This window comes from Sapajus apella, unplaced genomic scaffold, assembly GCF_009761245.1.
Source record: "Sapajus apella isolate SASKATOON/1434 unplaced genomic scaffold, GSC_monkey_1.0 scaffold10, whole genome shotgun sequence".
In the NCBI taxonomy this organism is placed as follows: Eukaryota; Metazoa; Chordata; class Mammalia; order Primates; family Cebidae; genus Sapajus; species Sapajus apella.
Window position 1 is genome coordinate 28,719,984 of NW_022436950.1, and position 249,185 is coordinate 28,969,168.

Genomic DNA, 249,185 nt, shown 5'->3' on the forward strand with positions numbered 1-249,185 from the left:
CACGTGTGTTCCTATGCAACAATTTTGCATGTTCTTCACATGTACCCTAAAACCTAAAATGCAATAAAATAAATGGGGAAAAAAAAGTTTTAAAAAAAAGTATTTTTTAGACATAATGGACAATATTATTGTTATGCAGAATCCCTCCAAAAAATTTTTGAATAAAAAAAAATAAAATACATACTGAAGAACTAATTATAAAACATTTTGCTAAGTAATTTACAATGGTGGTAGCAGAGACCCATAGTCCCTTAACTAAAACTCTTAAGCTTCATATATTTCAGAATTCAGAAATTTTCAGATTTTAGAAAGACACACACAGCAAAGTCTGCATATTTTATACTTCCAGTGAGGGCTGAAGTAGCACCCAATGGTAATCAAACACATTTATATTCTGTAATGAAATGCATGAATATTCAAATTGAGTATAGCTTTACAAAGATTGTAAGTCACCTCAGCTCAGTAGAGGTCAGGTTCCATAGCCAAATGACTTAAAAGAAAGCTTTTTGTTTTCTGAGATTTGGGATTTCAGAATTGTAAATAAGAAATCACGGATCTTTATTTGCACAGCTACTAACAAAGCTAGGTACACAGAGACTTCTTTATGTACCTGTTAATTGGGCAGTTGTCTGATATAAAGTTTTCACCAAAACATTTTTGTCTCTTGCAAAGAAAGAATCAAATGTGCACTTTACCCACATTAGGTTTCATGAGTTAACTGTGAACTCACGTGCCTTTCTAGGCAACAAGATCTGTTAGGCACAAAAATCGGGCTGAGTCTCTACTAAAGAGATCTGTAACAGTTTCTATATTTGGATTAGATTCTCTTTAGGATATTCAGTAGTTTTGCTTCAGGTCTTCCTGCACTACGGAAATACAAAGTAACATACAGGTAAAAAGGATTTCATTGAATGAAGAGGAGGCGGCGGCATCGGGAAAGAAATCATCTGTTCAGATTAATTGGGTGGTTTTGCAACTCAGAGTTTACTCCTATAATAAAGAGCATTAATGGTTTTGTCCTAATTTTTGTCTATATTTCTTTTTAATGCTATTAATATAAAGACTATAAATTTTATCTTTTCCAAGAAACGTATATTCACATAGTTTTCTAGATGTCATTAGTTTGAATAGCATTTCAGAAATGACTTTAAACAAGTGGTCAAATAACCACACTTTCAGTTGTTACTCTACTTCCCTGGATTTACACTAATTACTTAACTCTCCATGTATTTAATTAACAGGAGAAATCAGTAGAATGCTTTGATTGTCTGGGTGAAAGGCCTTATAATTATGCTGACAACTATTAATTACAACAGTAATTCAGGATAACTTAATTTTGCATGTAGTAAAATCAATAAGAACAACCATATACTGAGCCTGCAAAAACATTTATAATCAATTGTAATTTCTCAGCAAATTTATTTATGTGTTTGGCATACGTAAAAGCTATGGAAGTTTGAAGCCCAGAAGCCCAGAAATAAAATGAAATAATTCAACAGGCATTTTTAAAGTGAGAGGCATTTCTATTTATAAGTGGAAATCCCATCATTATCTCAAATAGTATGTTATACTTGGCCAAAGTCACTTTTAGGAAGATAACCAAAAAGAAAGCTAAATGTAAGAAAAATTATTTTTCAAGTATTAAACACTTTTATTTAGGACCCCTGTTGATCCATTTATTTGGGATTTTTATTATTTTTACCTTTCAGGCTACCAAAAAAAAAAAAAAAAAAATCAGCACATTGTATCAAAGCCACTGGAACATTTTAAACTTTTTTATTCTTTGTCTAATGAATGGCTTAACCATCCATGAGAAAGAATCAACAACCTTTTACTGAAAAAACAGCAGTTGTTTTTAAAGCTTCATGCTTTATCCACTATGTCTGAGAAGAGCGATTACTAGGGACCGTGGTCCATTCATTTAAATCTGCAGAGTAAAGTCTCAAACTCAGTAGGAGAACATACCTACTACCACTGCTCTGACTGACCAGGCTGGAAGCACTTCTTTATCATGCTCAAAGCTGAGAAACAAACCTTATCTTTCCCCAACCAAAATAAATCACTCAATGTCCAGCTTGACACTAACTACAAAAGATTTTACAAAGTAGCAAAGGGTCTCTTTGGGTTTACTGAAGGAAAGGAAGAGACATCTAATTCTTGTGAGTGCCAATTGCAAATGATTAATGAATCCACCCAAGCTAACAGGAATGGGAGTAAATCAACACAGGGTCAAGTGGTCTAGGTGTCAAAAGGCTGAGCAAATAAGCAATTTGTTGTGATGTTTATAGGGGTTTTTCCCAGGGAAGGTCACAAAGTACTGTGACTACAAATAGAAGAGTTTTGAAAACTCCTCTGCTGACTTTTAGGAAGGAGCCATCTGTATTCCTGATGGATGCACATAAAAGCATCTATCCTTAATGTGCCTGCTGATCTTAGAAAACAAGGTGGCTTGAGAATGTCTTCTCTCTACTCTGTTTATTAGAGCAGAAAAACAGATCCTAGACTGCACAAAAGGAATATTCAGAAAAAAGTGAGGGTAAAGGGAGTGAGAGGAAGCCTAGAAGGTGAAACAAACAGAATATAAGTTGTCATAAACTGAAAGGAAGAACATAAGAAAATCTGCTTCTCTATCAAAGTTTCAAAGATTTGCAGAAATTGTTGTAAATAATGAAGTTCATATCTTACCACCTACTGAAGATAGAGAGAGGATCTTTAGGCCCTAGCAGACAGGAATCTGTTTTACACATAAAGAAACCCTTTTAAGGAGGGAGATGATTGCATTTGGACCAGTTATTACTAACCACTGTAAGAAGCAGACTGCTGCTATTCTGCTGAGGCAGAGCAAGGTGGAAAAATACTTATCAAACAGCCTATGTGTTCTTCAATCTCAGAAGAGTAAAAAATACCTCCAAAAACAAAACAAAAAAAAAAACCTGGATTTTCACTTCCATGTGAGAATATTGGATCTAGGATCCACAAACACTATTTTACCAGTCCCCAAATCCTACTCCCCCTATATACACATGATATACTGATTAATCTGTGTGCATTGTTCTGAGAATCTTACAGTCTCCATTAGATTCTTAAATGGTCCTTAAAGGTTTAATAACCACCACTTTAATACCCTTATAGCTAGTAGGAGGTAGTATGGGACTGAAAGGAAGAAATGGTAGTGACCCTGTATTTAGCTAACCCCAAAAAAGGGCTTGTCATGAACCTCTCATAAACCTGTCTCTCTCATCTCTGTGTGTGTGTGTGTGTGTGTGTGTAATACAAGGCATAGCATCAAAAGGAAAATTGAAAGAACTGTGATGATGCATGCATAGGTGAGCCAATACTCCTCAGATTTCATTGGTTCATATAAAGAAATAACACAGATTAAATATTTTAGTTATTAAGGAGTACATAGCTTGCATATTTTTCCCTTTGCATTCTGCTGGTGCTCCAAGTATTCAAAATCAAATGTTTTCTCATGAAATATCCACATGAAATTATTTTGTAAGATGAGTGAATAATAACCTTCACATTGAAAAACTTAGGAATTTTTAAGACTGCTTATGAAAGATAATATATTGATATGAGAAAGTAAAATTAAAATCCTGATTAAAATCCTTTAATTTCAAAATTGAAAGAGTAAGAAGCATAAGAGATAACTAAAATTAAATACAATGTGGATAAGAAGATATTTAGCTTTTTCCTGGCAAAATAAAATCCAAGAGACATAAGTTCTTATAGATGAGGTGAGTAAATTATTTGAATCTTCAAATTATGGAAACCTCTGAAAGAGGGATTGTAACACTAACATAGTCAAATATTTTCATTTTCAAAAAAAGGAGATATTTAAATTGTTTGTACCAACTATTTTTTAGTTTTGAGATGGAGTCTCACTCTGTTACCCAGGATGGAGTGCAGTGGCACGATCTCGGCTCACTGCAACCTCCACCTCCCAGGTTCAAGTGATTCTCCTGCCTTAGCCTCCCGAGTAGCTGGGACTACAGGCACATGCCACCATGTCTGGCTAATTTTTTGTATTTTTAGTAGAAATGAGGTTTCGCTGTGTTAGCCAGGATGGTTTCCGTCTCCTGACCTCCTGATCAGCCCACCTCGGCCTCCCAAAGAGCTGGGATTATAGGCATGAACCGTTGCACCCAGCCAAATCAACTGTTTAAATTAGCATTGTTCCATACCCAAAGTTTAGAATAGGTTACTAATAGTGGATTTGATTACTTAGAATAGAAAGTGGGGCTACTAATGGCCATCATGAGCTAACTGGGAAAAGTGATGCCAACATGAACAGTTTTCTGTGACAGGCCTTCTTCAACTTGGAGAGTTCTAGATCTTTGAGCACATGCTGTAGGTATTTCTCTGCATTGATTAATATTTCTTATCAGTGAATTTCAGTGAAGGCCTAAAAAGGGAAAAAATAAATGCCTACTGCATTTGGTGGAATAAGGGCAGTTATGATAGTTGAACAATTCAAAAGCAAAGAGTAAAACTGGAAAAATGTGGAACATAAACAAGATGGAACTTATTGCAAGCTCAGTGGGATCCCTACAAGATATGTGTTTATCATAACAAATAAACAAGAATGTGCACATATTTTAGCTTACCTTAATTAAAAAGCTAGAAAATTGTAGACACTCAAAGAGACTGAGGTATAATTAGTGATAAAGTATATGGTCATGAAAATGCAATATTCAGAACCATAGGATACGTGGAGTCACTAATTCACTCCCATCTAACTATTCTCACACTCTTCTTTAGAGTGCCAAGCTCAGGGTACAGATCTAACGATCTACCGGGTTCCTTAGTTCTGACATCCTTAAACTTTCAGACTTGAAGCTATCTAACTCCCAGATACAGACTCTGAAGCAGTGACTGCAAACTCAAACTCAGAGCTAAGACAGTATGAATGACAGAAATGCTGACAAACCAAATGGCCTATAAGTTTCCAAAGAGAGAAGACCCAATTCTGTTCTAGCGTGTTATCAGGTGGCAATATAGGCCCATGTGGTCAGATCTTCCAATTGTGAGATAGATAACAAATATGCATTTTCATATGCAATCTGATTTCTTCACATATTGGCAATTTAAAAGTTATATAAATGGAAGAAGACACATAAGTGAAATAGATGTTAATATTTGGTCCAGACAAACTTCATGATTATGCAAAATTTAAAGCACTCTAGGTCTAGCTTTCATTAAACCTTCATGTTAGTGCTACTTTGAACGTATTTTTGAATTTCTTCTTTTCTCTTTCTGTCCTGACTCCACCAATACAAGTTTCTACCTTGGTTCTTGGCAAGGTCTGGAATCCTATGGGGCTGGTCCGATTGTTTTTTGCTCTTCACTATGCTGAAAACCCTGCTAGGGATGATGGAAATCTCAGAATCTTCATCCCTGTAAGCTGTTCTTTGTTACAGGGTCTCCCCTATTGCCCTCAGATGTACACTGCTTTCATGTCTAGGCTGGAAAATTTGTACATTGTTGCTAAAAAATGTCCATTCACTTTTTTGTTTAATGTCTGACAAATGAAACAGGGTCACATCATAATGTCAGGTATGTCAGGCAAAATATGCAAGGTACCATCAACGTCATAGTCTGCTATTTATAGTTTATTTTGTCAATTTTATGGCAGAAGGAAATAAACTGTCTTAAGCCGAGGGGGAGTTCTCTTTCTAGTTTAGACAAACGCATCTTTTGTACTGGATGTGGACCTCCCCACTTTACAATAAAATCTATAAGAGTAGAACTTGCAAAGTGTTTAAGTTGGATTGGCTACAAATAACAAACTCAAGTGGGCTTTCACAATATCAAAAAACTAAATTAGATCTATAGATTCCCAGAAATAACGCATTTTGGGAAAAAGTGATCTAACTACATTACAAATACATGGAACCACCTCATTAAAACAGCTGGGAGGGAAAGGTAGTGAAACAAAGAACGTTGGAAGTGAGCAAAGTCTATAAAAGGCAAAATAAACTTCACATAAGCATTGTACTCTAATTGATAAAGTTATTTCCCACAGGCAGATGGGTTAACAATTCTGTTGCTGCTATACGGGTATAATGGAGTTAAACAAGTAAATGAATTGCAGTTGAGAGAGATTTTTCACTGTTCAAGTAGGAGCTTAAAGATAAGCAAGAAACAGAATAGAATAATTAATGCAGTAATATATTTGTGGTGTAGACATGAATATGAACTTATGTTTTGTTTAATATAGATACAGATGATTGCATATAAAAACATTTCTAGATATGTATATATGCATGTTAGTATATACAAGGATTATTATGTATACATCTATTTCCTTGCTCTGTCAGCTTAGAGGTCTTGCAAGCAATGACACTCAGTTAGCAATGGGCATACCTAAATACCCAATGTTGGCTTCTAATACTATTCCTCAATTAAAAAAAAAAAGGAACAAGGGCTCTTTAGAGAAGTGGCTGATTCTAGGACTGGTACAGGAAATGTACAACATGAACCTGAAATGTCTTACAGTGCCAGAAAGAAAATGCTTTCAAACAAAAACAAAAAAAAAATAACCCTACAGTGACAGGTGTACTCATTAGCTTGGGCCGCCATAACATAATGCACAGACTGGGTTGTTTAAACAACAGAAATTTATTTCCTACCATTCAGGAGGCTGGAAGTCTAAGATCAGGGTGCCAGCATCGTGAGTTCTGGTGAGGGCTCTTTTCTGATTTGAAGATGGCCACCATTTTTACTATGCCCTCACAGGGCAGAGAGCGATGGAGATCAAGTTCTCTGGTGCCTCTTCTTACAAGGGCACTATCACTTTATGAGGGTTTCACGCTCATAACTTCATCTAAGACTAATTACCTCAAAGGCTACATCTCCAAATATCATCACTGCGGATTAGGGTTTCATAAACTTATCAACTGGAGAGGTGGGGGCTACACAGTTTAGTCCATTGTAATGAGGACATGTCAAAAGGACAAAAAAAAAAAAAAAAAAAAAAACAACTGAAAGAGCTCCCATTAGCCACTGGAACAATTTGGGCAACAAAATTAAGTTTTATGGGATTATAACCCAAAGTATGAAGTAAATGCCCATGAGCCCATACTCACATGAATGTTGAGTAATAAACAGGGAATAAGAAAAATATCTCACGCAGAATTCCAAATATATGTGGATACTCAGTTCTAAAAAAGATGGAACATAATTCCCTAAATCTTAAGTGTGGGCTGTGCATAGTGATTTTCTTCTAAAGATTGCAGTATATAAAGGAGGTAAAAGAGTAAACTTATAGTTAAGAAATCTGAGACACTATCTCAACCAGGCAATTAAGGCTAATATCGATACAAATATGCCATGTGGACAGTATACATCCTTGAAATGATGCAATACAATGATACTTTCTTTTTCTGGTCTTCCTTTCAAAAACATGTAAGTTCAGTCTAACCATGAGAAAAACATGTAAGTTCAGTCTAACCACGAGAAAATATTTATGGGATAGTCTACAAACTATTTGGCCCGTACTCCTTAAGACTGCCAAGATAGTCAAAAACAAGGATCGTCTGAGAAACTGTCAGAAACAAGGAATCTGATGAGTAAATATAGCCTGGTGTTCTAGATGGGATTCTGGAACAGAAAAAGAATTAAGCAAAACCTAAAAAAACTGAAGAAAATTATTCTTTAAAGTGAATAAAGTTAACTTTAGCTAATAATGTGTCAATATTTTTAATATTATAAATGCATGATACTAATATGATGTTAATAGGGAAACAGCGTGAGGTATATGAAAACTGCCATTTTTACAATTTTTTGATGAATCTAAAATCATTTCTAAATTAAAAAATACATGAGTGTGAGCATACAGGAATATGCTACTAAAGGCAAGAAAGACATTAGAACAACCAGACCAGGCCTCAAGAAAAGCATGAAGAAATAGAACTCTATACCTCAAGTGTGGATTTCTTGTATCTTCATCTGGTTTACTGCCAGTAAAATGATTCAACAAGAAGAACTCACAGCCTTTGTCTTTCTCTTGTCCAAATTCTAATTTCCAGGAGAAAATATTGATCAGTCTAGCAGAGATCAGATGTCTAACATAAATTTAAGTGGCCACAACTCAGAGTGCAGTGGTTTAATGGCATGCCTGCATTCTGCTCACTGTGAACAGATCCAAGAAATAGAGAATGGTAGTCGCAGCTACCAAAGAATCTATACTTTAAGGAAACTTGAAACTATTAAAACAGAACTGGGCCAAGCTATACCATACTCCCAGATAGAAGGATAAATGAAAGCAATGAACATTTCAATTCTGCCTTCCATTTTTAACTGCTGTATCATTTAGGGCTTGAGTGAAGTGCTATAACAAGAGCCAAAAATTGGACAATAAAATAGATTTTTATTACATCTAACTATCCAAATATGAGTAGCCTCAGCATGTTGGGTGTCTCTGCCATCCTTAACACTTAGCTTTCAACTCTGGGACCATGACTGTTCATTTGTTACTGCCGTTTCCCAGCTACCATGGAGAGATTAAAGAGTAGAAGACAATAAGCTTTCATGTGAAAAAAAGTAAAGATAAATTGTATACATTTCTATTCATGCCTCACTTCGCTCCTACCCCTCACCAAAACATTTATTCTACCTGTTATAGGTCATGTCTAATTGCCAAAGAAACCTATGATGTATAACCTCTATTCAGGTGTCCATAACCAACTTGCAGTATTCTATTTAAAAAATGCATAATCAGTACTGGGGATTATTATCTCTGCCACCACCAATAATCCGTATCCGTTTGCTCCCATGGATAATGTTTTCTATGTTGATCAATTCACCTTGCTAAAATCTTATGAGCCTCCACCACCTGTGTTTAAAGGTATCCAGTGAAAACTTGCAGTTCTATTTTGTCCTAGGATTTTTAAATAGGTTATATGATTGACCTATTACCATACAGAGTTGAGATGACTTGATGTAGTCTTGATGTAACCTAAACACCACAAATATTAAAATTCTTCCCCACTGTCCATCCTATTCTCCACTGTTATGAAATAGCCTGGCGATCGAACCACTCAAGCTTCAGAAAGGTGATCTAATTCCCCTTGCTACAGTTATTAGTTCAGGGGCAAGTATGTGAAATTAATGGATCTAATCACAGTGAATCTCAGAGACTGTTGAATGGTTCGTCACAGGGAAGTTCTCTTTCTCCCCCCCCAGGATAGGATCATCCAAAGCCCTGATGACATCATAAACCTCTGCATCAAACCCATGCCACTGATGAAATTTCTGTGCACACTGCTTATTATATAAGCTTGTTTGAGTTGCGCTTTCTATTACTAGTAAGAGAAGTCATTCTGAATGATGATTTTTGTGTCTACTTTATCAAATGCTTCTGACTGTTAGGAAGGACACTATGCCTCGGAGCAGCATTTTAGCAAGGACACCTAAATCAATATGGGATTATCAAGTCCTGGTTAATTGGTGCTCTTTTGTCTTTGAAGGGCACATGAAAAGGTAAGATGCCTGGTTAAAACCTTAAAGATAAAGAATTCTGAAATGAAGACAGTTTTAAATGTTGACTTTGTCTACTTTAATTGTCTAATCAAGGACCTCATCCCTTATAACGAAATGGCTGTTAGGATGATCAGAGGGGGTTAAACTGTGGAAAGATTATCATGATCTTATATAAGATGTGGACAGATATGGTCTATATAAACTTGTGAAAGTTTATTTCTGGGTTACACATTGAAATGTTATCACATAAGCCCATGATGCCAACATGCATCTCAAAGTCAGTAGATCCTTTTAAGATTTTGTTAAGTCACATACATCATTTAGCACTATGACATCTAGCTCCATGGAAGGCATATCTGCTGTCTGCAGTATGGGAAGAGGGTGAAATGAACACACTTTCAAGCCAGTATGTGTCAAAGATTAAAACTAAACAAAAAACATGACGAATAGACACCTAGGTCAACAACTTTTTAAAAAGCCAAGTCAAAGTGGCTAAATTTGACTAGGTCTTTTTATTTCAGGAGGGAATATGGTCAATGCCCAGGAACACTTAATTTTTACTCTTTAATGAGACTACACGATTCCATGGGGATAAACACCACAGTTTTATATTTCTCTTAAATACTTTCTCCTCACCTTCCCCCTGCGGAGCTGAGCTTCCACATTCTTCATATAAAATTTACTTCTTGGCTGGGCACGGTGGCTTACACCTGTAATCCCAACACTTTGGGAAGCCCAGGTGGGTGGATCACGAGGTCAGGAGATTGAGATTGAAACCATCTGGCCAACATGGTGAAACCCTGTCTCTACTAAAATACAAAAAAATTAGCCAGGCATTGTGGTATGTGCCTATAGTCCCAGCTACTTGGGAGGCTGAGGGCAGGAGATTCGCTTAACCCAGGAGGGGGAGGTTGCAGTGAGCCAAGATTGCACCACTGCACTCCAGCCTGGCGACAGATCAAGACTCCCTCTAAAAAAGAACACCACTTACTTGTTGATGGATGGGTTTTAGTTCAGAAAATACCCAAAGAAACCGTTTTTATATCATAATGGCTCCCCAACGACTTATTTTACCTCTTGTTTTCTATTATTCAATTATTTGTGAGCTGTAGTGAAGATGTATCCAAAACACTGCATAGAAAGGCAGTGCTTATAATTGTACAGTCTACATGAATGAAAAAAATTAAAATAAAAGCACTAATGAATTAAATTTAATTAGATTCAGTGGAATAGACTGCTTCATTACCAATTCATTTGAACCTGAGGAAATGGTAACTCATTAAAAATTTTTCATCATACTTCTATGAAACTGAAAGATATTATTCTTTCTATATGATGAAAACAGAAAAAAAAGCAAAGGGGACTGAGAACTGAGAGTGAAACTCGAAACAAATTGTATGAAGATTAAGACAAGAGACCAAGTGTCATTTAAAAATTGGCATAAGGAACTTGGAGTGATGCATTCTTCCCCTCTTTAGCATCTAGAGAATTTCATAGCAGTGGAAAGGGTTACAGAAAAGAAAAAGATATTGCTTTCTTCCTCAGGCTGTGTTTATAAATTCAGCACAGAGGTTCTTCTCCAGAGTTTGGTAGAGAGGCCAAGCATAACTACATAGTACAGCAGTGTCTTTGACCATTGTTTGGGTGCAAGCAACAAAACCAACTATGGATACATTAAGAAAAATCTGGAAACAATTCAAAGTACAGCAGAACCCCCCCACCCCCGCCGCCACCAAAAAAAAACGCTAGATAAATGAGGCTTAGGAATTGGCAGAAATCAATTTGTGTATTACCTAGGGAGCAGGCAATTTCACCATCTCTTCTCAAAAGAATGAACTCCAACTGTTTTCTGTCATTATTTCACTTGACGCAACATTCAAAGTCAAGGGAGGGAAGTTTTATAAACCTAGCTTAGTCTTACGGCTAGAAGGGCTAGAACATCTTGAGTAACAATTGTGGCACACTCTATATAAGGAGAAAACAAGGAATTCCCCTTGTCAAATCTGGGATTCTATTACCAAAAGAATGGCTGTCAGGCCATTTTTTAAAAATGACAAAGATTCACTGCCACAATTAGAAGTCCAAATCAGGTATTAGACAAGAGAAATGTTCAGTTTACTACCTGCCTTTAAGAAATCAGTTTTTTAAAAACCATGTTGAACATAAAAATACCTGCTAGTCATTCATCAGAACAAGGACAGAGTCTTACAATTTCATTTACAGATAAGCTAATGATTGCATTAGAGCCTAAAATTAATATGAAGTTTCAAAATAATTGGATCTACTTTGGAAAGATAGTTATTAGTTCAAGAAATAAGAAATTTAAAATAGTGGTGTAATCTCTCATCAGTAGACAATTCTCATTTTAAAATCTTATGTAGACCATGTGGATTACATAAGTGAATAGATTTTATAGTAGGAAAAAAGACAAGATTCATTGTCAGGCTGAGAAATGAAAGTCTATTAATATCACAATATTAAGCATTAAGGAGGCTTTCTAGCTTTCTTTAGGCTTTAACTGGAATGTCCGTTTTTAGTAGACATCTGTAGCTCTCTTCCCAGGAGGTGGTAGAACTAGCAATCAGACTACACTACAGTAGCAGGAGCTGTTGTTCCCCAACAGGTTTTCCTCTGCTTGCATAATAACACAGTGAAGTAACAGCCAACCAAATAAACAGTGTTTCCCACTCTTTCTTGCAATGGTCCTGTAACCTTTGGTAGATGAAATAAAGCTTCATGAGACACCTTCTGAAATCCTCTTGAAAATACTTTTAACAGAAGTCCGCTGCCTTTTTATCTATGGCATTTCTTTCCTGATAGCTGGAATATAAATATGAAAGTAGGAGCTGGAGTAGCAACATTAGAGTCCAAGGTAATCTTGAAAGGGATCTTGAGACTTTTTTTTTTTTTTTTTTTTTTTTTTTTTTTTTGAGACGGGGTTTCGCTCTTGTTACCCAGGCTGGAGTGCAATGGCGCGATCTCGGCTCACCGCAACCTCCGCCTCCTGGGTTCAGGCAATTCTCCTGCCTCAACCTCCTGAGTAGCTGAGATTACAGGCACGTGCCACCATGCCCAGCCAATTTTTTGTAGTTTTTAGTAGAGACGGGGTTTCACCCTGTTGACCAGGATGGTCTCGATTTCTTGACCTCGTGATTCACCCGCCTCGGCCTCCCAAAGTGCTGGGATTACAGGCGTGAGCCACTGCGCCCGGCGAGACTTCTTACAACATAAAAAAATAGAATAAACTTGAATTCCTAAAGCTTTTATGGAGCAGAAGTTCTTCTTAGACTTCTATCCTGCTTAAGCCACTATTGTAGTTAGGATCTCTGTTACTCATTAATCTCAACTATAATACAACTGCCAACCCACCCTAACAAACGGGCACTTCACCCACACCCCGCCCATCACAGTAGTCCCTTCCCCCACAAGGTGGTTTTTCTAGCAAAAAGCACAGACTTTAAGTTGGACCAATTAGTGTCCTTAATGGAAACTTTACATATACAAGCCTACATCCTTTGGTGCTCTTTAAGTATAGCATTGGTTGCAGCATCTTAACCTCTCCTACGTGAAGACACTTTCTATGGTATGAGACTCTAAGAACAGAGCACAGAGCTGGGGGAAAACAGGAAGACTAAGCTTGGTAGAGGAGGCAAAAGTATCTGACATCATATGAGTTTCTGACATCAACTCTATTCAGGCACTGGGTGTGGCTCTGGAGATACATGGAAGATCAAGACCCAGCTCCCACTCCTAAAACATTCACAGACTTGTGGAGGACACAGTGATCTTCATTATGTTAAATGAAATGATAAAGACACACAAAGGGCATTTAAAAGCAATTAAGACAGTTTTCTAATCAAGCATACAAAGGAAGGGAGAAGAAATGAGAGAGGTAATATCTAGGAAGGCCTAATGGAAAAGAGACACTTATGTCAACATTTATTTAAGGTCGGGGGGTACACATGCAGGTTTGTTACATAGGTAAAATGTGTCACTTAGGTATTATGTTCATAAATGTCTGTTTCCCTTTAGAAACTATTATATACACACAAACATACAGCAATGCGTTCTAAATTTATATCTCTGTATATATACACACGGTAAAGTATACAGTGTATGTATGTATACACACATACATGCTATATGCACATATACATGCATATAATTTCAAGATGCAAGCTGGATAAAATCATTTAGGGAGTATCAGTAGAAAAGAAATCTGAGTACTGGGCAGTGAGGAATTTCAGCATTCAGTGATTGGAGGTGAAAATCCAGCAAAGGAAATTGAGAAGAAACAGCTGCCAGTGAGATCAGAGGAGTATCAGAAAGATGTTTTCTCATGGGCAAGTGAGGTATGTTTCTAGGTGGAGGGAGTAATCAAATACTGCTGGATCAATTTATCCTCAAATTTATGGTTAAGAAGTGTTCCCAGGATTGCCACTATCAATGTTCAGCATGCCCCCCCAGCCTTTACATTTACTCTGTCATCAGTGTCAGACATCACTGGCACCTGAAAAAGACTGGTTCTCTCCCAGCATCTGGGAAAGCATCCTTTTAATTCTTGACATATCTTCCTAAAAATATGGTAACTAACATTAAATTTGTTTCGGGGCCAATGGCTTAATGCAAGAGGTAGAAGCAGCAAAGAAAAACAAGTCGTGCCTGGTGTAGTTACAGGTGCTAATCGTGCATTGATTGAAGACGTGAATAAAACATATTGGGCTACTTTTCCCCTGTGATTATACCAAAGATGGGAAGGATCGTTGTGAAAAGGGTAGTTTTGACTGCATGCTATTAGGATGTTCCAAAAATTTCATAAAGTTATACATGGACTTTTTCATGATAATTAGGAAGCAAAGAAAACTATCTTACACATAAAAGTTTTAAACAGGTGAAAAACTTTACAATCTTTTAGCATTTAATTTTCTTGCCTCTGTAACTCACCGTGGCAATATCACATACAGCTCATGGATTACCCAGCTTGAGGAACTTCAGTTTTTCCCATATTGAAGGTAATTCTGATTGATGGTATTATAGCATTATATCAGAAAAGCTATCAAAAACATCTAACACTAATTTTTATTACATGGAATGACAATAAAAATTACCTGGGAAAGTACAGGCAATTTTCCAAGTGAATTCTAAGATTCCTCTAAAGTTTTATTGATTTTACTTTGGAAGCAGAGACCTGGACATTTTGGATGAGTTAATTATAATCCTTACACCAGCAGAAGCATCACTACCTGGGAAATTGTTAGAAATACAAATTTTCACCCAGGCACAGCAGCTCACGCTTATATCAGCACTTTGGGAAGCAAAGGTGGGCAGATTACAAGGTTAGGAAATCCAGACCACCCTGGTCAGCATGGTGAACCCCCCACCTCGTCTCTACTAAAAATGCAAAAGTAGCTGGGCGTGGTGGTGTGGGCCTGTAATCCCAATTACTCAGAAGGCTGAGGCAGGAGAATCGCTTGAACCTGGGAGGCAGAGGTTGCAGTGAGCCGAGATTGCACCACTGCACTCCAGCCTGGTGACAGAGCTAGACTCTGTCTCAAAACAAACAAAAACCGACAAATTTTCAAGCCCTAACCCAGACGTACTGAATCAGACACTCTGAGAGTACCCCACAGTCCAGCAATCAGTGTTTTAACAATCTCTACTACAATGTGCAGTGGAATACAGTTTGAGAAGCACTGAGTTAAATGATAGGAAAAAGGGAGAGCAAGGTATGGAGAGGAGGAGGAGGAAGGCTAGCATAGGGAAGAAAAAAACAGCAAGGAATAGGAAAATGAAGTGAAAGGGAGGGATGGATTAGCAGGGGAGTGAAAGGAAGGGAAAATCACAGGCATCCTCTGATAACAATTAGATGTCTACCAACTAATTCCAAAGATTCAACTCTTCCTTGTTTGATAAAACCATAAATTCACCTGGCTAGGAAATTTAATGATTAAAAAAACAGTTACTTTGCAGAATCGTTAAGAATTGAGAAAGAAACGATTTTCGAAATACCCTAGGCACCAAATATTGGTAAAATCTGCACAAAATTTTTGGCCACAAAATAGTTTAACATGAAATGACCTTAACATAGCCACTTTAACAAACCTTTTATTCCTCCATTATTAATCATCATTTTTACTTATATTCTGCTAGGAACTCCATTTTCATTTCATTCACCCCTTGGCTTGCTTTAATTCTGCTTTCATTCTAGATCCCTCACAACTTTCTTGAAACCCCCTTCAGAGCCAATATTCTAACTCATCTGACTTCCAACTAATAGGAAAAGTTGAAAAAGCACTGAGGATGAGATGAGGCAAGGTTCAACAGTGTGACACAATTTTGGCCAGGAATGATAGATAAGATGGATATATCTCCAAACTAAGACAGGAACACTTTCCATTTAAAGTAGAGAGCCTAAAAGAAACAGAGCCAAACGTTTTTTAGTATCATTTGACTTCCTTATGAAGATTTGAAGATTTCCTGGAGTTTTATTACCAAGAGAAAGCACCTGAGAGGCCAACTAATTCCACAGATTCAGCTCTTCTTCGTTGTTTAATAAAAACCATAAAATCCACCTGGCTAGGAAATTTAAAGATAAAAAAACAACTAATTAAACTTAATTGGGTCAGTCTGGGCAGGATGATTGCCCTGTTTGATTGGCCTCGGGAGAATCCGATCATGGATTCACCAACTGCAACTTGGCAAAAGCAAGCCTGAAGTCAAGACAGGCGCTATATTTCTGACTAGAGAATTTAGTTTTTAGAAAGAACACAAAAAAAGAGGTTAAAAAAGGAAACAATGTACTGGAGCATAGCACAGCCAACCACAAACAACTCATTCTAGAATCCTATTTTCTCAAAGTGAGCAAAGGGAATTATATGAATAATTCAGACAGCAGGCTTATTTTGTAGGCAGCCTTAGATTTCCCTCATCCAAATTAACCAAATATATTTTATCAGTTTTTCTTTGCAAGTTTTTTTTTCTTGCTTGCAACATAAAGAAAGCTATGTGGGATGAAACAAATACATGCAGGAAGGCAAAGTTTGTCTAAGGGACCAAAGTCACAATATACTATAAAACAATGATATCTAGAATCTAAGGACAATCTTATCCCAACAGTGTGCACATTTATGGTAATAATTTATTCTAGAGCCCCTTACTTTGAATATAGTAATAATCTGGTTAATATTTTGATTGCATCAAGATTAAAATGTTTTTGCACATAAAGTAATTTTCTAGGTGTAAAATCACTTTTAAGATTTTAGTCCTACATTTTACCTTTTAGAAGAACTCAAAGAGTAATTAAATTTTCTCAAAGTGGCCTGTGGAATACCTGCATTAGAATTATGGGTTAAAAATACAGATTTCTGACCGGCACTGTGGTTCACGCCTGTAATCCCAGCACTTCGCACTTCGGGAAGCTGAGTCAGGAGGATCACGAAGTCAGGAGTTCGAGAGAGATCAGCCTGACCAACGTGGTGAAACTTCGTCTCTACTAAAAACACAAAAATTAGCAGAGTGTGGGGCCTGCACCTGTAATCTCAACTACTCAGGAGGCTGAGGCGGGAGAATCTTCTGAAACCAGGAGGTGGAAGTTGCAGTGAGCCAAGATCGTGCCATGGCACTCCTGCCTGGGAGACAGAGTGAGACTCCGTATAAAAAAAAAAAAAAAAATATATATATATATATATATATATATATATATATGCGCCCCAATCCTGGCTACTAACTCTAAATCTCTCATAGTAGGTTTAGGGAAACTGCATTTGAAAAACAAATGCTTTCTAGGTGGCTCTTATTCTAAAACCTGAGAAATGTACTTTCAGAATTTTGCTGAGTGACCTAGTTAAAATTTTAAAGGCCAGCTCCATTATACCACGTGAGCTTGGGCAACTTGCTTTAACTTTTTGTGCCTTGTAACTCCAGAATGTTAATAATTTCTATTCCAAAATGTTTTTGCAAACATTTTTAGTTTAGTAGAAAATTTTTAGTACAGTACCTGGCTAAATAAATCTTAGCTCTTGCTGTCTTTAACAGTAACAATAACTAGATAAAAATAAGTTTTAAAAAGGTGATGTCTCGATGAGATCCAGCCTGTTGTATTCCTACATTTTCAGTTCTTGCAATGTGCTAAACAGTCTTCATTAAAGGCTAATTTATCTACCCAGTTTCTTGACCTTCTGTCTTTTCTTGCACTCCTAACCGTTAGCTGTTAATCTCTTGAAAGAAACAAAAAGACAGAATAACCACATGGGCAAACATTTTTTTCCTATGGCACAAGGACATAACAAGGATAACATAAGAGATCCAGTGCCTATAAAGTGCTTACTGTGTGGCAGGTATGACCCCACATGTAACTGAAGGATATTGCTGGAGATCCCATGACCCCCAATGACACAATATAAAGCCTGATGACCCAGAGAGAAAAACTCAGAAACAAGCCAAAACCGTAAAAAAAAAATCAAATTAGTGATGCAGATTGTGAAATATGTTTCTCAGGACTCTGGGACATGTAAAATATTTCATAAAGAGAGTAAGAACAAAGGAAGATAATGAGTTTCATACCATGTAAAGGCTACATCCAGATTATAGGCGCTTCATCAGCCATGGTTTTTAGGTTACTCCTAAAGATTCATGTACATAATCCAATTCCCAGAAAACATGCAAGGAAGACATCATTCCTTTTCACATGGAAGAAAAATAAGGTTTATTGACCTGCCCACGTCACAGTTCACATTCTACTAGCAGCTAGCAGCTCTTTTTGGCTCTGAAGTCTGGCTCTTCATCATTTGGCCTGAGTAGTAGAAACAAAAAAGCCTGCTGGGTAACCAACACTGACAGGGTCTACGGACACGGCAGTGATGTGCCTTCATGGTGCCTTTAGTCTAGTAGGGAAGGTAGAAAATGAATACATCCTGATTATTATAGGTGCCATGTGTAAGGTCAGCCGAGAGAAAGGCGAATAGACCCAAAGTCAGGCAAGCAAGTTTTATTAACCTGCCAGGCTGCCCCATAACAATTAGAGGAGGCAGACCCAAGCCTGTAAAACGAGGTCTTTTTATGGGGCGAGAGGGGCATAAGGGAGTTTCAGGACTGAGATAATCCGTCAGCTTGTAACAGGCAGTGATAGTTTAACTTGTGACAGACTTACATCATCTTATGACTTCTGTGGTGTCAGTTTTAAAAAACGGGATTTTACAGGTATGTGTAAAATAGGAATTTACAAGTATGGATAACAAACATTTGTTTTCCCCCCATCCTCCAAGCTGCCCGATGGCTGTAATCAGACTTTGCTTAATTGCAGCATGTCTGGCAGCCTTGACCTGGCGCCTAGATAGAAGTTCAGAAATGCAGCTGCAGAGCAATCACTGCAGGGGGTGCGGGTGGTCAGCTTGCGCAGAGGGGGTTTTCTGAGGAAGCTTGTCCCTAACACCATGGACCCCAGGAGATGAAAGGATTTCTAAGAGCGTATAACAGACTAATGTTATTGTGAGTATGAATAAACGCCTTCATCAGGGAGAGAGGTTTAACCTAAGACGTAAATGATGAGTAGGGTCAATAAGAGAAAGGGAAAGGAGGAGTATTAGTAATGGAGGGAGCTGTGTGTATGAAAAACGTAAAGAGTAAATCAGATACCTTGAAGGAAAATACTAATATCTAGGAAGGTTGTAGTTCTTTAAGCAACACTGGAAAGGTGGGCGAGAGCAAAATAATGAAAGACCTTATGGGTTAGGTGAGGCTTTGGAAACTTATCCTAAAAGCAAAGAAAAATAAAAAGGATTAAGTAGATGACTGGTAAGGGCAGATTTTTCAATAATTCACATTCATGTCAGTGACTAGTGCAAACAAGTTAGAAGACTAGAATTAAGAGTTTCAGCCTTCACTCAAGATTCCATGGCTTCTTAATGCTAAACTCTTGCTACTTCAACTAATGCACTATGAATAACAGTAAGTACTATAACTACTTTGTAATTTCTTCTAAAGTGTAGCTCCAAGCACCACCTCTTATCTTGATCTCAAGATGCACATCAGCTGTTCCACTCTTGGCTTATTGTCTGCAGCTGTGTAATATTACCCTGAACACCCATTAGAGTCAATTTTATTGGTAACTTCTGCTTGCTTAGAAGATCATCAATCAGCTTCTGGAAATCAAAAGCCAACAGCAGCTTCTGTGATGACATATACTTGCTTTACACTGAGTACTAGAACCATGTGGAAAGACAGAAAAATTTTTTTAAAAAAATCAGTGCCGAAAAGTAGCCTTTATTGTGTCATGTTAAGTCACTGGCTGCCTTAATCAATTTTAGTTGAAGTCGCTGCTGACTACAGAATGAAACTCATGGTGCTAATCTTGAGTAACACTTTAGCCATGAATGTTTCTCACAACTTCTACTTTTTAACTTTTCATTAACTGATTAGCTGGAGATTTAAAAATAGGAGCTCAAGTAAGTAACTAGGCTGCCTTTATTTCTTTTTTGATTTGCTACTAACTATAAACAAGATTACAAACTTTATCCTTTTGTTCCCTTGCTATTCCTGTTCTCCTTTATCTCATGTGTGCCTCCGTCTCCTGAAATCTCCTCTTGGCTAACCCAGTCCCACTTCATGTTTTTCTCAAAGTTCTACTTTAAGAATTGAGTTTAGAACTAAATGTTTTCAAGGATGCACCCAACTCCTTGGAGGAAGAAGCCTCCTAATGTAAAAAAGAAATAGAAAATAAATAATGTATGTTGTAATTTGATGTTGTGATTCTCATCAGCGTCGACAGAGCAAATACATAAAAGTTGGGGCACTGCCTTGAGAGAAGAGATTCTGCATCAGGAAAGATGGAAAGAAAAATCCTCAGCAAGCTCTTCTTCCCGAACTGATTGTTCAACTAGTAAGCCACTGCTGATTATTCTGAAATCAAATAAAAACCTTGAATATTGGCATTTTTAAAGTTTTCTTTTAATATTGTCTTAGTATAAAAAGATTTGGTGCTGTCTCCCCCACAACGGGGCATGCCCTTATATAATCTTTGAGAGCAGATGAGACTTTTACAGACTTCTAAACAGATATGACAAAGGTGATGGGATGTCACTCCCATCATTAGGTTACTTTATATAGCAAAGGTGATACTTTATATTTAGCAGATGGTGCTCCTACCAGTATGTTACGTAAGACTGACAAAACTGGAAAAGGAAATTCTTTTGGTGGCCTTAAGCTGTCATGTTGTGAGAGGGCCTAGGAGGGAGTTCCCATAGCCAGAAAACATATGAGGCCTCTAATAGCTAAAAGCAGTCTTCAGCCAAAAGTAAGCAATAAAATGGGGCCCTCAGTTCTACAGCTGCAAAGAGATGTAAAGACCAGAGTGAGGGAGCTTAGAGGCAGAAGTTTTTCTGCAAAGACCAGAGAGCTTAGAAGCAGAAGTTTTTCTGCAAAGACCAGAGAGAGCTTAGAAGCAGAAGTTTTTCTGCAAAGACCAGAGAGCTTAGAAGTAGAAGTTTTTCTGCAAAGACCAGAGAGAGCTTAGAAGCAGAAGTTTTTTCAGTCAAGGATCTGATGAGAATGCAGCCTAACATCCAGTTGTAGATGACGATACCTTGAACAGAAACCCCTGCTAAGCTGGGCCTGTGCTTTTATACCTCCGTGAGTTATATATGCACCTGATAGCAATAACTTAAGCATACCCTGAGAATGACGCTGTATAGCAGATGCACGTGAACGTGTATTCAGAGCTTAGGAATCTGGGAGTGGCCAACCCGGAGGTTCGTTCCTTGTCTATGAGGAACATCTGAGCCTCCAGCTTGTGCAACACAGGCGGCACAGGCCATCAAGGCCCTGAGTTTGGGTTAAATGAAGGTTGCCAGGTGGGGTCTGTTAGGGAAAGGGTGCTAAGGGAGAATATTATATAAACTGCATGCCTTTTGCAAGCAGCTGGTTTCCCTATCCAGCCCACTGCCACTGGATTCTGTCCTCTGTATATAAGTCCCCAATAAGATCCCACATCTTATTTGCCAGTTCTGGCCTCTTCTTCAGCCTCTTGAACCTGGTGTGTCCCCATTGGACTTGATAGGGGTTCAACACAGCACGAATAAGTTATAATAGCTGGTCTGTCTTTCCTCTTGCACGCTTTTGTAGTATTTCATTAATATTTTCCAATCTGGTTTCTGTTGCAAGAAGTGTGACATAAAACTGACTTCTCTGTAGGCATTCTACTCTTGCTCTTTTGTAAAAGAGTAGAATGTGTTAGATTTTTTTTTTTTTTTGTCTTAACCAAATTGACCTATGCATAGTCTGGACATTCTTCTTAGGAAAGCACAGATAAGAAACATCTCAGAATTGGCAACATGAACTCTGGACCCTGTTGCCAGTGAAACAACCATAACTGGTGAAAATTGCTGGGGAAAAAAAAGATTTAAAGTCTCTATTGTCCTAAAGGTATACAGGAAATGGAAAACACTTAAGAAAATCTGTGAAACTTGTCTAAACAGTGAGAGTTAGCGGCATTTTGAGGCAATACCTGCTCTTCCTCTTGATGGATGCTGTGCTTTAGGCAGGTACGCCAAGAACACAGGGATCTCTTTCCCCCTAACATTGTCAAGAGCTATAGTATTCCCATTGGCAGGGTAAGCCACCAGTACTCCTTATCCTGCATCTCTTTTATGGAAGCTCTATTTCAGGCAACAGTGGCTGAGAGGTCTGCTGTGCCCTTCACTCAGGCCTCATTCAAATTGTGGAGACTTCTCCAGAAGCGTTAGACCAGCCATACTGGGTCCTGATTGCCCTTGTTCCACCTTGCTTGTAAATAGGGTAGAGTTTCCATGCTTAAAGAGGAAGCCAGGAAGACCAGAGCTCATGCCCCACACAGTGCCTCACCTTTGGGAAAAGAGTATTGCTTCAGAAGCATGTCACTGTCCTTGCCCCCAGCTGTGGAACAGTGGCGCAGAGAACTTGCTTTTTTTTAACTTAAAAGGAGACCACTTTCTCCAGGAAAGAACAGGCTAAACCATAGAACCCATAGAAGTTTTCCAGAGAGAATCAGGGAAAAAGCAACTCAGACTATCCCTTTGTAAGGGCAAACCCTAAAGTCTAGCTTCAACGTGTACCCCTTTGAAGAGGCTAGAATTAAATTGTATCAGACTGTGGAGCGATTTATGACCCAGGACTCTGCTGAAAGCAATAAAACAAGTTAGCCTACAACTAGTGGTAACTAGCAGCTGAGTGTGGCACCATAAGAGACAGACTGTTTAACAGATACCGGGTGAAAAGACAGTCAAAAAGTGATGTTTTTCAGAGGCTGGGTAGTTAAAAGGTATGGGAAGATGGGAAGATGCTGGTCAAAGGATCTACAATTACTAGTAATGGGAGGAATAAGTCCAAGAGATCTGTTGTACAGTGTGGTGATTATAGTTAATGATATATTGTGTTCTTGAAAAGGCAAATAGAGTGGATGTTAAGTGTTTTCATTAAAATATAAGTAATAGCTATGTGAGGTAACACATTTGTTAACTAGATTCGACAATTTTACAGTGTAAATATACTTCAAAACATGTACATTATAAATACATACAATTTTATCTGTCAACTTAAAAAGAGATATCTCTGATAAAATCATTGTCATCCCAAGTCACTGTGCAATGCATAAGGTTACATGCTCTAAGTCAGCACACTGGGAAGGAAACAGACTTCACTGAATATAATCCAGCAAAGCAACTGAAACTATAAGCAAACATCAACCACAATGAGCTCTGGAGGAGTATGAGTATGAGTATCAAGATTTGGGGATGGGCACAGCGGCTTGCGCCTATAATCCCAGCACCTTGGGAAACCAAGGCAGGTGGACTTCTTTAGCTTAAGAGTTTGAGACTAGCTTGGGCAACGTGGTGAAACCCTGTCTCTACAAAAGAAAATACAAAAATTAGGCATGATGGAGCATGCTTGTAATCTTAGCTACTCCAAGTAGGAAGATCACTTGAGTCTGAGAGGCAGAGTTTGCAGGGAGCTGAGATTGCATCACTGCACTCCATCCTGGGTGACAGAGTGAGGCACCATCTTAAAAAGAAAAAGTCGACCAGATATAGCTGGAATGTAAAATGGTGTAGCAACTTTGGAAAAAAGTCTGGCAGTTCCTCAAAAGGTTAAACATAGAGTTATATGACCTAGCAACTCTACTTCCAGGTATACATCCCCATAAAAAAACCTCTACACAAAAACTTATACACGAATGTTCTTATTAACCAAAAAGTGGAAGCAACCAAATGTTCATCATCTGGTGAATGGATAGATAAAATGTGGTATATTTATGTAACGTAATATTTTGACAATATAAATGAAGTATGGATACATGTTAGAACATGAATTAACTTTGAAAACATTACGCTAAGTAAAAGAAGCTAGTTCCAAAAGACCACATATTTTCCAAAGAGATAGAAGTAAATAAGTGGTTCCATAAAGCTGGGGCTGTTGGGAGAAAATGGAGAATGACTGCTAATAGTTACGAGTTTTGGGCAAAGGGTGTCATAAAAATATCCTAAAACTAATTGTGGTGATGCTTGTACAAGTCTGTGAATGTACACATTGAATTGTATACTTTAATTCAATTGTATACATTAATTCACCCATTTAAAGTATGCAATTGAATTGTATACTTTAAATGAGCGAATTGTATGGTAGGTAAATTATATCTCAATAAAATTACTCTCTTAGGAAAATAACTGATTGCATTGTTCTTTTTTAACTGAACCTATTAGAATTTCATTTAAAATTTTGTTTGCCTGATGTTTAGAGCATTTCTTTAGTTGTGTGTTAGAGAGGAGAGAATTTTAAATTTCTTGGCCCCTTCCCAGATTTTTTAAATAACAAAGTGTATATTGCTATAAATGAATACACAGCCAGGAACTGAGAGGTTTGATACTGCTTAGTAATATGTGGTTTGCCTCAAAAGAATCTGAGGCTTAGTAAATAGAACCCACATTGTCCCTTCTGTTCCTAAAGCAACAGTTTGCTTAATTCATTGTCAGTGCTTCTATTCAGTCATACAACATGCTTCAATGTTGTATTTTCAGAGACAACCTTTAAAATGAGGCTTATTCACCACTCAAAATCACAAGGCCTGCAATTTTAGATCACTGCACAACATCTGTGCTCTTTAAGGAGGCAGAGTTTCGTTGTTTAAGAGATTGGAATATATCTTTTGGTATTGAAGCATCACTTTATTAAAGCAAATGCATATAAGTAATATTAACGAATGAAATATAATTCTATCAGAGAAAGTTTTCTTTAAGAAATAGAGTTATGATGCATTTCTTAGTATTAATTACAAACTTTTAAAAATGTACATTACCAATCAAATCTCAACTTGTGGTTGAAGACACTCTCTGAGAGCTCATTTTCTACAGTATTCAGCATTGATTAGAGGATCCAAGAGTATTAACTTCTTTGTCACAGCCACAGAATATTTTTCAGAGTGTCCATATTAATTAGGTGAAAATTAGTTTGCCTTTGCAATCTACTTGTGTTGAGAACTTCTAGATCCTTCCCTGATGGTAGTAGAAAGGAGAAAATTCTATATCTAACCTTACATTTCACATTTGGCCAAGGTCACCCAGAGAGTGAGCTTTCACACAGAGTAATGCTGTCCTTTTATTTTTTATTTTTTCTTCCTTTACTCTTTTTAACTCCCCCCTCCCAGCAGATATTCAACTCCTTAGGCAGAGCTTAATGTAACTTAATAAATATTTGTTTACATTTTGGAAATAAGGTAGCACCCACCTAAAAACTGTAGAAACTATTCTAAAGCACCAATATTACCTAAGTAATTATAATATTGTGACAACAATTCAAGGAAGGCTTTTAAGTAGAAATAGTGCTTATTGAGTATGATAAAATGCTGATGTTTATTTGTCATTAGTAAGATGCCTTTGTTTAACCAACTACATCCAATTCAGGAAACAGATCCTCTCCTAACTGGGGGCAGCAGCAACAAATTGATGGCAAGAATGAATCATTAAATCCCGCTAATTAGTAGGGTATTATTCTTTCCATCAAATTTGAAGTATAATTGATTTAATCCCTTAACTTTAAGCTATGTCACACCAATTTATTTTTCATGTCTCCATAGTAATCTTTTCATGTTTTTAACACAGTCATTCAAAAACTATAGATCAAGCAATCAATATATTTACAAGTTCAGAGAAGGTGTGAGTTACTATGCAAGACTTGATGGAGAATACAAGGTGCTTTGGTCTGAATGTTTATCCCCTCCAAAACTCATTTTGAAATTTAATTGATGTGGGACCTTTAAGAGGTGATTAGGTCATGATGTCTCTGCTCTCATGGATTTATGCTGTTATCCCTGGAGTAAGTTATTTATTACGGGACTGAGTTTGTTGTAATATCTGGCAAGTTAGCCATGTTTCACCTCTCTGCCCCATGTGCTCACTTCTGCCTTCCACCATGGGATGACCCTCACCAGATGCTGGCACCATGCTCTTGGACTTCTCAACTTCCAGAACTCTGAGCTGAACAAATCCATTTTCTACTAAGTTGCACAATCTGGGGTATTGTTGTAGCAGCAGCAATGTTTTAAAACACATGGAGCAAGAAAAATCTCATCTGTCACCAACGTACTTAAATATTAATTGGCTAATTGGCAACTAAGAATATTTTTCAAGCAAAAATATAAGATTAGGTATGCCAAATAAATGGATTGAATCTTTTTTAAGCAATGACCATCATATTGGTCTTGAGATTATCACACTGGATTTATTACTCATAGTGCTCACATTGGCTGCCCAATACCTTGATTATACTTAGCAAAAATAAGAGTATTACCATTTCCTCCAAAAATGGAAACTACAAAACAGTTCAATTTCTACTGGCAAAAGCTATTTTTGACATAGCATTATAAAATATTGGCCTTTAGATTATTCATGGAAAATTTTCTTAAAGCATTTTTATAACCAATTTTTGCATTAGACTGTAATTAGTGAATATTCTAACAATTATGATACGGACAGATTTGTTTAAGGTTTAATCTGCTAAACTGAGTAATCTACAAACTACAAAGTTGTCTGTACTTCCCACATCAGGGAAACAAGACAGTGACAATTTGAACTGAATAGTTTTAAGAATATTAGGCAAAGCGTTGACTGTACATCCATAGCTCAGTTATTTTTTTAACTGCTCAGTTATTTTTTAAAAAGGGATAGAGAGGCCTCCTCTAACAGATGATTTATTGATGACAGATGTGTGACTCTATATATTTGATACACTGTGATCCTTGGCTGTATAAACTGCTCATATCAAGGAAGCTGTGCATATACAGAAAAAAGAAGCACTGACCTGAAGCTCCATTACTATTTTCGTCTCTAGTCAGTGTCATATCATAATTTCTTTAATCTCCTTTTAAATTTGATTAAACAAAGAGCAAATATGTTACTGCTGTGCAAGGGTGACACATTCATTAATCACAATGCAATTTATAATTATCATCTACATTTGTTTATTACACTAAAATAATAGCTGCCATATGAGTAACAAATCTGATAATAACCTACTAAAGGAGTTCAACATAACATTATAAACCTAAGCTACTAAAAGGATTTAGGGTGACTGGAGAGTTTTCTGTTCTGTCATAGGAGGTGTCACAGGGTATTATCATGAAATGGTCAGTAGAAGATATGGCAGCAGGTTTCACTGTGAAGATACCTGCAAGTGCACATAGAAAAGAAATCTTGCCTTTTATTTTTATAGCATCATAATTTTAGTTACAAAAGCTGTTAAGAATATAGTACAGGAAGGCTTAACATTGTTAAAGCAATACATTTTATGATATGTGCACAAAAATAAAAGGAACTACAAATGCCTGATTTCTAACTCATGCTGATAGTCAGGAATTTTCTCTTTCTCATGAATTCATGTTTCTTACAGATAACAAGCTTCCCTGGGGAAAAGGGCCCTGGAGAGAGAAGGGTGGTAACTATTACTGAGCGTTTACAAAGAGCTAGACTCTATTAACATTTCTCATTCCCTTGGTGCCTGTCTCTGACAGCTCCCAAAGTTCAGCACTAATGCAAAAGCTTCCGCAGGTGGATGATGGAAGCTTATATGGCATAGCTGCTTTCTGGAAATAGCACAAGTTTGAAATCAGACATATCTGGGTTCAAATCATGACTCTGCCAGCTAGTAGATATGTGGCCCTGGGCAAATGGCAATCTCTTGAGCTTCAAGTTTCTTATGTCTAAAATGACTATAGGCTGGGCACAGTGGCTCATGCCCCAGCACTTTGGGAGGCCAAGTCAGGTGGATCACTTGAAGCCAGGAATTCAAGATCAACCTAGGCACCATGCCAAAACCCTGTCTCTACAAAATGTATTTTATTTTGTATATATACACAAAAAATATATATTTTGTGTATATATACACATGCACACACAAAATATATATACAGTGTATATACACACAATATACATATTTATATTTTGTGTGTATATATGTATTTGTATATATTGTGTGTGTGCATGTGTATATATATATACACACACAAAAAAAATTAGCTAGGCGTGGTGGCACATGCCTGTAATCCCAGCTACTTGGGAGGCTGAAGTGGGAGGATCACCTGAGACCAGGAGGTAGAAGTTGCAGTGAGCTGGGATTGTGCCACTGCACTCTGGGCGACAGGCAACACTCCGTCTCAAAAATAAATAATACATTGAAAACAGAGTCTTATCTACCATCAAGATAAAATGTTATAATTCCTACAAATACCTGCCAAATCATAGGTGTTCACTTAATTACAGTTAATGCTATTTATCTTAAATATTTAAGGCTACAATGTGGCAGGCACTGTACTGGGAATAGATTAAAGCAGATAAGCCTGACAGAGCAACTTAGGTTGATCAACTGTTTCAGTTTGCCCAAGACTTTCCAAGTTTTAGCATAGAAAGTCTTCTTGCATCCCAGAAACTCCTCATTCCCAGGAAAACCAGGACAGTTGATCACACTACCAGGGCATTTAACCTAACAGACAATATCTAGATGCCAGCAAGAAAATGCCCACAGCATGAAACTTCAGTTTTAAAGTGTTTAAAAGTGTAATCAAAATTGTCTTCCCTAATCCTGAGTTGAAGTGAACATGAGAATCCTGAAGGATCTGAAAGGGGCTGGTGGGAAAATCAAGAACTGAATTACAAACAGAGGGTGCTAGGAAAATGGAAAGAGCAAATATCTGGCAGAGGCAAAAGAGATTCCTTGAAGCTCTAAACTGTCCATGAGGAAACGTTCTGTAGGGTGGATGTGACCTGCCTGTAGACATTAAATGGAGGAAGAAAGCATGAAGTAAGCCAAATTGTGTAGGTAACCATATCCCTTGGAGAAGAGCCATAGCATAGAACATTTTTGCTAATGTTTTCAGTAGACAAAGCCTGACTGGACCACAGTCTCAAAGCTTCACATAATCACATGATCTCGGATAAATGCCTCCATAGTGCCTCTATTTTGTAAACAGGAAAACTAAAGCTCCAGTAATTACCCTCAGCTTCATGTGCCTTTAGCCATTGCTCCAAATGTCAGCCCTTTTGTTTTTTCCCTTCTTTGCCTGAACTCTTATCCCAGTACTGACCCAAGCTTTCTTCCTCCCTAAACTACTTCCCCAAACAAACATTCCTATGGCCTTTGAAGGCCTCATCTCTCTTAGGGACTCCCATCAGAGTGTATCTGCTTCATCTGCACTCCTCTTTGTTCTTGCCTTCTTCATTCAACTGCTGCTGTTTTGGCTCAGGTCTGCATCATTCTCTGACATGCCATGGCAGCCTCTAACTGATTTTTCTTTCTCTATTCCACCGCTTTCTAATGCAGTTGCCAAAGCTGTCAAAAAGACTTCTGAAATGAAATATGATCATGTCTGTACCCTGCCTTAAAATTATTCAAGCGCCACCCCACTCCCACCCCCCACCACTTGAATGAATAAGCCTGTTCAGGATAAAGCCCCGAATTCCTAGTTTGGCTTACAAGCTAAACTCTTATGGTCTTTTTACCCATGCCTGTTCCCAAAGTGTGCACCATGGAGCACCGTTTCTGTGTGCATGAAAGTGTTCTATTAAAACAGTAATTTGGTGTCATAAATTTGGTATTTTTTTTAAGTTTAATACTATAGGATTTCTTTAAATTTTCAGAACAGGAATATAATTTGCTTTGTTTCTCAATATCAATTGAGTAGGAATATTATTTGCAAGGCTCCCAGAAGAAATAATGTTTCTCAAAAGATATTTTGGTGAGTGTTTCTGTAGCCTCACTCCCTACCCTCTACCCACTACTAGTAGTAGCGTTTATCCAGTTCATAACTAGTTCTGGAACCCATCACACTTTTGGCACTCTCATATCTTTACCTGGGCTGTTGCCTCTTCCCGAAATGTTCTGCATTCACTCTTCCTCCTAGCTAGTTTACACCGCACCTTTGAGATTCAATTCAAATATACTTTCTTAAGCCTCCCTCATCTGATTTAGATGCTCCTCCCCAAACTCACAGAGCACCTAGTCTGCTTGGCACTCTCTATTTCCCTGAGGACAAAGAACTTATTTACCTTGATTTTGACAGTGATTAGTCAAATATCTGGCGTAGAACAGATGTTTGTTAATTGTTGAATAAATGGGACGTTGAAGATGATAGCAGAAATATTTGAACTAAAATTTAAGGGAGGAAATTGGATCAGCAGTATAGCAACTGCCTGTCTGCAAAATTAATAAGAAGAAACAAAGTTGTCTTTCTGGAGTGCTCTAAGTGCAGAAAAATGAACTGTATGACCTCTGGAGTCTTCTACTTGCCTTCAGAGTCTGTGAAGTTCTGGGAGAATAATACATGCCTCTATGAGTTTGATCTAGCCCTTTCAAATGGATTATTCTTTATTTAAATAATGTATGACTTACCCTTCCAGCTGAATATCAATAGGAAAAACAAACCTGATCTCAAGTTTCCTAATATCTGCAAGTTAGAATTGCATTCAAATTCAATGAGATTACCAAACTCTGATTTAAAATTATTGAAGATTTCTTTCCATTCTTTCAATGTCATTTGCATAGCCTATCTTTTTCATGTTTATTTTGACTTTCTAAATCTTCTTACAGAGATTCTAAATTATCTTTTCTTGGCATGTTCAGTAAAAACATTTGAATCTTCAGATAAAATGTGCTGTATTTATAACCATCTTTTTCCCCTGTCAGATACTTTTTACTTGTTCTTTTATGGTGTCTTTTTTTAACTAATCCACTCTGCCAGGGATTTTGACAGCTGAAATATGTGATTAGTGCCATTTTATACCTCAATGTATAGACTTAAATTTAGTCACAGTGGTTCTAGTTGAAGTTTTGATTTGTCAAAATATTTTAGTCTTAAATAAAAGCTACCCACACATGCCTTTTAGAAAAACAACTCTTACACAAAAAAAGATTTATAGTATCCCTACTTCTTAGTAATTCTGAACAGGTCACCTAAAGCAGCTGAAAATGGCAGGTTTCATTTCATTGTCATTATTTTGGGTTTGGATATACACAGTGAAATTTTTTATGCATGCCAGTACTTAAGACTCAAGGAGCTAACTTGCTCAACAACTGGAAAGAGTTGTCTAACTTTGCTTCTTCTATTCACTCTTCAACACACTCCAGTGTGGCTTCCACTCCCCCACCTTATGAGAAGATTATTTTAAATGCCTTTTAACCTTTGTGACATTCCTCAGCAGTGATTGATTGAGAGGCAGGAAAACACAAAGTACTTTAAGTACAGATAAGAAAAATAATTTTGGAAAAGTGGGGTTTAGTCTCCAATTATTTTAACTATCTAAATTTTAACCCCTTTACCTGTGTTTTTCCATTTTACTAGCCCAGAGCACACATGAAGGCAGATTGTCATTATCTTTCAAGAGAAATGTTATCAGAATACCAGGAAAATCACAAATTCTTAAGTCTAACTTGTCACAGTGACAATGCATTATAAAGTACCTTATGTTTACTCTAAACCTGGATTTATATCTGTGAACTTATTTTAAAAATTAACATATTTTGAAGGTTTTTGTGTAAATGTTAAGAAAAAAGCCCCTTACAGATAAGCTTAGGATGTCATAAATTCCCTGAAGGAAAAGCTATGTTCTGTATTACTTAATCTGTTGTGCCTACCACACAGGCATTTTAGTATTTTTAAAAGCACTATGTATTGAATATTAACTAGAGAATGAAGGCAAATTACTAATTGTGAAAGGTAGATATTAATTTCTTACTCTGAAATCTACTTGTTGGCCTTTCCAATCATTGTTATGGGGGATATCTTATTGAAGAGAATAGGATCACCTTAACTGGAGCATCTTACCAGAAAAGTAGAAAAGTTTCTTCAATTAAGCAACAAAAGGTGTTGACGTAATACAGAAATCAAACTAGCTTCCTGTGATCAGGTCTTAGTTACGTTAGAAGTAAACAGCACAGAAACTTCCTACACCAGGCTGAGATGCCAGGTTTATACTTTGTAATCTATCTATTTCAGTTGGAGACAAATTTCTGGAGAAAAATAATACAATGGGATATACTTATGTTCACACAATTCATCAAGGCCACCCTCAAGATTGCCTGGCTTATTTTGTAACTCCCTAAAAGAATGATTTCAGGTCTTCTGAATTCTCCTCAAAGGTCTCTGACTGTTCTCCATCCTCTGTCATTTCAGAGAATGATCCTCTATCTGATTTTACTGATAAACTAGAAGCATCATAGAGAAACATGTACAACTCTGATGACTAATTATGCATACCTACTCACACTCCGATTCACCTATTTTCCTACTTTGAAAATGGAGGAAGTATTCTTCCTTCTGTCTTTCTTACTTCCAGCTTCTTATTAACTTCATGGCTCTTGATTACCTTCTCCTGCCCTCCTATGCTGTATCTCTTCCTCTACCAGATTCTATCTCTTAGCACTTAAATATGCCTTAATCCTTCCCTTAGAAAATTAAGAAATAATGTCCTTAGACCCCACAATCTCCTAAGCTACTCTTCTATGGCTTTTGCACCCTTAACTCTTATAAATAATTTTCTACCTTTACTGTCTCTACCTTCAACTGACTCTTCAACCCACCCAGGGTGCTTCTGCTAGACCATGCTTGAAAACAACATTTGATAAAGTCCATAACCTTTGTGACTCAAAGTTTTGCTTCTTCATTTTATAAGAATTTTTAACAGTATTTTACATAATTGAACTCTCAGTCATTTTTAAAACAATTTTCCTGGGGCACTAGGACCCCAGATTTTTTTTGTTTTCCTCCCACTTTCCTATGACCCGCCTGTCTCAGTCTCCCTCATCTTCCTTTACTCAGCCTTTAAATGTAGGTGGGGGTGGGGAATGAAATTCCTGGGTCTCCATAGTGCTTTCCTTCTGACTTGAAGTTGTTACTAACTCATCTTATCCCTTCCTACAGCTTCAATTACCTTCGATATGATAGTAACCCCAAAATTACCTTTCCTACTCCCTTAGGAACCTCAGATTGTTTATCCCACTGTTGAACTGAAGTCTGTACTTGGATAGATCTTAGGTACCTGAAACTCCATATGCCAAAAACGTATGATTTTATTCCCAGACCTCCTTATCAAATGCTTTCTGTGTAACCTGAGCACTATGTTCTTTATCTTATAGGAAGAAGGTAAGACAATTATGAGCAAGGAACATTTTTACTGGACAACTGACTTTTGCCCACTGACAAAATGTATTTATCTACTGTTGGTGGATCAGAGAGGCTTATGAAGTATGGCCTACCATCTTCCACATATTGTCAAATACACACACACATGCACATGCACACACACCACACACCTTAAATAAACATATACATATAAACAAAGGGCTCCCGAATTCCAAATAAGCTTGTGTGATTTCAGGACTGAATAGGAAGTAAGGACTAAGGAACGGTGTGCCTAGTCTATCTTACCCAAGTGCTATGTATTCACGCCTGTGCTTTTAGGGATAACCAAGAAGGCCACACTCCCTTCATCTGCATAGAGAACATATCTTGTCTCCTGTCCAAGGCATTAGCCCTTTTAATCTCTACTCACCACAGAGTTCCAGCATTCACTAATATCCTCTAGAATAATTGAGCCATTCTCTGTTCTACCCATTTCCACTGCTAAATGGAAAGAGACAAATTTAGTTTACAAAGTAGGAGGATATGAAGGAATATTCCATCAACCTGTTTATACCTGGGGGGAAAATATACAAAATGTTTAGCCATATCCTGCTATTAAGGTTATAATTTTATTTACTTACCTTCTAACTAAACTTATATTTTTTTAAAGTGTTAATGTTACTTTAAAAATTGCTATTTCTGTAAGTGTAAGGACCATGAGACTCAAGAAGGAGTCTGAAGATGAGTTCATTTTTGTGAGAAACAACATTCTTAGTAAATGGAATCACCATCCCTATAGTTGCTCGTGCCAGAAATGTGGAAGTTAACCATATTGCTTTCTACCTCACTCATTATGTTCAACTAATCAATCAAGACCTGCTAAACATCTTATATTTTTTAGAATTCATACACTTCTCACCATTTTTTACAATCATCACCTAAAACCAAGTAATTATCTATCACCTAGAATACTATAATAGTCTCCCAGAAGTCTACATGTCCAGTCCTGTGTTTTTGCAAATCATTGTCATATTGCAGCCAGAGTGATAATTTACATTATTAACTTATAACCTCAACCTCTTGGAAATCACCTAATACAGCAAGAAACAAAATTTCAAAGTTATCTTTAATGAAATTCTTAAAAAAATCCATAAAAAAAATGAAATCATCAAGTGCAGTGAAGATAAAACAAGAATGCAAGAATATACCAAAAAAAAAAAAAAAAACCTATTTCAGACAGAGTTTACTATGTTTTGTCTAAAATATCGAACTAGTGGAAAATAGAGGATAACCCTTTAAATTCAAAGCCAAATGTACTTAAAAGCTTGACGTTGGGTTTGCTCCTGCAGATCCACTCTACACCTATTCCAACTTGTTCTGCCCTGCAGTCAACTCACCTCTGTGGACTGCATTAACCAGGTGCCTTTGTCTTTAGCTTCCCATTAGATTTGGTTAATGGAAATCATCTCAGAAGATGATGGTAGGATAGGAAAATAGTATAGTTGAAATATTTATCCACAGTTCTTTCCCTGTTGAGCCACAAAGTTGGCAGTGGCCATGTTTCTTTACCAAAGGACACAGATCCAGTTAGGTGGCCAACAGGATCTTTCCCCATACCAACTCTATCTCCTATACCCTTGTTCCTCAGAGATTCAGGCTCCCTGTTGTTAGTCTTATCACTCAGTTCATCATTTCTTAGTGGTCTCCCTGCATAAGACTATACTCTCATAAGCAAACTCTATATAGAATTTAATATAATTCTTCTCAGTTGCTCCATTTAGATAGGTTACCTGCTTTCTGTCGAGATCCTACATGAGAACATTGTTTAGAACAATAGGAAGAGAGTAAATGGACAGGGGTGTAGACTTTCTCTAGAATAAATTTAGTACTACAGAATGAGAACATAGACACACCATCTTTACATAAAGTAAAGTTCACAGATGAATCTAGGGTGAGACTGAATTATAGCCATTTTTGGTTGCTGAAAAGACAATTGTTGATGTGGGGACAGGAGGGCAAATAAAGGGTGAACAACTCACATATGAATAAATCTCTGCTAATTATAGCCCAGGCACTGTCTCACATAGATTTTGTGCAAAAGTCTGGCTCAAATGTAATTAGTTGCCTCAATCAAAAATATGTTATAATAGAAAAGGGCTACTGCACAGAATAATTTAAAAATACTTTAAGAATAAAGGAACAGGGAAAACAAACGGTAGACCAAAAACACAGTAACTGGAAAAAAATATTGCCACCAAGTAGATGAAAATCATGGCCAGGTACATTGCCATGAATTGAGAATAACTAAGTGAATTAATCAAAGTCTTCACAGAAGAACTACAAGAACTCAGGGGAAAAAATAGCAGTGAGAGAACAGAGGGAGATGAAACATTATCTTACACAGCTCAGAAAATAAGTGAGTTAGAATCACAAAAATAAAATCCATCAGAGAAGAAGCAAAAAGGAGACAATACAGCTGAAAACACAGTAATAGATACAGAAGAGAGGTTTGGGGAAATTAACTGGAAATAATAGAAATTAAAATTGTAAAGAGGAGAGAGAGGCATATAACACTAATATTCTCAATTTCATATGCAGAATATGAAATGCATTATTTAAACTTAGTAAATCAAGGGACATAAGTTTTTAAAAGAGGTAATCAATAGCGAACCTAATAAAAATGTTATCCTTGTAAATCATTTCATAAGGAGAAGGGGGTCAAAAGAAGAAAATATACACTAATTTTATTGTTCATTCTGAAAAGTCATGGATAAAAACTAAAGATGTATTAATAAAAGAAAGATATCTATGTCTTTACATGACATAAATGTATCTATCCGTCTATGTGCAGGGATATAGGTATAGATATACATGTGTTATTTAATTAATTTATTTATTTATTTATTTATTTTTGAGACAGAGTCTTGCTCCATCACCAGGCGCCAGGCTGGAGTCCAGTGGCACAATCTTGGCTCACTGCAACCTCCGCCTCCTGGGTTCACAATTCTCCTGCCTCAGCCTCCTGAGTAGCTGGGACTACAGGCGCATGCCACCATGCCCAGCTACTTTTTGTATTTTTAGTAGGGACGGGGTTTCACCATGTTGGCCAGGATGGTCTTGATCTCTTGACCTTGTGATCAACCCACCTTGGCCTCCCAAAGTATTGGGATTATAGGTGTGAGCCACTGTGCCTGACGATGTGTTATTTTTTAAAAACTAGGAAAAGGGAGAAACTCAACCAAGAGAAAGTTGCCAAACTGAAAAGGAGAAAAAAAACTAATATAGAAGAGAATAGAACATCCAAGACCTGTGGAACAATTTCCAAGGTATAACACATGCAAAATTTGAATTAGAGAAGGAGAAGAAAATTTTTAAAATATAACCTAGAATTTTCCAAAGTTTATGTTAAAATTACAAAGATCCAGGAAGTTCAGAGAATATCAAGCAGACAGAATAAATGCCACAGTCTATACCTAAGTATATTATATTCAACTTCAGAAATGTAAACACAAAGAAACTCTTAAAAGATTATAGAAATAAAAAATACCTTATCAATAGAAAAAGAATAATTACAACAACCTTCTCATCAAAAATGATTTAAGTAAGGAATATAATATTTAAAGTGTTGAAAGGAAAAAAAAAATACCACCTAGAAATGTACATCCAGCAAAGTATCCTTCACAAGTGTAGGAGAAATTAAAGACTTTCCAAACAAAAACTGAAAGAATTCATTGCCACCAGAACTCTGTGAAACAAACATTAAAAGGACTTTGTCATGGAGAGGTGTTAACCTAATACTGAACAAATCAAGGAATTATAAGAAAGGAAACTACAGACCAATAATTCTCATGAACCTAGATACAAAATCCTGAATAAATTATTACCAAATCAAATGCAATGGTGTATGAAAATATACACCATAACCAAGTGGAATTTGGATCCATATGGTACGCAACGCTGGTTCAACATTTGAAAATTTATCAATGTAAATTCACGATTTTAATAGTTTCTTATGTATCTAAACAAACAACAGTCTTACTACATAATCTAACAATTGTGCTTCTAGGTACTTATACAACTAACTTAAAGATGTATGTCCACAGGTAAACTTGCATGTGAATATTTATAGCAGCCAATTATTTCTGCTGAGGACTAGCAGCAACCAAGATATATTTCAATAGGTAAATGGAAAAAACTGTGCTATATTGATATAGTGGTTATTCAGTGACTAAAAAGAAATGAGGTGTCTGTGTTAGCTTGCTAGGACTGCTATAACAAAATGCCACAAACTGGGCTGCTTAGAAAATAAATTTATTTTCTCACAGTTCTGGAGGTAGAAGTCCAAGGTCGATGTGTCAGTAAATTTACCTTTGGACAAAAGCCATTCCTTGGTTTGCAAATGGCCACCTTCTCACTGTGTCATCACATGGTGCTTCTTTGTGTATGCATCCCTTCTGTCTCTCTGCTTGTCCAATTTTTTTCTTCTTATTAAGAAACCAGTCATATTGGATTAGTGCCCAACCTAATGGCCTCATTTTAACTATTACCCCCTTTAAAGGACCTATATCCAAATAGTCACATTCTGAGTTACTGTTGGTTAGGGCTTAATATAGCTGTTCCTATAGCTCTATTAATGTAGCTTAATATAGATACAGATGGCTATATAAAAAATATTTATACGTATGTGTATAAGCATAAGTTAGTATGCATACAGATATTCCCTTGCTCTGTCAGCTGAGAGGGCCAAGAAACAATGATACCCCATTAGTAATGATTACACATAGCACTCAGATGTTGGTTTCTAATACTAGTGCCCAAAAAAAAAAGAAATTGGGGCCCCTTAAAGAAATGGCCGATTCTAGGATTTTGTCAAGAAATATACAAGTTGAACATGGAGCATCTTGTAATCTTGTAAAGTCAGAAAGTAAGAATTGCTTAGAAAAGGAAAAATCACAATGATAGGAATAGGTCAAAGAGCCCCAACGGGGCGATATGAGCAATAAAATAAAGTTGCATTGGATTAAAAACCAATGTATAAAACAAATATCCATGAGTCCATACTGATGTAAATAAATGACTGGCAACTTTAATAAATTTCGGAGAAGAGATGAATCTTCAGTGCAGATATTCTCTGCACTCAAAGAGGATGGAACTTAATGCCCGCTCAAGTGTGGGCTGCACATCATGGTTTTCTTCCAAAGAAGATAGCATGGAATGGGGAAAATAGATAATTTTGTAAGGAAGATGTGATGAAAATGGCACTTTACCTTTGTGGGAGATGTGATGAAAATGACACTTTATCTTTGTGGTCATCTTCTCTATAACAAATAATCTCATCTAATCATGAAGACAATTTCAGATAATATAAAATCTTATTAAAATTAAAACAGAATCTAAACAGAATGATTATGAGTTAAATAACTTTCAAAAATCATCCCCTTCTCAACAGAAAGCACCAATTCCAGACGACTTCACAGGGATTGATATCATATTTTTAATTTTTAAAGTCCTAATATACCACAAGTGTGAAGCCAGACTAAAATAAAACAGAAAACAGCCAAACAGATTGATTTTTTCATTTATGAATATGGACACAAATATTGTAAATACAATAACAGAAGCCAATGGATGTTTTATTTTCTTAACATGGTTATGCTTTATAGAAAAAAAAGCCTAGAAGAATCTTTTTAAGATGAGAAACACAACAAATATATCAGCTATCGCTATTATTATTAATATTTATAATTCTTCCAGAAGAATCAGCTGAGTGAAAAGTAGAGGAAGTAAATATTTCTACAAAAAAAAAAAAAAAGAAATAAAAATCACTATTTGCAGATGAAATCTTAGAAAACCCAAGAGAAACAACTGAAAATAATAACAAACAATAAAAGACTTCAGTTTAATGGCTGGGTACAAAATCAATACACAAAAATAATAGCCTCAATATACACAAATACAAACGTGTTAGAGGATATAATGGAAGAAAATATGTCATTTATAGAGGTAATTTTGAAAAAATAACCTAACTAGGAATAAGCCTGGGAAATGTATATATTTATGTAGAAAACATTAAAGTGTTACTGAAAAAACCAACTACGACTAGAATAAATGGAAAAGCAATCTCTGTTCTTGAATGTCAATGCCCCATAAATTAATTTATAAATTTAAAGTGACCCCAGTAAACTAAAAACAAGCAGCACAGTGAAGAAAGTATAGTCTTTTCAAAGAACAATGCTAGGAAAGCAATAAATCTTCCCTCTTACTTCACACCATATCAAAAATAACCTCTAGTTGGATTACAAATGTAAATGTGAAAGAGAAAACTGTAAAGTGATCCAATTAAAAACATAGATGAGCACATCATGACATTAAGTAGGTAGGCAAAAATTTCTGAAATGGTATACAAACCGTGCTAACCGAAAAGTAAAACATTTTTGAATTTAATAATTCAACCTTAAGATTCATCTATCAGAATACACCAATGACATTCAGAGAAAGGCAAACTATAGAATAGAAAAAATGTGCAGCATACACACAACACACATATTCAACTATAATCAATAAAGGGTTCAAATCCAGAATATATAAAGAACTTCTATAAATCAGTAAAAAAAAAAAAAAAAAAAAAAATATAAAAAAAAAGAAAAAAAAAAAAAAAAAAAAAAAAAGATGACCCAATAGATAATAGGCAAAAGATTTCAGCAACCAGTTCACAATAGATGATGTCAATAAACATGAAAAGCTGTGCAGCTTTATTAGTCATCATAGAAATGCACATTTAATTATCTTGCAAATCACCATGCCTTCTTCACAATAGCCAAAATAACATACCAAAAAAAAAAAAAAAAAAAAAAAACAGAAAATACACATGTACGTGAGGGTGTGGAGCAAGTGAAACTCATGTACTACCAGTGAGAGTGTATGATGACTAAAAACAACTTGGAAAACTGTTTGGCAGCATCTCCTAAATCTTACCACATATGCACACTCTGACTCAACAATTCTTCTCCCTGATAAATGGCCAATATTAATAAACACATACATTCACCAAAAGCCATGTACAAGGATGTTCACAGCAGCCCTATTCAGAAGAGCCAAAAACCAGCAACAACCCAAAATAATGTCCATCAATACAATAGATAAATGAAGGAAGTTATATTCATATAAGATACTATGATTCAACAATGAGAATGAGCAATCTATGGCTACATAGAACAACAAAGATGCAATTTATAAACATATTTTTGAGTCAAAAAAGCCAGACATGAAAGAGTATATGGTATTTTATACTGTTTATATAATCAAATCAAGCACAACTAATATATGGTGTTAGAAACAGAATAATGGTTACCTTTGTGGGGAAGTAGAGATGAAAAAGGGCTTCTAGGGACCTGGTTATATTCTGTTTTTTGATCTGGGTGGTAATTACATGGGTGGATTGACTATACAAAAATATCAAGCTGTGTATTTATGACGTGTACTTTTCTGAATACAGTTATTTTGAAAACAAAGTTTACTAAAGCCAATTTTAGAACAAAATAAGCTAAACTTCATATAGAAAAATCAATAGCATGAATTAACTGGGAGCTTATGAAAGTTGAGTAACAATGAAAAGGCACCAACCTTTCAACAAATCATATTTTAAAGTGATGATGGTTAACATAATGATAGAATAAACTGGTCATTGTCTATTTTCTTCTCTAGATCCATTGTCTGCCTTTCTCTACCCTGCTCTGAAGCCTTGGGGGGTTGAAACTCAGCGGATTTTTTATCAGACATGCTAATGATTGGATTCTACAATGGCAGGCCCCAGCAGGAGATTGGAGGGAAGGGAGGAGAAGGAAGTCAGGTTATGTATTTCCTTGGCTCGTGCTCCTTTTGGGCTGTAATTGTGAAAGTGATTGGATTCTTCTATGGTCACAGTTCCTCCTGGTCCAGTCTGTTCAATGGCTGCAGGCCTTCCTGGGTTATGGCAACAGTAATCCCTCTTGTGGTTCTCCAGGGGCGCAGGTGTTAAGGTCTTCTCATTGTTGCTACTCCTTGCTACTCAACATCCCTGTTAATTCCCTTAACTTTGCCCACTCCTGTGTATACAGTGTGTTTCATTCTCTTCAAATAACCCTTTGAATGCACCACTTATCTCCTATATATATATATATATATATATATATATATACTAACATATACTAGAAACATTGCTCTTATAAATAGGCAAATAGATTATTGGAGCAGATAAAGATGTTCAGAAACATACAGAAATGTAGTATATAATAAATGTGACAAGCTTATAAGTAGAGGAAATATGAATTATTCAATAAATAGTGTCAGGGTATCTAGATAATATTCCAAATTTAAAAAGAGAACTAATATTGGCTAATTCTCTCAATCAGAAGTATATGCAAAACCCTTATTATATATGAACTTGACAACTTAAAAATAGCTGTTCTTTCTTGAGAGAGAAATAAATAAAATAAAATCCTGTCATAGATGAAGTCAAGTGAAGAAACAAAAATCAAAATGGAAAAAATAATTGAAATATAAATAATGAACAAAATCCCAGTTTCCTCTGTATAATAAAACTTCTGCAAATTAATTTTGCAAAGTACATGCAACTGCCATCAAGAAGGAAATGTTCATGTAAGTATTCCCATTGAGAGGTGAGGTCTCTTTCTACCTCTTAAGCTGAGTTTGGCTGTGTGGCTGGTTTGCCCAATGGGATGCTAGCAAACCTAATGTATGCAAGGCTTAAAATGTGCTTACACATTGGGGCTTTCACTTTTCTTGCCTTTGGAACCCAGCCACCATGTGAAAAAACACAGGCTAGCCCGTAAGCTGCTAAGAACTGTTTTGTCACTTCCTTTAATCCTTCAACCTCTAGACATGTGAATGAGCACTTCTAGGACTTCATCAGCCACCAGCTGACTGCTGCAGCCACATCATTTCCGGAGGAACTCTGGAAAGAACATCAAAACTGTCCAGTTGAGCCTGTCCTGAGTCCCAGTCTATAGAATGTAAGTTAGTAAATGACTGTTGTTTTATGCCAATAACTGGGGAGGTGATTTGTTACACAACAAAGGCTAATTGACACAAGTGGAGAACTATTATAAAGGGAAATTTTCAGCAGCTATCAAAATAAAAATGTATATTCACTTTGATCCAATAATACTATTTATGGAAAATTATTTTCTATATGTGTTACCTATGTGTGTGTGGGATATACCCATATGTGTACAAGGATAGTTATGTCCACATTGTTTGGAATAACAAAATATTAAAAATAGCCAACAAGTTCATCACTATAGGAATAATTAAATATAATCTGACTTATTTATACAATAATACTTTATGAAATACATAAAAAGAATGGGGCAACTCTCAATGTAATGCTGTAGAAAAATCTCTGTAATGTATTCTTCAGTGAAAAAAGTAGAGTGGGACAGTATGCTGTGATTAGAGTTTAAAAAGTATTGTGGTACGTGTATACTTTTGAATATTTCCGTAAAAGTAGCTGTAGAGACAGTTGTAGAAGGATGAGATTTTTTTTCATTGTATGTTCTGTTTACATTGTGAATTTTAAACCATGTGCATAAATTACTTCAAAAATTTTTTAAATTCATGATATTTTGTGTAAAATAATTCAATATTTTCCCATTGCTTTTGGAATGTAATCTAAAATTCTGTTGTGACTCTGCCTGATCTGTCCTCCAACAAATTCTCCAGCCTCCTTGTAAGTCCCTTTTTACTTCCTGCATATCAGTTACACTGGCCTTTATTAATACTTTATACACGCCCTGCTTCTACATGCCTCAGAGCTTTTACACGTGACTCTTGGCTTTGCTTGCTCCTTCTTCCCCTTATAAACTCCACCATTTGTCCCCTATCTTTTCCTGATTAACTCTATTTTGGGTATCAACATTAATATTACTTTCTCATGAAAGCCTTTTTGGATTCCTCAAATCAGCCTAACCCTTCCATATGTATGTTTTAGCATGATTATATTTTTACATTGTAGTCATTTTTTTAACAATGAATTATAATAACTTATTTAGTATATGTTGTCCCTGGTGGACTGTAAACTCCATAAGGACAGTTTAAAAACATCTTTTAATCATTGAATCCTCAATCATAATGTTTGAAAAAGGTAGGCACTCAATAAGAATTTATTGAACTAACAAATTAATAATGGCACACACCCTAATAGGCTAATCACTAATAAGCTTGCCCTTGGATGGGTTATATAATTCACCTGAGTCTTAATTGTCCCACTTCTAAAAGATTTTTATTTGACAGACTTCTCCGAAGTGCTTTTTCTATCTGTTTCAAAATTCTATCAATCTAAAAAATACTGTAGAATAGTGTGTTGCTTCCTCAAATCAGGCTGAGACGAGTGGCTCAATCTAGACCAGGAATGCATTATATTATTAAATCTCTCAGAAATATGGCTGTGTCTTCACAAAACAAACATAAAAGCCAGCCCTGGACCATACTAGACTATATCTTGGGGCCTGTATCGTTAACATTTTTCATCTTCTCCTCTGGTTTGGTGACGTTGTCCAGTAGCTCAGATCCTCTCACCTGTTGAAAAACCTTAGCTAGACTAGAATAATTATCAAATTCTTACTCCCAAGGCAGCCCACTACCTAGAAGTCCCAACAACCCAGGTTAGAGAAAGTCTATTGGCTGACTTAACTGATGAGAAAACTCCCCCTCTCTCTACCCCAAGGAAAAGACTAAAGGGAGGGGAAGAAAGGCTGTATATGCTGATCACGTGTTTCACTGTCGTCAACTAAGAGTGGCCTCAGTGGATAACTGATCCTGTCACCTAATTACTGTCAGAAAGTATGGCTTAATAACACCCACTCTAAAGCTTCAATAATCATTTTGGCAGACCTCCAAAGCTTAATTGGCTTATAGTTAACAACTTTATATCATAGGTCAATTCATTTAGTTACCTAAGGGTATATTTTTATAACCACTTTATCTTGGAGGTGTACCAGGAAATATTTTGATTAATATTAGGCATTCTGGTGTTACCTTATTGATATATTTATGGCTACCATGAACGATTCGAAACACCTGCTTTGACTTTTTTGTTTGTTCTTTTCAGAAGAAAATTATTATGACCATAGTTTATAAACTGTATGCCAAATTCCACTTTCTGGCACACAATTTTGGGAACTTGAGTGCCCTTTTATTAATCTGTTGGAATAGACCTGACACTTAAAAATGCTCAGGAACTGTATGGCTTGTCAAATACTCTACTTAAATTCAGATGGCAATTAGAGGTGAGGAACCTGACATTCACTGATTTTCTTATTTTCAGGTTCCTGCCAGAAAAGATACTTTCAAATTATCTGATGTTCAATTTTTAAAAGTATTAGACAAGCAGCGGAACTTAAAGAGGATTTCAGTTACCCATTTTTTCAGATATTCTAAATTGTTTGACCTGTTTCCCATTGCCTTTAGAATAACACTGACGTGTTTCACCGTAGGTTACTATGACTTCTTGTAATCTCACCTCAACTTCTCTCCCCTCACTCACTATGCTTTAGCCACACCAGCTTCCTTGTTGTTTTTCCAACTCGCCAACATAGTTGTCTCTTCCAAGACCTCACAATTGCTGTTCTCTATACTTGCAACATCTTTCTTTCTAACATTGTCATAACTGGTTTTCTCTTGTCATTTATGTGTTCCTCATATATCATCTTTCAGAGAGGTTTTTCTTATCTTCCTAGTTACTCCCCATCACATAATCCTGTTGTATCATCTTCATAACACTTATCACCATTTGAACCAAGTTTGATGATTCACCTTTTCTCCCAACAGTGTATCATCTCTGACACCTTTATCTGTCTTGTTCACCGCTTTATCTTCAGTGTCCAGAACAGTGTCCAGCACATTGCAAGTTCTCAATAAATCTTCTAAATATTTCTTTTTCTTTTTTTTTTTTTTTTGAGACAGAGTCTTGTTCTGTCGCTAGGCACCTGGCTAGAGTGCAGTGGTGTGATCTTGGCTCACTGCAACCTCCGCCTCCTGGGTTCAAGCAATTCTACTGCCTCAGCCTCCCGAGTAGCTGGGACTACAGGCATGCACTACCATGCCCAGCTAATTTTTTGTATTTTTAGTAGAGACAGGGTTTCACCATGTTGGCCAGGATGGTCTCAATCTCTTGACCTCATGATCCGCCCAACTTGGCCTCCCAAAGTGTTGGGATTACAGGCGTGAGCCACCGCGCCCGGCCTTAAGTATTTCTTAGTTGAATGAATGAATAAATAAAGCTGTGTTATGAAAGTAGCAGCCTACATTGAGGGACACACAGCCATGAAATCTAGCTTTTATATAAATAGTTTTGAGATCTCATATATTATATCCTTCAGTGCTTTTCTTCAGAATTTATAAAAGATATTTATCTTGGGTATTTATATGCCGAACTAACAAGCAACTCATGTGCTCTGATCTGAGATAGCATGTCTCTTAAATCCAATCTTGTTTCTATTCCTGGCTGCCAAGAAACTGAGGGCGAAACCTAAGACCCATTTCCAAAAGTCAGACAGAAACTTATAGTGCATATTTGGAGTCCTGAACTCACCCCTGGAGTTATTGCATAGTGTTACATATATCTGTCTCTTTGTTTTATTTTTTATCACAACATACTGTGTACATTTCTGTAAGTTGTCTCAAATCCTATTTGGAGATGAAAAAAAAAAAATAACAACTACATAAATTATGCATTCCCATTTAACACCTGTGGGCAACTCAGGATCCCCTCTGCAAATCCTTCAAGTGCCTATCTCTCAGAACTAAGGTGGTCTTTCATGTTTATCGGTTACAACTCAATATTCGATCAAATGCTCTTTTATAGTAGGTTTTTATTATTTCATAACAAACATGCCATAAGATGTTTAAGTTCTTATGTATGTATATGTTCTCTGTAGCACCTAGAATAGTACCTGCCACATAACTGGTGTTCAACAGCCATTTGTTAGATGAATGAATGTGCAAATAGCTTAATACGTTGTATGGCTCAATGAAGGAATAAAACTATTTTTAAAACCTGTAAGGAAAAACAAAATACGTTCAATCCTTCCACCATTTTGGAAATATACCTATCAAAGCAATGGGAAATTGGGGAAATTTTTGCTTATCAGGTTTGTTACAAGAACAAAGAAATTGATGATGTTTAACTACATAAATATTAACAGTCTAAGCCATGCTTTCAGGATGCAAAATTTTCCTAGGAACTGATTCGTCAACTATGCCATGCTTTTGTATTGATTCTAAAGTGCTTTTTAGATGAAATGTAAAAGCCATTTGCTGAGTGTGAGATTTTGCAGGCTAGGGATTGTCAATAAATATGTTTTGCTATAATTAATAACTATATGTTCTTGCACCTGTGGAGAAGATGAAGCATCATTCTAATTTCATGTTCAGCAATAAACATGAGCAACTGTCTGCACGATTCCTCTTTTGATTCCGGCTGCCAACAGCTTGGAATAGTTTGAGTCCAGCTACATTCCCTCATTAGCTGGTGTCCCCATTTATTTTTCTGCCTAAATGGGTAGAGAAGTCATTTTGTTTAGCTCATTCGGATGTATTGAGAAAGATACCAGCAAATCAACACCTGTCACTTTTCAGTAAATCCTAAGAGGAACTGGGCTTTGTGGCAGATTTGCCTTGGCAGGAAACAAAATGCTCTAGGATTGCAGTAAATGGCTGAATTCTATGAAACTGCTATCTTCTCCCTTAAAGTGGGGAATGAGCATCAGTCTATTATGAGTATAATTAATCCAAATCACTTATAAGACAATAAAATTTAATTATGGGTTCTTAGAAACTAATAACCCACCAATTATTGTTAATAGGCTTTTTCTTAATTGTAGCTAGTGAGTCAAATTTGTTGAGGCTATTTTTCCAACAGTTAATTTTTTTAAAAAAATCACTATATTTTTAGTTAAGTAGCTATGGTGTAACAGTGCCTTGTAATAGTAGACAAAATACTCCACTGATCTTAGTTTAGTTCTTGTATTTTAGAAAATAATTACTTAAGAACTAAATTTTTATGCATTTTTATATAATTGGCATCCACTGCACCTTAGAAACTTTACATCTTTATTATCTGTTAAAAGAAGCATTTCCAGGCAACTGGATATCTATCTCTACATTGACTTTCAGGTACCTTTGTATTCAGGAGTGAAAACATGGAAAAATATTTTAAAGTTTATTATTATTTTATTGAATACTATGGTGGGTGAATTGTTGCATCCCTTGAACATGTAGTAAAAAAGACCTTAAGGATCTAATGATCCTTTTATCTATAAAGGTTAAGCTGCCCCCAGCAATCAGTAGTTTATTTTTAAAAAGGGATTTTAAGAACCAATATTTATTGAGTTTTTGCTATGTGGCATGTATTTTTCAATTGCAGTCTGCATGGATCATCTTATTTACCTACTTTACAATTCTATAAACTAGCTACTATAACTTTTGTCACTTTATCAATGAGGAGACTGAAGCACAGGGAGCTGAGGTAGCTTGCAGCAAGTCAGTGGTGGAGACAGACTTTAAAGCCAGAAGGCTTTATTTTAACCATCATACTCTACTACTCTTCATTGGCTAGAGGGTAAAAGAATGTGTATACATACACATGTATTCATTTCTTTAAAGCCTATCATGTGCTTACTGTTGCAAAGCATTTTAATCAATACCAAAAAAAAAAACCCCACATGTGTGCATGCTATATAAAAGTACCTTGTCAGAAAAGTCTGTCCAAAGTCATGGTTAGAGCCAAGCAGACGTTGTCTGTTATCTATTTCTAGCTATGCAACTATGTCAAAAATGTTTGCTTATAACTTTTCTAAACCTCATCCAAATCTTTCCAGCAATGATTCTGTTTTGCTTTTGAGTCAGTCAAAATTACTATCATTATAGACCTTGACCTGAATTGACTTGAAAGTATCACTTAGCCTTCAATAACAAAATATTGTTTTGTGCTGTAGGGAGATAGTGTCTTCAAATGAAAAAAAAATGATGTTCATACACTGATAAGATGTGTACTCTGAATAGTGCTTACAGCTGTAATGATGACCTGCGCACAGAGAACTTCAGAATTTTAAATCAATTAAATTATTTGCAAGTTGTCTAATTGGAGCTAGAGGTATGTGATTAAGTAAATATGGCTGTAGATACTTTGCTACTCCTCTCATTGAGAGATAGAGTTTAATTTCCCTCTCCTTGAATCTGAGCTGAACTTAGGGTTGTGTATGAGCAATAGAGTACAGTGAAAGTGGCATTCTGGAAGGTCTAAGGCTAGGTTGTAAGAAGACTTCCCACTTCTACTAAGGTCTCTCAAAATGCTCACTTTGGGAGGAGCCAACTGGCTTCAAACTTCCATATATGAGAGGTCAAGTGAAGGAACCCTGGTCAAAGCCTTGGCAAGGCCCATGCTTCCAGACATCCTGCCCAAGGCACTATACATGTGAGTGAAGCTGTCTTGGACCTTCAAGACTACCCAAAATACCATCTGAGTACCCCAAATGATGTGAACCAATATCACAAGAGCAGAATAATTATACAAGTCTGGTTGAAATTTCTAACCCATGTAATTATGAAATATAATGAAAGGGTTATTTTAACTAAGTTTTAGGATAGCTTGTTTTACTCATATCACTAGCAGTGATAACGAAAGAATATCATATGCGACTCTGCCATGAGGAAACCATACCTGACATTGTGATTCTATTATCACAGCCCCAAAGCCCCCAGGTCCCAAAGGAGTCACTTCACATTTATAACTAGCTTTTACTTTCATATTTAGATCCATCTAAATAGACATAGAGCTCTGACTCTCTCCTGTAACAGGGCCATCAGTGTTTCCACTGTGATATGGTTTATCTCTGTGTCCTTACCCAAATCTCATGTTGAATTATAATTCCGAGTGTTAGGGGAGGAACCTGGTAGGGGGTGATTAAATCATGGGGGCAGATTTCCCCCTTGCTGTTCTCATGATAGTGAGTTCTCATGAGATCTGATGGTTTAAAAGTGTGTGGCACTTACCCATTCTCTGTCTCCCTCTCCCAGTCTGCCATGAGAAAAAGGTGCTTGCTTCCCCTTCACCCTTGTAAGTTTCCTGAGGCCTGCCCAGCCATGCTTCCTATACAGCCTGTAAACCATGATCAATTTAACCTCTTTTCTTCATAAATTACCTAGTCTCAGGTAGTTCTTTATAGCAATATCAGAATGGACTAATAGCGTATTCATGAATGAGTCTAGGCAAGCTGGCTACTCTCTTGGAACTTTTCTCTATCCTCTGGGTCCACTGAAAGGCCTCTAGCTCCCACAACTTTTGAGTGTAGCTGACATTTTTATTGACATCTTCACAAGGATCCAAAAATCAGTTTCTTGTGACCGAATGAGTATTCGGACAATATCCATTCCTTCCTGATTTGTCCATCCCTCCTACCTGCTTCTCTCGACTCCTTTGATCACCTTTCTGCTCTTGTTTACTGTTTCCCCTGCTGCATTATTCCCCACCCTCTCCCCCTCCTCCCCCCAACTCCACCCACAGTCTCATTGCTTCTCTACACTTCCTCCCTTTCCCTCTGTGTGACCTCAGGTGGGTACTTCACCTCTCTAAACCTCAGCTTCAAATCTATAAATTAGGAATGCTGTAAGCATTAAAATGAAAGCAAATAATGAAAGCATTTGCATAGCACATAATAGAGTAAGTTCTGGAAACATGTCCATTATTAATGTCACTATTATACGTCAGCACTTTTCCATACAAATCTGAATTTCCTTTGAGCTTATTCAAGCCTGCCTCTACCATAATCAGAATCTCTCAGTAAAAGCAACCACACTGCCCAGAAAATCACAGCATGACATGGTATGAAGAAGTGTGACATCCAGCCCTATCACACAGAGACACTGTATACCAAACTGTCACTGAAGCTGCAGAAATCCAAATTTGTGCCAATTAAGTTATGCTTTATAATTTTATGATTATACTCAATAATTACTTATGAACACATTAAAGTTATTTAAAATTGGGTTAATCTAATATTTTAGAGTATTAAAACTTGCTATCTTAGTATAATATGGTAATGAAATAGATATTTAATATTCAGCCAAAAGTAATAATTTTTAATTTTATATTTCTAGAAATCTTTTAAATTCAGGAATTTCTAAACACTTTAACATTGTATCAATTTCACTTTTACATTATTAAGGAGTCAGTGATGACTATTAGGACTTTGTTTTAGGGGTCATAGTTTCTCAAAATATAGTATTTGGTAAGATATGTACTTACTGATAACCAACAGCTATCCAATTTTTAAAACTATACAGCTGCCTACTAGGTATCTCCATCTGGACATTCCATAGTAATAATAACGGCTAACACCATAGCAACTCTGTACCCAGTACTATCCAAGTGCCTAATTCACATTTTCTCAATCCAACCCTCATAATAACATTGTGAGTAGGAATTATTATTCCCATGTGAGAGAGGAAACAGATATGGGAAATTTAAACAACCTACTTAAGATCATGTAGCTACTGTCAGAGCCTGGATTCCGACACAAGAAGACTAGCTCCAATGTCTGGCTTTCAATCACTGACTAGACACCACTTTCATTCTACCTTTCATAGACACCTGAAGTTCACTTGTCAAAAACAGAACATTTTCAGCCTTCGCTCACTCCAAGGCTCTCTAGGGCCAATAAAATCATGTGACTTATCACTGTTTTCCCAAGCCACAAATGTGTAGCTCTTAATCTGAGCACCTCCTCTCACTCACCCAAATACATCATGACACTTCTTTCTCCCCAAAATATAATTCCTCGAATTGGTTTCTCTTGCCTACTCTAGTCCAAGCAATCACTCTGTATCCTCTCCTCTCTTCCACTCCTTCTCTCTTTCTTCCTCCTGGATTATTATAATGGCTTCCTAACTAGTCCCTCTGTCTCCAATCCTAGTTCAGTAAATTCATTCTTTATTCTACAGTCAAATTGCATTTTCCAAAAATACAAAAGTGATTGTCACCTTCTAACTTAAGACACTCCAACAGCTTCTTCTTATCCTTAGCAGTGTTCAAACTCATTAACATGGTTTACGAGGCTCTGTGGTTACTTCCCCAGCCTCATCATCAACACTGTATGCACAATGCTCCAGTTATGCTCAGCTTTCTTCAGTTCTTCAAACTCAGTATGTTTTACTTGCCTCGGGTGGTCACCCACATTGTCGTCGCTGTGTAGAACACATCCACACTTCTTTGCCTGGAGAATTTTTATTGATCCCTTGGGTTTCAGCTTAGATGTTACTTTTCCATGGAAGCCTGCCTTGATATGCCCCGTCATTTATTAATATAGCCCGCTTAACTTCTCTTACAATCTCTAAAATCCCTTAAAACCAAGCTCTATTATAATGTTTTTTTTCTCTCTGTATTCATCACTAGGCTATAAGCTTTGTAAGACCAAAAATGTTCTATTTTACTACAGGTATTCAATAAATATTTGTGAAGTTAATGAATGAAGCCTAAGACAAAAAGGAGCTTAGAAAAGTGATAGAGATATGCATGAAACAACACACTGCTAAATTGTCTATTTTCTATCAGAATATAGATTTAAATGAATATACTGTATGAAATATTCTATAATATGAAATTAAAAAGAAGTAAAAGGAACAGTCAGTGGCCATGAGCAAACCATAATGGAGAAAGAATAAGTGAAAGTATGAATACATTTTGAGAGATCTATAAGTACATATTTAATACTATGGGCGTGGAGATATATACAAGCTTTCATTAAATGACTGGAATTTAATGACTGAAATTTAATAACCAAGATTGAAGATAACAGATCTATTCATAGTATCAAATAGATTAAATATTTGGACCTAATGTTTATCAATGTTTCCTTCATGAGGGCGCATAAACTATGCCAGTTTCTTGAGTACCTAAAGAGCAAGGCTGAGCCTGAAGGCTTAATATAAACTGTGGTCTGAGATCCCTGCAGGCAAGAGAGGAGATTAAAACTTGGAACTAAAAGAGAGGACGAAACGCATCTCCCCACAATCATTTATTAGTATCAAAATTTTGTAGATTCAATAGTTTTGGACATCAACTATATTTAAGCTCTGGGAACACAACAGTCAATAAAATAAATATGTCCTTAACCTTCCATAGAGTTGAATTATGTACCAGAGACTCACAATTGGCTCTAAGTGTTAGGTTGAAGAGAAGAGATGCTGAAATGATGTGGAATTATTTATAGTGACAACCTTAATGGACCAAAGAAAACCATCATTGATTAAAACCAACCTCATCGCATCAACATTGGTCCATTGAGTACAACAACCAAAGAACCTTTGCATCTCTTTTATTTCTGGGAATATCAGCATTCCAAAGGTTAGCATAGCAAAACCCAATAAGGTAAATAAGCCAGGGACCGTACCAGGAGGAGTCAGTCTGCCAAGTACCATCCATTTGCATTAAGAACTCCCTGGGGCTCCACAGATCCACAGATTTCAACAGAACCAGGGCACTAGAGTTAGTGAGGTGCCTCTGAAGCAAGCAGGACTTTGCTCAGGATTATAAGGCACATAATGATAGATGTGGCACAAATAATTTTTCACGCTGGAGGCTTCCTCAATGTTGAGAAAGTTAACTCCATGTTACCTTATCTTATTCCAATCCAATGAATAAAATGCAAGCCTAATTCACATCAAATGCTTATGCCTCACGGTTATTAAAATTTCTACAAACCCCTATTCACATTTTAACTACAACACTATTTTTTTCCCTCCAGCGCCCTATATATTTTAATTATGAGTGGGAAAGGAAGTGTATCAAACCTGGAAAATACTATAACCTTATGTCCTCAGTTTAATTAGAAAACATTTTTTAAAAAGAACCCATATGTAATTCTTGAATGGGGAGTTCAGTAAATGTTACAGTCTAATTAGATTATTCCATATCATTTCTTTTGCAGTATTCTATGAGGAAATAAAGAGTTATGGAAAACACTTAGGATATTTTTTTCATAACAAAAGCCCCATAATCCTGCTATATTTCAACTTTGAGGCCTTGCATAGGCAGAGAGAAAAAAGATCGCTAAAGAGATTACTGAATGCCTTTACATTTCAGAAAGGAGAACATCTGTCTGAGCCCTGGATATTAGAATGTATCGTTTATTAGTAAAACACATTTTCAAGTGATTTATGTCCTTTAATTACACATTTTGAACTTGCTGAATTCTCACTCCTTTCTAAATGTTGGTCATATTTCGTCTGTCTTCACTATGGCTGCCCCAAAATACTGAGCTTTGTGTGTGAAATGATCACCTGGGGACACACACATCTTTCCCACTTTTTTGTGAGGCTGCTGGTGTTGATTCTTCTGAACAAAAGCTCCTCACTGTGGTGTGTGTGATTCTAATAGGGAACACTTTAACCAAATAATTAGGTAGGCTGGTCTTTTCGGGAGAAAAGTAGACCTTTACTCCTGCTGGCAAAACCTATTTTGTTTGTTTGTTTTGGTCAACAATCAATGGTTTTCTTTGTGGAAGTAAGTCCTTTATAAAATGAAAGTTGTAAAGACTCAAAAATGATCTTTAAGCAACAAGAAGCATATAAAAATGGTGCCAATTTTGACTTGCTGAGTCTTTTTTTTTTTTTTTTTTTTTTTTTACCATAGCTGCATTGATCTCAACAGCTGTAGGTACTTAAATTCTCTTTCTGGAACCCTTGCACCGTACATTATGCACAAGAAAAGAAGTAGGGGCGATTATTACCAATGTTTCACAGAGCACAGGGAGCCACTCAGGGAGGAAAGACATTCTTCCTCCTACCACATTACCTTCACACTCGCCAATTGTAACAGCTTCTCATGAAATAGCACAGTAATATTAGGAAAAATAGAATTTTTATATATAAGAACAAAGGGAAAGAACTACAGTTGAACTAGTCTTTAAGTTAAGGGTATCTCAAATGATATGTAATGAAAGGTCTTTGTGGATTTGATTGGGTGTGTGTGAGCATTTATGGCACCTGTGCCCACAGGAGGCTACACCAGCAGCCAAATGGCAACACTGGCATGTAATTACAGAGCACTTAACTGCATTCAGCCACGGTTTGTTTCTCTGATAATTTCCACGTTCATTGTTCAAGAGGCTGTGGACACTGTGGAAGCTGAGGTTCAAGTACCTGCAGCTGTTGATATAAATGACTGTTACAGTTGTTTTTAAAAGTTTCCAGTAGGAATTCTGTTTAAGAAGAAAGTTTGACAGAAGTACAGTTAAAATATTATACTTACCTTTCCAAAGCTATAAAATCCTAAGTCTATAAATGGATCATTCTTCATTCCTCTTCATTTCACAAGCTGGCTGAGCTCCTTTTCTCCCTCTTCAGTGGAGCCCATCCTTCTTGCATGATTAAATTCTCAGTAAGGAAAGAGCTACTTCGATTTGCTATTCATCTCTGCAGACATAGACCCTGTGTTGTCTGAACTTGTGATATATAACAGATTTGGACATTTAGAAATGTGTTAACATGTTTATATGAAAGAATAAATATATTCCAAAAGGACAAAGCCGTGCGAAATCTGAACACGAATGTTTCTGGTTTCTTGCATTTCTCTCCTCCACCAAAGGTCTTAGCTGTGTTATTTATTTGTATTTAAGTCTTTCTAAAGTTTGAAATGTTGGAAAATAGACAACCAAAACAAAAATTAATGTAATTCTTTTTTTAGCACCATGAGGTGTATCTGGTCTTCTGGTTTTCCAAAGGCCTTTTATCAACAAAAAACATACGATTTATATAGGTACAATGTTTAATTATTATTCAAATTTGACCATATCTTACAAATAGCTGGCTCACATTAATATAAAAATTAGGACCCTTTATTAAATTCTCACAATACAAAAATTAACAACTAATTGAGTTTTTGATAGTTTCAGCAAAAAATTGTTTATTTTAAACCTTGAGTTAGATATCTAAAGTGGTCACTAACAGCCTGCTCATTTCTAGTCAACATGTAATTTTTATCTTCCTCTGTGAATATGTGAGTTTAGACAGAGAAATAGATGATTGATAGAGATAGAATAAAGCAAATGAAGTAAAATATTACCAATAGGTGAATCTGGTGATTTTTTTTCACTTTTGAAATTTAAATCCAAAATTATTTCCAAATTAAAAGTTTTAAAATTTCTACCTGCATAATGAGGAGTCCAGTCTCAACTTCTGCTGCTAGCTCTTTCCCTCCAAACATATCCTGAGCTCCAGTCATAACAACGTCCTTATAATTTTCTTAAATGTCCTTACCTTCTAGTCTTCCTGGGAACTACAAGAGATTATTCAAGACAATCCATGAAGTCATTCCCTTAAAATGCCCTTCCCTGATCTCTGCAGGCAAATAGTATTTTCTTCACTGTGAGAAATGGTTGCTTTTTACATGTCTACCGTCACCAGAATATGATACAAAAAAGTAAGACAAAAAAGACAGCATTTCGTATGACCTTGAGCATGTTATTAACTTCAGTGTGCCTAAGTTTTTTTATGTGTGATATGGAGATAACAGCACCTATTCATAGGGATATTTTGTAGATTCACTAGGTTAACTCATGTAAAGTACTTACGGATGCCTGAAAAATAGTATGAACTCCATAATGTTAATTATTATGGTGGTGGTGGTGCTGGTGCTGGTGACAGATAGCAGAAACAAGCTAGGAGTAGGAGAGATTGTGATGTTTTCTACATACATGAAACATTGAAGAAACTCATTAAATATTTTCAGGTGAATGAATCAACGTGATCAGGGATCACACAATTATAAGATTACAGGGAAGAAGTAATAAAAGTCTTGACCACAGGGAAGAACAAGGAGGAGAGAAGATGAATATTTAAAGCATTCATATAGAGCTATACAAAGTGGTAATCAATTGACTGTGAGGTAAGAAGGAAGAAATAAAAGCAGTTGTAGTATAACTATCTTAGGACCTTCACAAAGCCATAGTTTCAGTGGCAAATTGGGGATATGGCATCAATGGGCTCATTGGTACCATTTCCATCAGACAATGCCAGTCAGCCTCTGATCAAGTTACTTTTTTGAGTTATGCAAGACGTTTGTTTGAAAGTTTATTATATATCTTTATATATAATAATCTTTAATCCGTATATAGTTGTACATTAGAAAGGATCCAGATCAAAGGTGGTTTATAGCCATATAACCACTTAATTAATGTTATGAGGAGACTTAAAAGCAAGGGAGGGATGAGAAAAAAGTAAAAAATGTAACTGAAATTTCAGTATTTGTAATGTGAATTTTCTCATACCCTATATGGGTTTGTATGGAAAACATACATAAGCAATGCAATCGTGGCCCAAAACCCTGTTTTATCATAGAAGTAAACTAATCTTTGTACATCAATGTAAAATAAATAAATGCACGGATACAACTGCATTATACCTTTATAGTATTTTATTTAAAAGTTCACAATTAGAGCACTTGTAATAACAGAAAACATTTAAAAGTAACAAAGTCTGCCCTTTGGAAAAGACTTTTCTTATATGTAGAAGGAATGGTGTCCTTGCCCCTACAGTGGGTGGAATTCGTAGTGCTGTGTGGGACCCCATAGTTCAACAGAATCCATCATTTTAAGGGAATGAACCTGACTTCCAAGTTATTCCAAAAGTGGGGAGAGTGTGAATGGCAAAAACCTGAATACTTCACTTGGCCCAAGTTAAAATTCAATGATAACAACAATGAATCTACATAAACACTGTCTATCATCTGCTGATGTAGTCCAGAAAATAAAATTGCAAACCAGTGTTCTTTAAAGAAATCCATACTTTAGCAAAAGAATTGCTTCAAACCCAGGAGGCAGAGGTAGCAGTGGGCCAAGATTGTGCCACTGCACTCCAACCTGGCGACAGAGTGAGGCTCCGTCTCAAAAAAAAAAAAGAAAGAAAGAAAAAGAAAAAAAGAAATCCATACACTAAATACCTCTGTCACATTTCTCAACTTCAATATAATGGGAAGGGATAATAACATTCCTGGATTAGCCAAATGGGTGAGAATGAGGATCAAAAAAGAAGCAATGCACAAACATCATGATGGAGGGGTTCATAAATTAAATCTATATTTCATTTTATCAAGTTTTTAGAGTACCCTGCCCTGTTAAAGGGTCCTGAGTTTGCAGATACTATTTTAAAAATAGAGTATCTTAAAGTATAGAAAGAATTCAGGAGACAGAACAGCAACTTTTCCTACCTTGATCACTATTAATCAGCACCATAAAATGTAAAAAGCTGCAAATAAGCGCATAGGCAAGCCTAGTCCACCAAAAATAAGGTATTAGTAAATGGATGAAACCTCATGAAGAGTAATTAACTTAGGAAGGTCTGTAAGGTTTTGAAGAAGTGACTGATAACTTAATTGCAAAAGATATGGGATATTAAGTCATGAAGAAGTAAACTGAAATAAGTTTAAGTATCAATATTCATCTCTGGGAAACAAAGTTGTGAATCAGTTCCTTTGGATAACATGTGGCTCAGGTTGATTTAATAATGGGGCTGAGGTGTCTTCATCTCTATGCTGCTTTTCCAGCACTGTACTGCCTGTAGTGGAAAAGACTCTTGGAGTCCACCTTGTGAGACTTCTGCACAGCTTCAGCAAAAAGTTTGGTCACCTGAAAATATAATGGTAGGAATCAGCAACCTACATGAGATGAAAGTGAATTTTTAATGAATCAGCGTTGAAAAGTCACAAGTGTCTGCTCCCAGTTTTCAAAGGGATATGGGATTAAAAGCATAATTTTTTTAAATTTAATGGAGGCTTTCTCCTGTGTCTCAGACCTCACCATGGGAACTTTCTTTTATATCTCAGACATCACTGTGAATAACCTTATTTCTTCTCCCAAAGAGATTAAAACTGACTCAGGATAAAAAATAAATATGATAGGCAGAAAGTTAATGAGTCTCCACTCTGTTCCTCCCTGTGATAAATTTGATGGATCATGTCCAAGTGAAACTGAACATGCCTCACACAATCATTTTCTGTGAATTGAACAAGCATTTGTTCATCAGGACCTTCAATTATCATTAACCTGTTGCTTTTATGTGGTGGCTTTCATTTAGAAACAATGGAATAAAAGTTTGTATCTTTATTTCATGTCATACTGTCACTTTTTATTCAAAGGATAATTGTAGAGAAAGCCACAGTCATCCATGGCCTTTGATTATCGCAATTGCTTGATCACCAGTGGTTCCATTTAGACCATGACCTACCATGTTAGCATCATTATATTTTAGATTCTATTAAAAATTCCTCTCTATTCTGAAAGTTACAAAGAGGGGAAAAGAGAGATGTGCATCTACTGATTAACACTCTTAAGGGAGGCACAGAAACAAAACTCCCATCCAGTCTATATCCAAGGAAGACTATACCTGAAAATTAGTGAGGAGAGGGATTCCACTATCCACAGCTGTCCTCCGAATCACATAATTATCATGGACAAATTTAGTGTTGTTGTTGGGAAGGTTAATCACTAGATCAATGCTGCCATCTCTAATCAATCTGGAAAAATAAACAAAAACTTACAGATGACAACGCCTATTTTATAGTTAGTTTAAAAAATACTAACATAAATTGCTCTCTTGGCCATTCAAGTCAATGCACTGCTGAGTTGATTGCCATCTACCCTCCTCTATTGCCAAGTAGATGTTTAAGTTACACTTATATAGGGATTATAATTTTTTATTATATAACTAATGGAATACAGATGTTTGTTTTCTCTTTAAAATGCTGTCTGTTCACTCATTAAGAATTGGTTATTTGATAGATATTATTTTTTAAAAAGAGGTGATCCCTCCAGCAGTGAATGTCCTTTCACCCCCATGCTCCCACTCCCACATTAACTTTATTACCTCCTAACTAGTGATAATTATCATTTTACACAGCCCCAAACAAGGAGCTATTACATCCTTGGAAGGCTGCTAAGGTTTGAACACAATGCCATTATTTTATTAAAGTGATAGTAATTTATGTGTTGGCTACTTAAAAACCTTAACAAATAACATATTGCGTAGAATGGCACAGCCATTCTGTGGGCTGTAATATCTTAAAGTAGCACAGAATTATCTCCTATGCAATTATGCCACATAGATCTTTAAGGGTTGATTCAATGGTATTCCAGAAGATTCATACAATCTGCTGAAATAACATGTCTTACAAAATCTAATGATGATATGGTCTAAGGCATAAAAACCTGGTCAAGGAATGTTCGTAGTAAGTGCTCAACAAATTGACTGATTTATTATGTACAATCTTAGTGAAATATAGCTGGTCATCTTATACTTGATATGCATATCTAAACACAATATAAGTTTGACATGAAATATGAAGTACTGCATTACATTCTTCATGCTCTCACTTGTTTCCATCAAGGAAATCATTTTTACTAAGAAGTATTTTGAAATATGTTTCATATCACCATGTACACATGACATTATATATTCCATAGCAATGGAGAGTAAAGTTTTTCATGATCCACAAATGTATCCATTTTAAAATTTGTTTTAAAAGACTTGCAATTGAGTAAGGTGAAATATTCATATTCTGGTTCTCAAAGTTAATCCTCTAAATTATTTCAGAAAAGTATGCCTAGTTCTTACTTTCTGATGGAAGAGAGGCTGGGATTCTGTCCTTCTTGAGATGGCCATGCCACTGGAGTGGCAGGGACATTGTTGGCATTGAGCCAGTCTGATGTGGCTTCCGTGGCAAAGAGCTGCATTTAAAAAGAAAAAAAATCAATTACCATATTACAGTGATTTCTTATTTTTATGGAACATGTAAAACATAAAGAAGTAATTGCTGAACATGAGAAGTAGTATAGTGCCATGGATAGAGACTTGGATTCAGAGTCCAGAGGCATGGCAATTTAAATATTTTTTATATATTTGCAGTGTTTTAAATAAGAACCTCAATTTTAATTGTTTTTATATTTTAATAATGTTTTTAATTTGAATTTAATAATTCAATAGTTTTCTAGAAATGTAATAATTTCTCAAATATTCATGTATGATAATTCCTTGTTATCAGGTCAACAAATCTCTATGGCCACAGGCCCATGATAATCCTTGGGAATAATTTTGTTTTACTCAACCGGGCTTTGTGTGGAGGTATTCACTGCAAAGAAGTTTTGCCTGTAACTGTCACAGCTAGAAGCTATAACCTCATATGAAAACAGAAAAGGAAAAACATATGGAAATGTATTGGAATTTTGTCTCGATTGTGCTTGAGCTAAACTTTCTCAGTTTTTAGCTGGCAACTTCTATTGAATTTGTAGTAATTTTGTTAAAAGTTAAAACCCAACTTTTTAATTATTTTACTCTAAGTTTTGAAACTACCAGTTAGTTAAACCTTTCATGTCAAAAGGACATATTTGGGGCTATTTCTTTTCCAATATTCTGCAATATTTTGATTTGTGGACAGTGTCCATGCTGACAGAAAACAACTTGAAACTAATGAACATACCTTGAAACCTTCATTGTGTAACTGTTCAGCCACACCAAGGAATCTTGGCCGGAATGATTGCTAAAAGGAATTGCACAAAATTCACTTTCTAGATATACATGCTCTTCATTTAGCAATCATATGCAATTTGGTATTTTCTTACAACATCTTAAAAGGCAATGCCATATGTTGCTAGACAATGTTCAAAGATGACAAGTTTTATCCCCTTATCCTTCTACGTTGAGTATGAGTTCTTAGCTATACTCCAATATCGATGAAATTCCATCCACATTATCTTGCTCTCTGCTTTTCACCTTGTTCCCACTCCCTTTATTCTCTGTTTAATCCACTTGGTCTTTGTAAGTTCAGATCTGCCCCAGTTCTGCAAGGATCCTTTTCCTGGTCAGGGAGGACTTAAAAGGTATGTGGGTTAGGAGCCAGTACTGAGTCAAGCCAGCTGTTTTGCCTATTCAACCTGCTTTTATTTCTGAGCTCTAATTTTGTACTACTCTTCAATAACTAGGTCATTTTCCTGGTAGCTCATGCCCAAGTCCCTGCAATAACTCAATAATTTGGAACTCATTTTTTGCATTTACTCTGAGGCAATAAAAATTTGCAGTTAAAGAATGAGCTCTAAAGTCAGCTGCATTTTAAACCCTGGCTTTCACCATTCACTAGCAGTGTGTGATTCAGAAAGTTAATGTCTTTGGCCTTCACTTCTAAAGCAGTGATGGCAAAAGTAGTATTTCTACTTTTTGAGGCTCCACACCTTATTCAACTGTGTGACCTTGAATGTCTTACTTAATGACTCTATGATGCAGTTTCTTCATCTGTTAAACAGTACTAACGATTCTTACATTAGTATGAGTGTTCAATAAACTAATTTAGAAGTAAGCACTACTTAAGTTTTAGTATTATAATTCAGCACAGTTACTTGCCCATTAGTTCTCAATAAATATTAATATGATTAAAATAATTGTTTTTTCAGTCACCCCAAAGACTAGATTCCTGCCATTGCATCTTAGTTTCCAAGCCTGGGGTCCTCTACCCACAATGACACTTACAACCCAAACTGACTGCCCCCTCATTGATATGCATGTCATTTCCACACAGGCTTTCCTAATGCTCCATCTCACTGTTCAGATATTTCCCTATAGTTCATTGCTGTGTCCTTCCTAGGACCCCATGTAGACCTGTCTAGTGTCCAGGCCCTACCTTCCCTGGACTCCTGCCCATTGCCATAAGGAGTTCCTTAGTTCTGAAGAAAATTCCTGTGATCAAGAGCTAGTGTTTGCAAGACAGTGGTCAGGATGAAAGAAAAAAAGCTAGGTGACCTACCCAAAGATCAAACCCTAACTTGACTTCATTAATATGAGCTGGCATATTTAAAATCATATACTGTTAAAAATATACATTCTTCTTTAAATAGGAACATTCTTGTTGGTTTCCCTTGTAAAAAGTTTTTAAACGGATGACATAAGCTGATTACGTCAGCAAATGTCTTGTAATCTGTTTATAAACCATATTAGTGATGCCTGGAAAAAATCAGATGATTTTATTTCAGAGTCATAAACTAAGAAATGTGACAATAAAACACATGTGATTCTTGCACAATTTTGATAATGTTTAGCCCATAACACCCCCTAGTATTTACTTGCTGAGGCTTTCCGAGCAGAGCACAGATCTAAATCCTAATAAATGACCTCAAAGACTATGTTCAAATATAAAATTATTTTAGATTCTGGCCCTCTCAATCCCAGAACTGCTGTTTTATAAGAGGAAACGATTGGCAAATAGAAAAGATAAATGCAACTGGATGAATTTCAGCTGAGGCAGGCTCAGGGGTTATTCATGACTGTCTTATAGAGCATGAATTGTAGCCATGCCTAGGACAGTAGCTTTTCATTTCCACTTAGAACCAAACAGGAAGAAATGAGCTTAGATGTAAGAAGCTCATGGTTAGACATGAAAAAATAAACAAGTAACAAATTAGAGAATAACTCTTAGTGACATCAGGACAATGGGTTAGACAGAAGAATACGACAATTCAAGTTTGATTCACCTTGGAAAAAACAAGGGGCTAAATTCAATAGCATATAATTTTTGTTTCATGTTTTAAGATTCCTTGGTATATAACAAATATACATGAAATGTCAAAAATGAACTTCTGAATGTCGTTAAATCCCCCTAATATAGAACATTACATTGTGATCTTCTGCTAAAAACAGAAGAGACTTCAGTAAGTACCAAATCACATTAGAAGGTTTAGTATAATGATCTCTGCTACTTACTAACTGATACATTAATCATGCACTCAACTTTTCTCAATCTTTTATACTTTCCCTTAGCAAAAATTCCCTGATAATATATTTGATAATAATAAGTGCCAACATAACTTTTAACCAGGTTTCTAAAGTACCATCGCTCAAGTAGAGTGGTTCTCAAATTGTGGTCTCTGAGAGAGCAGCATCAGCATTACCTGGGAATTTATTAAAAATATGAAAATTTGAACCCCATCTGAGATCTATTGAATCAGGAACTCTGGGAGTGGATCCTAGCAATCTGTTGTTTCACAAACCCTCCGGGTGATTTTGATGCATACTTAAGTTCAGGAAAGTGGGGAAACAGGGGATAGGAAGACTATAATTCACCCATTTTGTAATATGAGGTCAAGATGTGTTAACCTTGGCTAAAGTTACAATGAAAAATGTTGAGGGAGGAGTACTAGAATGTAATTTTTTTTTCTTTGCCATTTTAAAGTAAAAATAAGTCAGCAAGTCCTCTAAGACCTGCAGACACCACGCAGAACCTCATTATGGAGCTGTTTCAGTGTTGTCCCCCAGGTGGAAAAGATAAATATCCAACATGACAGTATTGACAGTTCCCAGCCAGGGAACCACTCTACCTTCTGGTCTGGGTGTTGGCTTCCATAGGCACATTATAAACTTCTATCAAACATGTACTGAACACTTATGACACATAAAACAGCCTCTCTACAAAAAGAAATTACAGCTGTCAGCTTGCATCTGAGTAGCCTCAGATTTAAAAGCTGACTGAAAATACCTGTGTAAGAAACCATTCGTTACTAAAGGTGAAAAGTACAAGCTGATTTATTTTCTTGGAAATGTTTATAAAGAAGACAGTCCTTTAAAGGTGAAAAAAATATATATTTCCTCCAATGATCATTTTCACATTTATCCAACTCCTCGCTACAGAAAAGAAAGCCAAGTTAATACTATGTGATGCCTGTGGATTCTACGGGGACCTCTGGATTGACAAGTCTATGGTTCTTCCTAATGATTCCGTATTAAAGATAAAAGGTTATTCATGCCACTTGGCGTTGTCTTTTCAAATAAAATGCTTGCTTTGTGTTTCTGAGCAATGCTGAAGCACAGATGTCAGATTGGTGCTTGCCACTCCACAAGCATCACTGAATAGCCCAATCAGAGAGGAAAAAACAGCGAGTGCTCTTGATCTACTCTAGAGTAAATCATTTATTGTTAAAGGATCTTCCAGAAAACTTCAAAACAAGGCAGATTGCCTACTCACAGCAACTAAAAATAAATCCTAATGCGAAGAAAGGTGGCTAGAAATATTACAGAAAAATCGAAGATGATTTTTGTTGCCATATAAACCTGTATTATGCCTTTCTTATGTCAGAAATGCCTTGGTAGAGACAAGGGCATGTAATGGATTGACAAGGATCCTTTGACAAAATCTACATCTTGATTCTTTTATCCTAAGTCCTAGTTACAGGATTGATGTTACGAATATTTCAAACTTCCAAGATACTTTGACCCATTGGATTTAACTTTGGAAGGCCAGAAGCAGGGAGTCTGTATGTGTGAAGGAGTAGGGTGGGAGGATAAAAGAAATTTAAGTTAGAAAGACTGCCATATAACAAGTTGTCTTGGAACTTCATAACATAACTCACCCTCAGCTAGATGCCTTCCATTGGATTTACTATCCCTAACTCCCATTTATATATTAGCAGTTCTTTTTTGTGCCATTTTCAGTTTTAACTTTTTATATCCAGAAGTGTTTATATGAGTTTTTCTGACCAAGTGGGATCACGTTAAATAAAATGTTTTTTTTAAAAGTACACAATGTATCCTAAAATATGGAACCCTAATTACTTTCTCTGCAATTGTTATGAAGCTGCAGTGAAAAGCTGAGATTAGATTTGGTCCCATTCTAACTAAGAAGTAGTTCAGTAAGTTTTATAGCTATTAACTCTCTATTTAGTATATTCTATCATGCTTTGTCAGTTTATCAGACTACATTTAAAAAAAATCACCATGAATGAAAATGCTACATGTAGTAATGAAGAAACTATGCATGAGCCGATCGATTTTACCATGGCTGTAAATATTTTCTTAAGTGTAATTTTATTGAGTATTCTTTAAATGCTTCTTAATATATTTTTAAATATGTATGTGCAGAAAGTTCTTCACAACAACTCATGTAGCTGCTAGAATGATTATTCCTTTAAAAAGGAAAGTATTGAAAGGTAGAATTTCAATAGACAGATCTCACTGCTTTAAGAAAACATTTTTTTCCCCTAAAAAACCCTCTTTTCCCCTACAAAGCAAAATTCTGTCAACTAATGCTAAAATTACACAAATACCTCATAGGGATCAAATTAATTTTCGCTTCACATTTCCCTGCAGCACTAGAACCAAACAAGGCACAATTTTATACACCACTGCCTTCTTAAACTGGCATTTTAAAATGTTAGCACTATTATGATTAGATGTGAAGATGTGGACTTAAGGGCATGGTCTTCTCTGAATGCCCCCAGGTCTCACATTAAACTTTAAGCCATAACTGGAAGTTGGGCAAATATTCTCCTACTTGGGACTTAATAATACTTAATACCCATTTATAATGTGATGAGTCTCTCATATGGTGTGATTTGTCTCTAAACTGCCATTAAGCTTCACAATTGCAAGTCATCTTGTTAGCCTCTGCTTTAACTATTCACCATCATCCTTTTGGTACCTTTATAAAGCAAAATCCCAAGTTACTCTTTGCAGAAACTTCTCCAAAGCCACTATCTCTATAGTCTCCAGAGTCTAATTTGCTAATATTAAGACACCCTAATGAGATGGAATCTAAAATAATCACCCACTGGCTTGAGAATACCTGGTACTGTTCTAATTATATTTTTATTGATTTTTATGTAGCCATGCAGAGTTTGAGCTTATTAAAAGCACAGCAGGGATATTATATAAGACCATTTGTTGTTTTTTATAGGACCCAAGAATTACTAATCTCAAATAAAAATGAATGACCAGTTGGGAAGCCTCTAGTATTTTTTTTTAGGAAATTTACAAATAGGACAGTTTGTACACTCTTGCAATAATTATTCCAAACAATAATAGAAGTTTCCTATCATTTTGCCTTAAGATTTACATTTCACTTAACATCAATACATTGACAATGCCTTTTTCATTGCATAAAGATATTCATTTCACCCTACTTTGACCTAGAAAGCTTACCAAAGAATAATATTCCAAGAACTTCCACAATATACACAATTTACTATGAAATAAGCTGATTTTTCTTAGGCCCATTAAGTCACTACCCTTCCAAAACTTTTGATCTGAAGTGTTAAGTTGAGAAACTTCATCAGATAACATCCATGTATTCAACTTTGAATCCTTGGCATTTAGTAGTGTTTGAAATAGGAAGGACCGAATGAATGAAAGGAAGGAAGAAGTGATGGTCAGGAGAGAACAGAAATGACTTCAGTTTGAGAAATGTTGAATTTGAGATATTCAGGTGGAGGTATCCAGCAGCTTGTTGAAAATATGGGATGGCTGAGGATGTAAGTTTACAAGTGGTAATTATAGACAGAAGAGTAGGTACTATAGACATGGATGAGTTGGCAAGGAGGAAAATCAAGAGACAGAGAAAAATAAGGAGAAACAGAGGAAGTGAGACCCAACCTCACATAATTCCTATGTTCAGGAACTAAGGATGAAGAGCTAAGAGTAAAACATATAGAAAATACAAAACCAAAGAATAAGAGATTCCTTTTTAAGGTACCCTGGATCCTATTTAGAACAAATATCCCTTCACTAGAAACATTTTCTTTCTGTCTGTATTTTATTCTTGGGCTGATGGAACAGAAGGCAAAATAAGGAGGCAAATAGAGAACAAATGCTCCTTCTTCTTGTAAGTTGCCATAAACTGAAATGTAAAACAAATCTCCCCTCTTCTATGCCACAATTAACATTCTACCTTTCCCCTCACCACTCACCATGTATGACCACGGACAAGCACACAGCCACACACCACTTACCTGGATGCCAATCAGGATGCCTTTCTGGGGTATCTTAAATCCTGTGGAAAGCATTGCCTTTAGGAAGGCTGTATGAATACCTTCACCAAAGCAAGCCACCTGTTCAGGAATAAATAAAAAATTAAAATACAGGATGCAAAGAATAGTCAAACCACTCCTACCAAAAATTGAAATTAAAATTGACACACACAGACACACACACACACACACACACACACACACACACGGAAAGTACTTTACTCATAGACTCCTTCTGTAGATTTTATTAATGTTGCCCAAAGACCATGCAATCTGAATCCAGGGATTAAAAGGCTGGCCAGGGCAGATGTATCTTATGTTTTTAATTAAGCATAATGAATGAATATGCAATTCTTTCTCTATCCAACAACACTCAATGGGGCAACATAACTGGATTCTACTGTGAGTTATTTGGATACAAATCACAGCTTCTGGTCCATAATGTGGTAAATTTCTGAATGTTAATATGACTTACTGTTTAAATAAAAGTACATGTCTTATATACTATGCAGCCGTGCATGAATTTACTGGTCAGTAACAGAAATGCATAACCGCTGAATTGGTTTGGAGTCATTTCATAGAGGTTATGAGACAGCCTTCTGAGAAATTTAATAACTCCATGAAAAAAGCTCAAAGGAACCTTTTAAAAAAAAAATCATTTTCAGAAAATGAACCAAAATATCCTCCTACTAGTCCTGAATACCCACAGCCATATGGGAGAAAAACAATTCCAAACAAGCTAACATATACACTAATGTTAGAGTATACAGAAGTTTCATTTAGGTTTAGGATAATTGTGCTACGATATAACTACAAGTCAAATAGCCCACATGATTGTAGAACAAGTGGTATATTTAAACCTGATAGGAGTCAATTCTGCCATGCATCTCATCATTTGGCACAGGTATGTAACCACCATTAGAGTAAATACCACTGATGGATAAATTCATTTTTTAAGCAAATTACCCTTTCTATGCAAGAAAAGTTCTTATGTAAGCCACCAGTAAATGTGGCTGCTGCTTTTCCCTCCACAGTGAACATTTTGCTCAGTCAAGTACTGAGCAACCAACTTAAATAAGGTCAAGCTAAGTTAGTGAGTCTCAAATTCTACTGAAAAGAATTGGGCAACCCCATCATAAGTACAGATGCGACAACATAGATGAAGTTTTAACAATTTTCTACAGAACCACAGAAAGTAGTTAAATGTGCCATTAAGGATTAGGACTAACATCCCTATTTTACCACTAGGAACATAAAATGTCCCTTACTTATATCAGTAGCTAGAGGTTTATTTACTCCTACAACAAGCCATTTGGGCACGTAAAATGTCTCTTTGAAGCATAATTGAGATTTTACTAAGCTAGAATTCTGATTTCAGTAATAAAACAGACCTTGTAATATTATACTTTATGACACTTGGAAATATGACTCTTTCAAATAATGGAAGAAGAATTCTCTTTCTTTATACTTGAGAAACAAATATAACAAAGGGGAGCTAAATTTCTCATTCTTTTTTTATATTTCAATAACTCCAATAATGTATGTATGGAAGCAGAATGAACATAAGCACTGAAAACAAATTTGTCACTCTAAAGAAAACAGCATGAGAGAAAACAGATCTCTCTCTGATCCGATCCCTAGGCCAGCTGAAATCAGAATTACTAGTAGTGTGACCATGGGATCAAGAAGAACCTGGAGTATCTCCTTAAACTGACTGAAGATGTAACGTATATAGCACCCTCATTTAAAATGTAAGGTTTTCTTGCCCTTAAATTAAAAGAAGCAACAAAGAGGCAAAGAGTCCCCTTTCAAAGACGCCAAATACAAACAGGACAGCCATTTATTCCTGACTGCCTGCCTTCTTGTCTCACTTGGCTTCTCATCACAGATCTTGCTTGTAACCAGGCAACCATATAAAACATCACATACTTTGTTGCAATTAAGTATTTTCTCCTTTTAGTATTTCCTTAATACCAGGAAGAAACAATGATGGCTCCCAGTCTGAGATTGCCACTCGGATGTGCACTGATGAGAATCTGAAGGTTGTATCTAGTAAGTCTGTCAAGGGCTAGGTGATTCATAAAATGTCCTGACACTGACATGGAGAGAACTTTCTAGAATCTGACAGCTCTGTACAAGAAACACATTTCACAGTCTTAAAGAAACCTTCAGCTGACATAGCCCCAACACAAGTGAAGAGGGACATCCAGTGGCCAATCCCATTATAGTTTTTAGATAATACCCAGGAGATTAAAAGTAGTCCTGAAATTTTGTATGTATCTGAAGATTCCACATGTTTAGGTCTATGATCTTTATAATGAATGCTGTATTTCTCCACATTACTAGTAAAAATCAAATGATTTAATTTCATGGCAGCAAGGCAGGGGATGAGGTGCTGTTACAGAGAGACCTGAGAACCTTTAAATAGTAAGACAAAGAAGATATTTACTTGGATGTCTGAAGAAATACTTGGAAGATGTTCTCATGTGAAAATAAATTAGAGACACGTGTATTATATTCCCATGTTAGACTATAAGAATTTAGACCCTATTCCAAATAGAAGTAAAATATTTTTTAAATTCAAAATTTGTGAGCCCTCTGAGACTTACTCTGATAGCAGAAGTTTGTATTCCCTTTATTTTACCATATTCAAATCATAAAACCATAGATTTCAAAGTAGATTTAATGAAAATTCTCACAGATTATTAACTGGTTACCTCTCCAGTGGAAGCCATCTCACATCTCAGAATGGGGTCAGCATCCCTCAACCGGGGCCAGGAAAACATGGGAGCCTATCAGAAAAAACAGGAAGAAAAATTATGTGAGGGGAAAAGTAGACAATGAATAAGAGAGGATAAATACATTTAGTGAATCATCTTTCACAGGATTCATTTAGGCTACAGTAGACATGTAAAAAATCTTTTGGGTCCAAGCATCCGACTTGAAAAATAGCTTTAACACTCCTTTCCAAGAATTTCTTGAGCTCTTGGCCAAAATCTAAGGTTAAATAATCACAAATTAATTCTGTAAATAGGGCCCCTGAGACCAGTTGGGACCAGTGTTTCTAATCTGGCCCATGCATATTCTTATTGAAATGATTTCAAAGTCCACTGGGCATTGGTCTCTCCAGACAGAGTTGAAACACTTTTTTTCTCTTTGATAGGCTTTGGAAACATTCCTCTTCTTGTTCTGATCATTTGAACTTGCAACAATCCAAAAATGGCTGCCTGTAAGCCAGCTTCTGAGACATTAAACTGCTGTTGACACCTCTTAAAAGCTTTGAAAAACATTCTGCTTGGAAACACTTTTGCATAGAACTTTCATATGAACTAGAATATAGGAGTGCCTCCATTTCATTGATTTTACCAATGCAATTCGTGAAGAACTAAGTTCTTGTTACTTGCTGTATGTCCACTTATCTGGTACATGTAGGAATTTTAATCAATTCCTCCATTGATTCTGGCACCCAGTCTAAATTATGATGGGAATTCTATCTTGGAAGTCATTTCACTGGATCATCTTGGTCAAGTGGCATTATTTTTGCACTTCAGCTTCCCTATTTCCCCATCCGTTGATACCCACTAGCCTCACTAGGGCTCTTAAGGTTGACAATGAATAAGTAATTTGAATAAAATTAAGATTTATATACAATAACTAGGAAATGAGTAAGCTAGAAGATACAGTGCATTAAAAAAAATAGATATCTACCTGTAATCCCAGCACTTCGGGAAGCCAAGGAAGGCAATCACCTGAAGTCAGGAGTTCAAGACCAGCCTGGCCAATATGGCAAAACCCTGTCTCTACTAAAAATACAAAAATTAGCTGGGCAAGGTGGCATGTGCCTGTAATCCCAGCTACTTGAGAGATTGAGGAGGGAGAATCACTTGAAATCAGGAGGCAGAGGTTTCAATGAGCTAAGATCATGGCACTGCACTCCAGCCAGGGTGACAGAGCGAGACTCCATCTCAAAAAAAAAAAAAAAATGCATATCTATTTATCAATATTATTTTTAGTTAAAAACACATATATCAATTTATTAAAAGAAATAAGCATACTCCTACAACTATTAATAAAGAAATATGAACTTAAACTTCATATATAGACTCTCCAGTGAAAAAATATTTTTCAATGCCTACTACCTGTTGGTCTCAAAAAAAAAATTCTCTTTATTTTTCCACTGAAAGATTTAACAATATATGTTTGTTTTCCTGTCTCCAGGATTAAAATGCCACGCCTCCTCCCAACATAAAAAGTCACATTCCACCTCAATGCACTATAAAATTCAAGGCATCCTACACTATCAGCTTAAGCAAGATTAATAAAGATTTTTTGATTCACAGTTTCAACTTCAAGTTTCCATCATAAAAGTCGGAAGTCCAAGTCTGAGCCGTAACACAATTATGGTTGAGGTCACTAGTACATATGGGAACAGGAACCTTTTGAAAACATCAGACATATGTCAATGTTACATAAATATGTAAATATTAATGTTACACAAATATATTAATATTAATTTCATTGTGTTCTTCATCTAAGTAATTCAAATATGTTTATATATCACTAATCCTCATGCCTGTCTAGCCAAGTAGTTAAAGGTCATGATTATATTCTGTGCACCATCATACTGATGCAGCTAAAGGATCACAATGGCTTTATTATTAAGGTATTATTAAAAATATACATATGTACTGGAAATTAGTGAACAAACTTTAAGTTCTCCTGCTCACTCTTTATAAAGGTGCCATCAATTTTAACAACCTCATGGCACCATATACAGCAACAGCTGTCTCGATTTTTCAAATGAAAAAAATGTGCCAATGAAGAAACTATGGACTAAGCAAAGGTAGTCAACATGGTAGGAATTTAACCAACCCCACAGGGTAACCCTTTTTACAAAAGTCATGTAAGACTTGGCAGAATTCAAGCTTTATACTAATGAAGTATGTCCTGGATTTCTATTTACCAGCTAAACTAGCACCATCATGTGTCAGTTGCATAAAAAGCTTATAATTCACTCAGCTACTTGATTTTAAAGTTATGCAGTTCTAGGTGGTTTTAAAAAATTTTTGAAATGCACAATACTTCACATAAAGTTGTCTATAATGCAACTGCAGTACATTATTGAAAGGAAACATAAATCCCTAGTCCAACCCTTTAGTTAGAAGGTTTTAAACATAACACGATTTTTGATGACAAATTGTTCCTTTAATTTCACCAGAACTCATAAAATCACTAATAAATTATTGAAAATGTTACCTTAATTGCAACATAGTCAGCGGGAATTATGGGATGGTCCAATGTTGGAAGTGGTTTCTCATCAATGTTCTCTCCAATCATCACCTTGGTAGCCACATCAATGAAGTCAACCCCGAGAGTCTTGGAAACAAAGGGGAAGGATCGGGAAGCTCTCAAGTTGCACTCAATCACCTGAAGAGATAAAATTCAAAATGAGAAAGAATACGTTGAAAGCCAATAACAACAATACGAATACTCTCTCTACCACTGGTTTCCAGCTGTTACCAACTGGGGACCAGCTTTTGTTTTGCTAATCTTCTCTCTTTTCTCCTCACTGCTTGGATTTTTCCTGATGCTTTCAGTTAGTATCTTTGAACTCTGAAATCTTTCTCTCATGCCTTTTCCCAAATTGCATTCCCAGGCACTGCTGACAGATTTAGTTTAGTGCAGAGCTCAGATAAGGCCACACCCCTCCTGAAAACCTTTCACTGGATGTCCACTGGCATCAGATTAAAGTCTAGTCCCTGAAGGCCTTCTGTCCTCTTGCTTCAATAGACCTCACTATCTTTATCTTATACTACTCTCCTGGCCTCAATCTTACTTTCCCAGTTTGCCTTCCACTATTTACTAAGGAAAATTATCTCACTCAACTGAACTATTCACTGTGTCCAAAAATATGCCATTTTCTCATTTTTACAGATGATGTTCAATCTTTGTATAATAGTCTCTCTACCATCCCCACCTCGTCAAAATTCCAACTGTTTTGCAAGATCCAGTTCACAATACAAAATCTACCTTGAAGTCTTTTGTGATCTACCCCTAATCAAGCATAAGGATGCTCAAATACATGCTCGTGCATACACACTGGCGAATGTGCTCTCTCTGCTCTGTAATTCCAAAACCATTATATTTGTACATCCCCTCTAGCAACCATGATACTCTGCCTTATAGTTATCCTCAAATTTATCTTCTTCCTGGCCTTCACTAAACTACAAGATTTTTGAGAGCAGACCCTGTGCCTAACACATTTTTGCAGCTACCATATGACTGCAAGTAGGAGGTAAATCAATGTTGGTTACTACTATGATTTGGATGTAGTTTGTCTTCATCAAAACTCATGTTGCAACTTGTCCCCAGTGTGGCCATGATGGACACTGGAGCCTAGTGGGAGGTATTTGGGTCACAGGGTGGATTTTTCATGAATAGATTAATGCTGTCCTGTTGGGGTGAGTTCTCAGTCTTATAGGAATGAATTAATATCCACAACAATGGGCTGTTAAATAGTCTGTTTTCTTCAGGTTTTCCTCCCTCACTTTTTTTGAACCCTCTGCATGTGCCCACTCCCTTCCCACTCTCCACCATGAGTGGAAGCAGCCTGAGACCCCCACCAGATGCAGCTTTCCAATCTTAGACTTTCTAGCTACCAGTATCATAGCCAAATAAACCCCTTTTCTCTACAAGTTACCCAGACTCAGGTATTCTGTTATGGCAACACAAAACAGACTATGGCAGTTACTGAGTAGCTAAACTAAGTAGACTAAATTAAATAGAACTAATCTAGTTCATGTATCATTTTTTGCAAATGCTATCTTCTCTGGGTAAGGAGTAAAGCAGAATTTCAGTATACAGAATTTATGAGTACTCTACACATGCAGTTTATTTATAATAGTCTGTATCACTGTACCCAACTATACTATACTGTAGGTGGCATACAGTGACCTTCCCAGTGTATCAGAGTGCTTTACAAAGTTGTAACTGACTTATCAGTGCCACCTAGAGCCTAGGCCCAGCCTTCAAATAAGGTAGACATTATATGCTGTGCATCATCCCACACTCAGATACAAACAGATGCAGGGGGCTCAGTTGCTCTGTGTCCAATGTTCACAGAGAAGATTACCAGAGAGATGCAAACCAACATGACCTAACACAGTGGGGGTGTCCTCTCAGGCACCTTGACATTTCTTACCAAGACATCATTTCCTTTGACGAGGAATTGGACATTGAATGGACCAGAGATGGCAAAAGCCTTTGCAATCTTCCGAGTAGCATCCTTCACCTAAATTGAAAAGGATAATCGTATAGTGTGCTAAAGAACATATCTTAGTTTTTTAAAACCTTCTAAAAGGCACAATACCTTAAATTTAGATGTCTCTAGTTTCTCTTTACAGAGAGCTATATATCTACTTAATAATAATGGAGGGCACTATTAGGCTTCTATTAATATGCAATAAATAGTCACAAAATAATAGGAGGGTAAAGAACAAATAATTTTACAGGATCATCTCTCTGCCAAATTCCCCTATTTACCTACAATATATAACCTGGTTTTACTTTGAGGGTTCAATGGAATCCTTTCAGCCTAGTTGCTTTAGCAGCAGAAACTGCAGTCCCACCTCTATATCAATCTAATGACCTACCTGTTGGGAGGTACAGGCCCTGAAATTACATGGTACTGCAAAGAGACCAGAGCGATTTCTTTTATGTTGCTTTTCTGCTGCCCTGGACTCTACAAGGGTAGATATTATGTTTGGAAGGAAAGAGTGTTTCCCTGCAGGGAGGCCCTACATGTCACATACAGGAATCCCTGTATTCAACCAGAGTTAGAATGTCCCTAAGCCAAAAGGCGTCACTGATTACAAAAAGCAAGACCTCCTTACTCATTACGCTCACATGAGTGGTTCAGCAATGTAATTGGGTATAAAAGGAAGTAGAGTCTATGTTGCATTGAGCTCTGAGAGATTTGGAAAAGCCTGAGTTCTGAAGGTCATTTATTCTGACATGAGAAACTGAAGTACATTTGAGATCCAAGGACGTTTTTTTCTTTTGTGCTACTCCTATTACAAAGTATCCTGCTACCTCTACATTCTAGAACAAAGACCTTCAGAATCCAGCCCAATGTACAACCAGAGAGACAGGTCTGCCTGGATTCTGATGGCAGGGTCACTGGAAAAGCTCACTAAAAATAGCTGAGCCTGATCTAATATACCTAAAGACTAATGGGACCTCCTGAAAGGTTATTTGAGATGATAGGCTCTAAATGTACACCTAGCAGTGCATACTGAGTACTAAGGCAGAGTCATAATTCTTGGGCAGTTCTTTAAAGGGCCAGCTCTCAAAGGGAGCTCATAAAAGACATATCAGAAAGTGCTTTTTGAAGGTGAAGTCAAGGGTGGAAACGGAAAGTACAGATTCCAGAAGGTTCTCAAGTGACTGGTCTACACCTGTTTCACCACTCCTAGCTGATAAGCACTGCTTCAGATGCTGCTCACCTGTGAGTGGCCCTGAAACCTTAGAATCCCCAAAAGCAGCAGTTCCCTGCCATCCCTGGACTAACAGCATCACCTCAGGACTTGTGAAAAATGAAAATTCTGGGCCCAATCCAGAAATATGAAATCAGAAACTGGGGGTTGGAGTCCAGCAACCTGTTTAACAAACTCTCCAGGTGTCTGTGATGCACATAAAGTTTGAGAACCCCTGTATTCACATAAAACCAAAGGGGCTCAAAAGGGCAGTGAAGAAAATTATCTTTAGAATATCTAGGTGACTGAGAGCAAGGAAGTTGCCCTCATCATTAAATTTAACCTGCTGCATATCTTTTTTTTTCTTATTGTTGCCTTTTACATTCCACTTTTATTTATAAATTATGACCTTTTCAATGGCTCCTTGGCTGATAGTTTGTGTGGGCAGCATCAGAGTGGCATCTCCTGAATGGACACCTGCATCTTCGACATGTTCGGAGATGGCATGAGAGATAACCTGGCCAAAAAAAAAAAGATTTTAGAAAGAGTTTTCAGGTACCTCCTTCAAGGAAGCTATTCCCTCACCCACCCCTTTGGTCCTAACAGATGCACTGAGCATGGACCAGTTCCCTTGCTACATTGCTAATGAGCACAGCAGAAAGTGCTGCACCTAGATAAACCAGGCCTCCTGTGCAGTAACAGATTGCCTCTAGAGGCAGCTAAGAGTGGCTGAGAGCTTACCTCCCTCATCCACTGATTAGCATGAATATAAGTAACAGGAAAAGTGGAAAATGAAGCCAATTCATATTGACTTTTAAGAATGGGAGAGGAAAGTATCTTTATCATTTAGGGACTAAGAAAGAAAAGAGGGTGGGAGAGCTCAATAACTATCTAGGTAAATGGCACAAATTAGGTGAACTAAAAATAAGTCTCAAAGATCTCTTCAAGAGATCTTTAAATGGAAATTTGAAAGAGGAAAGAGTCAAAAGAAAAATATTCTAGTCCCTTTTTAGAAGTAAGGAAACGAAAGCAATGTAATAATACATAACCCAAGTTCATGTGACTGGTATGTGACTGAGTTAGAATTTTGAATCTTATCTGTCAGATTCCAAAGTCGATGGTCTCAGACACTGTATAACCTATATGTTAATAATATGTGTGTCCTTGGGAAGTGATGAAGCTGATAGTAAGGGAAAATAATTGGGTGGGTATAAAAGACTAAATAAATTACATAGGATATTTGCTTATCAGATTTATAAATGTCTTAAAAAAGAATGACATTTGAGTTTCCATCCTACTGTGACCTGGGCAAGGTGCTTTAACTGCTTAGCTCTGGTTTCGGTAAGATAGGAATAACAATAGTACCTGCTCATAGGATGTTTGTAAGGATAAAAGAGCCCACATATAAGTAAGAGCTCATTTTTTACAAGAGCTTATTTATAAAATAACAGTCCATTTTTTGGTGAAGTGTCTAGAAAAGGGGAGGCATTCACCCCACTGAGCTCAGCAACAGTCATAATATACCTGCAGTTCTATGCCCATTTCTGAGCACAGCAATTGAAAAACTATGTGATTAACCTGGAACATTTCCAAAAGGGAGAGTACAGGATGATGTGCAATGATTAATATCTGAGAAAACCTTAGGGCAAGTACATATCCTGGCAACCTAGAGCCAAATAAAGCCGACAGACCAGCATTATTTTACCAGTATAGTATTTGAGAAAGTACAAATGTCTCTAGACCAGCCTCACGTTCTCCACTTCCATATATAGGTATCACATTCCTCTTATTTTATATCTCAACCTTCAAACCTAAGATGTCGAAAAGGAAAGGGATTAAATTTTTGCTCTGAAATTCAAGAAGTCAGGGATAAGACTTCCAAGGAAACAGACCTTAGTTCAAAGTAAAGAATACCTGAGATGTCAAAAAAAAGTGACTGCAATATATAATCTTACAATGTGTTGTGCTTTGTATCACTAAAGTATTTAAAAGAAAATGTATGACCACCTTCCAGGGATGCTGTAAAGAAAATTTCTATCTTGGAGGGTGGAAGGCTGGAATAAATTATCTCTAAAGGTGTTTCAACTTAAGATTATGTGATTCTGTGGTAAGTAGATACCATTACAATTTTTATTAACAAGATCTACTCTAAACTGCTAATCTGGAAGGAAAATGAAAAGATTTAACATCTTCAGCAGTGTTTTGAAGTATTGGCAAAGCAGAAGATGAACGCTAACTTTTTATTTTTCCTTAAAGCAAGTAAAATGGCATAGACTCCCTACAACATAACTTCCTACTTTTGAAGAGAAATCATAAATGCATTATTAATAAACTAGAAAACTAAAATAAAACATTCTTCATATTTTCGTTTCTCCTTGAAGTTGGAGGTATTCCTTGAACTAGATATATAAGATGTGATATGGTAAGCCAATTTCATATTATCTGCTTTTACTCTATTTGGCTTTGCCTTTATTAACCCAATAAAAAGGGAGGAGGGGGAGAAATGAAGAAAGAAGAAAAACCAGGATTCAATTGGGAACTTCAGAAAGAAAAGTATGGAATATTTTCATAATATCCATTGAAACATAAAAGGAAAACCACAGACAAAAGAAAATGAGAGAGAAGATCTATTTAAAAGGAATGATGAGTACAGGATGATAATTACTTTTGAATATCATCAAAGAGAAATTCTAACAGTATGAAACATAGGAAATATGATACCCATGACACTTCAACTGAATTGCCAGGGAATTTGATTGTTTTTACAGCTTCTCCACTATTACTGGAGACCTGTTTTATAGATATCATGAATTCTAACCTGTCAATATTTCAAGATTGTTAAAAGAAAAACATGATGAGGAGGCAGGAATGAAGGAGATGGAAATACAGCCCTTACCCTTCCATCTTTGCCAACAGCATCCATTTCTACTTCTCGGGCCCCTTCAATAAATTTTGTCAGCACCACTGGGTGCTCCTGTCACAAAGGAAAACAGAGGAGCAGAACATTTAGCTAACAGTATGTATGTAGTGTCTATAAGCCATGTACCTTAAGTATTATAAATATCAGGGCAATACTTGCAAAACACTCAAGGCTGAATATACTACATAAACTTATTACCTAATCTGTGTTGTAAGAACAGGGTCGTTCTCTGCTTAAAGTGAGGCAGAGGGTCTTTCTCCAACTTTGAGTTCCTAAATCAGATCTCTCTTTGAGAATTGTGGGAGAACTCAGAATGAGAGTGGCATTTTGTTTTGGTCTTATTGGGCTAAAGATAAAATTCTTTGCCTTGAGTTGATTTGCCTTATGCCACTTCTAAAACATGAGCTTTGCAACTGTAAAATCAAGTGTTTTTTTTTTTTTAATTATTAATCTTAAAGCATCCTCTTCTTGGCTGTTTCAGACCCCTTCTCATCTTAAAGTGTCCACACTCATTTCCTTCATGTCGGGGTCGGGATGCCTTTTGCAACCTGAACTCCACTTGCTTTTCTCCAGACTAAATGAAGAGGTTGAGGGAAGGTCTCCAGGATTTAGATATCTTCTCCTCTATACCAAAGGCTAAAACAACCTGGGCCACCGTCTTCTCACCAGGCCCTGCATTTACTTGCTTTCATGAGTCTTTTCCCTACATGCATTCTATCTTTTCTTCTCAGCTTCATCTTTTAAATCTCAACTCATCCTTAGGTCACATGCTATCTCCTCCCTGAATCCTTCTCTGAATATCCCTTTTCTTCTGAACACAAACCCCTTCTGGCCACTGTCATGCAATGCAGTATCATACAAGGCTGGCCTTCTGAAAAACACTTTCTTTCTTTGGTATCTGTAAACTACATTTTCGTACTTCTTTCTTAAGCTCATTCGTGATGCTTTTCTTCCCTTCTCAGCCTTAAATGCGTGTATTCCTCTAGTGCCTGTCTTAGCTGTTCCTTTTCTTCTATACTCTCTCCCTCAGTGATTGTTTCGATTCTCAAATCTTCAATTAAAATGATGTGCTATTCTGAGATTGCCGCCACTGCACTCCAGCCTGGCAGCAGAGCAGAGGCTCTGTCTCAAAAAAAAAAAAAAAAACCCAATATGCTATTTATTTCAAAATCTATATTTACTTCTTTAACTCTAGCCGTGATCTTGATCCTCAATTCCAAATCTATTATAATAACCCTTACCTTTAAATCATCTCCACTTGGATTCCTCACAGGCAGTTCACATTCAAAAGGTTAAACATTTGGCCAGGCACAGTGGCTCACGCCTGTAATCCTAGCACTTTGGGAGGCCAAGGTGGGTGGATCACGAGGTCAGGAGTTTGAGACCAGCCTGATCAACATGGTGAAACTCTGTCTCTACTATAAATACAAAAATTAGCTGGGTGTGGTGGCACGTGCCTGTAATCCCAGCTACTCAGGAGGCTGAGGCAGGAGAATCACTTGAACCCGGGAGGTGGAGCCAAGGTTGTGCCATTGCACTCCAGCCTGGGTGACAGAGCAAGACCCCATCTCAAAAAAAAAATTAAATATATAATTCCTCCCTCTAGACTTTTCTCCTTTCCCAGTGTTACCTATTTCAGTGTCATCACTGTCTACCCAGGTGTCCAAGGCAGACAACTCAGAAGTTATCCTGTATCCTCTTTCACTTTCCACTTCCGTTCATTTACTATTTTCAGTGTGCATTCTTACTATTGCTCTCCATCTTTAGTGTCATTACTCCAGTCTGAGGTATTGTCATCTCTACCCTGAGCTATAGCAACAACTCACTTAACCTCTTTCCATGAATTTGGTCTTGCCCCATAATTCACTCTACGTATTGCAGTACACTAATCTTTAAATAAAATGACTAAAATTCAAACTCATTATAATAACCAATAAAGTCACCTTTATCTGGTCCCTGACAACTTCTGTACCATCATTAATAATCAACATCATGTTGGATGTCCTAGTCACATAAGGAATGCTTTATCAGTTTTGAGAAACTCCCTACTCTTTCTCACCTTTAGGCCCGTTCTTTTCTTCCTTCTTACTCCCACAATGTAAGCCATTTGCCCAGTTAATTCTGAATCAACCATCAAGCATCAATTTAAAAGTCCCTTCCTCAGGGACTGGACCCTAAGACTTTCATCTGGCATTTTCTCTATTGTAATGTTCATTGCTCATTATATTTAATTGTAATTATTTGAAGTCTATTGATCCTAGCAAAAAGAAGTCCTATGTGAAAGTAGAGACCATATCTTTCTTTTCATGAGTGTAATTCCTGATACTGAGAAGACTGCCACCATATAACAGGTATTATAAATAAGTGAATGCATACATAGATTACTGATTGATTGGGGCTGGTTTTACTCTAGAGTCATTGAATTTAGTATCCCAGATGCTGCTGTAGTTAGATAGGGAGAACTGCACTGTAAAGTATTCAATGACAACATCTCTATTATTAAACTTTGGTCTCATATGGGTTCTATCCATATGCTAATGAAAACATACTTTAAAAATGTACTGAGATCCTATGAGGAGTGTTCCAGGCAGACAAGAGGGGACACCTGCTTCATCATTCACATGAGACCAGCTGAGTACAGTTGCGGGCCTCTGAAAAGGGCTGCATGGCAGGACCCCTAGCAGGGAATAAAATAGAAGGGAAGACAGTTGATGTCTCACCCCATTAACAAAAACTAGCCCATTGGAAATATTCCCCTCTCAGCTATCTGATTTGCACACAAACATGAATTCAAAATCTACCTGGCTTTCTTTTTTTACATCTTTGCCTCTTCTCACTCATTATTCCTATCTACTTTCTTTACTATCCAAACATTCTTGGGGAGCAGCTATCATGCACAGAACAGGAACCTAGCATCATGTGTGCAGAAACAGTCCACGCTCTTTATTCCTCTTTGAAATGCTCCTGATTTCACTCTTCCTCCCTCCAAATTCCACTTGCCTAACATCAAACTCTTCTCTACGAATTGTTCCCCTCGTAAGAAAAGAAAAAAGCCCCAACAAGCTTTTGAAAGCTTTTAGAAGGAAAACATTACTTTTATCCTCTACCATATAAGATCAATAACTCCACTGGGTAAATCCTAAATGGATCATGCTGAGGTAACACTGAAGGAGAAAGTAAAAGCTGGGAGCAGTGGAGGAAGGTAGTTGAGTTGCCACAAAATATGAAATGCTTTAATTAACTCACAAATTGAATGTGCCAACATAAAAAAATAAATAAAAAATAGTTGAATGAGGGACTTACTATTAAAGTTGTATGTTTGACTAAGGCAAAGTCCCCAGATGTGAAAATTAAAATTCAGGAAAGCTTTCACTTGTTCATGGTACGCATGGTTGGGCAGCCCTTGAGACTGGGAATTCCAAGAATACCCTATCCAGCATCTAATTCATGAAAATCTAGTTACAGGTTAAAAATCTAGTTATAGATTTTATTAAAATATATAACTATAACTATCTATAAATCTAAATCTATAACTATAACTAGATTAAAAATCTAGTTATAGTTATAATTTTAATGCTTCTAAGTTTTCTCATTCTTGTATATAGGAGACTAGAGGGTAGAAGAGGAAAAAAGAAAACTCATTCTAACATATTGTGTGAGAAGAAAACAGCATACAAAATAAGGTCACATTTAAGAGATAAAAGTCGCTACAAAGAAATTGGACACTACCTGAGAAACTCTAGTGGCCTCTTCCAGGAATTTTTTCATCTCATCCTCAGAAAATACCACATTCATAGCGGACCCACTGGAAAAGGAGGGGGGATAAAAGCAGGTCAGGTTCATGCTAGTACTAGACTTGATTGGTTCTCACAACAGTTCCAGACAACCTCTAGTTCCAGCCTGGGCTGAATAAGAAGGTGCCTTTTGCTAAATTGAGACTTTACTCCATTTAATCAGGAAAATCAACCAAAGCATAAAACTGCCGAAGCTGAGGATGGGAGAAGGTGGTGTGGTGTGGGACGGGTGGTTGGGGCGGTGGGGAGGGGTGTCGGTAAACCTGTATTAATTCCCAAAGGAACCCTGGTAACTCTAGAAATTGTACTTCTCCACAGTTTTCCCTTTCTGATTTACCATATTAACACTCTGCTGCTTCCAGGTAATTCTTAAACCCTGACGGGATTCAGTCCAGAAACTGATTTCCCTAACCTGTTTCTTCAGAGCTCATTATCAGCTGTTCTTGACCCTGCTATGTTGTCAAAGCAAGTTATGCTACTCCATCAACTAGATTACAAATGAATCAATTTTAAAGTAATATTTGCTAATATAATGTACATATCTGACTATAATATTTTCAATTATATCTTTTCTTTTTAAATACTTGAGAAATAATGCCATCTCAAATCAATTTACTCTGAATTTCGACATTTTCAAAATGGATTGGGAGGAGAGGAGAGGAATAACAGAAAGAAAAAAAATATTCCTTGGTTTTAAAAATATTATTTTGCATTTACCTCTTTTACATTATTACAAATTTCTCTTTTAATGTTTAAAATTTATTTTTATTGGCAAATAATAATTGCATATATTTATGAGGCATTATGTGATGTTTTGATCTTTGTACACATTGTAGAGTCAGTCAAGTTATTTACATATCCATCACCTCACCCGTTTATGGTCCTATTACAAATTTCTGCATAAAGAGTTTTCAATTGCTTCATCTATTTAAGAGAGGAAGGCTACAGCAATAATGCTTATAATTTAGAGTATATGAAACTGGACCAAAGATATGGATTGCAAAAAAGCAAAAAGAAATGCAATAGTCAAAGTCGTTTTTTTCCCATCCTTAAATGTGTGCATGTTTAAATTAATTTACATTAACTCCTCAAAGATGTAGTATTATTAGACTGTGATTTACACAAAATGACATTTAAATAAAAAGTTTTCCACCTCGTTTGAAATTTTTCATTATTTTAAAGGAACCCATCTCAAATTCCATTTACACTTTCAAATTGTGCACAGCAAATTGTGTTTTCTTATCTCCTGTTTAGTGAAGTCATTTCTTACATGTGGTAACATCTGAAGAAAGTGATAATTCACAACTTCTCCTTTTATGATAAAACTCTGTTTTAAAGTTTAATATAAAAGATCCTCACTGTCCCCGTTCCTTACCATTATAATTTATCTATTAAAAAATCTGATCTCAAAAACTCAATTTTAAAACAAAGGCACTATCAGAGGGTCCTGACAGTAGTCAAAGATAAGCTGTCATTTCTGGGTATCAGAAAACATGCTGGTGAGAGATACCTCAATTTGTGTGTGTGTCTTTTTTTTAATTGTCCTGTTCTCTAATATAAAGCTACTTTCTCTCAGATTGGTAAGGAGATGCCTTACACTACACTTCTAGATGTAGAATTGTAGTCTCTTCTTTTGGCCACTCCCTGAAGGGAAACCATTAAGCTAAAAGACCACACATTACTCCAAGAACTGGCTGTGATGGTTTGGAAATTGTCAATGGATTTATAAACTACTATGCATAGAATCCTAGTGCTATTAGCATACAGCATGCATTTCTGTATCTCTCAATTTTTGAATCATCGTTTTGGAAAACAATATACAGCATTACCTCAAAACATAGGAAGGCCTCAATAAGCAGGGATAGCCCACAGACTTTGCAAATTCCAGTGCTTCATTCTAATTAAAAGAAACAACAACAAAAATGTATGAATAGTTTAAAATATGCAATAAAATTACAGAATGTATCATTAGATCAAGTGGTAATACAGCTTCTTATTCTCTCAAAGGACATCATTAAAATGTAAATTGGACATTGAAATACATAAAATTCCCAGCTTCTGATTCTAAATATCAAATCTTCTTCAAAACTGGTTTGAAATTATTTTCATTGTCTGAATCTTAATGAGAATACTGCTAACAATTTATAATCAGTATTTAACTGCAATCATGCATATACAACAACTTTAAGTAAATTCACTAAGTGTATGCATTCTGTCTGCCCTATAGTTAACATTAGTCAACATTCAGGTTACAGCTCTTCAAAATAGAACATTAACAATACTTGTTTCTCTCCTTACCAAAGTATTAACAGCTTTCCAAGGTGCCTGAGCCACCTTCAGCTCATCCAAGACAGCTGAAAAGATGGAGCGATCCTCAGCCCTGTCAATCTGCAGGGGGCTTGTGCCCATAATCTTGACACCATTCTTGTACAGAGGAACTGCCAGGTTGTTTGGAATCTGGCCTCCAACTGATATGATGCAGCCACCACATGCCTGGAAAAGACACTCAAAATATCAGCCATCAGAGTAACTTCATTATGAATGGATAACTATGCTAATATTGCTTCTATTTCCTTACTGATAATTCTTAACCTGATTGTGATATTTCCATCTCTCCTATCAATGAGTACTATTAAATGATACCACAATGTTTTGACTGTCCACGTACTTAGATGCTAAAATTTGTGCAAGATTTCCATACAAGTACACATGAATATCATTTATGACATTCACATGTGTGGCATTTGAAAAAGAAAATCAAGCCAATAAATGTTTGCCATGTACTCCATGCTATAATCAATTAATTCCTGGACTACTGCTGGAATTTCCTGAATACAGATTTCTCCTTTTAACACTCCCTTCTCCTGTACACCTCCACCCCAGCACTTCACATTCAGATTAAGCAAGACTGCTTCATCAGGTTGCTTCCATACTCAGAGTTCTCCAAAGGTTTCCATTGCCTAGAGAATAAAATATAAACTCTTGACTCCCAGGGCCACTTGAGACTTTCCAGTCTTATCTGTTATCACCCTCCTTGGCCTCAGAAAAGACTATTCATTATCCCAACTAGGTACTTTCCCACTAGCAAAATCTCTGCACCACTGAAACTTCCCTGGTTGGTGTCTCCTTTCTCTTCTTGTCCAGCTTATCTAACCTTTAAACTACCCCTTAAGTCCAGTCTAGATCTCAGGTCCCACTTTGATGACCTAGTCCACCTTCCCCTCTTCTTTGCTGCAGCCCTGGTACCTGTCTACAGCACCTAGTAACTGATTTTAGTTCCTACTGCCTTACTACTTGCTTTACAAGCAGTGCCGGAATTTTTAGCCTTATTTCAGATGTTGATTTACAGAAGATTTTCTCACATAAGCCCAAACCTCCTATTAGCAGTCAAAACTTCAAGACAAAAAAAAATAGTCCACGAAACCTCAAAGTTTGTCAAGACGGGCGTTGTTGTTGTAGTGAGGGTAAACCGGTGTGAGACGGTGAGGAAACAGATTTGCAGTTAAAGTGTCTCCTATCTTGGTTCCGGTTCCCTCTGTGCACCACCCACCCCTTCTTGTCTAATTTTATAGACAAGAAGATTGAACTTTCCCCCTAAAGTTTAGTCTTCTTGTCTATAAAATTAGGATAATACCTGCCTGCTTCACAAAGTTTCTACATAGATTAAACAAGATAATAAACATTAAAGGTCTTATGTACCTATATACCATAAGTGTATAAATAAATAAGACATGATTATTAATACCAAAAATAGTATAATACCTGAGAGGCCATTGAGCTTAGCACAATTTGTGTGTGTCCTAATGACTGACTAATGAATATTAGTAGAATTGCCAAAGTGATAGATATGTGCCAAATGTATTTTGTCATTATTTAAAATTGTTCTGAAATACTCTTACAGGAATGAAGCTAATTTTTGTCTGATGAGAGCAATTATGGTACTGTCTCACTAAATAAACACCCTGCAATTGAGTGCTTAAAGGCATTGTAAATGGTATTGAAAATAATAATTCACCATTTTGCATATTTATGTGTACTTAAACTATTTTTATCATTTAAAAATATGTTCAATATAAATTTTAGCAAAACCTTTAAAAAGAATTATTCTCTTTGCTATAATCTTTTTATTTTCTTAATATGTTTGGTTTATCAGCAGTGTCGTTAATGTTTTAGAGGCTTAAAAACAAATTACTCCATTAAATGGATATGAAGAAATCTCTTATATGAAGGATTTTAAGATAATTTTTTAAACTGAGGGAGAAGTAGCCACTTATAAGCAAAAGTTTGAGTAATTAGACTAAATAGGAGTGTAAAGTGTAATAAAAGGCTTCAATAAACACATCAACATTTTTCAAATTAGCTGTATTAAATTGACTTGTTTTTAAAGACATTTCTGCCTCTCAAATAATTAAAAATTCTGTTTTGCAATAAATTCAAAACAATAGTTAGATAATAGCTGCTAGCCTTTCCTGAAGACTCTCCTATGTATCTCGGACTATCTGTTTTGACTATCCTTCTGAGGTGATTATTTACTGTCCCCATTTTATAGCTGAAGAAACTGAGGCTCAGTGAAGGTGAAGTGACCTGCTCATATCTCTTTTATAGAAAATAGATGTATAGAGCTAGAGCTTGCATATGAACTCAATTCTTTTTTTTTTTTTTAGACGGAATCGCACTCTGTCCCCCAGGCTGGGGTACAGTGGTACAATCTCAGCTCACTGCAACCTCCGCCTCCCAGGTTAAAGGGATTCTTGTTCCTCAGCATCCCTAGTAGCTGGGATTACAGGCATGCGCCACCACATCCAGCTAATTTTTTGTATTTTTAGTAGAGATGGGGTCTTACCATATTGGCCAGGCTGGTCTTGAACTCTTGGCCTCAAGTAATCCACCCCCCTCGGCCTCCCAAAATGCTGGGATTACAGGTGTGAGCCACCATCCCTGGCCTGAACTCAACTCTATAGATCATAATTTCAGCCATGCTGAAAGTAATATACTAAATATTAGAATTTTATGCTAACTTGACTTTTCTGGCTGGTTTTAGGGGTAATGTTAGAGAGTAAGAGAAAAGCTATTTCGAAACTTTTTTTTTTTAAGAGGTAGAAAAGCTTTCAGCACAAAACCGAATTCTCATCATTGGCCACCAGAATCAGAGATCATCATTGGGAAGACAAATCATGCCCACAGGAATGTTTTAGAGTAACAGTTTGATGGTGTAGTGCAGGTTTTGCCCATATGGCAAAAGAAATTCAGTATGAGAACATGTTCGTAGGATGACGTTAATATAGCACAGTTTTATGGGATAATTCAATCTAAATTGATCCAACAACAAATATCATGGGACTTGTAGGGACATAGGGATGAGAACCTGGTATCCCACACAGGTAAATTATCATCTTTATCCTAACCATTATGCCTGAATAGTTTCAAGAAATCTACTGAAATAAAATATTCAAAATTTCAAATATTGTTTCATAGATTTCTAAAATAGGCCTAAAATTCCATTGGGTTCCCAAAATTCCATTAATCATACCTAGATCTGTTTGCATCCTTTCTATCCATCTTAGTTGCCTATTTTTTTTAGACAAGTTGTTTATTTTTTAAAAATAGCTTAGTGATATCAGTTTTAAATATCTATTTTTAAAAAATAGACAACTGATATCACTAAGCTACCATTGCACAAGAATATTTCAGAAACAATATCCAAGTTGCAATCATACCAGAAACTTATTTTCAATAGAAAAAATATTAAAAAGAAATACTTCAAGTTTATTTGAGAATACCTTAACTTATCCACGCCACTAATGACTTTGGTTAGTCCTTACTTTTATGCACAAATCGGATGTACTATAGACAGAATGCCACATGAGAAAATTTATCTTACTAACAGAAATAATATTTGCCTCATTACAAACAGCTTTAGTTTTGGAATTTTATGAATTATCTCCAATTTATAAAATTCTATATGTGTACCTGTCAATGAGAAGGATGATGGTTTACCTTTTACTAATTTACATTTTAGTAAAAGATGTTTTATATTTTAGGCAGTATTTTAGGATTACATTTAATTACAATTAAACCAAATGCTATAAATGAATCTCAATTCTTTCTAGAGTCATCCACTCTCTAACGGGTTTTACCTATCACAAATTAATGTCTGTCATTAATTCATTCATTTAACTTGTTTTGTGACAGAAATACCATTGTCTACATTTACATATGCACATTATGTCCTCCAACATATTTTAAATTACCTCCTAATACATAGTAATACTATATTTTAAATACCAATTAGTTTCAAAAAGGCCCAACTTATTTCTTTCTGTAATACTGACTTCAGTTTTAGTAAATGAATCTCATTGAAAGCCATGTAAAATTGTATCCAAAAGCAGTCATAGAAGTTTTTCATCTTTCCTTAAACCATTTCATAAGGACATGATTATACATAAAATGCTTGCTGCTATCATCTGTAATGCACTTTAGTATTTTTAACTTAGTATTTGATTTTTCACATTTATATAACAGATATTCGTTTTATTGTTAATGTCCTGAAGATAAGAATCTGTTTTTATAGTTGTCTATCATACTGAACCTGGACTTCCAGGGTCTTGAAGAAGTATTTCTAGGATGCACTTATTTTGATGCCCATCTATCTAGCTGAAATGAATATTAATGAGTGATTTTGAAACAACCATGTCAGAGAGGTCTAAAAAATGGTATATAATCTATTTAATGGATCAATTTTATTAAAGGATTAGTAGGCCAGGCCCAAGTAGACAACTATGATTATACATCCTTCCTAAACTTGTCTACTTTTTTTTGTAATAGTAAAATAATAACATTATTCTAGCACTATACTTTATAATCTCACTTCAACCATAAACTCTGTTAACTTCACAGTATTTGCAAGTAGCATGCTTTTACACTCATGATTCATTAAAAATAAAGCACAGAGAATTTATGTAGCTTGAAGAAATCAATGAGGTTTTCAGTCAAAACTAAAATTTAAGTATTTTGGCTCCCATTAAGTACTTTTTCTCCTCTAATTGGCCATATTTTCCACATAGAGATGATTTTCTGGTAAAAAATAATAATAACTGTAATAACATCAAAGGTATAACTACTGGACATCACTCTAACATTTTTCAGTAGTTTTTTTTTTTTAATTATAAGATAATTTAATTTGTTCTACAGTTCTATAGTAATCTGCAATCACATGAATTCACAGTGAAGACAGTAATATTGGGATGGGAATGGAGGAGGAACTATAAGGGAAAGCTATAAAGAAAGCAAAATTATTTACAATGAACTCATTGATCTTAAACTGAAGACTAATGGCTTCATCTGATGGAACAAGGAATTAACTGGTCTTTTGTGAGCAATTGACTATTTTCTGGGAACTGTTCATCATTAAACCACATCATACAAAGTAGAAAGAGGCTGTTTATTGTATGTCTAGATGACCAATTAAATCACTCTGCAAGATATTTATGAGGGATCATTTTATATTAATTAATATGTATCTGGTACATGTTACCAAGTAGAGTTTCAATCTAGCTGAAACCCTTAGAAAAAGTAAACTTTACATGAAAAATAATCACTCTGTGCCAGGGGCTCAAAAATATAAGAATAAAGTAATTTTTTTTCAGAATTTTACTATAAAATAAGACAATGGACACCACTGGCAGCTCTTTCTTCTAAGAGGAATAACAATATAAATCTACATGCCTGAATACATGTACATAAAGTGTGTATGGCATATATCTATCTTCTTTTTTTCTTTTCTTCTTTTTTTTTTTTTTTTCTTACCTCTTGATGGTAGATGTCTAGGATTCTCTCCAAAGACAACTCCTCAAAGTACAGTTTGTCACACTCATCAAAGTCTGTGCTCACAGTCTCAGGATTGCAATTCACCACCACTGTCTTCTTGCCAAGCTGACGCAGTGTGCGGATACTAGAGACGGCACACCAATCAAATTCCACACTGCTGCCTGCAGAGACAATGAGATTGGCAAAGGGGGTAAGAGAAGCACGAAGTAACAACACAAAGAGAAGCAGAAATGTAGCACCAGTCAGTTCAGGCTAAGGAAGCTAATGACTTTCCATTCAATTTTTTAAACTCCAAAATATAAATTTCAAATTCATAATGCATGCTATATTAGTAGCAGGAAAAACAGGGACTAATTAAACAGCAAGGAAATGTTGGCTTGTCGTATATGCAAAATTCTGCAATAGGTAATCTGAATGTTAATGGGGGGCAATTTTAATGATAAAAATAACCCTCACTTACTGAAAAGAAATTCAAAGTGACTATATTGACCTCAATACACATAAATAGTGAATTCAGTGATCAGGATAGTTGAATTCTTTTTTAGTCTTTCCACTTAATCTGCTGTCTGAGGGCTGAACCTAATAATCCCTGAGGTGTACTGGCGCTCTGACATATCTTGATTGATTGAAAAGTCCTATCCTTTCCAAGCATATCCTTTTAAACTTGGCAAGGCCACCCATGCAGAGTGAGTGACCTTCTATAAAGAAATCTGAAGTGTAATAATGGCCTAAACACCTCAAAATATCACATCTACTGGGCTGCCATAGAATTGAAAGTCCACAGACTTGTACTAATTCTTTGCATTAAGACATTGTTTCCTAAAAATTCTTGTCAAAATATGTTATTCAAATACACTGGTATATTAATGCTCACTATCAAGAAAGCACACACTTGATTATTATTAGCTTAACTAGTCTTCTTTGGATCCCGATATAAGGCAGAATTACTGCATAAATTAGGTAAAATTTGAAAAGGAAGGAAAGTATTCCAGAGAGGAGACAGGTAGATGCTAGTGAAATGGTCAGGTTATTTGGCTATAAGTAAGCTGCCATGGTCTAAACGTGTCCCCTGAAATTCATGTGCTGGAACACTCAGTCACCAGTGCAACAGTGCTGGGAGGGAGGTCCTTTTAGGAGGTGTTTAGGTCATAAGTGCAGAGCCTTCATGAATAGATTAATGCCATTATAAAAAAGCTTGCTGGGCTCCTGCCTATAATCTCAGCACTTTGGGAGGCTGAGGCAGGAGGATCACTTGAGTCCCAAAGTGTGAGACTAGCCTGGCCAATGTAGAAAAATCCCATCTCTACACAAAGTAAAAATTAAAAAATTAGCCAAACATGGACTTCCCAGCCCCTAGGACTGTGAGAATTAAATGTCTATTGTTTATAAATTACCCAGTCTCAGGTATTTTGTTATAGCAGCACAAATGGACTGAGACAATGACTAAGGTTGTAAAGATATAACATTTTTGTCCCACTTCAAGATTTGTCCAAAGATTGGTAAACTAGCATATTCTGAAGCTCTTAGTTCATTGTAAAAACTAAAATAAACTATGCTTAAAGTAACAGAATAAGACTACATATATTCAAATCATATATTTTATCATTTCCATATTAGAATGCTTTGCAGCGATTAAATATTAAATCCATGTGTTGACTAATATCACTGTCCATTAAAATACATACTTTTGGCTGCAATAATCTTTAGTGGTTATTTAACTGACTAGAGAGAAATGCCATAATCTCTAGTGGGTATGTTTTATTTCGCCTACATGATGCTCTACCTGTGCACCAAAGAGACAGGGTCTTTGCATTTGATGTAAACAAAAGTCATATGTTACATAGGATGAGGTCAGAAATGGTATCTACAATGCAATTTCTGGTTAATGTATAAATTCCTTGAGGAAATGTAGATCTTCATGAAAAACTATGCTAGAAGATAAAAGGTCAAAGTCTAATCCATTCCCAACCCCAGTGAGAGGCTCAAATCAGTTAAAGAGGATGAAAACAAAGTTACATGGTGAAATGAGAGGAGGTAGAATTTGCAGTTGAGATCTGCACTTGAATCCCACTCTACCACTCAATAGCTATATATATTTGGGTTTTATTTTTCTGAACCCCAGTTTCCTAACTTGCAAAACATGTATTATCATAGCATTTATTTGACATAGTTCTTGGAATAATGGAATTAACATGTATGAAGAAAACACATAAATTGTGTGAAGTCCTATATAAATTTATCATTTTACCAATGTGATATGGACCACAGCCTAGCACCATCATTCCATGGTCATCAAAATTGATATCATGCTCCTGAGGAAGTAAGAAAAGATGCAGAAATCATTATGTGTTATTATTCAATTTATTTAACCTATATTAAAGTACGCATTTCTCATTGTTCCTCTTGTTATCATGTATTCTCTATTAGCCTCTGGAAACTCATGAGTATAAAGTGTGATACAAGCCCAATTTACTTGTAAAAAATAGATCTAGCTCAATATTTTTAAATTAAATAGTCATGAGAACATAGCATAATTAGATGATCATGTAATCATTGTCCTTATCTTTTTACTGGTTTGATTTTATTATCTTAAGGCAGTTCTTAAAAGACTGAATATAGAAACATATCATCATTTCTGACACACATGATGCCATTTTTATTACCTAGATATCCAAAGAGGTAAAAACTATGTATTCCCTAATGTGAACTGTCTACCGAATCTAGAGCTTTCTGGGTATGCCAATCTGGCCATTCTTACCTGACCGTTGTAGGTAACATAGAGATAGTTTGTTACTGATGGGTATTCTGCAGCCAGTGTATCAATCTGTAAGAAAAAAAAAAAAAACAAATTAGAATTTTATTATAATTTTTTCAAGACTAAATTTTTTTGTGCTTTATATATATTCCTTTAATTCCTATTACTGTAAAATATGCAGACAGGAAAATATATGCCCCATGGAATTGCTTCCTAATTCTGAAAACAAGAGAGAGAAAATAGTGGCATGGTCTAGTTATCACATGAGAAACAGGGCATTGGATCACTATCATGAACATGGCAGAGTGATCCTATAGTCAATTGGTTACTAGGAAGACTTGCCTCACCAGCTCTCTAAAAGCAGCTGTATATGAAATAAAAAATCTGAGCAAAATGACCTACATGCAAGGATGTCTTTGGGGTTTCCAAATTAATGCACAAAATTTAAGTTGCCTATGGCACTGAGTGATGGGGTGACACAAATAACCTAAAGCCATAGGGGATGGACCTGGGGGAGAAGAAGATCTCATTGAACATATTTGGAAATCAATTCAACTCTCAATGGCTAGTAGTTCAGCTTAGTGAGCAAGAATTTGGGCCGATAGGGCAAGCTAGTGTAAGGCAAGTGAGAAGGAAGAAAGATAATAATCGCTGAGCGGAAAATATTTAGCATCAAGCTTGAGACCTAAGGTATGCATGTGCCCCCTGAGCACACAGAGAAAAATCAGTGGTTTTAAAGGACAAAAACCAGCTGGTGGTACTTTAAACCAAGACATCCCTTCCATTAAAGGCCAAAAAAAAAAAAAAAAAGTCACAACAGCACACCTATGAATGTTCATGCGTGATTGTCATGAATACTAGATGAGTTCATTATGACCAGCCCTATCACAATGAATACTAAATGAACCATAAGACGGGGAACTTAATATAAAGTATTACCCTGTAAAAAGTTAGTGCCAAAGGAGATAACTATTATTTTCAAGAGGGTCAGCCACCATGCTAGGATATTTCAAGTCCTTCAATTACACTAAAGATTTTTTACTATTTACATATTTGAACACAGGTCAAAAAGCGGAGGAGAGATATTTTATTGTTTTGTTCAGTTAGGCCAAGACAGAAAATCAGGTACTCATTCCTATCTTTACATTCTAGTGTCCTTTCATTCTTTTTTAAGTAAAAATCAATCATGTGCTAAATAAAACTGGTGACATTATGGGCATCAACGGATGAATAGAGTCACTTCTTAATCCCACTTCTCTTTATTGACAATGGCCTTTTGAATGGGTGCCTACATTTTACTACAAAAATCCCGTCGGGGGAGTGGAGAAAGGGAAACTCTTTTACCTGTTTAACCCAAGGGTGGATGTTTTTCTTTAACCTCAGCTCCCTTGTCTGGGCCTCAGTGAGCCCAAGGCATTTTGAAATCTGCTTATCCGAGAACCCAATTTCCTTTGCCTTTTTCAGGGTTTCCTCTGTAATGGACTCACTAGGATTTAATAGAAAAGAGAGTCACGTTCAGACCAAACACAATAAAAGGCAGTGACGAGTTCAATTTCAAAAACACCAAGGGCTCTTTATTTTCCACCTTCAGACATATTTAAGTCCAGTTATTTTTCAAAAATACACAAATAACTAACCTACTCATTCGTCTTGCCTCTGTGAAGTCTTCTACATTTGCACAGCTGACAATCTCTGATCTCCTACTTTCACACTCTATGCGACCTCTTCCCTGCTGCTTTTATAAAAAAAAATGGCAAGTGCATTTGCTGTTCTAATAAATGTGCTCATTAGTAATAATCAGAGACCTCACTCTCGAAGTCCAGGAGCCCTTTCTCAATGTTCATTTTCCTCAACCTGTCATCACAAGGCCCTTTTGATGATCTATTTTTAAAAAAGATATTCTGGCTTCTGCTAAGTGGCTTCTCGTTCTACCTACCTTATTACTCACAACCTCATTTACCCAGAGGGCTCTATCCATTGTTACCTGATTTTGTCTGTCTTCCCTCTCTCCCTCTCTAAATTTAGCCACTGTCCTGGGTTCAAGTAGCATGCCTGGTTGATGATTCCCAAACCGGTGGCCTATTCAACATCTAACCTGTGCTCCAGGTTTTTCTGCATATGAATTTTGAGAATCGTCTTCACCTAGCTTTCCCAAATTTGCATCAGATTGGATATCCTCTCCATAAATTGCCTCTGTTTCCTAATATTACCCATCTGCCTACATGAGAAGACGGTTTTGTCATGTTTTAATTGTGTTTCACTCAAACTAGATTTGTCTTATTTTTCTCCCTGCTCCTTTCCCTAGTGTAGACTTTAATTGTGTTGTTTCTCTCATCTGTAACATCTTTGGCATTCCTTTTCCCTTCTTAACTTCTTCCCAATCCTCAGCAATCCTTCAAAATCCAACTAAAGCCAAGACTCATATGTGAAGCCTTTTGGTTTGCTCACCTCCACACTGACATTCTTGCACTTTTTACGGTCTCTTTTGCTTGGGGCAATGGACATAGAAGCATACAGTCTAGCATGTCCATTATCACCTGTTACTTTTAATGTCTCTTAACTTTTATACATCAGTCAGGCTTTTGCCTGCTATATTTAAGTTCCATAAAGGCAAAGAATACATTTGGCTTATTTACCAGATAACTCCCCATACCTACCACATTATCTGCCCCTCAGACAGCATTCAATAAACATTTATGAAGATAAATGAATGATAAATATAAGTAATAAATATAAGCATATATATAAAATGTATATATTTTATAAATTAAATATAAATATAATTTATGAATATAAATAAATGAAGGATAGACATAAAAACTTCAATTTCCTAGGTTTTTTATTTCATAGAAAAGACAGAAGTTATTGAAATTAGCTCATAACTAGATTTCAAAATGCATGCAAAAATAATTTGTAAAGGGTGAAGGGCCAGGAGAATAAAATACTACCGTAAAAGCATCTTTAACCAAATACCTGTGGGCCTGCTATTTCATGTAATGGTTAATACAATAAAATTCAATTATAATAGCTTGATGGTCAACACAATGAAATTAAAATAGTGTATTGTCAGAAGATCTAACTTGTATTAAAAAAACATTTCCATGAAATGCTGTTAATAAAATGTAATTGGATTAAATCTATTGTATTTTGCTCATTCTAATCATTAATCTGCTTTAATTAATTCATATTATGAGTTTGGAGAAGAAAGAATCAAGCTGGTGTACATAATGGCTATTCCTCTGGATTTCCAGTGTCAGGATTAGTTTAAATTTTTGCAGCTACAGTTCTTCCTAGTCAATTTGCTTTTTCTATTGCACCCAAATTCCCTCCTGTCTGAAATCAGTGTGTTAAATCTCCCAAAAAATTTAATTTCTTCTCTTTTCATTCTTCTTTTGAATTTTAGTCTTCCCAAGTGTTTGATAAGTATTCTCACAGAGCAATGCATTTTCCTGTCAAATTCCTGACTGCAATCCAATATTAAGTATTATTATGTATGTGTGCCAAACCCTGTGCTTTAGAACTGTGCCATTCAACATAGCAGCCCCTAGTCACAAGTGGTAATTTAAATTTAAAAATTAAACCTTTTAAAACTAAAAATTTAGATCTACAGTCACCCAAGCCAGGTTTCAAGTGCCACGCCACACATGGTCAGTGGCTCCAGTGTCAGAAAGTACAGATTACAGAATATTTCATCACCACAGAAATTTCTACTGGACAGTGCTACCTCAGAAGATAAGGAAACAGTATTTGAGATAATGAAAGGATAGTGATTCAAAACACTGTATGAAGGGATATGCTATGTGGTGCTACATGGGGCCAGAGAAAGATAACAGTGTGAAAGGTTGTACTCAAAAAAGACTATGGCAGTGGAGCAATGAGAACAGAGCAATAAAGGAAGTTCAACTTTATATAGATAAAGGGGTTGACAGATGGACAATAGGCAATGGCAACAGTATTGGCGATTGTTTGAGAGCAACAGTGGACATGGCACGTATGGGAAACATACTGAGGACCTGTATTTGAAAAGAGTGAATTGGAAAGTGGATGGTGAGGATAGAGCAACATTCATTGTCATTCTTTCATTAGTGTTTTAACATTTAGTGAACATGTGCTCTGTATCAGATCTGTGCTGCCTACATTAATGATGGGAGATAAAATATTGTATTCTTACATTTAGGAGGTCAGAGTATATTAGGAAGCACAAAGAGCCGTTGTTGTGTCTACATCACGAGTGGTGTCATGAGACAAGTGTGCATAAGTTGAAGCTGTGGCTCAGAGCAGGGGCTCCCCAGATTCCAGGGGGGAAGTCTGGAAAGGCTTTACTTCAGAAGGGACTTTTGAGCTTCTGAGAGCCTTGGAAACACCAGAATTTGTGGTTACTTTTAGTTTCGAAAAAAAAAAAAAGACAGAGAGACAGAAATTAATTTTAAAAGTGTAGAAAAGTTTTTTTTGTTATTGTTGCTATTTGTTTTCGAAATGTATATTTCCACTTTCGCCAAGAATATGCTCCCAAACCAACTGCTCATTTGTTTATGCGCAAGTATCCGCTCAGCCTTTCAGTGGAAGTGCTTGACAAATAGCTATTTTTCTAAATTAGAACAATAACCACTTTTATTTAAATGACTAAAATCATCCAGCTACTCTTAAGACCCATGTCTTGAAAAGATCAATCACATCCGTAATTGTGACCATGGACTAGCACAGCAGCACCATAAATGCAAGTTCTTCAAGTGCTAGGACAAGCAGAAGTCATGTATTTATCTTTAGCTTTGTCAGTCAGGTTTTTCTATTTGTTTGTTGTTACAATTTTTAGGGGGTCTTTAATTATTTGTTTGCATCTTTCTTACATGGAATACCAGTCAATTCTTCAAAGATCGCTATGTTGTTTAAAATGAAAATTATAAATAATGGTATTAAATGAGAAAAATTTAGCTTCCTCACATTTCTATTAGGGATACGATAAATCTGCGTTTGTTTTGTCTACATTTAGCAATGCAGTATTTTCATTCAGCAATGCAGTATTTTCATTGCCAGAATATGCATAATTTCTCTTATTCTTTTTTACCACAAGAGTCTAATAGAATAATGCAGACATATCTAGCAATATACAGTCTTCCTCTTCTACCTACTAAATAAAACTGGATGCTTAACAGCAAAGAAATAAAAATAATAAAGAAAGAGAAAGAAGAGAGAAAGAAAAGAAAAGGTTGATTGATAAGAATTGGCCTTGTGCATTAAAAAGTGAAGTGATTTAATTTTGTGCTCGGCTCTGGTGACCAAAAAAAGGCCATCTGTCACTAAGACTAACTTAGTTGTTACCGCTCCCTCGCCCATAGCATTTCCCACACCAGAGTTTTCATAATTTAAAGGAAATGTCTGAGAAGAGCAACAGTAAAACAAAATAATGACTGTGAATGATGCTTCAGAATGGGAGTGAAAACTTTCTACATAGGCATCCCCTTAAATCATACCAGGTGAGAATTTTGAAAGAGATGCATCAAGCTAGACCTGCACATTGCATATTTTAATCTCACTAGTTGATTCTTAGAACATTTTCTTGGTGAGCCAAAAACTGCCTTAACTTCTGCCCAGTTTTCAAATAACTAGATCAATAACATAATACAATACTTCAAATGTCTTGAAAATTAAAATGTATTAAATTGAAATGGTATATTTGTGCATTCATATTTATCTGCCTTAACTTGAATACAGATATTGGATATGTGTGATCATAGGATGTTCAAAGCTATGTAATTTCTATAGTATTTTATTCATGGTCTTTCTGGTTATTTCTGCTCTTTAGACATGATCATGAAATAGTACAAATCACTTAGCAATCCTCCTCACTGAGAAATCATTGTTGATCCTGACCCACCACGGCAATTAGAGAGGCACAGACGAGTTAGATCCCTGCCCAGTCAGTGCTGCCTAATTCCACAAGGTACTCCTAACACCAAGACAGGAAGCAGGTCGATTCTCTGTATTGTCCTCACCTTTCCTCTCCTCTGTTTCCTCTCTCCTGTGTAACACCAGGCTGGCTGATATGTCATTGTACACAGAAGAAAATTGACTTTAGTCCTAGCTTGTTCTGATACAAAATTTTATTTTGTGTCCCATTATAAGAAAAGAAAAAAGAAAGACATTTCAAAGACACAACTCGTTAGTTTTGGAACAGTGATTTAGATCAGGTTAAATCTCCTCAGAGCCAAATACAAGATGAATAATCTTAAGCAAACATAAAGCTCATTTAACAATGTGGAGACTCAGACAGATGCTCCTCATCTTTATCTGCCCACATTGTGCTCCCTGTATTTTGTTTGCCAAAAAGAATTTCCATCATGGTGGGTTTTTGTTTTTGTTTTTTGAATCAAACTAGGTAAAAGCTTATTTTCTAAACAAGGCTATAACATTTTTATTTTTCTGAAGGAAAATAAAAACCTTAATTTGAAACAAACTCAAAACAGAATAATTACTAAAAGAAATATAAATGTTGAATTTATAATTCAAAAGTGCTTTTTGAAACCTCAATAGGGAATATTCCGTTTATATTATGTTGTAAATCAAGACAGCTTTATACACAACTAGAAATGTGATCAGCTAAAGAAACCATACTGCACAAAAGCACACAGTTTTAAAATATGCATAATAAATTAGCCTTCTATTATTTGATATATATTAGTATGTACTAGTATTTTGTTTATTTTTACTCTTTTGAACATGTACACATTAAATTCATATTTCAGAACTGTGTCATCTGAAATATGCTGTATATACAACTTTTCTTTCCCTTGACAGTTTGCCTTGCTTTGAGAGTTCAAGGACAAACTTTTCAAAAGGTTAGACTTTCATCATTGCACTATAGAATCTAAACAATAAAATAACACACCAAATGGCTATAATGCTGGCCTTCTCATAATCTTCAGTTTCTTTCTACTTAGCAGCAAAAAAGCAACGGTTTGAAATTTTAGAAGGGGAAAAAAATGTCTTAAAATCAGGCCCTCAGACTTTTACACACTCTGCCATAATCTTTTAATGGTGAGACCGCATGGCTGGGCTTCTGCAGCAGGAAGTCTCTGGTGTGTTCTCTGGTTTACAAAGAATACAAGCCTTTCCTCTAGCTCTCTAGGACTTCCAATGTAGATTTTGCTGTTATTGTTGTTGTTGTTTAAAATTCTACCCTGTCATCTCTAAAACTTCCTTCACTCACACTTAGTCTTCAATAATAAATGATAAAAGAAAATGGAATAAATTCCCCTTAATGAGGAAATTTTCACCTGGCACAGAGGAGCTGGGGAAATCTATTAGCTGACTGGAGGAACGCCTGCAGCATTCTAATTACCAGGGGAGCCCGTGCACTTCACACAGTCCTCTCTTCCACTTGACTGGCTTTTATCTGATCCACCAACTCACAAGTAATACTAAACCAAATTTCCCTCCAGACTGCACAAGCTCTAATGTGAAAATGAGCACTCCACCTGGCCTACAATTATGGGGTGGGTTTGCAATTTTATTATTATCATCCTCAAAAAAAAAAAAAGAAAAAAAAAACTCCAAAAAGGCAGGAAAAAAAAAAACAAACCTAAGCCTCATGTTCAGTAATGACAACTGCTTGCTTTGATAAGAGAATTGACTAAGATATACGTTCTCTGCCTCATGAACCCTGACTAGCCTCTCTCTCTTGAGTTTTTTACTGCTTCACTTATTATTTTTGGCATTTCACAGGTTCCAGACCATGCCACAATCAAATAATGCCATCAGTGGAGAAATTATTTGTCACCTTTCTTCATTCAAGGAAACAGGTTGCTATGTATTTCCTTAAGAGAAATGCAAAAGACAATTTTCAAAAATAGGAGTAGCATTTAGAAAAGCAAAGTATAAAAACCCAGGCAATTGGGTAGACACTACTATTTTGTCTTAATTTTTGAGTACCATCACTGTTTCTATATAGGAATGAGGTCTCTGAAGGAATTTAAGAAGACCTGAATCTTTCTTTCTTCTACAGAACAAGTAATATCAAGATCCAATATTCATGTAAAAATATGGCATGAAAATTATCTAATACTGATAAATGGACCCAGATTCTATCACAATAATGCTAAAATATTACAAGCAATGGTTTTCAAAAAGTGGCATATTTAAAACTATCTTTCATCTTAAAGACTAGTAATAATAACAGCAAAATCAACATTAAGAAGAAAATCTTATGAGAAACTGATACCGTGGCCATCTTTAAATAGGTAAGTTTTAAATTTCTGAATTTCATGTTCTTTTTTTACTAATCTTTAATGACCCTAATAATCCAGAAATATTGTGATATTACTTTTATCTGGTAAAGCCACTCATTTAGTATTGAATATAATGTCATAATTATGCTCTATGATTACAAGGAATAATAATGAAGAAAAAAGCTTAATGTAGGTTAATTGCAATTTTTGAGCCTTAATAAATCCCATTTTGCTTTTTCATGGTTCTTAAGATGCAATGACTCTCTCTGCCCTTGATTTTACAAAATTTGAATTTTACTTTTCATCTTTACCAAGACGAAAAACAAATGGAAACTGCCTAACCGAAGTAGTAACGTATGTCAATTCATATATAAGAAGGTGTTCTGACATATTCAAAAAAGCATGCTGATACCAATCAAATAGATTTTGCTTTAGCCAATTGAACTAAAGGGCTAACTCCATACTATGAAATATTGCTTCTGTTATTTCTGATTAATACATTTGCTTATAATTTTAAATCTATTCACTGTATGCTTTCCTCAAAATAAAGAGGTATTCATTAAGCAAAACTCTGGGTTTTCCCCTGAATATAAGATTTTTATGTGTACAGAATTTAAATATAACAGATAAAAAGAAACGCTTTATAAGGCCTCATAGAAAACTGAGATTGAATGAGCATTCTTCAGTGTTTTACAATTTGTTATTGCAAATAAATTTATTCAAAAGTCCTATATTTTACACATCTCCATCATCTTTGTTTAAATCACCATGTTTCCACAGATCAGTTTTCTAAACATCACATAGGTTGTACCAAGCAGTAAATATATAAATATAGCTTTCAATATATCTTTCTCTGACTTCTAGAAACAATTACTTAGAGTCTTATTAAAATAAATAACTTAACAGAAGCCTATCTTCTAATAACTACATTTTAGTTTTTTTCCAAGAAAAATGAAAGATATATAAGAATAATTTTTGACTACATTTTTCTAGTTCTTGAGGGAGAAAATGTAAGCCATTTTTTAGAAAGGAGGAAAAGGAGAAGTCATTTTTAGGAGGACATGGGAAAATTCTATAATTAAATTCCTGGTGACATGTCATATTCAATCTATGTTGATACGAGGCTTGTTACCTACATGGAAAGCAGGTATCTTTATTATCTGGGGTTTTTCATAAGAAGACATATAAAATGCACATTAGTAGCCATGATAGCAAAAATTATCATCCACTTGAGACTACAGCTATATACTTCGAAGAACAAACAAAGCTATATATATTGAAGAACAACATCAATAACTCACTCTTCAAGCTGCCTAGACTCAAGGATGGGCAATAAAATCAGTTTATCAGCTGAAGAGTGGGTAGAAGGGGAGGGGTAGAAGAAGCAGCTGCAATTTGATACTGCCAGGTGAATATCGATGCGATGGCCACTGCATTATCGCTATTATAGTTATATAGGCAGAGTATCGAAATGCCTACTTCACCCTTAGATAGGCAAATACCTGTGACAGAAACCTGCCGTCAGGCTTCACCATCCTGAGAAAAAGACTCATCAGTCAGATGAAATGAGAAATGTGGCAAGTGTTTAGCACAACACCAAGAAGGTATTAAGTGGTTAATAGATGCAAATACTGGAGCAAAAGGATGAAGGGAAAGAAAAGGACCAACAGGGAGGAGAAAGAAGAAGGGGAGGAAGAGAAGAAGCAGGAGGAGTTTAGCAGAGCAAAACTAGCAAGTCATCTAAATTTGGCCAAGCGCCTCAGCTCTCTGTTTTCTTTCCTCTCCTGTGTAGTCTTCCTGCACTCACACATTGAGGTGGTGAGGGCCACCATACCTTTTACTCCTTGCAAATCAAAATTGATCTTCTGGAAAGAGCACTCTCAGGCATTTACTCCACTGTTGGGAGGCATGGTTGCTGCCTTATGCTCCTTGGATATGAAGTGTGTGACTCTATCTCAAGGTCAGAATCAAAGGCTATGTAGACCATACAAGCATCTCAGGTATAATTTAGCAGGTGAAGAAATTCTGGGGTCAGTAATGAATTATCTAGTTTCTGTGATTATAGCTCTGGCAGCCTATTTGGCTTAAATTTAATTTCCATTCTATGCTCAAGAATTGTTTTACTCACACCTGCCTAAACATGGAAGACAAAGTATTTACACTTTAAAGAAAAAATATCTGTATATATGTTTTGTATATACATATATATAGTATTTGATCATAAAGAAAGCAAAATTTATAAAGCAAGTTCTTATCTTGGGTCTTTGTACCCTTGAAAATCCTGTTTACATTTTTCAAAGGTGACTTACCAGGGCTTTTGTTCCCTGCCAGACTTCCTGTGTTTTTTCCCAAGAGTTTTGGGAAAGGGCAAATTTCTCAAAATGCTTCCCATCTAAGTGGGGTCAACAATGCAGGCAGCTCACAACTTGACAGCTAAGGAGGAGCTGATTTCCAGCTGTCTGATTTAAAAGTCATATCTCTAAAAAGAAGCTTTTGAAAAGGGCTAATGACTAAAACTGAAAGTGGGAGCCCTGCACTAGATTCCTTGCTTTCCTCTGACTGGCGTGACATAAAGTATGACACACATCTCTTGTGATTCAGTTTCACCATCCATAAAAATAGGATAGTGATATTTTTCACCTTTATTATAATAGAAATTTACTTTAAGGTCACCAGAGAAATACAGTAGATATCTGTATTTTAAGTAAATATTTATTTTTGCCTTAACCTCCTTCACTGGTTAATAAAATCATATCCTTTCATACAATTGAAAATGTCTAGGAATATTTCTCACAAAAACTTCTCAGGAAATGCAAAAATTTGAAAATATGGATAATTTTTGAAGATCAACAGTACACAAACACTGGTTAGTTCTCACCAGACATTAGAGATTTCACCATACACCTATAGTGCTTACATGTATATAATCTTTGACAATGTAAAACAATTAGGTAAATCATTAAGGAACAGTTTATGCACAGACTTTCTAGCTAATTAGTATATACATAACTATTTAAAAAATTAAAACCTAGAGATGTTGATTTACAGTATTTTCCAACACAGTTTATATATTGGGCTATGTATTTTCTAATTAATAATTTTGTTGAATCTCTTTGAACAGCCAGAAATAATCATGCATTTTGCTCCACTACAATTCCCCCTCCTTTGCCATCACTAAGATAATGATGATTTTCACTTTCTACCAAGAACATGTATTTGTTATATTATCATACAAATATTGTTGAGTGTTTATACAAAACACTATATGTCAATTCCCAAGAAAACATACGACAAATAAAGAATAGAAAACCATTTGTGTCTGTTTCAGAAATAATGCCGTAGACCTTATGCCATAGTGGACTGTATTCTGCACTCATACAAATTAACAAAAGTTCTTGCTAAGCAAGACCTATAATAAAAGTAAATTAAGGCATTACAGTATTTGATATTTTCCCTGATGAAATATACAATTTAATTGGGTGATGATATTAAGATATGAAGTAGGACCGTGGGGCATCAACTATTTCAAGAAATGAACAAACAGGTAGATAATAGCCACTTTAATTTTTCCTCTTATACTATGTTAATTTCCTCATAGGAAGATTTTCACTCTTATGCCAAAATGGCATAAATAGAACAAAGAGAAAACAGAATTTGTCAGTTCCTGAGTAGAATTCACACATTTACCTGCTTCTTCTTCTTCACTATGTATTTCTTCCTTATTAGTTTAGCTTCCACTCCTACCTACCCAACTTCAAGTGAGGTGGACTTAATTCTGTTCCTTTCTTCTCTCTCTAAACCATAGAATCCTCTTGAAACTGTCTTCCTATTTTATTTATTTTGTTTTAAATTCTCTCTTCCTTTGGCTCCCATGACAGTGGGATATATTGAAGGAGACAATATTGTCCTTGGACTGAGAAACTTCTGAACTCAAAACCTGGCTCCAACATGTACCACTTGTAAAACCTTGGAGAATCCACCTAAACATTGAGTCATCATTTGTTTCATAAAATATGGAATAGAGACATATACCTTCTAAAAAAACCAGTCCATAGAGATTTATATGAGATAACATGTGTAAAAGCTAAGAGCTCTTGTTTCTAATTTCCATTAAACTTTCATGAATTCATATTTCTACTTCTCATATTTCCATTAATGTGTACTGTCTGTGGATAGCTATTTGTATAGATTATAAACCTATAATCTATTATAGGTTCAATGACTAGTGATTATTCATCAACAAATAGCTTTGGAACTAGCACAAAGCCTTACATATAGTAGGTATCCAATAAATAATGACTGAATAGAAGATCAAATACCATCTGGTCTAATAACAGCTTCTAAGAAAAAGAAACACCATCAAGTAAATACATAACCCATCATGCTGAGTTCAGAGACATTAACACAGGGATAATATATTAATTATTGACTATTTATATACACATATATTCTGAGTATGTGTTATTTTAAATCAACTTAAAATTTTTAAGTTGGATATTCTTATGAACTAGCAAACATACAGTAATTAATATACAGAAACAAAATAGGCACTTTATGAATCATCTGAATACTACTCTGAAAACCTTTTAAACAAAACATTCATCTTGTCCATGCCAGACTCATAAGTACTCTCACACACATTCAAAAATGCACAACTAATTGCCAAAACTATGAAAACACTATTTAACAAATGAAGACTCTCAGGGCGTTAAATATTTTATGTAAAATTTTGTATCTATTTCAATAAATTATTACTTTAAAAAATAGAGTCCTATCAAACCAATGACATCACTTAAAATATCCTTTTAGTACAGGGAACATAAAAGCAAATTAAAAATAAAATGTATTTTTGGCATTAGTTCACAGAGTTACAAAATTTCCCATAGTAATACTCTTCTCTTACAAAGAAATAATTACTTATATATGTAGTATTTCTGAAGAGGTTTACTATATAAATGTCTTTGAGTATGAAGACTGATAGCATAGAATGGTAATATGTAGTAACTGGTAAGATTGTTTTTCTTTAAAGTTTGTTACTTTACTTATAGTATATATTCAGCTAGCTGTATGACTGGCCCAGTAAAATAAGAAGGGAGTTTTGCTTTTTTTGGTTTCATTTTGTTTGGTTTTTACTAGAGTAAAACTGAGGCTTAGAATACCATGTGAGTCAGTAGTAATATGAGAAGGCATAAGACCATGTCTTTTCATAAGCACATCAAATTGATGGATTCCACTAAAGTGCTCAATCATCTCTATTCTCATTTCTATATCCAAAATAATAGATAGTATCACAAAAATTATGTGATTATATGTTATATGTATCTTTCTCTAAATTTCTTGTCTATTTCATAGTTTCAGATGAAAATTGTTGATTTTTTTTCCTACGAGAAAGTCTACATTATCATCAGAAAGTAAAGTACTGATAATACTCTTAGGTGACGCTTTTCCCCCAGAAACTTCAATCAAGTATAAGCACAAAACGTTCTTGTCTGATATTTGCCATGCCTCGTGAGCAAGTTAAATAAAAAGTCAATAGAAGCTAGCATGTGTAGGAGAGGACATTCAAAGGGAGTGTTGCAACTAAGGTGACACCTGCATTATTACATCTGCCAGAAGTTTGTGGCTGCAGGGAAATGGCCAGCTTTACTGAGCTCAATTTAGCACTTGAGTGCCCAAGTGGAACTCACCAGCTTTGTACTAGTTTGTTTTCCTCAGCAATAGGCACACCTATGATTTTTCACCACTCACCAGTGGACATAGTTTATCACATTGACCATAGTGATGTTCAGATGGAAACTGGACCCTTCAAAAGTGCACTTTACTCTTTTTAACTACATTGACTATAAGCAGCAAAGAGGAAAGGGAATATTAAAGTTATTAGAATGATGACAGCAAAGAAAAATCATGAAACCTGTAGAATATCAGACAATAGCAATATCTGAATAATTTCTAAATAAATCCATAGTAAAGTTTATGTCCACAATAGGGAAACAAATTCAAATCTTAGTTTCCAATACTTAAAAGGTGTAAATTGTATCACAATAGTTATATCTCCTAATTTTGAACATCTAAAATGAATGAAAATAGATTCTTTTTAAGCAGTCATCTACAACATTGCTAATATAAATAGCAGCATTGTACATAAAAACAAGAGAGCAAAATGGGCCATTCTAGGAAAATTGCCCAAAATGAATGGAATGCACAAGAACAAGCAATCATCATAAATGGCAGAAAACCTTCACTTTGATAATTTAACATGGTATAGCACAAGCAGAGGCTGGCTGCCTTCTTTAAGCTAATCACTTGAAGCAAGGATTCAAAACTTAATTCAGCTTGGTTTTAGCCAGTAAAAGAACAAAATTATACAATTTAGGCAGGTATAATAAAATCCCCAAGCTGGATATGTCAGTCAGAAATAGCTAAAGAACTCCCCAAAAAACAAAGTAAGGAAATTAAAAAATTAAAAAGAGTTACAGCCAGAGGGATAAGCAGATGCTTAAAGCTGGTAATTAGTACCCTCACTTTTTTTTTCTTGCCTGTTCATGTGTCTTTTTTTTTTTAAGTATCATGATTGTCTTTCATTATAAAATTGCCAATCCAAATCGGTATTATAAATAATAATGTTTGGGGTATAAAGTACTGCAATAGTTCTTTCTCACAAACAAGTTCTATTATAGTTGAATTCTTTACATACTTATAGCAAGAGGGGGTCCAACTGAAGGATGTTTGTACCTGTGCTTGTTTATTAGTAATATAGTTGAAACCTTCATTATATATCCTTGTTCTGCCGTGATAGGACTATTACTCCTTTATTGGCTACTGTTTCTACACTGAAGGTGTCTATTTTATGTAGCCTTATTTCTTATTTCCTCCAGATGTTATCTATAGCCCTAAACAAATCTGTTTCTATACCCCTAAGCAAACCTGCTTCTGAGTGTGTATATATATGCTTATGTTTATACATATTTAATATATTTACATGCACATTTATATACTTTATATTTGATATGTAAGTATATAAGCATATACATATATGTAAGTATTTAAGCAGTCATCTACAGTACATACAAATATAAGTGTGTTTGTATAAATATATACTTATACAAATATAAGTATATACTTATATACTTACATATAAGTATCCTTTTTAAGCGTCATCTGCAACATTGCTAATATAAGTAGCAGGATTGTATATAAAACAATGTTTACTTTTTACTAAAAAAGGTAAAATATATATAAGTATATACTCATATACTTACATACCAAATATAAGGGGTTAAATAGCAAGTATCCTGGGCTCTGGAGTCCTCCTTAGGTTTGATCCCAATTCTGCTATTTATTAGTATTTGATGGAGAGGAAACTGGTGAATCCCTCAGTGCCTCAGTTTACTATCAATACAATTAGGACAATTACTGATTTCTTAAGGTTGTATTAGAAATTAAACAAAATAATGTGCTTAGAACAGTGCTTAATATGTAGTCCAAAAGTTTGGTGATTATTATCTTACACTTGGAAGGAATTCAGAATTATTAAACTGAATCAAAATTCAAGTTTCAATATTAAGAGTTATAAATTCATTATGTGATTACAATAGGGAATTGGCTATATCAGAAGAACCTAGTTGGTGAAGACATTTGACATCTTTATTTGATTTATGGTACCTGCACTTCCTCCCTCCAGGAGGGATATCTTTGCATGACCAAAGCTGAATCTCTGCACTAATGGAAAAAAGAACTATAGCTGAGATTTTTTATAATTTTTAACAGATCAGAGTAAGCATATTTTTCTTTTAGTATTTACTAAAATGCTACATGGGAAGAGCACAATGTGTGAAAGAGTCTGCAGTGGGAGAAGAATGAGTGTGGGAAAAAATAGACTAAACTCTGAATAGCTTAGCAGTGAAGGCCAATGAACAGAGATTTTGCACATGTTGTGGCTCCACTAAAAATTTAGACAGACTTAACTTTTCTCAAACTCCTTGCAGGGTGATCTGACAATGTGAAGTTAAAAGACCTTTGGTGACCATTAAATATCTAAATTCCAAAGCATACATAACAAGTATTCGAATCCTACATGATACAACTTATATAAAATTGAGTAAAATTGAGTAAAAAGAAAATTCTCAGACCCTAAAGAAATCCACTGTAAATATGTTATCACCCTAGGTCATTTAATGCCACTACACCAGCCTATAAATTTGGGGAACTGCCTAGAACAGTCAGCTTCCCTAGCATGCCCTTGGGTAGCAATAAGCAGTTTAAGTGGAAAAGGGGAAAGTCAGTGAGCGTAAGTGGGAAAGAGATTTTTTTTCCTGAAGCTGTGTAAATAATGGTTATTACCTAAGCTGGTAAGAATAGATATTGCTTCAGAAGTCTAGTGAGAGTTGCCATTGCTATATTCATGTATTAGAGACAGCATACTGAGTTCTGATGGGGGCAAGCACTCAAAGCTAGGACACTGAGTTGATTATTCTGATACCTGTTGATATAGTTTTCATATTTGTCCCCGCCCTTCTCAGATTGATATTTAATCTCCAGTGTTGGAGATGGGGACTAGCAGGAAGTGATTGGATTTGGGGAGCAGATTTCCCATGAATGATTTAGCGCCACCTCTTTGGTGCACTCCTGGCAACAGCGAGTAAATTCTTGCATAATCTGGTTGTATAAAAGTGTGTGGAACTTCTCACTGACTCTTTCTGGCTGGCTCCTGCTTTTCCCGTAGGACATGCCTACTTTCCCTTTGCCTTCTGCCATGATAGTAAGATTCCTGAGGTCTCCCTGGAAGCCAAGCAGATGCTAGCACCGTGATTCCTGTAAAGTTTATAGAACTGTGAGCCAATTAAATCTCTTCATAAATTACCCAGTCTCTGATATTTCTTTATAACAATGCAACAATGGCCTAATACACCTATCCCTCTTGTCTCATCACCCTGCATAAAGATGAGATTTCATACATCATCATGAGCATGATACATGTTTATCTCTGCCCTTCAAGGAAGGGGATTTCTTATTATAATTTCTACTATCTCACAGGCATAGAAAACTCATCAGCTATTTCTGTAATGTCTATCTGGTTACAATCATTGTTTTGTTTCCCCATCTCAGTCTGTGAATATTTATATACACTAAATATGGGAGTATATTCTATTTGGAACTCAAATTCTGAACTTCATTTCAGATAACTACATATAAACATAAGTCAGAGACTGACCATCAATTTAGTGATATGCCCGTCCTCTGCTAGTAAATGAGTTTATTGGACTTTAGAACCTGAGCTTGATTAACAACTGTAGAGTGGAAATTTTTATTCATTAGCATAAAGGAGTGCTATTTATCTTTTGATAAGAATAGCATTTGCATCATTGATTGCTTCCTTTAAAAAAATAGGTCTGATCTTAAAATAAGTGACAATGCATCATAAAGGAAATTAAGAAATGATACATTGCAAACTATGTAAGCAAATGAAAATTGTGACTCTGTAAATGAATCTTTAAATGCACATATCTAAAATCATAAAGCAACCTTTATTATAACAGATAGTATTTTTATTTTCAGAGAAAAAGAGGAAAAATTTTCTTGGGCCCTCACAATATGTCAGATGCCATTTATACTTACATAAATTAAGCTTCATAAAAAAAACTAGAAGCAGAGATTAAGAGAAAGAACATGAAGCTGGAGAAATGAAAGAGGTAATGTACCTCTGATTCTGTAGTGGGTAGGACGCACACCAATCTCTGGCTCCATGGTCTGTTCTTCTTTCAATGTACAAGGATGGAACCAGAAAACCCACATCTAGCATTCTGTACTTCTTTCTCTAAGTTACTTCTCTTTTCCCAAGTGAGATAACCATTGCCTGTCTTCCCAAGGATCTATATGAAGAATACAAAGGGAGTGTGGCACAATGGCACCAGAGATAGATGTTGAGGCAGGAGAATTTTGGAGTTCTCTCAACTCACACCAAATAAATCGCTACCTCCTGTATAGAATGGCCTACAGATAGCCATTCTAAAGCAGAAGCAGTTGAGATCTTCAAATTAAACCATAAATAAATGCAAATAAAAAAGAACAACTAATCTCGGCCCTTCTCCAAACTGGCAATATGTAAGTCAGCTATAGATCAGTAATAGAGAGCTCTTGTTACTGTTGGAGCAGTACATACATTGATGACTAAACCTGGATATTGATGCCTGGATATTGAGGGGCTGAGAAAAACAGAGGAACCATGATCAAGATTAATGGTGAGTATAGGGCAAGGAAACTCAAGGCCTACATACTTAACATTCTATCAGCTGTCATAGCCTTTCAACTTCAGACCCCTATATGCCACAAAAATGGTAGCCTTAGTGACCATCTCTTCTTGTTATTTATCTAATGCCACTAAATAACAATCATTATCAAATTGCTATGTGTGCATCAATGACACTTCAAAAAGAAAGGAATTAAACCATAAAGTGACACTCAGATAATGAGTTCAGAGTTTAGGTTTGCTGATGCCATGGATCATCTGTTGAGTTCCACTCCAGGTTTACTTTAGCTTCTGCCATATGATAGACACTTCAACCTTCCTGGATCAAAAGTAAACTCATACAGTAGAGATGATTGTAAGTATAATTTTTTTTTTAATTTTTGAAATGATATAAAGCTTTACATAGTTTTAAAAGTAGATCATTATGAATGATAAAAAAAATCTCTATTTACTAATATATTTATGCCAGAAAATGAAGATTGAAAACATCAAATTATCAGCAAAGAAATGCAACAGAATGTGGAAGTCAGAAAAATATTATAAGTGATCTGTAACAGCGTGTTGTTTCAATCCTCCAAGGACCTTTTTTGCTATCAATATACCCTTATTTATGCTTAGTTAGAATCTCAACCTGCCTTCTGGTTGTAACGAAAACTATTCAATTAAAACATTGAATTTGTCCAAAAATCAGAACGTATATCAAGTGGAAATTTAAATCACAATAACATCTGCTATTTTCCACCCTAGGTCTCTTCCACTGCTGTGACTGGCATACTATAAGTTTCTAGCACCCCCATGTGGCTTAAGTGGAGTGGTTTCATAGGCATTTGAAATCGGTTGCCTGAAACTGAGAACAGTAGAACAGACTATAATTCAACACAGAAGTTCTGCTGGCATCGTAAACCAAGAAAGGAAAACTTAAGTCAGCAAAATTATAAGATAAATGTATAGGCTCAATTCCTAACTTATTTGCTATCTACTGTTCATTTTATGTGATCACTAGAAAGGATGATTTACAAGCAACTATAGCTAGTTTCATCTTTGTCAGATAGAATTCCTCAGTTTTCAAAACGAAGCATTTGACATGGGCAATAATTAAAGAGATGAAAAAGAACATAATTTTTCTCAAAAAGAAAAGTAAGTGTTTTATTGTCCAGTTTATACACATATTGATCAGGCAAATACAGGAACCCAATTACATGTTACAACTGCTGAATAGTTAAGCAATCCAAGTTTTCAGATCTTCTACTGTCCTCAAAAATATTTTAAGTGATTAAAGTATCTACATTTTGTCCAATTATTTGAGAATGATTTTTATACAAACAAAAATTTTCCCTCTCTAAACACATCCCTAGTTTGCAGGTGACACGTCTTTCCAATAGCAGTGTATTTCAGAGTGCTTTTGGAGGGAAGAAGCTCAAGAGGATTATATTGTCTTCCTTAATTGGCTAAAAAATGCTCCTCTTATCAAAGATACATGTTTAAAACCGATCCATGATTTCATCAGCCTAAGGTACCCCAGCAAACAGTTTTCCCATGAAAAATTTAAAAGTAGATTTTAAGGCACTAACGTTATCAAAGTATCCTCAACATAAAATGAAGTTTAAAAATAATTGGCCATGACAGAGATGAACATGTAAATTAGTTAGATGTAAAGAGTCTAGTAAAAGAAATCTGAATGTGTCTTATTTGTATGCTGAACTGGATGTCCCAATTTAAAAACAGTAGAATGCAAGAGGGATGCATTTTCTCCTCAATATACAGCAATGTATAGTTTGATATTAAAAGGGGAAAACAGACTTTAGAATGTAGAAGAAAATTTATAGAAAACAGAAATATTCAATTGATTAATAAAATTTAAATCTAGGTAATACCTCATAATAACACATGTTCATAAATGTATACCAATTTTGTACATTTTAAAGACCTTATTACTATAGCTGATGACAAGGATGGAAACATAAGATGATTGAAAAGATTAATGGATACATTTCTAAAGGTAAACATCTAAAAAAATAAAAATAAAAAACACCTGCCATTTGTCTTCTGGCTGTGGACACTCTTTTCCAACACTGGCATTATTTACCTCATTGAAGTACAATGTTGACCCACTGCTCAAGAGAAGGAGGACTCCAAAAATTGTACTGAAGATATCTGGCATGAAAGAGAGTAATACTGCCTTACCTGTTGAGCCCTTTCAGTGTCTTTTCCATGTTTAAAATGTCACGCATCTTATAAAGAAACCACTTGTCAATGTATGTGAGCTTCTCAATCTCATCAAGGGACATTTTTTCATCAATGGCCTGCCAAGAGGAGAAGACATACTTTCTTTGGCAAACATTTTTCTAAATGTCTTATTTGGCTGAAAACACATAGCAGTCATGCCTCTGTGTGTTACTTAGAGAGCCTGAGACTATAGACTGAGTTATGAAACATGAAACTGACATCATTGACATTCCTTCCACTAAACAAAGATGGTGCCAACTACATCCAGAAATGGCATACAGAGGAAGTGCTTGCCTTGAGTTATCAGAGTGGTATGTTCTCAGAAAAATCCTCCAAACAGGTTTTGACTCGCTCCTCTTCATTTGACCATGTTACCAATTGTATCCTAAATTTGGTACATCTCTTTGGAATTAAAGAGAGTCTCTTGAAACTACAGTTAAACCAGATTGGTTAGAAAATCTAGAATTAATATAACGTTCACTTAACTTGTATTGTTGATAGTTATCTTGCAGTAGATATCATATTTTTATCACCTCACTCCACATTCACACAAACACAATAGTCAGTGAGAAATTATAGGTCAGATCTGGCTTGGCATTATTCTTCCAGAATATTTCCTCACAGAGGACTTCAAACAGAAAATTATTTTGAGTCAGTCACTATGACTTTTGTGTTAAGGCAGGCATTTAAAAAATCCTAATATATTTCAAATCAAAGTAGTAATAACTTCTGTTCTGATAGGCAGCTCAGGCTCTTCCTCAAGCTTACCTTAGCAATTTCGCAAAGATAAAACTACAACTATGGGTCATTAAGCTGAGTGGAAAATTTAACTGAAAGAAGAGATAAACTCTCAGAACCAAAATCTTTATACTAAAAGATGTCTATTCTTATTATTTTATATATGTATGTATGTATGTATGTGTATGTGTATATACCCAGTGAAAAATCAGAAAATATCCCAGAACAACACATTTTAGAATGACACACTGCATTTTTAAGACCCTTTAAGAAGTATATGTAACTAGTAACTCTGCCATTATGTTTAAGCTCAGGGAGCTTACTTTTTTTTTTTTTTTTTAAAGCGTTTACTTATTTGTAGTACCAAAAAGTTCCTGATTATAATTGCTGAGATATGGCCATAGCTCATAATTTTGTTGACTAGACTAAGATGACATTTAATGGAAATACTCAAAGCCATGTTCATTTCCTCATTCAATTTATATTTCTTTTGTTTAATTCTCCCTGTAATTACAGTCAGGATCCCAAAGACTTAATATTCTGTCTTACTTTCTAAGTGATTAAAAGCACAATTAGCTGTCGGCCATCAACACTATGATGTGGAAAGAACCTTAAGTTACTGAAATTTTGATAGATCAAATGAGATTTTCACACAAGCACACACAGTGAGGGAGGGCCTAGAATCCTATACCCATTTCACTGGAAGGGAGGAAAGGACAACTACAGACAAATCCATGATTTCTTTTTCTTTCCTTTCTTTTCTTTTTTTTTTTTTTTTTTTAACACTTTAAATTCTGGGATACATGTGCAGGACGTGCAGGTTTGTTACATAGGTATGCACGTGCCATGGTGGTTTGCTGCACTCATCACCCCGTCATCTACATTAGATATTTCTCCTAATGCTATTCTTCCCCTATTCCCCCACCCCTGACAGACCCTGGTGTGTGATGTTCCTCTCCCTGTGTCCATGTGTTCTCGTTGTTCAACTCCTACTTATGAGTGAGAACATGTGGTGTTTGGTTTTCTGTTAGATTGCTGACAATGATGGTTTCCAGCTTTATCCATGTCTCTGCAAAGGACATGAACTCATCCTTCTGGGGGGCTGTATGTATATGTGCCATGATGTATATGTGCCACATTTAAAAGCTCATCATCACTGGTCATTAGGGAAATGCAAATAAAAACCACAATGAGATACCATCTCACGCCAGTTAGAATGGCCATCTTTAAAAAGTCAGGAAACAACAGACGCTGGAGAGGATATGGAGAAATAGGTATACTTTAACACTGTTGTTGGGAGTGTAAATTAGTTCAACCATTGTGGAAGACAGTGGTGATTCCTCAAGGATCTAAAACTCGAAATACCATTTGGCCCAGCAAATCTCATTACTGGGTATATACCCAAAGGATTATAAATCATTCTGCTTTAAAGACACATGCACATGTATGTTTATTGCAGCACTGTTCACAATAGCAAAGACTTGGAACCAACTCAAATGCCCACCAATGATAGACTAGATAAAGAAAATCCATGATTTCTAACAGCAAGCAAGAGCCTGCCAGTCTTAAGACCTCACCTCCAAGCACTGCAGCTTTGCTATGTAACACTGCTATAATGAAGTCTATAATGACCCCAAACAAGTATGAGGTTGCTTTAATGTTCCAAAATAAAAAATAATGCCCTGCATTCTCCCCAAATCAAAAGAGGTGATGATCCAGTCATCCTGAAATAAGGCTGCTGCAAAAATCAGACCTCGGAGCAAGTTACTCTTTTCTAAGAAGCATGAAAGCAAGCAAAGATTTACACACTCCCTTCATTCTTTTTCCCCTTCAGCCCTCCATGGTCCTTACACTCTTTGTCAAAATCACCAAGTTCCTGGTTGCTGTGGAAATGAACAGTAATGATGACCTCTAACAAACAGAAATCAATTCCTTCTCCCAGCACTCGAGCAGACAATAATTTATACTCAGACCCTGCAGTTCTTGCTTGTATATAAGGTACTTTGTGAAAGAAAGAACCTCCACACATTTTTCCTGGATTCTCATCCTTTATAAGTCTGTTAGAAAAGAATGAGAGATTTGCTTGAGTTTTACAAGTGTAGCTGGGAACTTAGAAATGCTTCCCTGTTTCATCTGCCTCAAAGTGGCAGAAACATGATTGCTAGACTTAAGGGAAAAATATCTTCACTGTCCTTTGTCTGTGGGAGAAAAAAAAAAATATATATATATATATATATATATACACACACACACACACACATACACACACACACACATATGAATGTCATGAGTTGCTTCTTAAACAAAAGACTGAAATAGGAAAAATAAATTATGAAAGTGAATTGGCTTTCTAAAGTAACTTCTTATCACTGCTCTCCCACCCACTACCACCAGAGAAAAATGCTGATTGCCTTGAAAGTCAACATTGGAAAATGCCCGTCAAGAGATAATAGCAACTCCCAGAATTTCAGTGGGACTTGAATATTTTCCATTGAGAAACCATAAAAATGAGGAGAATATACATTAGATGCAATGAAGGAAACATCCCTTTATCTCCTCTGGTCTCTTAAAGACTCAAATATGGACATAAAAGTTGCGATGGATTCAAAATCACTAACAGCATTTTTCTGTTTCCACGTAGGCAAATTACAAAGACAGATTCCCCTTTAAAGAGAAAGTTTATGTTTTCATCAGCTCATCACACACACACACACACACACACACACACACACGTGTAAAATGGACAGTGGGGCTTTGTAGAAGCAGTGCGGTTTGATACTGTTGGAGGATTAATGCTTGCGCTTCCTTAAATGTCAAAAAGCCTTTCAGGGATTTCTGACCAGACAGATTCCAGCTGCCCAAGTCACCTTTTGTAAAATCAGATTAGCTGAAACTTCAAAACTCTAAGCACGGTAAATATGAAAGGAGATTAACATGACATTTAATTTACATGAGAAGCAACTTGTAGAAGGAAGTGAGAAATGCAGGGCCTTTTTGCCTAAATGCAAGACCAATAAAATAATTACATGAAAAACCCTATAATCATGGGGATCCTTTATAGTCTGTTGCTGTTTTTTTAAACACAGAAAGAGAAGCTAATAAATTATGATTATTCTAGACTCAAGTAGCACATACTAAGGGACATTACTGTTTGCATCTTCCTTTCTTCAATACAATTTTACACATTCAAGGAACATGTGATTAAGTTAGTAAGAAAGGACAAGTCAATATTGTCAAATCTATTTATGAGCATTAGTACTAAGTATACTTAAAAAGTGGGACATTTTAACTATTTAATCTTCCTTTAAAACTGCAATGTGGCCGGGCATGATGGCTCATGCCTGTAATCCCAGCACTTTGGAAGGCCAAGGTGGGCAGATCATGAGGTCAGGAGATCGAGACTGTCTTGCCCAACATACTGAAACCCCATCTCTACTAAAAATACAAAAATTAGCTGGGTGTGGTGGCACACACCTGTAGTTCCACCTACTCAGGAGGCTGAGACAGGAGAATCGCTTGAACCCAGGAGGCGGAGGTTGCAGTGAGCCAAGATAGTGCCACTGCGCTCCAGCCTGGCAACGGGGCAAGACTCCATCTCAAAAAAAAAAAAAGGCAATGTGCCCTAAATCCAGGCTTAAATTGAATAAAAAATGATAACTTATCATTAATTATAGAATAGTCTGATGAAATCTATAGACATTTACAGTTTAATACTGCAAAAGAATTAAATTTTTTCCAAAAATCTCTGATTTAAAACCACTTTGTGATTCAGTTTTATTGTAATGTCCAGACTGACTATGTTCTGGAAAAACAGTAGCTCTGGGCCCCTTGTAATATCTTACCTTGGCAATGGCATACATACGGGTGTTGCTTGGTTCAGACAACTCTTTTCTAAGATCTAGGTTAGATGGCCATTCTTTGTTCATTGGGAGACGGGGACTGAAACCTTCTATCGATGGATGGCACATCCGTAAAGCCTTCTGGAAACATTCCTCAAAGGTACGACCAATAGCCATGACCTGTAATACATGTTTAAGATCTCATGTTGAAAGAAAGATCTTATATATCTTTAATTTGCAACTGAACTGGATGTAAAATGTATTTTATAAAACACGTAAGGGCAAAAAAAAAAAAAATCATTAACACCTCTCAAATAAAAAAACTGTTCCTTTTTTTCTTCCTCTCTCACTTTCTCCGTGGGTTTGGTATAATGCATCTTCATTAGGTCAGTCTTTTACCACTCAGGGAGTTTAGCTGTATTTGCTGAGACTGATGAGGAAATCACCTGTACCTGCTCTGGACCATAGCATTAAAATAAGAAATACAAGGTTGGAGCATAGAGATATTTTCTTAATAAGATCTTGCTTTATGCAAATGTTCTTTAGAATGGAAGGCAAATAAAGAGAAACCAGAAATATATTAACACAAAAATAGAACTATTCATAAATGAGTATCAGTCAATATTCAAGACGGGTTGGCTTTCCATATAGCTAAGCATTAATATTAATGGAACCTTGAGAATCATAACAAATACTGATGATTATTATTTTGAATGTAGGAGGAGACTAAACTTCCTATGACAAATTCAATGTGTCTTTTTGGAATCTTTACAGCTGATCATATACTAATCAATTAGAAAAATTATGTGGTGATTTAGTTTGGACAAGCTGCATGTCAGAACTAAGCTTAAATTGATCTTGCAACCTACTCAGTTATTTTCACTGGATAAACATCATCTTTGAATATTTTCAAGGAATAATATATTGCTATGCATTTTTGGTCTCCAGTTAAAAATAATAGCAGTCATAATGCTATTATTTATTTATGGTAATTTGAGTCTATTTGAGGAATCACAAAAGTTTACTGACTCAAATTACCATTAATGTCAGTTTAGGAAATCTTCTTGTCAATTATGTGAAAAGATACATATTCAATGATCACTAAAGCCAAACGGATAACCTTTTCACACTGTTCCAAATTTAATTAGAAATAAGGGAAGATTCACAGAGCAGGAATAAACAAACTGTTAGCACAATTCAGATATGCAATTTGCAAGTCATAGTGGTATCTTGAAGAGTTAGACAATATGTTTATAGATTGTCTAGTCAGGGCATGGAAAAGACTGCCAGAAATCAGACGTTTTATGGTTCTGTAAAATTAAGGAAATATTTTGGGTATGTTTAAGAAAATTTGAGGTATTACATATTTAAAATTTGGCTGTAATTAGTTCTATAAGTATCTCTCTTTTTTTTTATTCTTAAGCACACACTGTATAATGGTACATGGGGTCCATTCAATTAAAGAAACATACCTATATAATAAAGGAATATATAACTAAGCATTTGCTCAAAAATTGTACATTTTAATACTTTCTCTGTATTTTTTCTTTTTGAAACAGGTTCTCACTCTGTTACCCAGGCTGGAATGTAGTGTCACTATAGGGCTCGCTACAGCCTGACTCTCCTGGGGTCAAGCCATCCTCCCACCACATTTGCTCTATACTATTAAAATGTACTTTTCTTGAGTGAATATTTCACATTTTCCAGTGGAATGACTATCATGGCCTTCCTCAACCCTTCTCTACTATACTCTCATAACACCTGTATGTAAATACTATCTTTTAACATTTACCAGAGATTAATTCATATTATTTTTGGATCAGTTTAGATATTCTAAATTTACCAACTGCAGACAATGTATCTCCATTATCTCTAATCTATTCATTATTTTTTAATCTTCCCAGTGTCTTGCATGTTGTAAAAACTCAGAAAATGTTTGCTCACTTTTTGAACTAAATAAAAGGTGTTAGACGACAAAACTCCCTCAACCTTTTATTTTTTATTTGACAACAGAATCCCTCAGATAAGATGCCCCAGATGAAAATGTTACATAATTTTCTTAAGTTCCTTAGACTACAAATTTTGTGGTGAACATTATTTAAAAAATGATGCTTCTCATGAAATGTAAACTACATGGTTGTTTATTTGGTGCAAACACTAGCAACATAGATTTTCATAGCATTTGATTTCCATTTCTTTTGTACACTGAAAAGTATGAATAAAAAGAATAAGATTTAAAACAACTATAAAGGAGAAAAAAATACTTAGTGTTTTACAACTAGTAAGACATTTTAATTTAAAAAGTCAATTTGTTCTTTATTTGTTATTACTTTAAAATCTTCCATTAGTATCTTACAAATTAAGGAACCCAAAATAGCAATAATTCTGCCTTTTATGTGTAAATATGGTATACCAGTAAAGCATTTCTTTTTCTCTGTATTGGTGATAGATTTTATCTGTATTTTCTGTGATTAGTGACATGCATTTCTGAAATGGCTAGCCTGGGCATAGGCTATAATCTGTGTTATGGGATAAATAAAGGACAGTACGGAACAATATGTCATAAACAGCCTTTTGCTCTGTACTCTAACCAGCTTAGATACATAGGCTGAAAGCTCCCACACTGGCCACAACAGAAATAGAAATGTGATACAGATAAGCTAAGATAAATGGTAGACAAATGATAAAGACTGAGATTTGTCCATACTTCTGCACTCAAAATCTCTACCCCTATGCAACATTTATGAATAATAATTTAACAATAATGATTATGGATGACATTAAGAGGGGGTATACTATGACCTTATCTTAAAAGACATTACTAAATATGATATGTGTTAATCCTGATGTTATAAGAATCCTGCAAGGTAGGTATTATTTCTATTTTGTAGGTGTGGATCCTGAAACTCAGTGTCTTGCCTGTGAGTCTGCAGCTAATAAGTGGCAATGCCAAGAGTAATATCCAAGTACAGCTGGTTCCAAGGTTCATGTTTTCTCTGATATGCCAAACCTTCTGGATGCAAAAATGATTAGTGAGGGAATGTGTTCTCTTTCCGGGTCCATGAGGGGGCGTAGTTTTAAGGGCAAGAATTTCCCAGAACCATGCCCCCCTCCCATCTCTCTCCATCCGAGAACTTTAACGGTTTATGTTTGAATTTCTCTGGCGCGGGAAGAAACTAAGAGTCAATCACCCCAGCAGAAGTTCTAAGGAACTCCTTTCATTGGCCAGAGGAACTTGGGAAGGTGGGAGTTTCTCCCAAGATAAATTCCCCTGCTCCCTCACCCACACCGGATTTCCAGCTCTCTGGAATCCCCTCCCACATGATGGCCCCTCCCTTTCCCCTCTGGGATTTTCCCCTCTGGAATCCCCTTCCACAGTCTTCGTGGAAGTCTTTCTCTTATTCTCCTTTCCTTCTCTTTTCTCTACCTGAATAAAATCACCTTTCGACAACACTTGTAATAAAAAACTGTCCCCTCAAAAATGGACCACCATCATCCATGCCTGCTGTGCCAAAAAAATCACTAAAAAGCACACTGTCCCTGGGAATCAAGATCCCTGGGCCTAAGGTGTCTAACCAAATAACCCCATGGCAGGACTAAAAATACCTGAAACAAGTGCCATCACAAGCCATCACCCTCACAAAGCCCCAGGTAAAGCCAGCCATAAAGGTCCAGGAAGCCAATCTTCTCCCGGGCGTTGGCACGGCCTTCTCAGTACTTCTCTCCTGCCCTAAAAACTTGGTGCTGAAAAAGTTACTACCTCTATTCAGTTACTATAAGCTATCTCAAAAGTTAATTAATAAGAAAAAAAGGTTGCTAATTCTCTCTGGAAAAGGCAACTCTCTCTGCAAACCAGCTTAACTCTTCAGCTGCCATAGCTTTAAAAAATAAAAGGGCCCTAAATCTGCTAACAACAGAGAGAAGGAAAACCTGTTTCTTAAAAAAAAAAAAAAAAAAAAAAGCTGCTATTTTGAAAACCAGTTAAGTGTTATTTTAAACACAGAACTCAGATATCAATCAAAAACAGGGCTTGAAACCTTCAAGAACCTGGCTGGCTCTGTCCTCTCCTAGGCTAATTTATATCTCTGGGCCTCTCATCTTCAACCACCTGGTCATATTTATTTCTTATAAAACCATAAGGTCACAATTAATCCTGCCACGAAAACCCCAAATGTCCTTGGCTTGTAAGCTCGATCATAAACCTGTAAATCAACCTGCACCCCTAAAAGGCTCCCCTCTGGAGAAAACCTCAACTTCAGGGATGCTTCTATGCCCCATTTCAGCAGGAAGTAGTTAACAAGAATCAACGCCCCTATTCCCACAAAAGTTAAATTTTTCTGTTCAGAGGGGGATATAAGGGAATGTGTTCTCTTTCTGGGTCCATAAGGGGGTGTGGTTTTTAGGGCAAACATTTCCCAGCACCATGCCCCCCTACCATCTCTCTCCCTCCGGGAAATTAACAGTTTATGTTTAAATTTCATGGGCGTGGGAAGAAACTAAAAGCCAATCACTCCAGCGGAAGTTCTACGGAACTCCTTTCATAGGCCAGAGGAACTTGGAAAGGTGGAGGTTTCTCCCAGAATAAATTCCCCTGCTCCTTCACCCACGCCAAATTTCCAGCTTTCTGGAATCCCCTCCCACAAGGTGGGAGCTCCCTTTCCCCTCTGGAATTTTCCCCTTTAAAATCCCTTTCCACACTCTTCATGGAAGTCTTTCTCTTTTTCTCTTCTCCTTTCCTTCTCTTTTCTCTACCTAAATAAAATCACCTTTCTACAACACTTCTTGGGTCCAATATCTTACTTTTACAAGCATATGGCATACCTGCAGTGGTCCCATCACTTATTCTTTAAAAAATTAAAGGCCAAGAACCCACAGCATTCTCTCGGGAGAGCTGTGTCTCACCAGCACCACCAAAAAAACCCAGTTACATGAGGACTTGGTGGAAGGAGGCATGGGAGTGAGAATCTCAGCAGAGACATGAATTCCTTTCTTTCCTCCCACACAGAAGAACACTGCATCTTTGAAGATGAAATAATCAAAGGCTAACTTCAATTTCAAATAGCATAACACAGCACATTCTAAAAAATCTTCTAAAAATGTTAAAAGCTTAGAACGTTTTAGTATAATTAAAGGGAGCTTAATATTCCACTATGCTCATATCAATTTAGAATTTTAGAGCAAGAAGGATCCTGTGAGTTGATCTAGTCCAGCCTCTTCTTTTATAGATGTGGGAAATGAGGTCCCAGGAAGTTAAAGACACAATTTGCATGAATGGACTAAAGTGGACTTCTTAGGCTCAGTTCAGTGATCTTTTTGATATATTACATTATATTCTATATTACTTTCTTGGTTTGGTTATAAAACATTACAACTCGGTTATATGTATGTGAATGTGTTTTCATATATGCATCTATATTATATGTCCAGATGTATGGCCTCACCTCTTGAATAGGAAGACCTTCAAATCCAGCAAAATGGCCATGTAACAAATGTCAAATGGAGACTGTTAGTATATTAGTATGCTAATATCCAGGCACCTTTAACACTGTCCATGTGTTGACAGTATCCAGGCAACTTTAACACTGTCAATGGTGTTGCAAATTTGACAAAATAACTGACAACAAGAACAAAATAGAGTAACAAACCAAGGACTCACCTCTCCTACACTTTTCATAGAGCTACCGATTCGGCTAGATGTTCCGTGAAAACGGTCAAGATCCCAGCGGGGAATCTTGGTGACCATGTAATCCAGGCTAGGTTCAAAGCAGGCTGATGTCTTCCCGGATACAACGTTCTTAATTTCTGGAAGTGGGATTCCTAGGGCAATCTTTGCAGCAATGAATGCCAATGGGTAGCTATAAAAAGAAGACAAATTTATTTTTTTTCTTTGAGCAATTATTGAAAACAGACCAGAAAATAAATTGGTCTTTCTTAAAATTTCTGGTATTATTCTACTTCAAAGTATAAGATACTGGATTCTCTGTTCAGCATCAATATTTAATAGCCACTTGTGGGATAACAGGAGTCATGATACGAAGTATAGAGGCACAGGTCACAAGAGAATTTACTCCCTATGCACTACATGCATTGCAACTCTCAACCTTCATCTCTTCAATCCAAAATCAATAACTTTGTTGATAAATAAGTTTAACCTCCACTTGTGTTTAACTCCACTAAGATGAGAATCTGCAAAATATTTTTGGAGAAAATACATACATATCTGTACCTAAGAAGACAGTGGAGTTCGCTAGTATGAGGCAGTATGGTTAGAAAATGTAGATATTTTAAGAAGACAGATATTTTAAGAAGACAGTGGAGTTCGCTAGTATGAGGGAATATGGTTAGAAAATGTAGATATTTCAAGGTTGGGTCCTTGCTCTGTCTCCAAATTATCTTTGAACTTTGGGCTCCTTACAAAATTAACACTTTGATAACTTGATTATCTTCATCCAGAATGTCAGTTTGGGTAATTTTGTTTGAGAGGAGAATTCATAGAACTATAGAACTAAATATGAGTTGCTTAGTACAACTTCCGTCTAACAAATGAGGAAATTATCAAGACAATGAGTAATGTGCCCAAAATCACATGGTCAATAGAAGAACCAAATGAGAATGCAGGATTGTCACTCCTACACAGGGCAATGTGCCTTTCGGCACTCCATGCAGAGCTGTGGAACTACATTAAAAAATCTAAAGAAGTAAATATTTTGTTCATTTAAATGCAACAATTTAAATGTAAGATGCTAAATACATTATTAGAAACGAAAGGTTTTGATTAACTTTCCCTCCAATCGTGCTTGCTAGTGGCTGTTACAACACAGCAGATTTATTTGTTTGTAACATTTCCTTGTGAAAAAATTCTGCACTGTTTAGTCTTGAGGAGTTTTGCTAAAATAAAAGTCAAGTGCATTGCATCCTTGAGTCAAGTGAACTATATTTTCTGTCAACTATTTGCTATAGGGCTATACACATGAAGAGAACAGTTGAAGACTAAAATTAAGGATTAATCTGCACTTTTAATGACATCTGGAAAATGCAATTAAGAAGCATATTTTTCACAGCCTGCTTTGGCCACCCAGATTTTGCTTTGTTTATGATTAGCCAGCGAGCAAAGCCAGCTAGCAATACCATTTACCTCAATCTGGCAACAAGTTCATTAATAACCATGTCCTCAGGGTCCTATAAATGATTTGGAGCTAGCATACAGAAAACGGGAACATAGTTTATAAATGCAGCACAGTCTTCCACTCTCTGCCAATTTTTTATTTCTATCTGCAAAGAATCTCAAACTCATGGTCAATTATTCTCATCTTACCCAGTGGCTTTTGAGGCCAGAGCAGAGCTTCGGGACAGTCTGGCATTCACTTCAATGATGCAGTATTCCATTGAGGTAGGATGAAGGGCAAACTGAATGTTGCATTCACCCACAATGCCCAAGTGGCGAACAACATTGATAGAAGTACGTCTCAACATCTGAAACTCAGCATTGGAGAGTGTCTGGGCAGGAGCCACAACAACTGAGTCACCTGTATATCCAAGAAGTACTCATTATTTGGTGCATAAATAACCAACTTCAGTAACTTAACTTGCATAATGCAAGATATAGAACAGTTTGAGGGTTTGTTGGGATGTATATGTGATATCAGGTATTCCCCCAATTTCTGTTTTGCCCATATTACTCTGATACAGTGCTTTTAAAAACCTCTCTAGCCTTTCCCAAGCTCATCTATCTAGTAAGTAGCTATCAAGGCTTCAATCATCTACTTGCTAGATTGACTTAAACTTCCCTGCTCTTCATCTCAAACTAGCTCTCAAGTTCTTCCATTCATAGAATATTATACCTAGACTGGCACATCAGATGGCTTTCTGTATCTTATCCCTTCCCATTCTCACCTCTCTCATCATAGCCCCTTATATCTGCAGTCTTAGTCTCCATCCCTTCTGCCTTCAGTCATGCTCAGATATTCACTGTCTCCGAAAGTCCTTCTCCCAACATTGCCAGACAACCACACAAAACTTTCTCATTCTTTACATGAATGAGTGTCTTGAAAGTTTGCCAATCCTGCTTACTACTTGATACCATATAATTCCTTTCAATAGAGCTCACAGAACTGACCTTGCAATAAAATTGTTCTCTTGGCTATCCAAAAAGCCAAATTAAATAATCAGTCTTGGTCTTGCATAGCCTTTGATACTGCCACAAACAAAGCTCTTTTATAAAACAGTTCTTGCATTGGCTTAGTTGATACAGTACTCCCCTGATTTTCCTCTTAACTCTTTATTCTCCCCTTCAATCTTCAACACTAATCCTTCCATTTTTCCCCTGCCCTATAAATCTAAATGTTTTCCAGAATTCAAAGTTCAATCCTTTTGTCTCCTCTTTCTATATCTATGCCTTTGAATACTTTGTCTATGCCTGCAGCTTCAATTATCTCCTTTATGCCAATAGTTTCCAAATGATGTCTTTGTATCATCTTCTTCATTTCTATTCTATTTCTTAAATTCCATCTCCACATTCTCAACTCCCTTTTTTTGACTCCTCTCACACCTCAAATTTAGCACTTTTAAATCCTAAGTTATCATCTTTGCCCTCTTATCTAACTAGTGTACCTCCCTGAAAAAAGTATTTCTATTATTTTGCCTATTTTCTCATTTACTTGGAGACTAACATGTTGGTCTGCTTTGAACCTTCTCAACCTCCCTTCTTATTTCTCAACACCAAGTCTTATGGATCTTATTTCTACCATGTTGCTTATCTTTAGCTCTTCCCCAGTTAAATCAGTATAATAATATCTGCCTTACTTCCCAGGGTTTGTGTGAAGATCAAATTAAATATGAGAATATTTTTGATACTGCAAAATACTATATATGTGCAAAATGTTATCACTAGTCTGCCAACTAGAAATAGTAATTTAAAGACAACAACTTTATGAAGACTGCAGTGGCCATCAAAGACATGAGCTGAAGGCATCACTATAGTTCTTGAAGATGCACTGCCTACCTGTGTGAACACCCATGGCATCAACATTTTCCATGTTGCAGACAGTGACACAATTGTCATCAGCATCTCGAACCACTTCGTATTCTATTTCTTTCCAACCTGTCACTGACTTCTCCACCAGAATTTGGTTGGTCATAGCAAAGGCCTAGAAATTGGTGACAAAAATATCAAAGAGTAAGAAAAAGCATTGGCTTCAACAAGGATATTTGGCAAAATGCCCTGGCCTAAATCCTGGTCAGCACTGAACTCTCAAACCCAGTCTCCATTCTCCCCTGCAAAGAAGGCACAATGTGTCAGAAAATCAGTGAGGTACTAGGAATAGCACCCTGCAGTGAATATGCTTGATTTACATTATTGAGGCTTGCCATTCAAAGTGCTGATATGACATTAAATCAAACTAATTTAGGAAAAAGAGAAAATAATTGAGCAATCAGGCAGAGAGAAATGAAATTATTTCAGCAGCTAGGCTTCTGTGAAACCAGAAAATGTGATAAGTGTGAATAAATATGGAAAAATAAGTCTAAAGATGCTGGCTCTCTCTAAAATAGCTGAGGGTGCTTTGTACAGTGACACACACAATAAAAGTCAGTTGATGTTGATGAGGAGGAGAAAGGAGATGATGACGGTTGTAAACAGCCAGGATGGCATAAAAACTTGGGAATTAGAAGAATCATATGGGACTATTATTATGGTTAATGACTGCCTAAATGCTTAAATACTCTGAGTCATATATCATGTATGCCTGATTAGACAGATATGAATTAGCATAATTATCATTTCATATTTACAGCACACCCACAATGGGAAGAATACTGAACCCAAAATAGGAAAGTGGTAATCTCTGACCTTAGGACATGCAGTGGCTGATAATCCAAGACAGAAATGTCTCATTGTCTTATAATATATTTGATTTAAAATGGCAGTGAAAGGAAAAGTATTTTGAATTTTTTCAAATTATTAATATGCATTAAAATAATAACAATGTAAGTTTTTCCATAATGTGCCTCAATATGATTTTTTTTAACTTCACTCATCACTATAGGCTCCAGCACGTGCAACTGAAAATGTGACACATTTGTCCCCACAGCTGCCCACGATGAGGTTCTCAAAGTGGTTAGAAAATTCAGTAGCCAATGTTAACAATTTAATAATGATTAATTCATCATTCCGGTTGCCTGCTAAAAGAAGAAATCTAGGAAACAAAGGGTATAAATTTGGAAAAGTATTTTGCATTATAATGAGGTAAAATGGATATTTAGATACAGGGAAAATTGAAATAATCTTCACCTGTTTCCTCAGCTTGTTTTTATTTTTATTTTCTAAAGTCTTTGATTTTATACAAAAAAGTTAAAAGGACCTGGATAAGTTAATGCAGCTTTTAATGGTGCTAATTATAACCTCAAGAGAATAAGGGAATTGTTTAGGACATAATGATACGACTAATTATTCTCAAGGGAAGAGCGAGGGTTTTTTTTCAACAAAAAAAACCATTTAGAGGACTATTGATTATTTGAGCACAATATACATAATTGGAAGCTATCCCATTCCAGAATTGTCTTCATTATAAACTTTCTTATGTGAAAAATTCAGTTTTCAGATTGGTTTTTAGAGAGTAAAAAAAGTTTAATAAAGAATAAGTATGCATTGGCACTATTGTTAGTTGTGAAGTTGCTAATATTGAAAATATTTGGAACATCTAACAAGCTAGAGAAAATAAACTTTTTATCTTCAAAAGGATGTTTTTGCTTTAAATACATGATTCATATGTCCAGAATGCAAACAAGAAACATTTATATTAGATATGTTTCCCTTTTTTGTAATTTTCACAGCTTTAGAGAAATGAAACCCAAGTTGTTTATATGTAAGTCTGCCATTGTAGTTATTTAAATATGCTGAATTGTACCTGTTTTCAAAATCCTATGTCAACAATTCAAGGGTCTTATTTCAGTTCAGTTCAAAAAGTAAGTAAAGATAAAGCAGTAAGCTGTGCTTGAGCTATTTCCTAAAAAATCCCCAAAATAGCCCTCACAGTAATTCTGTCAAATTCACTTCCATGACTGCCATGTAAGTTACACAGGTTTCCTGGCTGCACATGTACTCATTCTTCAAAGACATTAATGAGTTCCTGGTATTTCCAGGCACTGTTCTACTTTGTGGAAATAGAGTACAGACAAAAGTCTCTGCTTTCCTGGAACCTGTTTTCTGTATTAGTCTCTAATTCAGTTTTTGTAGCATATCTTACTTTTCTCAAGAGTTTTCTTCTAATAAGAAAAGAAGTAGTTACTAATATGTTAAAGTGATTTTGATAGAACATAAATTATAAACACTCAAATCTCTCTTGTTTTTATGAGTATATGGCAGTTGGAGGAGTTGAGTCATTTACTATACTGAGAGGTTTATACCATGTATATTTTAAACACCTTAATTTTGAGTAAAGCCAAACTACTCAATGTGCTTTCTTTCACTTTCTGGATGTCATCCATGCCAGCCATATTATTTCAGAAAAAAATAAATAAAAATAGGACATTATGTCCTATTTTTCCTTAACCACTAAAACATATTTTAGAATTTTCCAATATCTGAGAGTAGATCGTGAAACAAAGGAAGATGGAGTTGAATTAAGTTCACCTCACTGAAGTCAACAGATTGTACTTTAAAGGTGGAAATTGAGGTAAAGTGACCACTGGTTTACCTTGAACCATGTGACTTATCATTGCATCCTGGCATGAACTGTTTCACTGCACTACCCTCTCAAAAGTGTCATCTTTTGGAAGACACTTTTGGATAACATGATTATGATTTAATAAATAAAATGTAATTTCTCTTCTGTATAACATTCTATATTTGAAAAGGTATGTCAAGTCAGTTTTTTTGGTAGGTAAAAATATTGTCTAAAAAAATACATACCTTTGTGCTGAGGTCCATCAAAGTCTCTCTATTGGGACAGATCCCTGAGCCTAATCCTCCCAGTGCATAGGCAGAACGGATCATTACTGGGTAGCCAATGGTGTCTGCTGCTTTCAGCGCGTCTTCCATCTGTCAACAAGAACAAGGACCCTAAATTTTAAAAGCTGAGCACACTAACAGAATAGACCACACAAGAGAATCTGGCAATCAAGTAAACCAACTTATTTGGGGAGAGTGAATATGGAAATGTCCTATTATTCCCTAGTCTCATTCTGAAAAGCAAGTGTTGTTATTCAAATGTTAATTAAATTCTAGGGTAGATGCTTACATACAGTGAAGGCTTTTAAGAAACATACTTTTGTGGTAAATTTTATCTTGTCCTGTAGAAATAGAACCATGGCCAAAGCAGAAATAATCATCATTCATTTGAGAATGGGAGCCAAATTGAATTACTGAATTTTTACATGCAATTTAAAAGTCTATTTCTTTTTTTTTAATTGCATATAGGTTCTGGGGTACATGTGCAGATCACACAGGATTGTTGCATAGGTACATACATGGCAATGTGGTTTGCTGCCTCTATCCCCCCATCACCTATATCTGACATTTCTCCTCATGTTATCCCTCCCCAACCACCCCACCCTCTGCTATCCCTCCCCTAGCCCCCACCAACAGACCCCAGTGTGTGATGCTCCCCTGCCTGTGTCCATGTGTTCTCATTGTTTAACACCCGCCTATGAGTGAGAACATACAGTGTTTGATTTTCCGTTCTTGTGTTAGTTTGCTGAGAATGATTGTTTCCAGATTCATCCATGTCCCTACAAAGGACACAAACTCATTTTTTATGACTGCATAGTATTCTATGGTGTATATGTGCCACATTTTCCTTGTCCAATCTATCATCAATGGGCATTTGTGTTGGTTCCAGGTCTTTGCTACTGTAAGCAGTGCCGCAGTGAACATACGTGTGCGTGTGTCTTTATAATTTCTTAATGAAACCAGGTTCTCTGCTGCTGAAGCTAGCTTGATGTTACCACAATAAGCCATTAGGAACACTGCATATTAAGAGATTTTTCATTTTTCAAGTTCAGTCTGAGAATAGTCCCAGAAGCTTGGAATTTTTTTTATCTTACAGAATACAACGTATGGTGGCTATATTTTTCTGTCATGGAATTTTACTACACTACCAACGGGAATGTAATTACACCTTTCCCATATGCCTGTTTCTTACCCTGAGGAAGCAAGGACATAATTAAATCTGGCAATGAAAGAGTACATGTATGGCAGGAGCATCCCAAATTGTGCAGCAGACCTATCCTGGGATTATTTCTGATTGACAAGTTTGTAACGTGAAGTATACTTGGTAGCATTGTTTTCTGAAACATACATAACCCTTTTTCAGTTGTCCCAGAAGCACCTGCCTTATTCCTAAGGGTGTGCCTGTTTCTACTGTGGAGAAGTTGCATTTACCACTGCCCCTAGCACCCCCACTTCACCCACTATAAGCCTGAAGTCAAAGATAAAGTCGGGGCAAAAATGATATTAAGTGAGTTGATTCTTTTTCCTGGTAACTGGTAACAGCTTACTGATAGGCATAAGAGGCAATGGAAATAAATAACAGAAAAGCAAATCTATCTTCCTTAAATACCTAAACCACAGGTTTTCCAGTCATTAATTTTACTGACTGGATCCATTTTATTCTAAAATGCTTATTTTATTCCAAAAAAAATTAAAGTCAATCTCATTTGCAGGGCATTCAAACATGCAAAATGTGTGACTGATCCTAGAAAGAAGGTAAAAATTGCTTCGGTTTTGCAAGTTGGTATGGTTCTTAGCTTCAATTCAGATCTGAGACTCATTGGTACTTCAAGCTTTGATAAACCACTTCATCTCTAGACTTAATGTTTCTCTTTTCATAAAGTAAAATATTAATACATATCATTTTGGCATTGAGTGCTATAATTAATATACAGTATTTCTGAACTATTAACACATTTCCAGATAAAAATGCATGTAGGTATAATAATCTTAACGATGATTATTAGGCATGAAAAATCATTCTCCTTACAACCGAAGACAAATAATGCCCTTGTTTCTCCAAAGCGTAGAATCCTTACCGATTCCACCGCGAAACTTGGAGCAATCTTTTCATTAATCTCATTTAGTTTGTCTGAAAACAGCTGCCTGTCTTCTGTGGCCATAATGGATTCAACTGAAGTTCCCAGGACTTTCACACCATATTCCTTGAGCACACCTCTCTTGAATAGTTCCACTCCTGAAGAAGAACCAAACATGATTAGTTTTTAACATGTCAAACTTTTGTGTCTTCTTTAACAGGCAACTGAACACATTTTTTTTTTTTTTTTTTAGTCTTAAAATCCAAGAAGGTACCACTGTCTATACTAGAATTGTACTTAAGGAAAAAAATTCAAATAAAAATTCTGAAGATAGTCTGACAAAATATGTCACTGATGCTACTATTACTTATGTTATCATCTTCCGAATACCATTTTTATCTTTATTAATAAAAGTCATAGTATTATACTGGGCCTTAAGATTTTAATATATTCTCTGTCCTTCTAAAGTCCATTTCTATAATGAGATTCTATAATTTTAAAAATCCCAAATATATGAGTACCTACTTCTGTTAAAAAATTATCATCAAAATGGTTTGCGTTACACTACCTTGACATCTAATTTTGCCTCTTTTTTTAACATACAAATTATATCAGCAATTGCTTATCCACACTAGCTAAAGAGATTCTTATTTGTAATCTAGTTCCAAAGATTTGAAGAATTTTAAAGAGAACAAAGCAGTATACTCAGCAGATGAATGAAGGAATGGTAGAAAGATTGATCTATGTTATTATGAAAATATATTTAAGATGCAACTGCTGCAGGGCTGATACGTAAGAGCACTTAACCAACGTTAATTCTCTTTTTTCATTCATAATAGTTCTGAAGACCTCAATAGCAACAGAGAAAAGCAATATCCTGGGATAGAGTAGCGAAATTCAAGAAACCTACTGGCCACTTCAGAGCATTCAAGGGAAAAGTTTCTTTGTCTCTCAGCTATTTTGTGAAATTAACTAGTGATATTCATCATATGACTATCTTAAGTGGCTGTTTGCTAACTGCTTTCTCACACATTAGAAGAAACGTTTTATGAACACACTAAGCACAGTTGTTAGATGAGTTCGAATAAAATATATTACACAGAAGCACATATGGCAAAACTCTGCAATTAAACTTCTAACAACTTACCACAGTTCAGAGCTGTCTGGCCACCCATGCCCAGAATTAACCCATCTGGCCGTTCTGCCTTGATGACCTCTGTGACAAACTGAGGGGTGATGGGAAGAAAGTAGACAGTATCGGCTTGCTTTAAGCCCACCTCATTGGTCTGGACTGATGCAATGTTTGGGTTCATCAGAACAGTTTTGACATTTTCCTCCTGAAAGAAACAAAAGAATCCAATACATGAATATATGGTCTAAAGAAGAGAATGGCCACACTTAAATAGAGAGACATGGGGTAACTAAGCTTTTAGGTTATCTGTGGGCTGTAGAGATCTATAATAGCATTAGTGAATGGAAGTTAAAGGAAGACAAGCATTTGGTCAAAGAAAGGAAGAAATTCTTGAAAATGAAATTATCCAGAAGAATTGGCTGCCTCAAGAAGATTACCATGAGGTGATCTTTGGCACTGAAGGTAAAGATGGAGACCATTTCTATACAATTTGTCTAGAGATCCACAAATCTTACTGAACTCCGTAGTTCAATCAACCTTAAAAGAATCACATATTCCAAACGTTTTAAATTAGTAAATATAAACTGGAACTAGAGGCAATATGAAAGCTGCTTACAATTATGTGGTCAATTTTAGAGTATGTATCATGTGGCAATGAGTAGAACATATATTCTGTTGTTTTAGGGTGGAGAGTTCTTAAAAGGTTTATTAGATCCATTTGGTCCAATGTCAAGTTTAAGTCCTGAATATCTTTGTTAACTTCTTGCCTCAATGATTTGTCTAATACTGTCAGTGGAGTGTTAAAGTCTCCCACTATTACTGTGTGGAACTCTGTCTCTCTTTGTAGGTCTCTAACAGCTTGCTTTATGAATCTGGGTGCTCCTGTGTTGGGTGCATATATATTTAGGATAGTTAGATCTTCTTGAATTGACCCCATTATCATTATATAATGCCCTTATTTGTCTTTTTTTAATCTTTGTTCATTTGAAATCTGTTCTTTTCTGAAATTAAGATTATAACCCTTGTTTTTTTTTTCTATTTTCCATTTGCTTGGTATATTTTCCTCTATCCTTTTATTTTGAATGTATAGGTGTCATTACATGTGAGATGGATCTCTTGAAAACAGCATACCATTGGGTTTTGCTTTTTTATCCAGATTGCTGCTCCATTCCTTTTAAGTGGGGGCATTTAGCCTGTTTATATTCAAGGTTAGTATTGATAGGTGAATTTTATCCTGTCATTGTGCTATTAGCTGATTATTATGTTGGTTTGTTTGTGTGGTTGCTTTACAGTGACATTGGTGTGCATGTCCAAGTGTATTTTTGTATTAGCTGGTAGCAGTCTTTTCTTTCTATACTTAATGTTCCTTTCAACATCTTTTGTAAGGTAAGTCTGGTGGTAATGAATTCCTTCAACATTTTGTTATCCAAAAAGGATCTTATTTCTCCTTTACATGTTAATCTCCAAACCTAAAATAAAATTTAAAAAAAAAAAAAAAGCTGCTCCCCCTTCTATTTATTTGTCTGAGAACAACATTGACTTGTACATTTAAAATGCAGAATAATGTGCTCCCTTCTTGCTGGAAGCACTGAGAGCCTTCTACTGGTTTTCACTTTTTTCTAGATTTTCATGCTTGCTGCAGTGCTTTAACAAAGGCCATTATACAACTGTTTGTACATACTGTATTTTAAAAAAAAATTATGGCAAAAGAAATAAAACTATGTATGTGCATGCGTGTGTGTATATGTAAATATACTTATGAAGGTATTCATAGCTCTATCTCATTCCTTACATCAGGATAGACTTTCAAAATAATTCTTTATGTCGGCTACTAGGGATAATTGTTTTAAAAACCAGGATGAGGGTGACACTTAGCAAAATAATTATTATAAAATATGGCCAGATGGTTCCTATTATTTCATACATTTTTAAATTTTAAAAATTTAAATTATGTCAATTTTAAATTCCCCTAAAAAGTCAACAAAATATTCAGATAAAAGCATAGAAATTATTCTTGAAAACCCTACATATCTTTGGGGAGGATATGAATAAAACATTAAATATATTTTATGCTGCTTTAAATTGAAATAGTGACTTAATACTTGTAATATACTTTTTTAGTTATTTATTTGATTTTTATACCAAGACTATGAAAGAGATTTCAACCATTTGGATGAAGAAAATGAGATTCAGTAAGGTTAAATGGCTTGCTAAAGGTCATATAGCTAAGAAGTGGTGATATTAGGACTCTAATTCAAGTGTTATGATTCAAATCCTTTGCTCTTTCCTCAATATGAGTCATCTTTAAGATTTTAAAAATAATATTATTAACAAAATGTCAGGAGGATACAAACAGATAAGCAAATGCCTTTATAATATGGGGTAAATTTTAATAATTGAGTCCAAACTGAGAACATATCAGCAACAGAAGTTATAGAAAACCTCACTACTAAAAAAAAGTACCAACAAACTTTAGTATACTTGAGTATTTTTCTGAATGCGCTATACAATGAATATAGCAATATTTCATAAGTCAAATTAGACAGGAAAAGATCCTATACATACACATGATGAGTGTTCATTTATTTTAAAACTTACAATTTCAATCCATCTCAATTTTACATCATTTTATTTTTCTAATTCTTGTTACAATATATGCACCAATCATAATATTTTAGTTTAAAATATCATGTCTAGTTATTAACCTTCTAAATGATCACAATATAACCTAATAATTCCTGTTCTTTAGTTAAAAATGAGTAACTTTACCCAATTGATGTAAAACACATTAAAATGCAAACTATAACCATACAAATTCTTTGTAAAACTCCCAAATAGAATAAAAACTGTATACTAGATAAATGTATTCTAAACTCTGAACACACTTGGATTGTGTTCTAACCAATCAAAACCAGTGGACAGCCTCCAATTATCTAATTAGAAATCATAATACAAAGAAGTAAAATATCATTTTGAAAGTGTATTCCAAAAAATGTGTGAGTGTGCATGTACATGCATGAATGGTGGAGAGTATTAAAAAAAATGGGAAAAAGACTAAGTCATTGAGAATGTGTTCTACCTCTTCAACATACCCCATCAGATGAAAATGTTTGATTATAGAATACTAACAAAAATAAAAAAAAAAAGAAAATCTTTGGCCAACTTTTTTTTCCACATTTGCTGTCCCAGCCTTCTGCTGCCATACTCTGCCACCCTCTACTAGCCTGGTCTCTGACGAATGGCATTACACTGCAAAGGCTGAAGCAATGTCAACAGGAGTTCACATTGTCTCTGAATGGCCTGATTAGCTCAATCAGGGGTACCAACTGAATTCCTCAAGAGAAATACCTTAAATATACAATGGAATTTTTCTAAAGTTTTATTTTAGTACACTAGGGGTTGGGAGATCTCCAGAGTGTTTAAATAAACAGGGAGGATGTCCTTCCACACCTGTGTATCAAATCTTTTATACTTGAAAATTTTGCCATATCATCCCATTTCCCAGGCACTGATGGGAGAACTGGGTCCCCTAGCAATAGATAATAATTTCTAAAACCTGAATGAAATGTACTGTTGCCCTTGCTCTTCCAACTGGAGTTTCCCATTTTAACCATAAAGATGCCTGAAGCATCCTGTAGAACATTTGAAGTACTTTAAAACACCAAAGATGCCCAAAATTTATCTTTCACATAAAAGACAAGTATATTTGAAAAGCTCACTGCCTCAAAAGAAATAAACAGCATCAATAAATGGGGCTTTACGTATTTTCACAATAAGAAGGCAATAACCTAAATAATTTTGGAGATTACCCTCCTTCATTTACAAATGTGCGCATTTGAGAAAGGTGAAATTCTTGCTCGTGATCAGACTTCCTTAATACAAGACGTATAAAGGCACAGTTAAGGAAATAATTATAGCAACTTTGAAAAGAGGTAGTGTCATAAATCTAAATTATGAAATACTAATTAGATTCATTAAAGGAAGCATATTAGTAAAGATCATATTCTCTCACCTTCATGGCTTTTACAGCTTGAGATCCTGAGTAATCAAATTCACCTGCCTGACCAATGGACAGACCTCCTGATCCTAGGATAAGGACTTTGGAAACCTATAAGCAATAATAAAAAGACATTGTTATTATTGCTAAAATGGTGAAAATAAAAGACGTTTTCAAGAATGGAGAAGACAAACTACATCATCTGAGTTTATGTGGTCATTTAAGGTCTAATGCTATAAAACATGTAATATATAGAAAAAAAAGACTAACAACTTAAAACATCTCTAATTTCAATGTGATTTCCAAAGTTTATTAAGGTTTTTCACTTAAGTAAAAAGTTTTTAGAAGGAATTTACATTTTATTTAAACATATAAATATCCAAAAATATATACATATATGTAAATATATCTATGTGTGGTATTTTTTCAAATATACATCCTTCTAAATTTTAAATAATAATGGTATGTGTGTGTAGTTTATGAAGGAAATGGGTAAAAACCTTATCACACTAACATACATATTCAAATTAAGGATTTAAGTGTCATGCTATATTAATCCTTGCCTATTTGCTTTTTAGAGGTAAAATATTCAGTTCATGATGTTGAATAACAGTTATTCTAGTTGAAACAAAAGGAATTCTACTACCTATAATAATTCTGTAATCTGAATTGTATCTCATGTTTACATAGAGCTATGGCTTTTTGGATAATGGGAAATAAATTCTAAAATAAACTCTATTCTTTGTTGTTATTACAAATGCTTTGTAAGCAGTAAACTTTAAAAGACATTATTTTAAATCAAAACATGAAAGTTCCACTAAACATCATCAAGAAGGAACCAAATAATTAATTATAAAATGACAGCCTATTACAATAATACCAGTCATCTTTTATTAAACACTACTATGCCTTACATCATTCAGTTACTAAAAATCATCACATAATCCAAAATTCATAAACCAAAAACAAGCCCACATACTGACCTCAACTCGAGATGCAACTAGTGCTGGCTTTGGTAGGACTGATGTAATGGTGGTACCTTTTTCTTTCTTTATCAGTGAGAAAAAGGAATCAAACAGATACTAGAAAAAATATAACCAACTAGTTAGAAGCTTCAAAATTCTTAAGTTCACCAGATAAAACACAAGATGCCCAGTTAAATTTGAACTTCAGATAAAAAACAAATAATTTTTAGCATAACATTTCATATTTTTTGCTGTCTTGTCAATAACTATCTATTACTGTAAGAATTTAATCAAATAAATACTTCTGTTCAAATCCTATAAAGAAGAAGTTTCCAAGAAGCAATAAATATACCAGATGCCTTCTGAGAATGCCAAATTTTTAGCAACTTGTATATCATTTGCTTCTTCTAAATCAAATTCTAGTTGGACAAAACAATTGAAGCTATATCACTTATTATATAGAAAATTAGAAATACTAATTTAAACTTCTATCAGCTCTAAAAAACAATTTCTGAAGATTATTCTTAAACTTTGCCAGAGGATTTACTTCTGTTGCTTCACTAGATATGACAAATTACAACAAAGAATATTCATTTTGCAATTATTGGAAAGACAAAAAAGAATTACATGATAGTGGATATTATTACATATCTTAATTGCAATGTTCCTAATCCAAAGTACTAATATATGCTAATTTAAATTTTAAATTAAAAAATTACTTAGCATGTGTTAGATGATACACTTAACTAAATTTGATTTATGAGTTTCATCATGGGTTGGTAATATAATACTGATTTTGGCTATTAAGAACCAATCTTTTCTAACATTAAAACAAGAACAAAGTACAAATACCTAAAAAGGCAAATTGGACATGACAGAGTAGAACAGAGCGTGCAGAAGGAAAGCTTTTATTATCTTCCTGATTTTACTTAGAAGTCTTTTCTGAGAGTTCTGACAACGAAGATTTGATGCTGGCGGAGGCCCCTGGGTGTGGGGAAGTCACAATAGACTTCAGATTCTTCTGGAGTTCACCAGAAGTGTTTATTTGGAAAGATGTGCTTGAACAATGAACTAAGAGCTCACACAAAAAACGTAAAAATATGTAGATTAAAAACAAAACTCCTCTAAGCATTCCTGTGGTTGATTTCTGAAGCCTCTGAATCATCTATGTATGTGCATGCATGCCCTCTCTCCTCCCCACACCCCTTCCCCTCTTTTCTCCTGCTGCTGTTTATTCTTCTTTAGTGGCTACACAACCAGTTGCCATAGGGATTTTTGTGAAGTCACAGATGGAGGATTAAAATTTCATTTCAGTCAGGAGAATGAGAGGGAGCAAGAGGGAATTCATTTGCATAGTACAACAATTGTAAATTTCAGAACTAAATATATTAGAATGATAATGGGTTTAAATATAAATAGCATCACTTCGGGTTTCTTAAGGGCTTTCCCATTTTAAATTTTTAAAAAGATAAAAATTTCCTCTGTGACATTCATGGGGAAATTTTAATACAAAATGTGTGTTACCAAAGCAATTTTTTTTGAGAATGTTCTGCTCAAGATCATCTGGGGTGATTATTTTGGTTTCTCGAGTTTCCACACAAACACATGCTTTTTTTTTTTTTTTTTACATATATAATGGGCCTCATCTTTCTGACATACCTCAGTGTCTGTTGGCCCTGGGGTGACCTCTGGGTGGAACTGCACAGCAAAGAAGGGTTTGCTCTCATGCATAATCCCCTAAAGGAATAAGAAATGAGAAGAAATTCCTTCTGTAACAATGAATGCCAAGTAATATACCTCAAATTAAAAAACTGAGTCAGATGCTTCAAAATTTTTTTTAAACTAACTGTACTATTAAATAGCATGGCCCTATATCTTAAGTACTTACATATCTGACCATTTTGATAGGTATGGAAAATGGGTCAATGAAGACTCAACCAAATGTGTTTTCTTTTAAAATAAATAAATAACAAATTTGGTCTATAGCCTTTGAGACCCCTCTGGGCCCCAAACCCTAAATTACTTTTCCAAAGTTCTTCTCGAAGACTCCACCAGTGCCGAGTAAGTCCCAGAGACCCACCTAGTCTGCTCTCAAACAGATCTGGACCAACAGCCCACTAACATTGAATGTGGATAGTTGTTGATTAATGACTGAAATAGTGAATTTTAATGAGTCAACTGATGAGAGAATAAGAATAAGAGAAATGACTTTTTAAAACACAGATGCCTCTGGAACAAAACCTATAACTGTTTTTCAACCCCCAACCCCAAAAAATCACAAACAAGAGAAAGATATTTGCATCACAATGTATTTAAAAATTCTGGGTGAACTTTCTGGGTAAATAAGTTATTGCACATTTCAAAGCAGCTAGAAGATTTGGAATGTTCTCAATACAAAGAAATAAAAATGTTTGAGGTGATGGTTATCCTAAATAGTCTTATTTGATCACTACTTATGCATGTATCAAAATATCACATGTATCTCATAAATATATACAATGCTTATGTATTGTTCTTCTTAAAGCCTTGCATTTTTCATCACCAGCTGAAAAGGTTTACTGACAGCATTTACCTCATTTGTTTGATCATTGACATTCACAAAAAGTGGTTTCCAGCCAGCAGGGAGGGTGTTGTCCAAAGCATAGCCATGATTCTGAGCAGTAATGAAAGCTTGTCTGTTTGTGACATTCAAAACAGGCTGATTCTGCCCTCTGGAGAGAAAAGAAGAAAAAGAATAGGGAAAAGGAAAAGTGAAGAGAATAATATAAATGTATTCCTTATAAAGTGGTGAACAAGAAAAGCCTATTAAAATTCAAAATCTCAATTGCTTAGTGAAAATCACTCTGTGAGAAAAGTCACAGATTGTTAATCCCAATAATTTTCCCAACAAAAATCAATTCAGGAAGCTTTGTTGTGTGTTAAATACACACAGGTCTATTAAATTCTATAATCGGTTTTAGAAAAGGGGGCATTGCACTCATAACAAAAAGGATTGCTTGCCAGCTTAACAGAAACAGACAAATATAAGTGACTTATTTTAAGAGAACTACAATAATTTTAAAGCCAGAAGACAGTTATTGGGAGACAATAAAAAGATGACTGCTCACACCTGAAATACACTTTACGTAAGGGGTGGGCCATGGGGGAAAGCCTGGTGTTTAATAAATTAATATCGTTTGAGGCAAAAAGGAAAAACTGAGAGGATCTAAAGATTTCTGGGCTCTTAAGTCATACTACCTTCTTAAAATGTTACAATGTTCTGAAATCAAGCTTAAAATCAGAACAATTTCCCTTGGAATATCATTTGATTGAGTATTATAACCTCAACTTATGCCAAGGGAAGGAAAATAACTTTAAGTTATAACAAGGTTATTGTTAGAGAAGGCCGCCTTCCAAAAATGCAGTAAAAGTGGTATCAGGTAGTCAAACAACTGTCAATCATATAAGGCACGGTTACTTATTTACTCTAAATAAATGACAGGTAAGTTCGCAGGGTTCTTTGTATTTAGTTAGTATGTCAGAGCTGGTTTACTGTAAGCAAAAGTGAAACCACCTCACCTGTTGGCCATGGACATCTTGTAGGTTTTGGCACCAGCAGCCAATCCTGTTATTAAGTTTCCTGTACTGATTCCAAACAATGGCTCCTTGCGATCACTCTCAATAATCTAAATTGGGGAGAAATTTTATTAACCAAATAGAACAGTTCCAAAAAATGTTGCTTCTGAGTGAATAAAAATGAGGTATCCTTTTTTCTTAAGAAGGTAAAGAGAATAGTAACTGAATTTTAAAAGAGAATATAAATAAGGACATCACTGACAAATTTGTAGCATTAGAATTCAGTAAGATGTACTTTATATTCAGACTAAACTAATTCAGTATCTCTTTAGAGATCTGCAGGTCTTATGGGTCCCAAGGTCATGATGAGGAACCATGAGCTGTCAGTTTACAACTGTAAGGCAAAATACACTTGGCCATTGGACTCCAGTTCTTTTAACTCAAGGGCACAATCCCAAAGTTCCCTTGTCTGAAGAAAAACCCTATTTTCTCTGATATTCTCTCCTCATTGATTCCCCCATAGAATATCTCTACTAAGAGTGCCTCAGAAGTCACAAATAGAAGTATTGAAAAATCCTTGAATATAAATAAAATGTATCACGTCCTTTCAGGGTACAGAGTGGAAGCCCCCACTTCCCACACAGATACACACTAATTCCAGGTTCACTGCACCTTTCTGACATTCTGAATTAGTGGTTCTGCAAGAGCTGGATTCCCAGGTCCTCCTGCAATCAAAATCCCATCATACTCCATCTTGGTGAAATCGTGATTCCAGGGAACTAAGTGCACTTCAGCTCCTCGCTGGAAAAGAGACATAAGAATGATGAATTTAATAACATGTTTCTTTGCCAAAGTATCATTTTGATAGACTTTCTCTTGACTAACCATTCCTTAAAGGGAAGGAAAAATTTGTACACAATTCAAATAAATAATGCTGAGCAAAACTTTCTTTGGGGCCAGGCTTGGTGGCTCATGCCTGTGATCCTAGCACATTGGGGAGTTCAAGACAGGGGAACTACTTGAGTCCAGGAGGTCGAGACTGTCCTGGGAAACAGGGCAAAACCCCATCTCTACCAAAAAAAGATAAAACATAAATTAGCCAGGTATGGTGGCATGTGCCTGTGGTCCCAGCTACCCAGGAAACAGGTGAAAGGATCACCTGAGCCCAGGAGTCAGAGGTTGCAGCAAGCCAAGTTTGCACCATTGCACTCCAGGCCGGACAACAGAGTGGGGCCCTGTCTGAAAAAAAAAATGGGGTGGCTCACTGTATTTAATGTGGTGTAAATGGAGCCAACAGTCAATATAAAGTGGAGGGAAAAAAGAGACAATTAAAGGTTCGATCCTGAAAAAACAGATAATGCACTCTCCTGCACTCAGAAGAAGTTTCAGTGCCTACAAATGCCATGGCTGGACTGACAGAGTAGGTTACCTTCACACTACCAGTTGCAAAAAATATAAATCCATTTTCTGAAAATGTTAAGTTGGTCCGCATAGGGACCTTCTTCAGTCTTGCCTTTTTGTCTTATCAAATTTTAATCAGCCTTCTTTCCTAGAGTTTTTTCATTATCTATAATATTTATATTGTAATGAAAAATTAGAAATTTATTTTAATATAAAAGTACATAGGAAGGTGTCCTTGAGAGTTTCCCATGAAGCATGTCCTGAAACAAGGATTTGAGAGAACAAAGGCTTATTTGGATAGAGAGGAATCAGATAGAGAGGAAGTGACATCATGAAACATCCCATTTAAAGTCTGCATTAGCAAGCAGTTACCACTACGGATAAGGGAAGCTTAAGCCCACTGGGGAACTCTGAGAGCCAGTGTGGAATAGTTACCTTAGAGATTGCCTATCCAAGGGATGAAGGATCTAGGATAGTTCCACTGACTCTTTCTGTGCTTTGGTTGGAGGCTACTCCAGAGATCATTAATTCTACGGCATTTACTGCCTGCTGGTAGGCTCCAGCCATCAGGCAAAGAGATATAGATACTTGCAGTTGGAAGATGGGGAACATGAATTAAAATGGTAAATAGAGAGTGAGATATAGACAGGCCATCCACAACATCTGCTACCATGCAGGCTATCCAAGGAAATTTTTGTTAATAAACTTCACAAGAATTTGAAATCATGATTTGAATATTGCTGTTATTCTCTAATAAGGAGGTACAATGAAGAATCTCCCTAACACATGCTAATTTGGTGTTATGCAAATTGTGTGTGTGTGTGTGTGTGTGGTGTGTGTGTGTGCATAGGGGAGATGTGTAGACAGAAGACAGAGAGGAGTGAGGAGGAAAAGTCCTAACAAAACTATATTTAAGAAATATTATTACAATGGTTAAGCTTTTGAGAATTTTTAAGTTTTAATTTTAACTGGTTTTCTAATAGTTGTGGAAGTTCGTACTGTGAAGGTTCGTACTGTGTCAGGGCATGATTCCTACAAACATATGGTGCATAATAAATGTAGGCCAAAGGAGAAGCTATCAAACAGACTGGATCTTTTTGGTCATCTCTGTACCCCAAAGACAGGGAACATGATGCATCTCAGAAGGTCAGTCAATAAGTGACAAGAACAGCCATCATTTTCTTCCATGTTTTAGTGGCCCTTGAGGTTTTTATTTTTTTTAAAAAAGAAAAAACATAGCAGTCTATATCTGTAATTTGAACAGGGATAAATGTGTTATTTTATAAATCAAAAGTAACAAGAAGAATGTAGATCCCTGACATTCTGAAAGAATGCTTAAGTTTCTCTGTGACAGAGGAAATTGGCTGAACACTAACGATCAATACTACAAACCCTCACCTTTGAGATGAACAAATTACTTACCTTTACTAGTAGGCGGATTACATTGTTTTTAATTCCACAGTCTACAGCTACCACTTTTGTGGGGTTTCCTTTGCCATACACCTTGACATCCTGCCATTTTAAAAACCAGAGAATGAGAGGGAAATCCCAGCTGTGGGCAACAGAGCAAAACCATAAATACATCTGAGGATGCTTTGCACTTAGATTGGTAACAGATTGATTGTTTGACTGCTAGGGAGTGACTGATAGTTAACAAACAATTTGTAGGAAAGACACAGCAAGTGCCACAGACTGTATCTTCTTTATAAGAAAAAGGACTTTACTGTTTTAGATAAACTGTTGATTACAGTAATAACAATGATCTCTAAGAAACTGGCTGTGTCCATAGTTAACCATCTTTCCCATGTTTTGCCTCATTAACAACTAGTAGCAAGGAAATTCTTAAGTATTATTGCCTGATTCAGCACTGGATAGATGCAGCAACAGACACATTGTGCTTTAAATACCGCTTGATCCTTAACTTGCATTAAAGATTGAATGGGGTAAAGCTGAATTACTGTACATTAGGCTTCTGCAGTGGGGCCTAATGAATAAAGTCAGTATGAGAGTCACAGGCATTGCTAAGCAGGTATAGACCACCAGTCCCTTTAGGTTCCCATGCAATTGTTTGCATTTAAATGGTAGATTTCATAAAAAGATCCCAGAGCATATCATAATCATTATCTATGTCTGAAGCACTGCTGGGAGGCAGATCTATTTTCACAGGCAGTAACCCAAGAAGCAGTTCCCCAAAGTCATAAAAGGAGAAATAATAGAAATACACAGAAAGCCTAGAAGGCTGGGCACATACCCACTGGTTCCTGCTTTTAGCGTTGGCTAGCACGCTATGAATTTAGGACGATTTCATCATTTGTGAAAATTTTCAGATGAAAGGTACAATCTGAATATTTGAAAGAACACTTTGGCTAAAATATCTTCCTCTCCACTGTCTATACAGAATGTGAAATCATAATCCTTAGACGTAGTTGAGGGAAAAAAAATATATAAAGTATATCTGGTTTTTTTTCTCCCACTGACTATTTTGAAGGAAAAAAACATATCCCCATCCTTTCATGATCTGGGGGAGTTATGCTGAATTGAATGCCACAGGTAATCTTTCTCATCAGATAATTTGAAAAGGTTTAGGTTCATTCTTAACCTTAGGCTTCTGCTACAAAATAAAGCAATATTACCAACTACTTATGGCTACAGAAAATTGTAATTACAAGACTTCATGAAGTTATTAACATTTTCAAGGCATGTAGCTAAACAAAAGTCACAAAATATATGTAATCTCCTGACACAAATACACATTTTATCATAGCTATAGTAGCATTATTTAATTGCACTGGCATTAAGAAACAACAGAGCCAGCTTTCACCATTGCAGCATCTCCCTTGATTTGATATAGATAAAAACACAGATATGCTCATTCTTGCTGGTCTCTACACAAACACATTAAATACAGTCCATAAGAATAATAGAAGCTACCCAAGACTTCATGGATACTTGCATATATGGATTTGTGTTTGGACTTGCCAGAGAAGAATATATTATACAGCATTTTGAAACCTTGCTTGACCACAGAATTTTTTAAGATGAATTGCTCCACTCCACTGTTTTCCACTTTAGGAAATGATAGACTACATCACCAAGACAGTTCTCAATTCTTATGTTCTATCATCTATCATCATCCCCTATCATGCTGTTTCAAACTAAATCATTTCACAGGGATATATGTAAAAACAAAGGGAAGTCGTATGAATGGGACCAATTTTAAAATTAAAAATCAGAAGTGAATATTGCATACACCATGATCAAATTTCATTTATATAAATAATTACATATCTAATTTAAAATTAGTTTTCTTTAACAACACATACTTCTTAGGCTTCAGCATGTTTTGAATGCACATCCCTGCCCGACATGAACATCATGACTCAGTACTAATTCCTAGGAACCCAAAATCCTTGTCTCTGACAAGGAGCCAGAATACCAGATAATATCAATGTGTGTTTTCTCTGAATCTTACATGTTACTAATCCGACTATTTTACTCTTTTAATAACAATTTTTAAAAAGCCTTTAAAAATTCTCATGCTGGAACTCTTCCTCATGAAATGTCCTCTATACTCCTTCTGATTGGGGCTGTGTCACAGCATGATACATTTCCCAGATAAATGGGTATCAGGAAGGGCATGGGACCATCCTTTCTAAAGACTCTCAATGACAAGGTTTTGTCGCAGGAGGGGGTACGATATTCATACAAGGAGAGTCCATTTCTAGTACATTCACATATTGTGCCATTTCTGATTAAAAATCCTTGAATACTTACTTTGCAAATGTAAAAGGTAGAAGGAGTGCAACAATGTAAACTTATTTGGATATTATTACATAGTAGTATCACTATGGTTACTAATAGTATAACTGTTAGCAGTGTAACTTTTATTCCAGTATGTTGAAAGGCAGTATGAGATGATGTTTCCTGAGAGGGAGACACTAGACAGAGCCTTCCTAGGTATAAATCCTATGGTCATTCACACTGAGGAAGGTATTGAATCTCTCTACATCCCAGTTTCTTCATCAGTAAATGAATTCCATACTAATACCTATCTCATATAATTACCCTGAAGATTGAATAAGTTAATCAGTGTAAAGCATTTAGAAGAAATCTAGCAGATAATAAGTACTCAATAGATCTTGCTTTTTTTATTAATAAGACTTATTAGTAATAATGATAATTTTATTATATTAATAATGGAGGTAATAGAACCATAAGAAAAACTGATTAAAGGATTTGAAGGGAAAATAAGAATGTGCAATTTCTTTACCACCAACTCTAACTACCATTTACTGGTTTTGAATATTCCTTTATTCATTTATTATTTGTTGACCATGTATTATGTGAAAGATACCATGAGCAGTGCTGGGAATTCGGGTAAGTAAACCATGACCTCTCCTCTCAAAGAGCCAACAACAGACAGGGGAGAGAAACAATCCTTCCAAAGAGTTTATACAATTTGATCCTTGTTATACTGGAGATATTTATTAAATGACATGGAATCCAAAAGTGAGATGAGTCAGGGAAGCTTCACAAAGGAACAATAAGCTGACCCTTGAACTTGACTCCTTCAGGCAAGAATGAGAAGGAGAAAGCACAGGAGAAGATTCCTAGGTAAAGAAGCAAACATATTCAGACCTTGTAAGATGCAGACCAAGTAGAAAATAGGTTCACAGGCCAGGCGCAGTGGCTCAGCCTGTAATCCCAGCACTTTGGGAGGCTTAGGTGGGCAGATCACCTGAGGTCAGGAGTTCGAGACCACCCTGGCCAACATGGTGAAACCCCATTTCTACCTAAAATACAAAAACTAGCCAGGCATGGTGACAGGCACCTGTAATCCCAGCTACTCGAGGAGGCTGAGACAGGAGAACCACTTGAACCCAGGAGGTGGAGGTTGCAGTGAACCAAGATTGTGTCACTGCACACCAGCCTGGGGAACAAAGAACAAAACTCCATCACAAGAGAAAAAAAATTAGAAAGAAAGAAAATAGGTTCACAGGGAGTCTTGAAGAGGTTTCCTGAATCCATGCAATAGAAATCTAGAAACTGAGCTTTTAAAGCTTTTCTGTCAAACCCCCATCGTAACGGAAAGAAAGAAAGCATGACGTTAGCTACAGAGATTCTGGAGTCACTTGAGTCAAATTGACGCTAAACTTGGGCAAGTTATACTTTGTTTTAAATAGACTTACTTGCTAAGCCTCGGTTTCTTCATCTATGACATGGAGTTTTTATGAGAATTAACAGTGTTCAAAAAAGCTTGGTTATTATTATTTTCCTCGAAGACCAGAGGTGCCACTTTGAATGGACCACGATAATTATAAAATATCATAGGCAAAAAAAGTATATATCTAGGAATAAAATGTGGCAAATACATCTATTTAAAATCAAATCTTGCATCCACATGTACTTTTTCTACTCCTTCCTTTCGAAGAATTTCAATCTCCTTTGTCAAAATAACACTCACTTTCTACTTGGATAAAGTAGAGTTTCTCTGAGAGTCTCCATTGCCACACTGGTGATGGAAGAAAAGTTTGTAGCCATCTCTGCTATAGTATTAATAAACCCCAAGGTAGAACCAGCCAATAACAATAATGCCACATAGGTTTCCACAGGTAAATTCTCCACAAGTAAAACCCAGTGGTAACCAAATACATAGTCCTAGGAAAGGACTTTCTTATCTCCCTTGTAAGTAGTAAAAACAGAATGTAGCAATTCTTCCTTTAAGTTTCAAAGCACACCAAAAAGTTTTCTTTAAAAAAAATTCCATATCGTTATCCCATAAACACCTCAGATATTGAATGACATAATCACTATGCTCAACCAAACTAGTTAACATCCTTATCTGAGAAAATAGGGTGATTTTTACCTGGCCACATTCCTCCTTCTCCCATTCCTATCTGCCACCTAGGTTGCTGTATCCATTCTTGCTATTACTCCTTGGTACAGGCTCTTATGAGTTTTGTTCTGATAAGTTACAATAACCTTCTAGTTGCTTGCTCTTTTATTCAGTTTTACTTTGCTCCAAAATGACACCAAATGAGTTTGCAATAGTTTCTGGAAATGCTGATTCATTGATGATATGAAATCTTCTAGACCTAGCTTCAGTCAGTCCATCTCCACTCATCCTTGCCCAAGTGTGTAAACCAATAGGTGTGAACCCCTTGGTTCAGCCATACCAAACTGTGCATAACTCTTCAAACATACCACGTTCTGTACCTCTATGCCTCTTGACAAGCCATTCCTTCTGCCTGAAACAAAGTTCTCCTGGTTCTTCATCTACCTAACTGTTACTACCTGCTCTTTGTATCTCAGAACAAGGCTAACTCTTCTACAGAGCCTTCCTGATGCACCTATCCCATTTCAATGCTGCCCCAGGCATGCCCTTGCAGCATGCTATGCACACTCCAAGGACAGCATTTATCACAGGATTCTGCACATGGTGATTTACTTGCTTGCTTGTTCCACAAAGCTTTATGCTCCCCAAGGACAGAGACTATAGCTCAAGAAACTCACTCATACCTACGTTAATAGATATTCAATCAAAACCAATGGACTTCTTCCTAAAATGTATTCTATACCTTTTTATAAATATATGCTAAAGATATTTCACCTTAGGGTGACTCAGTCATCATTATGAACATTAATTTTGAAACAAAGCTATAACACAATGAATCTTTAGCATATGAATAAATATTTTCCCTGCACAACATGCCCCCAGACTCTGATTACCGTGCCTGATTTCTGTAAAGTTCTCTTGGCTCTCTGGCACGTTATTAGCTCTGACTCCTCATCAACACTGTACCTGTCTTTGGCAATTCAGTGCTCCCTTTATTTGACATTGCTAAAATTCTAAGCTGAAGAATTAGAAAAGATGGGGGGAACACTAAAATAATAGTAAACAGCCTCTAAAGCAGGGCATGAAGCTTCCCATGTAAGCCTGTAACAAAAACTTAAAAGCTTTAAATGCACTGATTTTGTAATGTGTATTCTAGCTGCTATGAGACCACTTTTTCCCTCAACACTGGCCCTTCTGGAAGATGAACTCTAAGTAAAGATTTCGATATTTCCAGAAAAGTCTAAAGGGAATAAAATAACATGACAAAACATAAAGAAAAACCCCTCACCTTGGTTGAAACCTCAGCAATCAAATTCTGCTTATTTGGATCCACAAAATCCACAGGCTGACCTTCAAATTCAATCTTCCCAAGCATGGTACCCTACCAAATTAAAAAAATTAGACAGTTAAAAGGAAGCAACAATGAAGGTGTTGACAAGATAAACTCGCAGGGACTTCAAGCAGCTGCTCCAAGATTTAGGTATCTTTATAACTACTCATAACCATCAGCGCAAGATCTTCATCTTCTCAAACTGAAAAGATGAAGTAATTTGCACATTCTGGAAAATACTCGTGGAAATACAATTAGTTCTTCTAGGGCTGACACCATTGCCCGATGTAAGCAGGGTCAAAAGGCATCAGAATTCAGATCTCCAGGTTCCAGGTTGATGCAAATTGGGATATTTAGTGGACTTACAATCTTCAGTGTATGTGACCTAAAGACATTTCATGAGAGAGGTGGACAAAAATAAATATATTGAGATGATAAGAAATCTAAAAATTGCAAAAAACAAAAATAAAAAGAACGGGAATTCATTCACTATGATAGTAATATTAATTCACAAAGAAGATGAAATGCAACGTAAGTCATATATTTCTAGAATATACAATGGAAATATTCACTGCTTTAGATGTCATGTCCAAGTGTTCCTAAGAGCCTGAACTTTAAAGAATGTTCAACCCTTTGTAAAGTTTTCACAAACTACCCTTGCTAACTTGAATATGAAAATGTTTTCTTTTTTCAACTATATCTTGAAATTTACTTATTTGTTAGTAAGTCTGCTTTTACCTACTTAGGAAATTGGCATGCTACATGTAGTAATCAAGATTTTGTTGAGGGGTGAAAATTCAAAATAATTCATTGATTTTCCCTTCTCTGATGAAATTATTGCATTGAAGGAAGTAGAAGGAAGCCTTTATTTCACTTTTAAATGTATTCCTTGGGGGAGAAGTCACTTTTGGGCGTAAGTGAGGGTAAAAAGTGCCTGTGCGTCATGTAGGCAGGATGATTATTTTGGTGTTATTATTAAATTCAGAGTGCTGCCTCTAAGTATGGGGAAACTACCTAAAACCACCTTTCACTTACATAGTAGATTACTAAATTTCATGGTGGCCCCTAGTTACTTCTAGACTCCAAGTCACATAATCCCTTGCCTATATTTATGAATCCCTAATTTTGAAATTTGTTTTTCAGTTCTTCTTCCCGTTTTCTTAAAATATGCTATAAGAAATACAATCTTACTTTTCAAACTAAGATTAATAGTAGTAAAAACCATAATACACATTTTTCATATGAACCACCATCACTGATAAACAAATATGAGTCAATATTATTTTGTCTGTGCCAATCTATTCAGCCAATTTTGAAAACCTAACTGCCTATGATAAAAGGAGGGCTCATTTTAACCTAACGTATCCATGAAAGACAAGTGTGGTCTTGAAAGTTTTCCTGAATCATTAGACTTGACTATATTTTGTTCAACCTGCCAATTCTGCCATCTGAATTAATCTCAAGTTCATTCAGTTAAAAACATACCAATCAAGTATTCAACCTTTAAAATTACAGTGAAAAGAGTAAAGCAAAATGACAGAGACCCAGATAGCAGAAGCTGGCCAGATTCACTCCTTCACATGTTAATGGATCCCTTAGGCACTGAGGGAAACACGCACCCACCTACACACACATGAAGAAACATAGATTTGGCTAAAGATGATGATTATACCTTATCCCGAATTATTTTAGTCAGCATTCTTGTGTCCACTCCATAAATTGCAGGAACCTGTAAGAAAAAAATTGTAGTGACAGTGAAATTGGAGGAAATTAAATCCAGCATATTGTTTTCAAGTTACAAACTTAGCCTCATCTATCTTCTTGAGCAGTAAATAATTTCTCCACTCTTTCTTTTCTCTGACCCAGGACGACTGTGTTGTCAGAACACGGTAAATTGCTGCTACAGTTAGGCATAGGACTCTTAATACCCAGGTTCTTTCTCAGAATAAAAAATGAGAAATTCTGAACATCAATCTTCTGCTACACTTCTGGTGCTTTTAACCCAGGATGTTAAATAAGTTAAATCACATTGGTGAACTTCATAAGCAATAATATGCAAATCCATGTTTTGAGCCAAATGTTCCCAGCACAGAGTGGGCCCTCAACACATTTTTCTGAAGGGCCATGTTGAGTAGCCACGTTGTACTAAAACATGATCATCCTAATAGTCCATCAGGCAAGACCACCATTTGTTTTAAGTTTTTTTTAACTAGGTTGGATAGAGACACGTGGTAAAATGAAAGAGTAATGAGTTAGGAATCAAGAAAACAGGTTCTACCCCACTGGAGGCTTTTTATTAAAACAAAATTTTTTTAAAGAGGTTAAAAAAAAAACAAAAACATATTTTAGTTTTTTTTTTTTAATCCCACTAATTATCTTAGAAATGTTTAAGCAATGTATTTGTTCTCACCTGTAAATTGAAGGAGGTGAACCGGCTATTATCTTAGATTCTTTTCTACTCTACATGTCTGTGATCACGGAAGAAGATTCAAAGCACACTTAAAAACCAAATTTACAAGCCACTGGTTAGGCTTACACTAAAACTCTTAGTTCTGACATAGAGAATCTATGAGAATGAGTGCCCTAAATAACAAAAGGGAAAAGGAAACCTTGGAGGTAGTGGGGGGAGGGGCAGTGGTAGAGGAAGATGAGGGGAAAGAAGTGTCTCCTAAATGAGGATTACGGAAATTAGCTGCCTCAATAATGAAGATAAATTCAGACAGTGGTTGAGAAGAAAATGACGATGGCTCAAGATATGATATGGATGCCTTCTTCTCCCTTTTAACATTTAGAAAGAATGAGATCTAAAGACCCAGGATCAAGATTATTTTTATTTGTCAGAAAGAAGCAATGTTTAGCCCCCATAGATAGACACTCATTAGAGAGGCAGTACTTTCTCAGAATAAAATTCTGTCAATTACTGGCCCAGCAGTTGAACAAAAAGCAGCTACGGCAGCACTGGAGATGAAGATAAGTGAAGTACATCCATTATCTTAAGTACTTCTAACATATAAACAAGGCATATGCTCTTATTTGATTGAAATTAATATTTAAAGCCCGACATGGTGGCTCACGCTTGTAATCCCAGCACTTTGGGAGGCTAAGGCAGGTGGATCACCTGAGGTCAGGAGCTTGAGATCAGCCTGGCCAACATGGGGAAACCGTCTGCACTAAAAATACAAAAAATTAGCCGAGTGCGGTGGCGGGCACCTGTAGTCCCAGCTGCCCAAGAGGCTGAAGCAGGAGAATAACTTGAGCCAGGGAGGGGGAGGTTGCAGTGAGCCAAGATGACACCATTGCACTCCAGCCTGGGCAACAAGAATGAAAGTCTGTCTCAAAAAAAAAGAAGAAAAGAAAAGAAAATATTAACATTTAAACTAAAAGTGTAAGATAAAGTTTTATAACACTTTTTTTATATTATTAATACTTCAAATGAAATTATATATAATTACAGGTCATAATGTTGAAGCCCAAAGACACTTGATGGTAATCTGCTTATACTCATAAGTATTAAAGATCAGCCAAGTATCGCATAAAATGATTATGTGACCTGCACAGAGTTACGCAACCAGTTAACGGTAGAGCTGGTACTAAAACCCATGAAGCAAGTTCCACAACTGCATTCTAAATAAAGGGGTGAAGGAGAGTAAAAGACTTAACTACTAAAGAGAAAATAAAATTCTAAAGTTTTCTCTACCCCCCTTTCCCAAATGTGAAAAGCTACCAAGCATGTATGAGTGCCACCTAGTGGATAAACTGAAAATATGTGGTTATCAGCATTTGAGGAGGAATCCAGACATTTCAGCCTTCGTATAATGAAAGAGAAGGAATCCCTCTTTGAAATACAAATATTCCAAACTACATTATCTTCCTCTGTCTGCTTGGCACTTCTGAATCTGCAGGTACCTTCTTAATCTTCCTTAGGTGATGATGGATGCCCTATTCCATTTCTCACCTTTTCTTCCTGTAGCCATTGCCCTAAGCTCTTGGTAGCCAGCCAGTGGTTGTAGTCTTTACTATAATCCAGCACCAGCAAACCTGCAACCTAGAAAGACAGGCAGTCATTTTAAACAGGTTATCACAAAATATTATCCAACTCTGGTGAGTCAGTTTGCATTTTGAAAGTTTTATGATATCCACTGACATTTTGAAAATAAGAGGGAAAAAAAATCAACACCCTTCTCTTAAAATATGTAATTGTTGCCTTAATTATCATGGGAGGGAGCAGGCTTACCTGGCTTGATAAATCCTGAAACTAGACTAGGTCCCCCTTCATGATGTGCATGGCATATATCAAGAATTTAATTAATAATTACTGGTTTAATGCGCATGACGAACAAAATAATTTTGAATTTACATTTAAACGAGAGCAAAAATTGATGGAAAATTGTGTGAAATAGTAAAAACTAAGTTAAATGATCAGTTAAAGTCATTCAAAAATGGAATGGTGAAAAAATAGTATCAAGTTTGGAATAAAATTTTTGAATTGTTTATATGATATATATTCCTAAGATAGTTTCCAAAGTTACCTTGATTAGGAAATCTTAATATGTTTACTTTTAGACTGATATAAAAGTTATCTTTAAATCATCCCCTAGAGGCTAAGATTAAAAAGCAAATAATTGATGCATAATTGATTACTAAACTCCTTTTAAAAGGTGATATTCCCCAATTCTTTTATAGCATAGTTATTATTTGAAGATATGACAACATTTTTTCAAGTTAAGCCAAGTTTCATCCAATGAATTAAACTTCAAAGTGCCCTGAGAAATGAAACTCAAAATACTGTCAAGTTAAAGATTATTCTCATATACCTAGGAATGAGATTGAATACATGAGCTTAATGATTTGTACTACCATATTGAGGAAGAAACTTTGGCCATCCTAATTCTTAAAAATAAGCTAACTATACTCCCTCAAATTGACACTTTTTAAATGGCCGTAACTTGTACTACCTTGATTCCATCAGACTCCAAATATTTGCTAAGTCCCAGTTCATCCAGAGCAGTAGTATCAGGAGCTCCACCGTTCCCAATAATGGGGTTGACCATTGTGAGAATCTGTCCCTTGTAGGCAGGGTCAGTAATAGCTTCTGGGTACCTGAGTAAACATGCCAAAAAATTATCAACAAATAATGTATGTAACTGCAAAGCTATAATCTACATGCTGTGAATTATTTAACCCTTGAAAATGAGAAGAATTTGAGATTAAAATCCAACAAGAATGTCTCTAGATTTTGGCAAACCAAGGGAAATTTTATGACAGAATATAAAAATTGATGCTATGATATTCTTGATACAAAGAAAAACCTGACTCATGAATATTAAGGTGTATTTTCATATAAGTTTTATTTCCTCAATTTCGTTAAATTTTTTAATTCCTTTAAAAATCCCTTTCTAGCATCTTAATTTTTAAAATATCACTGCTCTATTTAAAATTTGCAGATACTCTCAAGATTTCCCTGGCCTACCAAATATCATTGAGCCCAAACTGGTATTTACTGTTGAGGGCTGCCAATTTCACCAAGATGGAAACCATCAAAAAATTGAAAAGTTTTTTTTCATATTTTTTGGGATGCTAAAGATTATCCTGATTGTGTTAGTGATGGTTGCATGAGTATATATATCATTAAAATTCAATGAATATTTAAAATAAGTGAGGTAATTTATATGAAAGAATAACTCAATAAAGTGGATTTTAAAATATTTTAATTTTAGGAAGAAGCATATAAGTTTGGGAGCAATTATCTGCTTAGAAAAAAATTAATCTCACAGACTTGACTTGAGGCATTTCTGACTTCTAAGTTAAAAGATGCCAACTAACTATTTTAAAGTACTGATATGGAATTAGGAAGGAATGCAGAAAGGCTATATTTTAAAGTTAGGGTGGGGGGAAAATACAAATATATTGTATGTGTATGCATATACATATCATATGTGTGTGTATATATGCACATGCACATATTTCTTATTCTTAAGAAAAAGGAAAAGATTATTTCCATAAATACCAGGAGCTATCTACACTTTTTTCCATGCCCTGGAATACATTGTAATTGAGGGATTTTTTCTGTTGTCTTCCATGTTCACTTTCTGCAAAATGAGTTAAGCCAAATCTTTTTTGTGGATTACAACTGAAAGTGAATTTAGGTGCTCAGAGGGACAGAATCAAAGACTTTGAAACCAATAAAGTTCAACCCAGGCAGTAATCAACATAAATTCTTCAACACCATTCAGATTAATGCCTACCAGAACTAACTTTGTCAACAGAATACTTAGTCTTTCTGCTCCGGAATCTCTAAAGTTACTCAAGAACTGTGATATTTATCGGCAGCTTCCATCAGCTAATTTCTCAGATGTCTCTTATCTGTCAGGAACTGATAATTTTTTAACCAAGGCTTGTCCACAATATAAATGCATTGGTTGACGATGAAAAACAAAATAACCCCTTTAATTATCAACCACCTTACTGAGAGAGGCACATAATGAATGAAAGCAGCATTTCTCAATGGAAAATAGGATCTGTGGACTAATCTTATAAATGAATGTCTTTTCCTTCTTCATCAAAAAAAAAAAATCTCCAATTAATTTGATTTTACTTCTCCTTCTTCTTTCTCTCCATAAAAGAACTGGCCATTTCCTTTAAATATATGCTTACAATACTCTTCAGTAAATGAATAAATACACTCTGTCCTAGAGAACTACAGTGTTGAGAGCAAATTAATCCATCAGCTCCTGTTTGACTTTTGTGATGTGACAAGATTTATTGCCTGTAATCTATCACAGAGAAGAAAACTCTAGTGCCCTTCATCATTCTGATCTATATTAAACAGTTGTTTGTTGGCAGGTATATTAACACAGCTAGTAATTAGTGCTGTCGAAAAGCTTAAATAATTGCCTGCTGAAGCAAAACTTTGCAAACAGTTTTCATACACGGTAATTTAATGTTCTCACCAGTGGAACTATTTAAAAACCCATCTAATATTCTTCATTTCATACAGGGAGGCAAGAGTTTAAGGAAGAATATAAATTCATAATATAGTGGAAGTTTGGTCAATTAGTATTTTCAATATCAGTGAACCTAATGCCCCCTTGTCTTTATGAGGCTAACTTGAATTTCTCTAAAGAATTTATCAAATATTTCACAGGATACTAGTTGGATTGAATCTGTATTGGAAACCCCTTCAAACAATCTAGTTACATTTCAAGACACATAATTATTTAAATCCCCAGCTGTAAATTAGTATCTAATCCAGCCCCCTCACTTTTTATACGAAGAAACTAGAACTCAGAAAGCTTAAATGATGTTCCCAATATTATGTATAATTAGTTATCCTTAGAATTAAGACTAGAACTTCTGCCTCTTGATTCCCAGGTGAATAAACATTTATTAACTAGGTAAGACCAGCCACTTAATTTCTGTAGCAACTCTCATTTTCATTGCTGTACATATTAGCAGATATTAAATACTAAGGTGGGTCACAGTGGATAATTACTGAAAATATTAGACCTACACACCTGTTCTCTCATTGATTATTTTAAGATAATAAATGTATCTGTTATTTCACCTTTCTTACTAGAGTGCAAAATTATATAAAATACCCAAAGACTTTCTTATCTCCTTATAGTATTTCATGTCAGATGTACAAAATTGATTATTTCTTAATGAAATGGCACTAGAATGTACTATCTATTCTTTTCCGTGCTCCAATTTTCTCCTTAATCAGATCCATACCTCCTTTTACAGAAACCATTTGGTAATCTCACATAACCTGTGTCCTCACAATCTAAGTTTCTAGAATTAAATTTTTCCTTTTTATCCAGGGGACTAACAGCATGCCCATATTGTCTTTCATTTAAAGTAGTAGGAAGTTCATGTCTAACTTTCTTTCAAGGATGGCTTCAGAAGGCTATGTACAAGGCACAGTGCAACTTCAGGACTAATGTAGTCTTATTATGATGCAGTGATTTCAACTTACCACCATGAGTAAGATTATCCAGTTACTTCTCCACATAGAAGAAGAAAAAGGCTTGAAAAAACATTACTCACCCTCCCAGGCCAGTATTAAAAACCACTTCACCAGCAACAGAGGATGGATGCCCAAAGGAGTAACCTTTCATCTTAGTTCCATCTTCCAGGACAATGTGTGCTGTCTGTGCCTGAAAACACAGTTACATGAATCTTAGCAGAATTCACAATACAAAACACACAAAAAAACTCCAAAGGTAAGACACACAAATATATTAAATAAAGGCACAGTATATTTAATGAAACCATGCTGCACAGATTTGCAGTTGTGTTCCTATTACTTGTCACTTTTCTTCAAATATATGTCTCTTGTAACTGTCAGGTGTTTTGTTTTGTTTTGTTTTCTTGAAAGAGGAACTGAAGCATGCAGATACATTGCCTATTCTAAGTTTACCTGCGGAGTTGTTGGCAAGCCAGAAATACTTCAATTTCGCCGATACTTTATGTGTCTATCTTTTCCCCTTTAACATTCCCTAGCTTTGCTCAATAATAGCTTTAAGGAAAGTTCATGAGTTTGCAAAAACATTGTGAATTACACCATATAGCTCATCATCACTGAAATTTAGAGGGAATCGTCAAGTGTATAGATCAAACTGTGTTTGGCAGAGCTTTTGGGTTTGATGGAGCTGTCCCAAGGGTTGCCCTCTCCATGCCAGAATTATGTTCATGAGGAAACTCAAACTTTATCACTCTCTTAATACTAACACAAAAGCAAGCACTGTAGAACATTCTAGAAGTATATTGTATTTTGCTTTTTATTAGAGTTAATTATATCCATGTCTAATTCCTTCTCTATACTATGGCATTTGGAATTTAATGACTTTGCCATACTAATCTTTGACCCAGTGTCTAGCAAATTCTTAGCTACCAAATTCTTAGCTAAGAAGAGGGACAATTGGAGAAACATATAAGAAGACACTCCTTATAAATACTCTAAAGTCCATTGCCGAAACCATTTAAATCTGACTCTCAATTTCCATAAAATTCAGGGGACAGAGGAATGTTTTCAATTACACTTTGGGAGGCAAAACATAGACTCCCTAAGAAACTCCATAGGACAAACCAGTTAGAACATAGTTTTAAAAAATTAAGCTATAGGAAAAAACATATCTGCAATAATTGAGGAAATTCGAATAATAAATTGAAATTTGACTATATTAAGTATAATTTTTTAAGATGGATCCTCTCAGAATTGTAGTTACATTTGTAAGGCATTGCCTTTTAAAAGATATACACTGTAATAGTCAAGGATAAAATAGTGTGATATCTCAGATTTGCTTCAAAGTAATCAAGAGTTAAGGGGATGGATAGGGATACAGATGAAAGAAGTTTGACTATGACTTGAATTTCTTGAAGTAAGGAAGGTCATTGTGCTATTCTTTCTGCAAGGTTTGAGTGTAGTCATTAGAGACAAAAACATACTAACTCTTCATTTTACTTCCCTTACAGTTTTAGGACTGAGGTCACGGTGCCTAATCCTTTTCAATCTTGCCACGCCACACTACTCCCATTACACATACACACATATACACATACACATACACATACACACAAACTTTAGTAGGCAGCAGGAGATCCATAAATGATTTCTAGACCTTTGTTTCTACGCTCCTCTTGCTTTGTAACATGCACTCAACTTTTCAAATGTTAAAATGAAGAAAGCCTGTTATTTTTCCATAATAATTCTCCCTGTAAACATAAGATGCCTCTTTTAGATCCAAAACACCCGTCATTAGAATAATTGTGTTCTTCAATGTAAAATAACGTCTTGATTACCTTTAAACCAACATACTATATTCCTATATCTTATTTATATGTGAGTGTGCATACATGTTAACTTACATTTACACACAAAACTATGTTAGCGTTTTCCATTAAAACTGATAGGATATGTTTAAGATGTTCCTCTCAACAGGTAATTTTATTAGTTTTTTTTAAAAATCAGAGGTACAATATATGAATTTCAAGTTTGTATTTTTGCGAAAGATTGAACAGTATGCTGCTGTGCACATTTTACGTGTGTTTGTGTATGTGTGAGTGAGCATATTCGTGTGTCCCTGGGCAAGATTAACCAAAAGAATTTTGTCCCTTACTTGGCTTATCAAATTATCTTTGAATTAGTTTTATCTATCTCCTTCAACCAAGTATTTGAAATCTCAAGTTTGACACTTTAAATAGTTGGAGTTTGTCTTCATTAAATTAAAAAATATTTTAGAATTACTCACCACAAAGGAAACCATAATTATTTATTTATTTATTTATTTATTATGAGTGATAATCAGACTTCTATGGAAGAGATGGTCTTAACACACAAGTCTGAATTCTGCTTCCATATCCAGGAAATCAGCTTTGCATGTTACTTCTGATAACATGCTATTCTGATTCTAAATTTTGTTTTAATTTGCCAATTTTTGTCTAATTACAATTCAAGACAGAAGTTGAAGATTCTAGTAAGAGTGATAGTGTATTTTTGAAGATTAATATAAGCTATCCAAATATCTCTCTGCTAATGGGTCTGAATACAAGTGTGTTTATTAGGAAAACTCCCCAGGTAATTCTGATGTGTTTTATTAGGTGAAACCTTTGGTCTAAGTAATGAAAATTTGCCACCGAAAAATATTTTCTACTGGAAATATTGTTTTTTGTTCTTAAGGAAATCATGTGTAAACCTACATCTTTTACCAAATGAAAAGAAAAAGAAAAAATTAGATAATATGTAACTAAAACAACTGTATTTAGTTGGCTAAATTTGGGTGTAAACTGTAAATTTCAATTATTTTCTATATTATCAGTTTATGCTACTCTGAGCCATGCTTGCTTAAAATATTACCTTTGCTTATATTTTTATTTTGCTTTGCTCTGTTCTCTTCTCCACTGAGAATTTCAAATTATCTGATATCTGGCTTAGACACTATCTAATCATTTTAAAGAAAGGTAAAAATTAACATAAGCAAACCAAAACTTGTGAGCCTATTCCTACGATTGTTTGGTATTTTTTTTTTTGCTTCCTTCATGAAACTAGTTTTCTATTTTGTTTTTCATCTCTATATTTGAAGAGACATTTGCTATTGCCTGAAATAGTCCCTGAGATGGTGTTCAATATGTATTTTTGCTGCTTTAATTATATTTTTGGTTCTTTTGGCAGTTTTTATAGATCTTCCAATCCTCTTTCCAACTACACAATATTTGTTACAAGCCTCTGTTTATTGCCTAAAGTACTCTTTATATTCCTCTTAACTATACTGGCCTCTGATGAATTTAAAATGATGAGTTCCAATTGACTTATCTATGAATTGATGGATGAGCTCTGAACAAAGAGCTATTATTTGGAATCCTTTCTTCTAACTAACAGTTCCCCAAATGCTATTTCATTCCAAGTAGTATAAAAGAAATCACCTTGTTACCATCATAAGATACTTTAGTAGCCTCAGTCCTAGTTGACAGAGGTCCACAGGCTAGGAATTACATTATAACATTAAATTATAATTTAAGTGTCTACTGCCAGAGCACTTCATGCTTTGATTAGGGGAAAATATAAAAGAAACCTTAACGAAAAGAAGTGTGTACTCTTGTGGAATGTCAGGAAAAGTAACCAAAGGATTATATAAATGTGAGTTCCGTAAAATAAAGGACCCTATCATGACATGATCCCTATATGTTTAATAAAAGTGTATATGCCAATAAGACCATTTAGACATTCAAGTCTCAGACACCGAAATTCTAACCAGGTGTCAAGCACCTTGCTAGGCTCTGTAGATAAATGGATGAATGTCTCCAGGCTCCTCATTTAGTAAAAGGTTAGATAAGGGCATGGATTATAAAACAGAGAGAACTTCAATAAGAATATCACTGAGGCATCACTGAAATACGTGGAAATACAAAGATAAATACGTTTCCCTTGAGAGATTAAGCTTTAAAAAAAATAATTTGCCTTTTCTTCTCCACTGATGTTTTAAGCAATAAAAAATAAAAATTTCAATAAAGAAACTTGTCAATTTTTAACTTTAAAGTCCAAAATTTAAAGATTTCTTCATCTTTGCTTAGATATCATTTTCTCAGAGAGGCCTATGCCCTCATTTAAAATTTCAGTATGTTCCCCAGCCCTCTTTCTCCTTGGTCTGCTCTTTCTTCATAGCACTCATCACCTCTTAACATACAACCTAGTGATTTATTTATTATCTATTTCATCACATTAGAAAATGAACTCCATGTGGGCAGACTATTGGGTCTGCTTCATTCACGGGTGTGCCTCCAGCCTACCTCAGTGCCTGGCACAGAGTAGACAAGTAACAAAGCTTCGTTCACACTTTAGTGAAATTACTTTAGTCAGATAAATTACATTTAGCAGAATATTGCTGAATGATTAAATAATGAATTTGGTGAGAGGAAAAGTTATAATAGAAAAAAATGCAAGCATATGCTCTCTTACTCCACACCCATCCTCTTATTTCTTTGAATACTGAAAATATTAAACACTTACTTTCTTATCATATGCTGCATATAATTTTTAATCTTAACCACATTTCAAATTCTTAATTTACTTGTCTTATTTTCAGTGGAACTGTTAACTAAAATGTAGGTCTCTAATGCAACATTTTCCAGAAGTGGTTATTCTTACGAATATTTTAAAACCTAGAATATTACATTGCTTGGAGTCTCAGTCACTCTCCCTTTGGCATATTTTCCTAGTATATCTTGGAGTTACAACTTTCAAATCACATCTGGCCCTACAGGCTAGTTACTCAAATTATATTCCAATTAAAAATAGTTCTACCTCATCACATAGTATCTAATAATAATGGCTATAACTAATAAATAGTCACCTATTTGCATTTAGAATTAACTTCACATTACATGAAATTGTGTGACCACTTAAGGCAAAAATCCCATCATCTATTGTCTCCCAGTTGTTCTGCCTGCTTCCAATTCCTCCCTACTTCTACCCATCCTATGCAGTCTAGTTAAGGCTTTCTTAAACATTAATTGGATGACACTAATCCCCAAATTCCTCAATTTGCATTCAAAGTCCTCTCATCTGGCCCACTCTCTATATATGGAATTTCATAGATTCCCCACCTTTCTGTGTCAATCCTTTGTGCATAAATGTCTTCCTTGTTGCCTTTTTACATCCTGGTAATGCTTCCCAATACCTATGGTATGTACTAAGTCAGAATTAATCACCGATATTCTCATGCTTCCACTGACTTCCCTTGATGTATGCTGTTGTGTTACCTTTTAATTGCTAAGGTATTCATCTGCCATACTAGATTCTAACTTCTCAGCGTTACATTTAGAAAGCACAATGCCTAATTCAATGTTGTATCCCCACTGCAATAGCCCACTGTTGTCCACACAGTAATATTCTCACTATGCAGCTTGTGAATGCATAGAACTGTAGTTCATTATGTGATATTAGCATGCTACAATGCTGACACTGTGATGTTTTCAAAATTATTCTTTGATGCTTACTGACTTCAGTTATTTTTTAATTTTCATGTTCTCCTCTTGAAAGCAAAGACAAATATTTCACATAGGTATAGTTCATGCTAAAACACAGAAGACGAAAGTGATGAATAAGTTGAGGCTGGCAATTACCGCCCAAAAAGTACCCTTAGGCTTTCACATACCAGTCAGGTGTTGTATAAGTAATATCTTCAGAAGAAGACCCTAAAAGGTGATTTCTAAATGTCATTCTTTAGGTTTCCTCATAAATTGTTTCTATAATTAATATTAATAATTATCTATGTTATGTAGAAATCTAATCCTCCATCACTAGGGAAAAGAATAAAGCTGCATTCGGTATGTATAACCCAAGCATTCTCTTTTTCTTCCTTTACTTTTTATCTAAAATGCTTGCCAAATTTTACTGTATGTCAGCAGTAAATTTGTTTTAATTCAGTGATGTGGTCTCATGCTTATAACATTACATTTCTATACCAAATCCCCAATTATGTTATTACTAATAATTAGTTAATTTTATCCCTCTATTAAAAAAACTGAGGCTACTATAGTATTATTTTTGTTGTTGAGGTGTATATATAATCCTAGTACATCTTTGATATTTAATAAGTGTTGGCATAATTAATTTTGGAAATAGTAACTAAAGATAACGTATACTTTAAACTTTCTCTAGTGTGAGTTCCAATATTAAAGTAATCCCTTAAAAAATTGTAATACTCGTATTTGGATAAAGTAAAGCATTAACGTTTCTTAAGCATGCCTGGTAGAAGTAGACTGACCAGTCATTATTCTGTTTCTACCTTTTGCTATTACTTTAATTATAAGCTATTAAAACAGAAACTGGGTTGCATATATACTTATCTATGTTTATTAAAGTGTATATGCAGTTGTACAAATAAATTGAGAATTTGGATTTGAAAAATTTATAGTGTTTTGGGAAAGGTATCTTACTTCAAGTAGAATTATGAAGCAATGTTGGAAAAGTAGGATTTGGGATCATGTTGTGTCACCAAGAACTCTATTCTGATCAACCCCCTATGACATACTTAATAATAGCTAACATGAATGTACTAGCACTATCTTTAAAGCCATTAGTGGATTTTCTCATCTAATCTTCACCAAAGAAAAAAATTATGTAGGTGATATTGAAATCTCCATGTTACACTTGAGCTAGCTGAGCCTCAGAGAAGTAAAGATCATTCCACTAGCAACTGGAGGAGCAGCAGTTTCTGAATCCAGTCGGCTTGACTTATAACCTCTTTTTCTTTTTCTAAGCTTACTTTTATTTCTACTTTCCAATTTCTTAAGTGAGGATAAAAGTAAATTTAAGCATGAAGTCCATTTAAATTTATTTATAAGAACTTTAATTCAAAATTGCCATGGATAAGCCACAACAGGCCCAGGTCAACAAAGAACTACCTATCTACAAATCTGTAAATTGTCAGAGTGAAATGTCAAGTCATTTATTACATCCCATAATCTGAAGAGAACCAGCAGGTTTTGAGAACAATTTTCACTGATCCTAGGCCCTTGAGTTCTCAAGCTTTGAAGATTGTTAGAACCCTAGGTGCGGTCATGACCTCTCAGTCCCCCCATTTTTCCCCCAGTGAGGGAGGATTCAATTTCTAGGTAGCATAGATAATTTTAATATTAATAATGGAGAGACTTGCTGCCCGACTGTGAAGAGTGAGGTCAGCAAACTATGTCCTGCTTCAAATTTTTCAGAGTTTATCTCAGCTGCAGAGGGCTACATTGCCCCATGACATTCCTGGAATACCCCATGGCCAGTGACTGAGTCAGTCCCAGATAGAAAGCCTCAGGCCCAGTCCAGAAAAGTCTGGGGACAACAGCTTCCTATCCATTTCACCAAAGCTTTATCAAAATTACATCGCAGTTTAGTTCTATGCCCAGTTCAACTTCGTGAAGCTTCATAAAGGTTGATCTCTAATAGATAGCATGCTCCCCAAACATCATCTCAGCATTTGTTTATAGAGAACCTAACTCATGCTAGGCACCTAAGCCAAATGATCAGTCAAAGTCTTTAGGCCAAAGTTAATGTTACCTTCAAGTTGACTGATGTTCAAGAGTGGAGCCCACATGTGAACATTCACTTTATTTGGACAACGAAGCACAAGGTTAGCATGAAACTGCCTAAAATAAAACTCATAAAGAGATTTTTCTGTACTTTCTAAAAAATCTCATGATTGACTTTGAACCAACGTTTAAACTGCGTCTGCAATTAATAACATTATTTTCACCTCTTCGAAATTATGTTTGTAGGTTTTTCTTCTCCCACCACCCACGTAATTATATTCATAAGACATGTAAACAAACCCCAAAGAAATAGGCCAAGGATTGTAGAAAATACAGATATCAAGAAAAAGCCCTAAAGGCCAGTTTCCGCTAACAGTTTGGCATTTATTAGTCTGAAGCCTACAGATATTGTGAATCTAGGAGCCAATCAGTTATAAAATAAGTAGTGAAAAATTATATTCTCTTGTTACTTAATATGAATTTAAAGATTAAAGATTAAATTACTTGTCTCTATGGCCTAATAACACTAAATATTTCTTTTGTTTGTAAATTTATTGGAGGAAGATTCATAATACTGTAGATTTTTCACATATACTATTTAGGACTAAAACAATTTTCCTATGTACTTGTAATTGCTTCATGTTTATTCTCCTAATTTATAATTTTATTTAGTACTCCTTTTTCTAAATTAAACTGAAATTACAAAAATATCTATATGATCTCAATTCTTATATTACTTTTATTGTATATTTATTTATTTATTTTAGATGGAATCTCACTCTCACAGGCTAGAATGCAGTTGTACTATCTCATCTCACTGCAATCTCTGCCTCCCAAATTCAAGCAATTCTCCTGGTTCAGCCTTCCGAGTAGCTGGGATTACAGGCACCCACCACCACACCCAGCTAATTTTGAATTTTTAGGAGAGATGGGATTTCACCACGTTAACCAGGCTGGTCTTGAATTCCTGACCTCAAGTGATCCACCCACCTTGGCCTCCCAAAGTGCTGGGATTATAGGCATGAACCATCGCGCCCAGCCACCCATTCTTATGTTACCTTTAAAATGAGCATTCTAAACTAACGTTTTTATTCTTAATATTTGTAAAGTCTGACAATTCTTTCACAAGTTATAAGTAATTTTTAATGAAAATACACTTTTGTGAAGGGGAGTTACATATAAGTAGAAATTCCAATAAACTCTCAATGGCTATTTGTTGGTTTATCTGCTGTGGATGTTGGTATTACTGTTTCACCGTTGTCATACAATATTTCATTTTTCTAATGATGTTACAAAATAGAATACTGCAAGATGATCTGACATTTCTCTAAACATCTCATCTCTTTAAGGCTTTTAAATTTTCCTCACAATTAAAATTCATTGTAATCCTATGTTTATGGGTCTATTTTCGTTTCTTAGTAAGATGATTGATTAACTTTATGAGACCACAAATAAATGAATATAGTTTTGCATTTTGATCCTCTCAGTTTGAGATTCAGTTTAAAAGGTTAGATGTTTCAAAGCATTTTCCAGAATAAGAATAATGCAACAGCTATTAATGAGAGTCACACAGCTATATTCCTTTTGAAAAAGGTTTGAAAATGTGTCCCTGGTGCTATGCTAGACTGATTTAGAAGGCTTAGTCTTAGGAAGTAACAGTCAAAATTCAAACATAATTTGTAATTTAATCTATAAGAGTTTTTGAAGCAGCCTAGTATTTATCATTATTGTTAGGTTTTCCTTTGCATTCAGTATTATGTTATTAAAAATCATCTACTCATTGTTCAAGTATTGTTTCACAACCCATCAGCTTTCTGAACTAATTCTAAGGATATTGATCCTTTACTTTGAACCCGTTTTCTTTGGATCTTTTATATCAAAATGAAAACAAGTCAAAATGAGACTTTTCTTGCAGCCTGAAATTGCATTAGGCTTTTGTATATGTGGAGCTTACAAGACTATATGAGGAAGAAACATATTGAAACTGAAAACAGCATGTTTTGTTAGAAACACATGACAATATTTTGGTTGAAATGGAAGAAATATATCAACTATAAACAGCATTGCCCTAAAGTGTTCTATTTATAGAATTGCTGACAGCCATATAAAGTGATAATCCTTTCTTATTCATTGATTTAAACAACCTATTCTCAAAATGCGACAAAAAAAGAACAGGAAAGAAAAAAACAAATTTGTGTGGTATTGCGATAATGTTCAGTATGTAATTGGGCTCTCGAGTAAGCAATAAAATAACGGAAGAAATGACTTAGAACATTCTGAAGCCAGGTTAAACAACAACCATGGCATCAGACATATAAGAACAACAACAAAACTTCAAATTAAAAATATCCATCTGTTGTTTGAAGCCTAGTTAAAATTCTAACCAGATTTGCTAATGTGTATTTTGTTTTACATACAAAAATGGACAACCATGTGCCCTTGTTTTAACAGCAGCACTTACCTATCCGTGAAATGGGAAGAACAGAAATGCTTCTTCTCCTGGATATGAGACTCCACCACTACAATGTTCTGGATGTAAAGCCTTAAGCTAATTCAGCAAGAGATTCCATAAAAGGTTTGGAAAAAAAAGAGTCAATAATCCCCTTAGGCTAGTAGTAAAAATGAAAATAATTTACTCTGGGATTGCTGTATTACTGTTGAATAATTTATCTATGTAAATTATTTGTACCTCAGAAAAAGTAGAGGCCCCACATGTTTTTTTTCCATTTCACCAAGGCCTAAAACTATGTAACATACTTGATTACTGGCTTGCCTGATGTTTCTTAGCTATTAATTCACCTTGGTACTCATCCTCTTAATAAGTAAATCTGAACTAAGTGCTGGAAAGTAGAAAGCCTAAAGCCAGAATTTATTTCAGATAATTATTGTGTAGATAATATGGTAAAAAGTTAAAATCTAGTAAATGAAATCTTATTTTTTATTCTTGGAGTTATACTATTAAGATATGGATATTTGAAATTTCGAATTACAGCACAATTTGTCTTTAAAATATTTAATGACACTTTTCTGCAGTTCAAGGCCTAACACTTCAAAATTTGGAAGTACTTAACAGCAGTAATCAATTAGGCCTTACCACATTCTAAGTTAATAGTCTTACAACATTCTAAGTTAATATTAAGTCATTGGCCTTTGGTTAAACATAAGCCAATGTTAGGGGGACAAAATCACAAGGTTAATTTACTTGAGTACTTTCATGTTCTGAACATTTATAAACAGAAGATTCAGATTCGTGAGTTATTTTTATTCTAACAAGGTTTCTTATTGTAAATAAAATACAGCATTTATAAAAATTTCATTATAAAGTATGTTCATAAAGTGTAGGTTTATTAATATGCCCTTACTGAGCATCTGCTATGTGGCAAGTTGTTCAGAATCCTGGAGGAACATACATATCATAAGCTAATTTTTACTGTATGGTGATAAATTAAAATGGCCTTATATTTCATTCTGCATTATAGAAGAAACTTAGTAAAATTCTATAATGATGCAGCAACCTATTGATTAATTTATGAGAACTTCATATTAGTCGATTACCTCCCTATGAAATTTAAAAGATCAATGTATAGCATTTAACAAGTTGAAGAAAATAAAAAAATAAAACAGAGTAGCTTTGAACATATTCTTATAAGTTAAAGTCGTTTAGATCACATGAAGAAAATCAAATGGAAGCTAAAGATCACTAGGGCTGAGGAGCCTAACACCAACTTTGACCTTGGCCCAAGCAGTTTTCTTTGGGCCCCCATCATTGCAAATGCCCTAGAAAGTACAAGTCACATCAAGGGCAGTCAGCGTAGCATAGCGAACTCCTCCTCAAGCCTTGAAGTGAATTCTAGCATGACCATTGGTTGAGAGAGATTGAAAACTTTCTATAGCATCCCTCAATCTTTGGAACAAGTTGAAAATATGAAGAAAATCTAATTGAGATGTAAAGGCAGAGGAATCATCTCCATTTCCATAGCATAAGACCTAATGTCACCTCTAGATCATCAGAAAGTATGGCTAAACATGAGCAAATTGGAATAAGGGAGAGGAAAGCATAGGTCAAGATTAGTGCTAGTCCCTTATGCAGTTCTACAGCCAGAATGCTTAGCTTCTGACCCAGAGCTGGGACTGGAGTATACTGAGTGATGTGCTTAGGATCTAACACTGAGAGGTACATAATGACACGAACAGTGACAGCCTTCTTAAATTTTGCATCCCAAGTACGTCACTCACTTCACCTAGTCTAGGATGTTTGACCTATAGTTTTTTTCAAGGGTTTTATGTCAAGAAGCTCATAATGTCAATGCATTGTTGGTAACAAATAAATGAGTATATATTTTAGAAAATTGAGGATACAAAAATGGATAAAATAAAAATGTGCAAAAGAAAGGCCATCTCCCAATTAGAGAAATATTGCACGCCAGAAATATGTAAGTTGTCCATCAGGCAAATGAATTCTGCAACAGCTCATTTGGTACTGGAACACAATTAATATTTCAAAAATGTAGATTGCATAGATGAAATCCAGTCCTAAAATGTATCTATATACAGTAAAAGTCTAATAAAATAGTTATTCTTAAAAGTGTGCGATAACCCTATCCCCACTCCTACATCTAGTATGTACAGAGGCTCCAATATAATAATGAGTTTTATTTCCTGTGAATGTCTTTAAAGCTATTACAATATAAGTAAATGATTCTAATTGCAGGAGTTTTTATAGTTGCCAATTTCTAATCAAATGACAATAGCTCCTCAAGGCTGAACTAAATAGATACTTCTATATCAAAATTATAAAATCTTACAAAATGAATGCCTTTCAAAAGAAATAATGACTCCCAGGGCTCATTCATATCTGAAGTATCAGAGACAACACTTGGATTGTTAGGTTCCCAGTTTAATTATAACACAGGTCAGCATTGTTCAGAAATGAGTGGATTAATGTTAGAAGCGGTACTTATTGAACACTTTTCTATTCATAGGGAACTTAACCTTTACAATTTAATACGTTTGATTTCCAAATTCATTTGCAAGTAAAAATAAAACTATTTAGTCTTGATGACTTTCCAGGACTTGTGAACTCAGAATTCTTAAGTCTGTAAGTTTCTTGAAATCAGAGAATATCCTCTTATTATCCACTTATTTCTATTTATCATTCTTCCTGTATACTCCCATGGTAGAGGTTGTATGTTAATTAAAGAATAAACGAATGAATGAATGAATGAAATAGGTTATTATGGAGTCTATTCTGCCTTTTGGAACTAAGTTTGCCATACTGAAAAAAAAATTATTTGCTTTGTTTTCTTTGAGTATGATTTATTATAAGAAATATCTTCTTAGAGATATTTAATATAACATAAAGGTGAAAGAATCATTATTATAAATATGTGAGAATTCTTATCAAATATCTTGTCATTGCAACAACTTGCACTCCATAAAAAACATAAGGACTCTTTGATCTAACCCTCTACTAAGTCCTTCTACTATAATGTATAGAATGGAATTTTTTTTAAAAATCCAGTTTTTGCTTTAAAATGTTCAGTTTAATGGTTTAAATTTAAAACTTTAAAGATTTTTAAGAATTGTTCCTGTGTGACAATCATATAATCCTTTGAGTAAATCAGTCATCATTTCCACTATAAAGATGACAAAATTTAGGTTCACAGAATTTGTGACTTGACCAAGATCAAAGCATTAGGAAATGCATAGCAGGGGTTAGAATCCAGATCTTTTTGTGCCCCATCCAGAGTATGTCTCACTATGCTGTTACAACCTGCTGAATGTAATAATGAGCACTGAACATTTTCAGTACTAATGGAAAAAGATTATAGTCTCTAAAACTTTAGCACTTTATATTTGTTGATCATTTGTACCTTTGATATCAACTTTCTTTAAAATATAGAGCACCTTGAAATTCTTTCCTCTTTCCTGTAAGTAAAATATAAATGTGTCGATTGGCAAGGCACTCTATAAATATTAGCCACAGACAAATACCCAGAGAAGGGCCACATAAAATTACAAGTGCATCATTGCTGTCGTCAAAACCACCCTCTCTGTCATCAAAGAGAGAGGAAAAGTGGCCTCTAAATACATTGAAAAAGCAACCCAATTTACAGAGCAATGCTTATAGATGTGACCACAGAGTGTCTTTCACAATCCATTTACCATCTATAACTAGACATAATGCTACTAACCTTTAAAGTGACTCTTCTCAGTGCCCTTCACTGGCCATTATATAACTACATCCTAATGATTTTAACTATCTTTAAAATACGATGTACATCTAAAAATAGTAAATTCTGATATATTTTTCTAAGACAGTCGAGTTTCTAAAGTGAAGGGAGGAAGAAAAGTAGGTAGAGAACTATTTCAAAATAAGTGAGTAATAACACAAGTCCCCTTGTGCTGCTCTATGGAATTTTAATTCACTGTTGTGAAGTTCCAGAGCTTCTATTTTTTGTGCTTGGCATTCCTCCAAAACTCTGGCCAGTAATGATTGAATGTGAGTAATGGCTTTTACACCAAGAAATGATGGCTTAGTCCTCCTACAAATTTGTCATTCTTAGCTGTGCATTGTGACAGGCCCTTGAAACAGATCTGTCACCATGAGCTAGAACTGCTTTCACAGTAATCCATCCACATAATTAGACCATTTTGTTGTGGTTGTGATCGTGGTGGTGATTGTATGGAGCACTCATGGTGATCTTGGAGAATTGGCTTCTAATCTCAATCATATCTATGCCATTTTAAGTAAATACTCAATTTTGCTGTTTCTGGTAACTGATGAAGATGCACCTATCCTTACCTACGTATCTACAGTCTCACAAAGTGAGAAGATATTCCAAGTCACCCAACTTTGATGTATTAGGTGGCGCATATAATCATAGGTGATAATATGATTCATTACTACTGATTTTCTCTGAGCTCATACATGAGTCCCCTTGCGGTATTACTAACAATAAATTCTCATAGTTTGTATCTAGTTGCTATGTCTTTGACGTTAGTATAGACCATTCTCCTTTCCCACTCTTTTGCTATAATTAAACTAAATTCAAGAAAATGTCTGTAACTAGACATAACCTTTAGTGACTGTTCTCAGTCCCCTTCACTGGCCGTTATGTAACTACATCCTAATGATTTTAACTATCTTTAAAATATGATCTGCATCTAAAAAGAGTAAATTCAGATATATTTAAATATGTGGCTATGTAAAAGACATTTTCTTTTCTGGTTTTCTTAATTTAAAATGGTAATATCCTATGCTCCTGTTAGAATCTTCTCAATGGTAAAGACTCAAGTTGTTACAGTACTAAGGCTACTATATGTATTCTCTCCTTTCTCCTGGGAGCTTGAGCTAGTCTCTCTCTCATTCTCCCTCCCATCCCTTACCCTTCTCCCCTCCCCTTGAGTTTCCATATCTCTTCCTTTCCTTTTACGCTCATTCCTTTTCCATTCCTATCCCTGGAGGCCACAAGAATCGATGAGTATTCCTTGGCCTTGCAGGTGTCAGGACCAAAACCCCACTGAATCCTGACTTGAGCAAATGAAGCAACAGAAGCTTAGTCAACTCAGTGAGCAAGCAGAGAATAAGCAGAACACTCTGAACTATGAGATCTTATTTTGACACCAACACACAGAGGTTTTGTTTTGTTTTTCTTTTTCAAATTTTATAGCTTTTACTACTAAAGAAGCAATATATCTAAAGCTAATATGATTACTTAAACTTATATTCACTAAATATTATTTTCATTGGCAACGTTCCTATGGAGTAATTTCAGGCTTCTCTGATAATGAACGTCTTCATAAAGTTGTAGGAAGGGGCAGAGGTTCCTACATGAATTTCATAATTCAATGCTGGGGTAGGAAGAAGGGCAATTAATGTGTCTTTCTTGGGCATGTTCTCTCAGTTATAGATACCTATGAAGGGGCAGAACTATCAGCTGCTATCTGCCTCTATGTATTACTCTGCAAAATGAAAATAATAAATTTGGCCTGTCCAAAAAACAGCTAGAAGGAAAAGGAAAAAGCTAAAGCAGTGTCTACATGATGACCTGCAAATATCAAAACCACATATTTTCTAATTATATTTTAAATATTTTTAAAATGATATTTCAAAAGACAGCTTTTTAGCAATCCCTGTTTACAGAACAGAGCTTAACACACTATATACCATAATGTGCCTCACACACATATGAGCAGCTCCATTTTGAAAATCCAAACTATAAACAATAGTATCTAGGCACAGAATGCTATCTATGAATGAAAATATGTTTCTTTCCCAAGCAGTGTACTTACATTTTACATGTTCACAGGAATTGTCATGATTCTTTATGTTGGGTAAAAATTACTCACAGAAGATAAAAATTAGCATTTGCTAAATCAGTAGGTTCCATAGTAAAGCAAATATTCATAAATTGGCACTTCAGAGCTACATTCAAAATTGCATTTGCTTTGTAAGAAACACCTTGGCTTCACTGCTAAACTATACCCCATACTATTTTTACCAGAAACAATAAATATGGGTATTACCTTGACAGAAAGAAGCCTGATGCCAGGTGTTGAAAATTTCCATTTTTGGGGTGCAGTCACATTGGTAAGGCCAAAACCATTCTTCAGTGTCCTCACCACTTTGCAAGCTGTCAAAATCCTCGTCATTTTGAAGATGATATGTGACTAAAATTAAATGAAATTACATATAATTTATGAGATTTTGTGATAAGACTTTTTAATTAATGTAAAAGAAATCTGGGAGGGCGTGCAGTCAGTGTTTAAGGCTGACTGCTCAGTGATCTTTGAATTTCCATTCATTCTGCCATTAAATGTCTTCAGCCACAGCTCCTCCTTCTCTTAACTCCTCCTCCTGAGGTAACGTCCAGAGATGTTCCATGGGCATGTAACACAAATTGCAACACACCAAATACTACCTTCTCCTGCTAAAATAATGCTAGGGTTGTAGAAAACCTGCTGTCCGTCAGAGGAATTGCTTATGCAGCTGAATGGAATGACTGGACATCGTGGACAACCTTAGGAACATCACTTATCTTAAAGTGCAGCAACTTTCCAAGTTACTGAGGATCACAGGCTTTTGCTTATGTCACATGTGATACCTAATATGCCTCAAAAGAGATTTTGAATTCCCAAAGAAACCTGAACGCTTGCCATTTTCTGCTGAGGTAAAAAGACATGATGAATATGTAAAATTTTCTCCACAAATATACACTAACCTATCTACATTATGTTTTGGGTTAATAGAGTAGTATATTACATTCTTACTATGGCATTGTTCTGTGTTTCAAATTTAAAGCAATCAGTAATATCAAGTAAAACACAACTAGAGCAAAGTTGTTGCATTGTTCTGTGTTTCAAAGTTCAGGCAATCAGTAATATTAAGTAAAATTTGTTAAAACTTCATGAAACAATGACAAACACTGATTTTGATATAAGCACTATTCCTAAGTCAAGTTTTTTTAGTTATTAAAATGTTTTATATAAAAATTTCAAAACTTCAACATTCATGTTTCAACGTGAATGAAAGTGATTCACTTAACCATTCAATCTCATGTTTAACCAGGCTGTTAAGGGACCTCACTGGCTGGCAGATGCACTTGCTTAAGTCATGTGACTATGTAGAACAGGAAGTACTGCAGCATTGTTCTTTGATACTCTTGCAAAGAAGGCCAAGAAATAAAGGCAATAGACTCATTCCTAGGACTTTCCATAACAGAAGAGATGACATAAAATGACATAAAGATTGTAAACTTCAATAACATAGAACCAGTGCTACAGTTGGGGTAAGGATTATTTTTAAAAGAGAAACAAAGTTTAATTTAAATCTTCACTCTTACTTAATGTGTTCACATATAAACATTGTTTGATTTCAAAGTGCTTCATGGCTTTTGGTGATAGAAAGCTAAATAAAATAGTCTCATACTAATGTATATAAATAATTAATAAAATAACTAGTGTCATGGAAGTTGCTGAAATGCAATGGGAAAATAAAGAAAGATCAAGTTCCTTGTGCATGTTCAGTAAAGTTTAAGCATAGAATTATGTTGAGCTGTGTTATGTTGAAGGATGCAAGTTCACCAAGTAGATAAAGGGGGAAGAAAACAGAAGGGATGCCATGGCATGAGTAATAACATAGAGAAATATTTTTGAAAAGCCTAGATGCAGGGTACAGAATGAGAAAATGAACAGGTATTATATCATGGGAGGCTTTGTATGTCTTAAAATGGTCACCCTTCTTCCATAAATAGTCTTCATGGTAGTCATGGAAGTATTTTGAACAAGAAATAAAGGCAAAATTTGTGTTAAAGATCATTGAAAAATGAATTGGAGGAGATGAAAATAGTGAAAGGAAAACTCCCAACCTAAAGAACTGAGGACTGAGAGGCATGAGAAGCAGTACTTAGTGGCTTAGTCCAACGCCAGTTTACACCTTAATCTCACCTCTTGTCTTTTTATTTGTTTGTGTGTGTGTGTGTGTGTGTGTGTGTGTGTGTGTGAGAGAGAGAGAGAGAGAGAGAGAGAGAGGGAGACAGAGAGAGAGAGAATGTATGCATAGTTAGGGTTGTCTTTCCTTAATTTAAAAAATGATATAAACTCAATCCTCATTATGGAAACTTTTTAGGATGCAAAATAAATTTAAATCAGTCACAGTCCCATCATCCCGAGGCACCCATGCAATGAATACTATATTTCCTCCCTTCATCACTTATATTTTAATCAAATATGACAGTGGAAGTACTTAGGAGTCCAGACCTTGACCAAAGAAAAGACATAATCATCATTTATAATAGTTGACCACAAAGCATGATGAATTAAACATGTTTTTCTAGAGAAATGTCAACAATTCTAGGATAGAATTCTCCTACTCTGAAGTCTAGAGAGAAATGTGGGCATGAGAGTTTTAATGGGCTTTCATTTTTATCAGTAAAGGATCCTGGATGCAGATAATAGTATATATTTTGTTTTTGTTTTTTTCTGGTCCATGTTTTTAGTCATCAGAATGAAGGAGGATGCAGAAAATTTGGTTAAATATTCTGAATTAGAGAGATGGAAAATCCATCCCTTGTCATTCCACAATCATCTTGGAGATTGGAGCAACCAATAAATAAAATAGTGGCTAGTTTCATATTTGAGTGTTCAGACTAGACTGAAATCTATAACCAAACTGGAAAAAAATACATTACATTAGTGAAGGGGTTTACATTAGGACAGATCAAAGGAGCTGAGGCTATAACTATTGGTTGGTTGTTAGGGAATGTTAAAGTCAGACATGAAAAAATTTAGTGAAAATATTATACTTTCATGACATATTTTTTTAAAGCATTTTTCTGTTTGGAATGACTTTCTTCTCTAACCATATGTACGCAGTCCTTCTTCATATAAGCTGTCTGCACGCAGCTGAGCAGAGTGACAGGCATGAATGCATGCACACACATCAGGCTGGGGACCCTGTGCACTTGAAACTATATTCTTTGTGAGCCAGGTCATCAAGGGTTTTCTAAACTGATGAGGCAGTCACTGAAAAAAGGAAAATATTTTATATAGATTTAGTCATCTTTTCTATTAATACATTTTAAAAAATAGAAGCATTCAGCCTGTGAAATCCCTCAGGGCACTTTATTTTACGAATTCTTCATTGACATATCTGGTATTGAAAATGTTAAAATATCAAGTACAAGGTTGTGTTTATTTTCACTTGATATTTAAAGAAATTTGGAAATACAGAATAATAGATAACCCACCCTACAAACATAATCTCTTTTAACACTAAAGTATTATCTTCTAGCATTTGTGTCAATGCTCAGGACATAGTTTGAAAACTGTCATCAACTTGCATAATGCTTTTTGGAGGTAATACTATGTTAAAAGTATTTTGATGTTATTACAAAGTTTTTTTAAAACCTTAATTGAAATAGCTACAAAACATTCCATTTTCATTGCTTGCTGCTACAATATAAGTCAATCTTGCCATCTTTGATTAATATTTACAGATTTCTCTCCAAAGAGAGTGTACTCACCTACATATCAGTACAATATATGGGTGTCCCTTTAAAAATGTCCTCACCAACATTAGGTATTATCTTTTATTTTATTTGCTCTGCTGCAAAAGATAGCATTTTGCTTTCATTTCTATTTTAAATCACTCGTGAAGCTGAATATTTCACGGTATGTTTTTAATTGGAACTATTCTTTTATCAACTACTGTTTACATTTTTGTTCCCATTAATTCATTTATATTAATCATTATGAAAACATCTTTAAAGGAAACATAAAGAAACACTGACAGTCTATGTATGTACTGATTTCCAGTATCCTCTTCATTTAGACAGGCCACTGACATAAGCAAGGGAAGACCTGCTACAGATTGAAAAAAAATTAGAACAGGATGTCTTAGAGAATAAAGGCCTCAGGGTTTGAAATGAAGAAAAAATAAGGGTGTTAGTAATTCCTTCTTCAAAGGTACAGAGACTGCCAACTGCCCTCTTGAAGTATGTCTTTCTAAGTAATGAATCAGAAACAACTCTAAGAAGTTGGTGCATTTATCAAAAAGTCTCTAACACAGCAAGCATGCAAGAGATGCTTCTGGAAAATGAACTGAATGAATGGATTCCTGTGTTTTTAATTCCTGCCTGATCAGTGATAATTATTTAAGCAAGAACAAATAAAATTATGTCAGTTAAGAATGAAAGGAAATAAGAATGCTTAGGAGTCATGAAAAAACTGGCAATCAGTAATTCTATAACATCTATTTTTGAAGAGATAAATTAAAGCAAGGAGTAAGGTGTGACTGAAGATCAAACAAGTTCAGAGTAAAAGGAAGTGCAATAACTCCCTAAAGTTCTACTGTTTTGTGTTTAACTAGGAATGTGTGAAAATAGAATGTAAAAAGTGGAAGTAATTAGATTCAGTTCTATGATTTTTATTGGCCTAAGTGTCATAACAAGGAACACAATTTACAAGTAAAGATATAGATGAAGAAGGCATCTCTGAGGGAAAGTGGTGTAGATTGTACCCACATAAAATGCACACACTTTCTCCTGTCACAGAAACAAGGACAAGCTGGTAGGAGGATTCCTCAAAGTTTGTCCAGGAAGAAGACTTAAAGTTATTTGAAAACCTTTCCAATATGTCAAGGATTGATAATGACAATAGACAGATATCAGGTTGTTAGATGATGGGGGTTTAAAATAACCAAATGTTCTTGGAAATCCAATCAAGTAAAACATGTTCATTAAGATCCAATTGGCATTTTGAGGAATAGAAAGTGAGGAAGCAATTATGATGAATATGCTTATCAATCTAACATTTGATAACATAAAGGCTAGACTGATACAAAAGAAGGTGAAAAATGAAGCTGGAAAAGAGCCCTTGTAAAATTGACTTCACATATTAAAGCTCAAGGCACATGTGATTTATTCCAGAATAACAACAACAAAAAAATCTATCATTCATAAGACCCCATTTGCAAACACCTTAAGGAGAACAAGTTAGTACAAGGAGCATATGTTTATAAAGAGTGAATCCTGTCATACTAATCTCTGCTTAAAAAAGACACTACTGCCAGACCAAGTAGACATGTTAGATGTTAACTCAAGAACATGGGAGACTTTATATGCCTTAAAACGGTCAGCCTTCATACACAAATAGTGTTCATGGTAGTCATGGAAGCATTTTGAACAAGAAATAAAGGCAAAATTTATTAGAATGAAATATATATATATATATATTCTAGGACTATATATTCTAGGCCAATGTTATGTGCATACACTTTTGCTAGAGAATGTATATAAATGAGTTATTGCAAATGTAAAAGGACAGAGTGGATTGCCCAGTGAATTAGCCAAGCTTCTTCTATATTTGTGAAATGAGAAGAACAGTGGGAAATGTCTAAGAACGTTGATTCAGAATTCAGTGACTTGAAAATTGAAGACATGCCAAACACAAAGTGCAACCAAAGGGAGATCACATGTAAGTTAGTCCAACAAGAGAAAGAAAAACAAGCAGTAAATAAAAGAAAGTTGTAGAGGATTGATTTATATGGAAATGAGCCAAAAGGCATATATAGCAATTATAAAGCATAGCAAGAGGCCCAAAGTTTGTCATTTTAAGCTGTAATTTAAAAATCCAAATATAGAAGACAGAACTTAGAGTGGAATTTAAGAAAAGAAACTCAAAGTTCACTTAAAAAGCTAAATATTGAATAAAGATTCTAAAAATGGAATTTTGATCATGAGCTATTAAATTGAAAATCATGTCACATAGGAGTCCTAAGCAGTCTTTCAATCTTCCTGAAAATAAATAAATAAATAAATATATATATATACACACACACACACACACACACACACACATTCTTGAGTAATAAATAAAGACCCCACAATAGAAGTTAAAACATTGTAAGTTAAACCACAAAATATTAGCCTATTATCTGCATCTATATAGAGAGATATATAAATATATATACCACTTGCTATTATGCCAGTAAGTGAAAATAGGTATTTAAATAAATCTGTCTGATTGGCTCCAGCGATGATAAGTATAATCCTTCCTGAAAGTTGAGGTACTTGCCACTTGTTGATCCCTGAGCTAGGCATTTGTTTGTCTTTCTTGCTAATTTTAGAAGCAATCTGTGAAATAAGCTAATGCTATCCCTATTATATAGACAATAATGATGAGTCTCCAAGAATTAAGTAGCTTGTCCAAGGTCACACAGCTAGCAAGTTGCAAAGCCAAGACCAGAAATCAAGTCTTAGCCAATGTCTGTACTCTTGGAGTACTTGGAGCATGTCAATTATATCTGGAGAAAACAGGGGCAACAGCATGGAATGAACTGGAAAAGAATGACCTGGTTAAGATTCAATTTGATAGGAAGAATATATGAGTGTGGAGGTAGCTAAGGCTGGATTTCTGATTCTTAGCAATATTTACATTTCCTGAAAACCAATAAAATATAACTTCAGTAAAAATCGAACAATGAGACAGAAGAAAGTAACCACAACTTCTCTGATTTATTATGTTTTAAATTAAATAAAAATGATAAGGTAATATGGAAATAAAGCTGTTAATTTTTCAGTAATTCACCTAATAATAAAACTAATTCACCTGGGAGACACGTTTCTAGCTGGCAGACTGATTCAGGTGGACTTACCTAAAATAGCAAAGGATATCTTATATTTTTCTACCTTACATCTTATTGCTTGAAGTTATATATTCCAGAACCATGGAATCTGGGTAATTTCATGCCATTAAATGTTTACGATTGTTCAGAAATGAAATCTAGGATTGCTAAAAGAACAATCAATTCAGGAATTATGTATTGAGTAGTTTCTATGTATCAGACACTGTATATCAGGAAATAGGATTACTTTTTGCTGAAAGATTTTTTGTAGAAAATTGTAAATCTAGTAAATGTATTGCCTAGATAGTTTTATATAGCTGGATGAAAAGTTCAGAATTATTTTCTAATTCCTTTGTTTTATAGATACAAAAACCAAATATCTAAGTAAGCCAAGATCATCTCATTATTCTTAAGTTCTTAAAAATTACTGCATTTCAAATAGAAATAATTTTGTAAATGATGTAACAACTAGTAAAGAAACTAACAATTATACAAATCAAACTCAACACTTAATCTCGGCTGAAGCATGTTCTTAAAACTTGGTCTAAATATGCCTACAATATAAATTTTACAAAATAAAATGGCTAAGTCATTAGGCAATGTTCATTCTAAATGGCAAAATACTTTTAAGAAAAGGTAAAAAAAAATCATCATCAGGCTTCTTTGCACAATTATTATCATTGCAACAAAACCATCTTCTAACATGCTGAACAGAACAAACAGCTCTGATGGGCTTGTTTTCTTAACTTTTGTCAGGAGTAAACAGAAGATTTTGCAAGATTCTAAAGAGCAACCCTAGCTGTGAGATGGGTGGTTATCTATGACAATCCAGATCATGTGCCAGGACAGTACTGGACCCTCTTTAAATGAAACATATTTGAGGATCACAGAAAAGCATGTTGTGCAACATGTCTTGAAGTTACCGACTTCATGAAGTAAGGGCCAGCAGTTTACATCGGAATGACGTAGAGAACAGGTCACCTACGCACATTCCTACTCCACCCCCTTTTATAGTAAATTTCGTATATTAAACCTGATTTCTTCCATGGCCTCCTATTTTCAGCAGAATGTGGTTCAGGAAGATGTATTTTCACCCTCCTGGAAATCAAACCAGTGCTTTCACAAACATTAAGTTCTATCTTCCCTAAAACTTCATTGCAATTCCCCAGAAACGGATCACAGAGCAATTTGTTCCTCTAGATTTGTAGATTTCTAAGTTGAGTCGAAGGACAGGAGTGCCTTTTTTATTTTATGTTAGCTAAATTTTTTTGGGAAAAGATTAATGATCTGGAGAGGAGAAAAAACAAAAAGAACAAGAAGGAGATGAAGAAGGGGATGAAGAAGAGAAAGAAAGAGAAAAGGAAGCCAACCCCAACCCTTGAATTCTATAAACTACTAACAACTAGTCAAAAGTGCATACTTGGATTTCAATACCCGACATGCCTTTGAGTGTCGAAGAATTAAATATCTTATTCTGGTATTGTTTATTTGATGTCGTTTATTCTTAACCTATACTTGCCCTTATCAAGATCATTCTCAGTTGATAGTAAGAAAAATATGTAATGTTGTGCTAATTTATCCTGCATTAGGGAATTGATTTCAAAAGAGCATTCTTAAACAACTTGTAAACTAAAAAAAACAATGGACTCGGTATGAGGAAGTTAAAAACTATGTCAAGATTTCAAAAATTTGCATATAAAAATTAATTGCCAGATTAGAAGTTGAGGTCAAGGAGTAATGACAGAAATTTTGTGAAATAATGGTTAGACTTAAAATGTAAGACAAATGAGAGAAACAAAAGTACATGATAGAAAAAGTATTATTAGTACTATATTAGTTACTCTGAATGGCATAAAATATATAACTTGGAAAAGGAAATTCTTTTCACATTAGAATAATATTTGTGCTAAAAATAACTGCATTCTTCAAATTATTAAATACCTTGACCCCCAAAAATTTATTTGTCTATGTCTGTTTTTCTATAAATTTAAAAGGTTAATTAGAACTTGATTAATCAACATTCTCTTGTTATAATTCATATACACTTGCAACAAAGATAGCCGTAGGATTTTCAGGGACCAGGGCTATCACATAGGAATATGAAGGCCCAGTTATAAAATATTGCCAGTCCCAAGAGAAACTAAGACTTCTCTCAAATATATGTAGTGTTCCAAATTTGCAAATAAAATTGCACATTTTCCATGTAAACAGATTCACTGATAAACCTTTAAATAAATGACAAATAAAAATACTTTAAGTAAATGACTTTTTATTAAACATAATTTTTTTCTATTCATATGATAAGGTTAAAAGACTTAAAACCTAATAAAAATTATTGATACCTTCAATTAAGGTTCTTTCAGGAATACAATTTTTATCAGCATGAAAATCAATACACTTCTGATGATCATCCTGTGAATACTATACCAAGACTATTGCTATCCACTAGACTATATAATTCTTTCATCTTTGTTCACTTTTAACATACAGAGTAAGAAAAATGAAAAAAAATTATTGAGAAGGTAAATCAATATTTGTCTTGATAATATTTTAAACAAATTGAAATATTATAGAAGACTGAAATATGAGAGGAAGGCAGCAAATCACACTGCCATGTGTGTACCTATGCAACAATTTGCATGTTCTTCACATGTACCCCCAAACCTAAAATGCAATAAAATAAATAAATGGGGAAAAAAAAAAGAAAATAAACTTTTAATAATCCCAAGTTAAATTCTGAATTTTCTGTATTTTTATAAACTGTCTTTGCAGCTAACTCTGCTTAGAAACCAGAATTAATTTCAATAAAAATCAGTTATTTTAAAAGGAAGTGCTTTTTAAAATAATGTTGACTTTTAAATAAAAGTTTATCATGTTAACTAACTAAAAAATTCAAATAGCAGATATATTGATTCAGCACCATTTTTTTAGCTGCTATTTTTAGACCTTGGGATTGATAGGTATGCAAATTTTTTTGTTCAGCTCTTAGGCAAACACAACAGTGTGGGGCAGAGCTAGTAACAGGCGAAGATGGCTCTTCAACACTGAAAGTCCAGCCTGACTGCTAGCAGGGACGGGCCAATGGAAGCATCCAGTTATACTATGGTGTTCTTTTACCACCTCAGTGATGGCAGCTGGCTGGAGTCCAAAGTGTCTCAGTACTCCCAATCTCTGACTACTTTTTTCTCTTCTTTTCCTTGTTTTGCCCCACACATTTCTCCAAAGAAAATATTTAGGATGCGAAAGAGAGTATAGATAAAAATGGAATCAAAGAAGAAATTGTAATTATAATACAATAAAATATGTAACTGAATCTTACTGTGGCTTAACACACAACCAATAGTGCCAAAGATCATAAAACTTCTGTCTGCTAAAGTTTTCTCTTTATTAAATGGCATTGACAGAGAAAAACTATAAGGAATAATTAATTTAAATAGTCTGCAAATAACTTAGCCAACATAAAATGATACAATATTTTATCTGATGAAGAAATCTAAAATTAAATATTTGTTAGATCAATGTTATCACAATTTGTCTATATCCTATCAATCCTTCAAATCCATATGAAATCATACTGTTTTAGTGAACTTTATGTATATCTTGTTTGTATCATGCAATTAATATACTATCTGCATATTCTTATTTCACACATTGATATCCTCCTGGTTGAAATCATTAAATAGCTCCACATTGCTTAACTACAGTGCGAAGCTAAAAATATAATATATTCATTTTTCCAAAGCTTTAGGCTTTCGTTTGCTTCATTCATGTTGTGTAATCTAAATTAGTATCTTCACTGTCTCTGTTTAATATCAACAAATTAGCAAGAGTAACAACCATGACCTCTCATAGTTCATAAGTAATAATTAATTCTTCAGTTCCTTCTATGGACACTTATTAAAGCCCTTTTACATGCCAAGCATGGTGCTAGATCGTGAGAATAAAAATAAGACCAGAGCACAGGCTCGTCCCTCAAAAGCTCCCTCGTGAGAAGCCTTTCAGGTTTATTTTTAGAAGTGGACAACAACATATATTTTCTACCCTCAAGACTGAACAATAAAGAATAACAAAAAGAATTAAAAATCTAAGAAGCTCAAGACCCCAAAGACTCAACCGTAACAGGCTAAATCGATATTCCTCTCCAGCAGCTCTCCCAGGATGAAATGTGATCACCTATTAATGCACTACACAAAATAAAAAGCCTCCATGCCATCTTTCATATCATAGGAGTTGATCCACACCCTAGGAATCACTTTAGATCCAACAATTTCTCAAGAGAACAAAAAGAATCAAGTTTTTTCCCCAGCCATTATTGGCTGAAAGATCTGATGATCAACATCGAACAAATTAACTAGAGTAAAATATCCTCTACACATGTGACTACAAAGACAAGGTACAAATTGTGAAATCTCACCTTAACATATTTTTAAAAAACCAAATGCTTTCTAATAACATGTAAAAGATAAAAGCATGATAACACACATCTCAGAATGAATTTAAATTAATATTAAATGCTATAAATACATAAAAATTTTGTCTTAAAACTAAACCTCAAAAACCTATGAAATTATAAATCTATAACTTATAAATTCATACATTTATAATGTATTGCTACTGCCACTCCCAAGAAGTATGCTACAATATAATTACAAAAACACAGAGAAAAATGTAAAGGCTCATACCAAAGTTATATTAAAGTTATAAGGGCTTAAAATTCAGGAATAATAAAATTTCTCAAGAACTCCTTTATCAGAGTCCAATTAATTGCTCAGCTCACCACCGTTCCTTCTTTTCCAAAGCTTGAATATGAGCAGCTAAGAAAAGATGAGCCACATCAAAATGAAAGCAAACAAACTTCTGACTGTTAGAGCTTATGCACAGGATGGCTGGAAACAGGATTGCCATGACCAGGCCCAAGTCAACAAAGCCCTGTTTTAAGGAGATTAATCTTTTTCTTCAGGCTTGAAAAACCCTGTGCTACGTCTGGGAAAATAACTACTCCGCCACCTTGATACTGGACTCTGTTTCTTCCAGACCTAAGATAAGACATGTTTTCTTATCTCCTCTGAAGAAAAGAAATGGCTTCAAAGTTCAGGAGACAGGTCATACTGTAATACCAATAGGATGAGAGGCCTTGTCAGATCACCTGACTTAGAATTAGTATGAGGAGAAAAAAAATGTACTAGACACTTGGACTCGATAAAAAATTCTCAAAATTAATGTGTTTCCTCAGTAAATACATACCCCAAATGTCTTAAGTTTTAAGACTAAATATAACAACCATTTTTACATGCCTATTGTATTATACTTCAGAATGCCATACCCCAGTGTAAATTAACCTGCAGAAATCTTCTCCAAATCTTATCTGCATTTATATTTCAAGCCTGAAGGAAAAGACAGTCAAGGAATAGCTACCCTCTCAAACTAGTATGAGGAAAACTCTAATTAAACCCAATTGAAAATAATTTGTGGCTTTAAAGCTACTTCAAGTAATATTTACATATATAAATGTTATGTAAAGAGTTAAGCTCAGCAATGAGCAGAATTAGGAGTTTTAATATTAAATGTATAAAACACTCTTAAAATGAAGATGGAAAACAGCTACATGTTTGTACAGATCAACTAGAAGCCTCAGAGCTGAGCTGTGACATGAATTCATTCTATTACAGTGGCTGAGTTATTTAACCTTTGTGTGCATCATTTTCTCATAAGAAAACGGAGTAGGATTAATCATCAAGAAGGGTTCTTAGCCTAGAGGTGTATCTCATCAAGTGAGCTGTGTGCAGAGGAAGAATATTTACAGTAACACATTTCAGAAAGAAGTTTCCAGTATTACAGACCTACTGACATGGGTTGATTCTTAATATGTTTTCTTTAACTACTAACAAGTGTGCAGCATGCTAAGCTAGTAAAGAAGCAGAAGCAAACTCTATCCCTGGCTCTGTCATAACCTCATTCTATCCAAAGCCAAGTCTATTAATCTTTCTATTTCCCAGTTTCCCTAAAAACTGTGCAAGTCAGTGCCACAGAAATGACAAGGATGTGTATGAGCTAATGAGAGAATATCCATCAAGCCCTATGATCCCAGAAGAAAGCACCAGAGGAACACAAATTTGATTAAACTTCTAATGTTCCAATGTTAATAACCTTAGTAGAATTGTTAAGGAATAAGTTGGTGTGGATAAGGAAGTGATTTTTTTCTTGACCTCCTAATTTTGTGTATGTAATTTATTCATCATTTATGCATTTATTTATTCATCGATTCAATAAGATGAGTATCTTTTATTACATACCAGATACCCCATTAGGCAATGGTGAAATGAAATGACATAGTCCCAAACCTCATGGGATATGCTAAAGAAACATAAATGAATTGGAGCTGTCAGTATATTAAGACAGCTTAGTAATCAATCTCAAAATATATAATTATAAATTTTATTACAATATATGATTACAAACTCTACAGGAATAAAAGTAGACTGTTCTGCTAGAAAATAATAGTGGGGAACAAAATTTCGATTGGGTGCTTAGAAACAGTCCAAGGAAACTGAGATATGAGCGATGCATATTAATCAAATGGATCATGTGGGAGGAAAAGCACCGCAGCCAGAAGGAACATCGTATGTGAGGGCTTTGAGCGGGAAATTGGTGACATCTTCCAGGAAATGATTGGTGAGACAGAAGGATATTGAGCAAAGCAGGGAGGATTATCAGGAGAGATCTGAAAGGCAATCAGACCTAGACCCTGTAGATGTTGGTTAGGGCATGTTAAGGTATTGATTTGCCATTCGTAGTGCAATTGGAAGTCGTTGAAGGATTTTAACATGGAAAGTGAAATTATTTTATTAATGTTGCAAAAAAGATTGGTTGCTGTATAGAAATGCACTGCATGCAAAGTGAGCCCATGTAGGAAGCCAACTATGGGAGACCTATTTGGGTGCACTGCCTAGATCCTCTTTACAGAGCCAGTGCCCCCCTCTCACAGCCACTGTGGGTGATGGTTGCTAACTGCTCACACCTGAAACCTTTCCCAGGGACTCAACCCAATTGAGAAGTGTTGCTTTAATCCATTTTAGAGCATGAGAAGCCAAACTCCTTTACCTTAAGAGTGAACAACTCTGCCATGTTGCTCATGCTCCAGAACCTTCCCTGTGGATCAGGTTAAGGCTTGAATATACTTGAAACCACGTACTGAATTTACTCCAGCGATGGAGGTAGAAGTCAAACTGAAGTAAATCAGAGAGTGACTAGGACGTTAAAAAATAGACAAAACCCGAGAAGAAAAGCAGTTAAGTAAAAGAATAGAAACTGGATGAGAATGTGAAGCCAAGAAGGGTTTTATTAGTTGTTTTTATGTTATTTTTAATTTTTTGATGAAAGGTGACCAGGACACATTTGTAGGCTGATGAGCCTGCTCTACCTGAAAAGGAGAGGTAAATTTGCTTGAAAGAGAATAACCAAAAAGTGCAGACTTTAAGGAAGACAAGACGGCATCTGAAGAGCATGAAGAAGGATTGGGTTTTGATAGGAGGGGTGACATTTGTACCCTTTTAACAGGAGGGCAGGAGGAGATGCATGAAATATCCCTTCTCTTGCTGAAGGTTTGTTGATTTGGTGGTATGCAGATGGGAGCATGACCCATTGATGGTTTTTACTTTCTAATAAAGCAAGATGTATGCTTTTCAACTGAAGGTTGGAGCGTTTAAACTAATTTCTGTGAAGAGTAAGATCATGCTGTCGTTAGAGAACCACAGTAGAAAAGCCAGTAGTCTTGGGTTCCTACTTGAGATCAGTGACCATGAATTTTCAGTTACATCAGAATGTTGATGTCCATGGTTTTCTTCAGCCATTTTTAAATACAAGGGTGCAGCATAGAGATGGAGGATTTTTCACTAAGGGTTTGAGTTTTGCCAGGCCAGTTAGAAATTGGGGTGTGAAAGTTGAGAGTATCTAGAAAAGAATTATCATAATGGTAGAGCCTAGATTTCAAGCTAGATAAGAAAGAATGCTCAAAGAATTGTTACACTAAGAATACTTGAGTTTATGAGATCAAAAAATAAAGGAGGAGGGAAAATAGATGTTGGAATTTTGAAGGTGGTACGGTTTCTGCTAAGATTGGTCTAGAAGTGGCCACAGCAGTTGTACTGAAGTCAAAGGGGAAGCATAGAGTGGGATGGTTTACTAAAGTTGCTCTGTATCATACCTTTGGTTCACACAACACTGGTACTCCATGGTCCACCAAAATCTGCCAAAAAACACCAATTATCTTTCCAAAAATATTTAACCATCATTATATTACAAAGCAATCTGGATGAGTAAAGTGTACTAAGTGAAATGCAAATATCGTCCCATTTTTTCCTTGGGGGGAAATGTACTTCACATCACAGAAATATTGGTTTAAATAAAGTTCTAAGAACATATTCCTTTTGCTTTGTTTTTTAGGGCTTAATAGTACTAATGTGGCCTTGGACTTCTCTAAAGTCAGCACAAATGATCAATCAGCATTTCACTGATTGCTTAATTCCTCCTTCTCTACATAAGAGGGGGAAAAAGCCCTTGCAAAATGTGTTTGTTCTGTTTGTTATTCTGGACAAAGCCGATAACGAGTTGCAGCTGCTGTACAGAGTGTACTGCTTGCCGAGGCCATTGCTTTAACTTATAGATAGAAAGGAGCAGCCAGAGATGCGCCTCGGGCTGAAGCCAGTGCTGCAAATAGGACAGCACTCTCCAGCTACAGTATATGCATTTCATTATCCAACAACTTGGTCTGGAAGGACAGTTTGATTGGCCAGGCAAGAAATTCAGACAGAGAGACTCAAATATCACAACTCAACTAAAAGAGCTCTTCTGTTTTCTGACCTGAGAGATTCACTTCTATCAGTCTCAGTAACAATGCTTGTAATATTAGGTGATGCTTGTAATATTAGGTGTGTTCAGAAACACATGTCCCTCTGGACAGAGTGCACCCCTGATGATCTGAGTCTTGGAGCTATGCCTCAGGCTTCACAATTCCTAGTGTGAAAGCTGCTTGTATACCCAGCCCTCCATCCAGCTGGGTTTTGTTCTGCTTTTCTTGTGTAACTAATGACTATGAGTCAAAAAGATGGATCAACTACTTGCTGTTGACCATTAAATAGGCGTTTAAACTAAGCCAACTAAGGAACAACATCGTTTCTCCATTTCGTGATATCATTTTCCATTTGTTCCTAGATTATTAACTAGGATGTGAAGAAAATAATAGTAGTCAATATTATAAAGTTTAAAATAATACAAAGTAGTCAATATTATAAACAGAGGCATATTTCTAGACTGGAACAATAAAATAGTAGGCTTCTATATTTTATTTGAAAAGGCTCGACATTACCCACTTACTGTTTGTGTGACCTTGAGCAAGTTGCTTTAACTCTGAACCTCAGTTTCTTCAGGTAAAAAATGGGAATACACCTGCTATGAGGTTTGTTGATAGAATTTAAATAGAATGAGTTGTGTAAAATGACTGGCGTTAGTAAAGAATTATCTTAGTGACTCAAGAGTATAAATCGGTCTAGTCACTTTGTAGCACAACTTGTCATTATTCAGTGAAATATAAAATGTGCATACCTTATAGCAATTATATTTTTCATAATGTAACTCAGAAATACTAAAACATGTGCACAAAGTGATAGATACATACATAGAAATATAGATATTCATTGCAGCATAAGTGAACCAGTGGGAATAACATTTAAATGCATGAATATTCTTTTATCTTTTGAAAATTTTTTTACTGACCTTCCCTACAAACTCACCTATTTCTTTTGGGTAGTTTGGAATTATTACGACAGGAAAACAGGAAAAGAGAAAGAAAAAGTTAATATTTATCTTCTGGCAAGGCAATGGGATTTTGCAGTAAGAACATAGTCTTAACAAGTTGATTTAATCAGGGAGAGGGAGTTCTTTAAATTCTTATACTGCTTTACCTTATAACTCAATCTAGAGGATTCAGATTATATATGCATTTTTCACATCTGGTGAAGTGATAGGAAGAAGAATGGAAACACAGAAGTCAGATCAGCGTCCTTTCCTCATCTACTTTCAACCCCTGATCCAGGACCACTCTTTAAGGAAGTAAAGGAGTAATGCAGCAGAAATAACAGCAGCAGGCCAGCAGATACATATTCCTGAGACAGAGCCCATGGCATTCAGGGCCTGGAAACTGGGGACTCAAAATAACCCAAGTCTCACTGTGACAACACAGAGGTTCTGAGAATACTGGAAGAATTAAGAAGCCTGGTGACAAAGTAGAAAATCACTGCAGGCAGGTCATTACAGTCAAGGGACACATGACTGGACCCCATAACACTCCAAAGAGCAGGTGGAATCAGCACAGAGAGCAGACCAGCTCAGGTGCTCTGCAGATGTCAAGGAGGACTCAGAGGATACTACATCGATTTGAGCACTCTTTCCTTCTGCACCATCAAATCATGTAAACAAACAACCAGAGGCCATCTTCAAGAGGAACAGGAAAAGCAGGTGAAACTTGGAAAAATGGAGCAAGTCAACCAAACAAGGACAAGAGTATCTGGAGTACTAAATACAAATACCTAAATGGAGTATTTAGACTGCAGCATTGGACTCAAGACAAAATTTACCAGAGTAGACTCAAGTTTAGTTCTTGGTAGGTGAAACAGATGAGATCAGTTATTTAAAAAATAAATTAAATAAGGTACTATTTTGCACATTTGAGCCTACTGTGGATAATTCCAAATCTTGCTTGAATATAATCAATACAGATTATTACAAAACACAGTATGCCAATTTGTGGAATACCTTGCAGCAGATGAAAAGATCAAAGTAGATCTCTATACACTGAGAATAAGAGCAAATACTGACACGGCATTTATTATATCACAGGCTCTTTTCTGAGTGCTTCACAGGTGTTCTCCTTGTCACACTTCAGCAGTCCTATGAGGCAGATTCTGTTGCTATTCCTATTTTACATATGTGGAAAGTGAAGCACCTAACTGATCTTCTTGAGGTTCCCTTATGAATTAGTCATGAAGCCTAAATAAAAAGAATTATAAGGCATAGCAGTGAGTGAGGAAAACAATTTATATAACAATATACACAGTAAAATATCAATAAAACATACTATGTAACAACCAGTACTACAATTTTTATCTGTAAGTGACTAGAAAAAGGTCTGAAAGGGTATTATCATATTAGTAATAAATTTCTCCTCTGATAGGGGAATTTTTTTTCCATAGGAATATCTTAGCCTTATTTGTAATATTTTAATTTTTTTACATGGAGAATATGGCAGTACACTACTCATGTTACTGAAATTTGATAAAATGTATGAAGCTAAAAATGGTCACCTATAAGTATGATAATATATATTTACTTTCTGCTTTATCTCCAATATGTTTACAATACAGAAATTATAACAAAATGCAAGTAAATGTATTGGATAATGTTAAAAGTTAATAAGTTGCACACTATAGCCCTACCATCCCCACTGATGTCAAAGGGCTAGTTTTTAATTATGCAATAGTAATTAAATAGGGATCAATGTCATCACCAAAAAAAAAAAAAATACAGAGATTGCTATTTTAAACAAGATCGTTTCTATTTTAAAAAGAAAATGAAGTAAACTATTAAAATTAAAATGCATAAGCATATTATTTTAATATATTAAATAAGTTTAGCTAATACAAAATTTAGTTTTCCTGAGTTCTCTTGAAGATCTCAGGCCCGACCTCCATTCGGACCTATTTCATGTGATCTGTAATATACAAATGTAGAACATTTCAAATGTGGCCTTATAATTATGTGTGTATCTGCATAAATATTGAAAGAAATAAGGATACAGGCTTTATTATAATAGGTAAAAAATAGGCCCTTATAAAGTTTATAATGGCTTTTAAAACTTGAAGAACATATTGGAACAACATAAAAAAATCTGAAAATGGCATCTTATTAATTTTGAATTTCATTTTGTAATCATACAATCTGTATTCCTATTTCAAATCCTGCCACAAACAAACAAAAGTGGCTAATGTAGAAAAGATAATGAATCATTCTGTGCTCCCCAAAACCAGAAGGATTGAAGAACCCATATTTTACAGGAAGATAATCCCTTGCTAATTACCAGAAAAATGCAGTTAAGAATTACATGGTTTTAGCATGATACCTTATCTGTATAGCAAAGGATATACACATATATACAAAACATATATTTAATATCATATATAGCTTATAGTTTTATCTAACACAGTGTTGTTCTTTAGCCTTAAAAGAATTAGTAGTATTGGGAAGTAGTATGGAAGAGGAAACAGCACATGTCTTGTAGTGTAACAAATTACTTGAGTCTCTGAGCAAGGCCAGACTAAGCAAGTGCATCATCCATCAACAGTACCTGATGAATCACAGCATCTCTGATCCTAAAATAATCATTGCTGTTTTATAATTCTCATATAAAATCCACACTGTTCAGGGAAATGTGGTGGCTTACTACAAATCGATGGTATGAGACATCCACCGTGGAATCAGGCTATCATTTTTGATTAAGGTTGCAATTGAACAGTAGTTGAACAGTACACCTGTAACACCTGGAAAGCATTCAGGTATGTCAATGCTTAATATTTCAGAGGGCTGTTTTGGTAGACTGTTACTTATGCTATTTACCTGTGGCAGACACACCACGGGAGGAGGATGGCAGTTCATGCTAGAGTGCACCAATCCATACACAAAGCCTTTACTAACCCTATGCCTGTCACTCCAACCAGACTGAATTACACAACTGTCATTCCTCCAGAACACACAGCAAATGCAAAAGAAAAAAAAATTATTCACATGGAAAGAATTTTACCAATTATAGCTGGGTTTTGCCCCTTTTCTTATCACTAGCCCTTCTCATCATGAATTGGTTTGAAAATTAACCCCTTAGCAATGTACTGTAACTGAACCTGCTGATAATTTAAGGAAATAGAAATCCAAAACCCACAATTCATCTTTAGATAATATATAATATCATGCTGCAGCTTATCAGCATGTCAAAGTACAAAAGTTTAAGAAATTTCTATTAAAATGCATCTGGTATTATTAAGGAAGGAAACGGTGGTCTTTATATCTTTCTGGGTTTCTGGTGTGTTCATGAATATGATATAAATTCATCAGTGACTTTCAAATGATTATATTTCTAACATGTGAAACACTAAAATCACCACATGGGCTTCTTTCTCTTCATGTTTATTTATCCTGTATTATTTAACTTTAAAGAGTAATATAAATTTTTTTTAAGTTTTCCAGCCAACAATTTATTCTTATGTTATTTATCCCTTACTCTCATTTCTCTGTTTATGAATGTAAGATCTATCAGGCAAATTAAAGTGTTCTCTACAAAAGTGTTATTTATGACAGTAAATATCCACAGTTGGTATTTGTAGTTCCAGTGTTCTTTGAAGATCTACTAGCAAATTTTGGATTACCAATCCATGGGGTTTATATCTAAAGAAGCACCTAAACACTACTTAAATCAACATACATGTATTTTAAACTACCCAGAAAAAATATTGAGGTTATTAGTAACTAGAGAACTGATTTTCTCTTTAAGTTAAGAATTGTCTGTAGTTTTAAAAAATTGTGTATACATAAAGTCATTTTATTTAATCTCCATGTAGCCTATTCAGGATAGATTTAACTCAATATGTGTACAATAACTCTGAAATAGACTTGCATTGGAAATGGCAGGATAATGTCAACAGACCTGAGCACGAATCCCAACTTGGTCACTTAGGAGCTGAGTGAATCTGGATGTGTGTAATCTCTCCACATAAGTTTTCTCACCCTGCAATGAAGATCCTAATAGCACCTCTCTCATAGTTGGTGCTCACTGTAGATGGTCAATAGGTGGGCAGCAATCTGACTTGGAAAAGCAGGAGTTATGCTGCGTAGAACTTTACCCAATAATGAGGAAATTCCAATGTCATTATCAAAAAATAAAGAAGGAAAAAGGGAGAAGAGACTAAACTTTTTTAAAAGTGCATGTATTAAAAAAGATAAAGGGCTATAGCTGGGATAATATTTTTGAAATATTAACAGACGTATTTTCTTCCCCAGAAGTCCTTGTGTGTCCTCCCTTACCTGCTGAATCAAACACCAGAATTCCTTATTTCCAGAGGAGATGGTAAATACCTCAAAGAATCACATTATCATTCACCAACTTTGATCTTTGAATCTTTTTTAAAGTCAGTAGCTGAGACCAATCTGGAATGCTAGGCTTTCTGGTATTGTGAGAAAAAGGATTTGTGGATTCCAGTGAGCCAGAGCTCAAATGACTCAGCATAGTATTTATAGTATAAAACTTAAAGAAGGGATGAAACATGAGGCTTTTTAAATACTAAAAGGTAGATAGAAAGCTTTTGATGTGTGGAGGGTTTGGGAAGGGAACTGGGTAAGACAGACTGAGTCTATTGTATCATTCTGACAGGAATAGATGACTAAAACCTGCTCTCCAAGCATAGCAAGAAAATACCACAAGCTTTTGGGAAAACCCCTGACTCAGCATGTTACAAAAGCAGCATGGCAGACATGGCAGAAAGGCCACCACAGAAACTGGGGAATGTTTTAGGCAGATGAGCCTGAAGAAGCCTCCTACAGTTTCAGAGTCTTCTTTCCGCACAGAAAGCAGCCATAAGTTCTTGAGCATCCCCCGAGGAAAGCCAGGGAAGTGCTCAGCAGGCCTGCTACCTAAAGAGAACCAGAGTTAGGGCATGAGGTACAGAGCCTGAACATCCAGCCCAGAGGCTAGGCAGGCCCATGCAGACCCAGTACACCAGATGCTACACATGAGGTCCACAAGCTGGAAGAGAACTGCTATGTCTCAGCAAAAGCCAGCAAGGACCAGAGAAGACGCAAGAAACAGGACACTCTTCCCCTCATGCCAGGATCACCTATAAGCCACCTGGTAACTTAGATCATCTATAAGGATAATCAAAGAAGGGGCCAGGAAGAGAATATAGAATTTGACTGAACAAACTAGATGTGAATAAATTAAATTGAAGTAGCAAGAGTAACTGTTTTCAGCCAACTGGGGACTTGACATTGTTAAGTTCAGTAACAGAAAAAGAAAATGTTTCATTTCTGTATATATGAGTTATAACTGTAAATTTTAAACCCATTACAATACCTCATCAATTATATATTTCCATGTCAAGTAGATTCACTGAGACCTCTTCAGAATTTACTGCCTATTCCTTCTAAGATACTTTCAAGTTAACAAAAACATGCAATCAATGCTACAGACTGCAGTCAATAACTGCCACGGTGGAACAATCCTAGAAATGTACAAATCTGGCCTACAGCAATATATAGTGATGATTTTGAGGAGTTGTTACAGGAGTGGATAGTCATTTGTCTTTCCAGAGTGAGTTTGCATAAAGCCGAAGAGAGATGAAGTGATTACTATGGTTCTTCCCCTTTCAAAGGTGCCTTTCATCCCTTTCCCAGCACAACTGAAGATACACCAGAAGGGAGCAGAACATCCATCAGTCACCGCAGGGCTGGCTGCACGCCTAAGCAACATGTGTGTCCGTGAGCAGCCCCTTGCAAGCAGTCTCTTTGCCATTGAAACACTGCTTATTTCCCCACAGGGTAATAATTCTTGACGCCTTTTAAGAAGCTGTGTGACAGCAGCAACAGAGTGCTGACTCATCAGAATATGTGGCAGGAACATCCAACATGACTCTATCACTCAAATTACACGTTGACTAATCAAGGAGCAACCAACAAAGGGCAACTAAGGACACAGGCTTAATTCAACAATTCACTGTCTGATTAAACCAAGTGTGGAGAGTTCTAGCGGTTGGTTGCCCTGTTTCTCAGCGGCTTTCCTTTGAAGAGATGGAGGAACAAAAGATAATTTCTGATTACTCTGAAATGAACTTGCTCCTGCAGTTTTATCAGTGGTTATTTGATTAATCCTTCCTGGTAGGCCACTGTCTGGTGCATGATCCTTCAGGTTCCTTCCAGAAATAGCTGTTGCAGATCATCCAAGAAGCCTCTAAGTCACAAAGCTAGGAAATATTTAAAGTAACTAGTTTCCAGAAAATATGAGTTTCTATTGTTTCACAGAGTCAGATAAAAAACATGTTACCACTGTTTATAGCCCAATGAATCTTGATATGCACAGCCTTAACTGGTACAAATATGTTCTAGGAAATGCAATCCTTTGTGAAGGTCGTAGTTGAGAACACAGACTCAGAGCCTGACTTCTTGGTTCATATTCTGGCTCCAGCACTTACTAAATGAGTGAACTTGGGAAAATTGCCTGATTACCCTCTTTGTACCTCAGTTTTCCATCTGTATTAATAGAATAATGATATTATCTATGTCATAAGGTTGTAGTGAAGATTAAATGCGTGATTTCCAGACAGAGTGAATGCAACGTTGTCTAGCATATAATGTTATGGAACTATTAGCTACTACTTGCTGTTGTTATTGTTGTTATTTTTGCAATCTCAAGACTCTATTCATGGGGTTTCAGATCTCCCAACCCATTACTGTACCTATATTTAACCCTTTAGAAAATGAGAAACCCTTTCCATGGTCTTCTTTGAGTCCACACGACTCATCCATATGAAGCAGTATGGGGAAGACAGTGACAAGCCTCTCCAGATGGCAATTCCCTGTGCTTCATGGTCACACTACTCTCCAAGAAAATCTTAGACCTGTTAAGTGACTTTCCTCCCCTCTCACCATTGCTCTTCCCCACATTTCCCAAGTTAATTGGCTCCTTGTTCTCATGGTATTGTCCAGTGCTCACATTATCTTGATAACTGAGGTTAATTCTTGCAGGATCACCTTCTTGAAGACCTATTTAACCTAGGAGACCTGGTCAATCACAATCAAAGAGTATGATCTTTAAAACTGAGTACTGTGTCCTATCAAAACTTTAAAAATATTTCCCATTTGGACTATGGGTTGGCTCTCTGTCCAGTTGGCAGATCTGCCTACCAGATATAAGGCACTGTGAAAAGAAACTGTTTTATTGGCACTAAACTCACTGCTAAACACATATGTTTATTTAGAAATAGTTATTTCCTAAACCAAAGATTTTTTAAAAAAGATTTCAAACTGAGAGAGCAATTTAATTTAATAGAGCAATTCAATACTTTGACCATTGGGACATATACCACTACAGGAAAATTTAAAGCATTTGCGTATCTTTCTTGACCTAAAAAACTTTAATTAAAAAAAAAAAAAAAAAAAAAAACAGACATAGCTATCAGCTATTGCTATTCTTATTCCATTGTTAGTCATCACCGTAGTCCTAAGAGGATACAGCAGAGAAATAGAAAAATCTGCTGTTACCTCACATTTACATATGACTGTTTCAAAACAAGAGAGTAATTTGGAATTTAGAACTGCTAAGTATAAAGCCATTCATTTAGTAGTTTATCAGGTGCTCTCTCTCTCTCTCTACTCTTCAAAATAATTTTTGATCTAATACGTTCCAAGCAACATATTCCCCTTCCAAATAGCTCCAAGGTCAAAGACTAATTAGCCTTTTCTCTTGAAATTTGGCAATGACACAGACCTTGTTGCTTCACTTTAACGTTTGGAGCTCTCTTATAACCCTCCAAAATTATTTAAATATGCTCCAAAATGCCTCATAGTTCTTTGTAATCTGGTCAAGACTAATGAAACACTTATTATGAAAATAGAAGTTTAAATTCACTGCAATTTACTACAGGAAAGGTGAAATGCTTAAGCTTTCACCCCAGTGCCCCTAAATAAAAACCATGATGCAGAAATGTAGTGTTAAGCAGAGACCTAACTTTAAAAGAATACCAAAGAATTGTGGGATTTTCAGAGTTCACAGTACTCCACATCCTTGGAATAAAGTATCATGTGAACCAATCAGAAAATCTTACTCTCACTGACTTAGAAACCTTGAGCTACTAATTTAATGTGGGAGTATACATTTTTCCAGCAAAAATAGAAAAAAACTATGCTCAAGGTATTCACCTCACAAGAATAATGCAGTCTGGAAAACCATCTACCACACAAAGAAACATTAAAAATACGATTTTGACTATCCATGTGTACCTAAATTTTAACACCCAGGAGATCCTACAACCTAGCTAAAGTTTCACCTCATATCAAGGGCAAATTATAATCTTGTTTCCAAATCTTTTTTGGTGGTGGATTGTAAATAATCTAAGCACATCATCTGTACAAAGAGCATTCTACTATTAACTCCTCCCCATAAACGACCTTTACTCCTGCAGCTCAAAGTTACCAGAAATTCTCTCCTCTGTTTTGTCTTTTCTCTTTGGGTAGGCCAAGTAAAACAGAGCTGGTAGGCATAACCTCCTCAAATTTGAACAAACACTTGAATGCAAAGCTTTGGGTTAGATTGCCTCATTAAAATGTTCCCAATTGATTACTTTTATTGTTCAGTTTTTCAGTAGGCATGGAATAATAACTACCAAAGAAACAGAAATCCTAAAATAACTAGTAAATCACTTGACAATTGAGAGACCATTACACGATGCTAAATAGAAACCACAGGAGCTAACGGCTGGCAGAAGAGTACTGTTCAAAATTACAAACTGAGCAGAGAATTATCTGTTCTGCAGAGCTCGTACTTTTTTCTCCCCATCTTTGCCCTCTGTGGCTAAAATTGATTCCCCAGGGTTTTCAGCCCCAAGGCCATGATCTCTCAACCTGCACACAAGTTGTGCCGTCTGTCATCATTTTTCCTGTATTAGAGATCAGAAATTTTAAGTCATGTCCTGGAGAGTTTTCAAAACTTGTAATTTTGTTCAACTGATTACATGGTAAGAGTTTTTAGGGCAATATTATTAATTTGTCAAAGTATTTAAACAAAACTTAAGAATAAAGATTTTTTAAAGTTTTCTTTCTCATGAACATTTTTCTGATATTAACTAAGGCAATTGTTGTCCAAGCTTATTGTGCATAGCAACTGCAAGGAATGATTATTAGAAATGCATATTGTCGGGGCACACTACATCTGCTGGATCGAAATTGCTAGTTAGAGGTGGGGATCTTTATTTTTAACAAGTTCTCCAGTTTGTCCTGAAGTAGGTGGTTGCCAGCTACAAACATAACAGAACTAGAGTATGAATGGAGGTTGGAGCATAAATAAATGGAAAGACAGTATTTACGATGCTGCAGAAGGTTTCTTAAACTCAGTTTAACAGCTGCCTTTATCACTGCCACTCAAAAGTACCACCTTAGGTTAAACTATATAACCTTCCTCAGCCTCAGCTTTTTTATCTAAGGAATGAAAATAGTTTACATCCATCCCAACACATTGTTTTATGGATGAGTTTACAGTGTTGAAAACACTTAATAAAAGATAGGTAGTGTAATTCAGCTGTCCTCTAATGCAACACCCCTCATGTCAAGCCAGAGCCAAAAGAATCTCATGTAAATCTCTCTCTTGTAAAGTGATCAGCAGAATTCTATACAATGCTCAGTAGTTTGGCTATTATTGCAACATAACAAAAAAATTGATAGAAAATAGTGAATAACTTTATTTTCATAGTTGATGATAGAAGAAAAAGTATAAATTATTATAAAAATAAATGGAATTGAAAAAAACTTGTTGGCATTTCCCACGAATACATTTCCAAATCAGAAGAGTCTAATCTATTTGAAACATTCAGTAACTCTACTCATCAAAAACTATATTACTTAACAATAGAACAAGGCATTTTGTACAGGGATTTTATCACTGTTCCCAACTTTTAGCTAAATCACTCCATGCCTTTATGCAAGTCACCAAGTTGCCTTCAGAATCCACTTTCCTATCAATGGAAATAAAATGGTAACCCTTACCAAGATATTATATTACACTTTTAATAAGATGTTTAAAGTCTACAAGTTGAAAATAGTTAGAAGTTTAAATTCGCTACAATTTACTATAGGTAACATGAGATGCCTCAGAGAAGACTAATCTGATGACAAGATTTGAAAATGCTTTTGACTAAAAATGTCTAGCATTATATTGTGTGTATATCTCAAGTTGAAATAGAATAGAATTGAACTGACATGGAGCAATGAATGGGCAATAAAATGGGGATAGAATAAATGCAGTTAAAATGAAACCAAATAGAATCTATACTTTATCCATCCCCATCCATCTCCACAATACAGTCACTTATTATCAGGATGTCTAACCTAGTTTCTGCTTCTAATGTGAAGTAAGACATTCTGTCTTACTTCTGGTGGAAGTATTGATTACGTAGTGAAGAGTAAGCAAAAATATTCTGGGATGCTATCTTTCCAGGCTTTTTCTTCTTTTTGTCAGATTCAAAGGAAAACACAGGCTAAAATGAATCTCTCATTGTTTTCTCTCAAGAAACTAATGTTATGGCTTAAGTAACTGTAATGCAATAAGTCCAACAACCAAGAGAAGGCAGATGAAAATGCCTTTTTCAAATTGCATAAACCTGACTGGAAAAAACAAATGGTACAGATAGACTCTCTGGTTATCAAAAGAGGTAGACTCTAAAATAGGTTTATTCTGGCAGAGCCTTTAAAAGGAAGACAACATTTTGAACTAGTTCCAAGAGAAAGTGGAAATTATTCTTGTTTCCCTGCTCTTTGCTTTCTAAGAGTCAACTCAATTTAATGTCACAGTGATGTTTTTTTCTACCTACCAAGTGCTAAGCCTTAGGAGATTGAAAATGATTAAGGCTTGGTTCCTATGTTCAAAGAAATGGGAAGAGCCAAAGACATATAAAATTAATTCCAGAGGGAGTTGTTGTTTCTTATGATTGTCCCAACACTAGCTTTACATTCCCAGTCCTCTCTTCACTGTAACTCCCTTTAAAAATCTTAACAGGGACATCTCATCGTCATGCTTTCAAATATGCATAAAGCCAAACATATAATAGTCTCCTCCCCTTCAAACAGCACGCCACATTCCAAATTTACTCAGGACACCACTATTTTCTCAATAACCCATGCTGTAAAAGTTAATATTTTTCTATTCATTCTTTTGTTGCTTATCCCATATTCAGTTAGCCATGATGTTGTCAAATTTTCCTGAGGAACTTACTGCAAAAGAAAAAAAATTGTCTCAATTCCTACTACTAACTGCACCCTATTTCAAATCCTCTTGACCTTTTTCTATTATAGTCAGAAGTAAATAGGAAAATGAGATCTGCCTCCCCCACACTCATGAAATTGGAGCTAAATGAATAACAATGTAGTAGACGCCATCGGGATGGCTTCCTAGTTCCCAAGGTTCACCACTGAGATCCCCAGATGTGGCACTGTTCCTGTCTTTCCTAAGGCACTGTTGTTTCATTCATCCTGCTCTTCTTTGAGTTACCGTGGTGTATTTCCAATAAATTACCTTTTCTTTTACTTAGCGATTTCCATTATTTGCAACCAGAAGTACCTTAACTGATACAAAAAGAAAGAAAATTGATCATTAAATGAATTAAATCAACACATAATAAGAGGAGATAGTCTCTCAAATGTATAATATTTTACTTAAAATACTACCAAAAAGCTTAATGGTTGCTATTGACACAAAGAAATCATGTATAAGTGTGAAAACACTTTTTATGGGGATCTAAAGTAGTTCTGTGTACATCAGAGAGACTGCAATTGGGTTAGCAAAAAAGTTTCTGTTCTCTGTGGTGGGGTAAAAATGTTTTATCTGATCACAAGGCAACCTAGACAAAATGTGCTTCAAGATCATTTCCTTCCATTTGTTCTAATTATACGCTCACTAAACAAGTAATTGAGTGCTATTTCAAGTCCCCCCAAACAGGCTGACCAGTGTTGAGGGTGTAAGCACTTTAAAGAGACAGCTCCTATTTTAAATTAACAATATCCCTATTTATTCGGTTGCTGCAAACCTCATACCAGGAGTCTAATCATTCCTAAGAACACCAATAAATGCAAGCTTATAGTGGTCCTCAAATGCTAGGGAGTATAATGCTAAGTGTCATGAATTCACAAGAGTATATCAGTCTCTGAGCCCCTGATGCAACCTTCTTCCACTCCACTGCACCAAATTTTAAAGATGTATGACTGCCTCTCCCCCACAAAAATTCTCTGTTTATTCATTCATTTTTTAGCCTTTTTTAATCTGTCAAGAATATATTAGGTAATGAAGTATAGTGGATACAAAGATGCACAATAACAATTTATTAATAGTATGCTAGTAAATATAACAAAGCACAAATAAAAGGTTCTATTAAGACACACAAAAAGGGACTTATCCTGGTCAGGGGTATCAGGAAACACTTCCTGAAAAAATTGCATTAAAGTTGGACCTGAAAGATGGCCCCAGGTTACTTCTTCCAAATCTATGTTTCTGTCATTGCAAGTTTAATATTTAATGGAACTTTCAACACTTCTCCCATGTTCAAAATCTCTACCCACTAAGACAATAATTAAACTGAGGTGACATCTTCAGAAACCACTAGACTAGGTGATCTCTTAGGTCCCTTGTAGATCTAAAGATCCCATGACTAGTTTTCAATATGTACATAATATTCCACTTTGTGGGAGTCCTGTAATTAGCTGGAGGTCCCTCATATTTTTGTATGTAAGAGAAGTAAGTTGCAAAGAAATGTAAGTGACTTCGTTCCATTTCTAGGAAAATGAACAACAACTTAGTATAGGTGTTTTTGTTTGTATAGTGTTTTTTGAAAATAGAGAAATATGTGGAGAAATACACCAAAATATTAACAGTGGCGTCTTAAGGGAAAGAAAGAAGGTAGAGAAAATACAGAAGAGGAAAAAGGGCTGTTGAATAACTTAAAAATATCAAGGCTTAATTTTAATAAAAATTCAAAGGGACATACACCATCTAATTGCAGTTTTTGCCATTATTTTTAATGCCAAAAACAATTACTTTTGCACCAACGTAGTATTTCTGCAAATCTGTAAAAATTGAAAATAGTAGAGATTTTGGCATTTACCAAATAGAAATATTATGGATAAATGACAGTATTGATTGATTAGTGACAAGTTCATAGCAATTTGTATCATTGGGATCTGTTTTCATTTCAATACTATGCTAGAAGTTAAGTAATGTTTTAATCTTTGGGATTTTTAAATATAATTTGCGTTAACCATTCAAAGTCCCTCTTTAATTCAGCTTCATTCTGTCTCTTTAGTTTCTTACTGCTTCCTAAATGTATTCCCCAAGCACCTTTTATCAGTAACCTTCAGTTTTATGGCTCTTGTGATAGATTTCAGGGTGTGTGGGGCAGGGGCGCCTGGGGAAGCAAGGAAAGGAAAATGTCTTGATTTCTGCTATGCAGCAGGCCCCGTGCTAGGTGTTTTTCATTCATAAATCCATTTAGTCCTTTCAACACATTAAAATGGACACATTACTGTCTTCTCTCTTCTACAGATAAGGAAACTGAGTTAAGTAACTTTCTTGAGTCCACAGCACCAAAGGAGTAGAGCTGGAATTTTTACCCAAGACAGCCTAATTATAAAACTCATTATTTATTATTATTATTATTATTATTCTTTAGGTTCTGAAATATAGGTGCAGAACATGCAGATTTGTTAAATAGGTATTACATGTGTCATTGTGGTTTGCTGCACCCATCAACCTGTCATCTACTTTAGGCATTTCTCCTAATGCTATCCCTCCCCTAACCCCTCCATACACTGACAGGCCCCAGTGTGAGATGTTCCCTTCCCTGTGTCCATGTGTTCTCATTGTTCCACTCCCACTTACGAGTGAGAACATGGGGTGTTTGGTTTTTCTGTTCCTGTGTTAATTTGCTGAGAATGATGGTTTCCAGCTGCATTCATGTCCCTGCAAAGGACAGGAACTCATCCCTCATTCTTTACCCACCACACTTCATCCCTTTCCATGCTCATCTCCCATAAGTTCCCCAGTGGACTCTTCACTGAGGTCATACCAGTCATGTGGGACTACTCGCATTTTCCAGTACATGCCATTCGTTTCTCTCATCCAGTTTCCCTTTCCCACCCTTGTCCTTGTCTTTCTCTTTCTCCTACTCCTGCTCCTTCTTCTCCTTTGTTTCTCTCTCTCTCTCTCTCTCTCCTCTCCTCTCTCTTCATTTTACTTCACTTGGAATGTACTACTACTACTCCACCTGTATATTGAGTAAATTTCTATTTATTTCCTAAGGCTGGGCCCAGATATCCTCTCCTGCAAGCCATCACTGTATGACATCTCCAAACTGACTCAAGAGCTTCCTCTGTACTCCCATTATGCCTATTTTTAGACCTCTATTGTGTCCTTATCATTGCTACAATTATTTGAGTATTTAGCCACCAGCTCACTAACCTTTTACCTTCCCCAGCCTAACTGTGAGTCATAGTCAGGCAGAAGCCATAAGAAGTTCTTTATAATTCCAAAGCCTCATGCAAGACCTGGAAGATATGCAAAAATTAATAAACGAATGCTAAGTGAATGAATAAATTAATTGTTCCCTTGAGTTCCATACGCAAATCCAGGGTAACTTAGAGAGCACAGGTGAGTGAACAAGACAGAATGTAAATGATAGTTTGCCCTGTTCCAAAAAGATAACATAGTCTCTCAGATAAGTTAACTGTCTGAGGGAGATTTCCCAGCAGAATAATTAACCGGAAAGTACAAAGTTTCAGAGAAATTATATCTGCTTGTATAGACTAAGTTTTACATGGTGTGCCTGAAGAAGCTGAAGCCTAACTCAGGGATACTCAGCCATACCAAAGATTTCCTTGTCCTCGGTGTGGCACAGAAGCTGGGATAATAGGTATCTCAATAATGACCCAAGTAGAAATATGACTGATGATGACAGGCGACTCCTTAGTTCTTACCATTACAAGAAAGGAGGATCCCCTTCCAATAAAAATTAGATTTAATTTCCAGCCTGTTCAGTGGATGAGAACTGAGAGTTGAATTTGAATAAATAAAGATTTTAAAAACTGATACTCTTACTTTACCAGATTTGGTGTAAGTTAGGACTACTGGGTTCCAAGCAACACAAAAGTGCACTCAGCAACTTAAATAAGAAACACCAAAGGAGGTTTTGCACAGGAAGAACAGCCAAAAAATAAAGCCTTGGAACCAACAAGAACTAGTGAAGCTCTGAGGTTCTAGGAAACAGGAGTCGATGGCCTTGTCAGAGTGCCATTTTTGAGCTGAATTCACTCCAATTATTTTCTTGTTACTCAACCTAACAGAGAATCTGATTGATCCAGCATGGTCCAATATATCCATGAATTGGCTAACGGAGATTGGAGTAATTTTAGGTACAGTCCCACTAAGATTCCAATCAAATAAGGATGACAAGTTCCCCCATAGAAATACAGGAGTACAGAAACCATAAAATAAGGAAACAGATCAATATATTTGGGGAAACAAAAATAATATATCCACTACTTATTTATAGTCCTCCTTTTCAATATTTCATGTGTAAGCTCCATGTAGACAGGTACATTGATTAGTCTTGTTTCCTACTATATCCTCATCAGTATAATATTAACTAGCATACAGAAAGCATTAAATAAATATTAGTTAAGTTAATACCTTGTTTCTAAATAAATTGCCCTTTGGTTACACTAGCTAAATATTACGTAGGTCCAAGAAGGAAAAATACATGCAGTCAATAAATTTTTATAAAAGCAAAACTGTAGGAAAAAAATCAAAGCCTGAGGTAAACTTAAACTGAGAATCCTGAATGGTCAGAGACCCATAAGAGGGCTCTGGAGGTTTATAAAAGATAAAGAGGATAGTACATATTAGAAGGAGGAGGGCATGGGAAAGCTGGGAGAAGGGAAGTAATGTTCATTGGGTTCCTGCCTTCTGACAGCTTTCTGGTAGGTGCTTTTGCATATGCTATTTTCTTAATATGGTATACCAAAACTTTGGGGAATATACAAAAAGTAATGACTATCATAGAATGCAGACTGCATTTCCCTTATTGTCATCTATACAGCTAGCCCTTGACCTCAGGTACCCTCCACTAAGCACATATTTGATTTGCACAATGAGGTCATTGCCTCTGGTAAAGAGCAAAGGGTCAGCATTGCTGGTCAAAGAAACATCAATCTTTCCAGTCCATCTCTGCCTCACCTTCAGGCATACCCACTGTGGGAAATAATGCCAGGCACTTTATATGTGCCTACATAAGCATTCTTTCTTTGGATTATTGGATAAAGAAAATATACCATGGAATACTAATCAGCCATAAAAAGAATGAAATCATGTCTTTTGCAGCATCATGGATGGGACTGAGGGCCATTATCTTAAGTGAAACAACTCAGACACAGAAAATCAAAGACCTCATGACCTCATTTACAAGTGGGAGCTAAATAATGTGTACACATAGACACAGAGTGTGGAGTAAAATACTGGAGACTCAGAAAGGCGGCAGAGTAGGAAGGAGGTGAGAGAGGAGAAATTGTTTAGCAGGTACAATGTATATTATGCAGGTGATGTTTACACTAAAACCCAGACTTCATCATTATGCAATATATTCAGGGAACAAAACTGCACTTGTGTCTCTTAAATTTATACAAAAAAATTAAAATAATAAAGTGCGCAAACACCACAACCAACTTACCTTTTTACATTCTTCCTTCTCCTGTATCCCTCAAAGTTATTAGCAACCAACTACTCACTCTGTCCTAAAATAGTCTGTTGGTTTAAGGCAGAGATGGTGTTTCCAATTGGTTCTCTATACTGACAGTGAGATCTAGAAGAAACATGAAGCACATTACTTAGTCCATGCTTATTTTACAGATGACAAAACAGAAGCTCAGATGAGAACAGAGAATTGCCCCATATCTCACAGCTAGTTAGCATTAGAGCCAGGACTTTAACCTGGATCTCCCATTTTCTAATTCAGTTATTTCTTATTTCACTAGAATCTGCTCAGATGTTGGAATTCCAATGTAACTTTAAAATGTTTGCAATAAATAATGAATCAACTACCTTAATTGTGGATTAATATAATTTTTTCACTTAATTTAATTATTGAGCTCTATCGGTCAGAACGTTTTTCACAATCAAAGAATTTCCAACAACAGAGCACTTTTACCTTCTCATAAGAACCCAAAACCAAATAATGGATTTATCACACGATGTTTTAATTTGGGGGTATTTTTTTTATATTTGAGGTCTCATCAAGATGATGATATGCTCCTTCTAGTTATACAAGATGGTGGTGAAGTCCATGAACCCAAGAAGTGATAGCAATTGTCCATTATTATCTCTGGAGATTTTTTTACATCAATACAGCCTCAACCATTCAGATGAGGATGTTACTTTGTAGCTAGTCCAATAGCACCATCTGGTTGACAGAAGCAAAGGCAAGCAACAGAAACTATGAGTCCAGAATAAATTGTTATGTTTCCAGAGTATCTCATTCACATTCTAGATTCAAAATTTATGGAATGAACATATAATTCTCTTGGCCTTTTTCTTTAATTATCATACCAGTCAGATGTCTGACTTGCAAACAACAAAATCCACTCTGGCTAAAGTTAAAAAAGAATTTCTTAAAATAACACTTCGCTATGCCAAAGCTTGATCCTTAAAATACAAGAATGATGAATTGAACTTTATCAAAACTTAAAAATTTGACTTCAAAGGAATTGTTAAGAACATGAAAACATAAAACACAGACTGGCAGAAAATATTTATAAATCATATTTCTGGTAAAGACTTGTATGCAGAATATATTAAGAGCTTTGGTGATCTGCAGATGGTCTCCCAGAAGTATTTAACACTTGCATGTGAAGAAGTTACCCAAGCCTAGGAAAAGAACCACCCCAAAAAGATCAGAGGGAACAGAAAGACGAAAAGATCTCATAATTCACAGAGTATTAGAGTCAGAAGAGCCTTGCTTCAATAGTGGGAAATAATTAGCCGTAGTCTATTTATGGGTCTGATTCCACCTATGAAGTCATAAGAGCAAGATCCAAAATGCTCAAACTGTTACCAAGTAGCTTTGCTGTGTCCTAGAACAAAGTTAAAGGATATTTATAGTAAAACAAAAATCTCTAGCATCAAATAAATCACAGTGCCTGAAATCCAATAAAAAATTACCAGGCATGCAAAGAGGCAGGAAATATGATTCATAATGTGGAGAAAAATAAGTCAGTCAAAACTAACTCAGAACTGACTCAAATTGTAGAATTGACAAGGAAATTAAAGTAGTTATTATGGCTCAATTCCCTATGTTCAAACAGTTAAGTAGAGTAGTCATATTTATAAAAACAAGCGTTGAACTTAGGCAGATAAAAACTACAATGTCTGTGATATTAAACATCTGCTGGATGGGATTAACTCCAAAATATATATTGCAGAAGAAAAAAGCAGTGAACTCAAACACACAGCAACGGAAACTCAGTAAAATGAAATATGAAAAGAAAAAGAATTTTTTTTAAAAAATGAACAAAACAGTAGTAAGCTGTTAGACAACTTCAGGTGGTCCACTATATGAGTCCCCAAGAAGGAGGAATTAGGGAACAGAAAACCATGTGAAAAACAGTGGTTAAAATCTTCTAAATTTGATAAAAACTGTAACCCAATAGTGGAAACAAGCTCAATGATCCTAAAGCACAAGAGGCATGAAGAAAACTATGCCAAGGAATATTATAATCAAATTGCCCAAAAACATTAATAAAGAGAAAAATCTTGAAAATAGAGAAGAAAGGAAATATATAGAAAGAAAAAAGATGATGATGAAAGGATGATTAAGGATTAAGGATAAACATATTTAAACTGCTGGAAAAAAAATCTGTCAATCTGCAATTCTGTTACAAGGAAATCTTTCAAAAAAAATTAGCCATTAGAGAATTGCAAGTTGTAACTACCTTGCGATGATACTACCTACCTACCTATAGGAATGGTTGCAATTTAAAAGACTGGCCATAACAAATGTTGGTGAGGTCTTCAAACGATTGGAACTCTTGTACACTGCTGGTGGGAATATAAAATGTTACAACCACGTCAGTAAACAATTTCGAAGCTTCATAAAAAGACTAACATACACTCACCACACAATCCACCCACTGCATCCCCTTTTCTCCCCAAGAGAAATAACAACATATGCCCATAAAAGATGTGCACACTAATGCTCTTAGCAGCTTTACTTTGTAGTAACTAGAAACAAACCCAAATATTCTGATATTTGTACAAGTGAGTGAGTAAAAAATATTGTAGTACATTCATACCATGGAATACTCAGCTATGAAAAGAAATAAACTACTGATTGCCAAACACAACAACATGGTGGAATCTCAAAATAATTATGTTTGGTGAAAGAAGCTAGACAAAAAATAATCCATACTCTGTGATTCTATTTATATAAAATTTTAGAATTCAAACTAATCTATAATGACAGAAGTAGATCAACAGTCACACAGAGACAGAAAGGGTAGGCCAAAAGAAATAACAAAAAGGCATTAAGAAACCTTGAATTTTCACTTATAAGGGGGAGTTGAACATTGAGACCACATGGACACAGGGAGGGAAACATCACACACCAGGGCCTGTTGAGGTTTGAGGGACAAGGGGAGGGAGAGCGTTAAGACCAATACCTAATGCGTGTGGGGCTTAAAACCTAGATGACGGGTTGATAGGTGCAGCAAATCACCATGGCACATATATACCTATGTAACAAACCTGCACGTTCTGCACATGTATCTCAGAACTTAAGGAAACACTGGGTGTGACGGATGTATTAACTACCTTGATTCTGGCAGTAGTTTCACAGATGTATACATATGTAAAAGTGCATCAAATTAAACACTTTATAAGTACAGTTTATTGGATGTCAATTACACCTTAATAAACTTTAAAAATATATGTATGGTATTTTTATCAAAGTTATATAAATTTAGCAAAATCAATACTGAGGCATATGTGATCATCTTAGGATAAACTGGAATATATGAATAAATCAGAAATTTGATTTTAAAATATAAGTAAATAAACAATGACGATTTGTATTTCTCAGAACCTTTCTGAGGAATATAACAATAAGCATATGGATGTATTTCCAGGAATACGACCGAGACAGGCTGATGAGAAAACCACAGCTACCACAGCTGCCTCTGAGCACTGCATGCTGGAACACATCTCTGATTATATCACTACAATCCAGAACAACACCACTTTTTCATTAGGAACTTTTGCATAAATCACTGCCCCTCCCTAAAGCCAAATACCTCTGCCAACACTTGCATCAGGAAAATGCAAACTTCACTGCTGCTTTATAATGGATGCTTTTGAACTGAATTTTCAATCAGGTTCATCTGACTGGTGGGGCTTGGGTCACGTGTCGATATCTAGATGCACGCAAGGCTAGGAATTCAAGTTCAAAATCCATGTACGGCAGGAAATACTCATAATGTGTCAGTTTCTCATCATTCCTGAAGGCCATTTAGAAGATAATGGGTAGCTACAAATAATGATAGTTGGCAATTACAATCATTATTCAGAATTAGACCTATGCCAAACTACTAACATTTCTTTAAGCATCACTTTACGGGAAAAAAAAATTTGTACACTTCAATATTTCAAACTACCAATGCAACACTTTTTTTAATGTTTATTATTGATACTAAAAGATGAATTATAGTTTCACTTTCAGAATGGCATCAAAAGAATATGAAATATATTAGGAATACTTTAGATGCACATAGTCTATACATTTTTAAAGAATTTTCACATAACTCATCTGTAGTTTCTGAAAGTGGGATTACACCTTGGACAAAAGGCAATCAGTTCTCCAGAAGTTGAATTAAAGTTTTAAATAGCAACTCTGAAAAGGCAGCATTAATAATTAATGATGTGTAAAAGATGGGTTAGGTATACAAAGAGCAAGGAATGGAACAACTTGGTACAAGTTGATAAACGCATCTAATTTTCTACAGAAACTCATCAAGAAACTTAAGATTGTATTCTGATTTTGTAAGACCATTTCAGAAGAAATTCTTAACTGTGCTGATTTCACTCACATAATTGGTGAGAGAAGGGTAGGTACTAAAGATGTTTTTAAGGCTTTCATTTGGAATAACAAAAATTTAAAAAAAAACAAGAGGAGAAAATTTTCAAGGTAAGCTAATGAGCTGAATTTGGTGAATTTAGATTTAAAGGACCTGCAGATCACCCACCTAGAAAAGTTCAGCATTCAGAAATGTTGGTCTGGAATTTAGGAAACACGGAATCCTCAGCGTCAGTTCTCAATCTTTATTTTGTTTGTATTTTGTAATAATGCGAATTTGGTTCAGAAGAAAAGAAATAGCTGAAGCTTAAATAAGTTAGATACTTAGTTCTCTCTCACATCTGTTAAGTACAGCAGTTGGGCTGCTACGAGGCTCCACAGAATAAGAGACCCGGTTCCTTTTCTCATGTGACTTCCTTTCCCAAGGTCTAAAATGGCTGCTGGAGCCTCAGCCATCATATCTGTATTCCAGTAATTTAGAAAAAAGAAAGAATAAAAAGTAGCAAGCTATTCCCTTTGGAGACACTTTCTATAAGCTGCACGTTATTTCTACCTTCATTTCATTGGCCAGAACATAGGAAATGGCCACACCTATCTACAAGAGTGATAGGAAAATGCAGTCTTCATTCTAACCACCTATTGGAAAATCTGGTCTTCTTTTACTAAGGAAAATAAAGAGAACAGATATTGAGCAATAATTAGCATTTAGCTAACATGTCTAGGACAAATGGCTCCAGCAATACTATACCACTAAAGAAATTAAGCAGCAGTAACAGCGTCATCATAAAGATCACTGCAAATCTAGTCTAATTTATAAAACAGAAACTAAAAATATTTGCTACTTGAGAAATATTAGTAACAAATTTCTGGCAAGATACAACAGGCCACAATCTACCAAAATGCCAGGGCATCATGACTATACAGAACCACGTTTATGGCGCCTAAACTATCATAACATCACTATCAGCAATCTATTGCTACTAATCACTTTTAATAGGGGAAAATGAACAAATTTCAGTCATATGGATAGTATGTATAATGGCCTGGGTCTAATATATAATTATGATATGAAATTAGAAAATGTGGCTTAGAGTAAAAGTGTAAAACTCTAATTTTGGATGACCACTTGTTGGCCAGTTCAAAATATAGCATAGCCATAAGAGTTTCAACAAATAAAATTATGTAAGACATCCTTCTAACTGAGAATTTTATGCTGTTTTGTATTACACATTTCTCTAGGGAAAAATTCAAAAGCTACATGATCTTATTATTCAGATACAAAAAGAAAAAAAGAAAACTGGAAGAAACAGCAATCAGGAAGAAGAAAAACGCTAAACTCTGTAAATGGAATAACTGCTATCATTTTTCTTTGCCATTACCTTGACAATAAAAGGGTTCTATAGAAGCTCCTGATTTATGGTCCTTTCAGGCAGTCACTGCTGAACAAAGCCACATTGATTTCCCTGGATTCAAGGTGGGGTAGTTCAAGGCCACTAACAATTGCTATTCACACATCTATTGGTTTTTATCTATGAATTGCATCTGACCCAGACCAAATTTATGAATGGGGCTGATCTTATTCTACTTGTCTTATCATTGACAAATAGAAACTTTTACTTTACAATAAGTCATGAGTACACCCTGGACTTCTGACCTATGCCTGTGCTAGCTCTCTGGTTTGGAGACGTTCAGACTCTCTTTGAAGATTATGCACCAATAAAGTATATCAATCTTTGATACAACTAAACATTTAACTGCTGAGAACAGTATCAGTAAAGCAAGACTCATTTAAAAGAATTTAGTGGAAAAGTTCAATGTGTTTGTCCTGATTTTTCTTAGGTTAGTGTTATTAATAAAGTGGAATTAAAAGGTCCTTTATGAAATATTTCCTTCTTTATAAAAAAATCATGTGGAAAATATGTAGAGAAATAAAATAAGGACATAGAAAAGACTAAGCCAGAACTCGGTCTCAATAGACACATATTAATATACGCATAAAGACAAAGAATAGAGACAGGAAAAGGACATCATTAAAAGCAATCTAATATTTTAATAAATAACTGGTATAGAAGAAGAAAAGCCTGACATCATAGATGTGGTAAAGAGATAAATTGGAAAAATATTGAAGAAACAAAGAAAAATTGAAGTCTTAACTATATAGCTGGGGTATATCATCTAAAAGCTTTCTGCAGAAGATAGCATGAGCTGAGTTGTGAAGCACATGTCGAGGCTGATAGAGAACAGCATATGTAAAGATAGCAAGATGTGACCTAGTAGCCTATCTGGGGCACTGCATACAACGGATGAGGTAGGGGTATGAGGTAGACAGATAATCAGAGTTCACATCATCAGGTGCTTTATGCAGTAAGGCAGAGTTTAGCTGTCCTGAAAGCTCTACAGAACTACTGAAGGAGTTTAAACAGAGAAGTAACATAATCAGATATGCATGTTAGAAAATCACGAAAGCAAAGAGAAGAGTACATGGGAATGTGGTCAGAGGAGACAGAAAGACAATAATATAGGTTAGAAGTGACGGGATTGCAAACTTAAAGACACTGGGAAAGAGGAAAAGGCGATTAAATTAAATAATTCATTAGAAAATAGAAGATGTATGCATTATGAATCAATTGGGTGAGGTGGTGAGAGAGAAAGAATGAGAAAGAGTGAAGTATAAGAAGTCATCAACCGAACTGAAACTCCACTGACAGCATTAGACAGATCACCGAGGTGGAAAACTAACAAAAAAATTCTGGACTTAAATATGACACTCAACAAATGATACCTAATAGACATCTACAAAATATTCCACTCAGCAACCATAGAATGTACATCCTTCACATCTACACACAGAACATACTCCAAGATCAACCATGTGCTCAGCCATTAAAATTTATTGAATTTCAATAAATTCAAAAAATAGAAATACTTTCAGACCACAATGGTATGAAACAGAAAGCAATATCAAGATCTCTCAAAACCACAAAATTACATGAAATTAATAATAATCTGCTCCTAAATGACTTTTGGGTGAACAATAAAATTAAGAAAGAAATGTTTTAAAATGTTCTTGAAATAAATGAAAACAGAGCTACAACATACCAAAATCTCTATGATGCAGGAAAAGCTTATAACAAAAGATAATAGCACTAAATATGCACCTTAAAATGCTAGAAAGAACTCAAATTAATGATCTAACACCACACCTACAGGAACTTTACAAAAAGATAAACAACTAACCCCTAGCAAAAGGAAAGAAATAACTAAAATCTGAGTGGAACTGAATGAAACTGAGACACAAAAATCTATACAAAAAAATCAACAAAACCAAAAGTGGATTCTTTGAAAGAATAAACAAGATCAAGAGACCAATAGTTAGATTAACAACAAAAAGAGTGAGATCCAAACAAGCACAATCAGAAACAATGAAGGTAACATTACTACTGAGCCCACAGAAATACGAAAGATTCTTAAAGATCACTATGAACACATCTACACACATGAACTACACAATCTAGAGGAAATGGATAAATTCCTAGAAACAATCTACCGACATTGAATCAGAAAGAAATATTGAAATTCTTAACAGACCAATATCAAGTTCCAAAAATGAATCAGTAATAAAAAACCTACCAACCAAAAAAAAGCTCCACAGCAAATGGATTCACAGCAAAATTCTACCAGACATACAAAGAAGAGCTTGTACCAATTCTGCAGAAATTATTCCAAAAATAGAAGGAGGAAGGACTCCTTCCTAACTCATTCTATGAAGACAGCATTTACCTGATACCAAAACCTGGCAAAGACACAAAGAAAAAAACAAACTGCAGGCCAATATTCCTGATCAACATAGACACAAAAATCCTCAACAAGACACTAGCAAATCAAATTCAGCAGTATATTGAAAAGTTAATTCACCATGACGAAGTAGCCTTCATTCCTAGGGCGTAAAATTCATGCAACATACACAAATCAATAAATTTGATTTATCACATAAAGAGAATTAACTACAAAAAATATATGGTCATCACAATAGAGATAGAAAAAGCTTTTGATAAAATCCAACATCCCTTAATGGTTACAAAAAAAAAAAAAAATACTCAACAAACTAGGCATTAAAGCAACATACCTGAAAATAAGAAGAGCCATCTATGACAAATACACAACCAGCATCATACTAAACAGACGAAAAACAAACAAAAACAAAAACCAGAAGCATTCCCTTTGAGAACTGGAACAAGACAAGAATGCCCATTCTTAACACTCCTATTCAACATAGTAGTACTGGAAGTGCTAGCAGACCAATCAAGTAAGGAAAGGAAATAAAAGGTATCCAAATAGGTAAACAAGAAGTCAAACTAGCTTTCTTCACTGAAAGCATGATTATATGCCTAGAAAACCTTAAAGACCCCACCAAAGGATTCTGGAACTGATAAACACCTTCAGTAAAGTTTCACAATACAAAATCAATATACAAAACTCCATAGCATCTCTATATACCAATAATGTTCAAACTGAGAGCCTAATCAAGAATGCAGCCTCATTTACAATAGCTCAAAAAAAACAAAATACCTAGGAGTACATCTACACAAGTAGGTGAAAGATCTCTACAGGGAGAACTACAAAACACTCCTCAAAGAAATCATAGATGACACAAACAAATGGAAAAACATTTCATGTTCATGGATTGGAAGAATCAATATTATTAAGATAGTGACACTTCCTAAAGCAATCTACAGATTCAACACTATTCCTATCAAACAACTAATGTCCTTTTTTACAGAACTAGAAACAATTATTCTACAATTTGTATGGAGCCAAAAAAGAGTTTGAGAAGCCAAAAGAATACTAAACAAAACAAAACAAAACAAAAACCAAAGCTGAAAACATAACATCACCCAATGTAAAACTATACTATAAGGCTGCAGCAACAAAAACAGGCATATAGAACAATAAAACAGAATAGAGAACCCAAAAAAAGAACCACATACCTACAGCCGTCTGACCTTAGACAAAGTCAACTAAAACAAGCAATGGGGAAAGAACTTCCTATTCCATAAATGGTCTGGGATATCTGGCTAGCCATATGCAGGAAAATGAAACTGGACCCCTACCTTTCACCATATACAAAAATTAAAACAATATGGATTAAAGACTCAAATTTAAGACTTCAAACTATAAGCATCCTAGAAGAAAACCTAAGAAACACCAATGTGGACATTGGTTTTGGGAAACAATTTATGACTAAGTCCTCAAAAGCACTTGCAACAGAAACAAAAATTCACAAGTGGGACCTAATTAAACTAAAGGGCTTCTGCAAGCAAAAGAAACTATCAACAGAGTACACAGGTGACCTACAGAATGGGAGAAAATATTTGCAAACTATGCATCCAACAAAGGTCTAATATCTGGAAACTATAAGAAACTTCAACAATTCAACAGGCAAAAACCAACTAACCCCATTAAAAACAGGCAAAAAAAAAAAAGGTATGGACAGGCATTTCTCACAAGAAGACATACAACATATGTCTTCTCACATGTCAGCAAACTTATGAAAAAATGCTCCACATAACTGTCAGAGAAATCCAAATCAAAACCATAATGAGATTCCATCTCACACCGGTAGGAATGGCTGTTATTAAAAAGTCAAAAAACAGCAGTTGCTGGCAAGGCTGTGGAGAAAAGGGAATGCTTCTACACTGTTGATGGAAATGTGAATTAGCTCAGCTACTGTGGAAAGCAGTCTAGAGATTTCTCAAAAAGCTCAAAGTAGAACTCCCATTAGACCCAGCAATCCCATTACTGGAGATATATATACTACTGGAGGATATATATGCCTCTGAAAATAAAATAAATAGTTCTACTAAAAAAGACACATGCCTACACATGTTTATTGCAGCACTTTTTAGAATAGCAAAGACATGGAGTCAACCTAGGTGCCCATTAATGGTAGATTGGATAAAGAAAATGAGCTACATATATGCCATAGAATATTACATAGCCATGAAAAAGAATGAAATCATGTCCTTTGCAGCAACATAGATGCAGCTAGAGGCCATTATCCTAAATGAATTAATGTGGAAACAAAAAACCAAATACTGCATGTTCTCACTTTTAAGTGGGAGCTAAACATTGGGTACTCACCAACATAAAGATGGCAACAATAGAAACTGGGGACTACAAGGATGGGGAAGGAGACATAGGGACGAGGGTTGAAAAGCTGTTGGGTACAATGCTCACTATGTGGGTGATGGGATCATTTGTATCCCAAACCTTGGCATCACATAATATACCCATGTAACAAACCTGCACATGTAACATCTGAATCTAAAATAAAAGTTGAAAAAAAATAATAAAAGAAAACCATAAATACTTACATACATAAAAGTCACCATCCATATTTTGGGCTTGAGAAACAAGGCAGCTGGTTTTGTCATTCTCTGAAATGTGGTCTCTAAGAAAATGAAGAGGGCTAGGGAAAAATGATAAGTTCAGTTTTAGTAATGTCCAACTTGAGCTGCCTGTAGTTGGTAAGGAAATATCAGGAGGCAATTGATTGGTGAATCTGAAATTTGGCTCAATTTGTGATACAATGACTTATGTAGAATAAGACTTAAAAGAATTTCTTTAACTAGAAAATTATATTGATGTGAATAAATTAATGAGGATTATTGAAACCACAATGTGTGAGAAAAATGTACAAGGTATTACATGTATATTTGCCTGCAATTATCAAAGATTTCAGTCAGTTTTGAGTTTAGTCTATAGTCCTCCCTCATTAAGGAATTGGTATTTACCCTCAACTGGTTGTATCTCTAATAGCTCCTTTCTATGGTGTTCTAGGCATACCCCATTACTGTCCTTGTCTCATTAGGCTTGACCAGCAGTATGATGTAAGCCCATTGCTAAGTCTTAAGCTTTGCTTATGGAGTGGTAAAAGTGTTTGTAACTGAGTCTCTCTTCATCAGCTCCCATGGATGTTTGCCCAATGATTCTGCTGTTTTCAACTGGGTCTTTTAGCACTTAGATTCTTCTGTTGAGATTGTCATTCTTTTCTAGCAAGTTTGACAAAAGATTGTCAAACTTTTCTTTATGATATTAGGTTAGTTCAAAAGTTATGGCAGTTTTGGCAATTACTTTCAATGGCAAAAACTGCAATTACGTTTGCACCAATCTATATGTTGACTGAAAAGATTTCAAAGCCCTAATGATGGAATGAATTTCTTCCTTCTAGCTGCTTCATTTGCAATATGATTATACTTCCTTGGAAGTAGCTCATCTCAGAAAGCTACTTTCATCTTGCCCAATATAACATGAATTACAGTAAAAACACACTCTCTTAGGCAGAGGGAGTGATTGCCTCTTTCTTCCAGACTTCTGTTGATCTAAAGAGGTTAGCTTATGGCTAACAGGAAAAAGCTCCCAAATGCCTTTTATATTCCTATTCCTGTTTACTTTTAGGTAATGTGGAAGTGAGTTGGCAAAAAAAAAAAAAGAAAGAAAAGAAAAAATAAATGAGTCATCCGCCCAGTTGTTCACTTTCTAAATTTATTTAGAATTGTTCAGATACACTAAATGATGCCAGTCACAATTGAGAAGGAAGTTTCCCTTCTCTTGATTTTTCTGCCAATAAGAAGTGGGTATACCACAATGTACTTAGGTCCTCCAGAATGGGGTAGAACTGAGTTTGGAGCATCTGTTCAATCTTATAGCAAAAGAAATATAGCTATGTTAACAGGAAATACACTCTTTTATAACAAGTATCCAATTGGAGAATCTATCCTTTATTTGTTTGTGACTCCAATACACAACGCTTTGGAATCTGGAAACAGAGTTAAGGTGTACTGTGTCAGATTGCCTGGAATCAGGGCTTGGCTCAGCAACTTATCAGCTGCATGACATTGAGCAGCTTACTGAACCCTACTTTTACTCAATTTCTTCATCTGTAAAATGGGGATAATAATGGGACCTAACTCATGACATTTATGTGAGGATGAAATGGCACAACATATGACAAGTGATTAAAGCAGTATCCAGAATATAGTATGCACTCAATGTTAGCTATGAATGTAAAATTTTAAAAAGACTATTTTCTTGAATTTGCGGTAGTTTATTTTGCATTGTTTGTGGGGTTTTGTTTGTTTGGTTGGTTGTTTTGTTTCTTAATGAAGATGGGAACCTGATGCTGCTAGATGGAAACTAGGGAAGAATAAACACATGAGTGGTGGACACACGCCATGCCTTGTTCCACTGTTTCAGGCAGTGACCCATCAGTACATGTCACTCAGGGAAGAAGAAAGCACAATGGTATATCCTGGCACCAAGAGCGCAGCATCTCCCTGAACGACAAGCAGCTGGGGTGGAACAAAGCCAGGGAAGGAATGCAATCTCTTTGAAAAAAAATCACAACACATCTTCCTATTTTGACAGCCCAGGGAAAAGAGATAGCTTTATGGAATAAAGCAGCAATGTACTATGAAATCTTCCAGTGAAAAGCATCAGCGAACACACCCTATTATTGTGCAAAACCCCTACTTATATGTGCGCTAAAAGCTTTGGCCCGCACCCGAATTGTGCTGTAAATAGGAGAGGATTTTGACTGTTTTTCCCTGATAGGGCATAAAATTCTTTCTTCCTGGATTTGGCGGGTGCTGCCACAGCTGCTAAGAACAAACAACATTGCAGAGGAAGTCTCCTGAATAAGAATTTTCCCATTGTAACCTGAATGTGTTCACCCTTCTAAGATTATTGTGTAGGTATCATTTTTGGATTCCTAACATTTTTATCTACAATAAAGGTGGCAAACTAAGATTTAATCCACCTGTAAGTTCATCATAACCTGTTTATAAACAGTGGTTACAGACAGAAACCAAGAAAAGGGAAAAGATAAAGCAAAAAAGAGGCCACCAGCAAAGAGTAAGAGAGACAGACACAGAGAAGGAAAGAACACACGCCTGCTGGAAATAATAAGAAAAAATGTGAACTAATATTTATGCAGGGGCTTTTACTTTCTCCCTTCAGACGATAGAACGTTTATTTAATGAGTCTCTCTCCATCAGCTTGTCAAGCAAAACAGCTCTACCTTCTGGGCCTCAAGCTCGGGGAAGAGCTAAAGTGTCATTCCCCCCTGAAGCTTCTTAAGCTGGGTGTCTCAGGTATATTGCACAGGGAAAATGAAAATCCCAAATAACCAGAATCTCCTTCATCCCAAGAATTGCCTGCGCCATCTCGTGGCAACATGTAATATAACCTTGAAGAAGTTGTCTGAAATCTCCTGAGCTTCTCACTTTTTCTGTAGTTAGGAAGACTTAAAATATCCACCTGGTCACAAGATGTCAGTGCTGGAGAGACCTTAGCAAAGCCAATGGTCTCAATTCTCGCTGCACAAAAGAACCGTATGGAGAACTTTTAAAAATTAGATCAATGTCTGGAGCTTCTGCCAAATAGAAGGAATCAGAATGTCTATGACAAGGGTGGAAGAAATTGGGATTTTTAAAAAGCTCTTCATTCACTTAAGGTCAATCAAGCCTGGAGAAACACTGAGCTAATCCAACCCTTCCTTGTTTTAAAATGTAAAGGGGAGTGACAAGTTACCTTTTTTCATTTAGTTGCTGGGAGAACAGAGATAGGAACTGAGACCTTCACTCAAATTTTGAGATCTTATTAGAGCAATGTGAAAGTCATGAGACTATGAAGCATCAGGGAAGGAGGGAGGCAAGAAGCACCCCTGAGACCCAGGAACTATGACTTCTCTTAAGAGTGAAGTTGTTTTGCTTTTTGCTTTTTTCTCCCTCCTGTCCTGAAATCCACCCCAAAATTGTTCAAACTAAATCAATATATGCAAGCAGCATTTATTTGGAAAGATACTTTGCAAATATATGTATATCTATATATATATATTTCAAATATATATATATATATTTCAAATATATGTATAGCTATATATATATTTCAAATATATATATATACATGTCTCCTTTTTCCCCAAGTTAGTGGATTAGAAGCTTTCATTGTACCTCGGCTGCTGGGAAATAGTAAGATAGTGCATAAAGATCAACTCTGTGAGCATTAATTCAAGAAAGAAAATGGGTGATATGGTTTGGCTGTGTCCCCACCCAAATCTCACCTTGAATTGTGATAATCTCCATGTGTCAAGCGCAGGACCAGGTGGAGATAATCAAATCATGGGGGCAGTTTCCCACATGCTGTTCTCATGATAGTGAGTGTGTTCTCAGAAGATCTGATGGTTTTATAAAGGGCTTTCCCCACCCAAATCTCACCTTGAATTGTGATAATCCACAGGTGTCAAGAGTGGAAAAGATAATTGAATCATGGGTGCAGTTTCCTCCATGCTGTTCTCACAATAGTGAATGAGTTCTCATGAGATCTGGTGGTTTTATAAGGGGCTTCCTCCTTTGCTCGACACTCATTCTCTCTCCTGCCACCCTGTGAAGAGGCCCTTTCCACCATGATTGTAAGTTTCCTGAAGCCTCCCCAGCCATGGAGAAATGTGAGTCAATCAAACCTTTTTTCTTTATAAATTATCCAGTCTTGGGAATTTCTTCATAGCAGTGTGAGAACAAAATAATACGATGAATACAACAGGAATCCACCAGAATTGTGAAAGACACCTCAGGTCCTAGGGAGAAGAACATGGGCAAACAGCTCCTGTGATGATGTCTGCCTGACAAGGTGTAAAACCTCAGTATGTGAGGGGGCAAACAGCTTCCCTCTGTTATTCACCTTTCCACTGGGGATCCCAGCAAGCCAGGCTGAGGGAGAGCACTTTGTTTTTCCCAAGCCCTGGAGCTAACTTGGAGAGAGGCTTGGAGGTGCTGAGACACAGGGAAAAGCTTTAGGCATTTGCTCAGACCCCGAACTGAAAGCAGGATGCCATTTTTAACCCGAGGACATACAAAGTCAGCCATTCTTTGGCAATCTGGCACCATGGCTGCACAGGCATTTTTGTCTTGGGCCAGAGATTGGAATGCTTGCTCTGAAGTGGTGTAGAGGTCTCCACAGCTAGAATTATAGAAGGCACCTCATCAGTAGGCACTGGAATTGTGCTCTCCCCTATCCCAGGCCTGGGGCTGGAGGAAAGCTGCTACAGCTGTGGTTTCTCCTGTATGTGGAGACTTGCAGCTAGGACCAGCTTGGAGACATGGACTGGTCTCTACCAAAGACTCTGGAGACAGAGAAACATACACAGTTTTGGTTTAATATCTCAGACAGTAAAATGTGCCATGGAAAACTTGAGCGTTGTCTTGTGCAAATCACAGCACCCAGGGACAGATGCCACAGAAGCTTCTAGTACCCCTGCTAGGTGGAAGTTATTGGAGAGGTGCAAGTCCAAGAAATTCTCTGTATGGAGGGCAGGGTATGTTGGTGACAGTAGAATCTGACTACTTGAGACATAATAAAAAATGTCTTGAGTTTCCTACAAATTCATCTTTACTTTGCAGAAAGGAAGGAAAGACATGAGGAGGGAAGGTGGGGAGGAAGGTAAAGAAGGCGGGAGGGAGAGAGGGATGAAAAAGAAAAGAGGGAGGAGAGGAGACCCTTATGGTGCCCTATCCTTCATGCACATAAACACACACATGCACATTCACCCACAAACACATACATAGTCACATATACCTCAAGCAGATAGTGAATTCTGTGCTCAGTGACAAAGAAGAGAGATATGGCAAAGCAAACATTGAAAGTTGCCTGCTTAATACTTTTCTTCATGTATTTTTTCCCAAAACTCTATGCCTAATTTGAAAACAGGTGTACAAAAGGATATTCTCCAGAGTAGATTAAACATGCAAGACAGAAACACAAAATATATTTTTCTTGGATTAAATGACATTTTCCTTAACTAGAGGGGAAAAGCAGGAAAGAAGTCCAGGCTGCATATTGCCAGAAAGGCAGTATTTCCTGCCATAAGGAGAAAAGCTGGGGACAGAGCGGGTACTGACACTGTTTTTATTTAGACTTTTGATATTTTGTTCATCGTGGATTTTTTGCATTAATTTAGATATTGGTAATTATACATTAAAATATGACTTATGTGACTACTGAGTTTGGTATCCCTTAGCCTTAGACCTAGTCCTTAAGTGGAGGCACATCACAGAAAGATGCCAGTTCTCCAAGCATGCCACAGCACTGGACCAAAAGTGTCATGTTGATGAGATAATGGACATCCAATGGTGACTTCAGTGGAATGATGGCCTACAAATAAGAGGTTCCTCTGCTTTCCAAAATTATGCACTGCATAAGAACTCTGAACTATAGGGTTCAGTATACCATAAAAAAGAACGAGGTTAGTAGCAAAATTGAGGCTGAGAATAAAAACCTAAATTCTGCTTCTTGCACATTTGAGTTTACGGACTGATATCTGCATCAATTTTACAAATGATTTTCAACTCTGGCTGCATATTAAAATCACCTGGAGTGTTTCTAATATATACCAAAGACAGAACTCCACCCCAAAAGGTTCTAATTTAATTGGTATGTTTTAGAAGCTTGCTAGGTTATTGTGATGTGCAGCCAGAGCTGTAAGCCATTGCCTTACATTGTCAAGCATCTGTGTTGTGTGCCGTGTGCACGCCAACAGTTGAGCCTCATAGAGAACCGGCAACCATGTCAGACTCCCCCACCGCCTTCCCAATCTTTCTTTCTTATGTAGCTTCAAACAAATCTCAGTATGCAGTGCACATGTCAGTGAAATATAAGACAAAATAAAGAGCTTGAGCACACAATTAAAATAACAAATGATTTTGTTATTTTAGCCCTAGCCCCCAGCCTTAATCCTGCCATATTTTTTGCATTCATTTATTGAAACGGTATTTGAAACTGAAAGTGCTCACACAGGATAGGTGTTTGCCTTTGCATCTCCCACACAAATCTTGACAATGGGGCAGTTTAGGGTCTATGCAAAGAGGTTTTGCTAGCCAGCAACATCTAGTTTGTTTACCACTTTGGTGGATACCTTCCCCTTGATAAGAGTTATAAGACTTCTGACAAGTTGTGCAAAACTTTGAAGAAGCCCTTATTAGTTCCTTGTACACACCACACATAAGGACTCTCCTAATGGATGTTACAGCCCTTGCAAAATCCTTTCACCTAAAGTCTATAGAGTGTTAGTTCTTTAAAAAATGTTTACATTTATGTGATGATGTTTTTGAAGATGTCAAAAGCATTTTATAGTTAGACAATAAAGGAAACATATTTCAGAATAAAATTATACAAACCCATTTTATTTTTTCTTATAAAATTAACATTGTCACAACTTACATGTTTTCTTTAAATGTTCTAGTGACTGCATGACAGCAGCAGACACCGAGCTACCTTCACCTCTTGAAGACGAGAAGTAAAGCCTACCTCTCTACTAATGTGTTGCTATGGCTTGGGTTTAGATTAGATTTAATTCTGGTTTTCAAGGCACTTGTAATCTAATAGTCTAGTGGTAGTTCAGGATTCAGCATCATGACACTATGATGGATGTCCCTGAAATAGTCTGTGAACCAGTTTACAACTTCAGACAACTTTATTAACCCATCTGTTCACTCATATGAATGAAGTAATTTCTCTACAAACTACAAATGACTATCACCTCAAATGACAATGCTGTAAATGAGATGTTCAACTTGAAGGAGGATTTGCTTGTCTCTAAGGAAATGTTACTTCCAGGAAAGGCAAAACCAACAGCAAACTGAAAAAGACTTCCTTCGTTTGCCAAATGAAACTTACAGCTGACTTATCAATAGGTAAGACAAACAGCCAATCATTAGGTGACTGAAAAGTGTCAGTAATGGCCAAAAGTATCACTTTACCTATTTATCCTGGGTAGATCCCCAAAATCCATTATTGGCATTGGATTTATTTGATTAAAAGTGCCACTTCTTATAGAATATATGTAAATACATATGCTTAATACATCCATGGGAAGACTAAAACATTGTGACTAACAATTACATCTAGTAGAATTGTTCATCTCACTCAGAAGCACTGAGCACCTGACTTGGAGGAAGATTATGCAGAAAGGATGGTGAGTGGGACCAAAGAAAAACTTTATTACTTTATAACTTGCTCTGGGACACCCAGACTGTGTTCTTATAGAAACTTCTGCTAACTCCTCTCAATTCTCCTCCAATGAACCCATCATTTAGCCCTGTGTTTGTAACCAGTATTTGAATATCATCTCAGAGAAGCAAGTGATGAAAGGTGAGCTGAAACCCCAAAAGAAGAGTTCTTAACCTTGAACCCACAGAGAGGGGTCTATGGAGAGTATTCAAAGGATCCATAAGCTTGAAAAGAAAAATTCCATCAGTTATTTTTAGTTTTCTGTTCAAATATAAATGCAGACACCAAAACACAGTATTATTAGTAGAAGCTGTGTGTTTATCACAGATAGACAGTTGTTGCAGACATCTTGAAAATCCATATGTGTCAGTACTTTGAATTTATTATTATTAGACTAGCCACTAGATTCTGTTTATAATGTGTAAGTAAGAAGCATACACAAACTACATCACAGAAGCATACACAAACTACATCACAATGTTTTAAATTATTTTCATAACTGTATTTCAATGTGATATATTTTCTTTGAATCCTTTGTATTTTATATTGTTCGTTAGAAACAGTATTCCAAGAAGAGGCTGATAGGCTTCACTAGACAGTCATAGCAGTCAAGACCAGAAAAAGTTTTAAGAACCCCTGCAATATAAACTTCTTTACTCATTTGAGTTATTAATAATTCAATTTCTGTTCACCCTTACTACATATCCTGAGTATATAACCTTTCTCAAAGAACTTACAGATTCTAAAATTCATACAGGCAAGATAGACAAAAACCAAAATATCTTTTACTAAATTAAGTGCTACCAGTCGCCCTCTAGGCTTCATGGCAAAATAAAGAAGACAGTTACTATCTACATATGCTTCATTCCAAAGAACACGTTAAAAGTTATTTTCTGCAGATGATCAAACTTAAATGATAGTAAATGCTTTTACTAGCATTTCTCAAAAAAGAAAAATTATCCAGTGCCTATTCACGGTAGCAATCCTATTCTGACTTCTGTAGAGACTTGCTAGAGGACTATAGTAATTAACTTAACCTTTTGGAACCTCTACTTTCATATGTACATAAAGCAGAAAGGTTTGGGTCATTAAACTATGCAACTGTGTCTAAAGGTTCTCCAGTCATCAAATGCTCCATGCTCCTATGTCTTATAACTTATTCTGATATTTCTAAATGATGAATGTTATATAATCATAAAATGGTATCGCACAGAAAAAGCATTCTGGAGGGATAGTGAAGACTAACTCGTGTCTATTCATATATTGGTCGGCCTCAATCTAAATTCATAGCAGTCAACTTTGTTGGCTTCTGCCCAGCCGCCAGGTTCTTAGTTATCTAGCAACTCCCTTACAATAGTGTTGGTTGCTGCCAGTGGCTCATAGGCACTCTCACAAGCTTTATTGCTACCACCCTTAAATCTCCACTGAATTCCCTGCTAAGTTAAGAAGCAAGAACTGAGAGAGTGGAATGACATTGACTATTCCTCAGATTAACAAAATCAAGGGAAGGCCTATGTTCCAGCTCTTATAGAACCCTCTCCCCCAACCTAGTAGAAGATTTCCCTTAGGAGACAGGTATCTGTAACTCACCAGTGCTGACAGATCTGTTCAAGGTAATCTCACCTTTCTTACTGGGTAAGAGGTAGAGACTTGGTGCCTTAATAGTGGAGGCAAAATGGTAACTTTCCATTGCCATAGGACATTCAGAATGCCAGGAAAAACCAAACACACAGATACCAAATGCGTGGTTTTACAACTAGCACATTTCAAAATATCCAACAGTTAAATCACTCCTGCAGGAACTCAACACAGGCACTAATTACATCATCCTAAGAAACAAAACAAAAATGAAACTCTCTCTTATAATCAAACTAATTTAAGTCAATTATTCACATAATTCCTGCCAATACACAATTCAAAACTTCACTTTAAAATAATTTGTTTATAAGCCTACTAATTGCTTCCAGCACTTAGCATCCTGGAAGCATTATAAAATGTCCCAAGTCTGGAACATCATAGTCCTCAAGGGGATTTTCCAACTTTGCGCCTAGAACAGTCTACATCTTATAGATGGGGATCTAGGAACCACAGATTTTTAAGGGACTTCTCTGAGACAAGAGGCTTCTGAAGCAGAAACAGAACTGGACTCTCAACCTAGGGTTCTGTGGATAATATTGCCTTACACACAAAAAGTATAAACTGATATTTTCAAGAATTACATTAACAGACCAACGATTTCATTGTGTACATATGTATCATGGGGCTCATATTTTCGATGCCAGTTTGATTGTACAAAAATTGAACAATTTTGTTTTCCATTTCCCAAGAAATCCACTTTTTGTTACTTATAGCCATGGCTCACCATTGAATTAAGAAAGCCTCTATTTTATTTCCACTTTGGGTACATACTACCACCATTAACTAGACTAATAAATGTCCTTCACTATCTCCCCACAAACTTCCATAGGTATTCTAGACTCCTTTCCTTATAGGTGCAATGCACTTAACTTCACAACCAGAAGAGGAGGTGAAGGATAAATTCAGATGTTAATATGGATCTGGATTTAAAGGATCCATATTAACAACTGAATTTAATATGGATAAATTCAGTTGTTAGTATGGATCATTTAAAAAAATTGTGATTCTGCAGCCAAATAATTTGGTACATACTTATGGATTTATTAAGTAATATTCATGTACTAGATGTAAAATTATTTCAGACAATCTTAGTAAGGTCATATAAGCCTACATAGAAAAACCTCCCATGGTTATGCAGAAGAGGAAACAGGGGATTGTACACAATTATAGTCTCTATTAGAGGTAATTTTTAGGTCAGAGGTAAGTCTATATGCATATATATCTTCCCATAATTTTCCAGAATATTACTACTAGCAATAAGGCTCTGGCTCTACAAGAATGTTTTTCTAAATGGTATTCCTGAGTGGTCACAGAGAAAGCTGAGAGTAGTTGAATCACTCTCCAACTGAAGCAAGGCTATGCATAAAGTGAAATATATTTCTTTCTTTCTTCATCCTTCCTTCCTTCTTACTTCCACCCTTTCTTTTCTTTCTTTCTGCCCACCTGCTTTCCTTCCTTCCTTTTTTATTTTCTTATAATAGTGTGGAAGAAAGGAAGTATGATTAAAGTCCCACAGCTAGTTTGTAGCTCTGTCCCCCATTTTATGATTTTTTGGTTTAAACCAAATTTTCATCTTTGCTCCTTAAATAGTATTTATTTACGTGTTCCTATGACCTCCAAATTAGAAATGTCAGAGTGCTAGCAGGTGTATGTGCCGGGGAAGAAAAGTTTCCTTCCTACTCATACAAAAACTAGAGCATCTTTATGTCTAGGTCATTCTATTAGTGTAAAGTCAACGTGCAAGGAGGAAAATATTCATTCCTGGGATGTGCCAGTGAATGAAACAGCACTGGCATCCGGCCACCTATGCTACACATAAGAGAAGATTTGCTCTGTCCTCTGAAATGCTCTGTAGCCAGAAATTCAAAGCAAGGTCAGCAGCAATTAAATATGTCACCCCTCAAGTCAGACTGACCCTAGATACAAAAAGTATCCATTGGGAGATAGGCGAGAAGATTCATTTCTCTTTAAGTTCTGCAATATATATTATTCAGTACTGAAACGTAAATTAAACTCAAGAGTTCCTTTTTCAGGGCTGTTTGCACTGATCCAGGCCTTAAAGATAAGCTTTCCCATCATCTATAAATTTGCAGTGCAGGTAGACCAAATAATTTTTCAAATGTTAAAATAAGCAATTTTCTTACTAAGCTCTCTAATGAATAAATTTTCGTAATTCTCAATAATCTATTATACCCCTAATTTCCAAGATTTGTATAAAAGTAAGGATTAAAATAATATTCATGAAAAGTATGAATCTGAAGCCCACTAAGACTTCTGGTTTTCTTAGAAAAATCTCAGTAAAACTACTTAAAAATTTTTTTTACTGTTTTTCCTGTATAATATAAAAATTAATCTCTTTAGCATTTTTCTGGCTATGAGATACAATTATAAATCAAAACGTAGAAGGAATGAAGGAGTTGGGAAGGGGAGATAGGCATCATTATAAACATAGGTTTTTAACCCACGATTCCCAAAGAAAAACATTACTTTCCCAAGAGAGATCTTCCAGTTATTGTCCAAAAGATAGGTGGAATTTGTACAGTTGCTGATAAATCCATTGGTTTATTTCTGTTCACAATGTGCCCTTAATCTCTGAAGGCAATGGTACCTATATACACAAAACAATCACTATCACAGCAGGTGCAGCGAAAGTAGATAGAGGGAACAGGCAGCATGTTAATAAGGAGACAGTTGGAAAACTACAATCTGTCAAACCTGGAAAAGAAATGTGGTCATGAGCAAATTCAGGCAGAGTTCTTTTACTGTATGGGTCTGAATGATAATCATGGACCCAGCCATATGTTGTCATACTTCTTCACTTTTCAAATAGAAATTATGGCTTTGGAGATGTTGTGATAGTACTTTGCATTGACAACTGACTCTTCTTCCCTCTAACACAGAGGAGGTGAGTTCTTTCCACCACCACAAAAGAGAATATTATACCCATGATTTAACAAAAAGTATGATTCAGTACTGATTTTTTCTCTCTTTTTTTTTCTTCTAACCTTGAAGAATAGATAATTTCTGCAGGAAAAAGAAAAGGATAATGCAAGCAAGCAAAGAAAAAGGCTGTAGAGCAAATCAGATACATAATAAAGAAAGGAAAAGGCATTTCAATGCAGATTGAATTAGTCTCAAATCCAGAGGTTCCCCACAGGTCCCCAGCACAGACCTGTAAGTTGTATTGAGAGAGGTTTAGATGCCCTTTTTTAAAAGAACTAGGACACATCCCCATGGTCCATGACACAGGCAAGAAAACTGATTTAGTGGCCTAATTCCATTCTCAAAATTTGAAACTCTGGTATTGTATTGGTGCCTTCTGGGCATTTTCCTGACATTTCACTGGTGCTAAACTGTTCTCCATTTGGCTTTTTACAAATTGATATGTACGGCTGGGAGCACAAACATGTGCAAAGGTAAATTTACTATCCGAACACTTGAATGAGAAAAGCCAACCTGTGGGGAAAAGACTTCTAAAAAAATGAAAAATCAGATTTAGCTTTTTTTTTTAAACAAAGGCATCACAATGTACTAAACAACTCCTATAATAATCTTAAACATAAGAACATCAAGTCTTTGGAAGAATACCAATGTCAAGTCATGGCTTGGAAAAAGATCTGTGTAATTTCCACCATTATCCTCACCCCTCATTATTTAACATGCACAACTTGTTCTTTTCTATCTTACATAAAGTGTTTTGCAAATGCAGGTGCAGACAAGCCCACTGTGTGCTCCACCCCGCAAGACAGCTGCCTAAGCCACTTCCATTTACAAATTACAGAGCTGCCACAAACCTCAGGTTACTCATATTGAATCTGTTGTATATCAAGGTCTACCTATCATTTGTGCTAGCTAGATGTAAGACAAAAAAGAGTAATTCTTCCAGTTGAATATCTACATGGCTGAGGTCAGAGGGCAGAGAAGTGACAGTAAGCCCGCAAGGAAGAAGCGGGGTGGGGTGAGCACTCCAGGTGAAGCCATATGAAAGGACAAAAGAGTGACATGTTGTTCAGTAGATCCTTCTGAGAAAGTCACAAATAGCTAATTTAAGGAAATGAGAATGTAGAAGGTTAAGAATATTCTTGAGTTATACGTCATTTCCAGAAAATGTAACTAGGAATAAACAAAGACATGCTTCAATATATATTTTTCTGTATGTAGACAGCACAATTCATTTACAGAGTAAGAATTCAAAGCAAGCAAAAACAGCCATGGGTCCTGTTTTTAGTCTTGGTTCCTGGAAACAAACTTAAGGTAGAAATTGGCATGTCAGAGGTTATGGTGAAGTGCCCTCTGGAATGAAAGCTATGGAGAGGCAGAGTATGAGAAAGGCCGATTGGGCAAAGGAGAAGGTGACCTACGATGCATTTGAAAAGAGGCTTCAGCCCATCCTATGGGCAGCTCTAGATATAAGATGTAAGATGATAAGATGATATAAGGACATAAGATGGTCCCAGTATGGTGGTGCATGCCTGTAATCTCAGCTACTCAGGCTGCTGAGGCAGGAGAATTGCTTGAACCCAGGAGGCGGAGGTTGCATTGAGGCGAGATCGGGCCATGGCCATTGCTCTCCAGCCTGGGAAACAAGAGAAAAAAATTGTCTCAAAAAAAAAAGAAAAAAGATGGTCTGAGATTAAAGCGAGGGTTTTGAGCATGTGTACTCCTGTTAGTGACCAGTCATTAGATGCTCTTCAAAGACACCTAAGAAAATGAAAAGACAAGCTATAGCCAAGGAGAAAACATTGGCAAATGTTTTTACATATATCTCATAAACGACCTTTATAAAAAGAACCCTCAAAGCTATTATGAATAATATTAAGTAAACAAACATCCTAATTTAAAAGTTGTGAGTCGGGGGAGAAACTAAAGATTTGAACAAATACATTACCAAATACATATGTGTGTGTGTGTGTGTGTGTGTGTGTGTGTGTGTGTGTGTGTATATATATATAATGTGTGTGTGTGTATATATATGTATATTTATGGTTGGCAAAGAAGCATTAAAAAGAAGTAACAGCATTAGTAATTAGGGACATGAAAGTTAAAATCACAATGAGATACTACTGCATATCCACCAGGATGCTAAAATTAAAAGCACAGAACACACCAAGCATTGACAAGTAAATATATAGAGAAACTGGGAATCTCATAAACTGCTGGTGGGAATGTAAAATGATAAAATCATTTTGTGAAACAGCTTATTAGTTTCTTGAAGTACATTTAACATACTATCCAGCCATTAAACTCCTAGATATCTACACAAGAAAAATGAAAGACTGTATCCATACAAAGTCATGAACATTTTACTTGTAGCTTTATTTGTAATAGCCAATGGCCGGATACAACTCAAGTGTTCATCAACAGATGAATGGACAAATATGTCTTGGTAAGCAAATTCATACAATGGAATGAAACTGATAAATAGAAATTGACTATTAATATCGGCAATATAGATAAATCTAAAAATATGCTGATTAAAAAAAGTCAGAATTACATACTATAACATTATATTTATTTAAAATTCTAGAAAATGCAGAAATTCTATATTGACAGAAAGCAGATCAGTGATCATCCATGGCTAGGAAACAGAGATTATCAGTGAAAGACAGGAAGGAGGGACCACAAATGGTATGAGGGAATTTGGGAATGATAAATAATAATAATTGGCTCAATTTTGATGATGATTTCATGTGTGTTTACCTAAGTCAAAACTTATCAAATGGTATATATTAGATACTATTTACTTATGTCAATTATGTCTCATAAGATCTATTTTAAAAACCATTACTGAAACATTAGGAGTTCCGTCTAGGTCCTGCTGCATGCCACACAGAAAGCCAGTCACTGAGACAATGAGTATTGCCAGGGAAAAAGGCTTTAATCAGGTGCCAAGGAGATAGGAAATCAGTCTCAAGTCCATCTCCTACACCTCCTAAAATTAGGGGGGTTATAGCAGAAAAGAAATGAAACCATATGTGGGAATACAGGAATTAAGGAGGGGTAAGGAAGAGCAGTTGGTCAACAGAAAGCAGGTAGTCAGTTAGGTATTCATGATTGGCTAGCATTCTGACATCTTATCGTCCAGATGTGGTGATCTGGTAAGTTTCAGTCCCTTGATACTATCTGGGAGGCCCGATGGTAGGCTCCTGAGAAAGGAACTAGTTAAGACAAATGTAACTTTCTCAAGTTTTAAGACCAGGAGGATCAATTTCTATGTTTATTCAAAAGAAATCATAAACATTAGTTCTATGGGACAGTTGGCTGGTTTTGAAATCACTCCATGGCTCTCTATTGTCTTTAGGATAAACCATAAGCTCCTCGCCATGTCTTATGAGAAGTTCCAAGACCAGTGTCTCTCTGCAACCTCTTTTCTTTCTGGGCCTTGACCACTCTCTGCACTCCATCTGGGCTACTGACATTTATGTGAAAGTGCTGTGACTTTGCCTGACTCATCTTTGCACAAGTTGAGCCTTTCACAGGGATGTTCCCCCAGATCACCTTCACTTGGCTTACTGTCATGCTTCCTTCCAAACTCAACTCAGATGTCACCTTCCATGAAACCTCCATGACTGTGTCAGGTCAGGTAAGGTGACTCTCCAGCCATCAGTTCCCATGGTCTCCTCAGTATCTTAAATAATAATGTTTATATGCATTGTAGTCGTTTATTTGCTTATTTAATTTCTTATTTGTGAGATATTTTAGTTCATTAGCCACATTTTTAATTTTTGTACTCCCAAAACCTAGAACACAATATGTGCCCCATAGACACTTTGCAACATCTTTTGAAGAATAAGTAAATGGATCGATGAATGAACAAAAGAACCAACAAATAAATCAGAAAATATAATTCAGAGACATTTTAGAGGCCCAACCCTGATACACCTAGGTAAGGCCAACCTTGGGTATAAACAAGATACATGGAAACAGATATGCTGTGATTTTAATAGACATGTAAAAGGTTTGTCTGGCAACATATATATCTACACTAGTTTATTTGAACTCTACTCTTAAATATTCAGAGTGAGGGAAATACAAACTTGGAGCAGAGAAAATAAACTAGGAATTTATAATGGAGAGTAGGAGTCATGAGAGGACCCATATAGTCAAGGCAGTATATAAGAATCCTGATATCCAGCAGGGAGAAGGGAGGGAGGAAATGCCAGTGGCTGGAGCTACCTGGGCAGAAGGAGAGGTACAGCAGATGGTTAAGCATATTGGCTATCAAGTCAGAAGGTCTGAGGTCACCACTCACTTGATGGTGATCTTGGAACTGTGAGATAACTATGTAAGTCTAGGTTTTCTCACTTGTAAAAGAGGGATGAGTAGTAGTATTACTCATGAGACTACTTTCCAAAGATGAAATAGTTTGATCAAAGTACCTAGCCTACAGTAAAGCCTTGTAAACAGTAGTTGTTGTTATTAGGAGGTGGCTATGAGCTAACCTCCCCTTCTTGGCCTTCATGTTTTCCCACCAACAGCACTAACTGCTCTGGAAGGTTTATGAGTCTTTTTTTTTTTTTGAGGGGGGACGGAGTTTTGCTCGTTACCCAGGCTGGAGTGCAATGGCACAATCTCGGCTCACCGCAGCCTCCGCCTCCTGGGTTCAGGCAATTCTCCTGCCTCAGCCTCCTGAGTAGCTGGGATTACAGGCACGCGCCACCATGCCCAGCTAATTTTTTGTATTTTTAGTAGAGACAGGGTTTCACCATGTTGACCAGGATGGTCTCGATCTCTTGACCTCGTGATCCACCCGCCTCCGCCTCCCAAAGTACTGGGATTACAGGCTTGAGCCACCGCGCCCGGCCCGGTTTATGAGTCTCTATGCACATTGATGGCATGCTTCCTGGTACCCTCAGCATTACTTTGCCTACCCCCTGGCTTAAAGGTACAGATCTTTATTAAAGTGCTTACCCAAGATGAAAGGGTATAAAATGGAATTATTCTGCCTGAAGAAGATCAAATTAAACTTTCATAACTTAAAAAGACTTGACTAGTTATTCTTTATTCAGCCCAAAATATGTTTAAATTTCTGGTTGATCAATATTTAGTCTAGGTCTAAGAAAAAAAACCCTACAAACATGAGGGTATGAAAAACCCCAACTGACTGCCTAAAGAAGTAATGAATGCTTTTTCTCTGAATATCTAGGTGAAATAACCACCTATAAGTACACATTGGGTTAGGCTGAAGTGAAAAAATATATTTTTGATTTTTAAACATTAATCTAGGAAATACTTCAGAGACTATGATGTAGCAAATATAAATCGATGGGCATGATAAACCACAGAATTTCAGCCTGTTAACCTTTAGAACCATGGCTTTTATACTTTTACATTCAGAATTGTGGTGCGCTCTCTCTCTCTCTCTCTGTCTGTCTCTCTCTGTTTCTCTCTCTATCTGTCTCACCAGCATACATCAAACTCTAGTCTATAGTCTACAAGAGAGTAACATTAAGATTCAGGCCAGACACAGTGGCTCACACCTGTAATCACAGCACTTTGGGAGGCTGAGGTGGGCAGATCACTTGAGGTCAGGAGTTCAAGACCAGCCTGGCCAACGTGGTGAAACCCTATCTCCACTAAAAATACAATAAATTAGCCAGGCATGGTGACAAACACCTGTAATCCCAGCTACTCAGGAGGCTGTGGTGGGAGAATCACTGGAACCCGGAAGGTGGAGTTTGCAGTGAGCAGATATTGCACCACTGCACTCCAGCCTGGGAGACAGAGCGAGGCTCCATCTCAAAAAAATAAATAAATAAATAAAACGATTCAATGTGGTCTGCAAGAGTTTCATATGAATATTTTTAAAATGGAGATTCAACCCAAACCTCCTGAAGTCTGGGAATCTGTGTTTTAAACAAGCTCCTTATACCATGTATGAGAATTACTGCTTCAGAACCTTGGGGTTACCCAGGGATAAATGTTTTATATAACACCTTGAATGCCAAGTTCTGTCCCTGAGGGGGCAGGAAATTAGTCCTGAGAATTTCATTGCCCCTTTCTCAGCCAGTTCCAAGAACAGTCCTGGGCCCAGGCTTTGAGGCTCAGCCCAGGTGTTATGATGAAGGTAAAGAAGCAACGTAGATGACAGGTGGAAGGATGCAGTAAACCACTATAGCATGTGTATACCTATGTAACAATCCTGCATGATCTGCACATGTACCCCAGAACTTAAAGTATAAGAAAAAATAAAATAATAAAATAAAGATACATGAAAAAAAAAAAAAAGAAGCCAGCTCCTCTCTGCAGCTGCCGCCCTGGCTGTTGCCATAGCCACTAGCTGACAGTAGCATGGTCAGTTCAAGATGATCCCACAAGGCAATCACAGGATGAACCAACTGGATTCTTGAAGTGTCCTTCTAGGTCTGTAAATTCCACTGCTAAATTTCTATTGCCCTGAAGTAGCAGCTGCTCCCACCTCTTATGAACTACAATCTACTTACAGTTACTCACCTATATACTTGAACTCAGGACAAACAGAAAGGAAAAATGAAGCACAAATAACAGGGCTGCTAGGCAAGTGAGAAAATGGTAAGATTTCTCTTTCAAATGATTGAAAAGTACCAGCTGTGTGGCAATTCCAAATCTTAAAAGAAGGACTGCAAAAGCCTGAGTACGTCTCTGTTGGCTACTCTCCCCTGCCAGGGTGTAGAACTATCACATATGCCAAAAGAACACATCGGAATGGGACAATGCAGGACTTTGGTAATATATCATCTCTTTCAAGGCTGAGTTTTGTGTGGTTGAGTGGGATGGAAGCAAAACCAATCCACCTGATAAACAATTCATTGTTCTGAGAAGGCCCCTCTAGTAGGGGATACTTTCCATGCCTCTCATCATTACGCAATTCAATCATATTGAGAACTGGGAACCTGCCTAATTTTAACAATGCAATATAGGCAGATATTTTCAACAATAAAGAGGCGAGTCCCCTTTTCTTTTCGTTCTTTAACGAAATGTTAATGTTAATGTTCTTTAACACATACTAACACTGCTTGATAAAGAGCCCATCACAAGTGTTAGGTGTAGAAAGGAAAAAGCTTAAATGTTTGTACATCTTTTACCAACTTTCTGTACTCACAATCTTTTTCAATCTCCCAAGGAAACCCCAGCACACCTGTGTTCCATATAATAGCAGCTCTCACCCAGCAGGTACGTTGAGAGAAAGGAATCTGCCAGGACACTAATAACAGTCCTGACAAGGCAGGGAGGAAAGGCTGTCAGTGCCATAAGAAATACTGTCTCCAGGAAATTAAAAGTATCCCATAGTGCGCCTAGTGTACATCTGTTTATGTTCTTGTTTCCTCCACTGGCAATTGCTCCTGTCAATCTGTGAATTCTGTACTATGAATGAAACAGCAAATTGCTTCAGTAGTACACAGTACCATCTGGGTGTTAAACCAGCAGTATGGTGATATTAAACTCAAGCTTAGATACTCTTGCTTTTTACACTTCTTTGAGCCGAAAAGAAAATAAGGTAATCTCAACAACAACAACAAAAAGCGACAAGTAGTACTTGAGAGAAAAGTGAAAAAAGTAAAAGCCATTTGCCTGATGTTATGTGTGCACGTGTCTGTCTGTGTGTGCATCTGTGTGTGTTTGAAAGCAGCTGGGGAGTTTCTGGAAAAAAAATATGGAGTATCATGATTACCTTTTACACCAAAGACCCACCAGGTAACAAAGATCAAGGGAATAGGTAGGAAGAAACAGAGATGGCACAGTTGGTAGGAGGTCAGAGGCAAGGGAAACACCATAGACACTTACTCATGCTGCACCTTTGCTGGCAGACAGGTGCCATCAGTTACTAAAACTGCCATTATGTATTGGAGAACATTGACTGTCCACCAAAGTCAGTCCTCCCCTTCTTTCATTGTAGCTGAACACACAGTTGTTCAGCAGATAACTTCATTTCACAGCCTCCTGGGCAGCTAGAGGTGGCCAAGTGACTAAATCCTCACCAGTGGAACACGAGGAAAGTAATAAATCCCACTTTCTGGTCTGTGCACTCCCCTGGCTGTGCTTGATCTTCTCACAAGCTGCAATACCGACACACCCATGACCAGCATGAACTTGCTGAGAGGCTCACACACTGAGGGAGGCAGGAACAGAGACCGAAGGAATCTGTTGGCCTGAATGGCCACATGGAGCAAAGCTAATCTGAACTAAGAAAAATACTTTTCTGTGTATTTTGGAGATTATGTTTTGGGGCCTCTTTGCAACTAATTTAGCTTTCATCTTAATACACATTATAACATTTTGAAATTAAGGTCTGAGAATGGAACTAAAATGCCCTCAGATTATAGTTGTTTTCTCTGTTTAATATCAATCTTCCTAGATTTCCAGAAGTATTCAGCTTTAAAGGCAATAATACAATGATTATTTCCTGAAAGTTCACACAAGACAGCTTTATTGATTTAAAAGAAGGAATATTACATTAAAAAAATCCTAAATTGATCAAAAGTAGAATAATCCTTGAAAAATTATAACTGTCAAATTTGTGTTAGCCACAGCTGTGTTCAGCCACCATAGCCACAGGTGAAAGCATAGGTACTGTTTGGGGTTAAATTGTTGCCCCCCAAATTCATACAGTGATGTCCTCAGTATCTCAGCATGTGGCTGTTGGAGAAGGGTCCTTAAAGAAAAGTAAGGTTTGCCAAGGCAGGCAGATCACTTGAGATCAGGAGTTCGAGGCCAGCTTGTACAACATGGCGGAACCCCGTTTCTACTAAAAACACAAAAATTAGCCAGGCATGGTGGTGTGCATCTGTAGTCCCAGCTACTCAGGAGGCTGAGGCAGGAGAATCACTTGAACCTAGAAGGTAGAGGCTGCAGTGAGCTGAGATTGCATCACTGCACTCAAGCCTTGGTGACAGAGTAAGTCTCCATTTAAAAAAGAAATGGAATTATAAGGTTAAATGAAGTCATAATCCATGATGATGATGTCATAAGAAGAGGACATTAGGACGCAACAACACAGACTGAGGGACAACCTTGTGAAGACAGGAGAAGATGGCATCTGCAAGCCAAGGAGACAGGCCTCAGCTGGAATCAGTCCTGCCAACAGCTTGAGCCCAGACTTCTATCCTTCAGAATTGTGAGAAAATAAATTTCTGTTATTTCAGCCCACATGCTATGGTTCTTTGTGCAACTGCCTGGGTAAACAAATACAAATAATAAATGTTAAGCACTTTTCTTTTGTATCAGAACCAAGGAGGGATTCTCTGGGTTGGTTCTGTGACAAAAAAGAAAGGAAGAGAGGGAAAGAAAGGGAGGAAGGGAGGGAGGGAGGGAGGGAGGGAGGAAGGAAGGAAGGAAGGAAGGAAGGAAGGAAGGAAGGAAGGAAGGGAGGGATTATTTCCAGCAATTAAAATCTTTTGGTGTTTACAAGTCCCATGCTTTGACTATATTTAAATTTTAAATAATTTTACTTCTTTTCCCAAAATAGGTTTGAACCCATGCCTCACATCATCTTCAAAAGTAAACTCCAGATAGATTAAAGGCTTAAATGTAAGAGATAAAAAGGTAATAAAATAAAATGTAGAAAGTCATATTTACAGTCTGTGAGTAGACAAAGATATTTTGAATATGAAGCTAAATCCTCAAATCACAGTGTCAAAATTAGATGGGTTTAACTTCATCAAAATGAGAGACTGTGGTTCAATAAACGATATCCTAGAAAATATTAACAGACTAAAGAAAGTATCAGCAATAATTAAAGTGAAAGATTGAAATATAGAATATAGCCCCCCCACACACACACACGAAAAACAGAAACAAAAGTCCCGCAAATCAACAGGAAAACAATGCAATAACTAATAGAAAAATACATAAAAGATATGAACAGGTTAAGCCCAATTGTCTAACACGTATCTGAAGTTCAACACCATTAGCCACAGAACTAAAAGGTTAAACGTCAATGAGATTCTATATTATTCATTAGAATGGCAAAAATTAGAGCACTAGATAATATCAAGTGTTAGAGAGGAGATGGAAATGATAGAAACGACTGATATGTTGGAGCGAATACTCTTGGAGTGAACAATACTGTTGGAGGAAATATAAATTAGTCCAGTGGTTTTGGAAAGCAATCTAACAATACTGGGGAAATTAAGCACAAAATCTCATATGATCCAGCAGTTGACTGCTGGGTGTATGTTCAGGGATACTCACACAGATTCATAAAGGAATATGTTCGAAGAATATTATTTGTAGTATGGAAGTTAGAAACAATGTCCATCATTAGGGGAAAGGATTAGTAAAATAAGATAGAGGCATACTGTGAAAATATGCAAAATATACAAGGTCATCCTGCGTTGCTTAACAACAGTAATATTTAATTGCTTAAAGACTGTGAGTGGGATATATGGATAATAAGGCTTTAATCATTAAAGAAAAAATAATTGATAAAATATCTCTCCTTTACCTTTTCTGTCTTGTGAGTTGCTCCTTCAGACACCCATCTTTTAAAACACGAAGGATATCCATTTTAAGATTCACTATGGGCCTCTGCTAAATCTTCATGAATTTGATGAGGGAAAGAAAGGAACTAAGTTTCCTAAAAGGGCAACTATTTTAAAAGTTTGTCCTTCTGAGGCTGTCATCCCAAACCTTACTCCTAATCCCTCCCCACATCCAGGTTTGAGGAGGGATTAGGAGCAAGGGTTGGGATGACAGCCTCAGAAGGACAAACTTTATGCCAAGGTGGGAGGGAGTAGGGGTGGAGATTGAGCTTCTCCATTTGGAGGTCTGAAGCTAGGACCCTGCACTGAAACGGGAGGAAAGAAAAAAGAGAGTGAGGCTGACTTTTTAACTGAATTCCAAAGTTCTCCAAGCAGTAGAATGGGCCTAATATGTACCGGATGGGATTTAAGTCTAAATGGAAGAAAAATGTTTCGGATAGCTGGGACTGTTAAATATTTAAAAGGAATGTTGTGGATCTCCTGCTTTTTTGGTCTTCAGTATTTTTTAAACAGTTTTGTTTCCAGTATTATAGTCCAGCTTAGGCTAAGGAGCAGAAGAGCTGTAATTTGTGTTCTCAACTGCTATTTAATATCTTGTCTTTGGGCATTCTTACGGCCTCTGTGTGCCTCTGAGGGATAAGACATGTTACCCTCTTATCAGTATATCCTGGTTTTTCTTGTTGTTGATAACGATGGTGGTGTTTTATTTTTTTAACAAATGAAGGAAAAAGTGTGTCAAGTCCCTGGAGAGACATTATACCCCGACCCCCGCCAATTTTATCTATTCCGAACAGCAGAAATACCAACATGTCCAAATCTAAAAGCAATCTTTTTCTTCTCCAGATTTAAAAAAAAAAAAAAAAAAAAAAAGTCTACTTCTTATGACCCTGGACTTAAATTTGACTTCTTCATAATAAGAAAAATTACAGAAAAGAAGGGTAGGAAATATTGGTCACATCTCAACGTTATGCTAGGGCCTCAGTTCTGACACCCAGGAATTGAAATACCCTGCGTTATCCTTTAGAAATGACGCTCCTGTCTCTTTAACAAACTGTGTGCGAGAAGGGGGCGGGTCTCGGGAGCGGCGAAGGCTCTGATTGGTCTTGCTGGCAGGAAGCGGGCGGTGAAAGAGCCGCTTCTGTTATTGTCCGGGGCTGCAGGGTGAGAGGCCAGGGCAGAGAAGGGCTTCAGGACGCGGAAAGCGCCCTTGCTTCAAATCGCGGGCGTGGGAACGGGGTTGCAAAACGGGTCCCTTTCATTCGGGTGGGTTAAGGGCCCTGGCAGCCTTTTCGCGAAGGCGCCACGCCCTAGCAGCTGGGCCGCAGTGGGCCCGAGGTCCACTCGGACCGCCGATACCGCTCGAAGGCCCCGGAGCTGGAGGAAAGGGGATACCTGGGCGCCGGTCGCCGCCCTCGCAACTCGGCCGAGGCCCCTTTCTCAACCTAGTTTCTCTTTTTCCCCTGTTCTGCAGGCTGGCTTCCGGCGTCATGGCTCAAAGGGCCTTTCCGAATCCTTACGCCGATTATAACAAATCCCTGGCTGAAGGCTACTTTGATGCTGCCGGGAGGGTGAGTTTGGGATATGTCTGCCTGCATCCTGCCTCTACCCACAGTGTTCGAAAAGGAGCTCATTTTTCCCTAAAAGAAAAAGTTGAGCATCCCCCTTTAAAAAATACATGATTCGACGATAAATAAATTATTTGAAAATACATGTTAATATATACAATTTGAGCTCCAACATAATATTGAATATGTTGTTAACATTAATTGAAATAAGCTCAATTATTGATAGTATAAATTTTAAAAATTGGCAAATACGTAGTTTACTATGTAATTCGCATTTTTTATGTGTTTTGGTTTGCTGCTCAAAAGAGATAGAGGAATCCTAACGGTATTCACCTGTGCCGAGTTATTCCTTTATAATTATACGCAAGTGTGGTCAAGGTAATGATGAGGGCAAACTGGTGTGTGGCAAGGACATCTTTAAGTGGTTAGTGCTAAGATAATTTGGGGACATAAGAAACCCGAAGTTCTTTGTACCAGTGTCACTCCACAGTACATACACAAAGCTGAAAAAAAAAAAAATTTTGTACATTAAACTGGTTAGCATGTTACAAATCACTGTGCATAAAAGAACCTAGATGTGAGATACTAGGGGCCTGTGTTTTTCCATGCCTCCTTGGGTGAACATAATTGTTAAGAGGCAATATGGATATTTTTAAGAATGCCTAGTTTTGGTTGGGTGCAGTGGCTCACACCATTAATCCTGACACTTTGGGAAGTCAAGGCAGGAGGATTGCTTGAGGCCAGGAGTTTGAGACCAGCCTGTGCAACATAGCAGGACCTTATCTCTACTAAAAAAAATTTTAAAAATTAGCCAGGTGTGGTGGAAAGCTTGTAGTCCGAGCCACTTGGGAGGCTGAGACAGGAGAATTGCTGGAGTCCAGGAGATTTGAGGTCATAGTGAGCTATGATTGCGCCACTGCACTCCAGCCTGGATGACAGAGACCTTGTCTCTAAAAAATAAAGCTTAGTTTTGAGAATGAGTTAAGTTGGAAACAGGGCACACACTTTAAATATTTTACTAGTTTATTTCTTTGAAACTTGTCAGCCATACACAAAAGGCATTTTATGTGATATAATGGCCTTACAGATTTCATACCTGTCAAGTTAATCTGTGGTTCTGACGATTCTGTGTTTTTTTCCTTAAAACACTTGTCACGTTATAGATTAACTTGGGTCAGTAATGCAGGTAGGAGGTGTAGGATAGAGGGCTGCCAAAATGTATATGGAGTTTGAGTCAATCTGATTATTGTAAGACTAGTATTAAGCTGCCCAAATAAACCTTTTTATAATTATCTTCAGGTCAGATGGATTCCATTTGGCCATTTGGGCCTGCATTCTGCCTAGCTGTGCAGATTCTCAAGCTGAAGTATATGCCTTGTCTTGCTGGAGGAGGACCTGCTGCTTCATGCTGACTTGGCAAAGAAGGCACTTGAGAATGTGTCCTAATGACAGAAACTTCAATAAAATATAGCTGCTTAGGCTGCCTTTAAAGTAAATGCTTTTTATGAATTTGACCCTTTATTTCTAATGGGAAAAATTCACAAATTTAAACCCTGACCCGAGAGTAATAATGTAATTTATTGCCTAATGTAGCTTTTGGACAGATCCTAGAAAAATGTAGCATACTAGTTCTAAAATTGTGTAACGTTGAACACAGGATCAAACCCTGGAGATCTGTCCTCCTTAATTTGTTAACACAAGATTTCAATAAGGAACTGGTCTGTTTTCTGGCATCTGTCAGAAAAAAAAAAAAAAAAAAGTTTTTTAGAGACTTCAAATTATTGCTAGAGTTTGAATAATTTGGTGGTCTACTACAGGCAATCTATATTCTCACAGAGGTCACATTTATTAAATGCAGAATGTGCCAGACAGAAAGTAACTTCCCTTCATGAGGCTGAGACATTCTCAGTATTCTTGATCTCTTGAACACCAGGCAAGATGATAAATTATATATGATCTATATACAGTAAATGATGTGTTCTCAGTGTAGATGCACTCTTCTATTTAGTTGAGGTTTATAAACCTTTTATGTTAACATTGAAGTATATTTTATCCTACTAAATGTGTTTTTAAGTCTAGTTGAAATCTTAATCTCTTTGAAGAAACTGTTAAATAATGGGAGTGTATGTGTCAAGCAATGTAGTTTCTTCTAAAGAGTGTGAAATAAGAGATCATAGTGGTGCTTTAGATTAAGTAATTCAGATGTGGCCAAAAGTCTGATTTGCCTTATCAAGGATGCTCTTCCGCAGTGAATCTTAATGTATTTTTAAACTGTTGTTGCTGTTAATTCTTGCTGTTTTCAGTGTTAAAATTTTATCCCATTTTAAGAAATGAGATTCTGATGTGAGTGGTTAGGTTTATTTCTACGATCCTCACGTGGTAAAATAAAAGGTTTCTATCCCCTTGTAACATTTTCCCAGATTGTTCCAAAATTTTATTGCTTTGTGAAATTCAAGTTTTAGAATTACAGCAAGTTCTTAAAATTATTGAGGGATGCATTAAAGTGACCTTTTTTTAAGACACTTATTCAGTATATGCAGAAGTTTAAAATTATTTTTCAGTTGCCTTTAGGAAGAATAACATAATGATTGTGTGAGCCTCGCTGTTTGCACAACATCTGTGGGCCTTCATATAGGTGTTACTAACCCCAGAGCCCCAGCTTTAGTGGACTTTCAATCCATACCTAAACTATTACTTGTCCTAGACCCTTGATCTGCTAAAGAATGAGTAAAAATGTTAACTTTTACATCCCTGAATAGGAAAGATTTGTGGTACACTATCTCATTTAATCCTCAATGTACCTTTTGAAATTGGCAGGGCTAGTGTTATTATCCTGACTTCATGTAGGTAATTGAAACATAAAGAAGTTATGAGCTGAGCAAGATCATTCAGCTAATAGTGGGTAAGGATGTAGACAGACTCATTCATTGAAAAATGTTGTGAAGTCCCGATTCTCTGCCAGACACTGTGCTGGACATGGGTTTATGATGCTAAATTTGATATTCTTTCTATTCTGCTTGAGGCTCTTATATCCAGGAATTTGTTTTGCCTTGCTTATGCTACTTCATTTTTTTAAATAAATTTTTTTTTTTAATAGCAAGAGCAATTAGATGTTTCTTTAGGTAATTTACCTTGCTGCAGCTTGAATACTAAAAATCCAATCGCTTGAAAGCAGCAAACATTTGATTTGTGCTTAATTTAATAAAATGACTTTATTATTATAATAAATATTGGTTTAAACACTAGGTAGTTACTATTAGGTGGAAAATTACTGTGAGCTAGTTTATCTTTGGCATTCTGTTTCAGTATTTAAAAATTTTATGTAAAACATAACTTTCAACAGTATTTTATAAAACCTGTTAACATGATATTGTTGTTGTTTAAGAATAGATAATAAATTGTCCTGTCTCCCAGGTAGAAAAGTATATCCTAAGTGGAAAAGAAATACCTTCCTGTCTTTGATAGCTTATAGTTCAGCAAACTGGGTGATCCACATTATTTTGATGTTTGTTTTCCTTTAATATCTAGCTAACTCCTGAGTTCTCACAACGCTTGACCAATAAAATTCGGGAGCTGCTTCAGCAAATGGAGAGAGGCCTGAAATCAGCAGACCCTCGGGATGGTACCGGTTACACTGGCTGGGCAGGTATGAAGTGCTGACTGTGAGCTGGCGTAAGCATTGTGCATAAGAGCCAGAGCATTTTTCCAAGAGCTGTCTGTCTGAATGGTACACCCTTAAATGCTTCCTGCATCTGCATATGAGTAATTGCTTCTGGGAGAGTGCTGTGCTCTCAACCCAACCACAGTATTTTCTGGGTTTTTAATAGTGTCCTGAATTTAGGGCACGGTAAGCATATTCATGTAATTCATGGCTGACATTTGGATGGCTGCTATACTTGTAAGGAGAAAAATTGATTTTCAGTATTACGTAATTAATTTGGAGATGTAATTTCAGTCTGAAGAATTGGAAAGAGTTTCAAAATACAGTGCCTGAAGGAGAGGTAATGAGGGTTGATCTCAGGAATAAAACACATCCAGAAGCATCATTTTTAAAAGTTAACCCTTAACAGGAATACAGGGTTACGTATTCATTCCATGAACTAATCCTCCTATATGGTCATTGCTGGTTTGCATTTGCTGTATTTCTAGTCTCAATCATTGAGACGTTGGAGGAGGTTTAGGAAGAAACAGTGCATTTTTGATATCAAAAAAGGTGAGAAAGAGAAAAAGAAAGTTGAAGAACTGCAATTAATTTACCAAATGTAGAAAAACAAAAAGACAGCTGTATAATCTTGAAGAAGGCATAGTCTAGAAACTTTGTTTTCCATTCCTTTCAAAGAGTGAGCAAGGAGGAATAAGCTTGCAATTCAAGGAATTTGAATTTGATTTTAAGACAGTGGAATTTATCATAAAAATGGCTTCATAGCAGAGATTCTGATTCTGGAAAACTTGAACAGAACCTAGGAATTTGCCTTTTATAAGCCTCGGTGGTCCAGTTACAGATGGTCATCTATATACTGCAGTTTGAAAGCTTCTTTATAAGAGAAGTTTATTGTTAATAATAGCAGTCTTTTAGCCATCCTCTTTAGTACAGGTTGAGCATCCCAAATCTGAACGTCTGAAATCCAAAATGCTCCAAAATTTGAAGCTTTTTGAGCTGTGATGTGACACTCAAAGGAAATGTTCATTGAGCATTTAGGATTTCAGATGTTCATATTTTGGATTCTCAAATATTTGCCTTAAATATAAGGCAAATATTTCAAAATTTGAAATCCAAAACACTTGGCCCAAGCATTTCAGATAATGACAAGTGATTCTATTTTTTTTTTTTTTTAACAAGGATAGGGAAGGCAGATTAAATCAGTAAAATTACAGTCTTGGGGACTTTGAACGTCAATGTTTTGTAAAAATAAGCCTGGGCTAGATAATGTTGGACCATCCCTTTTATTATGATTTTTGTGGATTGTAGAAGCTTAACACAAGAATGAAATGAAAGGATTTTCTTTCAAGAAGGAAGGCGTAACAGCTGTCATTTATTAGCTACTGTGTTCCAGGTGTGATGTGGTTGATAATGTCATCAGTGAATGTTGAACATTACTATTTATTAAAAAATATCAGTTTGAACAAAACAGGACAAGCACAGTGCACAATCGTCTTGAGTATTCCTCTTGATTGCCACATTGCAGTAATATATAAGGCTCAAACTTACAGATGTTTTTCTAATATATATGGAGTTTCTATTATTTTGTTATTCCTGGGGAAAAAAAAAAACAACTGAAACAGATTGTTAGTTAATTCTAGCACTGATTACAAAAGAATGACTTAAACTTTTAAATTGGCCATTCAGGTGAACTCATTATTGTGAGATACTTTGCTTTAGGAGGAAAATACGGGGATTGATTTCAAGTTTGAATTAAGTTTGACAATGTTGGGAAGAGTCATTAGTCAGACACTTATATTGCTAGGGCTAGTTGAGAAACCAAAAGTTAAAAACTTTGGAAATAGCAAAGAAATTTCACTCCAAAGTAAGATGCAAGTTTGTTTAATTTTTTTTGGCTGTATGGAGTTTCTGGCTTCTCCTTTGAATGCCAATACCGTTCAACCTTTTATCCTCAGGTATCTATGATACTCATTGCTGGCTCCTGAAAGCAGCTTATATAGCAAGCATCTGAGGCAAATTGGCATACTAAGCACTTTACTATGTCTTTAGTGGCTGGTTGTTTTAGGATGTGGCATAAAATCTTCTAGATAAATTTGCTAATGGTTTTCAAGGCAAAGTTCCTAATGTCTTCTAATCAAACACTGTTGAAAAGCCATTATTCCCACATAAAATAGACTGTCTACTCCAGTGTAATGCTGCCCTGTGCCAGTGTTCAATCTGAATAACATAAAACTCTGAGTTGTATAAGAAACTAAAACTAATTCAACCCCATAAAATCACAGTGTTAATACCCTCTCCTCCGATTATGTTATAGCTTACCAAGTATCATTTATTGCCAACTGCAATTTTATTACAAAGCAATGCATTCACAAACACAATAAAAATATTTGGTGTTGTATGTCAAAGCAATGTTTGTATAATTATGTGTAGATTTTTGTTACTTTGTGCCCCATGTTATCTTTCAAAAATGATACTCATTAGGAAACACGCATTATATTTATTTAACTTTGTTCAGCATGAGAAAACTGCATGGTTATTACAATTAGTTAGAACTTTAACGTCTTACTTTGTTAAATGTCATTCCCCAGCATAAGTATGGGCTGATAGCTAACACTGGTTAGATAGGATTAGGATTTGGGACAGGATTAGGTTCAGCTGTCTATTTCCCAAAAAAGAAAACAAAAGTATAGTGATTTAAATAATATAGTGCATTTTTCTTTTGTAAAAGAAATCCAGAAAGTGCCAGTCAGTCCAGGCCTGATATTGTAGCTTCAGGATATTAATTGGAACCCAAGCTCCTTTCTTTCTGCACCATCATTCTTGCTTCTACCTCTTGCTCAAGATGGCTGCTGAAGATCCAGTCATTACATCAGCTTTTCAGGTTGCTGGAAGAAGAGTCAAAGAAGAATGCATTAATGCATTCTCTCTCTTAAAAAAGCCTTCCTGGAAGTCCTAGTCA

At 35.8% G+C, this 249,185-nt stretch overlaps 2 protein-coding genes across 5 annotated transcripts in view; one reads left to right on the forward strand and one right to left on the reverse strand.

Annotated features, from left to right (window-relative positions):
- Positions 1–56,573: 56,573 nt before the first annotated feature.
- CPS1 (carbamoyl-phosphate synthase 1) lies at positions 56,574–207,599 on the reverse strand. Of its 3 annotated transcripts, none has more exons than XM_032278336.1 (39): positions 207,447–207,599; positions 174,279–174,422; positions 158,277–158,386; positions 155,186–155,330; positions 154,186–154,275; positions 151,903–151,959; positions 150,189–150,281; positions 144,487–144,576; positions 142,336–142,464; positions 141,667–141,773; positions 140,681–140,819; positions 139,768–139,845; positions 138,127–138,225; positions 137,159–137,254; positions 133,162–133,351; positions 132,015–132,172; positions 129,898–130,026; positions 126,991–127,135; positions 125,305–125,515; positions 123,646–123,844; positions 117,993–118,169; positions 113,371–113,489; positions 94,060–94,201; positions 92,719–92,784; positions 92,209–92,272; positions 89,940–90,121; positions 84,432–84,626; positions 83,963–84,030; positions 82,069–82,144; positions 78,316–78,393; positions 75,829–75,936; positions 74,147–74,236; positions 72,202–72,372; positions 69,663–69,737; positions 66,928–67,026; positions 60,642–60,701; positions 59,780–59,892; positions 58,553–58,682; positions 56,868–57,795 (listed from the first exon to the last, which is right to left on the reverse strand). In XM_032278336.1, exons 2-39 carry the CDS (start codon positions 174,402–174,404, stop codon positions 57,697–57,699), a joined length of 4,503 nt encoding a protein of 1,500 aa, XP_032134227.1. In that variant the 5' UTR covers positions 174,405–174,422; positions 207,447–207,599; the 3' UTR covers positions 56,868–57,696. The 3 variants fall into 3 exon arrangements, with proteins under 3 accessions (XP_032134226.1, XP_032134227.1, XP_032134229.1); XM_032278338.1 differs by lacking the exon at positions 207,447–207,599 and adding an exon at positions 185,654–185,867; XM_032278335.1 differs by lacking the exon at positions 207,447–207,599 and having other exon boundaries at positions 56,574–57,795; positions 174,279–174,599.
- Positions 207,600–242,096: 34,497 nt separating this feature from the next.
- The window catches only part of LANCL1 (LanC like 1), a 44,915-nt gene continuing 37,826 nt past the window's right edge, over positions 242,097–249,185 (forward strand). Inside the window, exons 1-3 of one of the 2 annotated variants that reach the window (XM_032278340.1) lie at positions 242,097–242,161; positions 242,472–242,568; positions 246,094–246,211. In XM_032278340.1, the coding sequence (XP_032134231.1) occupies positions 242,488–242,568; positions 246,094–246,211 (199 nt within the window). In that variant the 5' untranslated portion in view covers positions 242,097–242,161; positions 242,472–242,487. Of the gene's footprint in view, positions 242,264–242,471; positions 242,569–246,093; positions 246,212–249,185 lie in introns of both variants that reach the window. The other variant, XM_032278339.1, reaches the window with a different exon arrangement.

Coding starts and splice junctions, on each gene's coding strand:
- CPS1 (XM_032278335.1), bottom strand. CDS start 174,404: ATGACGAGGATTTTGACAGCTTGCAAAGTGGTGAGGACACTGAAGAAT. Junction 141,774..142,335: donor TAATTCAGAATGTCAGAAAG/GTGCAGTGAACC, acceptor TCCCCAATTTAG/ATTATTGAGAGTGATCGCAA. Junction 69,738..72,201: donor CTGACTATGTTGCAATTAAG/GTAACATTTTCA, acceptor TTTTTCTGATAG/GCTCCCATGTTTTCCTGGCC.